Genomic DNA, 243,772 nt, shown 5'->3' on the forward strand with positions numbered 1-243,772 from the left:
CTTTATCTTGGCTCATGGTTTCAGAGGCTGCAGTCCATGGTCAGCCATCTCCAAGGCAGAAGCATCATGGTGAGGAAAGCTGCTTAACTCATGGTAGCCTGGAAGCAGAGAGCAGGGCAAGAGCAGAGAGATCTGTCTGATCCAAGCAGGCCCCACTTCCTGACTGAACATCCAGCTCTCAGCTCACCAGTGGCTAATCCACTGATGAGGTTGGCACCCACGGTCTAATCGCCTTCCCAACTCCCGCCCGTGAACATAGGAGCCTTCTGGGAGACATTTTTGATCCAAACCATAACCCTACCATTGTACAGATATGAAAATTAAGGCATGAAGAATTCAAATTACTAGATTAGATTCCAATCCAAAGAATCTGACTCCAGAGTTGATACTTTAAAAAAAAGTTTTACTGTTAATTTTAAAATCACAGATTTACAGATGAGTTACTAGTACAAGGAGCCCCTCACCCTGGAGAGTGAGTTATCACTCCAGGTACCCTCCAGAGAGCTTAGTGCAGTGGTGGCGAACCGATGGCACATGTTATTTGTTTTTCTTTTAAGACAAAACATATTAATGTATGAATTGTTTTTCCAAACTAAAACCTCAGTATTCAGTTTAATTGCAGTGCTGGCGCCTTGCTGGGAAAAGTGGGTTTGAGGTTGCAGCCTGGGTGCTCACCTCTGAAGGGGCCGCCCTCACTGATGTAGTGTGCAGTTCCTACAAATAAGGACCCTCTCCTGTCCAACCACAAAGCAGTCCATAACCCCAGGAAGTTAATGTCAGTATGTGGGTGCCACCCAACACCCAGGCCCCTTCCCGGCGTGCCACTCGCCCCGGTAAGGATCTTTACAGCTGAAGGCCCGCTTGTGGTCACAGGCACACTCAGCCCTTAGGCCTCTGCTCTCCTTCGGTGTGGAACAGAGGGCTTTCCTGGACTGCAGTGATTCGGGCTTTCCCAACAGGCTGTCTTGTAAGGGGTCTGCACCTTGAGTTCGTGCTAGCTCCTCGTGATGCACACGGCTCGTACGCCTTTGGGAGCAACGCTGCATCCCCACTGCACCCTCCGAGCCATCGGCGGGACAGGGTTCTGACCTGTGCCCAAGCTGGCTGTGCAGGCCCTGTCCTCTGCTGCTCACTGCAAAGGCGCCCTTTCCCCCTTTCCCCTAATGTTTGTGGAGCAGTATTTGAAAACTAGGGAAATGTCACATTCTTCATCAAACTTTCTATTTATTCCTAGACACATGGTTCCTGTTATTCAATGGGCTGTAATCTGTTACTTCGTGATTTATTTTGACACCCTAATTTGGCCACTGGGGATGATTTCATACTAGCTTCCCCATCTTTTTTTTTTTTTTTCTTAAATAATCTTCATTGGCTTTGTTTTCAATTCTGCAAGAGCTACATTTCATTCCACAGAAATATTTCCCGTCTTTTTGATATGCTCCATTATTCACCAATTTGTCCTGGTTGAGTATATGTTTTTTACTTTTCTGAAAGATTGAATTAGGTGTATATAGAATTTAGTGATTGCATTTGCTCAGAGGGTTGTATTTTCTGTTAAAATGAGGTATCCTCCCAGAATATTAAGTCATGTAGCATGGGCAGATACAGACAGGAACTCTGATTTATCAATGGGCGCTTTCGCGGAGTCTGTCACAGAGAAAGAAATGAATCCATTCCATGTTTTCTCTGTTAGGAGACTATGATTAGACACCGAGCCTTTGCATAGCACTTTAAAAAATCACTCTTAATTTCCAATTTCTCATTAAAAACCCCATATATTTGTTGTTCTGTGACAATGTATAATAGTCCCGTGAATCTTCACTGCCCTCAGAGAACAGATTTGTATTTAAATAGCCTTCTCAGCGCTGGAGCAGCGGTGCTGGCCCAGCCCATGGATGGCAGCACCAGCCGAGGCTCCCCCAAGGGCCGCCCTGACTGGGAACTGTGAAACAGGGCTCGGGTCCTGAGGGAACCCTGAGCTGGCAATTGACATCCTGCCGCCCTGCCCTGGTGCTTCACGACTATGGCCTTCTGGGCGAGTCACATGCCAGGCCTGCCGGCCCAGACTCCTGGCACTGAAAGTGGCCAGCCGCCCGCCTCCCTTCCGAATGGGTTGTGGGGTGCGGAGCATTGCTGGGGCCATTTAAAGACAACTATGGGGCACCTGCAGTATGCTCTGGGCTTTGCTTTTTACTTTTTACTTTTCTGGTACATTCTAGACATACATAATGACAACCCTCATAGGGAATTTGCACCTGCACATGGTACATCTGCTTCTTCTCTTTTCCCCATTCCTCCCCTCCCATCAAGCTCCCTCCCCTCTTTATCTGCAAAAGCCTTGTTTCCATTTTTCACTCTGCACTTTAAACCAGGGCTTATCAACCCTCCACCAGCCCACTGCCCCCCAGAGGGCCAGTTAAGGCACAGGCTCCAAATAAAAACCAAGATACGTCATGTAAAGGTACAAGATCCTAACGATGAATGTAACTGTATTTTATACCTAAAATGTACCAGTAAACTTAATGGGAAAAAAAAAAAAAAGACACAGGCTCCGTGTCCCAGCCCTGGGCTTTCAGGAGGCCTGGCACAGGGCCTGCTCACATGGGTTTTATACATTTTCAGGTGTTGCTGATGCTGCTTTGAGCAAGCACTGCTTTACACAATCGCATCTGTTTAATCCTTAGCAGCCCTTTACATAGATGTGCCTATCTCCATTTTGTAGATGAGAAAACTGAGCTTCAGAAGCTTAAGTAACTTGGGGGTGGGGATGTGGCTCGGGGGTACAGCACTTGCTAGTAAGCTCAAGGCACTGAGTTCGAGCCTCAGCATCCACAAACAAAAGCTTAAGCAAGTTTCTAGGTGACCCCAGCAAGTGGAGGGCTAGAATTCAGGCTGCACCAGCCAGGCTGCAGACCTTTCCTCCATATACTGGGTCTCCTTGAAGAGGACCTGCATGTTTCTCCAGAACATACAAAACAATGCCCAGCACCAACGTGATGGTTTTAATTTTCAAGAGTTTAGCAATAATAATTCATCTTTGCAGTTCCTCTGGTTTGAAAGTAATGAAGAAAACTGCCAAGCTGGAATAACCAGGTGCACCTGTGTGCAAAGGGGCATGATTGTTGTGCTATTGTATTGTGGTAATTAAAATTGAAATGTCTGGAAATAAAATATTGGTGTTATAGATATTTCAATTCCAAACTCCAAGCCTGGAACTGGAATACAATGTGAAAATAAGGCAGGAGTAAGTAATTATGAAGTCTGTGAACTTGCCCGTGGGGAGAGGGGACGGTTTGTCTGCGGCAGTAAATAAGGAAATCAAGCCTGGCAGGATTTGTCTCTCAGTGAAGCAGAGAATAACGATCTGGCCACAGGCCCTAGCCGGTGCAGAGCCCCTTGGGCTTCAGCCTGGGAGGATGGAGGACCTGTTCTATATTTACTACCCAGGCACAACTTTCCTCCAGGACAATGCCCCACCCCACCTTGTATAAAAAATTAAACCTTATCTGTCAGCAGCAAGGATGGATTTTATTGTAATATTTGTGAAGAAGGGGTAAGACACGGAGGATAATGGAAATACGGCTTCCAGCCTGGCTGAATCAAATGCTTCCTCCCTTTGGCCAGGCTTCTGCCTGCTCCTGTTTCTCCTTTGCATATCATCACACCTGTCAATCCAAACTGAACTGGCTTGCTCATGCTGGGCCCTAAAATGCAGCCAGAGAGGCCTTCCTGGAGGGCCAGTGGTGGGTAAGCTGGGCATCCTTTACATTCAGAGAGGGTCTCAGCCACGCTGGCCATCTCTAGGTCCAGATGCGTCTCACCTGCTACCTGGAGTGGCTGTCTCCAGTGAGAAATGTGCTGAGTGTCCAGAGCCTGCTCCAGGCCTGAGAGTTTCTAAGTGTTTTCCCTCATCTTTGTCCTTGAAGGCGATTACAACCAAGCATTTAAAGAAGTAGCTTTGTCTGAGAAGTAGGTGGTTCCCTTAGCAGTGAGATCTCCCAGCAGGGCACTGGGAGTAAGGAGTGTGGACCGGACTGAACCCTGAGAGGCAAGGACTGGAGAAGCACCACCCATGCCTGCCTACTCCCTGCCACCCAGCTACCTGGAGGGTTGTAGGCCAAGGGCTGGGCTTTGGTCCATTCACCCTTGTAATGTGTACATTACAGCTCCCAGACGGTGGGAGCCTACATGGAGAAAAGAGGCACTGGGGGAACAGAATGTTGTAAAAGAAAGACCAGAAACAGAAAAGCTTATATCAGATGTATAAGTTGGCTGTGTGTTACTCTAACAGAATGACCTGAGAGAGTCAGCTTAAAAGTTTTGGCTCCTGGTTTTAGAGGTTTCCGTCTGTAGTTGCTTGGTTACAAGGCCTGTAGCCACACAGTACTTCACGGAAGGAAGGAGTGTGTGGCAGAGGAAGGTGCTCGCTTTGTGACAGCTGGCAGGGGTGGGGAGACGCTCAGGTCCTAACATCCCCTTCAAAGGCATGTGCTCAGTCAAGGACCTAACTTCTTCCTCCCGCTGTGTCCCCAGTGACCTAACTTCCTCTTGGGCCCAGCTCCTAAAGGTTCTACCATGTCCCATTTGCATCACAGTTCGGGGACTACACCTTCAGCACACAGGCCTTTGGGGGACACTCAAGATACAAATGATGACACCAGGGAAAGCAAAAAATAACACTGGAAAATGTGACATGGTGGTTGGGAGGTTGGGAACCTGATGGTGGGCGATCCAGAGCCTGGCCCTTCACTCTCCACCAGGAGCTGAGCTGTAACGCAGGTCCTGCGGCACAGAGCATACTGGGCTGGGTGGACAGGGGCCTTGGGCTCTGTTTCCAGCCCATATGGAGGCCACTACTGCTTTCCCAGCTGAGGGGCTCTGTGTTCAAGTGACTTCCACCTTTCCAGGAATGAGTCCTCTTCACAAATCCAGGTACTGTTGCTGCTCTGTCCGACACCTGTGCAGTCCCACCAGATGGGTGAAGTGCCCACAACTCACACTTGACACATCTGCTTTCAGACAAATGAACAAGCAGGCAGGCAGGCAACACTCTTACAGCCTTCCTAAAGATCAACTCCACGGTAGGTATCTTTTAAATTTCTGTTCATTACAAAGGATCAGCAAATAGGAACCCCAATGTTCCACGGAGGAGGTAAATTTGAATAAAAACATCACTGAGAAAACTTTGTTAGGTCAGACTCCCCACAAAGGCTGAGACTGATCCCCAGGGTGATGGTATCTGGAGACAGAGCTGGAGGGCATAAGGGTGGAGCCCTCCTGAACGGGGTTAGTGCCCTTAAGAGAAAAGGTATGAAAGAGATCTCCCCTCTGTCCTCCTCCGCCTCCTCTTTCTCTTCCTCCTTCTTCTCCCCCCACCCCATAAAGCAAGAAGGACTACTCACCATCCAGGAAAAGGGTCCTGGATTGGAACATCAGACTTCCCAGCTTCCAGGGGGTGAGAAACGCATGTCTGTGTTTAAGCCACCCAGTCTATGATATTTTTGTTAGAGCAGTGTCAACCAACTAAGACACCATCCATTTTCCCAGATTATTCGGAAGTAGCTTACCACATTGAAAGCCAAATAAAAGGGAAATATATATACATGATAGGCATGGTGCTGCACACCTGTAATCCCAGCACTCGGGAGGCTGAGGCAGGAGGATGGCTATGAGTTTGAGGCCAGCTGGGCTACACAGCAAGACCCTTTCTAAAAAAGAAAAAGTATGCCACCATGATAGGATATATAAATAAAAGAATTTTTAAAAAATCAAGCAATTCATGAATACAAACCCTCTCCATTGCAGTTCCCCCGTCTTTCCAGGAGGTGGCAGCCTTTGCAGGATTCCGGGGGTGAGGAGAGACGGCTCTTTGGAGATGTCCCCAGCTGCTGTTCAGCGCTGCTCCAGGCCAGGGGCAGCCCAGGGAATCGCTGTGTGTGTGCGTCTCCCCTGGTCTTCTCGTCACTCCTGTTGAGGGCTTGCTAGACGACATTTACCGCACTGGGCATCGGGATGCAGAGACGCCCGAGACACAGGGCCTCCCCACCACTGGCTGTCAAATCCCGCCCGAGACACGGAGCACGGGACGAAGGCTCTGTGGTCGGGCACATCTGGTGCGAGTCCCGTCTGCTACACCTCTCCGAGCTGCAGATCCCGCGCTGTGAAATATTTCAGGGTTGTTTGAAAGGAATGCGAGAGACAAGCCAGCAGCTAGCGTTTACGGAGCAGCCTCGAGGGGCCAGGCTGGAGCTCGAGGCAGACGCGCCTGCAGTGTGACTTGCAGAAGGAGCTGAGGACCCGCCAAGGCCAGGCTGGCAGCGCTGGCCCCAGACCCTCGGCTCCCGGGCCCGTGGCTCGGCGGCTCCCAGCCGGTGAGGTCTCAGGCCTGGCTGTGCCTCGGGCGCTCTCGCCTGAGACTCCGCCTGTAGATTCCGGGACCGAGGCCCGGGTGACTGATACCGCTGGGAGCTGGTGGGTGTGAACGGCAGCTGCTGTCACCGCAGTGAGCTAGGCAGGGCCTTTCGAGGTGACCTCGAAGGATGGGCAGTTTCCCCGGCAAAATGTGTTTACGAGCTGCCCGGGCGGGAGAACAACTGCAGGCGAAGCGCACGGGGCAGGTTCATGAAACCCAGCGCTGCCCGCAGGGGCACAGGTGACGCGGCTTGGGCAGGCGTCTGGGCCCGGAGTCGGCCTCACCCGGAGACCGGCCTGCGGGACCAAGCCTCGTCAGAGCGCCCGGCACAGAGACTGACCACAGCGACCGCCCTCCGCCACTCCCCTGAACGCTCTTCTGCGGGAAGCGCGACCTCGGCGCGACACGCGGAGCATCACGGTCCTAGGCGGGGCGCGGCTCGCGAAGGCGTCCAATCCCAGGGCGGGCTGTGCGCAGGCGCCCGGGCGGGAGGCCGGCCGCGCGGTCCTCGTGCAGCCCGGGCCGGACCGGCGTGGCGGTGCCCGGCACGCGGCGCTGAGCGCAGAAGGCGCCTGGGAAAGGCGCTCCCAGGCCCGGGGCGCAAAGCCGGGAATCAGCCGCACCTCCCAGCCACGCCCACTGTTGTTCCCCTTCCAAAGACCTGGCAGCTGAGGTCAGAGCTTTCCTCGTGGGGCTTGCTAGCCGGTCGTACCGCCAGGGTAGGGATCCCGGTCTAAGGGACTCGCAAGGAGTCCAGCTGTTGAGTGCCTGGGCTGTTGTTCCGTAGGACGGCCTCAGCTGCTCAGCGGTTCTGCTCTGGTGGTAAATCTCGGCTCCTGTCTGAAGATGCATGGGTTTCGGTATGGGGGTGGCTTTTGTTTTCCAAAATCTAAAATGAGCTGGATGCAGTAGTGCACACCTGTAATTCCAGCACTGTGGGAGGCCGAGGCAGGAAGATCACAAGTCTGAGCCCAGTCTGAGCAACTGAGTGACCCTGTCTCAAAATAAAAAATAAAATGAGCTGGGGGGTAGCATATTGTGAAGGCCGCGGGTTCAACTCTCAGTGCCACACACGCGCACACGTGCGCACACACACATCACTCCAAAGAGTGGTGGCCCCTCTGCTTTTCTGCTTTCGGGAGATGGGGCCAAGTCCCCGCTCCCCTCTGCGTTCCTGCCCTCTAGGTGCCAGCCAGGCGCACGGAGCCGCACGGTCGCCTTGCGTGTGGGCGCTGCTGTGTGAAGAACTTCTTAGAATTGCAAAGCAGGACAGACACACAGGGGAGCCGCAGGTCTCTGTGCAGGCTGAAGAAGAATGAAAGGGACATCTGAGCATCGCCTGCTCGAATGGAGAACCAGGAAACGGTGGGGTGCTTGGAATTTCTCTGGTGTTTGTCTCTAATACTCCTCCTCCTCCCTCCCTCATGACACACCATGCAGGTACAATGCATCTTTAAGCAGCACGTTGTTTAGTTTTGCCTGCTTCTGAACATCACCTCACTGGAACATGCGGTGTGTCCTTCCTCAGCTTGTTTCTCCCCTTAGCACTAGCTGATGCACAGGGCTATGGGTCATTTACTCCATTTTTCCTGCTGCATAATATTCCACTGTTTCCTGGGCTGAGCTTGAACTTTCAATCCTCCTGCTACAGCCTCCCAGAGTGCTGGAATCACAGGTGTGTGCCACCAGGCTCAGCAGACAAACATTCTTGATGTATGGAAAGCCAAGACCCTCTACTTTGCTGTTCTTCATCAGTGTCAAGGCATCCTTTATTTTGATGTAAATTTTATACACACACACACGCACACAAACTTGTGTGGAGTTTGAATGGCCTTGTGTATAAAATTTACATATCTTTGTTTAGAAGAATAAACATCTTTATAACCCTAAACATGGATGTTTTTGGATTTATTTTTCTTTATTATCCCCCTTTCTTTCTGTAGTGTTGGGGATTGAATCCAGGCCTTACACATGCTAGGCAAGTGCTCTACCGTTGAGCTACAGTCCCTCTTTATTGTCTTTAATAACATTTCATAATATTCTCCGTAAAGCCCCAGTAAACGTTTTTGTTCTGTTTTTTTGAGACAGGGTCTCGCTGTGTAGCCCAGGCTGGCCTCAAACTCATGGTGATCTTCCTGATTCAGCCTCCTGAGTGCTAGATTACAAGAATGTGCCACCATGCCCAGCTATAATAAAACTTCTTAAAAGTTAACGTTTAGGCTTTAATATTTGGGGGCATTATATAAATGACTTCTTTTTAAAATATTCATTTCTGGCTTTTTACAGTATAGAAATGTTTAATTTTTATATATTGAATTTATATCTAGCAACCATATAGTCTTACTAATTCTAATACTTTATCTTCAGGTGCTTTGAGGTAGACAGGAAGATAATAATACCAGTGCAAATAACAGAATTTCCTGCCTTTTGAGGCCTGTTCCTCTCGTTTGGCTTTGTCTGCGTGGGGGGTGGGCACCACTGGGACCCCTGTAAAGGGGGACAGGCACCGGGGTGCTGAGTGCTTCAGGAAGGAGGTATTTTCTGCAGGTGTCCTTCACAGGATTCAGAAAATTCCCTTTGCTGTTACTTTTCTATAGCTGCATAAGAAATGGCCACAAATGCAGTGACCAGAAGCAGCACACCCTCGTTGCCCTGCCCACGGCCCAGGCGTGCAGCCCCCGGGGTGGGGACCTGGTGTTCCCTTCAGGGCGGCTGCAATCCCCACCACCATCCCCCCTAGCAGGGGAAGTGGGGGGAGTCGGGGGCATTCAAAACTGTTTGCTTGTATTTTAAAAATGATTTTATGGCCACTCCTTTTCTCTGTTTCTTCTTGAGCCAGTTTTGGTAAGTGATCTTTCTCCAGTGTTCTTTTTCACCTGCTTCCAAACATTCCCTTACTACCCTTTTAGTGTTTGTAGCATCTTTCTTACTATTGTTTTGTTTTTCCTCTGTCTCTATCTCCCTCTTTCCTCCTATATCTTGTTCAGTCCTGCTACAGATTACTCCATTCTATTAGGGTTATCAAAGGAACAACTTTTGACTCTTCAAAAACTTTCTTTGGGCTGGGGATTTAGCTCAGTAGCACTGTGCCTGCCTGGCAAACACAAGGTCCTGAGTTCGATCCCCGGTACAAAACAAAACAAAACAAACTTCTGTATTATATATGTACATTTCCACTTAATCAGTTCTGTTTTTGCCTTTGCCTCTATTTGTCCATTCTACTTTCTTTGGAACCATTATGTTATTTTTTCTTATTTCTTAAAGTTTTATTCAACTCATTCTGAAATGTAGAATTTTCATTAATGTTTTGTTTTATATATTTGATTTATTGTGTATTATGATTTATTCATTGATTCATTAATTGTTTGTTTCTTAATTTCCAAAGGTTTTTTTAGTTATAATTTTTTGTTGTATTGACTTTTAGTATAGATCATAGTACAGTTGGAGATTTTGTTTGTAGGGTACCATTCCTTTAAATTTTGTTGAACTGACCTTAAGGTGCATTAATTGATCATGTTCCATATATTCTGAAAAAGTGTGTACTACAGATTTTATAATGATTATACTATCTAAATTTTCTGTATTTTTTTCAGATATTTTGGTCTCTTTGATTATCACTTACTCAGATATGTTTGGATTTCCTACTTGCTCTCTATCTTGCGGTAGTTTTATAAAATATTTGCTCTATGTATTTCAGTGGGATTTAGTAAATGGTATTATATATAAATTTAGAATTGTTATATTTTCTTGGTGAACTCAGTGCTTTTTTACATATAATTTTTTCTTCACTAGGTATTTATATAGCTATACTCTTTGGATGAGAACATACTTGTAACTTTTAAAATTTGTATTTTCTTTTCCCTTCTTTCTCTTCCCCGCTCTGGTACTGTGGATTGAACCCAGGGCCTATGCACTGAGCAACATCCCCAAGTCCTTAAAAATTTTTTTAAAAAACTTTTGAGACCAGGTCTCACTAAATTACTGTATTACCCAGGCTGGGCTCAAATCTTCAGTCCTTCTGCCTCAGACTTTTAGAGTGCTAGGGTTTCAGGCATGAGCTATCAGGCCCAGCCAACTTTCCTTTATCTAATGTTTTAGATGTAGCTTTTGTAAACAGCATTTATTTGGATAATTTAAAATATTTTTTAGAAACCCATTTAGCCTGACAACCCTAGTCCTTTGCATACAGCCTATAATTTTCATTGTCATTACTGAAATATTTAGATATGCGTGCACCATTTTGTTTTGTTCTTTCAATCTGTTCCCACTTTTCTGTTTTTCCCCTTCCTGTCTTACTTTCTTTTGAACTGATTATTTTTTCTCATTGAGTAAACCTCTACTAGTTCAGAAGTTACAGACTGTATTTCCATTATTTAATTATTAATTACTAATTATTTATTATTCATTATTTCAATTATAGTAATTATTAATTACTCTATAATTTAACTGATCCAGCTCTGTACTTAACAATATTTACCTTCCTTCCAAACAGTCTTGCGATGGTTTGCGAGTGTCCCACAGGAGCTGAGCTGGAGTCTGCCTGTGGGTCAGTGTGGGGAGGGCCTGCGGAACGCACCCTGGCAGTGATTAAAGCTGATCCTAGAGAGGGCTTTGGGCTGCAAGTTCACGCGCTTGAGCCCTGGGCCCTCCGCCTTACCCCATAGGATGATGGGCAAACAGGCCCTCGCCAGGCCCACAGGAGGTGCCTGCTCCTTCACTGTGGACTTTCCGGCCTCCAAGCTGTGGGCCAGTGAATTTCTCTTCATTATAAATCACAATTTCGGGCATCTTGTTAGAGCCGCAGTCGTGGAGTGGGACAGATACCAGGGCCCTTGGTCACTTTGCTCTGCTCCTGGCTGACAGGGGCTTCCTGTTTCAGTCTCTTCTCCGAGGCCTCGGCGGGTCACTTCACAGACTCCTCTTCCAGGGTTCTCCCCCGGCTTCCACCCTGGTGGTCTCGGGGCTCTCTGGAGTCAACTTCAGTGGCCCGCTTTGTTATCTTATTTCATTTTTATGTTTTAAACTTTTTAAGCATCAGATGTGTTCACTCCCTTGGGAGGTTGGACATGCCCAGCCGGTTGGTCCTTCACCAAGACGCTGGATGTGACAGAATGCAACTCCACATGCCCTCAGTGTAAAGACTCCCTAGGAAATTCATGGAGTCCAAGGATGGCACCAAGAGGGCGCTTGCAACACCAACAGCCAGCTCTTTCATGCTCTGGACACCAACCAGGTATGCGATATAGTAACTCAGTCTGACACTGACCACCTGGGGTTAGCACAGACTCCACGAGGTAGAGGCTCAGCCCCACAAGACACTGCCATGACACGAGTCCCAGGCCTCCCTTACTTCCAACTGTCCAGTTACAAATCAGGGGTTCCCACAACTCCCTTCTCAGGTTTGATCATTTTCTTTTATGCAGTTAATTTTTTTTTTTTTTTGAGATGGGGTCTCACTATGTTTCCTAGGCTATTCTCAAACTCTTGGGCTCGAGCAATTCTCCTGCCTCAGCCTCCTGAGTAGATGGGACTACAGGTGTGTGCCACTGTGCCCAGCGTTAAATACTAGGATAGCCTACAGAGCTCAGGAATTTATGTTTATTGGTTTATTATAAAGGGTATTATAAAGGATATAATGAACAGGCAGGTGAAGTGTGGCTGCAATGAAGTCCTGAAGGGCCCTGAGTGCGGGAGCTTCTGTCCCGTCCCGTGAAAGTGGGTGCGCCACCTCCCTGCATGTGGGCGTGCTCGCTGTTTGGATGCCCTCTGGCCCCATCATCTGAGTTCAATGGGGTCCCATCAGGTGGGCAGGTCAGTTACTATCTCAGCCTCAGTCCTGGCCTCCACTCCGGGGTTGGGGTGGAGGCTGAATGTCCCTGCATCTAATCACTGCTTGGTCTTTCCGCGAGAGCCCCCAGCCTGACGCTACCCACACGGTCAGCAAGTCACCTCGTCACAGTGGAAGGCACTGCTGTCACCCAGGAAATCCTGAGGAACTTAGGAGTCGGGGACAAAGACCAATAGTGAGTCAAGGACGCTCCTCTCACTAGGGGAGCGCCGGGGGTGCGGGGCCTCTGTGCCGGAAACCAGGGAGAGTACCTTGCATGGTTATTTTCTTAGGCCGCAGGGTCCCCAATTCTGTCTCTCCCTTGGTGGCGTTGGCCTCCTCCTCGTGCTCTAAGAGAGCCTCTGTCAACCCCGTCCTCTGCACTCGGGAACAAACGACCCCAGTGGCCGCCACACCCCCACCTCCGGGGAGGACGGCTGCAGTGTCAGCCCCAGCCCTGGGACCGTTTGCTGCTGTCGGCCTGGCCTGGGCCCTGAGCCCATCCCCAAGCTGAGGGACGAGGCAGTCAGATTGCCTTGCACCCGCCAAGGCCCACCATGGGCTCAGGGTGCGGATGGGAGGAGCCGATTCGCGCACACACATGCACGCGCACGCACACACGGTCTGTGTAGGTGGGTGTGGCAGAGGTATTGGATAGAGAGAGAAGTGTTGTCTACCTTTTCTTGCACCATGTTCCCAGAGGCAGAACTGAGGCCGTGAGCTCCTCCTGTCTAAATTCTGATGACGCCTCTCAGCCATTTCTCACTTGGACTGAAACCAAGTGGGCTCCTGCGATCCCAAGTTTGTGAGTCAAGCAAGCAGTGTGTTGTTCTTCGAGAAATTCCCTCGGAGATCTACGAGTGAATCTGCCAGGCTCCTGATCGCGAAGCCCAGGCTGAGCTGCACAGCTGCCTCCTCACTCCGAGAGGCGGAGGGAGCAGGCTGTGCAGCAAGGGCCCCTGAGCCAGAGCCAGAGCCGCAGCCACAGCGCCCGGCTGACGCTTCCCTGGGTGAGCGACTGCAGTGCGGATGCCCCGTCGCTCTCCGCCTTCTTTCTCGAGAAATACTTGATGGCTTTTAAGTGATACCCCAGTGTTTGAAAGTAGGAGGCAGAACAGATTTGAGAAGCAGCCTTACCTCAGGAAAGAGGAATTGCCCGTCGGCAGTGGTAGCATGTTGCCTGCATTTTCCCACTGTCGTTTTTCCAGGAGACAGGACTGCATCTTAAGAGGTGCTATAAAGTGTAACTCGTCCCCAGAAACAACAAAGTGTAAATTTCTAATTCAAGCTGCAAAAAGATTAAGTTAATTTTGGCCAAAATTCCTGTACTGTTTGCTACGATGACTGCAGTGGTGGTTAACAACCTTGACTGACATTAGCCCAGTCCACTGTAGTGCTGGATGCACAACTCCATCGTCTTCATAATCTGACTTAACGTCTTAGGACCAGTAGGGTTCTTGCAGCTTTGCAAGCATACCACTAAACTCTTTAGTCTAAAGGCAGATAACTTTGAAAATGACCGATACCTTGGATGGAAAATACATGACGAATTGACAGCCTGTCACAGTGTGCACATCTCAGGCTTCAGTGAGGGACTGGTGTGTGTGTGTGCGTGCATGTGTGTGCACATGTGCTGGGGAGCAGGGCCCTCCTGGCCTCACATTTTGCAGAATCCACAGTGTGGGTGCCATGGGGTGGGTGTGGGTTTAGCTGCTTTCTGCCTGCAGTCACCATCTGATTTCAGGAGAATCATTTCTCTTGGGCCTCAGCTCCTATGTGTAAGGCAAGGGTGTCACAGGTGAACACTGCCCTCTCCTCTGCCGCCCTCTTCAGCGCGTTGCCTATGGCTTTGGACAGACACAAACGAGTCTCCCGCACACTTAAGGAGGTTTCCTCCATGATTGCTATACTTCTATTGGCCTGCAGGGGGTGCTCTTACTCAGCATGCCAGGATGCTGAATGTTTCAGAATTGCCCGTTTTGAAGAACTGGACCCACTTTCACATTCTAATGTTCTGTTCTCCCATTTACACATAATGTAATAATGGGTCATATTCTCTCTAAGGTAGGAGACTGGGTTTTATTAAATGCTTTAATATAGCTAGGGAAGATGAATGGGTGTAATGGCAGGTTACCCTGTTTTTCTGTTAGGTGTGACATAACCCTGCTAGCCATGACAGTGTGTTATTTTAAATCTTAACTTTTTCCTGCCTGATGAAAAATGTCGGTATGGCCCTCCCCCAGTCCTCTCCCAGAGCTAAGCCCAAAGAAGGACATTGTGCCCAAGGTGGGCTGTGCCGGGAGAAAGCAGGCGAAGGCCTCGGCAGTGAGACAGGGGCAGTGCCAAGTGGATGGTAGCCTGGTGGCATTGTCTGCCTGGCACCTGGAGCCTGAACCAAGTTAGGGCAGGACTGGGGCCCAGGGCCGGCAGGAAATGAGGGCACCATGAAAGGAGTCAAGCTGTGACCACAGCATCGACTTGATAAAAACCCGGGCCCTTCCCACTTCCTCCTGTCCCTTCTGCCCACCCACTCTGAGGGACTGGAGACCTTGGGGAGCACCGGCCGGGTCGGGGATGTTCAACTCCAGCTGTCCCTGAGAGCCACCTGTGGTCCTTAGGGGACAGGCCCAAGGGCCAGCCCAGGTTCTCCATCATCGCCAAGGGTGGAAGACACCAGCCTGGTGTCTTCAAAACATCCAAGGTGACTGGAGCAGAGGCTGTGAGCCTCCCCACAGACAAACGGCCTTATCCAACGCTGCGTTTGAGGTGCCGAGTGACCAGGCATTCCCTCGGATGCATGGCCCTCACTGAGGGACAGGGCTCCTCCAGCTCGCTCAAACTGGGCCAGGTAGCAAAGCCTTTCCAGGGTCCTCACGTGGGCATGGGCAGGGCCATGCTGGTCAGCGCTGCTGTCGACACCTGGCAGGGCTGACCTTGCTTAAAAAAGCAGCCTTTTCCAGCAGGCTGTTTTTGATCTAAAGATTTCCTCCTTTAGACATTCCTGTTTTCACAACTGGAGATGTAGGGGAGGAGGAAGATATGATGAAAGGAAATCAGCCTCCTGGATTTCCGGCTTTGGTGTTAGTCCAGTCCCCTCTGGTTTTCATTCAACGCCATGATTTGGTGTCGGCATTAACCATGACGTGGACTGTCCACTCTCTTCAGCTTCTGCTCCAGAGGGAGCAGGGGAGGCCGCAGACTGAGCCCCTTTGAGCTCATGCTCCAGTTCTTTGCACAAAGGAAATGCAGCCTCCCACACAGGCCCCAAACCCACACACCAGCCCACTCAGGGGGGCCTAGGCCTGGCCAGCACACCCGCGATGCACACTCCACCAGCCTCCCACCCAGGCAGCAGTGACCCGCGGACTTCCAGCTGCCAAGGTTCTTTTCATTCCCAAAATGTGCTGAAGTTATTTTTTTTCAATGTAACTCCTGACTTAGATGAATCATTTGTTGCTCAACTTTCTTTGGCCCAATTTCCCCCCTGGAATAATACTTGTCATCTACCTTATAAGATGACAACTAATTTATTGACTTTTGAGGTCTTTAGATGAAAGGTGTTACTGTTTGTAAGTGTAAATTATGATTATTTAGTAACCTCTGAGTTGGTAAAGATTTATTCATAAGGAATGTTTGGAAGAGAGCTTTTAGGAATGACCCATGGGAGAAATACAGCTTGATAATATATTTTGAAAATATGTTTTAGGTTTACCAACATAAAAAAAGTCCCAAGTATTAGACATTCTTTCTGAAAGCACCTAAATTGCATTATTGTTACTAGCTTTTTTTGTTTTTTGTTTTTTTGGGGGGGTACCAGGGAACGAACTCAGGACCCTGCGCTTGCAAGGCAGGTGGCAGAACCACTGAGCTAAATCCCCGGCCCTTGTTACTGGTTTTTATCTAGAGCTCAGAACAAACACAGGGAGGAAGGTGAGGGTTTGCAGGTCTCAGCTTTGGGGACCCCTCCCCCTCAGCTGCCATCTCCCTGGCCCCATGGCCTTGTGCAGTGTCTTTTCTGATGGCCCTGTCACAGGGCCGTTACCTCTCTGACAGCCCTGCTGCTGTGCGGGGCAGAGTTGGGCGGAGTGGGTGGCTGTGAAGGGGTTGGTAATTGCATCCCTGAGCTCATGGGCAGAGAAAGGGAAACCTGGCGGTTCTCCTTTGAGCTTTGGATGCTTTTAGCCAGGGAGAGTTGGTTTGTTACAAGTTGTCATACCACTGAACAGAGAGACCTTGGCTAACGCAGAAAGAGCCTGATTCACACAGGCAACTGCATCATCGCGAGTTCACTGGGGCCCTCTGCCAGCTTCCTAGGACACAGGCTCCCACCGGGCTCAGGGACAGGACTCGCGCCAGTCCCCTGTGTGCAAGGAAGCCGCCTTTGAGGTGATCCAGAGCCCAGCCCTGCATGGCGCCCAGCATCTCCTGAGGAGCACAGGAGCGGTGCAAGCCATGCCTGCCTGTTAGGGCCAGGCCTTGTGATGCTGATGTGTGAAGGGGATCAGTGCTGGCTGGACAAGCTTTCTGCTGTTGCTTATGAGGACAAAATTTCTTTACCCACTTTTACACACTTCTGTCAAAGGAAAGCAAGTCATTGAAACCAAAAATGTTTCACAAAGGAAAAACCAGTTTCTTCTTTGGTGACATGAGAAAATTTACCACAACTCCACTCAAAACCTTCAGGCACTTGACTTTTTTTTTTTTTTTAATATCCTTTTCCTTTTTCATAAAAAGTAAAAAACAAAAAATACATCGATGTCCTGAATAGAACCTCTCTATGTAAAGATCTCACTAAACAAATAAACATAGGACCAGACAAGAAATGGAGCTATGAATAGCAGTATGATATATTATGAAGCATTTATATATTTATGTATATTATGAATGTGCAGGCATACATGTGTGCACCTATGTATGTACGAATATGTAAATATTTGCCTACATACACGTCACACACACACATATTTATACTGACCTCTTTAGATTGAAGTCCAAGGCACTTTTTACAATGAACAGGTTAAAGCCATTAATTTAGAACATAACTGTTTCTGGGTACATATCGATTTATGATGCCAACGTCAGAATTTGCATCTTTCCTTCCCACCTTGGCTGGTGTGATGGAAAAGGGAATTGGGTTAAGAAGAGATTAGGAATGGTTTTGGATGAGTGGACTGCTTTCTCCTGCTGGCTCCTCAAGGGGAGGAGAGTTCTCTGGACTCGCTGGGGAACACAACTATTTCTGCACTGTTGTGAGCAGAGAGCGTGCAGCTGTGTGTGGCTCCTCCTAGCAGGGGCTGAAATGCAGAGCCTAAAAGGGGCCCGGAGTGGCTCAGGACTACGCAGGGCGCGCTCGGTAGACTGGAGTGGGGCTGCCAGTGTGGACAGACGCCATCCAAGCCACGACCCAAACGGAGCTTTAAGTCACGTCCATCTTTATCCTTATGACCCACAGGACCTTCCATCACCAAATAATTTGGTAAATGAAGCTCAAGGAAGAACCGGCTTAAGGCTAAGTGAGGTTGGTTACCTTTGCAGTGTCTCGGTATTTACTGTGTGTATAGATCACCTGGAGACTGGTTACAATGGCGATTCGGATTAAGTTCACTCAGCATGGGGCCTGGATTCCTCATTTCTAGCAAGTGTCCAGGGGTGCTGATGCAGGGTCTGTAGACCACACTCGAGGAGCAAGGATCAGCACAGGGCAGTACACTCAATTCCCATTCAGTGGGCCGGTTTCCCAAGCCTGAATCGGAGTTGGTTTCCTTGATTCTAGATGAGTAACAACTTTGATGGGAAAGGTCAGAATGTATTTGCTCTCTATCAGTGTAAACATCTTAGTCTGAGAAGTGCTAGGAGGGAAAGCCAAAGAGAGTTCCATTTAGTAGCAGAAAAGTATGAAGAAACAAATCGATCACCCCCGGTGCATTTCATCAGTCAATTATAAATTGAGAATGAGCTAGTTGCCTTCACCCCGTGAGTGTGGAGCCTGCGGGAAGCAGGTGCCCTGAGCTGACGGCTTTAATGGTGCTGGGCCTCACATACAATTCAGGGGAAACAGATGCGGGGAGGTCTTAGGTCCCTACTAAGATGGCTACTCAAGCAGCCTGAAACCGGACATTTAGACCTTTCTCTCTCAGATGGTGCGAGTAATGCCAGAGACGCAAGCCTCAATTGATACAGTAAGAGAATTGAAGCTCAAAGAGCTGGGTGTGGAGGCACGCCTGTAATCCCAGCACTTGGTAGGCTGAGGCAGAAGGATCACCTTGAGTTTGAGGCCAGCCTGAAAGTCCAAGGCCAGTCTGCACTACATAGCAAGACTTTGTCTCAAAACAACCGAGAGAGAAAGAGGGGGCCTCAAAGTTCAAATACTGTGAAATTTCCCAGGAGAAGACCTGCTTGGTACTGTCTGCGTGTCTGGGGGAAGGTTAGAGTTTGGAAGGGGCCGACACAAAGGCTCAGACAAAGCGACCTGACACACCTTGGTGTGCAACTGTACCGCCCTGCACAGTAGGGAGAGTGCGCAGGCCCTCACAAGAGAGTGACTGTAGGGAACGAGCACATCCCTGTTCTTCCGGAAACAGGACCGTGGTCATTCAAAGGAGGGAACCGGTAAATTCTACTCGTGTGTCTCGGCCACTGTGTGGAGAAGCAGGGGAGTGGATTTCGGGAGTTGCTTGATTTTGCAGTAAAGGAAACGTCTGGGTGGACAGGGTTTCCCCCGGAGAGGGCAGAGTCCCAGGGACGGAGCTGGGTCTCTGTCCACATCCCCCACTCCCTTGGGAGCTGGGCTGCACGTCGGGGATGAGCAGTGGCCCTCTCACTCCGGGCCTCGCCAGCTCCGAAGGGGCACCCTGCCTTCACTCCCTCACAGAGAAACGCTCAATGCCTGGAATTTCAAGTGCCGTATTGTGAGTCACAGGAAATCAGGACCCTTCCTTACACCCGCCTCCCACCCTGGAAAGGAAAACTGGGTGGCTGGGCTAGAGGCATAATTTATGGAGTGCAATGGGATGGGGCCTTCGCATTTATATGGAGAGAGTCCGCCCTGTTATTAAGCTGGCTGTGCACAGCTGCAGGGAGGGATGGCTTTTAAAACCTCTTCTGAGATGGCTTGATAGAATCTAGGGAGGAATTGGCTTGCTGCTTACGGCTGAGCTTGTACTAGTGTTTTGGTTGTTTTTGTCACTAACAGCCAGCTCTCGGAGAATGAGAGTGTGCTGTGGGACGTGGCCAGGTGAGCCCACCTCTGACGGGGATGTGTACTCAGAAACAGTTCTCAGGAGAGCAGGCTGACACTGGACCTGCTAAAGACTAGCTCAGTACAAAATGTTAATTGAAAGTTACAATATATTTTATAATATAGCAATATATTTCATATTTAAAATAAACTGTTATGCTTTCTCCTATCATTAAAAAATAGCAAGCAGTACAGAGGCAAGATGCAAATTCATACTGAAGCTCGTCCAGTCTGGGATATAAACACTTCGATCTCTGAGTGCCGTGGAAATGTTTCCTCCATGAATATCCTGCCACTTCCTTGTTCTCTTGTGGCCAGCATAGAATGGAGAGCCTAGGACAAAAACTGAGGTGTTTTTCCACCAAAAGCTATGTTCTGAAGAAGGCGGATCTGTCCTGATTGGGATTCAGATTGACGCAGCTCCGGAACATCGTTGATTTACTGTCTGTCTTGTGGGAAGCTGGGTGTTGGCTTGTCCATCAGATTCATATTTGATTTCTCACTTTTTTTTTTTACCAGAAATGTCAGCATCTCTCTGGGGTCCTAACTATTGGTTGGTGTTGAAGTTTGTGCTTTTTCGTCACCAGGTTGGTTGGTCACCATAACTCTTCCGTATGTCCAGGCCCAGGATCACAGCTTCCAGAATATGTGTCTCAGGTGTGTAAACAACTGTCACCGGGCACTTGGCACCTAGGGTTGGAGGTCATACGTTGAAGATTTGACAATGGTCTCATTCAGAGGAACTCCAGTTCATGTGTGGGTGTTTCCAGGAATGGTGTAAGACAAAAACATCACAGTTATATTTTTCTCTATCTGTATATTTCTGTACACCTTTGCACTGAGTACTTCCTAACAAGCTGTGGTCTATTTCAGTAAGAATCTACATATCACTCTTCTGACAGGCGTTTCAAGTCAGTTTCTATTCATGCAGCCTGGCACATGCTTCCTACCACACAGGCAGACAGTTAATATTGCTATCCCTGCAATACTACTTTCTCAGTGGTGCAAAACCTTTACCTTGGCAGCAGTGTAGGAGGAAGAGACACTGTCCAGGGTGTCTTTGAGCCAGCTGACTGCAGGGGGAGAGAAGGGGCTGTCCCAGACTACCAGGGAGCTACCAGGTAGCTGTCTAAGGTACTGAAACCAAACGCCAAGGTCAACAGGGACAGCAAAATGCCTGCTAACAACTCTGTCCGCTTCTAGCAACTTTCCAGGAAATAGATGACTGTACAAAGACAAGGACTTAAAAGCCATAAAAGAGTAATAACCTACTGGTAGTGCAGTGACTTCACAGGGTCTCAGATGGGGGCTATGATTGCAACAAGGCCATTTGCTCCGAGGTGAAACCGATTCCTACTTGGGCTGACTGTTTGTGGGGTTACACTCTGGGGAGCAGGGAGGTTCTGGAACTGTGTGCTAATCCCATATTCCTCCCTGCTGATTCTGCAACCCATGTGTTATGTCACAGTTACTTCTTGGAAATTATTGACTGCATTCAAATGTAGCAGCAAAGCGTGGCCTAGCTGGTCAGTCTGGGCTGCTGTTGGTGACAATTGTGATTTCATTTTCCCCTTCTATTGAATACTTTGTACTTAATAATATTAACTATTATCTTCATTTTAAGTACAGAGAAATTGAGGTATGAGGTGTTTATATTAATTGGCAAAGATGTGGGTCCAAATTGAGATTTTTATTTTTCTGATTTTGTATCCCTAGTTTTGTTCTTTTCCATGACTTAGTCACAGAAAATTGCTGAAAATGTAAGGGGGGAAATCCTCAAACATAATAAAGTCATTATTTCTTCAATGCTGTTCCTTCTTGCCCTTAAACAGTCCTAAGAATTTGTACTTGCTCAGCATTTTAGGCTTTGTTCTCCTGTGTCCAGCCCTACACTCCCAGTTTGTGAAGCCACCAGGCCCAGTCCCTGCTGAGTTGAGAGTCTCAGTGGTGACTCGGGTGGCGCCTCTTGTTCTTTTGGATTCTATCAAGCATTCTACAGATATGATGTCATGAAGTTACATATTATGAAGATGGCAAGAACAGTTCATAAACACTTGATGATAATTTATTGATGATGATCACACATATGTGGCCTTTAATCCAAAGGTGCAGATTTTTATTTGGACTTCAATCTAAGGAGGAGTGAGCTTCCAGTCTGGTATAATTCACCAACTGATGCTATGTCCTCAAATCCCACTGAGATTTGTGGTCTTAATGTATCACAGTACATCCCTGACTTTACAGTACATGAAGCTATAATATGGCTTAAGCGATGGGGGATGGCTCTGTATTTCTAATTCAAGTGTCTAGATAGCTGGGGGAATATTAGAGTGCTTTGACCTGCCACTGTATTAATGGAAAGGTTATAGGAGGGGCTCTGCCACTGGGCCAGCCTTCTAGGAGTGGGCAGAATTAAGTCAGTTCAATACTGGAGTAAGGTTACTGTAATTAATTGTTTTTACATGTAGCCTATTGTTTTTTGTTGTCATTGTTGGGTTTGGGGGGGGGGTCCTTGATCTTTTTTCCCCTCCTTTTTTTGTACCAGGAACCAAACTCACACTGGCTGGGAAGGTGCCACACCTCTGAGCTATGTCCCCAGCCCATATAGCCCATTCTTGAGTAGATAATTAAACCTCCTCCACTACCAAACCTGGAAATAAGGTACAAGAAGGCATGGCAGTAGAATTCTGTCTCCCTTTCCTTCTGACCTAGATGCTGAGGCCAAAAGATGTAGGAAGAAAATCCAGGTGAGCTACACCCAGGATGATCAATACCTAGGTCATTAAAGGTTTATTGTACTTGCAAGAGAATTGTAACTTCCCCACATAAAGCTGAAATGCTAGTTCAGAGAAATAGTATCCCATTTACCATTACAGAATCAACATGCAGATTCGGTCACTTACTTTTCTGAAGAATGAGTTTCTTTCGCCAATAATGAAAACCATTCATAGCTATTGCACTACCAATAGGCCAAGTCCTGCTATAAACGCCCGCGGTCTTTGTAGCCAGCGGCGACTGCCACTGAAAGGCCCAACCACTCCTCGCCTGGTGCTGCTAACCTGGGCTTCAGTGTTCACCTGGTGAGAGCATCGGTAATGGGCCCAAGAATTATCCTCATCCGTCATGGATAAATGACCGTCCGCGCACTGTCGGGCAGGAGGAGTGGTGGTGGAATCCTGCTTGTCATTTAGCTGAATGGAGACTAAATCCCGCATGTGCCCCGCTCCTGGCCACGCCCTCCACCCGCGCATGCGCACAGGGCACAGGGTACTGCAGGAGGACAAGGCAGGCAGGTGTCAATGGCGGAGGGCTGGAGGTTGAATGCTCAGGACTGGCGTGCTCAGGGCTCCAGCAGCGGGCTCTGTGAAATGGAGGTAATGCCACAAGGAAACTACATGACTATTTCGTGTTTTTACATCTGCTCACATATTTGGCTGAACTGTGATTGAAAACAGAAGCACCATTCTTGGAAAGAAAAGGAAAAAACGGAGGGGGGAGTCTTTCAGATAATTAATAGTTAAAAGAACAAGTAAAAAAAAAAAAATAGAAAGCCAACAGCAGGTGTGGCATCTCTGGTATGCAAAAAACAAAGACAACTGATGAAAATACTCCAGGAAGTTATCAAGAGTAAACCACCAAGAGGACTGAAGCAACAGCAGCATCTGGGGTAGAGCCCTGGCCTAGCATGTGCAAGGCCCCAGCTTCCATCCCCAGCACTGACAAACAAGCACATGCAACACGAAACAAAACAAAAGCAATGGCAAGACACAGAGAAGAGGTTAGCACCACCCCGAGAATGCCCACGACGTCCTGCTACAAAGCCCAGCCCAGGATGGCAACCTTATGCGAACAACACCCTCTGCATCACCCTAAACAGATGAAATGTTCCACATGGCATCTTTCGTTTCCCCACAGCAGAGGTCAAAGACCCCAGAACATGGAAAGTGATGACGAACCCATCACAAATGCAATGCACGGTCAGATTATGGAGCAATGAGAAGGATTTTCAGTGCCTGTCCCTACGCTCTGTCTTGATGTTTTTGGTCTCTTGGAGTCTGAGACATTCTGGAATAATTTTTGCACCAAGATTAACATGGCACAGTAGGAAGGCTGCACAATCTCTTTCCTCTTATCTCCCCCACCAGTTCCCTTAGGGCACCCTGTGTTCTCATGGGATTTCCCTCTGAGGTGACTCCCGATTGGGCAGAAGGACCATGCTGGCCACTCTGTCCTCCCAGCTCAGCGGCTCATTGGTGAGCACTTGGCCCTTTCTTGCTCCTAAAGGCTTCCTGAGCCCTGAAACCTGTCACTGGGTGAATACTGCTCCAACTCCCAGACCACACTTCCATTCGTGGCCATGTCGCTGGGTGGCACCTGCGTGTGCACCTCTGTTCCCCTCCCTCACACCATAACCTGGGCGTGTGGTCCACCACAACACAGCCTGTATGGCTGTAAGAAGAAAACTCTGCCAGAGCTGTTATTTTTAGAAGCCTGCTGATCCCTCCAGAATGCCAACAATTTCCATGCAGCATCCACTTCAAATCACACACAGCGTGTATCCAGGGCACAGCAACTTGCACTGTTGGGAGGGACCTGCTCTTCCATGAAGCTCAGAAGGTGGTGTCACCAGCTAACTTCCCGAACCGAACGCACCCCACATTCAGATCAAAGCCAGCTGGGCCCACGTCAGAGGCTGCCTGCTGTGGGCAGGGAAAGGCACCAGGTCCCTTTTTATTCGGCTTGAGCTCAGACAAGAAAAGACCTGGACTGAATGTGGGATGTGCGTGTGTCTGTGCTTGCACGTGCTCACAAACACAGAATGGGAAATCTGGCTTTTTTCAGTCTGCACTGGGTATGTCTGTTTTGGCAAGTGGTGGGCAGCTCTCTTGCTTTTGACCCCTGGAGGCTTCCGCAGACAATCAGAAAGGAGAGAGGTGTGCTGGGGTGGCCCGGCCCCACCCTCCCCAGGGCCCCTCTCCACGGCCCACAGCTGGCTGCCTCAGGAGTCCCCTCCCCACCCCCACGTGAAGACCTGAGATTGAGTGTGGATTTCTTTTCTCCACCAACTGCGGCAAGGGCCCTGCCAGAGGCGACGCTTCCTGTCCTGTCCTCTTCCTGCTTCCAAGTAGAGGCACCTAAACAGAGATTAGATTTCTGGCTTCAAGGCATCTCCAGCCAAGCACGCCGAAGGAACGTGAGTTAGCTAATCCGCCGGGTCTCGCCTCTCTCCAGTCCCTGGTCTGGGAGTCCCAGGATGGCAAAGCGACCTGGAGAGTTGATTTGCATCTTAAGACCTCTGGGTAACGCTTCTGGACGGGGAGTTTTATTTAGCAACTGCTTGAACTTGTGTACGGGGTCGGGAAGGAGGTGGAGCTGACCCCGATCGGGCTGTCGGACAGCGGGGCGGGGGTGGTCCCCACCGCCACGCTCACGGCGCGGGCCTCCAGGAGGGCGGTCAGGAGCTGCTGCTGCTGCTGGCGAAGCGTGTCCGCGAGGAGCAGGGGCAGGGAGTTGAAGCTGGCAGAGAGGTGCTCCAGCTTGGCCTCCAGGCTGCCGATCTGCTTCTCCAGGTCCTCGCTGCGATCGTTGAGTTCCGTGATTAAGTCATACACGACGTTCTGCATCTGTGTGGGGAGATGGAACGGGAGGGGACGGCGTCACAGAGGGGTCTGCACGGGGACCGGAAGCCCCGCCTCACAGCAGTGGGCAGATGTGGCCGAGGCGGAGACCTGGTCCACTTCCGGAGACGGGAGGCCCATGGCTTCTCATCACAAAAGTACCGAGCGTTGATTACACTTTAAAATAGGAAACAGGTATGTAGGAACAGAAACGGCACCTCTGCTTCAACCAAGTGAGCTCTAAACCGTGTCTGTACTCTGGGGAGACCTGAGCGCTCAGCTCCGTGGCCCTGACGAGAGGAAGCCAGGTGCAGAGGGCTGGTGGCACACTTGGGTCAGCAGGCCTGGGCCCGGGTGCAAGTCTGCACGCAGCTCACCAACGCACCCTCTGCCGGGCCGCTTAGCCTCTGGCCCGTGCCTCCTGATCAAGTTGGAGTTAACAATGACAGCACCCACTCGGGTCACCGTGCCCCCCTTCCAGCTCGGCGGCTGAACAGCTTGGAATGTGCAATGTGGGTAGCTCCCGAGGCAGGCCCGATGACTGGGAGCGGCCTTGCTGACAGCCTGCCCTTCCCGGCTGGCCCCTGTGGCTGCTCTGGGATATCCCCAGGGTCCTTCCCCGTGGCTGAGCCCTGGTTGACTCCCCTCCTATGGTCCTGACAGTGGCTGTCTCAAGGGCATGCCTCTATTGACCTCTTGCACCCTACACCACTTCCTGGTGCCAGGGCCCTCACCTTTACCAGTGCTCCGGCCCCAGACACCCCCTGGCCGCCGTGCCGATCTTCAGAGTCCCAGGCTATGTGAGAGCCATATTTCTCCTAGCAAATTACCAAATGCCATCCTGGCTCCCTACCTCGAACTTGGGAGCCAGATCCCCAGGAGTCTTCATGCTCTTGAGGGTTTGGGAATGAGGCCCCGGCGGCGGCAGAGAGGCAGACGGGCTGGCGTTTGGGCCCCATCCTAGGGTGCACTGAGCTATGGGGGACCTGCCAGTGACATCCCGATCCTGTTTCATCCGGAACACCAGGTTTCTCTAGAAGGCAGTAGAAACCATGGGGGCCAAAGGAGCAGGGAGTAAGGACAAAAAACAGGGGAGTAGAAGGTGGGAGAAAATGAGAAGCCAGAGAGGAACAGGAAGGGGGTTTGGAGGTGTAGCAAAACCCTGCTGACTGGGATTCACTAGGCTGCTCTCCCATCGGCTCTGCCATTGCCAGGGGTGACTTTAGAAGTCGGGAGTCTGTCCCTGGGTAATTAGCATTCACAGAGGAGGGACAAGCTCTTCCCGGAATGTGAGACCTCAATTCTGCTCCGCAAGGCACCCTGCTGAGCCGGGCTCCAGTGAGGCCCCAGCCACAGGCTGGCCAACGGCCCGACCTTGAGACAGTCACTCTGTCCCTTGGATCCTGGTTCTTCATCTATATTCACAATCAGTATCAGCATCTACAAAACCTTTAGAGCTTCCAACCACTTCTGCAGATGCCATCTCATTTGATCACCTGAGCCTCAGATGGTGGGAATTATTTTGACATTTCATTTGAAGAAATCGAAGCAATCAGGTAAAATACCCAGGCCCTCCCAGCTCTGTCACCATATAAAGTAGCTATTCAGTCTAGAAATTAATATTTGGAGGCCATGTGCCACATTCTTCATCTGGGAGGATGGAAGGGCAGGGGTGGGAAGGTGCTGGGCTGGGAGGGTGAAACATAAAGAAAAGGGAGCCAGCACAGCATATGCTGGCCTCCCCGGTTCTGTTGCCTAGTGACAGGATGCCAGGGGGAACGTGGACCAATGTGAGATGTGCTCAGCCGCTGCCAGCACTTGGGCAAGTCTCCTAGGGAAAGAGACAAGGACTGGAGGCTGTCAGAGTTGTCTCCTCCCCAGCATTCATGCCCGGTCCCTGCAGCGCCTCTGGGAATCTCCCCCTAAGCCTTCCCTGCACACTCTTTCTTTCCAGGTAACTTGCTCCCCCGGTTATGTGGTTGGTTCCCCTGTCCAATTCATAAGAGCATTTTTCCAGCTCACTGGGGCTTTTGCTTCACCTGTTGGCTCTGCTGGGTCCCTTCTCTCTGAGAGGGGGGTGGCATCGCAGAAAGGTAGGCTTGAAGGGTGGGTGTACCTGATATTCCTGGGGAACATCAGCTACCATGTGCCCTGCTAGATGGGAGGGGAAACACTGCTACTCGTAGAAGACTAGGAAATCTCACTGGGACATTCCTGAATTTCACGGAGTGGGTCCCCGGATATGTTTTTTTTTTTCTCTCATGAATCTTGTCCTGGCTATAGCTGATTGGTCCAAGGGTGGGCACATGACCCAAACTGGCCAATCAGCTTGTTTCATCTGAGAATTTAGAAATAAGACCAATAAAAGGTGAGTGAGGAGAGGATGAGAGAGAGAGAGAGAGAGAGAGAGAGGGAATTGAGCCAGGCACTTGACTGGAGAGATGAGGCATGGTGCGAGAACACCTCCTGAGGCTTCCCAGGTCCTGTTCCAGTCAGGCCCTTCCTAAAGTCAGACACATGTCTGCCCTGAGGTGTTTGGGAAGGAGACTCCCTTACATCCTTGGAGCGCCTTCCTCCCGGAGACCCCGGGGTTCTCTCCTGCACACCAGCGTGCCATTCACACCTGACCTGCCTGCGCTCTCCTCACACCCCGGGCGTGGGCACCCAGGCTCCCAGGAACTCCCACTCCACCTCCACAGCCCCCTCTGAGGCCCAGGCTGTGGGCCTCTCCCCAGCGGCACGGAGCCACCTGGTCCCAGATTGAAGTCCTCACAGGCCTGGGGCCGCTTTCTTTGGCTTGATCCCACTATTGAACAAGATACCTGCAAGTGGCCCAACGACCAGTAATTTCTGATTACACCCTCTTTTCAAAAGGTGCTCAGTTTGCCAGAGGGAGTTTCTCTTGCTTTCTCTCCTGGGGAACTTGTTCCTTATACCTGACATCTGCAGAATGTTCTGCCAGCCTGGCCCTGGGCGAGTTCTATGGAGGCAACGAGGAGAGCCTCCCTGCAATGCTGTGACGCTGCTCTGCCCACAGTGGCCTTCACTCCCTTCCCACAGTGATGTGCAACAGGACCATGTTTAAGTGCTCATGGAAGCTCAGTGCCGGAAACACAGGGCGACACGTGACAGCGAGCCTCAGGCCCTGGGCGCTCAAAGGAGGCCACTCTTTTCGGGATCTTCATGTTCATGTCAGCCTCTTAAGAAGTAAAGAATTTGGGCCTAGAAAACCAGGCTCGAGGGACTGGGAGATGCAGGAAAATGCATTTGCAATTATTATAGCAGCAAACGGGCAGGGTCCCTCATTAAGGGCTTTGCCCGTGCAGCTCAGAGGGCCCTCAGAAGCTCCCTGTGCACAGCTGCTGTAGCCACACACTGAACAGACCCAGTGGACGGCTAGCTAGGTCCAGGCAAAGACAAACCTGAGCCGTCTAGCTTAGGAAACAAATGGCAAACTTTAAACGACGTACCGCAGGGTGTAAACGTCAAAAACTCGAGCCTTCTTTACACCAAGATCATTCTCCAACGGGGAGGAGCTGTTCCTCACTCTCCTGGGCCTGTATGGAGAGGCTCCGGACACTGCCACTCACCTTGGAAAGATCCACCAGAGTGTTGGCCTGGTCGCTCAGCTTCCTCTGCTCCATCTTCACACTCCTCAGCCTGCGGGGAGAGGGAGCGGCCAGACCCCAAGGCCATGTTAGGGTTGGCCGCCAGCCACTCTGCAGCCCTGTCATTTCTCCTGAGGTTCCTCTTCGTGGGGCACATGAGCTGAGGAGCAACCGAAAGACACAGAGGCTCCTCGGCCCCGGAGAGCAAGCTCCGGGCTCCACACATGCTCAGCTCCAGCCGCTTGACTCACTTGCTGTGCTCAGGTCCTCTGCCTGCTTCTTTCCTTTGCTAGGCTGTGCTTCTACCATGAATGCCCTCTTCTCAGCCTTTCAGTGTTTCCCGGACCTCCAGGTCAGAATGAATGTTTTCATCCTTTGCTTTTTTATGGTACTTAGAAAAACTGTATTCCTAGCTAGGTATGGCATTGCATGCCTGTAATCTCAGCACTCTAGGAGGCTGAGGCAGGAGGATCATAGATTCAAGCCCAGCCTTGAGCCCCTATCTCAAAATTTTAAAAGATTAAAAAAAAAAAAGGCTGGGGATTTAGCTGAGTGTGAGAGCCCTGGGCTCAATCCCTAGCGACACACACACACACACACACACACACACACACACGCACACACACACACGTCATATTCTTCTGTCACAGGAGGTGCTCTGAGTCACAGTACTAGGGTGTGTGTGAGAGAGAGAGAGAGAGACACGAGGCCACAGGGACCCTAGCTCTCACTTTTCGGTCCATGCATCCTGCCCACAGTCTGGCAGGTGCAGTCAGTGAGTCAGCAGACTGGGAGGGAACAGCCCGGTTTCTCCTGTGCCTCCTGGGTGTCCGAGCCCCCCCGCCCCCACGTGCTGGCCTGCTGCCCAGCTAGGTGCTCACTGGTGGATAGCCTGCAGGAACTTCCGCTGGTGCTTCCTGACTTTGGCGTGGTCCATCTTCTTCAGCAGCTTTGTGTGTTTGTAGATGAGCCACGTTTCCCGGAGGACATTGGCTGCAGCGTTCTTGATCTAAGGAGAGAAACAAAGCAGGCCGCTATCAGGTACATTTTCCTCGGTCTCCCATACTGCGTTTCCTGTTTGTTGCTGTAGTCTACCTCCTAAGAAGACGATTCTGCGTGATCTATTTTCTTAATCACGATCATGGAACTCTGAGAAAAGATGATTACATTTGCCCCTCATCAATCCTGGACACAGTAGACCGGAGCTTGGAGTTGAGAGGCCTTTCTTCTTGCCTTCTTAATTATTGCAGTGCTGCCTCTCAACTGCTGTCGCCCATGTTATATTTAGACCATCTACCTAGCAAGGCCTGGCAGCCGGGGTACCCTTTGGATAGGTAAATACACGCCCTTACACGCTCCCAGCAGGCGTCACACCTCACCTGAGACCCTTTCAGTGTATGTGTACATCTCTTGGATTCAGTGAGTACACAGATTTCCTAGGAGCTGGAAATTTTAAAAGGCCTCTTTGAGGAAATATCTTTATAAGTACCAAATCCATTGGTTCCTCTCCAAAATGGCCAAAAACGCTCACAATGCAATTCGGCATGTAAATGTCACTGGCATAAAACCGATAATTTCCAAGCACTGTCTAAAGCTCAGTGAGGATGCCAAGGTGTGACCCGGGAGCTGCCCCCCAGGCTGGCTTCTTCGCCGCACACGGCAGTCACACGTTTCCACATACGACGCTGTCATCCGTTGACATGGAAACCACTGATATCACCCTGCTCTTGACTGAGCCAGACATATCAATGGCATCCAGATGGCAGGGGACAAAGTTTTAATCCAAACACAGACATCTTCAGCAATTAGTAGCGAGAGCAAGAGAAAACATTCCTTATTAAGCACAAGCTCGACAGATTTCTGATTAACCATCTCCGTTTCCGGCAGCCATGCACACTGGCGCAGGTCCACGGCCGGGCCTGGAAGCAAGAGGCCAGGCTAGGAGAGATCCGGTTACTGGCCAGAAAGGGTTTCAGCAGAAGTGGAGAGCACAGACCTGCCTCCTCAGACTGACATCACCAGATGGGACGCTGTGAAAATGCAGAGACGTGGGAAGGCCTAGGAAACATTGTTTTTCAGCCTGATAACTTTTGTGTGCATTTCAAAAATTTATTACTAAGGCTGGATTATATTTTTTTCATTGGCGCTGAAGTGATGTTTTTAAAAGAACAGCTAAGTCTTCTCAAAAATGTCTAAGTGACATAAATATTGCTTTTGTTGTTCAGTAAAAATCCACTGCACAATGGTTTTAAGTGATTTAATTGCCCACCTCTGGCACTTTCCCTCCTTCCAGGGAGTAGGCAGGGGCTGGAGACCTGGGTCGGAGAGGGGAGGCGCGAGAGGCGCTCAGGCCAGGCCAGTTACTGCGTCCTCCTGCAGGGACAGCCGTGGTGCCGCACTGATCTCTGCAGTTGCCCTGGGGCCTTGGCGTCCACGGAAAGCGGTCAAGACAAGCAAGAGGGAAAAGCCCTGTCCTGGCCCTGGTAAGACCAGCAGAGCCCCAGCCCTGGAAGCATCTCTCTAAATGCTGATAGGGCCATGGAATGTGGCTGACAGGCCTTCGACGATGGTCTCGTGTGAGTGTGGGACAAACAGCTAAAGCAGGAGTCAGCAGGCTCTGCCAGTTATTGAGCAGTTTAGAAGCAGATGCTTAATTATCCACAAGATGGAAAAACACATCCTCACCGTAAGGGCTGCTAAGAGGCTCCAAGGAGGTTGTGGAGCTGGTGGTGAGTGCAGCCGCTGGCTTTTGCCAGGTGCCAGGTGAGAGTCAGGTCCAAGACTGTCCCATGCACACTCCCTGGGGCCTCACTGCCCGCAGTGGGGCAGGGGTGAATCTCATCCCCATTTTACAGATGGAGAAACTGAGTCACACAGCAGGGCCATACAATTATCAATGGCCAATGGAGTCAGTGTGGGTTTGACTGTTACAGAAACTATAACGTGTCCAACAGATGCCAGTTATTATCATTCAACTCAATTGCCCTCTCAGAATAGGAGGAAACTGCTTCAGAGATGAGGCCCTGGGGCCTGAATCCCAGCTAGCTAATGGCCAAGTCAAGATGAGAGCCAGGTCTGAGAGGTCCAGAAGGTTTGCATGTGGCCTGACAGAAGATGTGACCAGATTTCATTTTCAGAAACAAAATTATTTCCTGTTTTGAGGATCAAGGAATTGGAAAGGACATGAGATTTTGTTTTTGCTTTAAATCATCACGGCCCTCGCCTAGCAACACAGCAGCACATGGGGTCTGTGTCCCACACTTAACTTCAGCCCAATTGCCAGATGCTGCAGCACAGTGCGGCTGCAGCCAGAGGCGGCTCCGGTGCATCCAGGACAACGTGGTTAAATGCAAGCCCTTGCACTGACTGAAATTAATTGCCAGCAAATAGGCTGGCACAAAGCTAAGTAGATCAATATCTGCATGAGAAAAAGAAATAGGGTTTTAGCTATACTATGCTTTCCCGGGTAGGCAGCAAATGCTGCTGTGTCCAGCCAGGGTCCACTCCAGTCCACCTGGCCGATCACTCTGAGAGTCCTGGGAGGGGGGCTGGGGCCCTGTGTCCCCCAGTGGGACTGCGGGCGCCCGCTGAGCTCTCGGAGCAGGGTGCCAGGCCAGGCGCTGTTCCCACGATGGGGCCAGAGGCATGGCTTGAGATGGGCGGGCTGTGGGGCTTGGTCAGATGGGGGCACAGTTAGTTAGGGTCCCTGTGTGCATCGAGGGTCAGCTTTCCTACCTAAATACCCCACAAAACATACAGGCTGCTTTACTTCTACGAGTCTATAAATTCCCCACTCTCAGATCGACCCTTTATTCTGCCTTGGGCCAGGGGATGGCTCCGTGACCTACCGACTTTAGGAAGGACTCTAAGATTAGTGGGCCCAAGTGAGAAAGTACCCAACCAAGATCTTAACTGGCAGCTAACATTTACTGAGCACTTACAATGTGCCAGGCTCGGGTCTGCATTTTCATTAACCCCCAGAAAAACTGGACGAATAGATTATTAGCTCTTCTCAAATCTGTGGCTGAGCTCTGAGATTCACTTTCCTCATTCATTCATTCATTCATCCAGCCATTGAACATGTAATGAGCATATGCAACGGGGCAGACCCTGTTTCAGGAGTGAGAATACTACAGTGCTTGGCCCGGATACATAACTGCTCTGTCGAGATTCTGGCCCAAAAATGTCGCCTTCTTCCCTCTCACCTCTCCAACCCCTTGGGCACAGCACACCAGTAAAGTCACGGCCTTGCCAAGGTAGCCTGCCGCTTGGTACCACAGGGAGGCTGCGGGCTGCAGGAACACTCGGGAAGGGGTGTGAGGGCGATGAAAGGGCCCCCTTCTTGGCTCTAGCAGCCGCAGGGAGCCAGGAGACAGTAAGCCCGGCCGCCCCCATGGGGAACCCCTAGGAAAGGAATCACTAGCACAGGCATCGCGCTGCCAGGAACCCTGCCCCCTCACCATGGGAGCACCCGGGCCGGCCCTGCCTCACACACTTGGCTGGAGGCCTCATTACACGGGCTGCAGGGTCTCACTCTCCCATTCCCGACTCCCTGCTGCACCCGGAGACAGGCGGGAAATGGAGGCATTGAGGTGGAGAGGAGATGCATATTTCTGTGGCTCCAAGGTGGAGTTTGGAGTCTTCCCATAGCAGCCGGGTAGTGAGTGGTGAGAGTTTCATAATGCTATTAATGTGATGCTTTGGAATTAAACTGGCTTTTCTCTCCAGCAGGCCTGGGACCTGAGCACCAGGCCAAATTCCAAGGAGAACTGCCTGGGCTTGTACTGGGGAGACACTGCCAGCCCAGCTGCACTCCGAAGCTGCTGGCTCCTCCAGAGTTCCCCACGCTGGTGCGCCTTGCCTCTCCCGGGCCGGCGGCTTCCGGCTCCAACATGCGATGTTTCCCTGATGACTGTTGAAGAAACGCTGCCCAATCTGTCTGGGACAGAACTTCTGTGGGGCTGTAAACTGCTGCCCACTTCTGAGGAGAATCACCATCCCTAACAACTGCTTAATGATTGTCTGATTCGTTTTAAAGACATGAAGACTTGTTCTGGGAATCTACTGGTGGGCCCAGCCTGCTGTGGGTCAGCCATCTAGGGTCCTTAACCAGACTTTCTGTTCCTGGCACAGCAGAGAATACCATTATTTTCTCCCTATAAAATACTCTATGAGTAAATCTTTGAATTAGCGTGCTGAAAAAAATTTTTTCTAGCAAGATTGTAATAAAACTGTGACATATGCTCATAATCAAAGTTTTCTTTAGCATTGTTCAGGAGCCACTGGGGGATTACTAAATGTTTTTGACATATCCAGAGCGAAATTAGAATCTCAAGAGACCGTGGGGAAGGAAGGTGCAGGCCGATGGGGCAGAGAGGCCCGCGCCAGGAGAGCAGGCCGCGGCTCTGGCGAGGGGAGATGGGCTTCCCCTGTCGGGGCGGCGGGGGGACCCTGGAGCAACCCCCGTCCGGCACATCCATGGCCGGGCCGAATCAGGCCTGAAGACTGCTCCTCTCCTCATGGGTCCAGGGCGCAGAGGCGTCAGGACTGGCGCTCGGCCGTCAGGGCTGGACTCGCAGCAGTGATGTCATTAGCAGACCGGGGAGACAGGGAAGGAATAGCTCCTGGGAGTCACGGGTCTGGTCTCACCCACTGCTTTCCCAGGAAGCGCACGCGGATGAGGTCTTTTTGGGGCGAGAACGTCTCCATCCACGGCCCCGGGAACTCTGCAGCCCAGGGCACCTGCTGCAGCCTCCTCGCTCTCGGCAGGGAGCTGTCACGGGAGGGGAGTGTGAGGGCAGGGCCAGCTCCTACCCATCCTGGGGTCCCCAGAGACACCAGGAGCCAACGCCCCGGGATCGACTGCTGTGCTGGGTGTGTTATTACAGAAAGCAGAAAGCCTGGGTGGGCGTGCCGGGTGGAGAAGGGATGACTCTGGGACATCCCACAGTCACACACGCGCACATACACAGGCACACACACGTGTGCGCGCTAGTGGCCCAGAGGTCAGCTGTAAGTTATAACTGGAGAACAGCAATAGCAGTGATACCACAAAGTCAGCATTAAATGCAGACAGGACACTGACCAGGGCGGACGAGTCAGACACGTGAAGGAAGACAAGCCGGCGCACCGAGGGGTTCGGGGACTGGAAGTGAGTTCCTGCCTGTGGGTCAGCCCCTCCTTCCCCACAGGAGCTGGATGACAATGGAGCTGGGTGTGATAATGCAGAGAGTGGGCCGAGGCCTGTACAGCGAGTCAAATTGGCAGCAGAACAGCTGGAGCAGCCTCATAACTCCCGGGCTACACGTCCTTCTTTCCTGCTTAGATGTTTGAAGAGCTAAGGACACATGGACTTGTACAGGACCGCTTCTATCTGTTATACCTACTACGCAGTCTCCACTCCTCGCTCGCGGTCCCACACTCAGCTCTTTCCTCACCGGCTTTCTCTGAGAGTCCCTGACTGATGAATGGACTGAGACAGAACTCCGGAGCGGGACTTGGGGCCATCTAGGGGGACAGAGGAGAGGCCAGGACCCCAGGGGAGGAAGGATGGCTGTCTCCAGTGGGCAGGTCAAAGCGAGACTGAACTACAGCAGCCCAGAATGTTTCCAGTTTCATTTCAGTGAAGGATGTGAAAGACTCTTTGGAGGTTCCAGTTCTGCCAGCTTTAAAAATCTGCTTTCTGCCAAATCCATTCCTTTTGCATTATTTCTCTGGGGGAAAAATTAGATACAAAAGGGGCATTTCAACAGATTTCAGTGTTCTGAGCAAAGTGAGATGCTATTCGATTAAAAAGGTAGGTTGTGCTCACGGATGAGCAATAAATATTTGTGGGAATGATTTTCAGTCTTGCTTTTCAACAAATAAGTGGACTTGAGGAGGATTTTGGAGAATTACTTTTGAAAGATTGAAATTAGCAGCTACAACCCCATCGCCTTCCACATTTATGTTGTAGGAAAAAAATTGTTTATTTTCCTAGCCTATGAGGGAGCTGGCTTTATTTTCCTCTGGTGTCTGATTTCTTGGTGAAAAATAGAGAGGACAAAGGAATAACACGAAATACAAAGTATATTCTTGGTTTTAAAGAGCAAACCAGAAAAAATAAGACTGTCAGTGTCTGTGCTCCTGGTAAACAACTTCTGAGCAGGCTTTGGAGGCACAGCCTCTCTCTCGCCTGCACTGCTGCAGGCAGCTGGGAGCCGGGCACTGCCACCCACTGCGTTCTGGTAACAGATGCCAGTGTCCTTGCCTTTAGTGTCCGACCACTTCGGGAATCCTGCAGCCCAGCGCGATGCTGGTGTACTTGGTTCAGGGGCCAAAGAAGAGGGCCCTTTGGGGTCAGTGGGCCCAGCAGGCCTCACCCGGGACAGAGCCAGCTGGCATCTTCCCACCTCAAACCCTGCTTTCTTGATAGCTCAGGGTGTGATGCACCCAGACAAGCATTTGTGTGTCAACGATACAGGGATATTTTCTTGTACCAGTTCCTTTTCACATCAGTAGCGGCTTTTTAAAGAACCCAATAAATGTAATCAAAGACCAAACAATCAAACGCCATAAATAATTCTGCTAAGAAACTGGAGAGGCCTTGGCAGCTGCACGCTCTCCCACTGCCTTCCCCACGAGCTCGCACACAGCTCTGTCATTCTCTCTCCCTTTTTGTTCTCCCTTCCTGCCTTTGTCTCTATTTCTAACACATTTTTTTTTACTGCTTTGCAACGTTAATCACTGAATATTTCTCTCGCTTTCAAAAGCCCAAATGGAAATGTGGGGTTGCTTCAGGGTCCCTTCCCTACTCCAGTCCCGGATGAGGACACCCGCACAGGCTCTGTTCCCTCTGGCTGGGGCAGGGAAGCTGTGGAGGCCGTGCCCTCCCGACCTGTGTTCCGCTGCAGGTCTAAAGACTTCCAGAAAAGCTGTCATTAAGCAAGCAGCTCCTGCCTAGCTCGCCTGGCCTGCTGTTTGTCCTCATCTCTGAAATGAGGCTTCTCTGTTCCAACGATTCGGTGGGGTGTCAGGTAGTTAGCAGCTAAATGAACTCTCCGTTCTTGCATATTTTCACGTTCTCATCCTCCTTAACCACTTTTGTAAGGGTACAAGTGAGAAACATTATCCGGAAAACACAAAAGGGGAAAATTGGATGATGACATTTTGATGAACAACGGAATTTAGGAATGTGGGCTCTACTGGAATGATCGTTTTAAATGATTTTTTCCAAAAAGGATTAGATTTAGATACAGTTTTAAGACTCTCTACTGCCCTTCCTAGTGAGAATCATGAAAACATTTGAGCATAAACAAAAATGTTGCATCATGCTGGGTGATTTATTTGGCACCATTAGGCAAGGGGGTGGGGGTGGGCTCTATCGCTGCATACTATTGATCTAATTATCAGGAAAATGATTTGGTTGCCTGAACCATGCACAGGGATTTAATGGAAGACAGGAGCCCGGCGCGTTGCTCCATGGTGCCACAGGTGGGGGCTGTCTGCCTCGGCACCCCAGCGAAGGCATGGCCCCTCCACACCACATGACTGTCCTTTCTGACTGGCTCCACTTTGGATGCAATTCCCCCGTGCAGACATGGATGGTGACGTCTTACCCGTTTGGTGAGCTGCGTGTCCATCATGAAGTTGTGAACATGCTTCTCCGCTTTGGTGAGTTCCAGCTTCCGGGCCACCACAGCCACCACAAGGGCAGTGCAGCCTGCACCCTGTGGGAGGACAGCAGGAAGACCAGAAGGGAGAGAGGACATCAGTGAGAGGCAAGGTGCAAACGCAGTGTGCCCATGCCACTCTGGGCGGCTCCTGGGAGTGGCATGGAGATGCTGCTCTGTGGCTGGTCAAGCCCCTGGCATACAGGCTGTCAATGCTGGGGCCCCGATGTCCCCACCGAAAACGGGACCTGCAATACCTGTGCCCCTCACTGGTTCTTACTGATGTACAGGGCTGAGACTTCAGGGCATTAAACCAACAATCAGGTCCCCTACCAGGCTGTGCGGATGGCAGGAGCCAGGAGGTCCAGCACACACAGACTCTCCCTGCCCCAGGCATGTCCCAAGCCCACCGCCAGCTCCAGCTAGTGGGGCCAGGAGGACAGCAGCCCGGGCACCGACTGCAGGATGGACCCAGTACCTGTGGAGGCTGTTTTCCTGAAAATAACTCCATGAAGAGGCAACATATTTTCCTCCAAGCTTGTCTCCCAGAGGGAACACTGGCTGGCACTCAACAGCTACCAGTGCTGTGGCCGGATCTTTTTACCTGAAGGTCTAGGCTGTGACACAACACAGGAAGCCACAGTCCCTCGGGAGTTCCCCGAGGTCCCTTACAGGAGAGCACGGGAGGGGCAGGCAAAGAAACAGGCTTTGGCTGGGCCACCAAATGGCCAGGTCAGGGGCTCTCCTAATCCTCTGGGCATATTGAGAGGGGGAGGGAAGCGGCCCGCCCCACCCTCCTCCCGGGGCGCTCAGCTGGCCTGTGAACAGGGGGAGACTCTCCCTCGTTCTACCATGGGAAGTAGCCATCAGCCCTGTCCTTGGCAGGACAGGACTCTCCTTGGAGCTGTCACCTCTTCCTATAACAGGGACCACCCTGGCTGCCACTTATGGAAAGAGATGACAGACTCATCAGAGCCAACAGTGGGATCCTCTGGATGCCAAATAGTCAGCACAGTTTTAACAATAAAAGCACTGAGTGCAATTGAGTAGCATGAGAACGCCATTGTGAAGAAATCCATCAATAACACTGTTGGCTCATCAGGCCTTACAAAATGGTTGCGAGGCAGACAAGAATCCTTTTCAGAGGTGTTGTGCGCCACCACGGGGCTGGCAGGGGTGGCTCAGTGCCCTGGGCTCTCCTTGACACCCTTCCTCTCTCTTCCCTTGGCTGACAAAGGCTGGCCCCTGTGTGGCTTTTGGCACGGCTACAGTTGAGGAGGGTTTCTCCTGATTTTCCACAAGGGTCTCCATTAAAACAATCGAGTGTTTGTTGGTACATCTGGTAGCCACCCATTCTGAGCTCAGCAAGATGAAAAGAACTGGGTCTGTGTGAACTTCCTTTTCTGACCTCATTTTCCTCTTTTGTTGGGGGAAGGCTGGGTTTGCTGGGCACCTGTGACTCGCAGGAGACTCTGTGCCCAATTTTCAGAGAATGTGGGCAGTTGGACAGCCTGGTCTGTAGCTGTGATCAATTTAGCCAGGTCTCTAAAAGCAAAAAATAGCTTAAAAGAAGCTGTCCTGGAGGGAGATGTGAGCTCCCACCCCATCCACCAGGCCCAGGCTCCTCTCGCTTTTGTGTGGAGTTCCAAAAGTACACCAGGATGGAAGTGCACCAAGAGGGGCAGAGCAGTGCTAAAGACGGAGCATCCCACGGAGAGGGCTCTCCCGGGCTCTGCTCCCCCTTCCTGCAACACCTTGCTCACATCACCCCGAAGGCTGGGGTACAGCGGCCAGAGAGCCTCTCCTCCCCTGCCGCCTCGGGAGTTGATCATTGACATCAGATTGCCAGGGTCTAGGAGGAGTTCCCTGTGGCTCCTCATGGCCCAAAGCCTCGCCGGCTAACGCAGGGGGCTTCTAATGAGAAGCTAGAGTGTTTGAACTAAAGAGCCATTTGTCTCTATGAGGAAGACGCATTTCTGCATGGAGGCTGGAAGGTGGCCAGACAGTCTCCCAACTTCTCTGAGCTTAAAGATGCTGTGACTCCCTTATGGATATTTCTCTGGAGGCTGCTGTCTTCTTGACCCCTAATCCCAACTTGAATAGATAGCAGTGGATACTCTCAATTGTTTTCTTCTGGATAATCCGACACCTGTTTGTGGTTAGGAAAGGCGCCAATAATGAGGCCTCACCAGACCATTTCCAGCAACGGGCAACCTTGCAAAGACCGGGCCAGACCTCAGGGCCCTTCAGACAGTGGCGGGCAGCCCTGAGCTCCCGGCTGTGCTGGGGGTGAAGAGATCAGAAGAGGAGAAGGAAAGGGCCGGCAAGAGAGGAGGGCAGAGAGGGGCGGAGGACGAGGTGGGGAGCGAGGTGTGCCGTGTCCTAAACAGCAAAGGTCGGAAGACGGAAAAAGAAGAAAAGGAGGGAGTGCTGGTGGGGCTGAGAGGGGAAGGGAAGAACGAGGGGTGTAAGACCACCCAGAGGCGGACGGTCAGTTCAGGCTCCTTAAAGGGAACACAGGAAGGCCCACACCTGCCACCTGTCGTTCACCGGAAGTAGAATGAAGATCACCTGTCTCTGTTCCTTTCGGACGATGGCCTTTTACCTCCGGGAGGAGCTCGTCCCTCGGACAGGGCTGGCAGCTGCCTGGGTGTCCGTGTGATGGGACCGTGTGTGGTTAGATTTCCTGAGACAAAGCGACGAGGGCCTGGTGCCCTGTGGCACGTGAAGGCTCACGCCGACCTCGCCTGGACGCTGTGCCACAGCGGGGGCAATGAGGAGAGGGCAGGGTGGGGCAGGAGGGGTAAGCAGCTCTGGCCTGACCCTCCCCCTCGCCGGTCGGATGGGGGAGCACAGCCTTTTGCGCCAAGTCTTGAACCACGGTCGGCACCAACCCGGGCCCCAGGATGGGGTGGGTGGGGTAGGTGACCTCCAGCCAGTTGCCCCAAGGTGAGTGCAGAGCGGGTGCCGAGTAGGCAGACAGCAGGTGGGACCAGCTGACCGGGCCTCAGGCATCGCAGGTCCGACCCAGGTCTGGACCCAGCCCCGCACGAAGTCCTCCCACTTCTTGTTTCCAAGAAGCATTTCCAGCTGGAAGATCTTAGAAGCTGGAAAAACAAGGATCCCAAGGGGAAAGTATGAGATGTTCTTAACTAAAGAAGCATAAAATAAAACAAAACATAAATGAGAGTGACAAATGAAGGAGAGAAGCTGGAGGATTTACAGTTGGATTCTGTTGCTGCAACGGATTCCACATAACAACTACAATAACGTCAGCCGGCCTGAGACCGGGCTTTTTCCGGAGCCACGTGGCTAAAAGCGACATTAAGCAGATGTCTCACCAGCCCTGGGTGCTCCTCCCACCGGGACTCAAGGTGCGCTGCCTTCTACCTCAGCGTCGCTTTCCTGCTGCCTCGAGGAAGCCTCTCTCAGGAGCCACGGGACACGCTCGGTCCCACGGCACCCAGGGGCTTTGTCTGGGGGTCTGTGGCTCACAAAGGCCCACAGAGTAGAGCCCACTTGAGGAAGTGGCTCTGCTGAAAAGAAGCCACCTCCCAGCAGACGGGGGCCCTACGGTCTCTCAGATGTTTGCAGGACCCGGTGGCCGGAGCAGAGTTCGGGGCTCATCTCCGATTCGGGGCACCACATGATGCCAGCCATCCCCCTCCGGCCCTGCAATCCCCTGAAGACCCCTGGAAAGACGCTGGATGAGAATGTGCCCGTGTTGTGGGTGAGCGCTCCCGACACACCCAGTCTGCACCAGCAATGTCAAGTTGTCCAGACAATTATACACCCTGCCTAATGGTTGGTAATTACACCGTTACTGGGATTGCCAAGAGAAAACAATGATTAAGACCATTTGCAGCCGGCACACAAATCCTTCCTCTCCTTCCCCAGCCGGCCTTGCCTTGGCCTTCCTGGTGTCCATGGCAACCAAACAGGAAGCCCTACCTCTCGTCAAGGCACTTGCAGTAACAATCAGGAGCCACACATCGTGTGCACTTCTCAGGAGGAAGGACTCGGCTGCAAAGTCGCCCTGGATACAAACCCACCAGGGGCCCGGAGTGAGGGGCTGACTGTTGGAGGACCTGCCCGTGAATGGGAAGCTGCACTGGGCCTGGGGACTGAGGGCCCCCACGGGAGGCCAGGTCCGTGCAGAGGGTCAGGTGGGGCCAGTGCTGTGTAAGGACCGCTCCAGGTGGGCATCGGCTCCCTCACCTGCTTGTCCTTTCCAGCCTGACCCTGCCTCAGCCCACGAGGAGTGGATGCGCCCTGCCTGGGGTGCTGTGGACCCCAGAGCAAAGGGCTCGCTGGAAGGCAAAGCGCCCACCGGAGACCTCTCCCTGAGGAGGAGCAGGGTGGGCGGGTCCTTCGGCTCCCACTGTGCTTCGTCAGAGATGGGGGGCCAGGAGCTGGGGGACAGCACTCTCGGGTGGGGCACAGCTCTGTGCTGCGCCGGAATGTAAAGGGCCCAGAGCCTCCCTGCTGGAGCAGCCCAAAGCCCAGGCCCCAGAGTGGCCCTCAGAAGGCAGGCTTTGGCCTTCCGGTGGCATCTCATCCTTTCTGGCAGGAAGTCACCTTTCCTGGTGACAGCGAGTGCCAGACCCCTACCTGACAGGAGGTGCTCCTTCTTCCAGCCCCCAGCCGGCCCTGTCTGCATCTGGAGGAGGAGGGCCACCTCGGACAGGCCTCCTCTCCCTGGGCAGCCCGAGGGAGGTGTCCTGTCTGCCATGTGATCCCGGAGGCCACCAGGCTGAGCATGGTGGGGAGCAGGGGTGGCCTGGCCTGGGGAGGCACTGGTGGAGGGAGTCACTGCCCTTGCAGCAGAAAGAGGGTCTGTCCCGTCCCCTGGGAACACGGAGGTGAGCAAGGCCTTGGGGGCCCCAGGGGAGGGCGCACAGCACAGGGTGGGCCCAGGCGCAGCTCCTGGGAGGCCTGTAGTGATGACCGTGGAGCGCCCCAGGGGCAAGCAGCCCCAGGCCTCTGTCAGGCTCACCCAGGCCTCCATGTTGCCTTCCCTTTGAGCCTTTGCTTCCTTTTCTGAAAAAAGTGTCTCCCTGCTCTAACACCGTGCTCATCCTAGGATTCCAGGACGGGCCCAGAGCTGCACCCGCCTGTCCTGCACCTAGGGTGCAGCAAAGCCGAGGGTGCCCCACCAGCTCTCGAGGGGGGACCCAGGGGGCACACAGAACGAACCGGCACTGGCCCTGTGTACTTGTTTCCCGCACACTCCCACGTAAATCGTGCTGCCGGCCTCATGGAGGCGGTGAGCGGCCAGCAGGCTCTCCACCCAGCTCCCAGGGACAGCTGCCCTCGGCGGGGTGAGCGCCCTGCACCTGGCCCTGCTCTGCCTGCAGACCGCGTCCTTCCCACCTGCAGCAGCCTGTGCTTCCAAGAGCAGGCCCTGGGAGGCGCAGGGCTTCGGCAGGAGAAATGCACAGCGGGGGGACATGGTACCCGCTGGGCACTGGGGTGGGCTTGGCCTGGCAGGGCCAGCGCTGGACAAGACTTGGTTCTCAGGGCCCAGAGCCTTGCTACTTTGGAGCCTGGGGCTAGCAAGAGCTGGGTGGGCAGGACCCAGCAGCTGCCAGGCCTGTCTGGAACACAGCTCTTCCCCCAGCCACTGCCTCTCTGAGTCCCAGGGACAGGAAGAGCCCCGAGGCCAGCAGAGGTGACTGAGGGTCAGAGTGGTCACCAGCTTCCCCCAGCCCACGTGGGGCAGGCAGGGAGCAGACTCGCAACTGCCAGGAGCTAGTACCTTACTCCAGCCTGAGCAAAAGAAGCTGAAAAGGAAAACAACCACTGTGGAGCTCGCAGCTGCCTTGCTTTCTGTCTTGTTTTGTTTTGGCAGTGATGCCAGGCATTTGCACTGAGCTACATCTCCAGCTCTTTTTTATTTTGAGACAGGCTCTCCCTAAGTTCCTAAGTTGTCCGGGCTACACTCAAACTTGCAATCTCCTGCCTCAGCTCCCGGAGCGCTGGGGTTACAGGTGTGCACCACCGCAGGGGGATGCACTAGGCCGGCCAGGAAGAGCTGTGCTGTCTCAGAGCACTAGGGCAGGGTCCCCGCGGGGTGGTACTCACCATGATGCCAGTGAGAAGGCAGACACCTTTCCCACAGTATGTGTGGGGCACCATATCCCCGTAACCGATGGAAAGGAATGTGATGGAGATGAGCCACATGGCACCCAGAAAGTTACTGGTTACGTCCTGCTGGTCGTGGTACCTGCCGAGGGGAGACAGGAGTTAGCGGGTCCAGCTGTGGTGCCCGGGAGAGGCTGTGCACAAACCTAGACGGGAGGGCACGAGGTATTTTGCTGAGGAGGGTGCAGCAGTAACAGTGGCGCACAGATAGCTTCCTCCCCTTCTTCCCCTCCCTCCCTCCCTTCTTTCCTTCATGTCCTTCCTTTTTTTTTTTGGTACCGGGGAAGGAACTCAGGTCCTTGCACTTGTGTAGCAGGCGGCAAAACCACTGAGCTAAATCCCCAGCCCTATGTCCTTCTTTTTGTAGTACTAGGGATTGAACCCAGGGCCTTCACACTGAGCTACTTCCCCAGCCTTTTTAAAATTTTGAGACAGGTTCTCAATAAGTCACTAAGTTCTCTGGGCTGAGTTTGAACTTGGAATCCTCCTGCCTCAGCCTCCTAGAGTGCTGGGACTGCAGGGGAGCACCACCAGGCCCGGCTGGGCCCCACCTGCAGCTCCTGTCCTGCCATGGCCCACCCACAAGCTGGGGCCCAGAGAGAAAGGGCTGCGATTTGCCACCTGGCTCACTCATCCTTTCAGTGCTGGTAGGACAGCTTTGGCTGCAATCATGCAGTAATGAAATTTAAATTCTCCCTTCTAAGCCAAGTCTAAATGTATGTGGAGGCGATTAATCGGAAATTGCAAGCTCCTCAACAGAGAAACTGGCAAAAAGAAAATCACTGCACACGTTTAAGGAAGCCAAAGGGCCGCAGGCCCCGCCCACATCTCAGCGCCGTCCAGGGAGCCCCAGGGCACAGGGGCGTGGTCTCCCCTCCGAGCTGGACAGGAATGCGCAGGCGGGATCTCGCTCCGTGGCTCCTCTGACTTGAGCCCTGCTATCCTTCCCCGGCCCCGGAGTCAGCCCTGGGAGGGCGCCAGGGATGCAGACCCCTGCAGAAGGGCCCAGGACGTGGGCAGATGAGGCACGGGATGCCAGAAGTGGCCGCCAGTGACCCCGACCCCAACTGCAAGGGCAGTCAGAGCCAGGCCGCCCAAACCCAGATACAGCCAGTGAGATGAGTGAGGGGTGCGGCCGGGTGACGAGGCCTGGAGCCCCCTCCTCCAGGGTGGCAGTAAGGCCCTTGGATTCTGTTTCTTTATTTGGTTTTGGTAAGTTGCCCAGACCGGCCTTCAGCCCACCATCCTCCTGCCTCTGCCTCCCTAGTAGCGGACTGATTGCAGCTGTGCGCCGCCGTGCCTGGTTTACAGCCTTTTACTGCAGTGCACTCTTGTTAGTGTGCTTTGCAATACAGAATAGCGATGTTCCTTTGGGGCACTGGTACAGGCAGATAACAAATCTTTTTTTTTTTTTTGGTACTGGAGATCCAACTTGGGTCCTTGTGCTTGCGCAGCAGGTGGCAAAACCACTGAGCGAAATCCCCGGGCCCGGATAACAAATCTTGATCTTTTTCTCCCCCTCCCTCTGGTCCTTTCCCATCTCCAAAAGTCTGTCTGTGACCTACCATCTCTCTTTCACTCATTCATTCATTCATTTATATATTTCCCACAGAAGAGAAATCATGCAATATTTAACTTCTGAGCCTGAAATTTCATTTGTATATATTCTTTTTTCTTTTTTTTCTTTGGTACCGGGGATCAAACTCGGGTCCTTGCATTTGCGTGGCAGGTGGTGGAACCACTGAGCTAAATCCCTGGCCCCAGACATTTCATTTGGCATTAAGTTCCATCCATTTCCCTGCAAATGACAGGATTTCATTCTTATTTATGGCTGGGTAATACTCCGGTGTGTATGAATGCCACTTTTTCTTTATCCATTTGGCTGTTGTTTCCAGAGCTTAGTTACTGTGAGCTGCACTGCTGTAACATGCGCAGGCATGTGTCACTGGAGTGGACTGTCTTTAATTCCTTTGGGAATATATCAAGGACAGGCATAGCTGGGTCCAATGAAATTGCTATTTTTAGTGTTTTGAGGAAACTCCACGCTGATTGTACTATTTTACACTGTCACCAACAATGTAAGAGGGTTCTTTCTTCCCCACAGCCTTGCCAGTATTTGTTGTTATTGGATTTCTTGATGATGGCCATTCTTTCTGCAGTGAGAGGGAATCTCAGTGTTGTTTTAATTTGCATTTCTCTAGTGGCCGGCGATGCTGAGCATTTCTTTATAGCCCTTTTCAAAGAGGCCTGTTTCGGCCTCTGCTTCGTTTGCCCTCCACTGCTGGGAGCCATGTTGGAAGCAGACCCTGCAGCTGCCAGCACCTCGAGCCTGCACTCCCAACCTCTAGACCTGTGAAAAATAAGCTTCCGTTCTTTATAAGTTCCCTAGTCGGTGGTATTCTGGGACAGCACCACCAGCAGGCCAAAACAGTGGCATAGAGGAGCAAGACAGCTGTCCCGGGAGCCGAGGGGAGAGGGGCCTGGCAGAGAGGCTTCCCTGTGAGCACCCAGGCCCAGCCCGGGGCAGCCTGGCTGCTGCCTGGGGTGCAGTGTTCAGGACAAGGCTCTGACAGGAGCACCCCCTGACACTCCATGGGCTGCATTTGTCCTGGGGCCCCTGGTCAGCCTTGGGAGGCCCCTGGTGGGGAGGCTGAGGCAGGGCTGGGTAGAGCAGAACTCGGCTCAGGACCGTCCTCCTCAGGATGTGGCTCCCTGGCGGTGACAGGAACTCACGCGTGTGCCGTCGTAGGGAGGCCTGGGGCTCGGGCCCTCAGTAAGGACTGGCTACTCTCATCAGTGTCCTCCTGCCCCTCCGGCTGCCACTCTCCTCCTGTCCCCAGGGTGGCCAGGCAGTGACAGCTGCAGGGTGCAGAGCTGGAGGTGGGCGTGGTGGGAAAGGAGGTGGAGTCACTGCCTTGGGAAACACCAGGAGCACCAGGGCAACGACGGCGACGCCCGGTATCAGGCACCGACGTGTGGCTGACATTCTAGGCAGAAATACTCTGATTCTCATCATGTCCTTTCAAGTATCCTGTAGGAAGTCTGGAGCAACAGGAAGTCCAGAGATGCTGAGTGGCTTGCCAAGGACACGCAGGAGGGAGCCAAAGCGAACCAGGCTCCTTTCGCTGCTCCCCTAGGATTACAGCAGCAGGAGTGACTGGAACGTGTCTTAGGGAAAGATGGGAAAGCTTCAGTGACTGGAGCTGTTATGGCTCCATCTCAAATGGCCTCCAGAAGGCTCAGGTGTTCAGAGCCCGGCCTCTGAGAGGTGAGTGGATGGGGGTGCTAACCTCATTAGTGGACTCATCCATCGATCAGTTCATGGCCCAAGTGCTGTCGGGAGGTGGGGCCTGGCTGGAGGTGCTGACTGGGATGTGGCCTGGGGCGTTTTTGTCCCTGGCCCCTGCCTCCTCTCGGGTTCTTCCTGCCCTCCCTGATTCCTGGCTGCCATGGGTTGAGCTACTTTCTCTGCCACACCCTTCCACCATGCTTTCTGCCTTGGAGCTGGTGACCATGGGCTGGAACCCCTGAAACCATGAGCCAAAATAGAACCTCTCTCCTTAGGGTGTGCCTGTCAGGTACTCAGTTCTAGCAATGAAAGCTGACTAGCACAGGGACACCCGGGCTCCAGTAACAGACAACGAGCTGGCTTTGGAAACTGGTGAGTTCCAATGTCGGAGGGCCTGGAATATAGGAGTGGAAGTTTGATTTTAGTCTTAGAGACCTTGGAAGTAACTCTGGCAGGAAGGTAGCATGACTCTAGGGGAAGAACAGTCCACAGGTGGTGAGGCGACCTAGCAGAAGCTCGAAGGGAGGAAAGGGGCAGGCAGCGGCTCACATGCCTCAGCCTGGCCCTCATCATCTGGGGCTCGTCCAGCCTGTGTGCACCCTCCACTGGCAGTGAGACGGGGTGGTGTCAGCCTTTTTGTTAAGTGTTTGCAGGACAGCTGAAAGTGCTGCTGGGATGGTGGCTCTACCTGCCTTCTCCTCTCCACTCCACCCTGGAGGCCTTGTTTCCCCAGGGCTGGCCTGGGTCGGCCGGTCTGGCTGGCCTGGAGAAGCACAGAGCCCAACTCTGACCCCTGGTGCTGCACCTGCCCCGGCCCTGGCCCTGTCCTGGTGTGGTAAGGACAGGCCACTGCTCTGTCCTGCTGCCTGCCTTGCTGGGCTCAAGCTCTCCACTGGAGAGCCAGGCTGTGCAGTCTGTGACTGAGGAAGACTTAGAGGTGAATGCAGAGGACATGGAAGGAGAAGGCCTGGGCAGCCACACGGCAGGCAGCATACAGAAACAAAGGTGCAGTCCAGGCAGGGTTACCTGGCCCAGCATGGCCAGGTCAGACCTGAGGACCCTGGGACCTGGCTTAGTGGACGAGTGGGTCCCCAGGGGCTTGGAGGTTCCAGGTCCAGCTCTACCCTAGGAGGTCTACGGCCTTGGATAAGAGACTCCTCCCGTGACTCAGTTTCCTCGTCTGCTAATGGGAGATGAGGTGAAATAAGCAACAGAAGGCACGGGTGGGCTCCAAGTGCTAGCATTGAGCGGGGCACTGTCAGCAGCCAGGAAGGGTCCATGGGACAGTGTGGACAAGCAGTGGACAGGAAGTGCAGAGCCCTCAGGTGCTGGGGCTTCCCTGAAGCCCTGCAGTTTAGGCTGCAGAACTTTCAGGGGCTTTTTGGACAGTACCAGGGACTGAACCCAGGGCTTTTGTACTGAGCTACATGACTAGCCCATTTTTAATTTTCAATTTTGAGACACAGTCTCACTAAGTCTCTACATTGCCCAGGTTGAACTTGAAGTTGCAAACTTCCTGCCTCAGCCTCCTGAACTGCTGGGATTATAAGTGTGCATCACTACAGGTGGCAGAACTATTTGATACAGGGACAAAAGGGATCTGTCAGTTCACTGGCAAAGAAAGGCCACAAGACACTCAGTGTCTGCGAATTATTCTTCTAGTAGCTACATGCAAGCCTGATTAAAGCGGTCAGGCCCCAGACGGGGAGAACTAATTGCTACAAGGCTTGTAGATGCCCAGGACGAACAGTGGAGGGCCTTGAATGCCAAACTAGGAGGTCTGGGTTTAAATTGCAGCCTGTCTTTGTGCATATTATCGGCCTGCTGTGCACATGGGTCTCCGCAGTCCTCCTTTCTTGGAAAATTCTGCATCTTGGGCCGGGGATGTGGCTCAGCGGCACTGCACCTGCCTCTCAAGTGCAAGGTCCTGAGTTTGATCCCCAGTACCAAGAAAAAAAAAGAAAAGAAAATTCTGCATTTTAAACTCGTGTTCCTGGAGTGCTCAGCTGCCCCATGGTCATGACCTCCTACTCCTCTGTGAGCAGACTCTGAAGCAGAGTGGAAGTAAATATAAAGTGATGGATAATGTCTCTCTTTCTAAAGATGATGTCTGAATTAGTACTTTTTTGTGTAAATTCCCTTTATGTTTTTGAGGGTTTCTTTTTCACTGGCCACAGAAAACCCTATTGGTGCAGTGTGGTGAGAAGCGGTCTTGTGCCCTGGAGGTCAGACTTCAGGGACCCCTCTGCGGAGGCTGGGAAGACACCGTGGTGGGACATGCCCCCTGCTCACCTGTGCTGTGAGGCGTCCCCATGGAGACCAGAGCTGCAGCTCGGCAACCGGAAGTGATGAAGAGAAAAGCCGGCTGGTGATTCAGGACCGTGGGAGTGGGGAGGAGGGGAGCATTTCCAAGCCTACTCCCAACTTCAGAGTGGTTTACACATGTCCCAGATTCACCAACTAATCTCGTACTGTTTTCTGCAATGGAGATTTCTTTTAGGGGGAAATAGTTTCATGTTTTAAAGGGCTGAAGAAGAAAAGATGTAGTTTTTCTTTGAGATCAAGAGTATGTATTATAGCCATTAATTTATCCTTCAGGAGGGTGGACCATAGTTGTTTTTTTGTTTTGTGTTGTTTTGTTGTTTTTGGTACTGGGGATCGAAGGATCGAACTCAGGACCTTGTGCTTGCAAGGCAGGCGCGGTGCCACTGAGCTAAATCCCCGGCCCCCATAGTTGTTTTTTTCAATCTCCTTCTAACACTATGGAATAAATGAGAAGTATGAAAGAGTAGAGGATTAGGCAAACGTGGTGGATTTAACATACATGTTTATCTTTGCTCACTCAAATCCCTTACAACTAAGTTTATCATCCCCTACTTTTTCAAAGTAATCAAGCAACTGGGAATCCCCAGACATCTGAGGAAGTCTCTAACATTAAAGACACAGACCAAATCGGTCAATTAAGACAAACAACGAAAAAAGACTCTGGATCAAACACAGACCATTCACAGAGAAGAACTCTTAGGGGGGAAACCCTATAATTAATGTCTTAGGAGAGAGAAAATAAGACTTTGAACCATCAAACAAGAATGGTGGGCTCTACAAAGGACAGGCAGGAGGAGAATGAAATGAAAACAAAGCATGAGAAAATCAGTGAATCAGTCTACCAATTCAGATACTAAAGTTCCAGAAGAAAGAACTGGATGACTAGGGGGAAGGAGAAGGAAGAGGAGAAAGAAGAAAGGGAAAAGTAGTCATTAAGGAAACCACTCAAGAACATCCCCAGAACTGTGGAGCGCAAGTTTCCGAATCAAGACCCCCAGGCCCCAGCCTGAAGTACAGCGGATGAAGGCGGACTCAGCCCGAGGCCTGGGACTGAGGAGTTCCCAGCAGCAGTGGCGGCGGCCAGGAGAGGACCCTGCAGGCTGGGGACAGCGAATACCATAGCAAATCAGAACTGCTTTGGACGTGGTAGAACTGGAAGCTGAAGGCCACAAAATAAGCCTTCAAAATTCAGAAGGGAAACGATTGGCCAACCAGAACTCCAGACCAGAGAGACCCGGCACTAGTTAAGTCCCAGGGTAGCATGAAGACATTTTCAGGTGTTCCGGGCTCTGGAAGACTTTCCTCTCGTACACTGAGGAAGTCACGGCAGGGTCCAGTCACCAAGACCAAGGAGGAAGCCCCGGGGGAGGAAGCCAGGGGACAGAGGAAATCTAGCCAGCCAGATACAGTAGCCCGGGGCCCTGGGGCAGGGGAGCCTAGGAGACCCTGTGTGCAGGAGTAGGGGACTCCAGCCCAGAAAAACCAAGGAAGCTCTGGGGACCTTCCAAGGTGGCAAAATTCACGGGGAGAAAACGACGTGCTGAACTTCCTGAGGTCTAGATAACCACCAGGGTTTGAGTTGATTTAGTGATAAATATGTAGAAAACTAAGCAAATGAACAAACACGATAATTAACATCTCCAGAAAAAATGAAGAATTCTGTGGGAAAGGAAAAGTTATCGTATTTTACTCAAGTATGAATAGAGTCAAATTAGTGTTGACTGAGTGATATAAACACTGATTACTGATTTAACCCAAATCAGGATGTAATTATAAAAGGACGGTGGGGGACAGGAAGAGTTGAAGGGGGAGGGAGCCAGCTTCGCCTCCCACCACGGGAAGAGTGGATGGACAACTGTGAAAACCAAAGCACCGAAAGCAGCCACACACACAGTGTGGTCTTTAGGGACACAGAGGTAAGCGCAACATTCACCAGTGAAAGGAGCTGATGTGGGCGCCTCCAGAGGACACAGGACAGTTGGCCGTGCAGACTGGGGATCGCTCGGAGAATACCAGACATACAGCCAAACCGAAGAGCCAAAACACCCACATGACACGAAACATTTAATTTCCACAGCAGAAAAAGAAAATAAGCCCTAAGAAGCTCACCATCAACCCCATCCTGTGATCTACCTGTGTGTGCTGGCCACTGAGAATCCCTCGCCTCCTGACAGATAACCAGCCTGGACTTCACATTTGTTGTTTCCTTTTCTTTTCCTGATCCCCTCCCCTCCCCTCCCCTCCCTTCTCTTCTGTTCTCTGCCCAGGCTTGGCTCAAACTTGCAGTCCTCCTGCTCCAGCCTCTCAGAAAGCTAGGGTTACTTGGGGTTACTGGTGTGTGCCACTATTCTTGGCTCCTTGTATGATTTTTAAAGAAATCCTTCCCTACCTGAGCTTATGAGGCCTTCTTTTAAATGTTTGAAAATACTGTCCTTCTCACTCGTCTTTCATTCCCCTGGAACTGAGCGTGTGTACGGAGCGAGCTAGGGGTCCCTCTTCATTTCTAATCCGGATGACAAATGGGCTCTGCTTCACTTCGTGTGTGGACCACCCATCCCCGCTTTCCTCTCTCTTACAGATCAGCGTGGACGAGGTATCACTGCTGGCTCTTCTTTCTGTTCCACTGGCTTGGTCACCTGTCCTGGACGATGTGCAACAGTCCTGTTGGAGCCTTTCTGAGTACAAAGGGCACCCAGGAGACACGTGTGGAATGGACGTGGCCCTGCTCGTGGCTTTTCCTGCCCCGTGGGAGTGGTGCTCGCCTCTAACTCAGGCAGGAGTGTGAACGCCTCCAGCTGTTCTCCTCAGCTGATAAACTTCTGTCACAGAGGCTGCCAAATTCCTTGGGCTTGGAGTCAGTTCTCACTAAGAACTCAGCTTCTTGACACTAGCTTTGACCTGTTACAGCTGTAGGGAACAGAAAGTAAACCTCAGAGAGGTGGCTGCCTCTTCCTCTTCTTTTCCAAAGGAGTCTGCATACATTTGTGAACTAGTTTTTTACGACCCTTTTCACGGGGATCTGAGTGACAGGGCGGCTCTGCCCGTTTGTCTTAGGCTGGCTGATGCTGGAAGTTTGCAGGCATGGAGCTGTGCTGCACGTGGAACTCCATCCGGACGGGCCGCTTGGCCTTCACTTGTGCTCAGGCTCAGAGTCACGGATTCACACCCTGCACAGAGCCAGGGCCGGTGCCTGCTGAGCCTCCAACCAAGAACCGGATGGCGGGGACCACTGTGGCACCGCTGGCCCCTCCCTCAGGGCCCTGCTTTGCGTGCTCAGTGGTGTCCTCCACTCTGCCCGGCTTCTCGGCTCCTCCCTCTTGTCTCCTCTTCAGCACTGTGGAGCTCCAGGCTGGCCTTGGGCACACACCTGCTCTGCCCCTGACCTGCCTGCCACTGTCTGCAGCTTAGGGTGCTGTCTCCTCCTCCTCCATGGTTTCCCCTCCTCCCTCCTCTTCCTCCCCCGCTTCTTCTGCCTCTTCTTTCTCCTTTTCCTTCTTCCTTCCCCTCTTCCTCTTCTTCTTTCCTTCTCTTTGCCTCCTCCTTCTCCTCCACCTCTTCCTCCTCCTCCTTTTTCTGCTCCTCCTTCTCTTCCTCCTCCTTCTTTTTGTGGCATTAGGGATTGAACTCAGGGCCTCTGCACTGAACCGCATCCCCAGCCCTTAGTTATTTTTCATGTTGAGACAGGGCCTCGCTAGGTTGCCCATGCTGGACTTCAACTTGCAATCATCCTGCGTCAGGCTCCCAGTGTGCGGGGATTATAGGCAGGCTCCTCTACTCCCAGCTCACTGTCCCCTTCTAACTGATTGTTCAAGATCTAGCTCAATCCCATCCCAACCCACCCAGCCAAAGTAAGCACCCTGCCTCCAACCCTCAAGCCCCTGGGTGTCTGTGGCATCCAGTGGCCATCCTCACGCTGTCACACAGGAGACCACCAGGCCGCTCGGTGTTGAGGTCATGCACGGGCTCCAGGGCCCTACCATCCCGTCCAAATCAGGCCTTTCCCTTAGCATCCGCATGACCTTGTCCTCGATTTTACCACCTGTAAAGGGGACAACTATTGCGCCAAGCCACAGTTCCTGTGAGGATTTAATGAGCTGATGCCTCTGGAGCAGTTAGACCTGGGCTTGGCACGTAGCTGGACTAAAGAAATGCCTTTGGCCTTGTGCGGCCACAGTCTTATGTGCATGAGCTTAGCCTCAGCAGAGCCGGATGAAGGCAGATCTGGAGCCCAGAGGCCGGCTTCAGCCCCGACAGCTCTGTGACCTTGAGCGCACTGCGCCACCTTCCTGTCCTCTCTCCAAGGAAGCAGATGTGACCGTGTCCACCCTGCCAGACTCAGGGTTTTGGTGAGGAGCGAGTGTGGAAAGGCCTGTCAGCCTCCAGTGCCAACACTGATGGCGGCGTGCGGTTGCCTCTGCCCGGGCTCTGTCCCCATGACAAGGACAGTCCCAGGGAGGTGGAGGGGAAGAGCCAGCAGATTCGCCTTGTCATCTTCCTTGTCCCCAGTTCTGGATGGGCCACAGCCCCTTCCCTGTCTCCGTCAAATCCTGCCAGCTCCACAGTCAAAAGATTTCCAGCATCCGGTCACTTCCCATGCCTGCTGCTTCCCCCGTCCAGCTCTTGTCCCCGAACCAGGGCTGCTGCAGCAGCCAAGTCCCTGCCTCCACCTGTGATCTGTGCCCCGCCCCACCCTGTCCCCAGCTCAGAGCCACTGCAGTAGCCACAGTGGGCCGTCCACAGAGAAGAGGGACAGGCCTGTATCCCCAGAACCAAAGCTGGAGTCCCTTGGGGGCCACGAGAGCCTAAAGACCAGCTCCACACCCTTTGGCATCAGCCAGAGCCTGCTCAGCTCCTCCAGGCTGGCCGGCTCCACCTCCAGTTGCCCCACCTGTTCCTCCTCCTGCAGGCCACGGGGGCCTTTCACACCCATCGGCTCGCAGGGAGGCGCCCCCCCCCCCCGCCGCCATCCACAGCTGCAGCCCGCGCCCCAGCCTCCTGCCCTCTGTCTGTCTCCTCCACACGATCACTGCCTGACACATAATGAATATTTGGCTTATTTTGTGGTTATTAGAATGTAAGCTGAATGAAGGAAAGGGCTTTTCCTGGTTGTTTACTGCTGAATGGCTACTGCTCAATACAGATTCATCAAGCAGTGAAGGAAAGGGATGCGTGAAGGATGCCCGTGCCACAAGGGCTGTCACACAAAGCCCTGAGAGCTGGAAGCGTGATGTCCAAGCTCAGTCACGGCAGGAAGTGAGCAGACCAGGGCTCAGCTGCAGCTGTTCTGATACCTGGAGTGGCTGCTGCAGTGAGCAGGGCGCAGATGGGGCGTGGAGGTCGCATCCTTGCCCAGGCAGGGCCCACTGTAGCTGGACAAGGGCCCTGCCTGGCCCCACCAGGGGGCAGTGGCGCTGGGCAGCCTGCCTCAGAGGTGAGCACTGGAGGGAAGGCTCGGTCAGGGAGTCCTGGGCTCTGTTTCCTGCCTCTGCCTCCACCTAGGTCCCCAGCACAGTCAGCTCCTAATTATCAGATGCCCTGCAGGTTAAGGCATGCGATTCCAGCTCTGCGGAGATGGGGTGAAACCGCCATTCTCTGGGGCATTGTGAGCCTTGGCCTAGAAGGATTTGAGAAATGCTTGAGGTGCGCAAAACAGAATCATTGAAATTCAAAGTTAACAGAGGAATAAATGGCTCAGGGTGATTTCAAGGCTATTACCACTGATTCCAGCCACAGCTGAATTCACATCAAGGTAAAAATATGCTTTGCTAATAAATAATTTCCCTTAAAAACACCTTAAAAAGGGCCCTAAAAGCTGCTGGAACCCAGGGGTGACCACACGCCGTGATGACACTGCATGCACATGGCCGCTCCCCCATCCCTGTCTCTTCACACGCGCTGTCCCATTTTCCTCAAGTCAGCTTTGAATTTAGGAAGATGGGGACTGTCCCCCTCCACCGGGTAACTCAAGGGAGCAGCCCTGGGTCTTTCCAAGGCAAACCGAAATCTAGGCCTTCACTTCTAGCCAAACCAGCTAGCAGCACAGGGCAAGGCCTCGGGTGGTTTTGAAGATGCCCGAGCCAGCACCGGCAGAGGGCAGCACAGCCGCGACAGGCCCCAGACAGACACGGTCGTGCTCTGTGAGCTCAGGGCTGGCCAGGTGGCTCTTCTGGCAGAGGTGGTGGCTTCTCTGTCTCCCTTAGCAGTTTCTGGAGAGACGTCTGGCTGGCATCCCACATTGGGAGGCCCCTCTCTGCAGGCCGGAGGGGACATCTGAGCACTTCTGTGGGGGACACCTCAAGCTCCTAGTTTTGCTCCTCCCGAGAGGGAAGCCAGCTGCCATCCCTCCACCACCCATTCTCTCCAGCGGGGAGCACTGTCCACCTCTTCGGATGGTTATTAAATTGAAAACCAGATGGCTCCTCTGGCAAGCCCTTCCAAGTCAGTTTCTCAATTTGCAATGTTTTCTTTCTTCTTATTAAAAAATATTTCCATGTTTCCTGATTTGGAAATGTTTAATAAAATGCATGAAAATGGAGAAAAACAATATGTTTGGAAGAAGCGCATTCCCATGGGAAGCGTGTCTCCCACCGAGTGGGGAGGTGGCGTGGTGGAGAGGCCGGCCGGCCGTGTGGCGTGGCTGGCCGTCTGGGGCAAAGCACGAGAAGTTTTCACGAGTGGTCAGATGGTCACTGAGATAACAGGCCACGGGCTTAATTGATGAGTTCACAGTCAGCGAACAGGAACGTGCAGCCCTGCGTGCCAGGCTGGGTGTCTGCTCTGTGACACTCACAGTCCAGGGCAGGCGGCGGAGCAAGGAACACTCACAGTGCTGCCAAAGTGAGGCACGGGGCACTGCAGCATTCCTGGGGAGCCCCGGGCTGAGCGGCTGGTGCTGAAGAGCAGGCTGGCAGGTAGGACAGTCGGATGGCCAGACGCAGGTGGCATAAAGTGACACAAGGCCCCACAGAGCCCTGTGGCCCCAGAGCCGTGGGAGGACCCGTCAGGAGGGGGTACGTGGGTCTGTCAGTGGGGTGTCTCTGGGGAACAGGAGGTAAATTATCTGAACTGGTCCCCAACCATGCCCCTTTCTGCTGCCTGGGTCCCCTCCCCAGCCAAAGCAGTCTCTGTCCTCCTGCCGTATCCCCAAATGGTCTCCTTGTCTTAGGGTCATCCTGTGCTCCCCTCAGCAACACTGCAACCAGGGAACCCCCCAAAGCTCAAGACCCTCCCTGCTCCAAATCCGACAGTGGCTCCCACTGCCTGGAGCGCGGGAGAGGAGCGGCTGCCCGGCTCCTCTGCAGACATACTCGGGGCACACACGCCCTCGCCGTTGAGGATGGACATGTGTTACTCTGCTGTCCATCCTCCCAGGCTGTGTCTCTTGTGCTCTGATTTGATTTCATGGGAAAGGAAGCCTAGGACTCCAGCCAGCCTGGCAGAAACGATTTCTAATCTGGACACACAGACAGCCGAAGCCACACGTCTGAAGAGCATCTCCCGTGTCTCCGGAATAAAACAAAGGAGTACAGTTGGGAACTGCTGGAAGTCACCGCCTGCCTTCCGAATCAAGGCCCCATGGCCTTGCTCCTCTGGTCTTCTCACCGTGGCGTCTGGCTGTGCCTGCTGCCAGCCGTGCCAGCTCCAATGAGTGCTGCCAGGGCTTCAGGCAGGTGGCCTTTACACCTGGTCTCCTCTACTCACCTTGGGCCTCTGCTTCTGTTAAAGCCATCCGGGTCTCTCCTCTCCCAGCACTGCCTGATTTCCAGTCAGCTCCCCACAGGGGCCTGGGTCTGCCGCCAGCACCAGCGAGCTTCCTCCTTCCCTGGGCCTTTCTGACAGCCGCCATCAGTCACAGGGCACAGCTGGGAGCTAGGGGCTTCCCCGCTTTATAGACAGACAAGAACCAGAGCAGCTGGGGTTCTTGAAAACCATTTCCTCAGAGACCTTAGAACCACCCATTTCTCTTCTCGGTTTATTTCTGGGATTCCCTGTGCAGTAAAGAAGCCTCACTGCAACCCAAATGGCCACCGTCACCTCCGCTCATCAGGCACCATGGCCAGGCATGCCTGGCTTTACGCGCAGCATCTCATTTAATCCTCACGGATACAAGAGCCATGTTTGTCATTCCCCATCTTCCTGAGCTGGAAGTCGGCTCAGCCGGACTTGGGAACTTGCAGGAGATAAATACTTTTTGAGTGGCAGAGCTGAGGGGGATCAGCCTCGTGGCTGACCATGTGAGGCCTCCGGGAAGCAGAGCTGGGTGAAGAGATTTCTGGGGATTTCCCTTTCTGGGTTTCTGAGCCTGGATCTGTACAATGAACCTCAGTTCACAGGGGAGTCAGCCAGAGCCACGGCAGCCCGCTTAGGGGCACAGGGCATGCACTGTGCAGCTCCAGGGGATGTCATTCACAGGCCTCCCTGTGAATGGCACCTCGTGGGGGGAGACTTCGTGGGCAGTGGCCCTGGCTACAGCCCCAAAGGAGAGGAGGACGTCTTTCTCCTCAGCTACATTTTCCAAAGAGAAGGAAAGGCAGGCAGCTCACCAGGCAAATGAATGTTCTGGAGACACAAAGTGGCCGTCTCACCTGGACAGGCTGAGTGGGAAGGAGGTGCGACACCCTGTGACCAAGAACAAAGAGACAGGATGCGAGGAAGTGTTCTTGTTTCTGCTTCCCAGAGAGTGGGGCTCCAAGGGCAGGATGTGGGTGCACTGGCTGGGTGGCTTCCAGACCCTGAGAAGAGGGGTGCTAAGGAGAGCCCAGGGGGACCAGGCGGAAGAATTCCCACTCAGCAGAGGTGGCAGAGCAGCTCCCACAGAGAGCCCGAGGGCAGGGGTGCCCGCAGAGGGCCTGCTCCAGCTCTGGGGGCCGAGCACAGGGCCAGGGACAGGAAAAGGGCTCCCCACGCTGAGCAGCCTGCACAGGGAGCGCAGTGTCCTCGGTCCAGGGTCCAGGGCCTGGCACCCAGGAGGGGACACTGCCCTGTCTTCGGGTGGCCAAGTGAAGGGGTCCAGGTCTGGAGGGAGTTGGTTCCTAGCAGCTGGCCTAGGCCCACCTGTCATGGTGAGGAAACACCACATGAAGAGAAAATCCTAAAATGCACTAGAAGTGATGCTAATAGTGAAGCTCATGCTCTGTGGAGAAAGGCATGGAGGCAGCCAGTCACCCCTCCCGGTTCCCTTAAGAGGGGCTCTCCTGCTGGGGGTGTCTAAGTCGAAGCCAGCACACCCTGCAGTGAGAGCAGCTGCTTCGGGGCGGCTCCCGGCTCAGGGAGCAGAAGGAAGGGACAGGCTGCCCTCAGAGCCGGAATTCCTTTTATCTGACTCTTGGACTGAGGGATTCTTGCTGGAGGAAAAGAAAGAACAAGATAAAGAGGAGATGACTATCGGAAACTCCTTCTCATCTGCAGCTCAGAAGGGGATGTGCACAACTCCCTCCCACAGGCTCACAGTGCCGAGGTGAGCCTTCATGTCCTCCTGAGCACCCAGGGGCTGGTGAGCACCAGGGCTCCTCGCACCGGGCCCTCAGAGAACTGACCATTTCCTGCCTGCTGCCCGTGCAGGGTGGGGAACTGGGTGGGGGCGCTGCGGCCCACCCTTGGCCTGGGAGGCATCTTTGAGAAGACACAGATTCCTGGGAAGCTTGCCCTCCGCCAGCCTGGTGGTGGGGACACGTGTTGCAGCAAGGGTGGCCGTGCTAGAGGTTCTCCTCCTGGACCTCAGTCTGGGCCGCCAGAGAGGTGCCAGGGACACACAGTCACAGCCTGGGGCAGCTGCGTCTCCCACGCCCCGTGCTGGGGGCTCCCTGAGCCTTCGGGCCTCGCTGGGTTCCAGTCGGGAAAAGGAGGCCACAGGGGACAGCTGGGCGCCAGACCAGGTGCCGCTCTCTGCTGCCGGAGGGAGACCCCAGCTCACTGCGTGGGGGTGGACAAGCACTTCCCTTCCATCCCCGTGTCCCTGGGATCACGTCCTGTCCCTGTCCCGCCCCAGTGGCACCTGTGGTGGGGCTGACAGCACAGGCAGAGCCAGGCGTCGCGGGGACCCTGCCGCCCAGGGCTGCCTGCACCCCGGCAGCGCAGCACAGGTGTCTCCCAATCCCACGTGCCTCTGTGGCTCCAGCTCAGGACCTCTGACCACAGGACCAGATCTCTGTGACCCGGCAGGAGAGGTGAGCGGCGCCCGGACCACTGTGGACGGACCGCTGTGGAAGAGCTAAGGTGGGCACACTCAGAGTCACCTGGAAGTGGTCTGTCTGTCAGTCTGTCCCTCTCCTTCCTCCCCAGGACACCAGTCCGGCCCCTGGACTCTCTGGTCCCAATGTCCTGGTTGAGGTTTAGAGGAAGCAGCCACCACGGAAGGCGTTAGTGACACGTTGCCAGGCAACACAAGGCTGCCTGAAAACCCTGACAGCCCACCTCCGACACTTCCTGGGCTGGAAGCTGGGGGAGGAGCTGGCCAGGAACAAAGGAGGATTGGGGAAGGGACGGTGGCGCTGAGCAACCGGAGGAGGAACAGCGACAGCGACTGGGGCAGAGCGCCAGCCAGCGGGCCTCGGTGGGGGCGGAGCCGACTCCGAGACTGGGAGCAGACGGTGGGCGGGCGGCGGCGGGAGACGTCCAGGCGCAGGCCTGAGAGGTCTGTGTCAGATCTGTGGTGATTAGCCGACGAGGACGGTGCCAACAGGGCCGCCTCCTCAGGCAAACGCTCATCCACCATCGGCTCCTGCTTTTCCTGTGGGTATTTTTATTAAACACCTCAGGCAATAGCGCGATTTTCCACTTTCCAGGATGCAGTTTCCCTCTGAAGCAGGGCCCTCCCTGCCCTGGCGACCTGTTCACACCAACGCTGGCCGTCGGCTGAGTGTCCTGGGCCTGGGCTCTGGGGTACTGAGCCGGTCCCGAGAGGGGCCACGCTGGATCTGGCCAGGTGCTTCAGGTGGGGACCCCGGCCAGCTGGGCAGCCTGGCTCACCCCAAACCTCACTCTCTCCCAAATGGGAAACTCCTCCACCCTAGTCTCTTCAGAGTGCCCCTTATTTATCCCAAGATAACCGTAGCCTCCCGGGAGGGTCTGCTCCAGTGGACCTTCTGGGACAGACTTGCCACCTGCTCAGGAGCAAGAGGCAGGGCAGGAAGGACAGGCGGCCTGACACCCTGGCGGAGGACACCATGCTCCTAGCCTGGGTTTCCTTCTATGAAACAGAGGTAACAGCACGAAAGAGAACCGAGATCTTCACCAGCACTCAGCGAGCCTGGCTCTGTCCTCTGCCTGAGCTCAGCCTTAACTGGACCTGGGACCCGGCCCCTCCCGGGCCCCTGCGGCTCAGCACACTGCAGCCACGGTGAGAGGCCAGCAGCCTCCAGAGGGCTGTCTAATTTCTGGAACAGTGAAAAGCCTCAAGACACATTTCTTCCCTAAATCCATCATTTAAATTGTAAACAAGACCAGGACAAATTAAGGATGTTGGCAACTAAGTGGAAACAATTGCGTGTGTTAACTTTGACAAAATAATTAGAAAGCCACTATATTCACATTTACTTAATCCTGTAAGTTTGACAACACAGGTTTTACTGCGTTCAATTTGGAACACAGTTGCTCAGAAACTCTCACCCCTCACGAAACCCCATTCCTTCTCCCCAAAACTGACAGTGACATTCAAGGCCACAGGCTCTCCTCCTGCACTTAGCAGGGAACACGTTCCCACTCACGTCAGCTTTTCTGTGGCACCAATCATTTTCTTCTGAGACCAGACCGTGTCCCCAAAGGAACTGTAAAATGACCCTGTGCCCAAACCTAAAAACCAAATTTACTCTGCACATTGTGTTCTTTCTCCATTTCCCCAACACAGCCTCTATCCACCGGAAAACTCTTCAATTTAACAAATACGGCGGCGCCTCTGTACCCATTAATTGATTCTAGGAGGGCAACAAGTTCGAAAAGAGAAGAATGAAGCAAATCATTTGGGCTGGAAAGGCTGTCGAGGAAGAGGCGATCTAGGGTTCCAGCTTGAGTCTTGAGCACCAAACGGGAACAACATATCCGCACCACAATTTGTTGAGAATCACAAGGCATGGCAGCCCACGCCTGTAATCCCAGCACTCTGGGAGGCTGAGGCAGGAGGATCATGGTGAGTCTGAGGCTAGCCTGGGCCACCTAATGAGTTCAAGGCCAGCCTGAACTACACAGCGAGACCCAGTCTCAAAAAGCCAAAAACCAACATTTTATCAAGTACCCCATTTGACGAGTTTCAAAGCAGCTAAGTACCAAGGAATGGCTGTGCCCTGAAGGGCTGCAGCTGGGCTTAGGCCCGCAGTCAGGGGCCAGGACGAACCCCTGAGCCCTCCTGAGCCGCCCGCCCTGTCCCCATCCATGGCTGCCTGCTCCTCGCAGGCCAGTGGGAGACACAGCACAGTGTGTGTCCTGGGTGCTGGGTCCCAGGCTCTGGCGGCTTCTGCGGAGTGAGGAGCGGCGAGGCTGGGGAGCCAGGCCCTGGGTTCCGCACGGTCAATGACGCATGGGGTCACACAGGTGGCCAGGTTTCCCAACTCCGGTGCCCCATCTTCCCCATCCCGAGGCCGCACGCACAGAGGTGGGCGTTTCCACAGCCACTGCTCACGTCGCTGGCAGAACTCAGCGGCCACAATGGGTGATGGTTTGGACCCTAATTAAGGAATGTGACTGTCCAGGAGCCCGGGAGCTGTGTGCGTGTGGGGCAGCAGAATACAGTAGCTGCGGTGCAACTGGAAGCCAGAAGAGCGACTGCTCCAGTCCGGGGTGGACAGCAGGGATCTGCTTCAGGGAGATGGATCTGGGCGACATGACAGAGCAAGAGCCATGAGCTCGAGGCTAGAGTAGGCTGGGGGAACGAGGGCAGTGAGTGGTTCTGAGCCTAAGCAGTGACTGCAACTCCAGATCCATCTTCTCTTAAGAGCACCCAGGAATGCGTGATGGTTCTCAGTTAATAAGACTCCACTTCTCCAGCCACATGAATGATCAAGGAGTATGAATGGAAACCATGTGTCCTACTTCCAGGAAATACTCTTTTTTTTTGGTGGGGGGTTGAGACAGGGTCTCACTATGTAGCCCACGCTGGCCTTGAACTCACAGGAACCCTCCTGCCTCAGCCGCCCCAGTACCGGAATTACAGGCATGCACCACCATGTCTGGCTCCTTCCAGGAAATGTTCTTAAAGACAATGAACATTTCCCTTGTCCAGCTGGCTAGAGGGTAGATAAATGGCTGGAGCTCCAGCAGACTTCTTGAACTGTGAAGAAACCATGTATGAAGGATGTAGGACAATGGAAAGGGAGCCTGTGGCTTTGATGCTTTTCCAGTCTTCTTTTGCATGAGAAAGGAATTCCTATTTTCTTTAAGCTATTGTTATTTTCCAGCTTCTTGTTACTTGCAGCCAAAAACTAATACAAACTGATAATTTCCTGAGAAAAAGAAGACAAAAATAGAGACGCAGAGAGAGAATTCAGGGGGACAGGATGCGCTCCCCCTGGCTCTGTGAGGGCATCTGTGCATGAAACACGCATGCAAAACCTTGGCCTGTTATGGGTGTCTCCAAGGACGCACACTGGCCCTCTGCAGTGGCCTCCTCTGGCCTCCAAGTAGCTGTCTTCTCCGGTTCGTCACGAGGGGAGTCCCACAGTAGTCCCAGCATGAACCAGATGGTGGTGGGTGCTGTGTGATCTCCACAGGCCCTCAGCACGCACAGCTTGAGCCTGACCCTCGGCCCTCAGGCCTCCACTCTCAGCCTCCTGCCCCTCCTCGGCTGGGCCCCACCATACTCCCTTCCCAGTGAGGACACGCACCCAGCCTTCACACCTCAGGGCCTTCGCACACCCTGTGGCCCCCCTCTTGGAAAGTCCGTTGTGAGGTCTGTGAATGGCTTATTTCTCCTCTGCAGGAGCCTGGAAGACACTGCTTCACCAGCAGGAAAACCAAGGCTTAGAGAGGGGTCCCTGGGCTGCTCCTCAGCCGGGACGCTTGAGTCCGGCCTCTCCCCGCCTGGCTGACCACCCTTCTGGGCTCGACCTCTGGCGCTGGCTCCTGTCCAGCGGTGGCTGCAAGGGGCAGAGCGCAGGCTGCTTCCTGCAGGGCTCAGGCTACACCAGGCCTTCACTTCACAGCTGGATTAAGGAAGAGACAACCGGAGAACCAGGAGCTGTGGATCCGAGCCGTCGCAGAGGCCTCACTCCCTTGTTTTGGGTGCCGGGAGCCCTGGCCCTGCTTGGGCTGCTCTCGGGCTGCCTGAGAAGGAGGGTGACACCGAGGAGTGGGCCCTGCCTAACAGCTGGCCGGGTGTGCAGGCCTCTCTCTGGGAACACAGATGGCGATGGCCGGGAAGACGGAGTCCGACCAGGTGAGCCTGGAGGGCTCTAGTTAGAGCTCAGAACTGTTCAGCTCGGGAGCCTTTGGGAGAAGGAAGTGGAGGGTGCTTACCGTGTGGCAGATGCTGTGCCACTTCGAGGGCTCCTGGGAGCCCTCAGGTCAGCTCACGGGCACGGCAGCTGGGTTGGTGAGGACACAGACAGCAGGGTCAGGGTGCGAGACAGAAACTAGAGTTAGATGTTAGCCAGTGTTTCGGAGCTCAGCCCAGTGCGGCGGTGCACGCTTGTGATCTCAGCACTGGGAGGCTGAGGCAGGATTGCAAGTTTGAGCCCAGCCTGGGAAACTTAGGGAGACCCTGTGTCAAAATGAAAGACAGCAGTGGGCCAGGGCTGCAGCTCAGTGTGAAGGCCCTGGGCTCAATTCTCAGTACCGAAAAGAAAAGGATGGTTCTAAGGCAGCTGTCTGCGAATGACGCAGCCGTTGATAATCCGGAGATCCCTGCACAGAGGGCGTCTCACGGAGACCACAGGCCCGGGCCAGGCGACGCATCTGTGCAAGGTAAAGGAGCCAGGCTGGCGCAGCTTCAGGCTGCACCCCGCCCAGGCCGAGTCCTAGGGGGCTGACGAGTCTCACTAATGTGGCTCTGTGCCCCTCGATGGTGGGGTGTTAGAGCCCCCAGACCTGTCTGCATGAGTCTGCAGGCGCTTTGTGAGCAGGCAGCTCCCATGAGCCTCTGGGGCGAACAAAATGCCCAGGTGCGTGAGGGACAGTGGGCTCCAGGGACTTTGGTTGCCCCAAAATTCCTGGGCAGGGCACAGAGGGCAAGAAGGCACCAGGCCACACCCAGCCCACATCTGAGGGGACCAGGGCCAAGTCCTGGGGTGCAGACGTCTGGGCTAGACCGAAGGAGAGTGCCCAACAGCCCCCAGAGCAGTGCTGTGGCTGGGCAGTGGGCTCAGCCCAGGGAGGCTGGGGAGGAGGGAAAGCAGGGTGGAGGAGACGGGCACCCACGGGACACTGGAGGCCTGTGAGCCAGGGAGCCATCCTACACAGCCAGGCTGGAAACACAGGCACAATGGGAGCCCAGGGGAAACAGCCCCAAAGTCCAGAAAGGGAAAAGCTGACGGCATGGATTTCCTGTCCTGGCCAAAGCCGCCCACAGACAGATGTGCCCGACGCCTGCAGGAGAGCCCCCTCCCTCCCCTCGACCTCCAGGGGCCTCACCCTCGTAGGGTGGTTGGCACTGTCCCCTCCCAGGGCACAGCCCTTTTCTCTGGTACCAGAGGACTCCAGTGGAGCCTGGGTGCCTGAGGCACCCACTGGAAGAAACAGTGACCTCCCGTCCACACACCCAGGCTGGTGCCAGCTGCGCCTGTTGGCAGAGGGAGGAGGTGGGCACCCTGTGGAGAAAGGGCCGCGATCTCCGGGCTGGTACTCTCAGGCAAACATCCCAGGGACCAAAGATGGTCACTTCCCAGCAGGAGAGAGCGGTGGGAAACCTGGCTCGGATAGGCAGGCTGGGGTGGTCGGGCTTACAAAACAGCGTTTGCTCCGCATCGATCCTGTCTCAAACCAGGGGCGTCACACTTCGAGTCTTACAGTACTTTCCTGTTTCTCCATTTCTTGATTCTCCTTTCTAAGAGATGTCATCCTTTAATTACAATGCAATTTATAATTAATATATAAATATTTAACATAAATAAAAGTACAAAGAGGCTAACCACAAATTAACAGTTTCCATGTTGAAGTGTCAAACTGCGCACACACACACACACACACACACACACATACACACACACACACATTACTGCAAGTGAGAAAGAAAAAGGAATGGTCGAATCAGAAAGAGCTTTGGCTGTGGAGCAGTGAGGGTTGGGGACACAGTGTGCACCCGGAATAGCAGGTGGGTGACGGATCGTACCCGAGCTCCTCTGGGCATCCTTGCTGGTGGCCAGGTCCCCACAGTGCTGCCCACCCAACAACAGTGGGAGGAGGCAGCAGGTTCTTCCCAAGCCCCCCCAGCCTGGCTTCGGGGCTGCCACAGCTGAGTCTCGGGGAAGGAGGCGTCTGCGTTAAGTGCAAAGAGACATCCCAGGCTCCCCGTTCCCGACCCGCCTTCCTGCATGCCCGCTGCCTTTCTCTGGCTTTGTTTCGTGGCTGTCTTCCTCACTGGGGTACTTTGTGCTCCCCCACTGCAGGCGTCACTGCAGCAGGCTGGGCCCGAGGAGGCTCGCAGTCAGGCTGTGGGGCTGGGCCCTGAGCTGGGCGCATGGCATCGTGCGGCCTTGTCTGCTCAGGCCACTGGCTCCTAGATCTGAAGGGGAACTCTTCAGGAAGGAACTTTGTGTGTGTGCATGTGCGTGTGTGCACACGCGTGTGTGACATGGAGGACCGAACCCAGTGCCTTCACACTGAGCCACATCCCAATCCCATTTGTATTTATTTGTTTATATTTTTATTTTTTATTTTGGAACAGGGTCCCACTAAGTTGCCCAGCTGGGCTCAAACTTGTGACCCTCCTGCCCCAGCCTTCCAGAGTGCTAGGATCACAGGCAGACACCACCATGCCTGTTGAGAAAGGCTCTTCAGGGAAAACTTTGTATGTATTTTCCAATCATTTCTATGCACATTGTATATCTATGTATTTTACAATGGCGACATTCTATATAAAACTATTTGTATGCTCCTTTTTCAAATATTATATTGTGACACTTTCCCATCTTGTTAGAGTCTTCCTAAGGCCGATTTTTAAATGTGTTGCCTAACAACCCATATGACAAATACGCTATAACTTATTGACCATTTCCATCTAAACATTTACTGAGTTTCTGATTCTTCACTATTATAAGCCACCCCGTGCTGAAGAATCGGGATGTAAATTGATCACTGCATTAAAGCAGCTTCCTGGACAGCGGGTTACCAGATTGCAGTTACCTTCCAACTTGTAACAAATTGCTGAGTTCCAGAAAGAGTGCAAGTTTCTCTCTTGCTCTTGGTGTGAGAGAGGCAATCCCCTTGCCTCTACAGGAGTGAGGACGTTTCCCAGCACTGAATTATATCCATTTGGGTGGTTGTCTATTGCAGAGGAGGAAAACCTAATTCTCCCTGGAGTCTTGCAGTTCTCTGGTTAGGGAGGCTGAATGTGTGTTGTGTCTTATTTTCTTGCTTCCTATATTTCCTTCTTTGTGGCTGTGGTTTTTAGTGGGGAGGTGAGCTCCCAAAAGCCTGCTGTGTACAATCAGGATATTTACCCCTTGTCGTGTTGGCTGCAAATAGTCTCCCTAGGTAACATTTGCTCTTTACGTAAGTTTATGTTTTTGAAAGACAGACATCTAAAGTCGTACATATGGTGTAATCGAATACCCCAGCTTTCCCCTTCGTGTTTCAACTCTTCTGAGATTCTTATGTCTTACAGTTCTTTCTCATTCCAGGACTGATTAGATACTCACTTTGATTTCTGGATCCTGTCCATGTTTCTTCCTCCACATCTGACTCTAATCCACCTGGAATTTACTTTGGTGGCTAGTGAGGGGTAGGCCTCCAATTTGGGTTTTCACCCAAGCTTCCAATCTCCCCATTAGCATTTATTGAATAATCCATGGCTTCCTAATTAGTTTTCTTTCTCATATTGGGCTCGTACATACTGGAGTTTATTTCAGGGTGTTCCATTAGTTTTCATCGATCTGTCATTAGTGATTTTTCAGTAATGCCAGAGGGACTTAATTACTCTCAGCTTTATGATACATTTTAATATCTAATAAAGCTTCCTCAGTGGTCTCCTCTTTCAAAAGAATTAAGCTATTCTCACTTATTTATTAAAATATCATCCAAATCAATAGCTATTCTCCCTTAAAATTTATAATTTTGTTTGTATTTTATATCACAATAAAATTTGATTACATTCATTAAAGGTCAGTATCTTTTGGATTTATATATTCAGTCTTTCTTTTTAAAACTCATTAATTCCTGTTTTTGTGTTTGCTATAAATTTAATCTGCTCTCCTGAGGTTTATTCTTCTGATGAATACATTTATTTTCCTTCTTCATTTTTTAGTAATAAAAACTTAAAGGATATTTTTCATCTGAGTACAACTTTGGTCACATTCTGAGCTTTGATATGTAAGGCTGACATTGGAATAAGTTTCTCAGTAGTCTTCAACGGTAGTTTTGAATTCTCTGTTGACAAAATTGTAATTAAGGAGATTGCTTTAAAAATATTCTCCAAAAGTTTCCTTTTAATTAAAGTTCTATGGCTGTGGCCACAGAATATGGCCTGAGCAATGTTTCTAATATTTCTCAATGTGTGACCCAGAAGATGATCAATTTTTGTAAATGTTTCATGGATGTTTAAAAAGAAGACATATTACTTGTTTACAGGAGACAAAGTTCAATATTTTTCAATTAATTAAAACAATCAGTAATTCAAATTCTCGATTTTGTTTTTTGGTACCAGGGATCAAACTCGGGTCCTTGCACTTGCGAGGCAGGCGGCGAATCCACTGAGCTAAATCCCTGGCCCTTGATCTCATTTTTTGCATAAAAGTTCATAGTTTTATTGTGTATATTTTTATCCATATTAAATGGTTCCTTTGGACCATTTAGTGATTTTTGCTTTGCAATCAACATGGTTTAAAATATTTCTACTCTGATTTCTACTCTGAATATTGCTCTCTGATTTGCATTTATGTAATAAATCTTTCCTCATCATTTTCCCACCTGGAGAAATGTTTTAGGTGCCTCTTTTGCAAGCAGCATGGGAATACATTTTGTTTTAAGCTTCTCCCTCCTGTGTCCCTATGTATATAGCTGTAGGGACTCTGGTGCTGTTGGTTTCAAAGGTGCATGTTCCTTAGTGAGGCTCTGGGGCAGGGGGCTGGGATCTCAGGTTGCACGTTCGGCCCAGCACACACAGCTTACCCCATCTGTGTCTCAACCTCCTCACATGCAGAGTGGCGCTATAACAGACCCCAGACCTCAGGGACCTGTAGCACACGTTAGGAAAAATAACTTGGTGCTGACACTGTTCTTATACTTTAAAATCTCTACCTGTGGTCACCTTTAGGTTTAAACAATGACTTGAACTCTATTTCTATAATTATATTAAATTTGGGAGATAGGGCTTTTGGAAAAAAAAATCATCCTCTGCTAAATGATGAATTTAGAATACTTTTTTTACTCATGCCTTCTAGCCTTTTTCTCTCAAATTTAAATCTGAGGATTTACAATTCTGTAATTACTACTGAATTTTTGTTTTTATTTTATACATCTACTCTTTCCTTAGCATTAGAATTTGGTTCTGCACCCATGCATAAATGCAATCTTGACTTCATGTTTGCCTAGTTTCAGGGCTGTCTTTCTCGCTCTCACACTATTCCATAAGATCTCGTGACTCATCCTCTGGTCATCTAGAATACAAGCCTCACCTCCACCCCAGTAGAGATTGTTCCCCTTCCATGCCCACAAATCTCCAAGGATGATTTGTTCTTCTTTTGTTGACAGGTGGATCAAACTTAATACCCTGGAGAGGCATCTTGATGTTTCTTGGAATTTAGAAGTCCTGAGGAAAAGTCGGCTGTGTGCTACCTGTGTGTCCCTAGGATTGTTAACCTTCTAACTTGATAATTTTTCCAGAAAAAGAATTTATTGGAATAGATTTAGGTCTGGCTCCCCTTTTGCAGAAACAACGACACTCTGTACTTATGAAAACCAGGTACATTTTCATTTAATATCTGCATATTCTTCTCCAACAAAAAGGTTGATTTTCTTGCATGGTTAGGGATGCCCAAGAATTTTCCAATGTTGCTTTTGATTTTTCATCATTAAACATTCTTCCGCATCTCCAGGATTATGTTCCTCTTCCTTAATACTGCGGAGGCCTCACAGGGTTCTGTCCCCTCCCTGTCTCCATTATTGATCTGTCCAGACCTGGTGCGGGCAGCAGGATTGCTGTGGCTACCCTGCTAGCCCCGGGGAGGCTGATTTCTCATCTCTCCAGCTACAGGACAGGCTGCTGGCTCTTAGTGTACTGGGACACTCTCATCCTTGGTACATTTGTTGCAATGTTTTCAATCATGGACTCTTCCCATTACACACAGATTATAAAATGCACACATGCACTTCTTCCTACTTGTGTACTAAAGTTTAGCTAGACTTACATTTTTTAGATAAAATCAACTGCTCTGTTTGTTTTTCCCATGGTCCTCCTGGATCCTTGTGGGATCCCCATGGAGCAGTGCTCCAGAGGAGCACAGGACACAGACCTCAGCCTCACTGTCCTAGGCTCTTCCCAGCCTTGCTCACCCCGAGGGGCCCGGCCTGGGGCTCCCAAGACCCCTGAACAAAGTGCTCCATCCTGTAGAGCGCCCCCTACCGCTTTCCGGGGTTTGAAGTCCCCTGTCAGAGGTGCTAGGAAGCTGTAGAGAGGAGCAAGGCAGAGGGAGGGCTGTGTTCCTGCTTCCTGCTGCTGGGCACGGCAGACCTGGAAGGCTGAGGCAGGGGCTGAAGGGGCTGGAAGGAGGAAGCCTCCTTTTACCTCCCTTACAATGGGAGTGGTGGCTCTGTGTGTAGGAGAAACGGAATGAACTGTTTTCTCCAACTCTAGAGGCCAAGCCAAATTCCTCACTAAAATACCAGTATGCGGGACAAGATGAAAATTCACGCCATCTCCCCCAAACCCTGTTGACAGGCTGGAGTGCCTGAGATGCTGAGACAGCCTGGGTGCCAACCTTGGAGCCCCAGGTGGGAAGAGTCGGAAGGGATCTGCTCACAGAGCAAGAGCCAGGCCACCTGACTGCTGTGATGGAGGCCCTGCCGCTCCTCCACCAGGATAAACACAAAGGCGAGAGAGAGCGGCCGTGGGGGGCAGGGGGGCGGGGAAACCCTGCCCTGCTGCAGTGGGACCTGGGGCCTCCGCTGGTCCCTTTCCTGGAGGCCGCCTGGCGCTTGAGTATTTAATGAGGAGGTCCCTCGGAGGCCTGGAGGCTGTGGGAGGCGGGCAGGCAGCCAGGAGGATCCCAGAAGACGGGAGTGCTGTGCCTGTCGGGCCTCGCGCGGTGACGTAATGCCTCGCCGGGTCCCAGCAAAACAAGGCCAACGCTGTCACTGCCCTCCCTGCAGCCCAGCTGCTCTGCACCATCACCGGCCCCCTCCCTCCCTCCCTGGCAGGAGAAAATGTGAAAAACCTGCCTTGTCACATAAAAGCCAGCCAGAGATATAAGAAATGTCTTTTCAAATGTCTTGCTGAAGAGGGATTTCCATAGCAACTTCAGAAGTGTGTGTACAACTGGAAGAGGGCCAGGCTGATGGAGGCTGCCCGGAATAGGGAGCTCAGCTCTGGGTGTCAGCAGCCACAGGTTTTTCTAGAACCTGACATGCTGCTGTGTGACCTTGGGCAAGTCACCCACCCTCTCTGATGTCAAAGGAGACAGATGCATCATCGGGTCAGGCTGCAGGAGACCGAGGCCTTGTTGTCTGGACCCCTCCCGTCCTGGCCCTGCTTCAGCCCCAGTAAATCCCAGCCTCCTGTTTCCAACCAGTCTCTGGCTGAATAATTCCTGTCTCGAGGTCTCTGCCAGTCTCATTTATTATTTGACACTGGGAAGGATCATTTAAGCATGATTCCAAAGGAGCAGGCAGGTCTTTGTAAGAGAAGTCTGTACTGAGAGGCACTATCAGGGTTCTGCAGGGCACATTCCTGCAGGTGTCTCTGAGGCTGAGAGGTGGGAGAAAGGGTTTGCTGGGCTTTTACTGGGGTGTGGAAGCAGGGCTGGGCCTCGGTGGATGGCCAAGCTCAGTGCAGCAGTGACGGAGGCCCGAGGCAGCCCCGCAGTGGCCCGGGCTGGTCCTGCACCACGAGTCCATGGCTGCCTATTCAGTTGCCTGTTCAGCCTGGTTGACCGTCTGAAACCCAAGCCAAACGGGGTTGATTCGAAGACAAGGAAGACTTCAAATACCTTAAAGGGCTGTGCAACTTCACTATTATTACTGTCAGAAAACTTGGTTCCTATCAATTAAAAAGGAAAACCAAAAATGACAGGAGTTGGTTGGTTCTAATTCTAAGAAGGCAGCCATGAAATTCCCAAGAATTACACAAAGACTTAGCTGTTGGCATCATTACTAATTCCCACTACCACTGTACTGTCATATGCAGTACATGCATGTCATCCCGTGTGAATACTCTGAGAACGCATCCCTTCTCCTAGGCCTTGCCCGGCATGGTCAGGAGACTGAGGCCATGTTAGACTGGGAGAGTATGAGGAGGGTGGATGGGAAGCCAAGCAGCTGCTCCCCGCTGTAGGGAGAGCCGCTCACCGGGGAAGGCTGGGCCATCCAGCCCTGCAGCTACAGAGCACGTGGGGCTCTGAGCAGTGGGTCCGGTGAGGCCGCGCCCCACATGTGGGAAAAGCCTCCTCATGCTACACCAGGCCTTAGGCCCTCAGTCACTGCCAGAGCCTCTCTCCCTCAGAACACAGCCTGAAAGAAACATCCAAACGGCAATGCGACCCAGGGAGCAGAAGGTCTCCAGCGGGCAGGACATGCAGCTCCGCAGCACCCAGGCGAGCTGAGTCTGTTGGGCCGCTCTTCCCTTTGTTTTGTTTTCTCTCTACTGGGAACTGGGGGCATGGCAGGCCTGGCGATGAAACCAGACAGGAGGGTTTACATGCCTCTGACATGACAGGGTTCTCTCTGCAGTGAGCAGATCTTTACTCTGCTCAGGTGAGGAGACTGAGGCCCGGGAGCAGAGCAACTCAGCCGACATCTCGCAGGGTCTTGGGCAGAATCCCTGGTGCTAGCCAGGTTCAGACTCCATGTGTGAAATCAGATGAGTCAAAATGCACAGCCAGGTCGGCTGGAAGGGAGGGAAGTCACAGGGCAGCCTAAGTGTGGCTGCGGAAGGGAGCAGTGAGTCCCGCTCCAGCCTCCCTAGCCCTGAGAAGCTGGCATGAGGGGCTGAGCCCTGCTCTCCATAGCCTGGTCTCCCCTCTCTCCCTTCAGCCACTCCTCTGAATCCCTGCTGGCTGTCACCTCCTGCTGGTAAAACCCTCCCAAAGTCTATCCCTTGGGTGCAGAGTTTCTGGAACTTTAAAGTGCATACAAATCACGGTAGCCCTGCTAAAATGCAAATTATGGCTCCAAAGGCCTGGGGTCAGGCTGGGGAGTCTGTATCCTAACCAGCCCCGGGGACACTGCTGCCACAGGGATGGACCCTGAGGAGCAAGCCAGCAGCACTTCTGTGCAATGGGAAGGGTCTGTGGGCAAAAGCTTTTGACAAAATCTGGAATAAACAAAAGGAAACAGATTTCATTACTGCAGGACTTCTCAGAGTCTTTAACCCAGTAGGAAACAACATTAAACCCCAAGAGGGGGCGATAACAGGAAAACCGCGAAGGGTTGCACATGAGTAAGGGCTAGCGGTGTGACCAGAGGGCTTGCTATTGGCCTGCAGAGCTGGAACAGAAAACAAGGAATACTGTGTGTTTTCCCAGTTACCCTGTCTCAATGTTTCCTCCTGCAGCTCATACTCAGCGGATTCCGCCCCCTGTCCCCCTTCTGCCTCGGAGACATCTGCCCTGCACAGACGTGCACCTCCACACCCTGCGTCTCCACCCTGCCCGGGCATGAGTACCTTTCACACACGCGCACAGTCCAGGCGGCGATGATCCACAGCGAGATGCTGAAGACCAGCAGCACGGTGCCGGGGCAGATGGTCATGAGCGTCTTCATGACGAAGCGCGTGTTGAAGGTGATCTTGTTGAGCGCCCCGATGCTGCGCGAGGAGGCGTCGGTGAAGAGCTTGCTGTGCAGCAGCATGACGCGCGCGATCAGGTACAGGCGCAGGAACATGGGGATGGACAGGATGATGTCCACGTCCGCCTCCGTGCGCGACGGCGCGTACGAGAAGGCCAGGCGCGCCGTCCAGAAGAACTTGTACTCGCCCGGGATGGGGTGGATGGCGCACACCAGCATCTCCAGGCTGATGTAGAGGATGCGCTCGTAGGTCATGGCTATCCGCCAGTCGTCCGCGCCATTGTCGATCACGAAGAGCTGCAGGGCAGAGAGCGGTTAGTGGGGCCAGACCCGGACACAGCAGGGCGGCAGGGCCCGAGCCTGGGCCTCGAGGGGCCTGGGGCCCAGCTGGGCGGGGAGCGGGGGCCTGGCTGAGACACAGCCCCTCCGGATCTCGCTCTCCTCTCTGGGAGATTGGTCTGTACCAAGGAACAGTGTGTCCGGTCTTGCCCTGCCTTAGAAGCCCTGGGAGGGGCCGAGCTGAGAACACGGCTCCGGGGACGGCCTCGCTCAGTCCCAGCCACGGCCCTGGGTTGAAGGAGCCGTCCTCCACCCCCACCCCCCCAGGAAGGGATTTCCAGAGAGGGGCTGTCACAGTGAGTGACCGGCGCCTGGTGGGGCCTCAGGAAGAGCCCGAGCAGGGGTCCATGCTCAGTGATCTGATCCACAGGCCCATCAGTAAGGCCCAGAGCACCCCCAGGCAGGCCGGAGCCTCGGGTGCTGCAGGTGGCTCACGTGGAGAGAGCCTGGGGGCTCCATCCCACACAGCTTCTCCCTCTGCCCGCTGGGGGGCACCTGGGGAATGGCGGAGGTCATGGGTAGTAGCTCCTTCCCCAGGCTCTGGAAGCTGCTATCGCAAAGCACTCAGATGGGAGGAGGAAGCCGTGGGACCCCCAATTTATAGCCAGTTGATCGGAACCACGAGCGGGGCTTCTGAAGTGGGGGCATTAGGGGGCTGGCCCCTTAACCTGTGGCTTCGAATGCCAACTGCAGGAGCAGTGTCAGCACTAGTTAAACCGTCAGGCACCCAGTTGGTGTCCGTGGAGTCTTGTCTGGCACCCAGCACACCCTGTTAACCATTGGCAAACACCTGTAAGCTCAGCTGTCCTTAGTATTCGCTATTGTCATTGGCCGTTTATTATAATTTTTGCCTTATTAAGAGATGAGGTCTCAGGGGTTTTTTTCAAAATGAGAATTGGGCTCAGTTCCATCCGTGCTCCCTCCTAGCCCTGCTTTCCTTGGAGCTCACAGTGCTGCCGCCTCGGCCTGAAGACGCACACTCAGGCACTCATGTGCACCTGCTGTGTGCCCAGCCTGCCGTGTGCTTGGCCCTGGGATTCACACGGGGAAGGCCCGGGTCTGGTCCTCCAGGAGGTGTGGTCGTGGGGTCCTGCCATGCAGACTGTGAAAGGGACTCAGACGCTGCCCCTGGGCCTCGGCCCCACCTCTGTGCAGGAGAAGGCAGGAAGGCTCCGTCCCGCTCAGCCTGAAGGGCTGATTCTCGGCGTGAAGCAGCCAGCACGTGTCAGGTGTGCACCTCCCATCAGGCGTGCACCCCACTTCTGAGAGGCGAGCAGGGTGTTCTTTACCACTCCGTGCCCTCTGTACCGGGCACCGCTCAGAAGCTCTGGCTGTGGCCTGTCCCCGCCACACAGGCACGCACGCCCACGCACGCACACTTGGGCTCCAGGCCTGCACGCAGCCTGCTCCAGGACACAGTGAGCTGCGCTCCCCAGGCCCGGATGTGAGCGGCTTCCCTGTGTGTGAGCTGGTGGGAGGGCACCACCTTGGCACATCCTGGGCAGCGAAGCAGCGCAGATGCTGGCCGGGAGGGCAGGGTTGTATTGAACCCGGAAAAGGGGCTCTGCCTTCGGAGACATGGAGCGGCTGGCCTGAGGGGATTGGAGCTGATGGACTGAGGGTCCCCGCCCCACCAACACCGAGCTGCCCAGGAGTTAGGGCCAAGGGCGCCAGCACTGGCTGTCCCAGTCTCCTCGGGGCTGGGCTCCAGGAAGCCCCTCTCTGTGCCCAAGTCAGTCACCTAGGACCCGTCTCTCCCCTGCTCCCCACCCTCCCCAGGCCCCCAACCCTCTCTCCGAGGACCCAGGAGAGAAGCCCTGCACTGCCGGCCCTGGGGCCTCAAAGGGTCGACGGGGCCACCCAGGATCCTGCACACCTGACACCGGGGGAGGCATCATGTGGACAGGGTCCTCCTCGCTATCTGTGTGCCGCAAGGGCAAGTTCCAGGCAACTCCGCGGGCCACCGAGGCCAGGCCAGCTGGTGCGAGGCTTCAGAAGGGGCAGCGGTGTTCTTCTCTCTGCCCTGTGACTGCACAGAGCATAATGAGTGCTAAGGGCTCCACTGACTACAGAAGACCGTTATGTGCTCATTCATTCATTCAGCAAACGCGGTGACGGCCTCTCTCCGCTGGGGAGGTGGGATCTGGTGGAGCATGGTTCCATGGTAGGGAAGTGGAGCCCACCATGGGAGTGACTGGCTGAGGGGCCCGACCTCCCCTTTCCAATTAGGGCTCCAAACGGGAGAGGACGCCAGCCGAGCACGGGTGAAGCCGGCCCTCCTCCCCCACCTGGGTGTCCCCGTCAGTCAGAGAGCCCTGATGGTCGCGCCAAGGGTTCCCCCTGCCGCCTGACAGCCCAAGCCGAGGCAATGTGACTCTCCAGCCAGAGTCTCCAAACACAGAGTTAGAGCCAGCCACCCTGTAATAAAGAATCACATCCAGTTACCATAGTAACTGGCTCACTCCGGGCAGGAACTGAAGCCGCAGCGACCTATACCTTGCTTGCTCCATGGGGAACTGCATCGGTGCCATGTGAAGGGAGGACGGGGCATCAGCAGCTCTGGGCGGCTTGAGCGGCGGGCACGGCCCAGGCTGTGTCCCCGCCTCTGTCTGGCTGTCTCAGCACTGGCGGGGTGACACGGGGCGGGTATATGGAGGCTGGTGAGCCAGACTAAGGTGCCCCAGGCCAGTGACTTCCACGAGCCTGTTTCCCATGTCTATCTTGGGAATACTTGGTCCTGCCCACGGCGCAGGATTAGCGCCAGCACCGACAGCCCCCCCATAATAAGTGGGCAGCTCCAAAGACAAGGGACGATGAGGCTAGGTGGTCTGGGGGTATTTAGAAAGTGTGTGCATGTGTGTGCATGCAGAGGTGTTTAGGGAAGGGGAGTTGGAAGAAGTATTTCAGGCTGAAAACCCAGAGCTCCTGCCAGATGCCCCACAGTGCTTGGGGCCTGCACAGTGGGCGATTTCCCAGAGCCCACACTGGCCGCATGAGGACACTTGCTGATCCCCGGAGTCGGCTCTCCAAATGAGGCCTTGCCCCTTCGGATTTAGGCAGGCAGCAGGCACCCATCCTGCTGTGTCCTCACTCAGCCCCTGACTAGCCCTTACAAAGAACAAATCCTAACTATGCATTTATTTGTCTTTATCAGGCTTTTGTCTGTCTCTTCACTTAGACCAGCAGTTTTCAACCTGTTGGCCTGCTTGAATTACTGGGAGGGCCTTTTTAAAATGCCCAGGCCCTAGCTCAAAAAAAGAAAAAAGATACAGAACAATCCCCATGCCAGGCCCACCTCAGGCCACGCATGCCCTCCTCTCTGAGGTGGTGCCCTAACACTGGGAGTTTTCTTACACTCCCCAAGTTACCCTAAGTGTACCCCGTCAGTGTACCGTGATGGGGACCCCAAGGCGACAAGCTGTGGAGCTGCTTGTTCTCTGGGGTTATCTCTGGTGCCCGGCCCAGCCACTGCACGTAGTAGGTGTTCAGTGAACGCCCATGTAAGGAGCCAGTGACTGGGTCACTGTGTGACCCTGTACACCTCCTCTCTCAGGCTCCATTTCCTGCTCTGAGAGACCCCTGGGGGCCGCCACATTGAGGAGCCTACTTAGGGGCCTGCACAGACGCTGGGCCTCCCACCTGGGATGTGTACTGGGTGCACAAGGCCCTGGGATGGGACCCAAGCCTGGCTCCTGCCGCACCTGCCCCCTGCCTGGTACGCAGTGGGCGGTCAGCTGAATTCTGATGGAGACTGTGAGATGCAGAGCAGACAGACTGCCAGCGACCCTTGGTAGCCCCTGGCATGGAAACTCCACGGAGGAGACCTGACAACTCATCTGGTGCGGGGGAAAGGACCTCTCCTGCCCCAGACCTACCTGGAATAACTGTTCCCGGTGCTCACTAAGACTCAGAAAGTTCTAGAGCGATTCTGGATGGGGAGGGGAGGGCGACTGTCCTCCCCCAGGTGTGGGCTCTGCCCCTTGTCCTGGTTCCCGAACAGCAGGACTTTGACCTCAGGGGGACTTGGGGAAAGTGCTGAGGCACCGAGGGCAGAACCTGGCATGGGGTGGGAGCATCCTCAGAGAGAGGAGCCTCGGAGGCCCAGGGCTGGCAGCTGCCCCCTGGCACGGCTGCTCTGAGAGGGATGAGGGCGCTCAGTGGCTCAGTCCCTCTGCCCCTGCACTCGGGGCTCGGCCAGCCTGAAGACGCAGCCCTCAGCACCCGGCCCTGGGCTCTCCCTTTCCTCAGTGATGCCCTGAATGAGGGGCCTTAGACCGAATCCTGCTACTTCACCCGGGTTTCTGAGAGCTCATAGGATTTTCTGCACATTAATATCATCCCAAGAGCTTTGGGAGGGAGGTTTTACACAACACACTGATTCCAAATTTACCATTAAAGAGCTTGTAATTAGGAAAAGAATTAACTCCATTCAACTCAGCTCAATTCAATAAAACAATCAGTAAGAACCAGCTAGGTTAGGACACTGCCGGGGCATAGATATGAAGGGAACACACCTCCTGTGATTCAGTGGGGACTTAAAGAGGCCCTCATATTGGAGAGGCAGGCTGAGGACCCACGCGGAGAGCTTCCTGGGAGGACAGGGCTCCGGCAGCACCTGAAGCAGGTATCAGATGCACTTGGGGTGGAGCTCACAAAAATGACCACAGGTTCCTCCCGATGTCCACTTGCTTCTGTATGTGAGACTTTGCCTCCCCATGCAGCGCAGTCTGTTTCCCAACCACTGGAGTCTGAACCTGGCCCTGTGCTTCAGCCCCTGGGCAATTAGAAAACGTAACACAGCAAAGCTTTGAAAAATGTCAATGTCATGGATCTGACTGCAGACACAGGGCCTCGCTGTCCCTGTCACCAGCTGTAGTGAATGCCAGCTGCCGGCCATTCAAGGATTCAAGTCTTTCCCGGGCTGGCTTCATGGCCGGATCCCCACCAGTGAGACCAGGGTAGAATCGTGGGCTTAAAGATTATTCTTTTAAGTCAGTAAGTTTGGGGATCTTTGTCACACAGCAACACTAACCTATACCAAAAGTACCGCATACTCTTAGCACAGGTGTCAAGGTTGGGCAGTGTGCCCTCCGTGGCCCCCTTCAGGCCCTCCTGCCGCAGCCTCTGAGAGGCCCAGGCCTCTCTCCACACCCTACCTCTGGACAGGGAGGGGACCCTTCCAGCCTCCCCAGCCCAAGCCCGGCCCATGAACACATCATTTCAGATATCTCAGCATAACTCAGATCACTTAAAAAACTATTTTGCAAGCAGTTCAGTTATTTTGCATACAAAGTGTTTTCCCAGATAGCAAGAAGTTCACTGGCAGACAGAGTCATGGAGCAAAGGCAGAACAGAATTTATGGAGCGGGGGGATGACTACATGGAGACTGGGAACAGTGAATCGTGTTTGCTGGCAGATTCGGGGAGTGAAGTGATCAGCTGGCAGCCAGCGATGTGGTCATCAGCGTGGGCCACCTCAGAGCGGCCCCTGGGGAATTGTGGAAATGACGTCGGCTACTCAGGAACTCCGAGACCACTGAGTTCCGGCCTGGCCCCTGTCTAAGGCCACAGAGCCCTTCGGCAGCACCTCTAGCTCACTTCACAGCAGCCCACAGAGGGGCTCGTCGATCACCAGCTCACCCCGGAGCCCTCTCGGGAGAGCCATCTGGTCCCCTCAAGATGAGCCAGTTCAGCCGGAACCGTGGAGGCCACCATGTGGGAGCCACAGGCCCGGGGGAGGCAGTCCTGACGGGCAGGGGACAAGGTCACCCTCGACAGAGCTGCACACAGGCCCACGGGCAAGCAGGAGCACCGGGGAGCCTCTCCGTTTTTGTTTTCTACCCCCGGTGATAAATAAGTTTGGAGTTGTTTCGTTGGATTCACTAGTTACCCCTCATCCTATTTCGAAAGGCTTGAGGCTTTTCAGGTTTTTAATTGAGGCAAAATCTTTTAATAAAATGTTCTCAACTATCAGGGGAGATCCCACGTGGTCATTTTCTGACCAAGCTGAAAAACTTTCTTGCGTAACTATGAATCTTTCTAAATGAAAGGAGAGAAAATGGAAAACAAAACAAAACAAAACCCTTCTGTGTTCTCTACTATTCCCTCTCTGTGGGAGAAAAACTTGAAGGAAAATTTCCATCATTAAAAAATACATATTTGCAGGAAAAAAGCAAAAGGAAAAATTACAGATTTTCTAAAATTCCAGGTTTTTCTTGAAACATGTTACTAATATATATGTTGTACAGGTAAACCATGTAAACTCCCCGGAGCACGCATTCTCCACGTGCACCATGCCTATGAGGGTTTCCGCAGGATGACATCCAGTCCTTAATACCTAACCAGGCTTCCCCGGGACAGGCACTGATTACCGGAAATGAAATGAACTTCTGCTTGGCAGTGATGTTGAACACAAAACTTCTAGTAAGCAAATGCTCTAGATGGGCAAGATGAAGACAAGGAGGAAGGAAAAGAGAAAGAAGGAAAGAAAGAAAGAAAGGAAGGAAGGAAGGAGAGAGAGAGAGAGAGAAAGAAAGAAAGAAAGAAAGAAAGAAAGAAAGAAAAAAGAAAGGTAGGAAGGAAGGAGAGAGAGAGAGAGAAAGAAAAAAAGAAAGAAAGAAAGAAAGAAAGAAAGAAAGAAAGAAAGAAAGAAAGAAAGAAAGAAGGAAAGGACTAGTGAAGGCAGAAGCAAACGAGTTGGTTCTAACAGAGATGCAGAAGTAGTTCTGGGCCCTGCCAGAGATGATAGGATCCCATCAGCAAGACCTGAAGAGCATGGAGTCCCTGCCAGCTTCCTTATCTTTCGGAGGAGGAATCGCTCCATCTGAACTAACTACAGGGACAGGAGGCACGGGCCATGCTGGAGGCCTCGCCGGGGCTCTTTGGTCTGAGTGTCCCTGGCGGAGCTCAGCCATGGTCTCTGCTGGGACTCTGGAGCCTGGAATTCATTGGGACCGACAGAGGCAGGTGACCATAGATCACCTTCAGGTCCCCAGTCCTCAGACATCCCAATTACGGTGTCAGAGCATGCTAATATCTTTCATTCATACAGCCAAAATTTCCCTGGCACCGCTGGGGATAGAGTGTTCTGCCACTGACCATCCTGTGTGGACATCTATTTCCCCTCTGGACCTCACATTTCTCATCTGTAGCAGGAAGGGATGGATCCAACTTGCTTTCCGGTTTCTCCTAGCTGCGGAGCTGTTTCTTCAAGTGAGATTTTTCACATAAGTCCAACACGGAAGACAAAGTCAGCTTTCTAATGAAAAGGGTGGAGGACAGCATTCGGTGGCCTCCCTCCGCCTGCCCCCAGGACAGACGGATCAGAGCCTTTCATCTGGAAACCAGTGGATGGGCCCGGCCCCTTCCCCCCCCCCCCCCCCCCCGCCGGGGAGGAGTGAGGACTAGCGCCGGCAGGCAGAGGGCTTGGTGCTGGCTGTTAAGAGCCACCATCCGCACAGCCGTGGTGAGTAGCCCTGGCCGGCGCGCCATGTGGTGTGAGCTGAGTTCTGGTCATGCGGCCGTCCCAGGCTAAGTTCCGGGGGAACAGAAAGAACAAGCAGACAAGGTCCCTGGAGTATGAGCTCCGAGAGGGCAGGAAAACGAGCAATACACAGACAAACCCTTTAATCTTAGTGAGCGGTGCCTGATGGAAAGAGAACGGTCAGGGCCAAAGAAACAAGAGGCACTGGTGTGGAAAGTGCCCCCAACACAGGAATGGGGGTGTGAAGGTGTGTCACGAGCAGAGGGGACACACGTGCAATGCCCCACGCAGGATGGAGCTCGGGAGCTCGAGGGAAGAAAGCGAGGGGGCGTCAGGCGACGGGGCTGCACGGGAGGCGAAGGAAGGAGCAGAGCCCAGGTCTCTGGGGCATGAGGCCACAGCGGAGCTGCACTGAAGGGCAGGGAGACCACAGCCACCCACACCCAGGCACCAGGGCACCACTGCCGAGCGACGGTGCCCGCAGCCTGGACACAAGTCTGTGTTAAGCCTGTGCAGCCGCCACAACAAAACCATAGCCCAGGTGACAAGCGACAGAAATCAGTCTCCACCTCACAGTTCTGGAAGCTGCAAGAATCGGCCCCAAGCAACAGCATGGCGGAGTTCCCCTGGCTTGCAGGCAGCTGCCTCCTTGCTCTGTGCTTCATGGAAGGAGGGGGCCTTCCTCTTGTAAGGCCATAGTCCCATTGGACTAGGGCCCTACCCTCTTGATCTTATTTCAATTTAATTAGCTCCAAAGATCCTATCTCCAGACACAGTCACATGACGGGTTAGAGAATCCAGAGAAGCTAGATTGGTGGCACACACCTGTAATCCTAGGGGAGGCTGAGGCAGGAGGATCACTGTGAGTTTGAGGCTAGCCTGGGCTACACAGGAAGTTCAAAGCCAGCTGGGACTACATAGTGAGACCTTGTATCAAAAAAAAAAAAGAATTGACTTTGGAATTTGAGGGGACATAAGTCAGTCTATAGCAGCATCCTTATGCATCAGAATTACCCAGGAGCCAAGTACAGGCCAGGCCAAATGTCGTTCGTTCCACATACAATCTCACTACAACCTCACAAGCTTCCTGGAAGGAAGAGATCTCACACCCATTCTGCAGAGAAAAAACTAAACCCAGAGAGGGAGAGTGCCGGACTCATCTGCCGCCGGTGGTGTCCACGCCTGGTCCCCTGGCGAGCCGTGTGCTGGCACCAGGCTGCGGGGCCTCACTGTTCAGTTCAGACCCCGCCCGTGTGGATGCTCATCCTCAGAAGAATCTCCAGAGACCATGGGATCGATACACAATTAAAACCAGCCAGAGCTCCGTTCGGCAGGTTGTAGCACACCGAAGCCGAGTTTGATTGCAATGAGCCGCAAAGACGTCTGTGTGGCCTAGGACGGCCGCTTTCATTTCCAGGGAGAGAGCGGCTGGTTCACACCTCTCCCTGCCTCCTGGTCCCGCCCCAGGTCTCTGTGGCCACCTGGGGGGGGGGGGGTCCCAGCCCGGGGGTGTCCCAGTGAGCAGCACCTGCCCCTCTCAAGCGTCGGCCCATGAGGAGGACTCCATTGGGCAAAGCTGGCCAGGTTTCAGGAATACTGACTCAGCCTAACTCATTCGCCTACCAAGACCAGGACCGGAGAAGGTTGGGGTCAGGGGGTCAGAGGAGGGGTTCGGCCAAGAGGGGCGGGCCGAGGCCAGTCCCCTGCTGGGAGGGGTCCGGAGCCGCGTGGCAGGCTGGCGCTGACCACCCCGGGACGGAATGGCCACGTGACCTTCACAAACAAAAGTTGAGGTCGGTGCTATTCGTTTGCTTGCTACCATGCCACCCCTTCCCATCGCTCCAGACCCCCGAAAAGCTGGCTAAGCTTCAGCCTTGATCCCAGGTCCTTTGGGGAATGAAGGGAACAGGAGGTGACCCCATGCCTGCAGGGGCACTCAGTGTAGGATGGAGGTGGGGAATCGAACACAAGGAGACGTTTGGCATCAGAGGAGCTGCCAGGAGGGATGCGGATATTTCCAAGAACTCACAGACTGGAGGGATGCTGGGCCCCCCTTGTGCAGGGTGCGAGTTGGTGACCACTTCTGTCTGAAGCAGCAAGGCCCAGTGATCTCAGCCCACCCTCGGGTTAGGGGCTACACCTGGTCTCCGCCAGTGCCCCACCCTTCCATCCTCGGCTGGGCCAGAGTGAATGTGGCTTCCAATCACAGCTCCCCAGAAAGCTCAGAGTAAGTGGAACCTCCCGGCCGGGCTCAGCAGGGGCTCCTCCCTCCTGGTCACCTGCCAGGCCACACTTGAACCTCCGTGCAGCCCCTCTGAGCCACTCAGCACCCCAGCTGCTGTCCCTCTGGAGCTTCGAACCAACCGCTCCTCTGTGCTTCTTGTTCCTGAAGGCTCCTTCCTCCTCCCTGAAGGTTGCCCCTTCCCGGGCTTCGCCGGCCCCTTCCCACCCCTGGGAAGGGCTACCCAGCCTGGGTCTCTGGCTGTCACAACCAGTTCCCAAGTGGCAGTGGCAGAAGGACCAGGACTCAGGGGCAGTGGGTCAGGTGACAGTGTCCACATCAAGAACAGTGACAACGGACACCAGGGCCTCAGTGTGTGCTTTACAAGCTTCTCATTTACTCCTGGGCCAGGCTCTGTCCCTCGTGCAGACAGGGAAACTGAGGCTCAGAGATAATTTGTCAAAGCTCGCCTAATTGATGATCCACCGGGTGCACTCAGGGCCTGTGGGCGGACCTCCTAGGGCTGGCCAGCCTTGGGCCAGCCAGCAGGTACTCTGGTTCTCTCTGCCGCTGTGGTGAAGGCTCCCTAGTACCGGCTCAGGCCGATTCTCTCCAGGAAGGTGCCAGGTTTCCACACGCCTGGATGTTGGGTGGAGAGGGGCAGCAGCGAGATCCCTGGCTGCAGGACTCTTCACCCCCAGCTTGAGGGGCGTGCAGCAGCTGAAAACAGAGGTTGGGGCGTGGGAACAGCCAGGGAGCCAAGGCACTGGGTCCAGGACCAGGCAGAGCGTCTGACCCCTCTCACCGCTGACCCAGTGCCCTCTACTGCTCCTGGGGTCCAGCCAAAACACCCTCCCGAAAGATTTTTCCGACCCCCCCTGCATCCTACGACGGCCATCCGGTGAGTGCTTTTCTTTCCTTTAATTTTTTTCTTTTTAATTTACACATAATGATTGCACATATTCGTGGGGTGCAGTGTGATATGTTCACACACACACACACACACACACACACACACACACACAATGTGTACCGCGACCTTTCCGTCTTCCCATCATTTCTCAGCTCCCTTCCTCAGGTGGGCAGACCATCAACAGGTTATTGTGAACCACGATGGTCGCCCTGTCCTGCAGCAGAGCACAACGGCTCATGCCCCGTCCTGCCCTGCTGGGGTCACAGTGGCCTCCTGGTCCTCCCGGCAGCCCCATGGGGCAGCAGGATTATTATCCCTTGTCTGCAAATGAATTCCCTCCCCCAGTCCTCATAGCAAGTAAGTGGCGGGGACAGGATTTGAACCCAGAGCCCACACACTTCGTGCATTAGGCATCTGTCTCCTCTTGGGTGATTGCCCTCCTCGTGTCAGCAGCCTGTGACACTGGGCTCTTGGGGATAGATGGCCTCTCCGTCACTGTGCAGCACAGGGGCAGGCACTATGCTTGGGAAAGACGGTTGCCTCAATGGACAGAGACGCTGTCACAGTGTGACTGTAAAGAAAAATGTCCATCTTAATGGCTCACCATGTTCCCGATTCCCTCAAGCAGCACAGGCACAAGTTAAAGAAAGAAATGGAATGGTTATTCCAATGGAATGAGTATTTTTTAAAGAATTGCTTATTTATAATTCAAACAAACTAAAACCTAGAAAACTGCCTGGGCGTGGTGGCGCACGCCTGTGATCCTAGCACTGAGGATCAAGAGTTCGAGGCAGGGGATCAAGAGTTCAAGGCCAGCCTGGGCTACTTAGTGAGTTTGAGGTCAGCCTGAACGACAACACAAGACAGTATCTCAAAAACAAACAAAACCTGGAAACAAGCTGAATACATCAGTAGGGAAAGAATTGAATAAATTATGATCCTCCTGCTGTGGAACATTATGTAGCTATTTTTTTAATGAAGCAGATCTATACATACTGACTTACAAAATGCTCATGATACACTGCTACGTAGAAAGAAAATTGCAGTGCAATGGGTATGGTGTGATTTCTCTTTTTATATATTAAAAAAAAAAACCCAGCACATAGAAACAAAAACTCCCGTGTGTGCGTGCAGGTTGGTGTATTAGTGCACAAACACACCCACACGCAGGTCTGGTAGTCACCTCTGGCCACACACCCAAGGGGGCCCTGGTTCTTCTAGGGACCCAGGTGAGAGTCCAGGAAACGAATGATTTTTTTTTCTTTAATAATCAGGACGCACCTCTGTGTTTACACAGGCCTATGTTGCTTTTGTAATTGAAAAAAAAAAACAAATAAAGTATCTTTTAAAAGAACTATCCTGGGGAAAGCCAGCAGTTGGAGTTGATGGAGATGTTTACGCACAGCCATTCCTGGAGGGAAGCTGAGGCCGGTTGCATTCTTTCCCGCCCTCCAGGAGCCCCGCAGGGGCCTCTCTGAGGCCCCTTCGCTGCCAGACCCAGAGTCCTCTGACTAAGCAGACCTGTGCAGTGGATCCTGCCCGAAGCAGCCACGGTGCATGGCCAGGCCCTGAGCACATGCCCTTGGCGGGCCTGATGGACGGCAGGCCGCTCCTGCAGGACGAGGCGGCCACCTCAGGAGCGATGATGTCAGGCTGCACACAGGAAGAACCCGGATGGGCCCAGGGCCCACAGGTCCAAGCTGACTGCTGCCCTGTCCCAGTGCATCCCTGCCACCACCCTGGACCCTGCTCCCTCACACTCCTCCCCGGAGGCCAGAGGTCCACAGGGCCCTCCTTCCCTTGATGACTGGGGACTCCTGCTCACCCTCCTGTGTGGCCTCCCAAAGGTTGGTCACAGATGCCTGCTGAGATGCCCCCAGGCCTGGGAAGTGGAGATGGGCAGCTGGGCCTGAGGGTGTGGTACCCACAAATGTCCCCCAGGGCGTTGGATGTGCCATGGAGCAAAGCGGGGCACGCTCCAGGCGGCGGGGGGGCCAGCAGTGCCGGTCTGCAACACCTCTGACTGTGTGGACTGCATCGCAAGGCCAGGTGTGCAGGCCACTCCCAGGCCAGGCCTCACACCCCTTCCACGGCAGCCCCGGCCTGCACTCTGGCTCTGAGGCGAGGCCGAACTCCAGGCTTTAGGAAGCTCCTCAGGAAGAGGGCTGGCAACCCAGTGTCTGGGAAATGCCTCTCAGAGATTCACTGGGCTCACGAGCATACTGAAGGCTCTGAGATGTTCTGAGAGACCTAGTCAGCTTTGAAATGCAGTGTCTAAGCTTACTTGACGAGGCTCTCATCCAGGGGTAACAGCTGTTCATGCCTCAGGGACTGCTGAACCTGCAGGGTGGGGCACTCAGTGTAACGGATAATTGAGGGTGTCCCTCAGCACGGCTACACTTTTTTCTAACAAAGGCACCGCCAGGCTGCTTCCTGAACCCTGCGCATATACATTCCTGCCTTCCCCAGACCCAGCCGCCCGCAGGGCAACAGCCAGCAGCATCCAGCAGCTTCACGCGAGCCTCCTGTGAGCAGGCACGTGCCTCGGCTGTTCAGCTGTTCATCTAATTCATCTAACAAATAACAGTTCTTGCCAGGTTCCAGTCAGCCTCCTAGAACATTTACGAATCCTGAGTCCTTACCCTCCTAAGACCCCATGTGGCAGGGCCTGTTCTCTAAGACAAGGAACTCAGGCGTGAAGAAGCTGAGTGACTTGCCAAGGCCAACGACTGCCATGTGGGTTAGTGGGGCTCAAACCCAGCAGGCTGACTCCAGACCCGAGGGTATTAGTTTCCTGCTGCTGCGATGACAAATGACCACAACACCAGTGACTTAAAACAACACAGGCCTGTTGTCTTGTGGTTCTGGAGGCCGGATGTCTGGCTCAGTGGACTAAAGCCGATGGTCAGCAGGCTGGCTCCTTCTGGAGGGCCTAGGGGAAGTCTTTTCCTTTTCCAGCTCTGGACATCCCCGCTTCCTGTCCCCCAGTTCGGACTCTGCGGACTCTGGCTCCTATCTCCCACTTCTTCCTCTGCAGTCAGATCTCCCGCTACTCCCTTTCTGAGGACGCGCGCACCTTAAAACCCATATTTAACAACACCTTGCACAAAGTCCTTGTGCCGGAGTATCCAGCAATGAAGGCTTGGATACGAGGCGGAGGACATGAACAACCTGCCTCCTCATCATCTATGAAGACTTGTTTTCAAGGACCAGAGATTGAAGCAGAGCCTTCGTTCTGAGCTACATCCCAGGACCTTTCCCATTTTTTATTTTGAGTCAGCGTGGGCTGGCACTTGCCACCTTTCCTAGGAAGGCATTGTTATCCAGACCTTACACATCAGAAGGCCAGGACTGGAGGCAAGACTGGTGACTTGCTTCTCCACCTGGCACCTGCTGATGGAGGGGCTCGGGATGCAGGTAAGTGCTCTGAATCTGCCCACTCACCCCACAGGGCCAGTTAGGGGAATGGACCACATTTGCAGACAGTTCCTGGGGTTCATGGGCCCCAGGGTAAGAACATTTGAGAGCAGAATCTCAAAGGGATGTTTGTACACCCAGGTTCACAGCAGCAATGTTCAAGACAGCCGAAAGGTAGGCGAGACCTGAACTAAGCAGGTAGGGGCTGAGGGGTGAGAGAGAAGGCTTGGTGGAGAGGCACCTGCCCAGCACGCAGAAGGCCTGGGTTGGATCCTCAGGACTACACCAAAAATAAAAGCGCTGCTATGTATAGAAATGGAATGCTGTGATAACCAGCCATCAAAAGGAAGGGGATTCTGACACAAGGACAACATGTGCGAACCTTGAGTACATTGTGCTCAGTGGAACAGAATGAACAAAATGGCAAATACTATCTGATTCTCCTTTTGCGAGGTCCTGGTGTAGTGGAGTTCACAGAGACACCACGGCGCTGGCTGGGGGTAGAGACGATGCATCGAATGCGTAGAGTTCACAAGCTGAAGAGCATCCTGTCATGTACCTAGCACTGCTGGACAGCGCACTCAGTGTGGACGTAAGTTTCACATTGTGTGTGCTCTACCAACAAATGCAAACAGACCCTTGCTGTATGGTGGGATTTCTGTGGTGCAGAGGCCAGGTCTGGTCCGATCTTGGGGCAGGGGCTCGCTGAGGGCTCCACGGATGTCGGCCTGTGGCCCTGAGCACCCGTGGTGACCGAGCTGCTGCACCGGGTGTGGGCCAGAGCCTCTGAGAGCCCTGAGACCCGGCTCCCGGCAGCGATCCCAGGGCTGGATAAAAACGACAGCACTGGGAACGGCGGGGGCGAAGGGCAGGCCCACAGGACTGGTGAGTCCAGTCGCCACTGTGGCAAAGAACGGGGCCCCTCATGCGTTTCCCATAGGAATCTCAAAGGGGACCCAAGGGCCCCAGCGTTCAGAGGCGCCTCTTACTGGGGGAGGACTCCAGGCCTCTCCTGTGGCTTAACGCGTTTGGGCTTCCTGACAGCTGCGTGCTTCTGTGGCCAGACAGGGCCTAACAACCTGAGGATTATCTACACCTCTCTACTGCTCACAGGAATTTGGGGAGAAAGCCCAGCTCACTCCCAGAGCTGACACACTCCTTCGAGCACTGTGCCAGCGCACCGGAGACCTGCTTATCTGCCAACCTGTCTGCAATGTCCACGGGGCCAGGAAGACAGCAAAGGAAACCATGGAACTGAAGGAGAAGCCAGGCCAGGTGGCAGGTGACGCCCGCGTCCTGACTGGGGGCCAAGCCTCTGCGGCCACAGCAGCTCAGAGCGGAGTGGGGGGAACCTCAGACCCTGTTGCTGTGGTGGCAGAGTGGAAGCTGCGCAATGTGGGGTCCTGAGAGGGAAGAATGGGCCGAGGCACTGCCAGGGGCACCTGTGCAGAGGCTCAGGTGGCTCAGGCAGCACCTGGGTGCTCATGCCCTCGAGCCCCTCTCTGCACTGTGCTCCACACCGAACCCTCTTCCCTTCCGCTGGGACTGCATCAAACAGCCCTTCAGCCAGCGACAGGAGTGGGGACCCGTCTGTAAGCGCAGGGTAACAGCGGGGACCAGAATGCTCGGGAACGAGGTACGACTTGCCCTCCCGCCCAGGGAGGGAGGGTTTCCCCAGAATTTCTGCACCGACCCTGGCCTAGCACAGTCCCAGGATGGTGACAGCAAGCTGATGAGTGTATGCAGGCGACAGCCAGCAACATGTTTTAGGGTAGCCATCACTTATGCCAGCTTACCCGGCCCCTAAGAGGCTCTAAATCTAGCAAGAGGCATTTGGTCAGAGAGATCATCAGAGCCTGAGGAGGGAGGAGAGAGGAGCCAGGGGCTCCTCTTCGGCTGTCCACTGGAGAACAACACCCACCCAAGGCAGGTGAGGGTCTGCAGGGTGCTGGAGCCTTCCCAGCTGTGTGGCAGACCCAGCTTGCCTTTTCCGATCCCTAGGGTTGTTGGCAAAACAAAACAAAGGACTCTGTACCCACACAGCCTCCTTCATGCAGGCCCAGGTGACTTCTGCTGCACCTTCCGTGCTTCGTGGCCAGGTGGAAGGGAGTTCTCAAGGCTGTGGGCCTCAGGTCTGTGCTGAGAGCAGGAATTACCTAGCCCCAGACTGCCACACTCAGGGGCACTCACTACAAACGCCCAGAAGCCTATCTTCCACTCCAAATGGATACGGGCAGTTCAGTCCAGAAAGAAAGAGCCATTCCAAAGCCGCAATGAATCATGTGCCAAGCGAGGTGTCAGACACCAAACCAGGGACCGTGAAGCCAGGGAGCAGTGAAGAAGAGGCCTGGGGGCAGCTGGCCCGGATGCCTGCCTGCCCCGGAAGGCCTGGTACTGGCCACCCCGGCCTCTCCGCCAGGCGGAACCTAGGTGTCTGCACAGAGCAGTATGGAAAGTCAGGCTGGACTTTTTCACTCCACACCTTAAAGCAAATGAGGGGCATGAAGGGGTGTGAGGGGTGGGAGGACAGAAGTGACCAGAGAAGGCAGTGGCCCCAGTGTGGCCAGAGGCAAAGTTACAAACCACACAAGAGGACTGCCACCACGAGCATGATTACTGTAAACTTCCAATTACCAATAAGTAATTAGCCACCCTGTCTTTATACTCGGAATTGAACCTAGGCCCTCTACATTGAGCTCCAATCCCCAAATCTTTTACTTTTTGTTTGTTTGGTTGGTTGGTTTTGTTTTTTTTGATACATGTTTTTGCTAAGTCACTGAGTTGCCTACGCTGTGCTCGAACTTCCAATCCTCCTGCCTCAGCCTCCCAGAGTGCTGAGACTACAGGTGCACCAGCAGGCCTGGCTAGTAAGAATTTTAATAAAGAAACACATAACAGAGCGGGGCATGATGGTGCTGCCCCGGGATCCCAACCCTCTGGGAGGCTGAGACAGGAGGATCACAAGTGTGAACTCAGCCTGGACAATGTAGTGAGACCTTGTTTCAAAATTTTAAAAGATAATAAAAATAATCTTTAGTACCAAAACAAAAGTAAAACACAACAAATAAATATTAGATATTGATTCAAGCTGCTGAGGACCATTATCCAACTATTGGGAAAGAAAAGTAAAGGCCAAACACCCAACCTGAAACACCCCTGAGGTTGGCCCGGGCAGCTCAGCGCACCGACTTGTGAAGCTTAGTTAGGGTCCCCAGGTCTGGGAGGAGGTGGACCCACTCCAGACGGGTACCCATCCCCTCACCCTGTCCTGCCTGTCCTGGGTCCCCCACTTGGCGATGCTGCACCACCCCTGAAACGTGCCGGGCACTGTCCGGGGCTGGGGTCCCGGAGCCGGTGGTCCCCCAGCCTCCTGTCCTGCAGCCCCAGCCCTCACAGTGGCCCCCAGGCTCAGCCATCTCCTCCCTGAGCCATGGCTCCCTCCACCTGGTACAGCCTTCCAGTCGCTCTGTGCGGGTCAGTGCCTACTCGTCCTGGCGCCGGCTCTGTCCTGAGCTCCCATGTACCTGCCTCAGGGACTGGTCCATTGCCTGTGGGGTGGCCTGGCCGAGAAGGCCAGCAGAGGCCCTGTCTGTTCCTGTGTCCCTGTCTGCATCACAGGCGCTTGATAAACTCGTGAATGAAAACAATGAGGCTGCCCCTGACAGCGCTCAGGGTCCCGGCAGGAAAGGTGCCCCGAGACCCTGCCCATAAATGGCTCCTTCAGGACTTTCCACAAGATCGGCTCTGCTCCTGAGGACCAGGTCCTCCACTGGGCGCCATGGGCCCTCTGTGAGGAGAAAAGGCTTGAACTGTGGAGGGGACTACATCTCCTTGTGGTCTGACTATTGTCTGTCCAGTCTCCCTGTGAATTGAATTGTTCGCCTCTATTGAGGCCAAGAAGGAACATGAATATCAGTCCAGGTTGAGCCAAAGTCACAGGAGCAGAGTCTGCCTGAGGCTGAGCTTCTGGCCCTGAGGTGGCGCAGGAGGGAGGAAACACTCCGAGCTCCTCCAGGAAGAAAGCTGGGATCAATTAGTGATGTCTGCCTTGAGTGTGACATTGGGCCCAGAGGAAGGCCTGTCTCATGTCAGCCAGCCCTGCGCTGAGGAGGCAGGGGAGCTTGCTGTGCATTGAGCTCTAGAGAGCAGAGCACTTTCTCACCCAGCCCATGCTCTGTGTAATAAAAGAGACCATTTCTTCAGTTAGTGCTCATGGCTGGGGTTCCTACTGCTGGCTGTGTCCACAAGTAGCCTGTGCTGAATTTCCTGAGACAGAGACAAGATGATACTTTAGGTCATTCACATTTTCACAGAGCATTACCTGAAATGCTACTCAGGGAGCTCTGTGAGAGATGGCATATATATAAATCAGCTTTGCTGGCGCGGAGACAAAATGCCCAACAGCCACAACTTAAAGGAGGAGAGGTTTATTTCCGCTGGCAGTTTTCAGAGGATTCAGTTCGTGGTTAGCTGGCTCCAAGGCAGAGGCGGCATGGTGGAGGCAGCTGCCCGACCCGTGGTAGCCCGAAGAGAGGGAGGGAGCCAGACACAAGAATACGCCCTTCCTTCCAGGACACGTCTTCAACCAGGCCCCATCTCTGAACAGACGGCCAGCTATGCATTCAGCAGCGGGTACAGCACCCCACGATCACCACCTTTCAAACAGCTGAGACTGGGGGACACTTAGATCTAAGCCATAGCAACACCCTAATCTCCCGGGGAATAGAGGGTCTGCTCTGCCCAAGTCCAGTGCCTGTGCTTTTATGGCATTTATGCAGCTTTTGGCTAAGGAAAAACTGAAGTTCTGGCTTTAGGTTGCTTTTATGTAGGGTCCCGCCCTGACTGTTTCTGTGGAAAGAATCTGGCCTTCCATCAGCAGGCCGATGCCTGAAAAGAAGCGCTTGGTAAACGTGGGGGACACAGGACAGGGCCACCCGCACTGATAGGGTCTTGTCCTCTCCTCGGATCTCAAGATAGAGGGACAGACGGCTTCTTCGAAAGTGCAGCCTCCATTGCAGGAGCTCCTGAGTTATGTCTGACTGTGTGGCTGCCCCAGCTCACTCACCCACCAGGGTCCCCAAGCCCCGCCCTCTGTAAGAAGCTGTGTGAGGCTGGGGCATCTGAGGGACGGGGTGCTGGGCTGTCCCCCAAGGCTGGCGGAAGGAACAGAGCCGTGTGCTGGACACCAGGGTGTGGCAAGAGCTATCTGTGTGGCACCTAAGGGACATCAGCAACTTCCTGAAAAAGATGGCCCTGAGGGGAAGGCCGGGCAGGCGCAAGGCCCAGGGAGCAGCTGACCCTGGCAGCTGAGTGACCACCAGAGGTGCAGCTGCAGGGCAGGCAGGGCCAGCTCCTGGGCCGCCACGCCATGCTAGGGACCAGACTGCGTCCTGAAGACTGCCAGGAGCTGTCGCAGCCCCTCACACTCCTGCGCCAGCACTGCTCAGCTGCAGCCGGAAATGAGGCCGCACTGGAGCATGGATGTGTCTTTAGATGGCTCTGTGATGAGTGAAGGCGTTCTTCAGATGAAGCTGGTGGATTCAAAACAATCATAAAGCTGGAGATGAGAAAGGCATATGGGAGCTCGATCTCTGAGCATCGTTCTGGAGAAACAGGGTGCGCTGCCTGGCTTCAAAAGGAGCTGCAGATAAACCGTGGCCTAACACAGCTGGCCTGGTCAGGGAGGGTCACCGCACTCCTACTGGGAAGTCTGAGAAGTCCCAGGGTCCCCCTGCCCAGGGCAGGCGGTGGTGAGAGCTGGAGGGTTGGGAGCACAGCCTGGCTTTGGGGTCCTTTAACGCTCCCACCAGTGTCACTATTCCTGGGAACACTTGGACAGAGTTTCCTAACTCCTGGAAACAACCAAGGATGGTGGGGGGAAAACTGGCTTAGGCGGTCAGGCAGAATAGCGTTCAAATCCCCTGATCAGCTGTGTAATTCTGAGCGAATTAACCAGTGTCTCTGAACCTCAGCTTCCTAAGAAGACAACGCTGTAGTACACCAGGGAAGGAAATGACATAAGCAAAAATGATTTCACAATGCCAAAAGCAGTGCAAAGCCCAACCCTGATTAATCCCCCCTCCCACTTCTCCAGCACTGTCCTGTTCTGTTCTTGTCCCTGTCTGAGTTTACACTGCTTCATGTGATTCCTCCCTGGACACTGGCTGCCCTGTCCACTCCTACCAGAGTGGAAGTTCTAAGAGGGCCAGGGTCCTACCTGTCTTTCCTTCTGAGTCCCCTGTGCCTGGGCTCCTCTGAGTAAACTGAGTGTGTTGATCGTGAACACAGAGCTACGCCTATGGCTCCTCGAGGGTCCCCGAGTCCTAGAAGCAAAAGGGGCGTGGACCCCGGGCCCAGCTCTGCCCCAAGCAGGTCTCCGTGACAAGCTCCATGGCCCAGGTGAGCCTCCCGCTCCAGGCCTAGTCCCCTCCCCTGCCCGTCACGAGCGAGGTCTGGAGGTGGCTGTTGAGGCCCCAGCGTGCTCTGGCTCTGAGCCTCACATGGACTCTGAACTGAGCAGGACCCAGGAAAGCCCGGCTCCATCACCAGAGCCTCCCCAGGCGCCTTTCCGCCCCGGAAATGCTACCGGAAGTCAGTGGAGAGGTCTGGGGATGACGCTGGGGACACAGGTGTTGGGAACAGCCGGCATCTCCCCCAGCCCCTCCTGCACTGCCCGCCCTGGCTCACAGCACTACTGAAGGCCCCACAACTCCTCTGTAAGCCTCAGACCTGCTCTGCAAAGGAGGAAGAGGGAGGGAGGGAGGGAGGAACGTGAGGACAGGTGGACGCTGCTGACGTGCCTGCTCATCTGGCCTTTCTGCAGCCTGGCCATGTCACGGCCCCTTCAGAGATGAGGACAGTGGGTACAGGTCCCGCGCACACAGTGCGGCAAAGCAGGAGACAAAGCCTCCCGCAGGGAAGAGTCTGGTGTTTAGACCTCAGGCCTCTAATCCATGGTGTCAATGGGCTGCACCCAAGTGCAGTGATGGCAAGTGTGCCCTGTGAACAGGGACCAAGACCTGTGCAAAGTGACAGCCCCACCAGCAGTGCAGAGGCCAAGGCCTGCAGAGCGCTCCCGGGGCCATGCAGACCATGGTGCCGAGCACACTGCTGTCTAGGCTGCGCTCACAACCTGGAGCGAGGCAGACACCTTTCCAAATCTGCATTCAGGGAGCCTGAGGCTTGACAGGGCTGGAGCTCACACAGCCAGGATGTGGTGGAGCCAAAACTCAAATCCCAGAGCTGGACATGGTGCTGCACACCTGTAACCCTAGCACTCTGGCAGGCTGCAACAGGAGGGTGGCAGGTTCAAGCCCAGCCTGGGAAACTCAGCAAGACCTGCCTCAAAGAAAAAAGATAAAAAGGACTGGGGATGTAACTCAATGTGAAGGCCCTGGGTTTGACCCCCAGTATCACCAACACAAGCGAACAAAGCACCTCAAAGTCCTGGTCTCTAACCCCAGACCTTAGCTCTTACCACCTCGCCATACTGTGGGCAGACTGGCAAGGCCACTGGGATGAATTGCTGTTTAATTACACAGCAGTGACGTGTATTGTATTTGTATTGCACTTAATATATGACTTACCGTGTGCACATGCACACAGCAATCTGTGTGCAGTGATTCATGCTAGTGCAGCATAGTATTCACACTAATACTCTGATCCACCCGAGAAGGACAGAAGCCTGGGTCTCCGTTCTCAGCAAGCGCTGATGCTGACAGATTAGACAACATTGTGGGCTCGAGATTCTGTCACTGGAACAGCAATGCATAGCGGCATCAGGCGTCTCTGTGCTCCAGGCAGGGCAGCTCTGTACACTGTCTCCATGAACCACCCTGAGTGTGATCGGAGCCCCCAGGGAACATGGGCAGGATGACCTGATTGGGAGCCATGAAGACTCCAAGCCCATAAGGTAAAGCTTCAAGGAACTGTGTCCCTGCCCTGCACAGGTCACCAGGGACTTAGCTGAAAATGTCTTAAGTGTGACGAGGAAAGGGCTTAGCAAGGAGAGCCTCCCTGCCTCCCTGCTGAACATGCAAATGTCCTGGGCCAGGGAAACCTGTGTCCTGTGGTCAGCAGCAAGCTCGGCCTGGGAGCCTCGCCCCAAAGGAATCAAGACAGCAGGACGCAGGGCCCGGGACAGTCACTGATTAGTTCTGCAGCCGGACACGAAGCCACCTTGAACAGTCCCAGAAGAATCTTTAGCAGTCCTCTTTTCTGTCTTTAGTCGCACTGTTGTGGCTTTCTCAGTGTCCTGAATCAGTTCCAAACGTTTACCTTTCGTGGTCACTTTGACTTTGTGAAAGAGCCACAGGCCCAATGGTGCCAGATCTGGTGAATGAGGTGGAAGAGGACAGTGTCATGTGTTTAGGAGCTGCCTCTCTGGAGGACGACACTGGGCAGCACATCACCATATTTCTGATCACACCTCGTAAAGACATCCAATCCACGGAAGCTCCAGAGCTGCTTCAGAAAGTGGCCAAATGGTAGGATTGGTGTGTTCAGCAGGGGGAGGATTTTGAAGGGACTCACGGCAATATGTCTTTTACTGGAATGATGTTTTAAATTTAGACGGACACCATCTTTGTGACCACCTCTTGCAGAAATGGGGAGCCCCACACAAACATGAGGCTGTTTGATTTTACTAGTTTGGACTCCGCTGAGGTTTGAAATGTCCCCCAAGAGCTGTTGGAAACTTAGCCCCAGAATTCATGCTGGTGGTACTTGGGGTGGGGGCTGGGGGAGGTGACTGGGACCAGATGTGGTCACAAAGTTGGGGCCCCCATGATTGCATAGGGGGCTTGATGAGATGGGAACTCATGTGCTTGCCCCATCTCCCCACTCGACCCCTCTGCCCTGATGATGCAGCAGAAACCCCTGCCACACGCCCAGCAGACGCCAGCCCCGTGCTCTTGGCCCTCCCAGCCTCCAGAACCATAAATAAACCCGTTTTTATAAATTACTCTGCCTGTGGTATTCAGTTACAGCAACAGCAGACAGACTGAGGCAGGCCCCAAAGTCATCGTTCTCACCACTGTTGCTGACGCTTTCATTGGTTATGTTCCTACTGAACAGGACACTCGCAGCTCACCTGAGGCAAAGGGAGGCCTTACTGCTCCATGTTCCCCTCCCAGCCACAGCCAGGAATCCTGAGGACCACCGACCCCAGCTGCAGAAGCTGGTAGCTCCTCCTCCTCCACCCACTGGAGCAGGGGGTGTCCACTGATTTCCCACCAGGCCCAGGCTTCTGCACTGAAGGTGGGAATCTCCCCAGATGCCCACTCGACTCTACCGCAAGACCAGACCAGGAGGCCAGAGTTGCTCAGGGATGTTTCTGGCCCAAACCCTCACAGGAGAGAGGAGCACTCAGGGCCAGCATTTGTCGAGGTTCCCTGCACGGAGCTCCAGGGCCGGCCTGATTATGAGGTGCCAGGAAGCGGACCACTCCTCCGCAGACGCACGCTGCACCTCCCACCAGGCTCTGTGCCGATGGCAGCGGCCTGGGGAAGGTCCCTCCACACCTTAGGCACGGACCCCTCCCTAGACCGCAGGCAGTGTCAGCAGATCCTTGCTCCAGGAAACTGATGGAAACTGTTGCCTCCCAAGCTGTCCCGCCCGGGGACTCCAGCCTCCTCTCTTTGGAATTCTGGGGGAGACTGGGAGAGGGAAGATCCTCACCCCACAGGGCAGCTCTGCCTTGTCCCTATCTGTCCCAACCAAAGAGAAGCGTTCACCTTGGCGAAATGGGAAAAGGCCCTTTACCTTCTGAAGCAGAGCACCAGCCACAGCGACAGTGAAGCCTCCAAGGTACCCTAGAGTCACTGTTGATTCTTTTCTATCCTAAATCATTAGAGAAAAATCTCTCTGCGGCTTCTGTAAAACCCACTCACCCGAGTGAAATAGATCAATGAGAGCGTCACCCGGAGAGCAGCAGATTCATCCTCCCCCCCAGCCTGCTCCGAGGACAAAGGACACCTCTCCCACGCCCCGAGTTCTTTAACCAGATCTCAATTTCTTATCTATTATACAGCAAGAGCAAAATCTCTTTCTGAAAGTGCCATGTCTTACACTTCAAACAAGCGCAACTTTTGCCACTTATTTTAAGCACACTTGCCTGCTAACGTGATAGAAAAAATCCCGGGGGAGGAAGAGGAGAGATGGCAGAGGACAGCTGTTCCCAGCTGGCACCTCCAGCCAACAGTGGCAGGGCCTGGAAAGTTCCTGGGAGCAGTTTAAGGGGTGACGCCCAAGAAGATGTGGGATCCGAGTGTGAAGATGTCTGTGACCCCCAGGAACGCCCCAGCAGCTGGGCCGAAGGCAGGCACCGGGGCCAGCAGAGCCCCGAGGGCAGGGGAACAAGAACCTCGCCCAGCCCAGTCCTTGTTTCTTGATTGCACGATTACCAGCACCCACAGTACACGGCCCGGGCTGTGAGCGAGAATTACAGACAGCACTGGATGGAACCACGCCCTGCATCAGGGCTTCCTGAGCAGCATTTCATTTCACGGTCACACAGACCCTTCGGGGAGACATGGCTGGAGAGAGAGAGCGAGGCAGGGAGGTTACACAGCCAGCTGGAGCAATACACCTCCCCAAAGACAGAGCGGGTGACACCCGGGCCTGGTCACGCTCGGCCGGGGAGGGCAAACAGCATGTGCACTCCTGAGCTTGTCTGGGAAGCACTGGGCCCGGCCACACCACCCGCTCCGCCCAGGGCTCCCAGAGCCCAGAACGGAAGGCTGGGACAAAGGTGGGGAGAAGGGACAGTAAGGGCTGCTCGGTGTCCAGTGACAGGCAAGGTCCGGCAGCAGAGTCCACTTTCACTGCCTGCACGCCCCGCCCCCACCTGCAAGAGCACCTGTGCCCGAGCCCCAGGGGCAGGCAGAGCCTGGCACTCAGAACTCCCCTTGGCCTTCCTCTCCTGCTACTATGGCTTTGGGCTTTTCCTGGCTGGTCCTTTCCTGCAGGGTGGCGAGATTCGGCTCCCGCCTCTCGTGGTGCACCGAGACCCATGCCACAGCCTTTGTTGGGGGTGGAGCTCTCCGCCACTGTGTTGTCTCCACTCCAGCCGCAAGCACTGGGCTTCGGCCCCTGGCCAGGCCTTGGGAAGCAGCTCACCACAGGTGCACACCTGTAATCCCAGCACTCAGGAGGCTGAGGCAAGAGGATCGTTGCAAGTTCAAGGCCAGCCTGGGCTCCATGGTGAGTTCAAGGCCAGCCTGAACTACATAGTGAGACCCTGTCTCAAAAAGAAGCAAAGAAAGAAAGAGAGAAAGAAAGAAAAAAAGAAAGAAAGAAAGAAAGAAAGAAAGAAAGAAAGAAAGAAAGAAAGATCCCCTCAGCCCTTTGCACCAGGGTGCTGGAAGCTCCCTTCCCTGTGTAGAATCCCAAAGACCCCAGTGCCCTGGGAACAAAAAGGAACATTTCAGACCGAGGCAGGGCACACGGATGGATTAGTAGGCCATTCGGACAAGCCCCAGGCCACCACAGACACTGCCACCAGTCCTGTCGGGCCGAAGCTGGAAAAGATCAGCAGCATCAAGAAAGCTGCTCCAGCAGAGACAGGAGCTGCTTGATGTTCGTGACGGCCAAAGCCCCTGAGCATAGCCGGGATGGACACTGGCCACTGTGCTGACGACTCGGCATCCTCAGTAGTTCACAGTCCACCCGGAGTAAACAGGCTCGCTCAGCAGCACCTGCCTGCCTCGCCACAGTTGGTTTTCTTTAAACCTGAAAGCCTCCGAGCCTGTCAAACCTCCGCCCCGAGGCCTCCCTGCAGCGGGTTCTGTCCTCTGAGGAGGGTGTTTCACAGTGAGAACCAGGGAGCTCGGAGTCATGCCGGAACATGTGTTCAGCCAAACAGATGGGACGAAGCCAGGGCACGAGGTGGCCCGGGAAGGTGCACAGCTGTTCGCAGCGATGGCTGGCATTGGGTAAACTGGTGATCGGAGTGAGAGCCCCTCGACCCTGGAACCTGCCTCTCCTTTCCTGCTGACCCAAAGTCACCTTCGGGACACACGTGTTTCCACCTGGGCCTTTCCCATCCTGCTCTTGCAACCTGTGCTGTTTTCTTCACGTGTCCCTTTTCAGTCACTGGCACTGCCCCATCGTGTGCATGACGCACCCCTCCCCACCCCGGGTGGACCCTGCTGCTTCCTGAGTGCTCCGGGAGAGGAGGGAACGGGTCGACCCTCGACCCTGCACTGGGTCTGCACCAGTTCTCCTGCAGCGTGCCTCCCCCTCCTTCTCCTCCTTGGGGACCTCAAGCAGGGCTGGGGGGCCATTCCCGCCCTTGTGTTCACTAGCAAATGCTAACACCCAAGGTACCTGAGGTCACAATTCGCAGAACTAGTCTGAGGAGCTTGATGGGGTGTTGCAGTCCACAGGCTCACAAGTGCAGACATGGGAAACAAAACCCACTGCGATTTCTTGGTGCTTAAACACATGACCCCATGGTCCCACTGAGCCCAGGTCACGACCCTGCCTGTACTGCCCTAGGCATTCCGGCTCTAACTCTGAAAGGGGCACTGCGATCAGCCCTCCCCTTTCTCCTCCACACCCGTCCCCTGCCCGCCGTGAGGTACCCAAGGCAAGGAGACATCTCACCTTCCCTCGCCTGGCACTGACAGGGAACCCACAGGGCTGGGCAAAGACACTCACAGCACTGAGAGCCGGAGCAGTGAAACAGTACTGGCAGTTACTGTGCAGTACCAGTAATACTAGCTAGTCTATTCCCTTCCTCTGCACCCGTAAAACCACAACTCTCACACCAACCCTGGGTTAGCCTGCTTTACAGATGCGGAATGGAGGCTCAGAGAGGCTGAGAACACCCCAGCACTGTCATCAGGAACTGGGCGGGCCGGGATTTGAACCAGCAGCCCACTTCAGTCTGATCACCAGTCCTCGACATGTACCAACTCAAAAGGTAAACTGATGCAAACTCCCTTATAATATAGCTTCTTTATATTTTCTAGAAGAGACCCTTAGTAGAAACAGAACATGTACAAAGAGGAAATCAACCCAAGTCAGTGCTACAGACAGCCACGCAAGGAGACAAGAGGCCCAGGGAGAGTGTACCCCCACCAACCAGGGGGTCCCTGTGACCTGTGATGCTGCGGGCACATGGCAGGGAGCCGCTAAGCAGAGGACACATCGAGGCCCAGCCGAGTGGGGCACATCCCAGGTGGGAGGCGGGGCGCAAGGCGTGCTCCCAGAGACCATGAACGCCATGGGGTGCGGCATGGCTGGGCTGTGATCAACTCAGAGCAATGATTCTCTGCACTGCGGCACTGTGGAATCAGCTGGGGAGTTTGGAAAAGCCCTGTGCCCGGTGCGTCCCCAGAGCAATTAAACCAAAGTCTTCGGGGTAGGGCGAGGGCAACGGTATTATTTTAAAGCTCCGGGGGTGATTGCAACACACAGCTAAATGTAAGCACCCCTGGCACCGTCTCTGCAGGCCCAGTCAGCACAGCAGTCTGTGCCCACCCTGGACTGCCTGGTGAGTGGAGTCCAAGAAAGAGGTGGCCTCACCCCACCTCCGCTCCGCCTGGCTGGGGGCCACCCGTGGGGGCTTCTTGTGCTTAGTCACCCAGCTCTTGCTCCAGTTCCGGCCTTGCCCTTACCAGCCAGTGACTTTAGGGCTGTGACCTGATGTCCACGCCTCAGTTTCCTCATCTGCAAATAGACAGAACAATGCCTCCCAAAATGTTCATGTCCTGATCCCCAGAATCTGGGAATGTGTTACCTGGCAAAGAGGAATTAAGGGTCCAAATAGAATTAAGGTCACTGATTAGCTGACTTTAGAAGGGAGATTGGCCAGGATTATGAAATCACAGGGTCCCTAAATGTGGAGAAGGGAGGAAGGAGAGGCCGTGTCTGAAAGACTCAGCTGGCATCTGATGGCTCCGAAGGGCAAGTCGCTCTGGAAGCTGAAAGGGGGAAGGAAACGGAATCTCCCCAGGAGCCTCCAGGAAGGAAGCAGCCCTGCCAACTCCTGGATTTTAGCTGAGTGAAACCCACTTTGAACTTCTGACCCTCCAGAAATATAAGATAATAAATGCATGTGGTTTCAAACCACTAAATTCACAGAAATTTGTTATGGCAGCAACTGAAAATGAATCCAGGATAGATGGGAATGAACTGGGGGTAATGTAAAGATTAAATAAGAGAAAATGTGGTCACTGTGTAGTACTGTGCTTCATACTTTGTAATCAGGAGCTGCACATACTATTCTTATGTCACCCTCCCATCGGGGATCTGCCACGGGTCTGCCCACTGTGTCTGCCATCCTGAGAGGGGCCCAGTGACCCCTTGCCCTGGGTGTCCGCAATAAGCCTGTTTCCATGGCATGGGTCTGGGAGGGGAACCAGCCAGTCTGTGCTGCAGAGGGCAGGAGGCTCCCTCAGCCCCAGATTCCCACCGCTGTGGCCCAGAGCAGCTCTCCTGTTCCTGATGAGAGCACCGCAGTGGGGCTCATGAGTGGGGCCGGGGAGGACCCCAGGTCCATGGTTCTCTCCACCAGCTGAGAAGGGCTCATGGCAGTGGCCAACAAAAAGCTTCAGACAAAGAGGTCAAGGCCCTCAGTAGCAGGCAGGAGCCAGGCAGCAGGCCATGAGGCAGGGTTTGGGGTGGTGGTGGTGATCTTGCAGCGGGAGCGGGAAGTGGACGTTCACCAGCTCCCGGGTCCACACCAAGCCAATGGCGCTCTTGCCCACCTCTCTAGGCTGATGCTGCCCACGTGAGCACGCAGCCAGCCTTTGGCCTGTTAGACCCCGGGAAATTCAGCCATTCATCCCAGGTCAAACCTCAGCAGCAGACCGAGATTCAGGCTGACGATTCCAAATCTAGAACACTCCATATCACACCGTATTTCATTTTCTTTTCATAAAGGCCCAATTAATATTTCAGATGTTATCGATTTAATCCTGGGAGCATTCGAGGACAGCTAGTACCGTCTATTAATCTACATTTTCTCCTTGAGAAGTGTCAGCCATAAAAACATAGAAGCTTCAGAAACTGCAAACAACGAAGAAGGGGTCTGGAGGAAGCCGGGTGCAGATGCATCAATCTTGTGTCAGCTCAGGGTTACTGCAGCTGCAGCGCTGCAAGATGTTCCCGAGCCTTGGGCTCCTAAAGGCAAACGGCAGGAGAGGGCCGAGGCGCTCCCCCGCCCACTGTGCACCCAAGGCTCCCCAAACTGGAGTGCGCAGCCCTGGGAGCTGGGCTGTCCCTGAAGGGCGCCCGACCAGAGCGCTCTCTGCTTCAGAGGCCCTGCCCTTGTTATTTTCCTCTTTCTGTTTCCCCAGAGCCAGGCAGGGTCGGCTCCAGGGGGCACCTCCTTCTTTCAGAGCCCTGCGCCTCCCCATTTGCGCCCACTGCAAACCCCGGAGCCCCGTGCGGATGCGGGTTGGCGTCACTGCCGCTGCAGGTGACAGCCAGGCCCTAGGGACGGGGCACCCTGCTGGCCCTCAATGGTGGCAGCTCCCAGCGACTGGCCAGCGCCAGAGCTGCAAGCCTAAATCCTGCAGCACGTGAAGGGTGTGAGCCCTGCCTGGGGGAGAAGCTAAATCCCCCAGGCTGCCGGGAGCAGTGTATTTTTAGGTATAGGATCGGTTTGGGAACAATAAGAGAAGAGCAAAATTGTACCATCCCAAGGTTTTTGTAAAGTCTGATCAGCACAGCTCCTGCTAACCGTCTGAAAAGATCTGAGGGAGCAAGACAGACCGGGGCTCCCCACCGGCCTAGCTCAGGGCAGGGGCCATCGGTGAGAGGGGGAACCTCAGGGTTCTGGGCTGGAGGGCTGTTTTTCATTCCTCTGACTCTCCAATGAATACACCAGGTGGTTGCCATCTTTAACCCTAATGATGCCCCAGGAGGGAGGTTTTGCAACCTTTCCTCCCGCCCAGTCCTGCCCTTGGAGCCAGAGCAGGTGCTGTGGCGGTGGGGAGCAGCCTCAGCCACAGGTGCACTGTGCACCGAACTCGGCCCTCCCGCCCCTCGGCCCTCCCGCCCTCGGCCCTCCCGCCCCTCGGCCCTCCCGCCCTCGGCCCTCCCGCCCCTCGGCCCTGCGCACGGGCTACTGGCGACCGCAGTCACCCACGCACGCACGGCCCCGCCCAGGAGACGCCCACTCGTGCGGCACCGCCCTCACCGTCCCTGGGCTCTCTGAACGGACAGCCTGGGCTCTTACGTGTCAGACGCACAGGCCTGATCTCTCCTGCTCTACTCATGGACTCCAGCATCCTTGTTCTCATCTCTAGCTGCTCCTTATGGCTCTCTGTGTCCCCTCTACCCCCCGGAATCCCTGGGGTTCCCCATGATTCGCAGATGCTTGGGGAGACCCTCCCTTCCCCTGAAGAACCGCCCCGACCCACGCTGCGGGAACTCTCCCGGGGCCTTCCTCGGTCCCAGTCTGCGTGGCGGAAGGGTTTGCTGGGCTGTGAGAATTTGCATATCTCCCCATAGATCGCCTGGCTCTGAGTCCTTCAATAACTCGGTGTTGAAGGAATTAATCACCTTTTGTCCCGTCCTCGGGGGAGATGGAGCAGAGTTGCTATTTCTAACGACAGCAGGAAGACATATATCTCCCTGCCCTCCCCAACTCCGTCCGCACGCACTGGTGGGAGTTCCTCTCGCGCTCCGATCAGTAAGGTTTCCAGCACCTTCTAGCAAGGGGGTCATGGAGAAGTGGGGGGACCTTGCAGAGCACTTGGCTCCGGCCCTGCTGCACCAGCAGGCGGGGGCAGGTCTGCGCGTGGCCCTGCAGGCCGGCACAGCTGGGAAGGCCAGGCCCAGCTCGGCAGGGAGCGGTCAGGTATGGGAGCCACGGCTCATGTGGCGGGCGTGGAGACCTCCCACGGCACTGGAGCCTCAGCAGCGCTGCTAGAGACCCTCGCCAGGTGCCAGCTGCCCCTCTGCCCTTCCATTTCACAGCAGGAGAAGCGGGGCGGCCGACCCAGGCTGGGGCTCGGCAGCTCCCACCCCCGAGCACAAGGACGACGCGCGCAGCACAGGCTAGGGAAGCCCTGCTAGACGGCAGCGGCAAGGCCGGACTGGGGCGCGGGCCCACAGCCTGGGGGAGGCCCAGAAAGCTTCGAATGAAAGACGGAAATCCTTGAGTTTCTTCCTCAGTCCCTGCCCCAGGTTCACTTTCCGGCTCCCCATTTGTGCCGTAGTCAGCTTCACGGAGCGTGGGGGACAGGAGGCTGGGATGGTTCACCCCCCGGTGATGGTTCAGATCCAGGGGCCCCAAAGACTCCGGCTCATGGGCGGGGCTGTGAAAATGACGGGGCACAGCTGACGCGCCGCTAGAAGGTGGGGTCGCCGGCAGAGGCCGCCACGGGTGACTGGAGGGGTCCAAGGGCCTCGCGGGCTGCCAGGACCTGAGCGCTTCCTCTGCCCAGCCCCACCCGCCGGACCCCCTGCCTTAGCGCCGACCCAGGGCGGACTGAAACACGACCGAAATGAGCCCCTCCTGTAAGCTGGGTGTTGGGTTTGATGTCCCAGGGGCACAAAAGTGACTGGGACAGGCCCCAAACGTGCTGCTGGGGGAGAGGCGGGAAAGCGGGCGGACCGGAACAAAGGTAAAGGGACACAGGGGAAACTGAGGCAGCAGAGTGTGGGTCTCGCCGAAAAGCCCAGTGTGGGAGCAAGGATGGGAGACAGGGCCAGGCGTCGGAGCCCAGGGCTCAGCAGCCCGGTGGCAGAGGAAGGGTGGGGTAGGAGGCGCTCCCGATGGCTGGGGAGTCGGCAGCCCTGGTGCCTGCGGCTGCGGCGCTGGAAGGAGAGGCAGGCGGCCCTCTGTGGCCGGCCGGCAGGGAGGCTGTGTGGGGCACAGGCCCACGGGCAGACAGACCAGGGCCCCGCCGGGCTCAGCAGGGTCGGCGCAGAGACCTGACGCGCCCCACGCAGGGAGGGTGGCAGGAGACCGCTGGGGAGCCCTGGGGTGAGGCTGCCGAGACGGTCAATCGGGAGGAGAGGGTACGGGAGGGAAACTGAGGACGCCATGAGCCCCGACCTGCACGGCCAGCTGCAGCCCAGCCGAGGACAGCTTGGGGCAGAGGCCAGGACCAGCAGGGGCACGGTGGCTCCAGGCAAGCAGAGACTAGGCTCGGGAAGGAGGAGGCACCTCTGGGAGGGCGGGCAGGAGAAAGCCAAAGACTGGTGCGGGCTCTGGCTCCAGCTCCGCTGCAGCCAGGCCCCAGGCGATGCACCTGAAGGGGCCGGGAGAGAAGGCAGGAAACCGTCATCACGCCTGAGGCCTCTCGGAGGGCACCGCGCTCATCCTTGGAGCAAGCCTGGGACCCAAAGGGAAGACATCGGTGACGAGGGGCTCCAACAGGCAGTGGGGCCACCGCAGGGCGCGGTGGCAGCTGGGGTCCCTTCCGGGTGCAGCTGGGACAAGGCCTCAGGAGCAGCAGTCTGAGGGGCTGTTCCACCTGGACGCTGTCCTGTCCACTCGTGCTGCCGGTCCAGAGGGGATTCCCATGACGCGTCCCACCAAGGATGCTTCCAGGCGCAGCTGGAATCAGGGAGGAGAGCCGGAGGCCGGAGGTCTCGCCCGGAAGTGGAACGCCAGCAGGCTTTGAGACAGCAGCCCGGTCTGAGTTCCTCCCCGCCCTCACCAGCCAGGGGACTCTGGGCACATGGTTCACCTTCCCTCAGCCTTGGCTGCCTTAGCTACAAGATGGGGACCACAACTGAATCCACCCACCAGACTCCTCGGGAGGAAGGTACTAGAGCAGAGGGGCCCTCCCAGCACACCAGAAGGTAACGGGGCAGCTGCGCTGTCACCACCCAGGGTTGGAAACTGCTCCAGGCCCTGGGATCACAGCACTGCCTGAGGCATTAGGTGTGGGACCGAGCAGCCCCATCACTCCCAGGAGACAACACGGCAGCTCGAAGGTGGCTGGGGGTAGCACTTGTATGACACCATGGTTGTATTTAACGCTGCTGAACTGTACACTTCAACTGGCAATGCTTACGTCATATATATGTTATCAAAGATTTTTAAGAAAAGTTCAAATGACAGAGTAACAACTTGGTCCCAGGGTTACTGCCCATCAGCCCAGTGCCTCATCCTGCCCAACAGGTTTATATGCCGGCCACTGAATAGATTGAACTCTTTGACCAAAAACAAACCAGGGACAGTTCAGATCTTTCCCTGATCCAATCACTGGATTTCAGAAAATTTGAGCAATCGTGATTTTACTACCTTTACTCTTAAAAACAAGAAAATGTCTCTGTACTAGAGTCCTGCCCATAGCAATCTAGAATTACCAGAATTTCCGTGGTAGCTGTAGTGGTTTAGGTCTAAAATGTTCCCCCCAGTGCTCATGCGTCCAGAGGGGGCCCTGGGTGGGTGGTTGGATCCCGTGGGCTCTCAGCTAATTAGCCCATCAACCCGCTGCTGAGGTCATCGTGTCCTGGGGACTTGCCTGGGTCCTGGCCATCTTCTCGGCTCTTTCCCTTTCTGCTTCCAGCTGCCTGTGTGGAGCAGCTTTCCTCTGCTGCACCCGGCCCCATGAGGTCTCTGTCACCATGGGCCTAGAGGTGATGGAGCCCGCTGACTGCAGGATGGGACCTCGGAAAACAGGAGCCAGAACAAACCTTCCTCCTCTGGATGGTTCATGTCAGGTGTTCCATCACAGCAATGCAAAGCTGGCACAGTGGTACAATACAATGGCAACTGTACAGAAGTCTCTAAACACTGAAAATTCTACAGTGCTTTCCAATTCTCCAAACCTTGGGAGAGTCAAAGCCTTGTTTTAGAATCACTGATCTCTGCCATATTCAACAACCTTTGTTGGGCACTCCAGGGAGGGCAGCAGAGAGGACAGAGTCCATTGCTAGCATTTCTCAGTCTGAAGTGTGCATGGAACAGCGGTGCTTCAAATCAGTCTCCAGGCAGTGGGGCTCAGTAGGCTGTGAGGGGCCAGATGCAGAGGGGGGTGCATATCTGCACCCCCAACTGAGAACTGCCAGCACGGAGAAAATGCCCCTCAGTAAAAAATATGAGCAATGAGACAAAATAGGATGGAGTAAGTCACAGGAACGGTATACTCCTTAGGGGAGCTGCTCCTGAATGTTCCGTCACATGACGTGGAGAAGGCAGAGTGTGGCCACTAGGAAGGAGGCTGGAACTGAGAGCCGCGGAGGGAAGTCTGATCTGGCCTTGATTGCCCTAAAGCTGATGCCGGCTGACCAGTTTATGTTTGTGCGGCTTGAGAGGGTCACCTTTAATCCTGAGGATGCTGGAGCTAAGGAACAGTCTCTCCAGCGGTTTGCTCTTTCAGATCTGAGGCTTGGTGGGCTGGTGTGGGAGCCAGCTCTGTTTCCGGGCTGTCGGGAAGGGAGCCGAGTCGCTCTGCCTCCTGACGCGCACTGGGCCATCTCCTGCTCCGCGATTCCCTACCACCTCCCCTCCTTGTCAGCAGGCAGCCCTCAGATGCAGAATCCTCGGCTCAGTCAGAAGCCCTGCTCTGCAAAGCGACCCTGGGGCGGAGGCGACAGCCCGTCCCAGCCACATGTGACCAGCGTCCTGGGCAGAGTGTCGGAGGGTGGCCAGGTACAGGCCCCTGAGCAGGCGGCGGCCGAAGTGGGGACAGCGCAGCCTCCACCACTGAAGGACATGAGCTCCCCACTTCGCACAGCCGGGTGAGGCCCAGGGCGTGGTTTCCATGGCAACATGGAGCCAGGTGGATGGATTCAGCTCCCAGGGCCTGTCTTGAGCTGGCAGAGGAACAGTGGGAGAGGAGCAGACATCTTCCCATTCACCGAGTGCCTCCTCCCAAATGCCTGGCCTCAACACCCTTCCTCCAGGACCCGGAGCTGAGGGAGCCCCCGAGGCCTGGGCTGCAGGGTCTGCCTGGAAGTGAGTGGAGCCCAGCTGGTGACTTGGGGTGGGCTGAGCCTCCTGGCTGGGGCACAGCTCCACACGCCTAGGGCAGAGGCCCTCACCCCCCTTGGCACGCACTGCACACACCCTGCCAGGAGGCACTGGGACATGGGTGACATTTCTGGTGACAAAACAGAGGTGCACACGGCAGCCGAGAACCAAGCCTGACGCCCCCAGAGCACCAAGCAGGGCTGGGCAGAGTGGCGGTGGCTTCACAGCCGGCGAGGGGCAGCTGGACAGCAAGCCTGTGTGAGGCAGACAGGGTTAAACCCAAGGGTTTAAATATTTACCGAATAAAACCACGAGGCCACATAGACTTCCCGGGCCAGTGTGGTTAACCATGGCAATCCATGGCCAGCGGCAGACCTGAGGAGCAGAGCCTGGGACCTGGGCAGCTGACACAGGGTGGCAGGGAGGCCACCGAGCCTGAGGCAGTGCAGCAGGCCTCAGGTCCTTTTCAGCCTTCTGGAGACCACAGACTGCTCCACCATCCCTGCCTGGGTCGATGCTTGGGCCATGATTCGCTCTACCTGCACTGTTACGTGCCAGGCTGCCTCAGCTTTGGGACACACAGTGAGCCCAGCACAGTCCCCTCAGCCAAGGAGCCTGCCGGCTCCAGGGCCCAGGAGGCAGCGTGGACAGTGCACTCGGGACACAGGGGCAGGCCAGAGCCCACTCACCTGCGGGCTGCACACCTTGTTCGGCAAGGGGTGCCAGAAAAGGTTCCCGAGGGGCAACTGTGCAGAGATCCGCAAGTCAGAAAGATGAACTCAGCAGGCCGGGGCCCTGAGAATCTGCGAACACGGTCCCCAAATCACCAAGTGTACACAGAACGCAGCGACCAGGCCCCGGGGGCCGGCCCAACCCACTTAGGGAGCAGTCTGACGGTGTCCCGTGGGTTCCGAACGCTGGGCCAACTCCGGCTGCAGCCTCTACTCCTCCCTGCGTCTCCTTCCTTCTCTCCGGCCCTCACAGGCACAGGCAGCACAGGGCAGTCCAGCAGCGCAGCCCCTGGGCCACCCTCCCCGCTTGCAATTTCCTGTGTATGCTGTGGTCACCATTGCGCGAGGGATCCGAGGCAGGGGAGCTGGGGACCAGTGTCGGCTGGGCAGAGGTTGCCATCCTGAATTTCCTTGTGCAGTCAAACCCCTCAGCACTGGGCCACCCCAGCACCCTCCTCTGTGCCGATCAAGCCTGGCTTACGGAGCTGACAGACAGACTGGGCAAGGCCTGCGGCTTCCACTCGCAGGAGCTCAGTGAAGGCAAAGTGGATCGGTCACCCAATTGGCCAGACCCACCCTCAGGAAATGTCCCTCAGGTATCTGCAGGGAGGATGGAGACCCAGCGCCTCCAGCAGCCTTTGGAGGACAAACACAACTTCCTCCTCTTCCCTCACTCTGCTGAGTGCTCCAGGCCGCTCTGTCCCCAAAACACAGTATCTCTGTTCCTGTACACACAGGTTTCCGGGGAAACCACCACCCCTCCTCAGGGCCACACTGTTGCTCACACTCTGACCCTGGACGAGAGGGGACCAAGGTCTAGGACAGGCGCGGGTCTGAATCATTTCTGGATTCTCAGTGCCATCGATGACTATGAGTACACAGGTGAACGCATGGCTCACTGTTTTTATAGAACATGTTGGGATAGACTTGCTAATCCAGAGAGGCCAGGAGAGAGCTCTGCTGTTCCACACGTCACTCGCAGCAGGTCACTCCCAGGATGCAACTTGAGCCCCGCTGTTTACAGGGTCAGGGAAGAGGAGGCAGAGAGTGAGCCTCAGCCGGAGCCACCCTGGCTGCACTGACCCAAAGCACGTGGCCTCCTGCATGGAAGCACCTGGGGCCTAGTGACCGAAAGCTATGCACACCCCGGAGGATGCCAGCCCCTGGGCCTGTGACACCACCGCAGGTGAGGCTTCTTCCGCTGAGCTGTCTCTTAAATATCATTTATGTCCTACGATATGAAGTAACTTCCCCGTCCGCTGAGAACGCTATTGCTATTTAATAAAAAATATCCACTTGTATATACCTAACAAATGAAAAGTCTCCTCTTTTCAGTCCCTTGTGTTTTGAGCTCAGGAGTTGAAGGCTCATGTCTTGTCACTGTCATGGTCTGGCCAAGTTTCAAGAAGACTGAAGAAGCCTCCAAAGGCTTATGTTAGGCCTTGAGGGATCAACACTCCCAAACAGGAGGGGACACACCCCACCCTTCGATCTGATTGATGCGTTTTACCTCCTATACAAGGCCAATATTCAGAGACGGGAATTGATGATCTCTAAAATCTCCATCCAAGCACTAGAGGGTGTGAACTCCACCCCTGCCTACGCCCCGGGGCTTGAGCGGGACCCTCCCTGGGCACTGGCCCTCCCGGCCTGCAAGCCGAGCGGTTTCTCCCCTCCAGGAACTGGCCCCCTGCCTGTTTCCTCTTCCTCTCAACTGGCTCCTCCATAACCACCTGTAGACAGCAGTGGGGAACCTACGGCACACGTGTTCTTTTTCTTTTAAGACAAAGGATATTAATGTATACGTTGTTTTGTCCAAACTAAAACCTCAGTACTCAGGTTTAATCGCAGTCTTCGAGCTTTGTGATAAATAAGTGGGCTTGGGTGCAGTTTGGACGCTCGTCTGAAAGGTTCGCCATCACTGCCAGACTCGTGCAGTCTCTCCGCCTCCAGAGACAGCTCGGCCAGCCTCCCTAGGCACAGGAGGCGCCCCAGTTCCTGACCCCCACTGTCTCCCCTCCACTCTCCCTCCTGGCGACTGCCCTGAGGAGGGCAGAGGACGAGCATGCGCCCTGGCTCCCGCTCTCCCTTGACAAGTGTTGTGGGTGGGGGAAGAAGTGAGCACATCCTCAGCAAAGCACCCAACCTTGCCCCGGAGAGGGGACAGCCACATTCCAGTGGTGGCTGGTGGTGGCTGGCCTCCCGGGAGGGAGCTGTTTCTGAGCACTGGCACGCAGCAGGATAGCTGCTCCCTGCACCCTCCCGAGGTGGCCTCCAGATGCTGAGCCACCACACCTGAGCTGGGGGCCTGGGATCCTGACTAACAGATAAGGAAACAGAGGCCCCAGGCCACAAGCACACTGATAACCAGCTTCAGAGACCAGATGTCTGCCTGCCTGCCTGTCTGTCTCTCCCACACGCTAGGCAAGCGCTCCAGCACCAAGCCACACCCCAGCCCCAACCAGATGTCTTGAATCCAACACCCTTTCATTCAAAAATGTGCTGCCGACATCTGCTCCTTGTCAGACTGTGGGTGCCTGGAAGTGCAAGATTAATGACAGTACTGTCCCGAGGCGGGAGAGGGACACTGAAAACTACAATCTGGCTGGTGGTGCACACCAGAGCCCGCCTCCTCCCGCTGCCATCTGGCCCCGCAGGAGAAGCCACAGCTGCAAAGAGGACGAGACAGGAAGGTGGAGGCCCCGGGCCGATGACTTCTCTCAGCAGTGGCGGCTGCAGGAAGGCCGGGGACTGGGTCACGGGGGCTGAGAGAGGATGCAGCTGCCAGGGCAGGAGGAAACCAACCAACCACTTGTCAGGACCGGGCAGTTGTGACAGTGACCGTTTGACTGGCTCAAGTGGCACAGGGCGAGGCCAGGCTAGAAGAGGAGGTGACTGGAAAGGGACCAAAATTTTCAATTTGTGAAATCCCACCGAACTCCACACTGTTCCCAGCTCCCTCAAGAGTTCCAGCAAAGTAGCTGATGAGCCTCCCGCACTGCAAGTGGGCAAACTGAGGCCCAGAGAAGTTGTCATGGGCCCGGGGTCATGTAGGATGAGGAGTCTTTTTTTTGGTACTGGGGATTGAACTTGGGAACTTGGGCTTTCGAGGCAGATGACAGAACCACTGAGCTAAATCCCCGGCCCTAGGATGAGGTGTCTTGAGTCACCATTCAAATTGTGAGTGCTGGGCTGAGACACGTGACCTAGAGGCCCCGGCAGGGAGGCCTGAAATGGGGGTGGCCCTGAGCGGACGGTGGAACAAAAGCGCCAGCCACGGCCAGCACAGGGCCACACAGCAGCCTGGCCCGGTCAGGTCTGAGGGCTGCAGGCCCTGCTGCAAAACCAGGACCCCGGGAGGAGAAAGAGGAAGTCATGAGCCCTCAAGGGCTCCCTCAGCCTGGATGGGCTGAGTTCTGTCGTCCTCTGCCTTCTCTCTGGCCTCTGCGACTCCTTCCTGCACAGCTCGGGGAGACTCAGTAACAGACACCCTACACGTGCGGTTGGAGGACTGCCTGGGTCCCCCAGCTGTTCGGGGGGTGGGGGGCCTGGCCTGGCGCCTAGAGTGGCAACGCCGGTCCTGTCCAAGTCCTTGGCCTGGCTGGGGCCCTGGACAGGTCTGGGGTAAAGCCCACCAGCTCTGTCCAGTGTGGGCTCCAGGGTGGATGCTGCCCGGCAGCCTCTGCACTCAGCCCCCTGAGCACAGCCTTGGTCCAAGCATCTGAGGCTGCGGAGCCTGGAGAGCTGGACATCTGGACTAGTGTCCTGTGGTCACCACTGGAGCCTGCCACAGTGACTCGCGTCAAGGCCTCTGCATCCTGTCCAGCCACCACAGCCTGACACTCGGCAGGGAAGCGGAGCCCCTGCGGGGCCAGAAGGCATCCACACAGTATCTGTGCCTCTGCTGCACCCCCAAGACACTGAGGGCCTAAAAGGCCTGCATTTGGCTGGGTGTGGTGGAGCCACTCGGGAGGCTAAGGCAGGAGGGCAGTGAGCTCCGGCCCAGCTCTGGCTATGTAGCAAGTTAAAGGTTCTGGATTTGCACAGTGCTACTGAACAATGGCACAGAGTATCATCCTGTGCACTCCTCATCCATCCTCACTGCAGCCTAGCAAAGATGGAATAAAGCTCCCCTGCTCCGCATGAGGAGACCAAGACCCAGCCAAACACAGGCAGAGAGAAGAGGTCATGGCCAAGGTCAACCCAGCTTTGCTGCATCTGAATTCTGGTCTTCGCCGACCTCTTGCCTACTGCCCAGGTGTGAGTCTATCTGTGCTCCTCCAGCCAGAGGCCTGGGGTAGCCCCAGAGTCAACAGCACAAGAGGAAAAACATCTGGATACTTAGGCCACCCAGTCCACGGCCACGAAGACTGCAGGAGGCCGGGCTGGGCCGGGCGCACTGGGGGGAGAGGACGCTGCCCGCTCCTGGCTTACCCTCCCAGCCCAGGCCAAACCACCCACCCTGTCCTGCACGTGGAGGCCCAGCCAGCGGCTCTCTGGGTGCCGAGTCCCCTTGCAGTGAGAACAGAGCCTCTCACCACCTCCGACTTCCACTCCCCCAGAAGCCGCCACCTCCCAGCCTGGTGTCCACGGGGATGGAGCCCATGTGGCTCCGCCAGGGTTGGGGAAGCGGTCTGCGTGCGCGCGTGTGCAGGGGAAGCACAGGCAGGTCCACCTCACCTCGGGGACTGGCTCAGTGCCTAAAGGTCAGGAAGGTCCAGCGGGATTGAAGGGCAAAGTTGCCCGGGCTCCCATAGCCATGGTGCTAAGTGAGGGTGCGGAGCAGGGCAGCCCATGCAGAGCCCCGAAACCTCAGATGAAGACAAGGCCTCGCAGTGCCCTCCCTTGGCAGCAGAGCTAAGATCTCGGGCAGCATCTTGCAAAAATCCCCCAAGTTGCTGCTGGGGTGGGGCGGGGACACTCAACCCAGAGCAAGGCCGGAAGGGCCACTGCCTGGGGAGGGCGGCACCTACCTGGACCTCCCGCGTGTGATAGGCGATGATCAGTCCCAGCAGGATGATGGTGGAGAGGCTGATGAGGCATTTCAGGGCCAGCGAAAACATGGAGTCCTGCAGGAGACAGACAGGGGATTAGGGAAGGCCAGCAAAGGCGCATCTCGGTTCCATCTCAGTGGGGACAGAGGTGGGGCCAGCCCAGCCCTCCTGGGAGCAGGACGGGCCACAGGCTCAGCCAGAGAGCCCTGGCCTGTGCCTGGGCCACCAGACTCCAGAGCTGGCCCTCAGAATCTGTTTTCGAGGGTTAGATGGCTGCTGCATTGTGTGAACTCTGCCTGGGTGTGATCTATTATGTTTGGTATACTCAGCTCGACTCCATTTGCTGATGTGTTATTTAGAATTTTTGCCTCCATGCTCATAAGTCATGAGAACATAATTCTTTTTTGTGCCACCATTATTTGGTTTAAGCATCCATATTATGCTAGCTCGGGTCTCTGTTTTCTCTTAACAAACCGGAAGCAGAGGGTTTCCAAGTCCCTTCCATCTCTGACAATGCAAAGTTCTTTTAGGAATGAATTAGAATGTCCTGGCAGCTGCTGACATCTCCTGGCATAGGCCAAGGGCAGTTGAGGAGCAACTGGGGGAAGACGAGGGCCCAGGGCAGGAGCAGAGTGGGTCCCGGGCAGGCACAGGCCTGGGGGTCCCTCGTGACAGGGAAGAGGGGCAGCTGCATGACCTTCCCCACAGCTTCCCCCAGGGCCTGGAGAGCCTGTTGCCCTGTGCTCCCCAGGAGCTGAGCTCTCGCCAGCATGCAGGGTCTAAACCCTCACACACCCACTGGGAGCTGTGACCTCAGGCCATCGCTCGGGCCTCTGCATGCCTGGTGGGCCCGCTGTTGGGTGGGAAAATATCAGTGTCATGGACAGCGCCTGGGACAGCGCCTCGTAGCCTCACACTGCTCACTTCACAGCGTCTGGTTGGGCCTGGGGCATGGCACTTGGAGACAGCTGGGTCCTGTCCCAAAGGGAGCCCAGGACACCAGCCTGAGCAGAGGTGGCAGCGAGACCCGGGCAGCATCTCCAAGCCCACACTGTGCGGTACTGTGCATGGTCCTGAGGTTTTAGACCTGTCATCACCTCAGAAACAGCCCTGTCCTCAAGGAGCTGCTGCTCAGACCTGTGTGACTGCTGCAACGAGCAGTTTGCATGGTGGTTTCATATGTTTGTTCTCGAACATCTGCACACAGCCCTTGCCTCCATGCCAGCGCCATAGACACCATGGTGGAGGCCCAGAGGGGCTCGGGGCTTGGCCCCCGCCCAGAGCACTGCCCACAGCCCTGGGCTACTCTAAGAGAAACGTGAGAAACACGTGAAATGTTCTCAGACAGACCTGGCTGCTCAGACAAGGGACCAAAGCACGGTTAGGTTCCGTCCAGAGCAAGAGGCAGTTCTAGTTTTCTATGGCACAGTGGGGTAACTTAGTCTAGAATAATATGTGATATATTTTTAAATAATCGAGGAGAATAAAAAAGTTCCCAACACATAGAAATGCATAACGTTTGAGGAGACGGAAATGTTTATTGCCATGCACACGGAATTATCAGGCCACACCCTGTAAAGATGTACGGGTACCGTGTATCCATACAAAGTGTTTCAAAGGTAAGGTATGGTCAATCACCAAATGAGACCTATCGTGGGGCTGGGACAGCCCCGAGGGAAACAGCCCCAGGGATGGGTCCGAGAAGGGCTCAGAGGCAGGCTGAAAGGTGGCTGAGACCTGCAGCTGAGGGATGGTGTCCAACAGGGCATTGCCAGAGTAAGAGGTGGGGCTGGGACTTGAACCCAGGACCTCCAATGACCAGGTCCATAAGCTCCTCCACCCGCTGTGGGCTGAGGCAGAATGAAAGCAGCTCTCCCTGGTTTCTATCAATCTCACCATTTGTTTCCTTGATACAGTTATTGAAGACCACTTTGTGCCAGGCACAAGGCTAGCCCTGGGGACACAAGGAAAAACTAATGGAGTAACTTGTTCGTTCACTCACGCTTGCACAATAATTTCAACCGCTTCTCATTTCCTGAGCACCTGTGAGACAGCCAACAGGGCGCTGCACAGGGCTCCTTTTGCTGGAGGCTTCTAGTCTAGATTATACACCAACTCCAACTTTCTACCCAGCATGGGGCACTCGGCACAGGGCTGGGGCTGTGTGGCTCCGTGCTGCAGCACCCACCCAGCGGGCTGGAGAGCCTGGGGCCCACGCCCAGGTTTCCTTTGGCCTCTTCCCCCCTTGGCGGTCCAGGGCAGGGAGGCCTGCGCTCCTTCACTGAGTGCGCTCGGACATGGGGCTCAGGCCCAGCCTCAAGGGGGCTCCGGGGAGAAGCTCGCCTGCTGCCTGCACGCCGCCTCCCCCAGACGGGGCTGGGCTGGAGTCCGGGACACAGCTGCTCCGGGCTGAGATGACCCTCCCTGGGGACAGCTCACAGCACTTCCCAGCCAGAGAGGACCATGGCGTTCTCCTCAAAGGCTCTGAAGGCGGTTGGGGAGCGTCACGCCCCCCCCCCCCAGGACGCTCTGGGATCAGCTGCACATTGCAACCTCTAATTTATTTCTTTTGGCAGAAATCAGAATCTATTAATTCTCATCATTTTAAGAGGAAGAGGTAAAGGGAAAGAGGCCAGATGCTCTTTTCTCCTTTAAGCCTCTTCCATTTGTCCTAAGACTCAAAGCCTTTCCACTAAAAGGCTTCTTGGTTTTGGCCAGGGCACTGCCTGGCCATCTGGTCCTGGGTAGACCACGCCTTGGTGCGCTGGATCAAGGGACTGTGGAAGCCTCAGACTTCCTGCATTCTCCATCATGTTGATAAAAAACAAACCACCATGCATCTCCGCGTAGCTAGAAAACATGTCAAAGAAGTTGGGCCGGAGCAGGAATGCTTCCTAAGGTCAAAATGCTGAACTTGCCTCTTTCCTCTGCTGCCCGACTCAGGTGAAGCTGGAAAGTGATGTGGCTCCCGCAGGACACGGTGCTGCTAATGGGCTGCCACTCCCCTGCGCCCAGCACCCCGCCAGCCGAGGGTCAGAAAGAGGCCTTGGGAGCTAGGAGCGAGTCTTATCTCCTCTATGACTCTGAGCTTCTCAACAACAATGCAATAACCCCTAACACCCAAGGGTGCACAGGAACTACATCCGACGGCAGACAGTCATGTTTGCAAAGGTATCCATTCCTAAAGGCCCAAGAATATTCAAGCGATTCATTCAGTTTGAAACCATTCCGTGATGGAACACTGTGCAGCCCCCCAAAAGACACTGCTGTAGGGAACATGTGAAGGATGAAGAAAGGTTGTTGATGGAGTGCTAAGTGAAAGGCTCTGGCCCCAAACTGTATTTGTGCTATAGTTTCCATTTTGGCGGGGGGAGGCGTGGTGCTGGGGATTGAACCAGCACATTTAGACTGAGCTGCAGCCCCAGTCTTTTTTAGGGTTTATTTGGGGACAGGGTCTTCCTAAGTCGCCCAAACTTGGCTTTAACTTGTCACTCTCCTGCCTCAGCCTCCCAGAGGTCTCAACTCACATTTTTAAAAACTTTCGTAATGCCCAAAGACAGAAAATGCATCAAATATCCACATTATAGGAGATATTTTTCTTATTATTGTCTTCTTTTCTCGAATTTCCAACAATGAGGGTATACTACTTTTATAATAAAAGAAACTTGTCTCTCAAAATCTGAGCCCCAGACCCTAGGAAGAGATCCCTGCAGATGGGTGACTGGCTCTATTCACAGCACAGCGCGTGCCCTGTCTCAGGTGAGACAAAGGACTGGAGGCACCAGGCTTTTCAACACCATTTCAGAGCCAGGCCTAGTGGCGCACACGTGTAACCCCAGCACTCAGGAGGCTGAGGCAGGAGGATCACCATGAGTTCGAGGCAGCCTGGGCTACACAGCGGGACCATCTCAGAAAAACAAAAACCAAAATAAATAAATAAATACTGTTTCATGACTTGATGCCCAGCCTACTCTCACGCTACAAAAGTCACTGCTCTACTCGCAGCAGGAGATGCCGCGCTGCACCGAGAGAGGAGGGGCCTCCTGTGAGCCTGGACCCAGGCAAGGGGCTCACCCAGACCTGCTGACCTTTTGCTCCATTCAGCTCCCAGTTACAGAACTCAGAATAAGAACACTTGGACTGCGACCTCGTAGCCTGCCCGATGCCCTAGCGCTTCTCAAGCCCCGAGCGTGTACCTGCCCCAGAACAGCTGGTCCACGCACTTCACCTCAAGGCTCACCTCACACCTGAGGTCAGAAGCCTCGACCCCCACGGCAACCCAAGCACTGGAGAGCCGGAGTGGCTCTGAGGGCCCACGATGGCCCAGACGCCGCGGTGCGGCCTGGGCTCCCGGGCAGAGCGGAGCTGTCCCCTCAGCAGACGGGCTGCTGCTCCACCAGCCCTCCACCCCAGGCCGTGCGGGCTGCAGTGTGCTCCAGGCCTGAGCCAGCCGTCCGAATTGCTGTCCTGGCTGCCGTAGCTTCCCAAGATGACCAGGACTGCAGAGGTCACGGTAGGTCTTCCAGAGGCCTGGGAGCTCCGAGTCTGTCCTACTGTTTAGCACACTGGAAAAAACAGAAAACTATGCTGCCAGGCAGAGTTGTGGCAGGGCACTGAACCGAAGTGAAGTACGAGCTTGAGAAAGGGGTGTGCAGCCTCTTCCTAACCAAGCTGACCCCGGGTGTGTGTGCGTGTGCTCATCCACACACATGCGCGGCCTGTTCATGATTTCCATCACTGCTGGAGCCCCCAAAGGGAAAGCGGGACAGCATCCAGTCTGTGCAGGATTGACTGGTGTGCCTTGCCGGCATCCCTACGTTTTGTACATTCGATTTGTGAAATGAATGATTTAGAAATCTTTTCTGTTTAATAAGGTCAACTTTTCCTTCCATTTCATGGAGGGGTCCAGAGCTGGTTGGCATTCAGCAGCAGCGTAGCGCTGCACTGCGGAAGGGCTGTCCTAATTAGGCACTCTTGCTAATTAGCGCTATGCAGATTAGGTCAGCCCCTCCTCACAGCAGCTCTGGTGCGTTCTCCAGGGAACCCGAGCTTCCCTCTCTTCCGGGGCTTCCACGCCAGCACCCAGGCCTAGGGCCTGCGTCCGCCCTGACCCTGCCTGCTTCCTGTGAGCGCGGCTTCTGACCTCTCCCCCTTGGCCTCCTCCCTGGCCAAGCTGCCTCCGTCCTTCCAGCGACTTCCCCGCCTGGCTCCTGCCACGGGCTTCTCTCTGGACTCAGACCCTCTCACCCTGTTCTCTCTGGACAGAACTCCAGCCACAGTGCTGGGGAATGAGATGAGATAACGCATAACGCAAAAACTCATCCTTTTCCACACAAAGAAATGTTCAAATTGTAGCCAAATACCCATTCTCTCAACACACAGATGAGACAGCAGGGAAACTCAGGCGACCTCAGTCCTGGGCTGTTGACTGCACTTCCAATATCAGCATTTTACAACCGCTGCGGTTTACAAAGCTGTCCCCATGCATCTCGGGCACTCTGCAGCTCTTTCGCTCATCCACTCACTCCACCTGTGCTTACTGGGCACTGGGATGCCCAGGCACTGTGCTGGGCGCTCCTGAAATGCCCAGGGCTCCCCTGCATCCTGCCAAGAGCTCGCAGGTCTTCATCCCAAGGGCTGCCTTCTGCACCCCATCACCCCTTACCCCAGTGGGCACCTCCCAAGGGCTCGGTGCAGCGCAAGGGCAAGAGCCAGGCAGCAGACAGACGGGTGGACACCTCCAACCCGAATGTCTGGAGTCCTAAGAACCCAGGGCAGATGATCGAGGCCCAGGGCAGTCAGACTCCTTGGGCAAGGAAGGGGTGGGGGGCGAGGCTCAAAGCTCGGCTCCTCTGCCTCAAACATCTGTGCTCTCCCGGCCAAGGGCAAGGAAGGGATCAGCCGGTACAGCAGTCGTCGGAGCACCTCCCCCGGAGACCCAGCCTTCCAGCAGGACGAGTCCTCCCCACTCCCTGGCAAGGACCCAGCTGTGCCGCCATGAAACCTCCATGGCTTAGACAGTGAGCAGCCTGAGGTCAGGACTGGGGCCTGTGTCCTCCTGCACATCCGGTCCAGGCCTGGGCTGGCATGGGGAGGACAGACAGGAAATGACTGCAGAGTGAAGGAAGCCAGTGGACTCGGAATAAACTCCTGAAGTCACTTTGGCTTGGGGCGTTTCTCTCCAGCCCTCCACTTGTCACTTCCACAAGGAGAGGGAACCTGATGTGTGAGGGACACCATGCAGTTGCGGAGACTTGGGTCTCAGCAGAGCGTGGCCTCGCAATGTTTAGCAAAGCCAGAAGGGTCAACCGGGACACCAATTAGGAGGCGATGATCCTCCCAGCCCTGGCTCTCCCACTGTGCAGTGCCCAAGGAAAGCAAGAAAAGGTCATCTGGGAGACCCCGCTCCCAAAGCATCAAGTCACACGGGCCTCCCCCACCCCCAGGCCACAAGCATAATTCCAGCTAAGGAGAGGGTTTCCTTTACGCAGTCTGGGCAGAGGGGGGCTGGCACATCGTGAACTCTACTCTATGCTTGTCTGTAATTTCTTTTCCTGCCCCATTTATAACATTGGCAATGGTTCCACGTGATTCAATCAAGAATTCCATCACACGGTTGCATGTGCCGGGCGCTGTGACTTGTAGGCAGTGGACCTGGGGTGGTCTGTCTCAGGCCTCTAAAAGATGCTCTGAGGGGAGCCGAAGCCAGCCTCGAAGGGCTCTCTGGGGCAGGAGGCAAGCATTCACCAAGTGCCTTTGGGTGGATGAATGTGACATGGTAAATACAGCCTCAAACTTCCGAGCAAGTGAAACCCAAGATGACTGGATCTCCTGTCCCACTGCAGGGCCCTGAAGCGCAACCCCAGGCTCCCAGGCACCAGCCTTGGAGCCAACCTTGGCCCCTGCTGAGGTCGATCAAACTCAGTACCTTGTGCTTTCGAGGAAGGCACAGCGCCACTGAGCTAAATCCCTGGCTCAGAGAGACTCTTCTTCGCATAGTTCTGACTTTCTTAAAGCCTTGCTTCAGTGCTCTCAGGTGTGTGGCCCCGACAGAGTGACGCACACGCCTCCGTGAGCCCTGTCTGATGCAAGCAGCATAGCTACCAATGCCAGTTTGCTCACGAGTGAGTGCTCCCCAGACACACTCACAAAGGTGCAGAAGGCGGCCTGGGGGCCTTGGAGCTCTGCGGATGCCCAAATTTTGCCAGAGGACACCAAGGCCGGTGAGGCTGGCCCACCTTGTACACAACAGCAGCCAGGCTTAGGGCTGCCTGGCCCACTGCAGCTTTCCTACAATGGTCACCCAGCCACTCTCGCTCCTGGTCTAGCGAACGATCTGCCCCGATCTCCTGTCCTCCTCTGCGGTAGACCCCGAGTGTCCTTCGGCAGCCAGCAGTCACCTCACCCTGGGAAGGCACAAGGCCTCTCTAGGCTTCTCCAGCTGTGGTGAGCGCACGTTTGCCCCTGGCATTGGGTCCTGAAGGTCGCCACGCCACACGGCATCTCAGAGGTGCACAGTGAAGATCTCTGTGCCAGTGCCAGTGCCCGTCCTGCCAGCCTGGGGTACAGAAGTGAACCCCTTAACCTTCACTCACCCTGCAGGAGTGGCCCAGTCCTACTGGGAGTTTGCAAATACCGTATTTGCTGTGCCCCTTGCCAGGGGCCTGGTCCCCAGATTTCATAAACCCTCATTTGCTTAAATGTTCTAGACTATTTAGATAAGTAAACATGCTTTGAGGGTGGCTTGCTTTGAAGTAGTTTTATTTCCTCTTATGAAAACCCGCCTGAGGCTGGGGATTTAGCTCAGTGGTTCTGCCACCTGCCTCACAAGCACAAGGTCCTCAGTTTGATCCCCAGTACCAAAAAAAAAAAACCCCAGGGCCGGGATTTAGCTCAGTGGTTTCCCCGCCTGCTGCGCAAGCTCAAGGACCCGAGTTCGATCCCTGGTTCCCCCCCCAAAAAAACTCCAAAAAACAAAAACCTATCTGGCCCCCAATCCAGTAACAGCAGGAAATCCCTCGCCTCTTCGGGGAGCCATGTTCCCGCTAGACTGGGCTCCTGGCTAGCACGGAACCAGCACAACCCACCTTGTCCAAGGGCTAGGCCTCTGTCTCCCCACCCTACCCAGCTCTCGCCCTGTGGTGCACACCATACTCCCAGGCTCCCTGCAGGGGCTGCGGCTGACCAGTTACGTACAGGGAGCCGACTAAGCTCATCTCTGGGCTGCTATGACTGGATATAAGAATCCAGCCTGCATCCACCGACAGCCACAGAGGAGCACTGCTGGTGATAATGACAGCCAGGCTCCCATCCTGGATGCCCCAGCCCCCTCACCCCTCCAACCTGCCCACCCTCTGCCCTCCCTCCAGGCCCTGCCTCCTGTGCACCAGAGGCTGCCATGGTGACAGAAGCAGTGCCCCACCTGTGCCTCCCGACTTCTGCAGAGGATGGCAGGGTGGGGAATGTGCTGCCCCCAACTGGTGCTGGAGCAAACCCACTGCCGTCCCCAGGACAGTCAGATCACCCCGAGCCTGGCAATACTTGGCCCAAATGAAAATTTTTAAGATACCCAGAAATCACATATGGTGAAAAAAGCAGCCACCTGGCAGGCTGTGTGGACGTCTCCAAAGGCTGCTCTGGGGTACCCCGGATAAAGAACAGCCCTGTCTGCGTGCCCAGGCTGCTGGGAGTTTCTCATATCCTGGGGCAGCAGCTCTTCCCTTCCACTTCCACACCCGTGGTCTCGACAACCAGTGCAAGGCAGTGCGGACTCCACCCAATGCTCGGGCTTGGCGGGAATGGGCCTGCTTCCGGCTGTCTAAATCAGAGCCTTCATTTTACAAGCAAAGAAACAGAGGTCAGAGGAAGGGCTCTGTCCCACCCACAGTCACACCAGTCACAGAATGGGGTGACACTGCCCTGAGACTCCCAAAGCTTGGGCAGAGTTTTCCCCACACCCTACTCTGCTGGCCACTGGTCCCAGCGCACCTGAAAAGAGCGGAGCCCCACTTCCGCCTCCCTCCTGCCTTGGCAGGCTCCGCCTCGGAGCTGGGGAAGGAGCCTTTCCCCTGCAGCTCACGCAGGGGCAAATGGAGAGAAACAATGACCTGCTCCAGGTTCTCGTCTTCCTATCACTTAAAAACACAAAAGCTTAACTGTAAATAAAGGGAAATGGTCTGGAAAAATAACCGGTTGGCATGGAACAATCGGCATTTCAGTGCTGCATAAGAAGTGGAAAGAGTGCTTCTCAGGAACTCGGCAAAGCCCTGAGTTGTTAACTCCTGGCACTGGCTCTTCCATTGTTCTGAGGTGATGGATGACGTCAATAGAAGGGAGAGGGCAAACATAGGCCCTCTCTCCCTCTCTCTCCCTCCCTCTCTCTCTGTGTCTGTCTGTCTGTCTCTCTCTCTCTCTCTCTCTCATTGGCTCCTTGGCACTAAACTGTTGCCGACCTGCTTACCTTTAGCTTTGGGTGCCCTGATGCCAGCAATGGGCACCACACAAGCCCTGTTGTGCCCCATGGCCCAGCAAGCTCATCCAAAGGCCCAGAGGAAGGCTGGGCCACAGCCACATGGGCTGCTGGCCTGTGCAGAGCTTCAGCCTGGGGTGCAGGAGGGCAGGGACTCCCAGCTCCTCTGCACACTTACTTTAGCCACTTCTGGCCCCAAGAACTTGGGACATCCCCGTCAAGGCAGGTGTGCTCAGTCTGCCTCACTGCATCCAGTTACAGCTGTCTCAAGGAAGAAGGGCCCCTGGCGCCCCTGAAAGGTGCCCCTCTGGGAAATCCCTCCAGCTCACACTCTGAGGACCTAGAGTCTCTAGGTCCATTTTCACAAAGGATCTCAGGGAATCCTCCTAAAAAGCGATTTGGGTTCTTGACAAATGGGGAAACTGAGGCACAGGCTGGTTACACGCTTTGCCAAGACTGTGTGGCTTGGAAGCGGAGGAGCCAGAACATAAACACAAGCCTTCTGGTTCCAAGCCCAGGACCGGAAAAGCCCCGGGTCAAGCCCCCGCTGAGACCGATGCCCGCTCCCCCCCTCAGACGGGAACACTTGCTTCCTTGTTCGCAGAGCGCCCTGCTCCTGCCAGCTGTCCTCTACCTGCATGGGGTCGGCCGCGAGGAAGTCAGGCCAGAGTGCAGCCATCGCCCTCCGTGACATCTGTTAAATGAAGCAAACCTCCTTCCTCCCTAGCAGACCTGCAGTGAGGAAGACCGGACTGTGAACTCGAAAGTGCTCTGGAGTCAAGGGCTCCTGAGAGCTAGGATTGGCTCCACACCCAGGAGCGGCCAGTTCGTGCCTGTTACCTGGCCTGATTATTAATAAGATAGTAATTATTAGCATGCTACTTTCCCAACGGTCCCGTCTAGATGGGAATCATACAATCATCCCATCCGTGTAGCGTTTGCTGCTGTAGGACCTGAGGGAATTGCCTGCCCACCCCGCTACCCGGTCTCCAGTGCCCACCCACCCAGCAGCGCCATGAGCAGACCCTCTGCCCATCCTGCTCCAACCCGGCTCACGAGCAGGCATCACTTTGCCAGATCAAAGCAATTATTAGTAGACACTATTTTTAGCACGGCAGTGTCGTGTGCCTGGATTAACTGCAGTGATACGTCAGTCCTTTAAGGTTTATTCCATCAATTATGGACAATCACGGTCATGCGCACAGCCTGCTTTAACCCTTGGTGGCTCGACTTTCGTGGTGCAGAGGAGGCTGTTACCATGGAGAGGGCTGACTTTCAGAACCACTGTGTCCTGGCCGTCAGTGTGGAGCTTTCCTGTTTACAAAGGGGGTTTTTTGGCGGGTTCCTATTTGACCCCTAGGAGATAGAAAGAGCCACTCCCATTTTAAGGGCAGAAAAACTAAGGCTCAGCATTTTAAACCAATTACCCGAGGTCACACAGAGAGAGCCCAGATTCAACTCACACCACTTGCTAAAGCTGCCCAGCTCCTCTCTGTACCCCCAGGAGCGCCAGCTGCGCAGTGCTCAGGAGTGAGACCCTTGGGCAGTGTGGCTGGCCCTGCCCCGGGGCCACAGCGCCCAGGGCACTGGCCAAGGAATCCGGCAGAGCGGCAGAGAGCAGTCCTGACAACGTCAGCGAACTAAGAAACTCCAGTAAGAGTTTCTCCAGATCAGAAAACTGCGCAAACGTGAGACCCAGCACCGCCCCTCTCCCAGCATCCAGCGGAATGGGGAGGGCGGCCTCTCCCAGGGAGGGGACGCTGGGCTCCCTCCACCTCGGGGTCGAAGCCAGAAGAGCTCGGCCCTCTGACCTCAGTGCCCAGACTTCCGGCCACCGCTCACAGAGGCTGGTTCTAAACAGATCCCAAGGTCACCCAGGGGTCCAGAACCTGTTTGCAGATGGAGAAACTGAGGCACCAAGCAGGAGCGACGGGGTGAAGCAGAGGGAACGAGAGCTTCCGCCCTGTGTGTCCCTGGCAGGACTGGGGCGCCGCCCCGAGCACCACCTCGTGGAAAAACGCTCTGCTTCTATTCCCCCACCTCGCTGCCTCTCCTCACCCTCTTTGCCTCCCTCTCCCGCCATCTGTGTTGTCCAGGAATGGGCGTTACGATGCCAGCTGAGCCAGGCCTGACAGCACATGCCTGTGATCCCAGCACGCTGGAAAGCTGAGGCAGGAAGGCTGCAAAGTCGAGCCCAGACTGGGAAACTTGGTGACTTGGGGAGAACGTGTGAGAGACAGAGAGAGAGAGAGAGAGAGAGAGAGAGAGAGAGAGAGAGAGAGAAAGAAGGAAGACAGACGGCCAGCTAAAGGGCAGGGCATGAGTGAACCTATGCCGAGCCTCCCAGGTCCCCCGTAACCCCAGGGTGCCTCTGATGGTCACCCCAACAGCCTCTGGCTGAGGGTCAGGGTCTTCTCTGTCCCTCTGCCCCTGGCCTGGCACAGAACTCCACACGTAACGAGTGCCTGACGAGTGGGTGAGTGAGGGAATACGGACCATGCCACAATCTAGCAAATCGCTCCATACGATCTGATCGCTCAGGTAGGAGCTGAGAACTGAGACCTGGGTCTGAGTCACCTTTAATTTCCTCATCCCACTGACTAAACAGTTATTTGTTTAGAGCCCCTTGTTTAAACCTTAACTCTAACAGCTGTGACAAAGTCCTAGGAAAACAGAAAGCCCAGCCAAGGCCTGGAGGGGCGCAGGGTGCGGAGCTGAGCTGGAGCGGGAAAGGCCGGCACACGAGGCTTGGGGAGTCTTCCCCACAGCCCTGGGGGTCCCCACAGACGACCACGCAGATGATGACATTCCCGGGGTGGCGCAGGGGAGAGAGACTGTGCAGCTGGCTCTCCATACAGATGTCACTGGCGACCCTGGTCACCTGGGGCCAGCTGGAAGGGGCGAGGAGACCCAGCCAGGCCAGGGTGTGAGCTGCTGAGGGAGGACAGAGTCCCGGCCAGCGGGAAAGGGGCTAGGCAGTGACCGCGGGTCAGAAGGCCCCCTTCCTCCAGCTGCCAGCACCGCTGACCGCTGTGGAGCCCCGGGAGCTGGGCCAGGTGACCGGCGAGCACAGCACAGCAGGAAGGTGTCAGGGCTGGGACAGGCATCTCCACCGTGCACCTCACAGGCCAGGACATGGAGGCCCAGGCTGTCACCCAGCTCTGAGCCCCAGCCTCTGGCTCCCACACCCTGGAGGAGCACACAGCACGAACAGCCCCAGCCTGCGCCCAAAGCTTTCTGCACGCCCGGGCCAAAGGCGCTGTGTGATCTGAGCCCTGCAGCAGCCCTGCTCCTCCCGCCTGGCACGTGCTTGCTGGGCCCAGAAGCCTTTACGCTCCCGCCTAACACATTCCCGGTGAGGCTCCAAGATGCAGCGCCTCTCCTGGCGACCCCACTGGCTCACCCACCCCTCGGGGAGGCGACCCAAGCACACCAAGCCCGAGTTCTCAGGGTGCCGAAGCCAGATCTCTGTGACTCTCCCATCCCCAACTCCTGGCACCTCGCACAGAGCCTGGTGTGAGGGAACCTCCACTGACGTTTGTGGGATCAGCCATGAACTTGAGGGGTGAGTGACCTCTGGGCCTTGACAGCGCCTCCTTCCCCTGCAGGTGGCAGCACCCGCAGGACGTTGGGGCTCGGATGTTCTTCTGCTGCTTGCGGTGAGGTGGTAACTTCATGGGAAAAGCATCATGAGAGTCAGGGGCCCAGGCACCCACTCCTGCTGGGGCGGGCCCAGGCCACCAGACGGCAATGGCGAAGCAGCCAGGCTGGAGCCTGCATTCACTCGTCCGTGCCATGAGCCCATCCACACACGGGGTCCTCAGGAGCGCAGGAGCCACCGCCTCTGCACTGTCTCGAGGCCCTGGGTCCCCACACCAGGGGCGCAGCTCCCATAATGCCACAGAGCACCGTGGCTCCAGAGACCCGTGGAGGGCTCCAGGGCTGATCTCACAGATCCCTTGCCTCCCGGGTGTCTCCCCTCACAAACTACACACAGGATGTTACCCCTGCATCACAGCCCCGAGCCCCAGCGACCAGGAGAGGGGGAGTCCCCGCATGGGCAAGGCCTGTGGGCCCCTCAGCCAGTCACCAAGTGACAGCGACAGCCAGGTGACAAGGCAGGCAGGGGCACGGAGAACGCTCCCGGGAAGGTCACCCGGCTCGGCCCCCAGCTCAGCTCTCAGCACGAAAGACCGAGGACCTCCTGCCACCTGCCCCGGGAAGCAGTCCTCGGCCACCCCAAGAGCACTGCAGGGGCTCTGGCCACCAGTGGAAGTGTTTTGAGAGGCAGACAGGAAAAGGGTGCCGGGAGCCACACACAGGGCTGCTTCTCAGAGCTGCAGAGTTGTCCAGGGGCACCGTGGCTGGACGTCTGTGCCAGGGCCTGGGTGGGGAGCCAGCCCTGTGGGGCAGAAGGCCTCAGAGCTGGGGTAGGGGCACAGGGCTCGCCCTGGGAAGCCGCCAGGAAAAGCCGTGGAAATTGTCCTCGCTCCATTTGGTTTGTCTATTTATCTCTTGCAATTTATCTAGTATTTCCTAAAAGGTCACTGGGTGGTGATTTCAATATTGTAAAATTTGTAGAGATGCTCTAAAAGAAATGTACAAATTTCACAGGTTTCTGCTGGCTTAAAGGTAATATATTCTATTGAGAGCGCCTATTCTGAGTGCACTTTGGATAGGATTTGGCAGCTGATGGTTAAGGCTCCAAAAGGCCTTGTGCTATTAAAAGATTCACTGTGGGTTTTTTTGGGCAGTAAAAGAAATAGAAATCAAAGGCATTTGCTGCAAAGTTATGGTTGGTGGATGGAAGAAAAAGTGGCAGGTGAGATCACAAAATGCTTTGTCACCTTACAGCTCCCTAAGCGGGGAGCTGGGAGGAAAGGGGCTGATTAAAGCTGGGGGCTGCTCCGCCTCCAGCCCAGGCTCCCCTCTGGAATCTCACAGGCCCTTCTCACCTTCCTCTGCTGCTCCTCATTAACGGGATCCAATCTTTGTCACTCAGAGGAAAATTAACAGGGAAATTGCCTGAGGGGAGAGAGTCCTCTTCAGCCGCAGGCACCTTTTCCCTGAGCCCCAGTCAGAAGTCTCTCTCTCCCACAGCAGAGCCATTTCCTTGCTGTCAGCCCAGTGATACGCAGCTTCCTGTCAGGACGGCTGAGGAATCAGGGAAATGTTTCTTCCCTGGCAGCAGGGCCTCGGCCAGTGCCCAAGAGCAGAGCGCAGGGTTGGGAAGGGGCAGTCCCTCTGCACCTCTGCTCCCAGCACCCTCACTGGCCCCAGGTCAGGCCCCGCCTGCAGGCTGGCTCGGCTCCACAGGCCAGGCTGGCATCACAGCCCCATCTCCCAGAAGCCTTTGCAGGATCCAGCACTTCCATCCCAAAGCCACCAGGAGGGAGGGGCTCGCCACATGCTCCTGAGCACCATAGTCTGACTGCTTCTCCGCCCCCTAACAGGGCCTTGGCACCTGTCAGCAAGATCCAGGCTGGCACTAGAGTGGCTGACATTGTAAGGGGGCAAGGGAGGAGATTTCTGGGTAAAGACCCGCCACAGCCACTGGAGGGGCAGACAAACCCTTGGTGGAATACAAACGAAAACCCACCCGGGCGCACTAGCACACGCCTGTCATCCCAGCACTCTGGGAGGCTGAGGCAGGAGGGTTGCAAGTGCGAACCCAGCTGGGCAACTTAATGGGACCCTGTTTCAATATAAAAAATAAAAAGTTCTGGAGAGGTAGCTCAGTGTGAAGGCCCCGCATTTAATCCCCAGTACTGCAAAAAAAATGAAGGTAGCAAGGATAAACAGCCCATCCCGTGCCTGACATTCTCCCCAGGGGCCTGCACACCCCCCCCCCCCGCTTTATCCCGAACAAGCGCTGGGACCACGGCTCCAAACCTTGCTGCGTTATTACCACCCAGGGAGCTTTCGAAAACCCCGGACCATTAGACAAGCTGGGACCAGGCATCCTCATTTCTAAAGATCTCCAGGTGATCCCAAAATGTCGCAGTCGGGAACCCGCAGCGAGGCGCTGCTGTCACCCGTTTATTCCCAAGGAAATCGACCCAGGTTCAGTGGCGGGCCAAAAGCCACATCACGCATGCGCAGTGGCGTTGGGTCCGGTTCTTCCCTCCACAAGCCCAGCACGGAGGCCTTCACTCCTCCCTGTGTGCACAAAACCTTTCAGATCCGTGAACCAGTACATCTCTCAGGCACATCTGCCAGGGAGCGGAACCAGGACAGCAGCCGGCGAGGGGAATGAGCTCAGCTCAGCGGATCCTGCTCCTTCCTGTCCGACAGGGCCTGAAATCCGTCCGGACGAAGCCCCAGCCGGGTCTGGGGACCGCCAGGCCTGCAGGAAACAGGAGTGTAGACCCGGGGCGGGGGAGCCAGGGAGCCCGGGGGGAGCAAGGTCGGAGGGGGTCTGGCCCCCCAGCTCCTACGCTTCCCTGGCCAGGAGTGGAGCAGGTCACCCTCCGGGCCTCAGATTCCTCCCGGTGACAATGGCATAGCAGCTTGAGCTTGAGGCGGATCCTCCCAGCCCTGTGCTTTGCAGCCCCATGCTTGGCTCAGACAGGGTCTGAGCCAAGGTCACCCCTGTGACCCCAGAACTGCTTTTCTGCCTCCCCAAGGGCCCTCCCTGCTGCGGCCACCAGGCCCCCTGGGAAGCATGTCCACAGCCCCACACTGCTGTGCTCTGGCTCCGTCCCCCGTCTCTGCCCGCCGCTGAACCCGAATCTGCTCACACCCCTGCCACTAGAGGCCGGAGGGAGGCTCTGGGTCTGACTCACCCAGGCACAGAACAGGGCCCACGGATGGGGCGTCCAGCAGAGGACCCCCTTAGGGTCCTGCTTGCCTCTTCCTGACCAAGCCTCAACGCATTCATCCATAAAAGGGGGCGGCAGGGGCAGTGACTTCGGCTGTCATCCTAAATACCCAGCGAGGGAGCTCAGCAAGGGGAGGTGCTTACCACAGGGGCTCAGCAAATCCGAGCCACAGAGCTGTCCCTGTGCTGCTGGGTGTGGCCCATGCCAGCCCTAGTGCTAGGCCCTTCCTAAGTATGTCTGGGGCTGAGCTGAGTGCGGCCTGTGGCTCCCCAGGAACTGCTCCCAGGAGTTTGATCCCTTCCCTGCCACCCCAGCCAGGGCCAGCTCCTCCACCTCTCCACCCCTCCCCGGAACAAGAGGCTGCCCCAACCACAGGCTTGTTGCTCTCGGGAGAAACCAGCAGCCAGGCATCTCCCCATGCTGGTTCTGCAGCCCCCAGGCTTCCAGCAGGACCCACTGGGCTAAGGCTGCAAGCACCCTCAGGCCCAGCCTCAGCCCTTATCAGATCAAAACCCCTAAGATTAGCAAGGGCTCAGGCAGGCTGAGGGAAAAGCTGGAGGGGGAGGGCCTAGCACTCTGGGAGGCTGAGGCAGGCGGGTCTCAAGCTCAAGCCCACCTGGGCAACTTAGAGACTTAGCAACTCGGCCTCAAAATAAAATATAAAGGCCTAGAAATATAGCTCAGTGAGACAGTCTTGGGATCAATCCCTAGCACCGAGGGGGGAAAAAGGTGGAGGCCCTAGATCCAGAGGCTGAAGCCCTTCAAAGCCAGGTCAAAATGCCCAGAGAGGATGCAGGCAGGTGAGCAGGGTCAGCAGGAGCCCTCTGCTCCAGACACCCCACTCGCTTCCACGGATCCCGAGGACAAGGCTCGTGGCAATGGTTACAACCCTGGGGGCACTTAATGCAGTCCAGCACCTTGGAGGACCCTGGAGAGAGCTGTCTGCGCCTGGCAGGCAAAGCCAGCTCTGCACAAGAGCCAAGCGGAGGGCCCGTGCGCCTGCCTTGGCGGCTGCCCACAAGTGGAAGGGTGCTGCCAGTGACAGACAGCAGGAGGGCTGAGCACTGCCCCACCAGCAGCAAGGGCCTGGGGAGGAGCAGACCCAGAGGGAGCGCACAGAGCCAGGCACCCTCCCCCAGCCCTCCCCCAGCCCCTCCATTATGCAAATCAAATGACTACACACATATTTGCATAATTCATGCGTTATTAATACGTGCTCTTGTCAGGCTTTTAGACTTTATAAAGCAATTTTGCTACCTTTAATGGAGAGTCAGAGACACTTTTCTACAGGGAGATGTTCTGTCTTTTTCTCATCAACACAGTAACGGTCTCTGGACCCTAAGTTAGGTAGAGTCTGCGGCAGTAATGAAGTGGCTTCCCAGCAGGAACATAAGCCAGCACAGTCCACGCCTTAGCCAAGAGTCTGTGGGGCTGGGCTCCCTAACACACCTGTTACTACCATGGCACCCAAGGGCTGTGCACACCCAGACTGGCGCATGGTGCCCAGCAGAGCAGAGCAGAGCAGAGCAGAGGAGGAGGAGAGACTGTAGATTTTATTATTGTGAAGTCACTTTGGATTACTGGATGACTTAATAACAAAATCCCTACTCTGCATTTTTATCACTTTTTAAAAATTGTTTTTACTCCACTATCAGAATTAATGCCCACAGTAAGCCTCACAGATTGGAAGGACAGCACTGAATTCCCATTTAGTGGTGAAGAAACTGAGGTACAGGGGAGACTTATTCACCCAAGATCAAATCTAGGCTCTCTGTATTCCCACTACTTTAGAGTTAGTAAATGCCTTGCCACTGCTCCCACCCATTTGCCTGCACAGACATCACAAATCACCTTTCCATTGCTCCCTATCTCCTTGCCAGGACAGGCATCACAAATCAATCTCAGCACTTCTCCCACCCACCTCAGACAGTACCTAAGAACCCTCACATCAAGCCCTTCTGGCAGTTGGTACCAATAGTTCAGAGTTGACACCCAGATAAAACCTGTCTGTGATTCCTGCACTATCTCCTGCCAACTGCTCAGCATCCAGCCAAGGCACTGATAGTGCCACAAGTTTCTGGGAATTGCCTGTGGGTTGGGCTTGGCCTGCTGCTCAGCCTCAGGAGCCAGACAGCCACTGCCAGGCTGCTCCCCAGGTCCTGACAGGCGCCAAGTGGAACCAGACGCACCTGTCTTCAGGAGCAGATCCGAAAGAGGGGCTGTCCTCACTACAGGGTCACAGCCACATGGGACCACTGAGGCCCACCTTGCCCACCTGCAGATGTCTGCTTCCAGAATGGACCTGGCCTTACTGGCGTAACTTGAGGTCAGCCAAGGGTTCCGCTAGCAAAGGGGCTGAGATGCCGTGGCACGAGCACACGTGCCCACACACTGCTCAGCCAGCCCTAGGGGCACACCTGTCCTCTTGCACACCCACCGGGCCTCCTCCAATCTGGGGAAACATTCCCACATCCCACAGCAGCCCCTCCGCGCCCTGAGTAAGAGCAACACATGCCTCAGGGTGTCCAGTGTGGGCCTCAGCACGTCTCTGCATCCAGGGTAAAGAAATAGAAATCCGCCCTCCCCAAGCCCGAGGGAGGTGGACAACCCTCTGCCCACCCCAAGGGCCGGACAAGGCCTCTCCCAGCCGCAGGCCACGCTGTCCCCTCACCTGCTCCTCTGCCCTCAGCTCACGGTGAGGCCCCTCCCACTCCCCGGGGAGGTCTCCAGGGCCCCAGGTCCGAGCCCCACTGCAACAGCATGGGCTTGTTCTCCAGATCATCGGGGTTCCCTCCCCGGGCTCAGGCGCCCCGAAGCTCTCTCAGGGAGGATGCGGAGGCAGCCGTACTGCACGCTAGGGTAGCATCTGCCTGAGGGGAGCGGTTATCGCTGCCTGTTCAGAGAGCCGGTTCAGGGAGGACAGGGTGGCTCCGTCTTGTTTTCGTTGTACATTCTGTAGGCCGGCGTCCCCCTCACCGTCTGCCCCGTGAGCACACGGCCCCCAGCACTCGGCCGTAGCCCTTAGCTGGCCGCAGCCAGTGCTCGGAGTCCCTCCGCCTGAGCAGAAAGCCTGGCCTTCAGAAGCCCTCGTCCGCGCTGCGTTTGAGGACTGCCCTTTGGGGTGCTGACTGTGCGCTCTGCACGTCGCTGGTGCTGTCACTGCACTGTGACGCGGCCTCGGAGCAGCCCCAGCCCGACCTGCAGTGGACGAAGACCCCGAGCACAGAGCTAGTGAGTGAGGGGCGCAGCCGGGCGGGCGCTGGGGCAGCCCGGCCCCCACCCGACTCTCGCCACGTCCCCACTGCCCCTGCCGACCTGTCCTTGTTCACCGCCACACCCTAGCACTGCCGGCCCCAATGCCCTTGTCTCCTGGCAACCCCGAGCACCGCCACGCTGGCCTGGGGAGAGGGCACTGCCACAAGGGAGCCCGATGTCCACGGCTCACACTGAGAGGCAGGGGCCAGCGGGTGCACCTCGGGTCAGAGGTCAAATCCGGCGCACCCCCCTGCCCGGGGCAGAGGGCCAGCCAGCCTCTGGGGACACCGTGGCGGGAGAGGCCAGGAGGACCACGGGGAGGCACTGACAGCGCCAGGGTGGCTGGAGGCGGGCAGCCAGCAGGGACTCTGAGCCGCGGGGTGAGCATCGCTCACGGAGCCACAGGCCGGAGGACCCAGGTTTGCTCCCGGGATTGGGATTCCCTCCGGCCCTTCAAGCCAGGACACCCGCGGGGAACCCACCCCAGAGGCTTCCCGGGAGGTCGCCTCCCGCCAGGCAGGCGGGGCTGCCCTGCCCACTGTGTATCTAATCCCCTCCCACAATCACCCCAGGGGCTGCGCACCCGCGCGCGCCCGCACACACAGACGCCAGCTCAGGGAGGCCAGCCGGCCCTCAGTCCAGCGTGCCTGGGTCCTTGCGGTTCCTCCCGCATCCGCTCCTGGAGCTTTGAGAGAGCAGGGAGAGGGTGGAGGGCGTCTCCTTCGGGCCCAGCTGGAAACCAGCAGAGGGGTCCCAGAGGAGCCCCAGCAGGGCGCGGGTGCCGGCGGGGCCACCTGCTTCCCGCCCCGGGGGGGGGGGGGCTGGATTTGGAGCAGGGCTGGAAGGTGGCTGAGCCGCAGCACAGACATCCACACCTCCCGGGCTCCGGGCGCCTTTCAGCCAACACCCCAGCTCCTCAGACAGGGGCTCCTGGTCCTCCCTGGTCTGCTCTCCCGGGAAAACTTTTCTCCCCTGCCCCAGGAACGCCGGGCTCTCCAACTGTGGGCCTCCGTCCTGCTCTTCCTTCCACTCAGAAACCCCCCTCTTTGGCTCCTGAAGTCCTAGCCACAGCGCAAGACCCGTCCCTTTACGAAGGCTCCGGATTGTACTGTCCTCACAGGCCCATGTCACCTGCGTCCAGCGCGCACCGTCGGCCTCACCCACATGCCGCCCTCTGTGTCCCCAACACCCAGGGCCAGCACGTGGCACAGAGGGGCAGCGTCTTCCCCGAGGTCCTCACGCTCAGGCATCGGCTCAGACCTCCGCCGACATCAAGCCCTGTCCCCCCTGGACGCCGGCCCTCAGCTCAGCCAAGCGCCACTTCCCAGGGTGGCCGATGGGGCATCCTGGCCCGCTCACCTCCGGCCGGAACCCTGTCTCCCACTCACAGGAGCAGAAATGATAGCCCCACGTCGCCCTGGCAACTCCGTCTCCCCAGATGGGGACTGAGGCTCCACTGTTGGAGGAAACCAACACCACAGGCGAGATGAAGCAGGCCTGGCAGGGCAGCCCCGAGATGTGGCCTCGCAGGGCCCAGGGTTCCCAGCATCCTCGCCTGGCCTGGGCTTCGAAGCCCATCAACCCCCGGCTGCCTGTTCCCCGCACATCCCAGCTGACCAGTGCTCTCCCCACACAGGCTCCACGGGGTCCCCACCTTGCCGTTCACACGCCAGACTTCCCAGGACACAAAGACGGGAAAACAGAAGTGCGGAGGCCTGAGGCATCTGCACCTGAACTTAGGGCTTCCCGCTCTGGTCCGGAGAACTTGGTAACACAGGGCTGCCCTTGGGAAAGGGGCAGAAGGCGCAGAACTGCCGCTGACAGAGCAGCTGGGCTCATCTTCCCATTGGCCCTTGTGAGCAGCCTGCGGGAAGGAGTCACCTAACGAGGCCTCCTCAACCACCCCCCACCACACCTGGGGCCAGGAAGTCCTTGGCTCCAGCAAGCATCGCTGGCCCTTCCCGCTAGATGCCTGTGACCTCCCTCCCCTGGCTGAGATGACAAAACCTCTCCAGACTTAGCTAAGTGTCTCCACGGGAGCAAAGGCACCCTCATTGGTAATCTCTGATCCGAAGGCCAGTTAGATCCCAGGGCTCAAGAAAAGGAAGAGGCCCTGCCTCTTCTCACCTTCTCTCCCACGCGTGCTCCTCCTGGTCCCCAGCTGGCTCCGAGGCCACTCTGCACCCTCTCCCTCCTCTGCCAGGGAGGGTGGCCTGTCACAAGCATCCCCTAGCACCCACACTCGCGGAGGGGGGATCAACGCTGACTAAGTGTCCCTGGGTCAAGGTCCTCCTTAACACCACGAACTCCTGGAAGGTGAGGAGGACTCCCTGCCTCCCCTGAGCAGCAGTTGGACAAGCAGATTCAGCAATTAAGTCACTGAAGTAAAACAGCCAACAAGAGTCAGGATCCAGCTTCAAGCCAGGTCGAAGCCCCACATCCAGCAGCGGGGGGGCCTTGGTCCATGGGCACCAGTACCCCACCCCCTGGGCCCGGCTCTCAGCACCAGACACTGGGAGGCTTGGGAGAGGGGTTTTTTCTGGTACTGAGGACTGAACTCAGGGACACTCTACCACTGAGCGACATCCCAGCCCCTTTTATTATTTGGAGGGGGGGTGGATCTTGCTAAGTTCCCAGGGTGGCTACAAAGGTGTGATTCTCCTGCCTCAGCCTCCTGAGTAGCTGGGATTGCAGACATGCACCACCATGCCTGGCAAAGGAAAGGATCTTAGAAACCATTCCTCTCCTTTCCTCGCTCTTGTGCCAGTCTTAAAGGAAACAGCTGCAGGGGCTTCTGAGGGTCCCTAAGAGCCTGGGAACTCCATGGGCTTTGGGCGCTGGCTGACAGAGCAGTTAAACATGGGGCTGGTGACCCCAGTATGGAGCCCTTACTGCAAGGCCTTGAGCTAGCTGTTCCTCCTCTCTGGGCTGTAGACCCCTCCCTCCTCGTGCTCTGTGGAGCTGAAGGTGCTGGGAAAGCAGGAACATGCATCTGTGCTGCTCTGCATTACTGCAGGACCTTTCCATACATCAGGCCTCTCGGTCACACAGGGAGAACTCTGCCATCTATGTCCCTCTCTCTCTCCCTCCCTCCCTCCCTCCCTCCTCTCTTTTTTTCTTTTTTTTGGTACCAGGGATTGAACTCGGGTCCTTGTGCTTGCAAGGCAGGCGGCAGAATGACTCTCTCTTTTTCCAGCGGCTCTCAGGCCAGCACATGGCAGGGAGCTAGGACCTGGAAGGCTGGTCTGACCCAGGAGAGCCCTGGCAACTGCCAGGGACCTTGGGGGAGTGAACACCACGGTGCTGGAGGAACAGAATTGATGTGCAAGTTTTCAAAGGTGTCCAGCCAGCCTTCCCACAACTGCCCTCTGTCACGGGTGGAGCCCAGGCCGATGCCGTCCACAGTTCCGGGTGCTGTTCTCACAGCTTCTGGGCCACACGCTACTCACACTGTACTGAAACTGACACGCTTCAAACCCAACACGTCCAGCACAAACCCCTCTCTTCCCCCAGAACTGCTTCTCCCAAGGTCTTCTCCAACCAGTTAGCAGAGACTCCCTCCTTCCAGTTGCTTGGGCCAAAAGTCTTACCCATCCTCAACTTCCCCTTTCACTCACCGAAGTCACCCGCAGCGCCTTCCTTCCAAACTTTCCATTCTTGCCATCACAAATCACCACCTGGCCTAAATCACCACAGCTCACCCGACTGTCCTCAGCCTTTGCAGGGCTCCCTGTCTGTTTCGAGCTCTTCATCTGGAATCCACACGCCCTGCACCTCTCTTCTCACCACACATCCACAGCCCTGCAGAGTCCATCTGGCCCCTCTGGCCCCAGCTCCCCATCACTCAGCTGCCCCACAGTCAGCCCCACAGGTGCCCCAGCGGCCCTGAGAACTAACTTTCCAGTCCACAGACGCAGCCGGAGCCCCTCCTGCGCCTGCAGTGCTGCTGGTGCCACTAACCTTCACGTGCACTTCGCTGTCCAACTTTAATGTACAAAGCGGTGCAGTCTTCGCTTACTAGAAAACTCTTAGGTATGTCTGCGATAACGTGGATGTTTACTTAACTATCAATTTTGGAAACCCTATACAGGCCCTTACTCAATCTGATAAAAGCCAGTGGTGACAAACCTACTACCAACATCATATTAAATGGGGAAAAACTGAAAGCTTTTCCTCTAAAATCAGAAATAAGACAAGGGTGTCACCACTATCCTGTTCAACACAGTACTTAAAACATTAGAGCAATTAGCCAAGAGAAAGAAATAAAAGGGGACATGCATCTGCAGATGACATGATCCTCTACACAGAAGCCCCCCCGCAAATCCACCAAAGACTCTTACAATTAATAACCAAAATTCACTAATGTGGCAGGATACAAAATCAACACACACAAAATTCAATAGTGTTCCTGTACAGTAATAATGAACAAGCTGAGAAACAAATTAGGAAAAAACACCATTCACAACAGCACCAAGAAAAATCAAATACTTAGGAATTAGCCTAAGAAAATGAAAGGCCTCTGCAATGAAAACTACAGTACTCTGAAAAAGGAAATCAAAGAGGACATCAGAAAATGGGAAAACATCCCCTGTTGCTGAATAGGCAGAACCAATATAGTCAAAATGCCTCTACTTCCAAAACTGACACACAGATTTAATGCAATCCCAGTCAAAACACCAACAGCATACCTCACAGAGATGGAGAAAACAATCCTAAAATTCATATGGAATCAGAAGAGATTCAGAGTAGCAAAAGCAATGCTGGGTAACAAGAGCAAAGCAGGAAGCATCACGATCTCAGATTTGAAGTTATATTACAAAGCTACATGAACAAAAACAGCATAGCACTGGCACAAAAACAGACGTGCAGGTCAGTGGAACAGAAAAGAGGCTGCAGAAACAACTCCAAACACATGTAACTATCTGAGCTTTGACAAAGGGACCAAAAACACACACTGGAGGAAAGACAGCCTCTTTAATAAATGGTGCTGGGAAAACTGGCTGTCCACATGCAGAAGAATGACTGCAGACCCGTGTCTCTCATCAGGTACCCAACTACACTCAAAATGGATCCAGGAACTAATGTTAAACCAGAAACACGTAACCTGCTGGAAGATAAAATAGGTAAAACTCTTGAAATCAGAGGCGCAGGCTGGGACTTTCTGAACAGAGCCAGGTTGCACAGGAAAAAGTTCTGAGAATCAACAAATGGGATCCTGTGAAATTACAAACCTTCTGCACAGCCAAAGAAACAGCCAAAGACTGAAAGACAACCCACAGAATGGGAAAAACTTTGCCTGCTATTCCTCAGGAAGAGGACTCGTATGTGGAACATATAAAGAACTCAAAAATAGTAGATCCCCAAAATAAAAGACTCGATCAAACATGGGCAAGTTGGGCGGGGATTTAGCTCAGTGGTTCCGGCCCCTGCCTTGCAAGCACAAGGTTCCAAGTTCAATCCCCAGTACCAAAAAAAAAAAAAAAAAAAATCCAAACAAACAGGGACAAGTGAAATGAACAAATGAAATGAACATGGACAACAGAAGTGAACAGAACAGATCACCACCACAGCTGGCTTCACAAAATAAATACAAATGGCCAAAAATTCTTGAGGAAATGCTCAACATCGCTGGCCACTAGAGGAATGTAAATTAAACCACTCTGAGATTCCACCTCACCCCAGAAAGAAGGGCCATCGGCAAGAAATCAAATAATAACAAATGCTGGTGAGGCTTTGAGGAAAAAAGAGCCCTTCTACATTGCTGGTGGGAATGTAAACTGCCACAACCACTACAGAAATCACTGGGCGGATTCCTCAAAACACTAAAACTAGGCATTCCATTTGACCCAGCTATCCCCCTTCTAGGTATCTTCCCAAGAGGGTTAAAGATATCATATTACAGTGATCCATGCACAGCCATGTTTATAGAATTCAGAATTGCTAAATCCTGGAAGCAGCCTATATTACATGTCCATCAACAAAAGAATGGATAAAGAAGATGTAGTATTAACACACAATGGAGTACTACTCTGCCATAAAGAAGGATAAACTTGAGTCATTTGTAGGAAAATGGATGCGCCTTGAGACCATCATGTTAAGTGAAATAAATCAGACACACGGGTTAAATATTGCACGGTTTCTCTTATATGAGAAACCGAAATTATAAATGAAGAGCAAAGCTAGATAATAGGAAATAGGGAGATAGATCTTTCTCAAATGGGCAGGGGATCAAGTGATGGAGGGAGGAGGTGGGAGGGAAGGAAAGAGGCTGAAAAGAAGAACGAAGATGTGCTATGCACTTGTGCCGACTCCACATGAGGAACGTAAGCATCAGGACTGTAAACATGCACTAATATCATAAAAACAAAAATAAAAATTTTGCAGCCCTTACATTCAGATTGCATATTTCCAGTGAAGATTTAGTGTCTGATTGAGATGGGTTGTATTCAGTATAAAAAATAGATTGTTCCTTTTTTTTTAATAATTTTTACACTAATGACATATCAAATTTATAATATTTTGGCCATACCAGGTTAAGTGAAAAATACTAACATTGATCTCATATCTCTTCTCCCCTGCATGGGGGGGGGGGGCACTGGGGACTGAACCCAGGGCCTTTGCACTGAGCTACATCCGCATCCTTTTTTATTTTTTATTTTCTTTGGTACCGGGGATCAAACTCGGGTTCTTGCGCTTGCGCAGCAGGCGGCAGAACCACTGAGCTAAATCCCCGGCCTTATTTTCTTGAGACGGGGTCTTGAAAGTCGCTAAGTTGCTCAGTCTGGGCTGAGACTTGCAGCCCTCCTGCCTCGGCCTCCCAGACTGTTGGTCCTATGGGCGATCACCACCACGCCTGGCTTCTTACTTTTCAAAATATCGCTGCTAGAACACCTAGGGACAGAGTTGGCTCCCGTTCTATTTCTGTTAAACGGCGCTGTACAGACCCAACCAGCATACTCCTGACCCAGGGTTCTGCCGCTGCTCTTCCCCCACCCTGAGAGAGCTGCCTGTCCCAGCCTCTCTCGCTGATGGTCAGGCTCCGTGAGGCGGCCCTGAACTCTTATTTAAACTACGCCCCCCAAGCCCTGCTCCCATCCAGCCTTCTTTGTCTTCACAACACTCGGAGCATAATATGTAATGAACTGATCTCGTTTACTTCCAGGCTCACCTACTGAAACATGAGTTCCTGAGGGCCAGGGTTTTGGCTCTTTTTCTCCTTCTGCCCGAGGTGCTTTACCAATATGCTGGCACAAAACAAGCGCTTGATGGCTATTTAGTGGGTGAGTGAAATTCCCGCTCTGCCTGAGCTGCCTCCTCAGCAGGATGGGTCTCAAGGGCAGTTCGGGCACACAGCAGGTCCTTAGAGCTGCTGGGTCGAGCTGATCCGGTGCCAGGTCACTGGGGAAACAGAGGCAGCTCAGCTGAGTCACCCGACAGAAGGCAGCAGCACGAGCGGAGCCGCGGGGCCTTGAACGGAACACTGCGTCCCCGCCAGCCCCGCCCCTCTCCCCAACCTGGGAAAGCTCCTGCAGCCCGCAGCCGTGGGCACCTCCAGGGAAGGTACATTTCCTTTCCTTTCCATCGATTTCTGTTCTCCCAGTGAGAAGACAAATCTGCTTTGCTTCCACCAGAAGGCCTTGGGCCACGGTGCCTTGCATTATAGTAATTAAATCCCTGCTGCTAGGAGGGTTCAGGAGACAAACAGGCCTCCTGCCAAGGGCTGGCCAGCAGGGCCCGTCTCTGCTGTCTGCCGTGAGTGAGAAATCCACTTCCCACGATGCCTTCTCGGGTAGTCACGTGGGGGCGGGAAGATGGACTCTTCCATCGAACTCCACCACAGTCACTGCCCAGAGCCGCCACGACGATCCCCATCCTACGCCTGAGCCAGCTCGCTGCTCCCACTCCAGACAGTAACACAGAGGCCCTGGAACCAGGCCAGCCCAGGCCTGGGCAGGCGCCCTCGACACCCAGACCAGCCGATCGTCATGGAGAGTCGAAGGGCCACACACTCTGGGACGGCAGCTCCTCACTGGGCACTCACAACCCCAGGACACCAAGATCCAGGGTGCGGGGCCACCTCCCAGAGCGCACAGCCAGGGAGGCACTGAAGCCAGGTGAGCGGGCCGCACTGCCCGGCCAGGGGGATCGCAGGGAGGGTGGCCCAAGTGAAGGCCAGGTGGCCTTCAGAAATGAGGGCAGAGGCCAGCGGAAGGCAGGGAGCCTTGGCCTCAGGTCTGTGCGCCAAATCAGGGCCGCGGTTTGGCTTTGACTTGGTCAGAGCTCACAGCACAGCCACGAGTGTCAGTGGGGCCCAGAGCTCTTGGGGCAGCGGTTCCCACACAGATGCCCCTGGGACTCGGAGCTGAGGCAAGAGAGGCTGCCACCAGGGCAGACACTCTGGGGGCCTCCCAGGGAGGGGACAGGGCTGCAGGGCGGGCGCAGGCTGCTCGGTCTGTCTCCGGGTCTGTGGGGAAAGCCTGCACACCTGGCATCCATCATGCCCTTTGCCAGCTGCCCTCACTTTGGGGTCTCAGTCAGCTCATACCCTCGGGGATGGCACCGTCGCCCCATCGGCGGCTTGGAGACTTGGGGCATCACAAAGGCTGCTGAGGCTCAGCTGCACCCCGCAGGCCGCACTGTCCCCAGCCGCAGCCCCAAGGTTCTGCATCCCCCTGACCTGGCCCCAGAGCACGGCGGGCATGGGCACAGGGGCGCAGGGGAGGGGAGACCTGAGGGAGAGGGCAGCTTCTTGGCTTGGACTTGCCCATCGGAGGGGACCCAAAAGGCGAATGCCACCTGAGGCTTGGCTTCAGACACAGCCCAGCCTCGAACCCCAGCAGCACTGCTCCCTCCACCGCTCTGAGCGTGGTCTGTCTGCTGTGCGATGGGGTGGTCACACCGCCTTGCCTGACTGCTGTGAGGATTCCAGGAGACAAACGCTCATTGCCTCCTCTCCCCATCTGCCCCTCCTCTCACTCCTGACTAAGACCCTTGTCACCTGGGAGTCATTTTGACAGAAGAGGAGTTTGTGTTCTAGGAGAACAGTGCGTCCTCTCAGGCTGCCAGGGATAGAGCCTTACATATGATCCCACCTGCCACCCACGAGGAGACCCTCATGACTCAGCCTCAGCCGAGTCTTGCTGTCAGCTCCCTCAATTCCCCCAATTCTTGAGGGATCCCGAGGTCCCCAGCAGACAGCGTGGACCCAGTCTGGCGCCTTGTGCCAGGACACCCTCCCACCGGGCTCAGGGCTCAGCACGCCTCTTCCCCAGGAGCAGGAAGCATCTCAGCAGAACCGAACACCAGGGCCAGCGCAGAGCAGGAGAGGCAGGAGCCAGGGGCCCAGCTGCGGATGGCTGAGTCTGATCCCAGGGCCACAGAGATCCCAGGAGAGACGGCAAAGGCCGAGGTCTCTCTATCGGGCTTGGACAAGAGTCCAGGGCCTGGGCCGGGGATTTAGCTCAGTGGTTTCGCCCCCTGCTGCACAAGCGCAAAGACCTGAGTTAGATCCCTGGTACCAAAAAAAGAAAAAGAGTCCGGGGCCAGGTGTGTGCCACTTTCTTTTTCAAGAAAAAGAAAAATCTTTTAAATTTTTGCAGCTCTGGGGATTGAATCCAGGATATGAGCCACGTTCAATCCCCCAGCTCCACCCTCAGCAAAAGGAATTAAAAGACCTCATTTCGGGCCGGGGATTTAGCTCAGTGGTTCCGTCGCCTGTCTCCCAACTGCAAGGTCCTGAGTTTGATCCCCCGTACAAAAAAAACACCTCATTTCAGACAAGCCGATGCCCCGGGCCACCCAGCTAATGGGCCGGGCACTGCCCCTGGGCTGTGGCGAAAGCCCAAGCTCCAGAGTGGAGCCCTGCCCAGCCCTGACTCCAGGCCTTAGGGACACGGACCCTCGGCACACCTGGAGCCTGTGCTGCTTCGGGACTGGAAAAAGAAACAGAGAGGAAGGACTAAAACGGAACTCTTGTCCTCCTGCTGCACCTTTACCACTTATGACGCTGAGGAGCCTTGGATAAGTCATGCATCTTCTCTGGGCCTTGGAGTCCTGTGGGGGACACACCTTGCCTGCCTTCCCCCTGGCCTGTGCAGCTTGGCCACTCGGGCCGAGTATGACACCACACAGGGTAGACACGGCCCAGCTGCCTGCCTGTCCGTGCCCCTGTCTGTCCGTCAGCGCAGAGCCCCTCCAAGGCAGTTGGGCCCAGAGCTACAGATTCCCCAGCCTCGCCCTGGGTGAAGGCAACATCCCCACGTGTCAAGGCAATCTGGGGAGCCAACATCTTACCCACTGGAAGCCGGAAAACAAAGAAAATGGCTAAGCCCCAATTTGTTAAAATCAGAAATTCCAAAAAAGAGAAAAGGTTCAGCAAAAAATCCCTGCTGGTGTAACCTTGCACGAAGGCAAACGGGTGCCAACTCGGGCGAGAGCACCAGGAGGAACTACCGCTTGCTGGCAGCCTGGGATGTGCCAGCCACTTCGCTAGCACTCACCCAGCCATTATCGGGGATGACTCACCAGGCTGGCGGATGCCAGCACCCCATTTCTAAATGGGGAAACTGAGGCCCCCAAGCCCTAAGGTGACCAGCAGTGAGGGGTGGGCCAGAATTAGCACCTGGACAGTTCTGCCCGCCTCCCCACAGGGTCCCCTCAGTTCAGAGCAGACCTCTGCCTCCTGACTGCTGGGCCACCCTGGGCAAGCTACAGCCATCACAGCTCCTCCATCCATGGCCTGAAGCCAAACACAGACAACGGCCTCTGCCTGCCGCTGACAGGCGCTACCTGCAAGCACCAAGGGGTGGGGACCCACGCAGCCCCTGTGAGCTCGGTCCTTCAGTCCTGCTTTCCTGCTGTCTGGCATAAGCACCCTTCTTGTTCTTCAAGAAAAATGCCCAACAAGCTGACTCAAACAGACAGATGCTGATTTGCATATTGTTTCACACATCATGTGCATGTGGCTCATCTAGTATCACCAAGGCTCTGCTCAGAATACAGCTCCGCTCACCCTGTGACCAGGCTTTGTAGGAAATTTAGCAACATGGCTTCCACACGGGCACACCAGGCCCACCATCCCAGGCCTCGGGTGGCCTCTCCCCAGAGCCCCTGGCTCTCAGCCTCCTCCTGGCCGGTCATCTCAAGCACTCTGACCTCCCTCCGGGCCCCCCAGAGTTTATTTTGCTCTTTCTCCACCTGTCTATTTGAGTGTCCGTGCCCAGTGAGTTACGCCCAGACCACCGATAGCCAAGTGCAGTGACTGCCGGTGGGATGAGGAGGTTCCCGAAGGCCAGGCCATCCAGCCACACCTTCCAGGAAAGCGGCCTCTCCTCTCCCTCTGAGAGCCGTCCAGAATCAGCAGGGGCAGCCTGTCGTAGGGGTGAGCCCTGCCAGGAGAAGCAGGGCACATCCCGATTATGAGCCCCCCTCCCGGTGCAGGCACCGACTGCTCTGCCGCCCCGGCACAGGGAGAGGTGACGCTGCGGGGCCCTCCAGCGACTGCTAAGAGCCACAGCTGGCGGATGCTGAGGCTCAGCCTGTGCCCAGCTCTGGGCTGGGTGCTGCGCCACAGGCAGGGGTGTGGTCCCCCTTACCAAGCAAGGAAACGGGCTCGGGGCTCAGTTGACCCCCTAGAGAGGCCCCCAGTTCATCACCGAGTTGAGATTTGAGCCAAGCCCTTCACTACCACACCTGGCCTCCAGTGCCAGCTAAGATGGCTGAGACAGGAACTGTGGGTCTGCAGGGCACAGAATGCCAAGCTCCTGGCGATTTCCTAAAGACTCCGCCCAACACGGTGCCACCCCCAGCCGTGTATCCCTGCCTGGGGCCTCTCAGGGTGAGGCCCGGCCTCGGCCCACCAGGCTTCTTTCCTCTCTCCTCTTCCTGCGCTCCTCATGCCAGAAACTTCGAGTTTTGCCGCCCACCTGCTCTGCACCCTTCATCCCAGGGCCATGTTCTCGCCTCAGAAAGCGGCCGGCCCAGGATCCCACTCCCTGCCGCCATCCTGGCCTGTCCAGGCCAGGGACCAACACTATGAACACGGACAGCCTGGAGCCAGGCCTGCTGCCCAAAGGGTGCACCTGAAGAAGTGGGTCTGCAGGGAGCCTGAACAAGACAGCAGCTCTCAGTCCTTGTGAGGGAACCGATCTGGAATCAGATCACAACACCCTGGCACAAGGAAAGCAGTCTGGTCTTACTCTTAAGCTAGAGAAAACCAAAGCCCAGCAAGGGGAAGACTTGACAAAGACCACATGAGCTAGAAGCAAGAGGTAGGAGGCCCTCCAAGGGCTCCTCTAACACAGAGGCAAGCCTCCCTCTGCTCCAGCTGCCCGAGTGAAGGCCCGAGGCACAGCCAGGGAGGAGGGCAGGGGGCTCACAGAATGGAGAAGAAAATTCCAGAGCCAATCACAGAGAAGCCTGAGAGGCCTCCTCAGCCAAACTCCCCGCCAGGCTTGTGGTGGGGTTTGGACCATGGAACCCAGCTGGTTTCAGGTCCCTGGAAACCTGAGCTTCATTCTAGAACTGTCTTCCCTGAGAAGAGCCTGAAACTGTGCCACTCAGCCATCTCGTCTGCGGAACATGGTTTGCTGCGATGCCTCTGGGCCCGGGGTAGGGATCTGAAAAGACAAGCCTGAGCATCCGAGGCAGGACGGAAGGTCACGCAGCCCATCCCGGGGAAGGGGCCATAGCCAGGGCTGGCAAAGGCACGAGGACCAAGGGCGGAGCCGGGCAGGGGTGAGAGGCCCAGAGCTGTGTGTGGAGGTGCACGCCAGCTTTGGGGTCCTCCCGCTTCCCCATGTGCTCCACACCCCACACCTCTCCACTGCCCTGGGGGAGCATCTCGAGGACCGCCATGGATGTCCACAGCTCACCTGACCCGGCCACCCAGGGGCGCCCTTGCCCCGGCTCTCTCGGTGCCTTCCCCGGCCTCCTTGCCTATCTCTTGGGAAAGTTCCTCTTGCCCCAGCAGTTACATCACCGGTCTAGGCCCACAGACCTTGATTCATCTCTTTTAAAAACATAAGCAAAAGGGCCAGGGATTTAGCTCAGTGGTTATGCTGCCTGCCTCACAAGCGCAAGGACCCGAGTTCGATCCCCGGTACCCTAAATAAATAAATAAATACATAAGCACTTCGGGCTCCAAGTATAACTCGGTGGTAGAGCAATTCCCTGGCATGAACAAGGCTGTGGATTCAATTCCTAGCCCCGAGTCTTAAAAAAAGGCAGTTTATCCAGCAGCAGCAGGAAGGGAAAGGCACAAACTTGAGCTTCGCTGGGCCAGGACCGCTAGCAGCACCGCACCCAGGGCAGCGGCTGCCTGGCCTGTGATCTCAGCTGCAGCTGGAGCCGGGAGCACCACCTACCCTAGGACCAGGTATCAGGCCGTCCGGCCCCACCGTCCGCCCTGTCTCGGCCTACACTCACCGTGCAGCGCTGGGCATGAGGACGAGCCGTGGCCCTGCCCACCCTCCCAGCTCCGAGCCCCACGAGCTCCTGGGCAGGACCTCCAGGTCCTCACCGAGAACAGACTAGAATTCCCCGCCCCACCAGCTCTGAGAGCAGCAGCCTTAGAATCCCCACCCTCACTATCTGAAGACGAACCGGTGACTGTCTTCTCACTGTCTCCCTTTGGGGCTGGAGAAAGGAGCAAAGCATGGACCAGTGGAGGCGCTGGTCCCTGTCACGGAGCTGAGTGAAGGGGCCTTCCAGCGCCACACAGCACCCCCACCTTCTCCCCGAACGTGCTTCGTGGAGAACTGCGGGAACCACGCCCTCCGTGCAGGTTCGCACTTCCACCCTGGGATCTGATGCACTGCACGGGTGACTCAAACTGCTGTTTGCTTTCTTCTTCTTTCTTCTGATGATGGCCTCACAAATCCCCACTCCTGAAAGCTAAGTGGAGAAACACAGGTCACCAAATAGCTTTCTAATTCGCCAGTGCAGGGGACAGATGCCACCGCCATTGGCCAGTGCCCAGCACCTGCCTGACCCCACTGTGGGGACGGGAAGTCTCCCCAGGGCAGTTATAAATAGTGCGTGACACGCAAAGGAAAGCATACATGAAAGTTAGCTGCCCCTGTGGATTACAAATGTTTGACTCATTTGCTGACTGTCCACAAAGATTATAAATAACATGGCCAGCGTCAGGGGCAGGGGTGTCACCCTGCCGGAACCCGCTTGCCCTCCCGAGCCAATGCACTCAGAATGACCTGTGGCTGGCGCCCTTGGCAGCTGGCTCTGGCTCCTGCCGTCGCCAGATCCCTCACAGCTCCTGCCTTCTGCAGCCCGCAGGTCATCGAAGGGAGGGCTAAGGAGGGGGTGATGCCTCTTCTGAAACCACCAGGATGTGCTCCAACCATGTCCACCTCTGTTCACCCAGGCTGCCACTTCTGCCCTTCTGCTGACAGGCCAGCCCTGCTGGGATGGGGATAGCACCGCAGGGCTGGGAATGTAGTACAGAACTAGACCACGTGCTTAGCATGTGCTGCCCTGGGTTCAATCCCCAACACCAAAAAATAAAAAGGAAGAAAGAACGGGGATGCTCTCCATCATTCCAGCTGGAGGCTGGGGTTGAACTCACTGACCTCTGCAAAGAGACTGGCACCAGGCTGGCCCTGCCCTGGGGGACACCACTGTCTTTGAGGACAGTGGAACCAGGAACTGGGCACCTCCGTGCATCCAGAGAAGCCTGTCCTGCCTGGGCAGCCCCCATATGGGCCCCGAAGAGGGAAGGGTAACTAGAGGGGAGGAGCAGGGGGCAGCTGAAGCAAACACCATCCCATATACCATCGCATAAGTGCCTCTGTCTGCAGCCTGGGTCACCCAGCACCAGGCCAGCCCCGGGCAGCAGGGAAGGGTGGAGGGCAAGAAGTCGGTGGGACAGCAGGAGAAGTATGAAGCGAGCCGAGGTCCCATGAGGCTGGGGCTGGGGAAGTGGTTTTCGCTTGTACAGGATCAGCAGAAGCAGAGAGCCCCCTGCTGCACCAACCTCCCCCGCCTCCCAAGCGGGACCTGTGGCTGCAGAGAAATCAGGCCCGTGGTGACTGAGCAGTGGGACAGAGGAGCCAGCTCAGCCACCAACAAGACGGCAGGGCAGGGCGGGGAGTCCTCTGCCTGACAGGCAGGAAGGACAGGAAGGCCCATCCCCAACCCTCTCTGGACCCAGAGGCGGGAGAACAGCAGGCAGCTTAAGGCAAGGGGTCATGGGCCCCAAACCAGCTCTAGAAGGAAATGAAGAAAGAGTCCCCAAATTCCCATTGCTCCAACCCTGAGAGGGGCATTCGCAGGCAGAGCCCGTGTCACGAAGATTTCTCAACGGCATCTGTAGACCTGACCCTGTCTCGGTGTCCAATGCTCAGAGAGCAAACTGCTTATTACAGTGCGAAGGGTGCCTCCTCGTCCAGTGGAGGGCAGCCGCTCCTCCAGGAGCAGCTCCCTGCCTGGGAAGAGTTCGCTTCCTGTCTGAGCTGCCTGGGAACAAGCCCCGCCCCCTGCCCACTGACACCTCCCAGCACTCAGCACCAGAGTCCTCGCCTGCGGCCTGCGAGAGTAGGGGTGGGAGCGGGATGTTCTGTCCTGATTTCTCAGCCTCCTCACGACGGCTCCCTTTTGCATCAACTTTGAACACGCTCGGGGTACATGCCATGTTCCCTTTCGAGATCCGGCCTGCGTGCTGAATCCCTTCCCCGCAACACACCCCAGCCAAAGAGACTGAACAGGAAGGCCACAACTGGGAGACAAGGTCAGGGCAGCACAGAGCAGTGCACCATCAAGCACCTCGGGAAGAGCGTCCCCACCAAGGGGCTCTGAGTGTAGGCCGCTGGAGTCAGAGCTGCCCGGGCTGCCCGGGGTCCTCCCCTGCCAGCAGACCGCTCAGCAAGCCGGTCAGAGGAAGGAGTAGGCCGGCAAGTGCTCACCCGTCCGGCCAGCACACCTGAGTGTGGTCAGCTCTCCTGCGCTGGTTCTTCCTTCTAAGCCAGATTCCTCCCTGCTCCTCCGTGAAGCTGGGGCAGACACTCACCTCCTGCCACAAAGACCCCGTTTCAAGGCACCATTAGCCAAGCTGGCCACTTCCCAGGATTTCCAGCCTCCACGTACAAGTCTCAGATCCTGACTGATTTAGAGCCGGTCAGATTACAGGGGAAAACATCTCTCTTCCTCTCATGCCATCATCACCATCAGTAACGATCTCAACACACCCCTTTGTTGAGCGGACATGTATGGAGGGCCTTGTGCTCCCCTATGTAATGCCCCACCTGACAGCGGGAATCAGGCTGGCAGAGCTGAGTGACTGACCCAAGATCACACGGTGGAAGTGGCAGGGCGAGAATGCTAACTTTGGAGACGGTCCTTGTAGGGCCCCATCTGCCCCAGGGCACAGCCCCCCTTCCTGCCCTGGCATCCACAGGTCGGGCACACAGGAGACACTCAGAGTGTGTGTTCTAGTGGATGGCTCCACACAGGAGGACGCAGATGGGCGCACAGGTCCAGGTGAGCCCTGCCTGTCCACTTCCAGCCCGAGGTCACAGGAAGTGGCCGTTTCAGCAGCTGAGGTAAGCAGGACTTCCTGGCGGCTGCCCACTCCTCGGGTCACTGCATTCTCCCCGGCCTGCCGTCCACAGCCCCCGGGAAAGCCCCTCGAACCGCGTGCTCTGGCAGAGTCGCTCCTTCCTGCCCAGTGCAGGCCTCTGCTGGCACTCAGACAAACGAGCACGGATCCCACACCAGAAAGGGCACAGCCACTGTCTCGGGGAGAGCCATTTCCCGAGGTGCCTCCACGGACACAGGCGGGGCTGGTGTTGCCCATCCCCTCACCCCCACTCTTGAGCCTGCACGAATCCCCTGCGGCAAGGACTCCTGACCCCAGGGGATGACTGGGGAAGCCCCGTCTGCACCCTGCAGCCGCCCCTCCCAGAGCACAGCGCCCAGAGGGAGAGGTGCTGGGAGAAGCAGAGAGCAGAGGGACTGCTGCCGGCTCTGAGGCTCATTACAGGCAATGACTAAGTGAGCCACGCTTCCGGGGAAACCCCACTGGCTTCTGCTCGCTGCTGCCTCAGAGGGGATCATCTTCGAGCTATTTAGACTAAGGTGGCTTCCAAGGGCTGCCCTGGGCTGGGGCAGCCCCCGAAGAGCAGACAGACCCCAGGAGGACCCTCTGCCTGGAAGCCGCATACTGGCCATTCAGCCATCTGACAGGTCTGCCCCACCCAGGCAAGTCTGCCCATCGATGCTTACAGCGAGATGCTGGAAGGGGGGAAATCCGATCAGCACCTCCTAGGTTTTTGCGACTGGATTTCAACAAGGAATGTGACAGTCTCACAGCAGCTGTGCCCTGCCTGAAACAAGCTCTATTTGAAGCCTCCAACAGCTGAACCCCTCCCAGCTACCCGCCAGCCAGCCCAGCCACCCCCTGCCCAAAATGACAAATAAATAGCGAAATCCAAGCAACAAGCAGGCACACGCACACACGCGCACATGCGCACACATACACACACACAATTCTCCAAGTCTCCATGCCTTCCAGTCCACAGCAGGAGCCCCCACGTGCCCCACAAACACAACCCCCATAGAAACCCACCTTCCTCCATCTCTGTTCCCTCTGGGGGAGCCCCCTCCTCCATCTTCGGACTGGACTGAGGCTGGAGCAGTGGGGCCAGTACCCCCTAAAGCCAATGCCTGCTGTTCTGCATCCAGGCATGCACACAGACACACACACACACACATACATCTTTATTTATCCTGAGGAGAAGGAGTTGGAGTGGGAGGGGAGAACTGGGCTGAGCTGGGGGCGAGGGCTCAGGGACTGCTAGGGAAGCCCTGTCACTCCATCCCTGAGAGAGGCGCTCTCCCACCCCCGGCAGATGCCAAGGCAGCGCCCATCTGCTTCGCTGGGTAACACCTGTAGCCATTTTATCAGGGGATGTTTACCAGGCAGCAGCAGGTTTATTCTGAGTCCTCCTTCCTGAGGGAAGGGACCACTGACTTCCTCTCCCTATATCTTTACCCCATGCCCTCGGGAAACTCAAGTCACAGATGTCTTTCTATTTTGCCCCAGAGTCTCTCCAGGAAGCAGAAACTTGGAGAAAGAGGGAGAAGACAGGGAGAGAAGAGACTTGGGCCACGTTACAGAATCCCCACCCCCACCCATTTATCCTGGGGAAAACGGAGTGGAGCAGGTTGGGGGGGAGAGAAGGGGAAGTCGCAGGAACTGGCAAACACATCACAGCACCATAATTAATTGGTGCGTTAAGCTGCTGGGTTATGCTTTAGTACGAGAGAGCCAGGAGGAAAAATGATTTCTCAGAAGGGATTCTTTAATCCTCCCAACACAGTCTGCAGTCAGACCCAGACCCAGGGCATGGGGATGCCCCCTGAAAAGGAAGCGAGGAATGAACCCTCCCAAGATCAAGAGAAAACCATGGGAAGTTAGAGTGTTCCATACAACTGGTCAATGCATCCCCCACACACACCTCTGTCACTCTCTCCCACTCTCTCCCACTCTCTCCCAATCTCTCTCTCTCCCTCTCCCCAGACCTACATATCCCTTCTGTTTAAGGTATAAAGAGAAACCACAGCCCCTACCTTTGAGTACAAACCCCAAGACAGCTCGGTTTCTATCACCATAACAACAATTCCAAACATCCCAAAAATCAGAGCATAGTCACTGAGTCGCTTTCTCTTTTCAAACAGGGCCCTCCTGTGTCCTAGCTTATAGCCAATGTTTTGGTTCTTCCGCTTGTTGGCTTTGGGGAAGGTGGTGCTGCTGGCAGTGGTGCCGGCGTGCCGGTGGTTGTGGGTGGCATTGGGGTGATGGAGCAGGGTCTGGTGGGCATGGTTGTCCTCCCGGGAGGAGATGACGATCTCCGGGGGGTTGCTGGGACTGAAGAGCTGCAGGGGCTGGCCCTCGGGCTCGGCCTCGATGAGGTTCCTGCGGGAGGCGCTGAGGCGGCTGAGGGGCTTCATGACCCCGCCGCTGTACTTGCAGGAACTCATGGCGATCTCGGTGAAGGGGTTGCTGTCCCGCCGGTGCACCAGGGGGCTGGCCTGCCGGTGCCGGCTGCCTCCACCGGGCCCACTTGTGGCTGTGGAGCTTGGAGAGTGGCCCAGCAAGTGGTCATTGAGGTTGAGCTGGCTGCCTTGCCTGGAGGAGGGGTGGAGGGCGGCGGTGGAGTTGGCCGAAGGGGGGCCCCTGAACGCGGTGGGCGAGGAGTGCAGCAGGCCAGGGTGGACCAGCTGGCTCTGGAGCGGGGCGAGCTGAGGCAGGGGATGCGGCGGCGGCGCTGGCTGCGGAGGCTGAGGCTGCAGCGGGGGTCCCGGGGGCTGCTGGGGGGCAGCTGGGGGCGCCGGCGGCGGGGGCGCCTGCTGCGCTTGCGGCGGCGGCTGCTGCTCATCCCCAGAGGACGGACAGGGGCACTTGGGGTCTTCGTCCAGGTCCCCCACCCCGGAGTCATGGAAGTGCCCAGAAGTGTCCATCCTGGGATCTGGCTGGGTTCCCTGCAGCACAATCCCCCTCCCCAAAGCCACCCTTGCGCCAAGACGTCCTCAAAGAGAGCCAGGCATCCGAGCGCCCCGGCAGCCTCCTCGGGTCCTCTCCCTCCGCGGGCTTCGGCTCTCGCGGCCGCCGGGGTCCAGACGCTGCCCCTCAAGAGCGCATTGTGGTGGGCAGGCAGGGAGGGTGGGAGGGGACCGAGGCAGGAGAGGATGGAACTCCGTCCCGGCAGGTCCTCGGGAGCGCGCGGGGCCCGCTCGCCTCACTCCGCGCTGGCTCCCAGCTCCGCTCTCCTCCTCCTGCCGCTGTTAGATTGGAAGCCAAGCCCACTCGCTTCAGCCGCTCCCATTGGCTCGGCCTCGCTCTCCCCGCCTCCGGCTCCGCCCACCGTCTCCGCCCCCTCCCCGCGCGGCGCAGGCTGGGAGCTGTAGTTTCCGGCCCGACCCTGGCGCCCAGCGGCCGCCGTCCTGCGACAGGTACGGCCGACACCGCGCAGCGCGGAGATCGCGTGCGTCCACGCGGGGCGAGCGCGAGGAGGGCCGGGGGCTCGGGTAGGCGGCTGTCACCGCGATGCGGGACAACGGGGAGGGACGCGCGTGTTCGTGGCCAGGGTCCGGGACGGGTTATTTCGCGCACATTCCAGGCAGGTCCTTCCAGTGCCCAAAGCGCTGGGCTTTGTGTTGTTTCCACTTCACAGAGGAGGAAATATGCGAGAAACGTTAGGTAACGGTGTCAAGGTCCCAGACCGAGGTGGCCGCTCCCCTGGGGCTGGACGAGCTCACCTACCACCAGGTATGCAGGCGCCTGTGGGTCCCAGCCCTGGCATCCACTCTGAAAATGTCATCCCTTTGCTTTCACGGATGAAAACTGGTTTTAAAAAGAAAGAAACGAAAAGGGAGGGCAGGAGGGGAAGAGGAAGGAAGCAAGAAAACAAAGAAAGAAAAAGGGCAAAAAAATAAAAAGCACACAAGCATAAAGGAATAACTTTCGCCAGATGTTACCTAGCTTGTAATTGAAGGTGCTAGGGTTGATCTGAGGTCAGCCTGACCCCACATTCTGTATCCCAGAATGCTTTCCCCTGTGACACTCAGTACAAAGTGTGTGCTCAATGAACATTGTTGAAATGGTGGAGGAGAGAGCTGGGGGAGCACCTGGGGAGGAAGAGCCGACTTCCTTGAAGCAGGATGTGTGAGGTACAGGCTCCAGCCTCTAGCCTGCCAGCCGCGTGCAGAATCACCCACTCAGGGTCTGTCAGGAGACCGGAGACCTCGCATCTCAGCTCCCTGCCTGCTTTGCCCCAAGAGGCTCTGAGAGTCAAGGCTGGGAACAGCTGCTGGCTTCCCAGGTTCAGAGTCATTGCCATCAAGTATTTATTAACCTCCCACTGTGTGCAGAGGGGCTTCCAAAGGGATGGGCCCAGAGATGAATGTATTTCCCTTCTTAAGGGCAACTGCGGAATCTCCAGGCACTCCTGGAGTGTTAAGAAGGAGGTGTCTTCCTGTCTGCTTGCTGAGTCCCCTCACCCTTTGGCCTCTGCCCAGCCCCTTCACTGGATAAGAGTGAGGAGAGGTATCCAGGTGCAAATGCACACACACACACACACACACACACACACACACGTACGTCACAGTGCCAGCCGGGCCCAGAGGCCACAAGCCTGCAGTCTCCTGTTTTCCCATGGCCGTGCAGACCCTCCAGGACCCCCTCGCCACTCCCGCATGCCCTGCCTGTCTCCCTGCCACCTGTCTTCTTCATTTTCCTCCCTCTCTTCCATCCCCAAACCAAGCCACCTGTTTGCTTCAAGTCTCCAGATCACATATTTTGGTTTAATGATTGCCAAATAAATTACCATTAATATGTGGTGAGGGGCAGAAATGTGCTGTTCGTACTGGTTTTTAGTGCTGGATACAGTGTCTGGCTATGAAAAATCAATTTGGGGTACAGGCTCCAGGCCTGGGCATTTCTGTGCCTCAGTCAACCCTTCTGGGCCAGGCTGCCAACTCAGGTTCTCCTGACTGTGCCAGAAGGGTCCAAGTAGGACCTGGGAGAGCAGTGGGCAGGGTGAGGCAGCCTGTGTGCACCAGAGAGCCCCATGGACCAGAGATCCACCAGGGAGTGGGACAGGACGGGGTGCCACCAACCCGAGTGCCACCCTGGCTACAGCTGCCCCATCCTGAAGGGGAGGCAGACAGCACCCAGGTTGGAGTCGGGCTCTGGAGCCAGGCTTCCCCGGCTGGAGCCCTCCTGGAGGAATGGTGGGTGGCCCAGGCAAGACGTCTCCTGAGCCTCATCTCGCTGCTCTGTAAGGTGGGAGTAATAAGGGTTCAGGGGAAGACTACATGCTGGTCACGCGCAACACCCCACAGCACCACACGTGACAGCCCAGCACCCTGTGGAAAACAGCAGCTGGCTCTTTAGAGATTCCCACCCGACTCCTCCCAACTCCACACTCAGCAGTGTCACGCTGTTGGCCTGAAGTCCTTCGGGTGGAGGATTCCACCACAGGAATCAGCAAACATGGAAACCAGGGCTTACTTCTTCCTGAAGTGTAGTTGAGGTGTTCCTGGCATTCAACAGCTACCAGCACATTTGGGTTCAAGCTGCACACTCCCCTCTTCCAGAGATGCTCCTCCTCGCTCCTCCTGCCCTGTCCCCAGCAAAGCCTGGTCCACTGTGTGACCTAAGCCAACTGCTTAGCTCTCGGGCCTTCCATGTGACGGGGCCAACCAGGAAGCCCAGGCAAAGCACTCTGTACCCTCTAGTACTGGAGGTGACTCCTGTGGTCACTGTGCAAGCTCAGGACTGAGCACCTCAGCCCTGCCACCCTGCCCAACTGGGGCTCTGCACCCAGGCATCTCCCCGCCTCGGCTGCATGTCAGGCGGCACCAGGGCTTCCTCTGACCCGGACTCCACCCGTGTGTTCCCAGCAACCTCTCAATCGGGACCACCATTCACACTGTAAATGAGAAAGTGGGCATTACACGGGTCTTAGAACTTGTCCACACTAAGAAGTAACTAGTGGCACAGCTGGGATCAAACTCAGGCCTGTGAGATGCGAAAGCTCAGGCCCTTGCCATGCAACCTGAAGCCCAAATCCACAGGATCCAGTCCTGTTGGTGTTTACTAAACATCACCATGTGACTCCCACACACACCCCACTTACCTCTCACTGCAGAGACAGACGAGGCCCACCGGAGGAAAGGGGGCAGCAGTGCAGCTCCCAGCACGTGACAGAGGCTCATGCAGGGCAGAGGACTGTCAAGGAGGCCTTGCAGAGGTGGCAGGACCTGATCCACGCCTTGAGGGGTAGGCAGTGCCCTGAAATGAAAGGTGACACACCAGGCCTCTCCAGTTTGCAGACAGAGGCCAAGGGGGGCGGCAAAGAGTCCCAGGAGAGTAAGGACAGGTCCACCGGGCCGCGGAAGAAAGGGGCAGCCTTCGGCCACCCCAGCTCTTCCGCCTCCGGAGTGTGGGGCTCAGTGTCTGTCCCCCTTCCTGTCTCACCCCTTGCATCTCCTTCATCCCCAGCATCGTTTGGTTTCCCCCTGAACCGTGCGACTTCACACCTCCGTGCCTCTGCCTGGCCAGCCCTGTGCCTACATCCCCTATGTCCCCAGCCGCGCCGAAGAGCCTGCTCACTCAGAGGCCTCCTCAGGGGCCCCACTATGAGCCAGGGTCCCTTCTGCATTCAGTCCCCCGTGCTGACACTGCGTTAGGCAGTGCACTTCTTATCCTGATGTGCGTCCTTTGCCCCAGACTGGGAGCTCCTTGAGGACGGGAACAATGCCTACTTTTCCCTGGGTCTGCGGCTCCTCCACAGAGCCAGCAAGCAGCCGAAGCTTGACGGAGGAACTGGAAACGGGAGAGGTCATTTGGAGGCAAATAAGAAGTCGTGGCACTTTCATAAGTAAGCAGCATGATTTCCCTGTCATCGGAGTGAGTGGGTAGAATGAGCTCTAAATCACTCAGCTTCACGAGTCCATGGTCTGTGGTCTATAGAACTTGCCCCTAAAATGTACAAGCAGCTGACACTGGCTGAGAGAAGTACCACCTGTGGGCCTGTGGCTGCCCCTCATAGGCGCCCACTCCTCGAGAGCAAGAGGGGTCTGACCTTTCTCACCTCCCTGGCACGAGCAGGACGCCTGGCCCTGGATATTCTCATTAAAGTTTATCAGATGGGCGAATGATGGATGAAGGGAGGGAGGGATGGAAGATACGGTGACACACAATGACATAAAATAGTGGCTTTTCCAGAACAGCCCGTGGTTGGAGGCCATCCTTAGCCTCCTAGGGATAGTGTTATAAAGATCGACAAGCCCTTCTCCAGACCCTGCTGTCCACCTACAGTCAGTACTGTGTTCTTATCTAGGAGCTCTGTGGCTGGATTAACTAATGCTGTCAATAAAAACACCTGTGTTTGCGTAGCACTTTATTGTTTTCCAACTGCTTTCATATCAATTACTACATCTGCACCTCCTGGCAGCCCGGGAAAGCAGGCTGGGGGCTCCATTGCTCTCGCCCCATAAGCTACAGTTCAGGAAGCTTTATGCAGCTGCTCGAGGTCAGCAGGCCCCAGGATCTGAAGGCTCTCCCTCCACCCCCTCGAGCTGTGTCCACTGCCCTCGAACTTGGAAACGGCCCAAGCCCTGCCGTGCCCCACACTCCCGGGACCTGTCTCCCTCACTCCCCCTCAGTCCCACGCTGACTCCCATCTCTGTGTTCCCTTTGCATTTTATTTCTACCTCTCTGGGCACATTTTCCCCTTCTCTCCTTGTCTTGACATTGTCTATACATGTGTTCTCTCTCCTGCTTTTAATTTACACCAGGAGCTCCTTGGCGACAGGAGCTTGTGCTGCAAACACACACACACACACACACACACACACACACACACACACACACACACACCTCAACCTGCACCCAACTGCCCATTGCGTAACTGAGTTTATGCATGTATGAGAGGTTGGGCCCTCAGTCCTGGGCGTTTGCCCCGACTAGCACCCCTGCCCACTAGGATGCCAGTTGGTAAGTATAGATCTCCCACCCACACCCCTTTCCCCTGAGCCCCTGGACATCCAGACCCAGTGATGCAGCCTCTTACAACTAATCCCCACGACCCCTGCCCAAGCCACCACCCAGCGAAGGCAGTGACTGTGGCACTTCTCCACTGCAACCAAGCCGTGCGCCGGCCCGCAGCTGCTCCCCACAAGGTGAGAAGACAGGGTGGCACCGGCAGTGCCTGGGAAGCTGCCCTGGGCTGTGGATCGGCCCGTCCGGCTTCCACCTGCCATTCTGCTGCCAGTGACCGGGATGAGCGGACCCTGTAAAGCCAGGCCATTGCATCCTTCCTTCCCCACTGTGAGCACTGAGGTACTCTTAAATGCTTCTCCTGTTCCCTTCTCTATGGCTTTGGTGTGGGAACTTGCTGTTCTGGCCAGATGAGTCAGTTTGGATGGAAGATTTATTTATTCCAAGAGTCAAAGGTCAAATGAAGATGCTGATACTTCTGGAAAGAAGCGAATGTGGGGGAAGCACCGCGTGCCAACGCTCTGTCTCCGCGATGCCCTACTGGGTGCACAGCACACACACACCTTTAGAGCTGTGAAGTGCCACCTGTGTAGGCTGGACAACTGCAGGGCCCGGTGACGAGGGAGGGCAGCAGAGGCCCCGACTGGCACCGGCTCAGCCCAGGAGTCTGAGCTGGACTCTGCTGTCTGAAGGTCCATCTGCCTGGGCCAGGTCGGCGGACTCAGTCCCTCACCAGCCGTGCCCAGGGCTGATGACTCGGCCACAGACTTGGCCTCAGCAGGGCAGGTCAGGGCTTGTCTGTCCTGCCGTATCCCGGAGGCTAAGACACAGCCTGTCAGAGCATGCCCTCAAGATTTACTGAACAAATCGGCCTTTGGCCCCAGTCCCAAAAGGCTCTGAGAAAAACTTCTCTGTTTCCCAAACCCCAAGGAGGTCCCTTATGCCCAAGGGAAGTCCCCAAGCTGGGGTGGCCATGAGTCCCTGGCCCAGAAAGAGGCAGCAAGTGCTCCCCGGCCCTGGAGAACCACCCTCCAGCAGGCGGGGCATGGAGGGAAGCCAGGCAGCACACCCAGAGCCCTCTGACCAGTGGCCAGCCTGCCAGTGGCAGCTCAGCAGGGAAGGGCCTCGAATCCTGCACCTGCTCTGGCCGGGGACTGCAGCCCAGCCGCCCTGGCCCACACTCCACTCACCCACCGGGGGCACAGCAACCTGTGGAGGGTTTGTGAGAGTGTGGCGGCCTCTGCTGGTGGCCAGTGCACACAGCGTCGCACGCAGGCACCGTGGGAGATGAGAGGCCCAGGCTGAATCTCTGCTCTACGCTGTTTCCCTCCTCAGAGCCCAGGGACGACCCAGTGCAGGACCAGCCTTACAAATACTGTGCAAAGTGAGCTTCTCTCTTTCTATACACAGCCCTGTTGTCTATCCTAGTCGAGGCCCACAGAGGCCTCAGGATGAGCCCTTACTTGCACGAAAAGACCTCCAGAGCAGGGCAGTGACTTGTGTAAAACACTGGGTGCCCAGCAGGCCTCGCTGCTGTGTCCCCTTCCCCCTGTTATGGCCCCTTGGTTGCAGTTGGATGTGACAGCTTAGCCTGCCTCAGCCTCTCCCTCCCTGTTGTCTCTCCCCAAAGCATCCCAAATCCAAGCAGCAGCTCAGCTCCACTCAGAGTCACTGCTGCCAAGAGAGGAAAGAAGCCCCTCTGCCTCAAGGTGCACGGGGACAATGGGCCCCGCCACCCGGCACAGTGCCGGGAATAGCGCAGAAGGGCGGCCTCCCCAGCCAGCCTGCTTTCCTCTGCCTCCTTCTCCTGGGAAAGGTGAAAGCCAGAGGGTTGCTATGGACACTGTAGCTGTGCTCTCCCTCCCCAGTAACAGTCTGGAGCTGCCCTCCCTGCTGGAGTCCCATCTCTAATTGCAGAGCCTCCGCGGCAGCCAGGATGCTTCCAGGAGGTCCTGGGCAGCCACTGAGCCTGAGGAACAGACCAGCTGAAGAGGGAAGGAGATGCAACAAGATGGAAACACCTGAAACTGGAAGCAACAAGTTCGACCTGTGCAGGTAGATTGACAAAACCAATGTCGATTTAGCTAGGATTAGAAACGCAGTCGTGTTTTAGCAGCCTCCCCACCCAAGAGGACACTCGATCACTACAGCCAGCAGCTTTCACGGAGATGCTCAGAGGAGGAGAGCCGAGGGGCCCCTCGGCCGCTTGTGGAGCGGAGTCTGCAGGAAAGACCTTTCCAGTCCTTTCACAAAGAACTCAGAACAACCACGGTTCAGGAGCATTTCCGAGCCGGGCTGCTGACGGCTAGGTTGCCTTGTAAACAAGAGCACCAGCTCCCCACCGCCACACTGGTTTGTCCCCACTGGAAAGCAGGTCACTGTCAACACTCTAGCTCCTGTCATGAACCCAACACTCAGGCCCTGCTGGTGGCGCGGCCCGGACCATCACTTCTCATGCTGTCCCTGCCGTGAGGTCAGTGTGTCACTTTGAGGAACATCTCCAGACGCTGGGACACTGTTCCCCACCATGAGGCCGGAGCTGTTCCTTGCCGCTGGCCTCTGCAGCGTGGAATCATAGCTTTCCTGGCTGTGTGGCCCACAGGTGCCCACCTGCCCATCAGACCCGCTTACAGAGCCCAGGAGCTCCAACAGCCACACACCTGAGTCCGGATGGACAGGAGGGCGGGACCCGCGCACCGTGAGGTCGCTGCTGGAGCCACTACAGAGGCAGCACATACGCTGGCCTTGCAGGTCCCTGGGAGCTGTGCTGGTCCCCTCAGAGCCCATGCCTGGTACCATCGGTGCAGCCACCTTTGTGGGCACAAATCCCCTCCCCACAGCAAGCCTGGAAGAGGAATGTGGGTGGAGGAGCACGGGCCGCCTCCCCAAGACCTTGAGAGGAACAGACACGCATGAGGCACCCGTGTTACGTGTGGACGCGCACATACGTGGAGACAGAGCGGAGGGCTCAAAGGCTTTTCTAAATCCCCCTGCGCCAGTCTTTCCCCAGGGAGTTCTCGCCATCCCCATCCCTCAGAGGCACTGGGACCTGGCAGCCCAGGAACTTGCCCCAGGACAGAAGAACTAAGCTGCAGGCTCAGAGGCCCAGCACCCTCATTCTGGCTCTGTCCCACCTGGCCTTTGAACGTCTCGCCTCGGAGTGGGAATGCGGGAGGCTGCACAGCTCGGAAAGCACCTGGGCCAAGTGGAAGCCATTTTTCCAACCGGGGAGTGTTTTCCTACCCCTTAGGAAATCTTGACCCTCTGTTTCCAAAATTGTGTTTCCATGGCCAATTTTATGACAAATTGCTGTTCCAACAGTCCCTGCAGCCCATCCTGGGAGCTCCTGAGAGGCCTGGGGAGGGCTAATCCTCTTTTCTTAGCATAGTACTTTCTTCCTCCTGCAAAGCCAGGGATTAAGCCTCCTAGTGGCCCCAGCAGCTGTTGAGTATGAGTCCTGGAGGGGAGGAAAGGCTAGAGGCTTCCTGATTCTTGCCACTTCCATTAGGAAATCCTCTGCGCCAGCCAGGAGGGGTAGAGAAGGGCAAGCACAGGAAAAGGGGTGAGCACTGCCCAGAGCCTCACCTCACTGCGGCTGTTTCTGGAAGGCTGAGCCCCGGCCCGCCAGTGAGGTGCCTCTGCATCTCCCCGGGAAGCCACAAGCCGCTGCTTCCCCAGGCAGTCGCTCACTCTCCCACCCAGCATCTCAGCCCTCAGCTCAGACTTGTCCCAGAGAGAGAAAGGACGAGCTAGCGGGCGATGCCTACGGATGGAACTCCAAAACTGAACTGAGGAAACTGATTTGTGAGACGTTGGCAAGAGACCAGCAAGAGCCACTGTCCTACGACCTGGACCCATCAGACCTTCTAAGTGGGAAGCTCTGGGCTCCAGGAGGTGACAGGCGAGCAGTGGCCAGCACTGTGGGGCCCTGCAGCAGGCGCGGGGAAGCTGCGTCTCCTCTGCTTGCCTGCCATCCCTCCTGTCGCCGGTGTGCAGCCGATTCTAAGTAGAGCTCGGGTAGAGACCCCAGCAGCCTCAAATGCACTGAGCGCGGTTCGTCTTCGCTGATGCCGCTGTTGGGGGTTCCCAGTTTCTAAGGGGCCGGTGGTGAGAGCAGGAGCCTGAGCACATGTGCAGTGTATGCCCCCCCAGGAGAGGCGCCGCCTTCTGGGACTCACGTCTTCTGGGGGATCCCTGAGCCTTCTGTCCCTAGCTTCCTAGCAGCTTGGAGAAATCCAAGTCAGTGGCCCAACTCTAAGGTCACGTGCAGCCATGCCGCTCCCAGCTGTCCGTGGTTGGCGGGGGCTGTGGTCCGGCCCCCTTACCTCTCTGTCGCCCTGGCGGGGGGGGGGCTGCTATGACACTTTGCCAAGTGATGCACCGCAAGGGAGAGGAGTAGTGGGCTTCCGTGTGGCAGTCTGTCAGCTGCACCACAAAAACGACACTGGGGAGGCGGTGGAAGTCAATGACTCAAAGCAGGTTCGGGATTATCTGCTGTTTTCAATTATCCACAACCCTCGTCACCATGGAGAACTGAGAATTGGTGTACAAGCCTCCCCCTCAGCGATGCTGCTGGCACTGGAGACGTGATTCGCACTTGGAGCCACTGTGGGTAAAGGACTCAGCGTGGTCCTGTGTAAAATTTCCCCAGACTGAAATGTCTGTCATTCCACAGCTCTCAGCACCAGGCACCTCCTAGTCCCTTTAAAAATAGCTGGAAGAAGGGCTGGGGATGTAGCTCAGAGGTTCCAGTGCCTGCCGGGCAAGTGCAAGGACCCGAGTTCGATACCTGGTACCAAAAAAAAGAATAAAAAAATAGCTGGAAGATAAACATATCTAAGGAGAAGAGAGCCACCGCTCCCAAGGCATCTGGGTGGTGCTCAGTACTCGTTCTGACCAAGGAGTCGTCAGTTCGAGGGTAAAGTGGCAGGCCCAGGGCTCATCCCAGTGTGGGACAGCAAAGCCGCACCCCAGCACAGAGCCAGGTGGCTACAGGGACCACTCCCACCTGCCTCGGTGGACTGGCCTGCCCTTATCTGCTGTGGGCATCTGAGACCCCCGTCTTCCAGGGCAAAGTTGCTTTCTACTGCCAGCAAAGAAACCCCACTTGAGTGGCGTGAAGCACTGAGTGTGCCCCCCCGGACCCTTGTGCTGTGGACACCATGGCCTCCAGCTGGCGAGCAGCAGAGCAGCGCCAGGCTCCTGAACCCAGTGCCACACGACGCCATGAACGCTGATCACAGGCAGCCGCAGTGCGTCCCATCACTGCCCTGCACAGTCCCAAGGGGGGGGTGTCCCAGAGGCCCTGTCCACAAGGCCTAAGCCCCTCGCAGCGGCCAGGCAGAGCGTGGGCCCAAGGATGAGGACGGGAAGCCCCGCAGCGCCCAGAGGTGGGAGGCGGCTGTGGCCCAGCTGAGTGGTGAGCAGCAGCACAGTGCTCGCCCAGCACTGCAAGAGCCCAGCTCTAGTCCCCAGCGCCAAAAATTACTCCCAGAGCAGAGGGCCAGTGCCCTGCTTTCTGAGGGCCTTTGTCCCCAGCAGCTCCCGGGAGCGGTCTGCAAGGACACGCACCAGCTCAGAGAGGAAGTGGAGGCAGCCGCTGGCACCCAACGGGAACCTACGGGCTGCACTGTGAGCTTATCTGGAAGGCACACACCACCGCTTCATTAGAGAGGTTTGGAGGAGAAACCGCATTAAAGACTTGTCTGACCAGCAGAGAAGCAGGCCTGCCGTGAAACTTAGAGCAACCCGAGAGATGCGAGCGCCTGCCCAGTGCCGCAGCCTCTCATTTCCTGCTGGAAGCCTGATTAGCATCCACCTGGAGATTTTCAACTCCAGGGGGAGAGGTGGGCGCCAGGCACGACCCCCCAATGTCAGGTCTCACATCCAGACTCGAGAGGAGGTCCTTGTCACGGGGCGCCCACCAAGTTCAGAGCACCCTCCACTCTGACCCTCTGCCCTTCAGACAGGGTGAGGCTCCCCCGTGTGGAAGCCGGGGGGCGGGGGAGAGGGGGAAGCAAGCTAGCTGGGGCAAAATGACAGAGCAGGGAGGGACAGCGCGGAAAGACAAGCAGAGGACAGAGACAGGCAGCTATGAAGAAGAGAGAAAGAAGAAACCGGAATGCTCAGCGAAGGCAACGGGAGCTGCCACATGCACGCGCGCGGGCTCTCACGAAGGCTCCTGCTTCCCCTGGCTGCCCTCCTCGCGTGGTGCGTGAGGACAGAAACCCAGGGCCCGCGTGTTTGTCTGGCCCAACAGGATCCAGATGTTTCCAGTTCCTGCACGTGGTGGCACCAATGGGTCAGGGGTCATCATTCAGATACCTTGACCCCACAGGACTCCTAAATGTGAAGTGAGAAAACAGCCAGGACTCAAAGGAGTTATTCTAACTTTGTGAGTTCGGACCTCTAAACTGCTCATCCATTTCCTGCTGGGATGAGGACAAGAGCCTATAAATATCCATGCATTTCATCCACCCTTAGAGCACACATAACTCCAAAACTAACTCCCAAAGTAGTATAGGTTCCAATTCCCTCTCCACTGCCTTGAAAACTCTTATTCATCCCTCAAGGCCCTGTTCAAATAGTTCTCTTTCTCTCTCTCTCTCTCTTTTTTTTTTTTTTTTCGTACCAGGGATCAAACTCAGGACCTTGAGCTTGCAAGGCAGGCACTGGGCAACTGAGCTACATCCTGGCCCCAAACAATCTTTTTTGTATAGGGCTTCCCTGTCCTCATATCGCCAAACCGGGCTGGCTACTCCCCCTGCTGTGTGCCTACCACTTTGTAGGGATCTCCCCAAGGCACCTCTTATATCACATTGCAGTTTGTGTCTATACTCTCCATCATCTGGGATGCAGTAGCAACCCCCTAAATACTGACTGAATGAATAGTGAGTAAACAAGTAAGTGTCCTCTGACTCCACCGTGACCTCCTCAACTTACGTGGAGTTAGCCAGGCTCACAGGATTCAGGAGCAAGGGGACACTACGTCCCGCAGAATCCAGCTCTCAAAATCACAGCATGGTTCATTACACTTGACCAGTGGAGTCTGCTGCCACCACGCTCTGCTTATGACCCTGCAGATACTTCCCTGACCTAACTCAACATGTAAACACGGGACGGTTTCAGTGTGTTTGCCCTTCTGAATTGTCCAGTATTTGCTCATTATTAAAATTTTGAGAATAGAAAATGCTAAGGAAGTAGAAGGAAAGCGTGTCACCCTTCTGTCTAAAATTGTTGTGGGGGGGTGTTTAGGTATTTTTGTTTTGGTTTTTGGTTTTTGGCTTTTGTTTGAGACAGGGTCTCGGTATTAGTTCAGGCTGGCCCTGAACTCACCATGTAGCCCAGGCTGGCCTCAAACATGCAGTGATCCTCCCGCCTCAGCCTCCCAAGTGCTGGGATTACAGGCCTGCACCATCTCGCCCAGCTTCTAAAATAGGTTTTATTAATTCTTGGTCTTCCTCAGTCCTTCACTGTGCATTGCACTTTCCTTACACAGCTGAAGTTGCAGTGTGTACACATGGGTTTCAGAACAAGTTGCAATCAGTGTGGAGCTTTTTTTTCTTGGCACTGGCATTGAACCAGGGCCTTCACACTGCTCTACATCTATAGCCCTTCTTTTCTTTTCTTTTCTTTTTTTTTTGGTACCAGGGATCCAACTCAGGATCTTGCACTTGCAAGGCAGGTGGGGCCGGGGATTTAGCTCAGTGGCTCCACCGCCTGCCCGGTACCAAAAAATAATAATAGTAAAAATAAATCCCCAGCCCTTCAGCTCCTTTTTTGCGGGGGGGGGGGGGGGGTCCGAGAATCAAACACAGGACCTTGCACTTTTGAGGCAGGCGCTGGAACCACTGAGCTAAATCCCCAGGCCTAAATTTTTTTTTTCATACCAGGGATTGAACTCGGGACCTTGTGCTTGCAAGGCAGGCGGCAGAACCACTGAGCTAAATCCCCAGCCCCCTCAGCCCTTTTTCAAAGAAAAATTTTTTTGAGACAGGGTCTTCCTATGCAGTTCAGGCTGACCTTGAGCTCCTTATGCAGCCCAGACTGGCCTTGAACTCACAGCAATTTTCCTGCCTCAGCCTCCCGAGGGCTCGGATCACAGGTGTGCACCTCCAGTTTGTACTTGATATTTTATGTTCCCAGTTTATTAGAGATAACCACAGATTCAGCAATTCCCATCAACATAAGCCTTGGCCTCTATTAGACAATGCCACGCTCCCCGGTCACACTCTCTGCTGAGCCTTCCGCTCTCCATGGGCAGCTGGGTGACAGTTTCCGGCCATTGGCAACGTCACTGTAGGGCGTCCGGCTAGTGGACAGCCTTGTGTCCACATCCGGACCCACAGCCATGTAAGCACAGGGCCTCAACCTGGCCTGACACTGCCATCTCTCGCTGGCACAGGCCTGGCATGTGGCAGCTGAATCAATGAACGCTGCCCGGACCCTCAGCAGTGCGGCTGGGCCTCAGCCTTCTGCGAATTCAGCTCTCTGCCAGCAACAGCCGGGAGTGGGGGCACACACCTGTGATCCCAGCACTCGGGAGGCTGAGGCAGGGGGACCGCTACAAGTTCAACACCAGCCTGAACTACAGAGCAAGACCCTGTCTCAAAAACACAAACAGAAATACACAGCAGAGCCCAGGCCTGTGGGGAAGTCTAGACTGCTGTGGAGGAAGCGCTGAGTTCTTGGGATAAAAGTGCCTCCTTGCGGCCACATCCTGCCCGGCTGACAGGAAGATACTCCTGCACAGTGATGGCTCCTCACTCCGAGGGCCCCTCCTTCCCCAGGTATCAGCCCACCCACGGGGGCAGGTGACTTGGCTGGAACACACCGCAGGCTGTCAGGCCAGCCAGACACCTTACCCGCCCCGAGTGCCTCCCTGCCTTGGCTCTGCAGATAACGTGTTCCCTGCTGGACTCAACCTGAGAACACCAGGTGGAGCAGTGAGCACCAAATCCCAGCACCTGGGAGGCTGGATGGAAAGTTGGAGCCCAGCCTGGGGAATTTATCAGCTTAGCAGTCCTGTCACAACATAAAGAGCGTGTGTCTACCCTGGAGGAGCTCACCCTCCCTCCTGAATAGACTCCATCTGCCCCCAAACACCCCCGGCCCCCTGGGCAGAGCGCCATCCTGTCCAGGTAAGGACACCCGGGGCACCTGCCCGCCCTCCAGCCTCAGAGACAGCGCTCAGCCTCTCCCATGCTTCCTCCACCTCTGCTCTGAATCCCAACCCTGCCGCCCCAAGTCACCCCACAGCAGCTGCTCAGGTCCTCAAATCCACCCTCCACGTGGTGGCAGAGAAATCCTTGAAGATGCAGGTCTGGCCCTGTTTGTTGCTCCTCTGCTGAGAACCGCGCAGGGGCCTCCCGGAGCTCTTGGGACCAAGCCCAAGGCCTCCTTCGTGCTGCTCCATGTCCCGTTGTTCTGCCCACCCGCCGTGCTCCCTCTAGCGTCTCCTTGGCGCACACAGCCAGGGACCTGGGACCCCACCAAGCCCCTGCCGCCTCCTTGGCCTGGCCCCCAGCTCCTCTTCATCCCGAGAGCCCAACAGAGCAGCCTAAACCTTGCTTGCTTGGACGGTGCCCTGGCTCTGCCGGTGCCTTGCTGTTTCCCACGCACAGCCTGCCGCACTCCTAGGCACACACGCTGCAGTCCCTGCCACTGAAACAGCAACAGCACAGGCCTGCAGCATGGTGACCCTGGCTCCCAAGGAGACCACCCCAGTCTAGAACCCCGGCGGGGAAGGGCACCTAGCCTGACCCGGATGGCAGGGAAGGTTGGAGGAGTCTCCCAGGCCTGCAGCCCTGCCTGAACCCCCCCCGAAGGGTGCAGCTGCTGGGCCAGCTTTGGGGAAGCAGGCAGACTTGCACTCCAGGCAGAGGAGAGGCTTTGGGGAACCCCTGTGGAAAATGGGCAATGACACTTTGTGGCTGCGGTTCCCATGAGTATGACAGCAGGATCAGAGCAGCGGCTGGCTACAGAATCAGAGGAGCCTGACAGGAAGGCTCTCACAACCAAGAAGGAATCATCTTATAAGGAACTAGGGAGTGGCAGCGGATTGGAGCGTGCTCTGCTGTAGGATGGACAAAGGCAAGGGGGCCAGGCTGAGAGCAGCTCCACGAGGAGGCTGCCGCTATCCAGGGCAGCATTAGGGCTTGAGCCATGAGCCAAGGCAGAGAGAAGGAAGGAAGGAGAGAAATCAAGGAGGAAGTGGAAGGTAAGGCTGACTGGGCTTGGTGACAAAATGGATATGGGGTGAAGGGACAAAGTGATCCCCCAGTTCCTGCCCTGAGCAGGCGAATGGAGCTGCATCTCCAGAGAAAGGCGCACAGGGGAAGGAAAGATGGGGCAGGTGTCGTTTGGAGTTGGTGCAGTGTGAAAGGCTGCAGGGAGAGCAGCTGAAGTCCAGCCTACGGAAGCCTGTGTGCCTCGCTGCCAGCTTGGGGCTTAATCAGAAGTTTCGAGGCAGCCTTGACTTGCCAGGTGTCTGCTCACTCTCCCCAGTGTTGTCGGGAGAGGGAAACAGACACATTCAGCCCGCAGCAGCCACAGTCCCCCTTCTGCCTGGTAACAGAACCCAAATTTGTTGGGGCCCTTCACCCCCATGGGGCCCTGTGTCCTGGAGGGGGGTGAACGCTTCGCCAGTCCCGAGACTTAAACTGCAGTTGGTCAGAGGCCACAGTGGTGGCCACATCACCCTTAACAGTGACTGGCTCAGGATGGGCAACGAAACAGAGAGAGAACCCTACAAGAAGCGTCTGAGAAGCCAGGTGCGGTAGTGCGCACAAGTAAGCCCAGGAAGGCTGGGAGGCTGGGAGGCTGAAGCATGAAGATCGTAAGTTCGAGCCCAGCCTGGACAACTCAGCAATTTAGCAATAGCCTGTCTCAAAATTTTAAAAATAAATAAAAAGGGCTGGGGGTGTAGCTTAATACAAAGGCCCTGGGTTCCAGTCCCAGTACCAGAGAGAGACATAGCCAGGACTGTCTAGCATTGCACTAGGAGGTGAAGCCACAGGTGTGGACAGTGTCCTTGGGAGAAGGTATGTGAAGTAGGTACCGTGGGAACGTGGGGGAGGCAGGATGAGATGCTGGGAAACAAGGCCACGGTGGAGAGATCCACACAGGAGACCCAGCAGAGTGGCTGAAAACCAGGCAGCACCAGACAAGAGAGAGAGCAGCACGAGCCAGAGAGAGATGGTCACCCTGGACAGCACGGGTCGGGAGATGACAGCACCATGTCCTGTCACACAGAGGTCAGAGCGACACTGGCGTGAGCGGAACTAGGAGGGGAGCTGACAGAAGGAGAGTGACAGAAACTTGCCCCTGCAGGGACAGCCCTTCCACAGCAGTCACCAGCCTAATGACATGGAAATCCTCCATCCATTAACAAGAGGGTGCATGTTATTATCAAGCGCACATAGAAACCTCACCAAGACAGACCCTATTCAGTTATAAAACAAGTCTCAGAGAATTTTTTTCAGAGTACATGGGGTACTGTTAGGTCAATGCCAGAGTGGGCAGAGAAAAACTCTCCAAGATAGCCACTATTTATTGAGTGCACACAGTAATCAGAGGGAGCGACTGAGGGCAGTGGAGATCTTATGCTGATGAGGATCTTATGTTGATGAGGACCCTGGGATGGGCAAAGCATTCTTACAATAGTAGGTGGGAAGAGACAGCAGGTTAGTAAGTTTATCCTTTCCCCCAGGCAAAACCTTTTTTGATTACTACTAGGTTCTCAAAGAACCAGGTTGTTTTCAGCTGATGTAATCTTGCTCTGGAGCTTCACAGCATCACAGGACCTTGAGGCCTCACCTGTGATGGAGGCTCAGGGAGTTGTTCTGCATACCATAGCTGGCTCGCACATCAAGACTCTAGGCCTCAGATGAGCCCAAACCATGATTTAATTATGAAATGATTTTTCCAAAAAAATTATAGAAAATGGTTTTTGACAGAGCCCTTTTTCTTTTTATTTGCTTGTAAAAGTTGAGTCATTGTGACCTGTGGTTGCAACATCTTCAGATGTCATTTGGTTGAGCTCCTCAGCAGCAGAATGTCTCTTGTATCCACTGCTGCATTTTGAAAGGCTGGTGGTCTTTTTATTCCCATGTGCAGTTGCCATCCTGGGATCTCGCTGTACCATCAGGCTGGAGATTCCTTGTTTTTGTCCTTTGTTGGAGTCTGGATTTCCTTTATACCACGTCTTCCTCTTCCTGAGTTTGATCATTTATTTTGGTGTAGCACATCTTGCCATAGCTCCCCTATAGATTGCTATCATCCCCTGAGGTCAGCTCTCGCCTCAGACAGCTCAGAACTGCTACTCAAGTCTCAAAGAATTTAAAAGGTATGTTCTTTGATCTTAGAAGAATTAAAGATCAATAACAGAAAGATCTCTGCAAAATCCTCAAGCATTTGGAAACTAAATAACACACTTCCAAATAACCTGTAGGTCAGAGAAGAAATCAAAATGGGAAAAAAAGGTATTTTGAATTGAATGAAAATTAAAACATAAGAAGCTTATGCCACAAAGCATAAGAGGCACTTAGCGGACACTTACAGCACTGAACACCTGTTAGAAATATTCAAATAAATGACTTCAGCTTCTACCTCAAGAATTTAGGAAAAGGAAAGCAAATTAAACTTTTTCTTTCCCCAGTACCCGGGCTTGGACTCAGGGCCTTTGCCCTGAGCTATATCTTCACCCTGTTTTTGTGGTTGTTTTTCAAGGCAGGATCTTGGCTAAGCTACTAAAGTGACCAGGCAAGGCTCAGACTTGTGGTCCTCCAGCCTCAGGCTCCCAGAGTGCAGGCATTTCAGGCGCCCACCACACCTGGGTCAAATTAAAGCTTAAGTAAAGTCAAGAAAGGAAGTAATAAAGATCATAGTGGAAATTAATGAGATAAGGAACAGAAAACAAAAAGACTATCAAACCAGAAACTTGTGGGAGGCTGAGGCAGAAGTATTGTGAGCTAGGCCCAGGGATTTAGCTCAGTGGTTTCGCCGCCTGCCTGGCAAGCGCAAGGACCCCAGTTCGATCCCCGGTACCAAAAAAAAAAAAAAAAAAAAGTACTGTAAGCTTGAGCCCAGCCTGGGCAACTAGTGGCTTAGTAAGACCCTGACTCAAGATAAAAAAACATAAAAGGTGAAGGTGCAGCTCAGTGCAAGGATTCTGGGTTCAATCTCTAATACTGGAGGGGAAAATAACTAGCTAAGCTCATCAAGGAAAGAGAAAACAAAAATTCATTAATATCAGGAATAAGAGTGGTAACATTCCCACAGATTCTTAGATATTAAAATGATAATAAAGAAATATAAAAAATTCTATGCCAGTAAATTTAATAGCTTAAATGAATTAGATAAATTCCTTGAAAGACACAGTGCACCAGACTGACACCAGAGGAGCCCTCGAAGTCAGAAGTTCAAGTCCAGCCGAGGCAGCACAGCAAGACCCCACTCAAGAAGAAAAAAGAAGACATAAACTACCAAGTTCACACACACAGAAATAGAGAACACAAAAGGCTCTGCATCTACTAAAAGAAACAAAATTTGAATTGTAGTTAAAACCTTCTCACAAAGAAAATCCAGCCACAGACGGCTTCACTAGTGAATTCTATGAAGCATTTAGGAAAGAAATAATACCAGTTCTACATAATCCTCACCAGAAAATAAAAAGGAGAAACTACTCCTGAATTATTCTACACAGCCAGGGCTACCCTGATACCAAACCAAGACAGACATTGTTAAAAAGTCAGACCAGGGGGCCGGGCATGTAGCTCAGCGGCACAGCGCTTGCCTGGCAAGCACAAGGCCCTGAGTTCAATCCCCGGTACCAAAAAAAGTAAAATGTCGGACCAAAATTCCTCAGAAACATGGCTAGGAAAATTCTAAACCAAACTTTAGCAAATTTAATTTGACAATGTATAAAAATGATGAAATAACACAGCCAACTGAGATTTTGCCAAGAATGCATGTTTGGGTTCACATTTGAAAGTCAAGTCAGCGTAATTCATCATATTAACAAAATAATAGTAATAATAGTGATATCATAGCTGTAAATATACAGAGATATTCCACAAAATTCAACACGCATTCTTGATTTAAAAGCCTCAGCAAACCAGGCCTGGAGGCATATACCTGTAATCCCAGCAAGACCACAAGTTCAAGCCTAGCCTGGGCAATTTAGCAAGACCCTGTCTCAACATAAAAAATAAAAAGCCTGACAAGGTAGCTCAGTGCAAAGGCCCCGGGTTCAAGGCCCTGTAGCAAAAAAGGGAAGAAAAAAAAATAAGTACTCAGCAAAGTAGGAGCAGAACAAGCACCTTCATCCTCATAAAAGGTGCCTATGAAGGGAAAAAAATCTACAGCTAACAAGATATTTAAAGGTGAAATCCTAAGCGCTTTCCCCCTAAAACTGGAAATAAGGAAAGGCCTCTCCCATCGCCCCCTAACGATACACTGGAGGCTATTCCAAGGGCAATAAAATAAGAGAAAGAAATCAAAAGTACCTGGGCCGGGGATGTAGCTCAGTGGCACCACACCTGCCTTGCAAGTGCAAGGTCCTGAGTTCGATCCCCCGTAACGAAAAAAAAAAAAAAGAAATCAAAGCACCAAATTGACTGGGTGGGGGGGAATCTCTAAAATTTGTGTACAAATTTGAATGGAATCCCCACAAAAGCTAGTAGAACTGATGTGTGAGATCAACTAGATTTCAGGGTACTTAAAAACTCAATTGTGCCAGGCATGGCGGCACACACCTGTGATCCCCGCACTCTGGAGGCTGAGGCAGGAGGATCGCTGTGAGTTCAAGATCAGCCTGGGCTACGTAGTAAGACCCTGTCTCGAACTCCCTCCAAATCAGTTGTGATTTCTGGATATGCTACTAAAGGTACAATCCACAAAAGAAAGAAATCATGACAAATTACACTTCATCAAAATCAAGAATGGAGAGCCAAACATCAGTGCCCGTTAACTTTGGTTTACCAAGTACCATGGAGTACAGTGGACGAATGCCGGTTCCACGCCCTACAGTGCCCTCTTCTCCGCCGTAAGACATCCCGCTTTGGGCCCACCCACTTGTTTGGACGAGAACAAGGCCAGCTCAGCTCGAGGCGGAGTCAGGCCTGGAACCGTCCATCTTTCGTGCCCCTGATAATTCAGGAAGAGGAGACGCCGGCCTACGCTGATGGCTGCAAGGAGCCCGAGCCAAGCCAGGCTGGGGGAGGACTCTGTCCCCGCCTGTCATCACGCAGGGTGCGTGCTTCCCTGGGGCCCTCGGCAGCCCCTCTCCTTCGAGGGAGAAGCTGTCCAGGCCAAGTACACCGCCAGAAGACATGGAGGCCAGAGAACTACACCGGACCACAGCGTCCTGACCAAGCCGCGTCGAAGCCAGTATTACTTCACAAATTTCCAGTGAGCTAAGAAATTCTCCTTAATGTTTAATCTCCCTTGAATTGATTTTTCTCTGTTCCTTGCAAACAAAATTATCGTTATTAATATGGAAAGACGAAAGAAAGCCAATTAATTTTGTCTAGTGATATTGAAAGTCTCCCAGAGGAAAAAGCGCTGGAGCTTTCATTTATAGGACAGTGGGCGCTCCCCGGAAGCCAAGACTGAGCCTGCGGGAGGCGGAGCAGGTGCTGCTCCTGAGGGGGACGCGCGCGGGGCAACTCCTTCTGCCCAGCAAACTGAAGAACCTAGCAGGATTCGCTGGAGAAAACCTGGAGCAACAAAGAACGTACCTGGCTGTCAGGTGCTCTTTGGAATTTTCAATCACACTGCTTAGCTTGGAGAGGCTTTCCCGGCCTACAAGGGCCCCCTCGGGGCGGAGCGGCAGCCTTCGGAATTTTCCCGGGTTGAGCAACCTCCTCTCCTCCAGGGCGCCTTTCTCCAGCAGTGAGACTTCACCTCTCCGCAGAAGGGGCGCCACGACCCCTGTCCTGAAGAGCTCGCCCTCCCTGGGGCTGACCGGAAACCGCCCTTCGGAGTGCCCTAGCAGCGCTCTCTCCTCACAGGACATCAGTCTATCCCAGGGAGCACCCTGGCGCTGAGCCCGGCAGGACGCTGGCCCCAGGGACACACAGGACTCGAGGCTCCAAGAGGCCAGGCCAGCGGCTCGCTCCAGGCCCCAGGGCTAATGCCGAGTGGCGTGGCGATTGGAGTGGTTCATGTTTTGTTTTTGTTTTTGTTTTTTTGGTACCGGGGATCGAACTCTGGTCTTTGCGCTTGCGAGGCAGGCGGCGAAACCACTGAGCTAAATCCCCGGCCCTTTGTCGAGACTGGAATACAGGCCCTTTGGGGCCCATTTCTGGACCCCGCGTTGCCTCTTGTACAAAAACCCTAAGCAGCCCCGGACCCCCAGTCTGCAGCCCGAACAGCAGCAGCGCCTTCTGTCCTGGAGACGCCGCCGCCTGCCTCTCCTGCCCTCCCAGACCACGGGGAGCGGGGCTACAAAGTGAGGCCCCCACACATCAGGCGCCTGGCGGCCTGACACCCCCACCAGTGGGACGGCCGCAGCCCCGCGCTGGCAGCTGAGAGTCGGACGGGGGCACCCAGGCTGGGCCCGCTGAGAGCCAGGTTGGGGCCGTCGGCGTGCGCGCGCACACACACACTGGCTGCCGCAGTGCTGGCGTGGCCGTGGGAGCAGAGGGGTGTAGCCGGCTCCACGCTCAGCTGGAGCCAAGAAAACGCCTGCGAGGAAGAAAAGGGTCACGGGAAGGGCAACCTCCCACCTGCTCCATGGGAACCGGAGCGCAGCGCTCACAGTTTCCATCCTTCCTCCTTCCCGCCCCGCCGGGCCCTGAACAATAGAGCCGGGAGGGAGGCCGAGAGGGCGGGGTCAGCGGCTCTCTCGCGCTACCCGGGGGTGGGGTACGGGGGCATTTCCTGAGCTGCAGGCCGGAACCGCCGGGGCGCTGGGTTGGGGCGGGGGTTCATGGCACTGGGGACGAACCCAGGGCCTTCACACTGAGCTACGTCCCCAGCCCTTTTCACTCTTTTATTTTGAGACAGAATCTCCCATAGCTGCCCACACTGGTCTCCAACTTGATGTCCTCCTGCCTCGGGCTCCCAGGACATTGGGATTATTGTTATAGGTTTTTGCTGCTGGCTAGGTTTGTTTATGGTACTGGAGATTACACCCAGGCTAGGCAAGCATTCTACTGCTGAGTTACATCGTCAGACCTTTTTATTTTGGGGTTTTGTTTTCGTTTTTGTTTTGAGAGAGGTCTCACTATGCAGTTCAGGCTGGCCTTGAACTCACTATGTAGCCCAAGCTGGCCTTGAATTCACTGCAATCCTCCTGCCTCAGCCCCGAGTGCTGGGATTACAGGCATGCATCACTATGCCCAACCATATTTTTATTTTTTGAGACAAGGTCTATGTTCCCCAAAGTAGCCTCAAACTTGTGACCCTCCTGCCTCAGCCTCCTGAGTAGCCAGGCTTCCAGTTTTATTCCACTGTGCATGCCTGTTCTCCTTCCCTACTTCCTCCTTCCACCCTCTGGTTCAAATTCCATCCCGCCTCTGAGGATGGGGCTGGGGTCAGTCGATCCCAAATGTGCACCCGGGAACACTGCCCAGTCCCTGAGGTGGACACACCTGGTCCAGTGACAGTGCGTCCTTCTCCATCTCCGCCCCACCCCACCCCCAGGACAATGGCCCTGCTTCGTAACTCCGGGAAGCAGGGTCTGATGCAATCTAGCAGGAGCCTCCACCACCAAACCTACAGTGAACCGTCATCGAAGCCACCACTCTGCCCGCTTCTGTGAGAAGGGACAGCGGCCCTGACCCAGCCCTCCCTCCTTCCCTGGGCGGGCCCCTGGCTGGCCTGGCACTTGCTGTCCCTCTTGCCTGCCACGCTCTTCCTGCGTCCTGGCTCTTAGTGCTCAGAGCTTGGTTTTAGTGTTTTCTCCTCAAGGATTCTGTTCTCGCCTGGCAAGGTGACACTCACCTGTAGTCTCAGCGCTCCCTCCGGAGGCTGAGGCAAGAGGATCCAGAATTCAATGATAGTCTGGGCAACATGGTGAGAGACTCTCGGAAGGGTCCTTCCAAAAAAATTATTTTGGGGCTGGGGATGTAGCTCAGTGGCGCTGCGCCTGCCTCGCAAGTGCAAGGTCCCAGTACCAGAAAAAAATAAAAATAAAAAATTATTTTGTCCTCCCAGCAACCATTGCATGCCTCTGTATTAATTTTCAGAATAACACTTATTAACTGATAGGTGCTATAGTCTGTTTTTTGTTTTTATTTTTTGAGACAGGGTCTCACTATGTACCTCAGGATGGCCTCAAACTTTTGACCCTCCTGCCTCAGCCTCCTGAGTGCTGGAATAACAGGTATGTGTCAGCACGCCTGGCTGGCCTGATCGTTTTTTCCTTCTTCATCTCTTTGTGGTCTTTTTCCCACTATGATAGTTAAACCCTCAACTTGTTGCTCTTGTTCCCTTCTAGGTCCCTGGTGCCTAGCATGGTTTCTGGCACACAGTTAACCCTCAGTAACTATTTTCTTTTTTTTTTTTTCTTTTGGGTTCCGGGAATTGAACTTGGGTCCTTGCGCTTGCGCAGCAGGCATCGAAACCACTGAGCTAAATCCCCGGCCCTTCAGTAACTGTTTTCGATTGAATGAATGAGTCTCGGACAGGCCCATCTCAAGTTTTCAAGAGTTTTTTCTTTTTAAGTGGTCCAGATGGAAATTAGAACTCAGCATTGGGCCGATTGACATCCAAAATGAAAGATGTGGGCACAGAGGCAAAGTCTGGGGCCAGTGTGATGACAGAGAGACGAGAAGGCAGTGGCCAGCTGGGAGATGACAGAAACCAACACCCCAGGCCTGGGAGGGGCGGGAGCGCCTTCTCACACCGGATAAGGCTTTGCAGGAAGACTTGGCACAGGGTGAGTACCCGTATCCGGGACGCTCAGGACAGGAAGTGTTTCCAATGTGGAGCTTGGGGGACTTTTGAATATTTGCTTATATATAATGAGACACCTTGGGGACTGGATCTAAATTCAAGCATGATATTCACTTTTAAGCCTGGGCATGGAGGCACAGGCCTGTAATCCCAGCACTCAGGAGGCTGAGGCAGGAGGATCGCTGTGAGTTTGGGCCATGTTGGGCTACAAAGTGAGTTCAAGGCCATCATAAACTACATAGCAAGACCCTGTCTCAAACACACACACACACACACACCCATAGAAATTGACTTATATTTCACACACCCCTTACATGTTGAGCCTGAAGGTAATTTTATGGAATAGTCTTACCACATCTACATTATGGCTGCATTTGTCACAGGAGGCCATGTGTGGAGTTTTCTCCTTGAGGCATCATGCCTTCAAACAGTTTTGGATTTTGTTCTGTTTTGGTTTTTGGTACCGAAGATCAAACTCGGAACCTTCCACTTGTGAGGCAGGCGCTGAACCACTGAGCTAAATCCCTGGCCCCAGTTTTGGATTTTGGAGCATTTCAGAATTCAGATTTCAGAGCAGGGATGCTCAAACTATTGTATTTATGTAAAATGTGCAGTGTTTTGTATCCTCTGACCCAACATTTCCACTTCTGGGGTTCATTCCACAGCCAAGTGCACAGAGGTAAGTGTACAAAACCCTCTTTGCAGCACTGTTTATAACAGCAGCAACTCAGAAGTGACCCAAGTGTCCGTAAATAGCAACTGGTTGCATAAACCACAGTATAGCACACAATAGACTACACGCAGCTGCCGAAAAGAATGATACGGATCCACACATAAGCCATGCAAACGTGTCGACAGCTTTTGATGAGGATACAGAGTGCAGACTGAGCTCTGACAGTCCACCCTTGGTTTGTTTCAGAGGAGGAACGATGCTAATGTGCATATAAACGTCTTAGAAAAGAGTGCACTAAGCTATTGACGATGGTTATTTCTGGAAGAGCTGGGTATGGAGGGGACTCTGTTTTGTATTTCTGCAGTATCTGGGGTTTGTGTATCTGTGCATGGCTCCTGTGATCAGAAAATAAAGAGCAAACAAGAGGTAATGCATGAGGTCAACCAAGGACAGTGGCAAAAGGAGCAGAGAAGGAGACAGTGGCCAGAGCTAGGAGAATGGGAATTCACAGCTTCGTACCATCGGGTTCCAGCCTGGGGGACTGGAGAATGAGGGCCTTGTCCCCAGCACTCCAGCCCTCCCCGCAAAACAAAGTCACTTTGGGCTGGGGATTTAGCTCAGCGGTTTTGCAGCCTGCTGTGCAAGCACAAGGACCCAAGTTTGATCCCCGGTACCAAAAAAAAAGTCACTTTTTATTTAAATGCCCGATTAGGACTGATCTCCCCCAGCAGCCCCATGCCAGTCTACCTTTCTCTGGCCACTCATTCTTGGTGCTGACCAAGCCCTTTCCTCCATTCCCCAATGCATAGCAGACCACACTGCCAGCAGCACTTGTAAACCGATACAAAAGGGCCCCGCACGCGTGCGCACGCACACACACACACACACACATACACACAGCATTGTTAAATTCCACTCCTAGATATATATACCCAAGATAACTGAAAACATATGTCCATACAAAAACTTGTACATGATTTTCATAGCAGCATTATTCATAATTGCCAAAAGCTGTAAGCAACCCATCAGTTAATGAATGGATAAACAAAATGTGATCTACTATTGTGCACTGGAATCTTACTCGGCCATGAAAAGGCGTGAAGTTCTGATGCCTGCTACACCGTGGCAGAGCCTTGAAAACATCGTGCTAAAGAAGGAAATCACAAATGGCCGTATGTTACCTGATTCCATTTGTATCAAAAGTTTAGAGGAACCAGGGATTTAGCTCAGTGGCACTGTGCCTGCCTTACAAGTGCAAGGTCCTGAGTTTGATCCCTGGTACCAAAAAAAAAAAACGTTTAGAGGAGGCAAAGCCCTGAGACGGAAGGTAGATGGGTGGTAGCCAGGGGCTTGGAGAGGGCAAACAGGAAGTGCCTATTGGTGGCACAGGGCTTCAGAGGCAGCGGTGGAGAAGACCCAAAAATGGTGTAGATGGCTGCACAAGGTGGTAGGTGTACTCAGCCCACTGAGCCTCGTTAAGTGGGTGGATTGTGCAGTCCGTAAACACTGTTACAGTAGTAATACACACACACATGCACATGCATGTGCACACACGCACACAGCCCGGGCACCTCTCTGTCCAGAGCATGGGCCGGTGCAGCTCGGCACCGCATGTCCCTGAGCCCCTTCGGTGACAGGTGTCTGTCCACACCCCTTGCCCGCTCCCTTCCAGGCAAACGCAGCTAGACCCAATCTCTGGGTGTGTGGGCCCTGCCTGGGGTGCGCAGGTGGGGGATGGGAGGAAAACCCACCCGGGCCTCCATAGCACACCAGCACCTCCACCACTCCATGTTCGCACCTCCCTGAGGCCCCAGCGGGAGCCCAGGCCCTCAGGGCTATGCTCAAAAGAGTGTAGGTCCAGATCCAGATGCAAAAAGCTCCATTCTGTGCTTTATGCTGGCTTCCAAATGAACACCAGATGTTACACCAGCAGTGGAAAGGATTCTGTTTTAGTAAAGACATGTAATAAGATTTAAAGTTTGATTAAACTTCTAAAATCAATTCTATGCTACAGAAGTTGGCTGAGACCGAGTGAAACAGGCCAAAGATCTATTTCTGATTCCTGTTATCTATCTCTAATTTCACTCTTTAAATTATTTATATTTTGGGTTTCTCATATAAGAGAAACTATATGATATTTGAGCTGTATGTCTGATTTATTTTACTTAACATTATGGTCTCAAGGTGCATCCATTTTCCTACAAACAACTCGAGTTTATCCTTCTTTATAGCAAAGTAGTACTCCATTGTGTGTAATTACCACACTTTCTTTATCTACCCATGTGCTGGTGGACACCTCCAGGATTTAGTTATTATAGGTTGTGCTGCTATAAGCATGGGTGTGCATGGATTGATCTCTGTAATACGATGTCTTTGACTTATTCTAGAAGGGGATAACTGGATCAAATGGAATCTCTAGTTTTAGTTTTTTAGGTTCCTTTTTCTCCTGCACCTTGTCGTTTGTTATTATTTGTTTTCTTGATGATGATGGCCATTCTTTTTTTTTTTTTTTTTTTTTGTACCAGGCATCGAACTTGCGCAGTAGGCAGCGAAACCACTGAGCTAAATCCCCGGCCCAGATGATGGCCTTTCTTTAGAAGACAAAATCTCAGTGTTGTTTTATTTTGCCTTTCTCTAACGTCCAGGGAGTTGCACATTTTTTCACCGGCCATTTGTATCTCTTTGGAGAAGTGTCCATGCGTTTTCATTGCCCATTTTTCCAGTGGGTCCTTTATTTTCGGAGGTCTAGGTTTTTGTTTTTGCTTTTTTACTCTAGATATTAGTCCTCTGCTGGAGAGATAACTGGCAAACTTTTTCCCCATTCTGTGGGTCGTCTCCTCACTCTGTTGATTGTTTTCTTTGCTGTGCAGAGCCTCTTAATTTGATGTAATCTCATTCGTTAGTTCTTTTTCTTTTTTTCTTTTGGTGCCAGGGATCAAACTCGGGACCTTGTGCTTGAGAGGCAGGCGGCAGAACCACTGAGCTAAATCCCCAGCCCCTCATTTGTTAGTTCTTGATGCTTCAAGTGTTTTGAAATCTAGCAGGCTGGCCTCTCACTGAAGCTCCACAAATGTGCAGACAGCTGTCAGGGCTCTGGGTAACGGGAGTGAAGCACAACCCAGCCCAGAGAAAGCGCCAGCTCGGAGAAGGCCTGCTCCGTCCAACTCCCAGCCACCTGCCAAGGAAATGAGGGCAGCCCCGGCAGCCCGGAGCCTGCCTCCCTGACCCAGGACAAACCCCCACCCTGCCAACAGAGGGAGCCCTTGCTCCACGGCCCCAAACAGTGGAGGCCAGTTGCTGATTAAACGGCCCAGGGTGGGGAGACAGGAGCACAGGGAGAGCAGAAGGCAGGGGCCTGAGGAACACCTGCACTCCTCGACAGGAAGAGTGGAGAGGCAGGAAGATAGGAGAAGCCAGAGGCCTGGGTGAGCAGACCTGCAGATGGGGATGGTGGAAGTGAGGGTGGGACAGAGGCAGCTGCAGTGGAGCCAGGAGCAGTCAAATTGCAAAGTATTAGCAAGCGAAGTGGAGGACAGGCTGACATGGTACAGGAGGGGTTGGCAGGACAGGGGAGGATGGGAAAAGCAGAATACCAAGGGAAGGGCAGAGAGGGGCAAGGTCCGAGGGGCAGGCCTTCCACACTGGGGCAGCAGGGGCAGGCGGAAGAGAAAGGAGCCGAGGGGATGGGGGAGACACCGCTGAGGCGGATTCAGCACTCTGGCGCTGTCTCCTGCCCAGCCTTGCAGGTGCCCTGGAAAGGATGACACTGTGGCCACACCCCCACCGTGCGCCCAGGCGAGGGCACCCAAGCCGTCACTTCCTCGGTCATAATTGACCCCTCTCACCCACTAGTCCTCAACTCTGCCTGCCCACCTGCTGCGTGGCCGGTGCTGGGACTTACACCAGCGAGGCCCCGGCCCAGCCTCACAGTGCTCAGGGGGCCCCAGGGAGCACCGTTAAGCAGACTTGTAGCAGGGGTGGCAAGGCCGGACAGAGAGCACCACGAATTCCAGAACCAGGACACCTTGCCCGGTGTCTGGGAAAGGAAGGGCCATGAAGCCAAGAGAGCAGATGGGCGACGGTTCCGGGCAGAGAACACAGAACACTCAGAAGTGTCAAGTTAAATGAGAGTCCGACGAGTTCCAGGAACCGGGACCAGAAAGTCTGGGGCATCTGGGGGCAGCAGGGACATGGGCAGCAGGGACGCGGGCAGCCCAGGAGCAAGAACTGGGCCCCTGGGACGGCTCACAAAAGTACCCCCAGAAAAACAATGTACCTTAACTGACACAGGGTTCGTAATTTGCCTTTAGAAAATTTCATGCCATATTCATTTTCCCTGTCTGTGGAATAAATTTTTTGAAGTTATTCAAAACACAATCAAGTGGAGTTCCTTCTGTGGACTGTGAGGAACCCATAATTTTAGCCTGTGAAAATGCAAAAGGCACACAGAGCAAGCAGACAGACAACAATAAACAGACAAAGACAAACTTTGGCCAAGTAAAACCTCTGGGGCCCAATGGATTCCAACCCCACCCAGGGAGTCGATCTTCTGAGGACTCCAACCCAATGAGTCTGCTTGCCGTCTCAAAGAGGCTCTAGGTAGGGGAACCTGTGCCGCATCTGGCTTCCTCCTACCTACCCACAGTGCACTAAGAATCATTCGATTCTTACCTCTAGAGGCTTTCCCGATAAACTCCTTCGGGTCGGCTGATTGGCGATAAGGCCCGACCGGGACCAGTCTACCCAGAGCCCCAGAATACCGTCAGGGTGGCCTAGCCCTGGAATACCGTCAGGGTGGCCTCTCTCCTTCTGCAGACCGGTGTCCAGAGGGGCCAAATACCACCGATGTCCGATCCTGGTCTCTCCTAAAAAGAAACAAAGGCCAGAGATTTAGCCCAGTGGTTCTGTCGCCTGCCTCCAAAGCACAAGGACCCGAGTTCGATCCCCAGTACCAAAAAAAAAAAAAAAAAAAAAAAGAAGCAGAGGCTCCAAGATGATAAGCTCCAGAGCAGCTGGCTATCTCGCTGGGGCCTCCAGGAATGTTACACCTAGTGAGAGAGAACCAACCAGAGACCGATATTAAATCCTCACAGAAGTTTATTACCGGCCAGACCTGAGCCGAACATCTGACTCGAGCCTCGACTAGGGGGAGACAAACATGTTTTATACACCTTTGAGGCCAGCAGTTTCTAGGCCCCTCTATGGGATAGAACTAGCAAAGCAAGCAAAAGGTACAGATGGCGAAGGAACGTCCTGCCCTTAGAACATTTGTAAAACAATAGTTGATTACTTGTTGTTTCTAAAGAGACTTTCTAAGGGGAGGAGGTTTTTAAGCTTCCTCCTTCTGAGTTCATCTAAAGGGCAGGCAGGTGGGTCAAGCAGCAATATGGAGTCTGTCTTGCTAACTAGGGTCCTTCACTAATCATGAGTATAGGCCTCCCAGGTCACTTCCATCCTGGGATAAACTGTACTGACTAAAAGCCACAACCTTGCAAGGGGTAGGGACGGGACGGGGTAACTGCAGTGGCTAAATCAGTGAGCAGCAGACATACGCGTGGGTGGGTTCTTTTCCAGTACTGGGGAGTGAACTCTGGGCCTTCACACTGAGCTACATCCCCAGACTTTTTTTTTTTTTTTGGTACCAGCGATCAAACTCAGGTCCTTGTGCTTGCGCAGCAGGCGGCCAAACCACTGAGCTAAATCCCTGGCCCTGGGCCTTTTTATTTTTTGAGACAGGGTCTCATTAAGTCACTAAGCTTTCCTGGGCTGAATTTCCTCTGCTGGAATTTCAGTCCTCCTGCTTCAGCCTCCCAGGAGGCTGAGATTACAGGCGTGTGCCACCACGCCCGGCTAGAAACAACTCCCGAAAGCAAAGCACCCATTAGGGAGTCAGAGTGCCAAGATGTGGGGGTGACCTCCCTCCTGGCCAGCTCTGGGTGAGGTCCAGCCCCTCCCCAGGGTGTAAGCAGAGGATGAAACCCAGGCCAGGGGAGTCGATACCCTGAAGAAGCAGGGAGAGGACGAGGAAGAATTGGGGCTAGCAGGAGGTGATGCTCCTTCGTCACCCCACGCCCGGGTGCGTCCTCGTCAGCAGCTGTCGCCCTGACCTGCTTGGCTTGTGAGGAGTCTCCCCAGTTCTGGAGACCAGCGGTGACTTTCTGCCCCCACCCTCCCTTCTCCCGAGGTGTCACCATGCAGATAAGTCACTAGCAGCACAGGTAGTGGTGTTATTTTCTTGTCAGTCTCAACTGATTTGTGAACTCACCAAAGGCAAGGGCTGGGTTTTGTTCAACCTTGTACAACTACTCGAGCACAGTGGTGGGTGGCTGGATGGTGGGTGGATGAATGGACTCATCATCAGCTTGGTCTAATGGGAGCTGAACGCAACTGGCTATATCATTTTTGAGCAGGTCAAGTTCAATCCCACCAGACATCACAAAAGTAAAGAATGATTGACAGGAGGAGAGCAGGTATGACCTAGACTTGCACTGCACATGACTTGCGCCTGCATGGCCTTTACATCCCAGTGTGAGTCTCCCACATTCACCTCTGTGGTCAAATAAGAACCACACGTGGCCTGGTTGCCATACAGGAAGGGGTGCAGGTCCTGAGGTGCACTGAGAAATGGCTGTGGGCCCCAGACCTTCCACAGGGCATAGGCAAACCTGGCTCAGGGCTGACCCTGGATTGTCACGCCTTCCCACTGCAAGCTGGGCTTAGACGGTCCCTTAATGAGTCCAGACTGAGCAGCCAGGAACCCTGAACCCTGGAAGACCTCCTGGTAGGAGCAGGGCAAACAGGCCCCAGGAAACCAGCCTGCGAATGACCTGCAGAGGCCTGCCTGTCCCCAGCATCCTGCCTTTGCTCACACATTCAGAGCTATAGTGACCCCCGCCTTGTTTATGATGCTGAGGACGGAACCTACGGCCTCTGCCCTGAGCCACACACACCCACCCCAGGGTTCTAAGCTGTGAAGGGGCTTAAACTCGTGTTGCCCCTGGCCCAGCCTCCCCATGCTGGGGTTATAGCACACAGCACCTTGCTCAGCTGCACTTTTCTTTCTTAAGGGAACTCTTTTTCTAAAAACTGCTAATCAGGGCCCGGGATTTAGTTCAGTGGTTCTGCCACCTGCCTTACAAGCACAAGGTCTCCAGCTCAATCCCCAGTACCAAAAAATTAAAATTAAAATTAAAAAATAAAAACTGCTAGTCTTATATTACATTAGGTGAAGGGGAAACTGTTAAGAACTAAAAATGTAACAGGAGTTCAACTCTAGGCCCAACACCACTGTTTCTGGCTGTGTGATCTGGACTCTGGGGAAAAGAAAAAAGCCAAGGCACGGAGTTCCTGCTAAGGCGGGCAGCGCACCACGTGCCCGGCCTTGACATCGGTACCATTATTCCCATTCCCCGGGTGCGAATCGGGCTCGGACAGGGGCCTAGCTTGCTCTGGGTCCCTGGTACTGGCAGCAAGAATCAAGCCTGATGTGAAGAGTGCTGTGCAGGTCACTTCACCTGTGTCCTCATTTCTGCAGTTTTAAAATGGGAACAGGGCAAGGGTTACTGCAAAAACCAAATGAAGCGATATGCAGGAAAACACGTGGTAAACCCGCAAAGCGCACCACCCTGCGAGTCCCCTGCAGCCCATTGTGCCATCGCCCTCCCCCAGGCTCTCTTGGGGAGGGCAGGTGCTCGTGCTGCCTTTGCCAAATGGACCCAAGGCGCTGGCTCCCTGCCCTTCTGCTCACCTGGCCAGTTCTCAACAGGATTTATACCGCTGTTCCTGGAACATCCCGGATCTGCAAGGACAATGCCCGAGCTGGCTGTCCAGGGTGTCCCAGCCATCCTGCAGGCCGAGCCAGCCCCCACAGGAGGAGACTGAGATGCCAGTGCTACCACTGGCTCTGGTCTGAAGGTGCCTGGAAAGTCACCGCATGCATCACAGAGGGACATTGCTGGGAATTCCTCCATCAGCAGATGCTGTCCACACCCAGAGGTATGGTGGCCATGGTAAAGGACAGGACCCTCCACCACAGGCGTCCAAGGAGTGGCCGGTCCCAGTCTGCACCATCTCTCCCAGCCCTCCATCCCCAGCTCACAGGACTATTCCCCTCCAGAAGTGACTGTGTGGCTTCCTGTCTGGTGGGGTTGAGACACCTACACAGGCCAAGTGGGATGGGCAGGTGGCCTGGCCTTTGCACAGGGGGTGGGGAAAGCCAGGAAGCCGGAATGGGCCAGGTTCCCAGGGGCCAGGCTGAGCCTGCTCTGCACCTGACACAGAGCACAGGTTCAGGCCGTCTGGAGACCCCCAGCGAGGAGGAGGCCCTGAGCAGGGTGGGGCACAGGGACCAGGTCCTTCTACCACCGGAGTTGCTGCTCGGCCTCACCTCATCTGTAAGTGACAGGTTTGGAGCTATGGCTGAGGTCCATGGTGATGCCCACATCCTGTGATGTCCCACATCCACCTGAGGGCCCCTCAGAGGGCCACACAGTCCCTAATGCACACCTTCCATAAGCCCCCAAACCAGAAGCCATGAGAGACAAATAGCGGAGCAGGAGGAGGCAACAGATCCTCCTCCCCTCCTTGAGGAGCCCACCTGTGACTGGATGCGCCCTGGACTCCCCTGGAAGAAAAGGGCTAAGCCCCCTTCGTCTCCCTTGGCTGTCAGGCGAGGCACCGTGCAGATCCAGAAGTGGGCCGTGGAAGTGGCAGCAGTGATAGTAAAAGTCACCACGCTCCCAGTCACAGTTTATCAGGGCACAAGTGAACATGCGTCAGACCTCGGCCACCCACAGGGTGCCTTGGGCTCCTTGCGTGAGCATGGGAGCGGGTGGCCAGGGTGGGGCCTTTAGGGCCCCACACAGCAGGGAGCTCCAGACTGACAGCGAGCCTGCAGGCAGGGAAGCTCTGCGCCTCGAGGCCATGTCCCCAGGCCTTGTTTCCCAGTGGTACAATGAGGACGAAAGAAATACTCAGATTCTGGGTACAGGAGATAGAATATACAGTCCACAGGCACGCTGTACAGACAGAAGGCAGGCCACCCAACTGAGACGGGCAATGATGGGACAGCAAAGAGGGGCAGAGCTTTCCCAGCGGGGACTGGAGCCAGCCTCCACCAGCTTGCAAGAGCCCATTTTGAATGTTCAGGAACTTTGCCTGGCCGGTGACACCATGACACCAGGTGGGTAGTGTGACCCTGGCCGCAGAGGAAGTATTTATACTACAGAAATAGTCAAATGCTACAAAGCAGGGCTTTTTTGTTTTTTCAGAGACCCAACTGTTAAATGATTTCTGGCACACCGCAGTGTATAAATAAGAGTGATATAACAGAGTCAGCTTGCTGTTGCTTCAAACACGCCACGACTCTAACATCCAAATGAATGTCGGCCACTTCAAGACAGTAAGCTTAGAACGTCATATTGTTTCCTAACACTTAGATTTTTTTTCATTTTCACAAACATTTATTGAGAACTACTCTGTGGCGAGGCACGAAAGATTCAAAAGAAAAAAATCTTCCATAATTGCCCCAGGGTGTTGGAGAAGGGGGGACTCTGGGGTGGAGGTGGGGCCCTTACTGAAGCTGCGGGAGCGTGCAGCCGGCCAGGCCGGGGCTGCCACTCAGACGCAGCCCTGGAAGCCTCCCCAAAGCTGAGGCAGCTCCTCAGGGCACAAGTGAAATGGCAAACGCCAGCTGAAACCATTCGCTGTTAAGACGCCTCTGAGAATTAACTCCGAGGAATTTCGGGGTTGGTCCGGTGGTAGGCACTATCCTTTCTGGCCTTCTTCAAGATGGCTCCTTCACCAGAACTCAGCACCAAACTTCACTTAGCTGTTTCCAAAACCCAAATCCAACTCAGGGAAAGAAGCCGGGTCCTCAAGGCAAAGAGCACCTCCCAAGACATTTGACAGAAGCACCAGGCCCTGTAGTGTCACAGCCCAAACGCCCAAGGTGGCTGCGTCCGGGTGCAGCAGGCACTTGGACGGAAGAGGACATTTAAATGTGCATCTCATTATTGATAATGCTTTACCGGGAACAGGGCCACCAATTTTTTCTTTTTAAAACACATCCATGTTCTACTTTGAAGAATGCCAGAATTTGAATCTCAAAAGTGAAGGCAGCCAAGTGTGGTGGCACACACCTATAATCTCGGCACTCGGGAGGCTGAGGCAGGAGGATCGCTGCAAGTTCGAAGCCAGCCTGGGCTACATAGTGAGTTTGAGGTCAGAATGAACTAGATAGCAAGATCCTGTCTCAAAAAAGTAGGGTGAAGAAAGAAAAGAAAAAAGAAAAGATATCCAAATATCCAGAGAAAAAAAGGAGATTACCTGCAAAGGAACAAAAGCTAAGGTGACCTCAAACCTGCGACAGAAATACCAGCAGACAATGGAACCAAGTTACACATGAACCTATGCCAGCCAAGCCACTGTCCACCAGCAGAGGCAGCAGAACGTCATTCTTCCACATACACAGGTTCTGAAAATATACTGCCCACATACCCTTTTTGAAAACAAAATATTTGAAGACACGAGAATTGTCTGGGTGGGCTGGGGATGTAGCTCCGTGGCACTGAGCATGGTGGCCTGGCACTCAGAAGGCTGAGGCAGGAGGACTGCTATGAGTTCTAGGCCAGCCTGAGCTACATAGAGAGACCCTGTCTCAAAAACTAAAAAGCAAAAAACAAACCAAAAAAAAAAGGAAAAAAAGGAGGGGGATGAAGTACCATAAAAGGTTTAAGAATGCATAGCAAGGGCTGGGGATTTAGCTCAGTGGTTCTACCACCCGTCTTGTAAGTGCAAGGTCCTGAGTTGGATCTCCGGTACCAAAAAATAAATAAATAAATAAAAAGAATGCATAGCAAACCAATGAAGCAATGAAGTCTAAAATATGATTGTTGTAAATTGGGTTTAAAAACCAATGTTAACCATTTACACTAAGCTCTACATCAGGCAAAACACATCTGTGGTAAAACGAAGGAAAACAGTCGTTTCTGTGAGAGCAGGAACTGAATAAGAAGTATGAAAAGGAAACTTTCTAAAATGGTGGAGACACTGGCTACCTCATCAAGGGTTTGTGTTACAGAGCTGCACACTTTGTCCACACTCACAGAGCTGCATCTCAGATGAGGAAGGCAGGAGGTACAGGAGTCCAGGACAGTGGTGAGTTCAAGGTCCGCCTAGCCTTTACAGTGACAAAGAAATAAGCCATAAAACAAGCAAGCAAACAAGCACAAAAGATCATTACATTTCACTGTGCATAATTATACCTAACTTTTTAAAAATCAGCTTTTATTAACAGTATTTTACCAGCACTCGGGAGGCCAAGGCAGGAAGATCACCGTGAGTTTGAAGCCAGCCTGGGCTACATAGTGAGTTCAGGGCCAGCCAAACTACAAAGGGAGGAGACCCTGCCTCAAAAAAATAAAAAAAAATTTTAAAAACAGTATCTTAAATTAAATTAACAGTATTTTTCTTTTGGTACCAGGGATTGAACTCAGGACCTTGTGCTTGAGAGGCAGGCTTCGGAACCACTGAGCTAAATCCCTGGCCCTAAACTAACAGTATTTTTTAAAAATAACAGAATAAGGATAAATACATCTGGATCATAATTCTATAATGAAAGATGCACTTTTGCTCTATGTTAGCTGGCTGTGTGTCACAGTGGCTGCTGCAGGGAGGTGTAGAAACCAATCTCCACGCCCCCAGTTTGGTCGAGGAGCAGCAAGGTGTGTGCACGTGTGATAAGTCATCAGTGGGTGAGTTTTACCCACCTTATGCTCCATGGTACATTTTTGTGCATTTATAACTTTTTTCATTGTTTAAGGTATGATTAAAGGGATGCTAAAAAAAAAAGGATGCACTATGAACACGTGCCAACTCCCATGAGGAATGTGAATGACTACGAACATACTAATAAGTATTTATAATTTGTTTTATTAAGTGTTTTCTTTTGGTTTTTCTTGTGGAATTAGCCCAGTTCAGTACAATGTCACATGAAAATCTGCTTTTGCAACTTTGGGAGGAGGTGGAAAGTGATTCATCAGATGACTCAGCTACTGATGATGACTTGGATCATGTGATCCAAGAAATTGGGATTGGGCTGGAGATTTAGCTCAGTGGTTCCACCACCTGCCTCACAAGTGCAAGGTCCAGAATTTGATCCTCAGTACAAAAAAAAAAAAAAAAAAAAAGAAGTTGGGATAGAGACAGAGCAAGAAATGACAGCTAGAGAGGTAGAGAGTGAAGACTTTAATTCAGATGAGAAAGAAAACAATAATGTAAGTAAATATTTGATGAGTCAAAATGCTACAAAATGGTCATGTACACCTGAAAGACCCAATGTTCCAACTAGGTTGGAAATGTGATTAGGTTCTTGCCAGGGGTGAAACCTATTGGATGGAAAGCCAGCACTGGGATTCAAGGTTGGAAATTCCTTGTAATGGATGCTATTGCTACAAGATGTTATGAAATACACTAATAATAAAATACAAATAAAACATTCTATATACATCAACAGTAATACTCAAAATTATATACACATGTCACTATCTGAAATAAAAGCCTTCATAGCTCTGTTATATATAGCAGGATTTTTTCATCTAAATCATCAGGCTCTAAAGGATTTCTGGAGAAGTGATGGGTGTGGTATTGAGATTTTTAGAACAATGACACTTGATTTTGTTTCCTTCAAAATTGCCTATGTTTTGACAACAAAAACACCTGCCAAGAAAGAAAAATATCTGACAATTTGGCTGCTATTTGCTCATTTTTTGAAAGCTTTGTTTCAAACTGTCGACCAATTTATTGTCATAATTGAAGTAAAGATTATTTTTGTTGTAGCATTTTATTTTTATTTTCATCTTAGTTCATATAGGAATTTATTTTTAGATTTTGTAAACAAAAAATAATTGATGTTGAAAATGCTGTTTATTATAAACACTGAATAAATATTAATAATTTAATACTTTTTTATTGACATTTTCTTTTCCTGGCAGTTAGGAATGCTGAGAAGCTTCTGTTTCACTTTTGGTAGCCTAAGAGATGTAAGAAATCTTGAGCAGGCCATGTAGAGGAGCCATAGGGAGGCCAGTCATAGAAGAGGTGAGCCTGAGACGGGGGGGGGGGGGGGGGGGGGGGGGTCAGCCCCCAGCTGAGCCTAGCTTCCCAGAGGGACCCATGAGGCAGCAGCAGCAGACATGTGAGTGGTCATTTGGGACGTTCCAACCCAGCTGAAGCCTCAGATAATCCCCTGGCCAACATCTTACGTGTAGAAGAATTATTTAGCTGGGTGCAGTCATTTATAGAATGTAAGCAGCTGGGTGTGGTGGTGCACGCCTGTAATCCCAGCACTCAGGAGGCTGAGGTAGGAGGATCTCTGGAGTTCAAGGCCAGCCTGGGCTACATAGTGAGTTCAGGGCCAGCCTGAACTACAAAGGGAGACCCTGCCTCAAAAAACAAACAAAACAAACAAACCAAAAAAACCAAAAAGAATTGTAAGCAATAAATTGCTCATTGTCTTAAGTCATTAAATTTTGGGGTGATTGCTATATAGCAATAAATAACAAAACAGTGGGGGAAGGGATCTTGGGCTGCATCACGTGATGTGAACTGCAGTTTCACCCTGATTTTGAAATGATCTCTCTATCTAAGATATCTATCTATCTCAAACCCAGGGCCTTGTGCATGCTAGACAAATGCTCTGCCTAGCCTACATTCCTAGCCCTCTGCTCCTCTCTCTGTACTTAATTCAGGAGCCCTGTAGTTTAGAAATGTATTAGCTCAAATTTATCAACTGATACTGACTTTAACATTCCAACTGTAACATTCAAGATCTCTACCCTGACATAGTTTAAGCATAAAACCTGGCACTGTGATGATCCATAATCCCTTGGTCCAATATCTTGACTCCAGCTAGAAAACTTTTCCAGCAAGCCTCTGCCTTATCTAGGAAATCTCCTTTTTTATCTTTTTCTGTAAAGTCTGTTTGCAGTTTTTGAGAAGTGGAATTACAATTCCTTCTGCACAATTCTTCCAGCAGATAAAATATGGACCACTATTAAAGTCATTCTTTTTTGCCAATGATTTTAACAAGGTTTTAATGCTCCCAGCCTTAATTACAATTAATACATTAAAATAAATAAATTTGCCAGGCTAGTGCCACATGCCTGTAATCCCAGCACTGTGAGTTCAAGGCCACCCTGAACTATGTACCAAGGCCCTGTCTCAAAAAACCAAAATAAATAAAAAAATTTGGACTTTCAATTGGCAGTCTCTGTTGTGGTCTCTATGACCTTCCTTCTAAAAGCTCATTACAATTTAGAGATGAAAATGTACAATATCCTTGATAACCAATGCTGATGAACACGCTGTCAGACTGACACAGGCTAAACATTTAGATTGCATCAAAACCAGAAACAGGGCCGGGGATTTAGCTCAGTGGTTCCACAGCCTGCCTTGCAAGTGAAAGGTCCTGAGTTCGATGCCCAGCACCAAAAAAAAAAAACAACAAAAAACTAGAAACAAGTGGCTGGAAAACAACAGGAGTTTATGGTGTGACCCCATTGGTGGTCTTTTACATGTAAGTAATTATTTTACAATATAATAAATTCATAAAATTAAAATAATAGAAATACTCCTAAAAATATGGATGTTAGATACCCACCTTACACTCCTGTCATGAACTTAACCTTACTCACAAGGGCTACATCTCTCAATATATGAACATGATCAAATCTTTATTTAATTTCTCTTAGCAACATTTTGTAGTTTTCAATGTACAAGTTTTGCATATCTTTTACTGGATTTATCTCTATTTCATATTTTAAACTGTTGTGATTAGAATTATTTCAATTTTTGATTGTGCATTGCTAACAAATAGAAGTACAACTCTGTGCATGTGTGTGTGTGCGTGCGCGTGCGCGTGTGTGCGCCTGTCCAGGGACTGAACCCAGGGCCTTTGCACTGAGCTACATCCTCAGCCTTTTTTGTTTTTTATATTGAGACAGGGTTTCCCTGTGTCACTAAGTTGCCCAGGATGAATCTGAACTTTCTATCCTCCTGCCTCTGCCTCCCACAGGCACGTGCCACCATGCCTGGCTTACAGTGGTTTTCACACATTAATCTTACATCTTGGTGACTTGAACTCCTTTATCAGTTCTAGTAGCTTTTTTGGGAATTCCATCCTCTTTTCCAGATAATTGTGCTCTCTATGAATAAAGACAGTTTTCTCTCTTCCTCCCCGATCTGGATGTCCCCATTCCCTTTTCTTGTCTTACTGCGCTGGCTGGAACCTCCAGTAGCATGCTGAGTGGGTGACTATATTGAACGACTTTGCCTTGGTCCCAGTCTTAAGGAGAAAGCATTCGTGGAGCCAGGGATGTAGCTGAGTGGTTCCGGCGCCTGCCTCGAAAGTGCAAGGTCCTGAGTTCGATCCCTGGTAACAAAAAGAAAAAAAAAGGAGAAAGCATTTGTAATGGCAACATCACGCATACTGTTTGCTGCAGGGTTCGTACAAAGGTTCTTTACCAGGTTGAGGACAATCCACTCTACTCAGTCTTCTGAGAGATTTATATCACATTAATCATCAGGAAAATGCAGATAAAATGCCAGCAGACACCACTGCATAGCTACTAGATTGCCTACAATGAAAAGGCCGCTCCCCTGAAGTCCTGGTGAGGATGCAGAGCAGGGGTCAGGGCGGTGCCAAACCAATCAATCAGGTGTGGTGGTTTAGTAATCACACACCCTTAACCCCAGCGTCACACACTCCGGACTCAGCCACCTCTGGAAAAGCATGAGGTTTTGAGGGGCATCGAGACAGCCATAACATTCCAATTTCTGTCTTAGTTACTTTTCTCTCATAGCTGAGATAAAACACCCAACACCCGAAGTTAAAGGGGGAAAGGTTTAGCTCAGTTTGTAGAGGTTTCAGTCCATAATTAGCCGGCTCCGGCTCCGAGGCAGGGTGGCAGAGGGGCAACAGTTCATGGCTGTGGAAGACAGCAGAAGGGGGCCTTACCAGCGTCTTCCTGGCCCCTTTTTATCTTATTCAGACTCATAGGGCAGGTGGTGCTCACACCCTTCAATCCTAGTGCCTTCGGGCCCAGCCCGCTGTGAATCAATCACACACTCTAGATTCGGCCACCTCTGGAAAAGCTCCACCTGTGACTGCAGGAAGCTTTGGGAGACATGGAGACTCAGCCATAACAGTGGACACCACACCCAGTCGTCTGCTTTCCAGCAGCCCTGACTCTCCTTGGCCCCTGTACTTCTTGCCTGGAAACTTAGGGAAGGCTCCTGCTGGGCCCCCAACAGCCTCAACCCTGACCCCCAACACCGTGCTTCCTACAAGTACCTCCCTCTCTGTGGCCCCTTATGCCCTGCCCCACCTTCTGCCATGCCTGAGTGACCGGTGACCCCTGTCTGCTTTGTCTGTCTGGGGAGCTCCTAGAGGTCAGAAACGGACTCAGTGCCTCTCCCCACGGAGTTCACAAGGTGCTTGGATCACACAGCTTTGTTAAGGGAACTGTTCCTCCTCAACAAAAAAGTGCCAGAGGGTTCAGGACCAAAGAAGGGTCTTCCTTGAAGTGGCTGCCCAGCAGGGGAGCAGGGTTGGGGAAGAGGGGCACAAAAGAAGCCGCGAGTCTATGGCTGAGCGTGGCTTCACAGCGAGACAAATCCCAGCCATGCTCACTCGCCTCTCTCACTCCATAACTGGTGGTCCCAGATGGGTGAGTTCCATAATAAGCTCTACAGATTGATCTGTGAGTCATTCATCTTTAAATTGGAATGATCAAGTCAGGAGTATCAAAGCGCCAGGCTGCAGGAAGTAGGTGTTCTGGTCATCAGCCCCACTTTCATCTTTGCTGGGGACAAAAATGACCCCTGAGGGGTCCACAGTCGCCCTCGTGCTCTGGGTCCCGTAGACCCCAAGGCTTGGGCTCAGGGTCCCTCTCAGGGGCTTCTCTCAGGGTCACAGGCAGAGCCCCGCCCCTGCCTCCCCGACTGCCTCCAGCTGCACCTCCCACTCAGGAGGACACGGCCCGTGGCCTTGGCTCATTTCCATGACGCACAGCTCACGGGCATCCGCTCCCAACTCAGGGTGGGGGTCAGATGCGGCAGGGCAGTGTCCACCTGTGCACCCAAGCCTGCAGCTCCGCCAGCCACCTTCCCTCTGCCCGCCCGTTCCCCAGGGCACCACGGTGCCGTTTCCCTTCTGGACCGAGCCCTTCAAGAGACGGCCTGTGTCCTGCTCTCCTCTGTCCTCAGAGCCTTCTCTGTGCCTAGCAAGGGAGGCGGCAGCAAGGGCGAAGACTGGGCAAGAACGTGCCCGGCTTAGTTAGGACTGGGCTGAAGTCGTTTCTCCAGCTGTCCCCTTTTCTGAGAACTGACACGATTTGTGGGAAGAAAATGACAGCGGGCCCAGAGAGGTGGGGTGCTTAGGCTGGTTTGCATCCCCTGCGGGAAGTGGCAGAAGGGTCAGCCAGGCGTCAGGAGGCCTCGTTCCACCCTGAGCACTGACACGGATTAACCCCCCCACCCCCGTCCTGGGCAAGTTGTTTCAGTTCTCCGAGTCCTTGGCATCTGGCTAAATGCACATGAACACACTCTTTCTCACCTGTTTCGCAAGGTACCTGTGAAGGACTCAGTGCATTATAAAGGGCTACACTAAAGAAAGGGACACCACGGTAACACTGAGCCACTCCCAGGACCGCCCCAGAGGCAAAGCCTCACCCCCAGGCCCACCAACAAGGACAGGCTGGGATCTCTGGGGCACAGGCCCACCTCTGTGGGACACCTGGACCAGGCAGGAGGTGAGCAGAGACCACTGCCACCATGACACCCAGGTCCTTCCGCACCCACAGCTGGGGTGGCACCGGGGAAATGAGAGACGTCCAGCCCTGAGCATGCGCTCCAAGGAGGTTTATTGGCGAGCATGCTGGGATGCTCCCCATCCGGACAGGAAGGCAAGGCCAGCACAGGCCCCCGGAGGTGGCGAAGTTCCCGCTCTGAGCACAGCGAGTCCACCTCCTCTGTTCCGTCAGCGTCCTGAAGAGGCAGGGATCCTCTCCACAGAGAGGGTGGCTCCTGCAGGCTTCCCCGCTGTCCACGCCCCCTTGTCCATGAGGGTTGGGACCCCAGCACTGCAGGATCGGCCTGGTCTGGCCCGGCAGCCCTTGCTTCTGCCTGGACCCTGACTCTTAGAGTCTTGAGCGGATGAATCCCAGTAGCTTCTCCAGCTCCTCCTCCAGCTGCTGCTCGTCTCCGTGGTTCTCAATGACCCAGTCGAAGCCATCCAGGTTGTCCAGGCCACACTCTGACTCCGCGTCATCCACCCCTGTGGAAGGGACGCAACGAATCAGGCCCTGCCCTCGGACAAACCCCAGGTACCAGGCCCCCTGGCCCGGGGAGGGGACGCTGGCGACCCTCCTCTTCCCTCATGGACGACGCGTGTGACAGCCCAGAATCCCACGGCCACACGAGCCTCTTCAGTCTCCGGGACTCTGCTCTCGCCTGCCACTGCCCACAGAGCTGGACGGCACCCAGGGCCAGACAGCCCAAAAGGCTGCCGTGCATCCACTGAGGCCAGGCCCGCTGGCCACGCAGCGGTGGCTGTGGGTGACGGCAAGGCCAGCGACGCAACATGCTGAGCACCCTGTGTCCTGGGGCAGACGGAAGTCAGAGCTGTGCCCTGGAGGCGCCAAGCCATGCGCCACCTATACAGAGCGCAGCTGTGGGCCAGCAGCCCCAGGCTGGGCAGCCAAGGGGAAGGCCACGGGCGCAGCCTAGCCGGGCCTCTGGGGCAGCCACTGCCCTGGAAGACAGTAGGGGACCCCAACCATCCAACACCCTCGCCAGCCCCGCTCCCTGGTCTGGGGCCCTGGCACCCCTAAGCCCAGGCCGATTCCCCTCAGGGCCCTGCATTTACTTCCTCCAGGCCGGCCAGGAAGCACCGAAGACCCTGAGCACCATGGAGACCAAGGCTCTGAGCAGCTCACCTGGCGTGAACACCCAGCCCCGCTGCCGACGGCTCTGCTCCGAGGCCACCACACGGACAGTCTGCGTCACGGTGCCATAGGCCTCCTGGAACCACTGCACATCCGACACCCGTCGTGTGTCACTCACCAGCTGCAGGAAGGGATGGACGGGTGACCAACAGGACGGTGCTACAGGTGAGGGAGGAGGGCTACAGAAGCCAGAGCAAGCCTGGTGCTGGGGTGCATTCCTCTAATCGGGAGGCTGAGGCAGGGGGATCGCCATGAATTTGAGGCCAGTCTGGCCTACACAGTAAGTTCAGGTCCAGCCTGCACTATATATAGTGAGACCCTTTCTCAAAAAGAAATTAATTAGGGGCCGAGGACTTAGCTCAGTGGTGCCACCGCCTGCCTCGCAAGTACAAGGTCCCAAGTTCGATCCCCAGTACAAAAAAAAAAAAAATGAAATGAATTAATCAAATACCAGAAGCCATGGCAGTGATGCAGCTCCACCCCCACTGCACTACCTGCCAGGAGGCTCATGCATCCACCAGGGCACCAAATGGGGCGGCTCTGAGGACACAGTGGTGAGAACAGCATACCTCACGCGCCCCAGGGCCACAGTGCAGGGGAGAGGCACTAAGAGCAACTCCCCAGTAACTGGGACAGCACAGAACCCACAGGTGGCTCGGCCTCCACACAGCCAAGATGGCCACCAAGCTCCCTTCAGGCCTGCTCAGCCCACACCCTCCCCCCTCCTCAGGAGGCTGAGGCAGGAGGATCTCCATGAGTTCAAGGGCAGCCTGGGCTACACAGAAAGACCCTGTCTCAAAAATTTAGAAAAAAAAAAAGTTGCCAGCTGGGGATTTAGCTCTGTACCTGCCTCCCAAGCACGAGGTCCTGAGTTTGATCCCCAGTACGGAAAGAAAAAAGAGAAAAACAAGTTGCCTAGGCTGGATTGGAACTTTGTGACACCACACACGCACACACATGCACGCACACATGTACGCGCGCACACATTGGCCTCCCCCAATGCTGGGATTACAGATGTGCACCATCACACCCAGTTAAATCTTCAATCATGTCTCTCCTCTGATCAAACACACACACACACACACACACACACCCCGGCCCATGACTCTGTCATTCAGAGTGAAATCCACTCTTCCAAGGCCGGGTAGGATCTGACCATCAGCTCCCACAGGTCACACCCTGCCCTCCGGCTCTCCTTCAAACGCCTCGGGGACCCCACTCCAGGCTGCTGGCAGCTCCCTGTCCGCCTCCTGCAGAGCCACTTCCCCAGTGCCCCGTTCAGCCTGCACCTCCTCTTCCTTGGGGGAGCAAGCCGCCGTGTTAACAGGTCACCCTAACCCACACTAAGACATCCCAGCCTTGGCAGCCCACCTCACACCCTGAGCCTGCTTTATTTCGCTCCCAGGGTCTGCCTCCACTTGGCGTACTCTGCATTTCTTTTGTGCCATCTCCCCCATGCCTGTGTCCAACCTAAACTCCTGAAAGAGGAGACTTCGTTGCATTCCGCACCAATGTATCCCCAGGCCCTGGCACCATGCCTGAGAAAGCAGACTGGCATTTGCTGCCAGAATGAATGAAAGCAGGATGTATCCTGCACAGGTGCAAACTCCCTATGATGAGTGTTATCGTTATGTATATCTACACTGTACCAATAAAGGTTTGGCTAAAAATAAAAAAAAGAAAAAGAATGCTTGCGGAAGGAAAAGGGTAGGTAGGAGGGAGGCGCCTGTCTGGTAGGAGCCAGCTGGCGGGTGAAGAGGAGGGCAGTGCAGGCGGGCCACAGCAAGGCCCTGATTCGAGAAGCGTGACTCACAGGCCAGAGGGAGGGCTAGGGAGCCGCAGCCCAGGCCTAAGGCATAAGGCGGCCCAGAGATGGCAAGGGCCACCCCACAGGCCCCAGACCAGTGCCGCTCAGTCTTTCAGCGCTTTCCATGACACAGCCGTCCATGGAGAGGAGCACACTGCCATAGGTTCCCACCACCTGGGCCCAGACATTTGTGTTAAAGACCGACTTTTCCTGAGCACCGCAGGCCGCCACCAAAGTCCCCAAGCATAACAGTGCCGTGACTTGGCTTGTGTTTTTAAAGGCACTCCAGCTGCTGTGCAATGAACGGTCACAGGGAACCAGAGCCAGATGAGGGACAGGCACTAGGGCCTGCGATCACCCAGGAGGAGGCTGGACTTAGCCGCAGACACCGATGGGCAACGCACAGGGCTAAAGCCAGGGTCTCCGTGAGGCCGCCTTACCCACACCTGCTGGGAGACACCCTCCACGACCTTCCTGCAGAAGAAGCCGGCATCGGCCCGCCGCTTCTCCTCGCCCCAGCGGATCATGTCACTCCGATAGGCCTCCTTGTAACTGCTGGCATCCAGGAGTCGCTCGAAGCTCAGGCCATGCTCCTGCACAAAGCACATGCTGCCTACAGCCTCGGCCTGCACTGGTCAGCCCGGCCTCACCCTCCCCAGCCCGATCAGGGACGCCCCAGAAACAGAAACCTCAGACCCTGGGAGAGGGAGGAGGTCTCGGGACAGCCCAGAAACCGTTTCCCTGCATCTCTGAAGTGTGTCCTGTGCTTTTCTCAAGTTTTACCTTCCCAGTTACCTCTGGCTTAAACTAATCGCAAGAGGACTTTGCATCCCTTGGGTGAGGCTTAGCCTTCAACTTAGTGGGAAATTTGAAAAACAACAAAACAGAAGTGCATTCTGCATCCTCTGTATCCCTTCTAGTAACATCTGTCTCCATCCCAAACCCGGGGAGACTGCCTCCCACTTTCCCTCTAACCCTCCGCACACCCCAGCTTCTGACACTCTGCTGAACTGCATCTCTCTGCTTCCAGGCTGTGCTCCACCCAGAGGGCCCCAGGAGGAAAGGGGCCTGAAAACACCCTCAGTTTCGCTGCTCCCTACTAACTGGCTGGGGAGACCCCCTCCCCTCAGGTGCTCAGATTCACGGGCCCACCTGCTGACCCAGGTCCACGTGAGGTCAGCAGCTCAGGGGGCTTGAAGTGAGAGAAGCTAATAGCCTAAGCTCCACATGCCCCAAAAGAGCCACCACACTGCAGCAGGGGTCTCGGGAACCAGGCCAGGGATGCAAGCAGCAGCCACAGCTCCAGAGCCTGGGATCTGGCTCCTCCCACCCCACAGACAACAGGGAGCCACCACGTACCTGAGCATACTGCTTCTTGAGTGGACCAGAGAGCCGAAGGACAGCACAGACATCAGCTCCGAGTCTGTAGGACAGGGAGGTGCAAAATTAGTTAACCCAAAGCTTCTAGAGGAGGAGTCCAGAGGCCTGGGCTGAAGCCTCATTTCTTTATTTTTCTTTGAAACAGGGTCTCGCTATGTAATTCTGGCTGGCCTTGAACTCACTATGTAGCCCAGGCTGGTCTCAAACTCATGGTGATCCTCCTGCCTCAGCCTCCTAAGCGCTGGGATTACAGGAGTATACCACCATACTCAGTTTGAAGCCTCATTTCTACAACTAGTACCTATGTTCGCTGGGCAGGTCTCAATTTGCCTGATCCTCTTTCCTTATCTATAAAATGGGTGTTATGGCTTGTATCTAGATATCCCCCAAAGCTACTCATAGGTGGGGCTTTTTGGAGCTGAGTGGATCTAGGATGTATGATACTGGGATTAAGGGTGCTGGTACTAAACTACTCTACTGATTTCCATTCACAGAGTTCTGGGTGTGGATAATGGGAAGGCCCACCCTGGGTGTGGGTGGCACCAACTAAAAGGCTTATAGCCAAGGAGATAAAAGGGAAAAGGAGGCTTGCTTTGCTGCTGCTCGCTGCTTTTGCTGCCTTCTGCCTGCCATGCCATGAATTGTTTCTCCTCAGTGATGGCCCTGTGCTAGGCCACCCTACCTTGGAGCCAGCCAACTATGGACCTCTACTCACAGTGAGCCAAAATAAACTGTTCTTCGTTAACTTGTGGGTGTCTGGCATTTTGTCTGAGAAAAATAACTAGGACAATGGAGATACCATTTCTGTTGTGTCTCCCATGCGGGACTATTACAAAATTCAAATGAATACACAGGAGCCCTGAAACTAACAGGTCAAACCTATAAAAGTGTAGGTATGGTGTGAGCCTCCAGGCCTGGTGCTATTCTGGCTGGATTTAGGTTCCTGCTGGGACCCTAAGCTCAGTGTCTCACAGGCAGGGGGTATCTCCAGCTCAGCTAACTTGACCATAACATAAAGAATAATTCATCACTTCAGTTAGTCACTGTACATAAACAACCACTCAGGTCCAAGTGATAGAAGACGGAAGGCCCACAATTCCCTGCCCGGACTGGTGATGCTTCAGCACCAACATGGTGAGGTGGTGCTCTTAGATGTTCTGTGGGTTGGAGAAACTGGGGTTGAGTGAGATGAATGCACTCACTCAGAGCAATACTGTAAGTAATGAAACCAATATTGACAAAATGAAAATAGCCAACTTTTCACTCCTGAGCCTCCACTAGGTGCCAAGAATTGTTCTAAGCCATTCATGTGCATAACTCATTTAACCCTTTCAACCATTCTGTTATTATTGCCACTTAACAGCTGTCAAAGCCAAGGCCAAGCAGACAGGAAACGTGTACAGGAGCACACACCCCGCACCTCACAGGCAGGGTGTGAATCCCAGCAGTCGCGTGTCAGAGCCTGGGATTCTCACCGCTCTTTGACTTGTGTTTGAGGCCGAGAGCCAGCTTGGGAAATGGAAGTGAGACAGTGGGCAAAGACTCAGGTGGTGACCTCTGCCCGGGTTCTCCTAAGACTCTTAGAATTGCTGTGGTACCAAAGCTGCGTCCTAGAACTCCCACCACACTGGCCCAGAGGAGGAGCCCCACCCCACCTTCTCCTGCTCTGCTGCTCTCCCAGCCCAGGATGCTCTCACACAGGGCATCTTGCTGGGAGAGAAAACACTGAGCAACAGGCATTATTATTAAAGGAGGCAATGAGCGAAAGCAGTCCCTGGAGCCAGACAAAACTGATTTCTTTTTTTCTGATTTGCAGAATGCACCCAGGACCTTCACATTGAGCTACATCCTTTTTTTATTTTGAGACAGAGTCTTGCTAAGTTGCCCAGGCTAGGCTCAAATGTGTGAACCTCCTGCCTCAGCCTCCCAGAGTGCTGGGATCACAGGTGTGCACCACCATGCGGGGTCTACGAAGCTGAATTTGAGTCCTGAGCAATTTCGTTTGTTTTTAACTTTTCAGTGCCTTCACTTCTTCATCTGTGAAATGGAGATGCTAACAATACTACACAGCAATTAACAAAGAGGTTACGAGGAATGAAAGAAGTCACGCAGGCGAAGTGTGTAGTACAAAATAAACAGTAAACTCCTATCACTAGTTGGTGTGCTGGCAGGAGTCCTGTCTTTGGCATCAGACACTTTCGGGGTGTGTTTTTCAAGATCCCTCGCCTGTGCCTCCGTTTACTTTTCCGTAGCAGTTCCCTGGCAACAGTGGCGAGCACAGCACAGAGCGCGCCAGCGCCCCGGCGTCGCCGTTCAGGGCTTTTGCAGGCAGACCTACAGACGAGGCTGCGCAAAGGCGGCCGACTGGCTCTCGCTCCGGGAGGGCGCGACCCTCCCTGCCCCGCGGCCCCGCAGCCCCACGGACACCTGCTCCGCAGAGCCTCGGTCACGAAGTCCTTCCCGGACTTCCTCTTCCCACTGAACAGCAGCACCAGGCGGGGGGCGCCTCGCAGCGGGGCCATGGGCAGGGACGACTCGGAGCTGTGAAGAGGACGCCGTCCGCCGAACACCTGCACCCTTTACTCACTCCACACCAGGACGGGCAGAAGACAGGAAGAAGTGCAGAGCGCAAAGGCCGCCCTTTCCTGGCGCCTTCTTCCCCGAAGCCTCCCCCCACCGCGCCACTCACTTAGACCAGGCCAGCCCCGCCCAGCGTGACGTCACCGCCAGCCCCGCCCCGCCCCCCGCGGACACCAGGGGAGGGGGGCTGGACGCAACTACTTTCCTTCGAGGGGGATGACGTCTTAAAATTTCCGGAGGTGGACCTCAGACTCCCTTCCACACACCCTGAAAACATTCAGAGAAAAAAGAGTAAATATGATAACACGGAAGAAGTTTGAAAAACTGCCTTTTTCTCTTCCTTTATGATCCACGTACTAAAGTAAATTTGCATTTTCCCCACAGTGAAAATGGGTCGCTCTGCAAAGTGCCTAACAAGGTGCTGAGGCGATGGGGTTGTCTCGTGACATCTTGTGGCGGGAAGGACTTAGTGCGACGCGCTAGTTTACGGTTAAACAGGTTTTGTAACCGGATGGGCTGATGTGATTTGACCCTGCTGGCCCAGAGAGGAACTTTGACCCCTTTTCCAGCCGCCTTCTCTTCTCCAAAAATTTTCCGAAGCTAGAGAGCTTGAAAGGACGCAGATGACATTAGTATAAAATGGGCTTTGAAGCCATGGTGGATGAGATCACCAAGTTTGGGGGGGGGGGTACTGGGGATCGAACTCGGGTCCTTGCGCTTTCGAGGCAGGCGCCAGAACCACTGAGCTAAAGCCCCAGCCCTAAGATCATCAGTTTTATACAGCTCCCAGCTGCATTAAGGGTGGTGAGCTGTACCTTCCGTGGGTGCCCGGTTCCGCCCCGGCCCCCAACAGCTGACGCTCAGCCCTAGTCGAGTCCGTGCAGTTGTCTTTAGCTGTGACTCGCTCTGCTGCATTTCTCTGAGCTTGTCAAAACAGGGCCTGCTGCACATTACTGCCTGAGCTGTAAAGTCATGTGAAGAGAAGTGAAATGTGGAGTCTTTGGAAGAAACTATTATATCCCTCAAGAAGAAGAAAAAAAAGTCGGGCATGGTGGCCCACACTTGTAATCCCAGCCCTTTGGGAGGCTGAGACAAGTTCAAGCCCTGCCCGGGGAATTTAGTGACTTAGTAAAACCCTGTCTCAAAAAATAAAGTACTTAGGGCTGTAGCTCAGTAAGATAGATCCCAGGTTCAATCCCTGGTACTGGGGTTAAAAAAAAAAAAAAGATAATAAAATAATAAAAAAGGGTGGATGGGAGATGGCACAGTGGCATGATCAGATGAAAAACAGACTTCAGGGGGCTCTTCCTGTAAGCATCTGAGAAAACTGCACTCATCAGTTCACTCCTACAGGGCAGGCGCTGTAGCTCTGTGGTAGAGCCCTTGCCCACAGTATGCAAGGTCCTGGGAGAAAAGCATAGAGTGGAGTTTTCAAATCATACCTTTGACACTGCAGAAATGTGATCTTCAGCAAGTCACGGACTTCACAGTTACAGTGCCCACCTCACAGTCTTACAATAAGAAGGAAACGAGAGCCGAGTGTGGCGGAGTATGTATCTGTAATCCCAGCACCCTGGGAGCGTGAAGAAGGAGAATCAGAAATTTAAACCCAGCCTGGAAAATTGAGCAATTGAATGAGACTGTGTCTTTAACTAAAACGGGGCCCGGGCCGGGGATTTAGCTCAATGGTTCCACTGCCTGCCTTGCAAGAGCAAGGTCCCGAGTTTGATCCCCGGTACGAAATAAAATAAAATAAAACAGGGCCAGGTGTGGTGGCACATGCCTGTGATTCCAGCACTGGGGAAGGTGAAGATCAAAGCGAGTTTGAGGCCAGCCTGGGCTACATAGTGAGATCCTGTCTCTAAAAAAATCAATAAATAGGCTGGGGACAGGGATGCTGCTCATTGCCAAGATCCTGGGTTCAATTCTAGTTCCATAACAACAACAACAAAGAAAAATATAAACTGCAATAAAATAAAATATTCTGTAAATTCTGAAGTATTGACATAATCATGGCATAGTCAGAGACCACTATAGGTACAAAGGATGAACAAACTCCTAGCCCCTAACCTGTTACTCATCAAAAGCATGATTTGTTTTTCTTCTGAGGCAATCAGGAACTTCAGGCCATTTCGTAACCCTTTGTTTGGGCCTACAATGACCAGCGAGAACTAAAAACAGAACAAAGTTTGACTTTCATTTTGTAAAACTCGGTCAAGTCCTCCTCAGCTCTGCTTTAGGCCTGTTAGGCATTTGGAGAATGTCTAAATGTTGGCAAAACAAGGAAACAAGGTGTATTAGCCCTGACTTTTCCTCGCCTATCTTATTGCCCTGCAAGAGATTCACAGCTGCACCCTGAAGTCTCCGCCCCTAAACCTTGGTCAACTCGGATTCCAGCAGAGCCTCACAGGACTGAAACTGCCACTTGGGTCATGAGGATTCCGCCCTAAAATCCAGCTGCCCCTCAGGTCTCAAGGATCAGTCTGAGCGAGAACAAGACTGAGATCATAACGCACCAGAACCAGCCCCTGGCCCCCCTGCTTTTGTGGCTGGGCCAGTCTGGATCCCTCCCTCAGAGTGTACCTACCCGGCCAGCTACGCCTGCTCTAGGCCTTTCCTCATCTGCTCTGAAGTTCTTCCTTGGGGACCTGCTTGATCTTTGTCAGGGCCCTGCTCCCCTTTCCTTTCTCACTCTTTTTTTTTTAGATGGGGTCTCGCTTTGTAATTCAGGCTGGCTTCTAACTCACTGTGTGGCCCAGGCTGGTCTCAAACTCATGGTGATCCTCCTGCCTCAGCCTCCCAAGTACTGGGATTACAGGCCTGCACCACCACACCCGGCCCATTTTCTCTTACTCTCAAAGCTTTTGCCTGCAAATAAATGCTCTAGTTTTAATGTGTATCATCACTAAAGCAAAGACCCCTGCTAGCTGGTGACAGTATCAGTTTTTAGAGGATTATTATTCTTAGCATTTTGTGTTTGAAGTTTGTAATTCAACACAGGATCAGATTTTCAGCTCATCTTCCATAAGTATTTGTTTGAATCCCCTAAGGTTACAAGGATTAACCTTACTCTACTTTCCCGGTTCCGTGTCACCCCCAGGGAGGAGTCAGAGCTTCCTCCCCATGTGTCTTCCCTCATCTGACTGTCTCGGCCCAGCCCAGGCCTCGCACCCTGGATGGAGCTCCCTGGAATTCAGTCTGTGGTCGGAAAAAGTCCCCACCCCAGCTCTTCTCAGCCACTTCCTTCCTGCTGCCTGCCACACTGCCCCACTGCCCTCTCCACCGGGCTTTTCCTCCTCCCCCAACGCAGAGCTCAGCACAGACCTGGGGTCCATGCCTCCCGCCCCACTGCAGTTTCCAGATCTTTGCTTCCCTGCCTCTGCCTGGGCTCCCCATTTCCCCTCCTCAGTATTAACAACCCCAGCCTGGATTCATTCTCATTTACCGAGATGCGGGTCCCATCCCCTTTTCCACCCACTTCCAGTCATCACATTCATCAATGGCCCAGGCTGTTCAAAGCGTGTGTGTGTGTGTGTGTGTGTGTGTGTGTGTGTGTGTGTGTGTGTGTTTTTACCGGGGATTGAACCCAGGGCCTTCTCACTAAACCACATCCCAGACACACACATTCTGAGACAAGTCTCACTAAGTTGCCCAAGCATGGTTCTGCCTTGTGAACCTCCTGGCTCAGCCTCCCAGACTGGTGGAATTACAGGCGTGTACCGGCATGCCCAGCTTGCTCAAAGCCTTCTGCCTCTGCCCTCAGGCACCAGCTCCTATGGACACATCCTGGGCCTCATCACCAGAAGCCCAGAAGCCATCCAACCTGTGGGCTCACACACTAGCCCACCCCTCTCAGGTGAGTTCCTCAGTTCTCCCCAGAGCAGTGCTTCCTCCCCAGCCCGGAAGAGCCGTGAAACTGTTCTGCAGCATGAGCTCTGCGTGCCCTATAAATGACAGGGGAATAAGTGAATTGGGGGGCTTTTTAGGGGCACTTGGAGGCCACGACTCCCCCCAGAGACTAGTGGGGGTTCCTTCGGTGGGGCTCCCCAAGGCTAAGACCCCATAACCCCATAGCCAGAGGCCTGGGTTCCTGGGCCCTCCTGGAGCGCCCTCTGTCCCTCCCGTGCGGTCCTCCCCGGGTGGCCTCCTTCCGTGCTGCTGCTGCCCCCCTGTGGCCACCACTAGGCATCGCTGCACGAGGAGGCAGGAGGGAGGTCGCTGCTCAGGCGCACAATGGGGAGAACGTGCCAGGCAGCGGACAGCTTCTCCAGGCTCAGCTCAGGGGAAGGGCGGGGAGGGCAGAGCCATTGCCAGGCAGGGGGCGGCACCCCTGGGCTCCGGGCTCCACTCTGTCCCTGGCCAGCTTGGACATTCACTTCCCTCTCTGGGCCTCAACTCCATCTCAGAACCACAGAATGGGTCACGAAGGGCCGGATTCTCCTACCATAGGCTGGCCCGGTGGGTGGCAGGCGGTGGTCTCCAGGCCAGGTGCCCAGGTGGCCGGAGGGTTGGGGATGGAGCACACAGACCAGGGGGAACACCCGGGAGCTCAGCTTGCTGCATCTGAGCTCCTGAGCCGGCAGGGCGGCAGGGCCGGGAGGCCTCAGTAGCCTCAGATGCCTCCTAGGGCTCCTCCTGTCCCTGTCTAGCTGTGATGGGACCGCAGGCCAATCACCTACTCTCTAAGTTGCTTCATCTGTAAATGGTTTTACTCCTTCCTAGTCTACTTCTCCAGAGACAAAAGGCACAAGTGCTTTACATTAATGGCCCTGGCCAGGTGATGGGGGGGGCGGCTGCCTTCCTGCAGGCCCCTCCCTGCCACACTGCACATGAGCAGGCCCTGGTGGCTTCTTGCACCAGGGCCGCTGACTGACCTCCCCAGGGGTCCCCCAGCACTGTCCTGTCCACGGCTGTGGCTTCAGGTTTCTCCTCGTCCTCCCCCAGCCACATGACCTGTCCCTCTCACTCCAAACAAGGTCTCTGATGACCTGGCTGACTCACTCTCCTTTGCCAGTACCCCCCAAGGGCCATGAAGGTCAGCGTCCCCTGCTGGTGAGCTCCTCTGCTGAGGGCCCCGCTCCAGAGGGCTGGCAGGGACAGGCAGCCTGGCGGACCAGGTGATCTTCGGTGGCCAGCCCTGTCCCTAGGCCCATATTCAGTGTCCCAGCACCCTATCCGCTCCACCCTCCACCCCCCACAAAACCGGCCTTTCTTCCTCCTTCCCAGCATGGCACCGCAGGGCCATAGTCACCCACAGGTGCAGAGGTGGGAGGTGGGCTGCCCTTAACTCCTCCCTCTCCCTGTCACCAGGCATCCAAGGTCACCAGACATTCTTTTTTTTTTTCTTTAACGAAATGAGCAAAAAGCAGTGGCAAAGTTTATCTGAAAAAGTAAAAGTGAGGGCTGGGGATTTAGCTCAGTGGTTTCGCCACCTGTTGCACAAGCGCAAGGACCTGAGTTCGATCCCCGGTACCAAAAAAAAAAGTAAAAGTGAAGAGTGAGGGAGAAACTGTCTCTGCAGAGCAAGCTTGGGCTGAGTAAGAGGAAAAAGCAAGATAAATGAACACCCTGGAGAAAGCAGGCTGGCCGTCTTCAGGAAAGCCATGATAGTGTTTGTTCATTGTTTGTTTGTTTGGGGGGACAGGGTCTCACCATGTAGTTCTGACTGTAGCACAGGCTGGCCTCAAACTCACACTGATGCTCCTGCCTCAGCCTCCCAATTGGAGTGCTGGGATTTACACCACCATCCCCAGACATTCTAATTCAGGACCAGAGCCATCTCCCTTCTGGCTGCTGACTAATTCAGTCACCAGCTGATGTGAGACCTTTTTTATGATAACAGAAATCAAACCTAAAATGATAGTATGGCTCTAAGGAGCTGCCAGAAGGGGCACAGCCTGATGGAGGGGCATGGCCTACAAAGAGACGTGTTCTTAGGGTGCTGTGGTGGGCCTGGATCCAGGGAGTCACGGCCTCACTCCTAGCTTCACAGCTCCAGAGAGACCCTCGGGACTTGGTGGGCAGCACAGCTCCATGGGAGGAAGCCTTGCGGTTTGAAGGGCAGTCTCAGCCACATGAAGCTCTGCTGGAACCCAAGGTGTACTGGTCAGCTTTCCTGTAGCTGGGACACAATACCCAGGATTCACACTTGAAGGAGGAGAGGTTCAATTTGGCTCACGATTTCAGAGATTTCAGTCCATGGTCAGCTGACCCCAAGCCAGGAGCATCATGGCGGAAGGATGTGGTGGAGCAAGGATCCTTAATTCATGGTGTCCGGGAAGGGGAGCAGGGAAACAATGCCAGAGGGGAAAGGGAGAGGAACCAGATGTGTCCCTAAGGTCAGGCCTCTGAACCCCCCACAACACACCCAGAAATGTGCTTTACTGATCCCCTCTGTGGCTCTCAAACCAAGCTGGCAAAATTAAGCTTAACCACTACAAAGGCGGCCACAGGTCTAGAGCAGTGGAGATGTTCCAGTGTAGGTGTCCCCAGTCTTAAAGGGTCATGAGACAAGCTTGGTAAATTTTGGGCTGAAAAACCTTGTTTTGCCAATTTTTAGACAGACATTCCCTAACAGGCCTACATTCAGAGCTGAGAAGGATTTGACTCAGTTACACAAAATGAAGGTCAAGCTTTGTTGTACTTTTAGTTACCTGTTGGAAATCTGTGGGCCCAAGTGAAGAGTTACAGTTTTAAGAAAATTCACTTTTAAGTCCCCGTGTATCTTAGAAGAAAACACAATTTTTTCTTTGGTACCAGGCTCGAACTCAGGACCTAGTGCTTTCAAGGCAGCCGCGAGGTGCCACTGAGCTAAATCCCCATCCCATGATTTTTATTTTTGAGACAGGGTCTCACTATGTAGCCCCAGGCTGGCCTCGTGACCCTCCTGCTGGGATTACAGGCATGTACCACCACGCCCAGCAAAAAATCATGCTCGAATGCCTGTGATCCCAGGATTCAGGCGAGTCAGGAGGATTGCAGTGAGTTCAAGGCCAGCCTGAATTACATATTGAGGCCCTTTCTCAAATAAAAAAAAACAAACCTATTTTAACACTTGTTATGGTTGGGGTCTGAATGTGCCCCCACAGCCTCTTTCTGTCAGAAGTAGCTGAATCTGGAGTGTGATGCTGGGATTAAGGGATTAAACCACTACACCTGAGTGATTAGATTAATACCACCCTACTCCCAGTAGTCTGGCTGGGATGAAAGAGGCAGAAAGACACGGTGAAACTCTCTGGTCGCTTTTGCGGTCCTCCGCCACTATGAACTATTGCCCCTCTTGTTGCCTTTGCTGCCTTGTGCCCTGCCATGCTGTTTCTCCTCTCTGATGCCTGTTTGCCATCCCTGCCTTGGAGCCAGCCGATTATGGACTGAAACCTCTACGAACTGTGAGCCAAATAAACCCCTGCCCCTCTAATTTTTGGTGTTGGATATTTTGTCTCAGCAAGGAGAGAAAAGTAACACAACAGCACAATAGGCCCTCCATGTCCACAGGGTCCACATCCATGGATCCAACCAGCCACAGATAGAAAACACCTGGAATATAACACTTGAAAACAGCACGGCACAGCTGTTCACACAGCATCCACGACGTATCGGGTATTGTAAGTCACCTAGAGATGATTGAAGTGTGGAGGAGGAAACACGTGCATAGGAAACATGCAAATATCACGCTATTTCATGTCTGGGAGCTGAGTGTCCATGGGTCCTGGGATGATCCCCTGGATGACTGTGCTACCACGTGCAAAGCTCACGTTGCTGTTACCGTGACTTGTTTAGGAGAGGTAGCACAGTGTCCACTTTAGTGATGAGAAGCCCGAGCTCTGCCACAAGCAACACTTCAGGCCCAGGGTTCTCGGTGACCACGGCAGAGACCTGACACTCTGGGCTCTAGAGTCAAATCCTGCTTAGGCCAAAGCTCTACTCAGAAAAGACCCAGGCTGGACCCTGCCTGGCCCGGGACACACTAGCACTTGGAGCTTTTCTTCTGTGTTGTCCTGTGTGGAAGGAGCAGGCACCTACTCTGGAAGGAAAAGACTACCAAAAGCCAGGCTGCAACCCCAGGGGGCCCCTGAGGAGGACCGGACGCTCACACAAGAGCTTGGGTGTTGGCAGGAGGCATCAAGGTGGTGGTGCTGGCAGGAGGGTGGGCTGACAACACCCGCTCTCCCCCTCTGCCGCGTCCTCCCGGGCCCTGCCGTCAGCCTGGGAAGGGCCCAGGCACAGCTGTGGCCCAGAACTGGGCCTGACCAGATTATCTACATCAGGATGGCCCTAGGAGGTTCCCATGGCAACAGCCGGCCAGCCAGCCAAGCCAATTGCCTGTCACGGGCCCTCGGGGGAGGCTGCAGTGCTCTCTGAAGAAGCACAAGCCTTGGGCCTCCAGGGGTCCAAGAGGGTGCCAGGCCTGAGGTGATCCACCCCCACCACTTGCACCCCAGAACAGGCGGGAGGGGAAGGCTGGCTCCTGGGGGACCTGGGAGGCAGGGAGAGACAGGAGACTCCGGAGGAGGTGACAGGGCCACAGGTGGCAGGGGCTAAGCTGAGGGCACTGGAGGAAAGGGTGCTAGAGAAGCCAGGGAGAGGAGTGAGGGCTCAAGAACAGGAGGCAGGGAAAGCAGGAAGGAGGAGCGGATGGGGGCCACTCAGAAAGGAGTCGGGGGGCCTCACCAAAGGAAACAGAACTTCACCCCTGAAGGGGAGGCCCAAGAGGGCTACTCTCAGGCCAGTGATTCCCGAGCCCCCAGTTGGGCCCTCAGGGTGGGGGTGGGGTTAAGGGGGACTCCCCCAGAAGGCAGGAGCCAGGCACAGCAAAGGCCAAGGGCCTACACTGGAAGGGCCCAGCCTGGACCCTGCACGGCCACATGAGGTGTGTAGCGGAGTCCACGGCATCACTGCACCCAGCCTGGCCAGGAACTGCCCCAGCCACATGGGGAGTACAGTGCATCCTGCGCTCCGTCTCCACACACTGGCCCCCCATGCACGCAGCTCCTGCTGACTGATGTTCACAAGGGCGACGGACAGGGGCCTGGAAGCTTTGGAGGATGTCAGGATGACTGCGTCCATGCCCCTGGTGCCCTGGCCCTCCCACATGCCACTTGTATTAAGGCTCTGTTCTTCCTGAGTCCGAAGTCTGCAAGACCTCAGCCCCAGACAGCTGTGTCCTGACTGGGTAAGGAAGACCAAGGGTCCTGGGGGAACCTCCCAGCCTCCTGAGAGTTCAGCAGGCAGAGGAAAGGGGCCCTAGAAATGCAACCCAGAGGCCCTGAGAGGCCAGAGAGAGAGAACCCAGGAGGCCATGTGCGTCCCCGCTGCTGGGTCCCAAACAGGATGCAGCTCCTGCCAGCCATCCACAGCCCGTCTCTCTTCAGCCACCCAGTCTACCAGTCAGCTGTACAAGCAGCAAGGATTCTGAGCACTTGCAGAGGTGAGAGACGTGAGCAGGGTGAAGCTAGGCCTCCTCGAGGAAGTGTCCAAAGAGCCTGGTGCCCAGTCCAAGCCTACCACTGGGCCAGTCTGTACTCGCTTCTGCCAGCCTCCATTGCAGAAATAGAAGAGTCCTCCTTACAGCTGTCCAGCCTGTACCACTGCCCCGCCTGGGAGGAAGTTCTTCCCGGGCCTAACTGGAGTCCCTCCTTTGGTAGGACGCAGGCTCCACTGGACGCTAAGCCATGAGTCCAGCACCTGTGTCCCCCGGCCTGTCTCCAGTACACACTAGATGACAAGCGTTTGCACAATGAGTCTTCCACCTGCAGCCCTGCCTGACCATATCTGAATCTACTGAGTTTATACACTTAAGTCCCTTAAAAGGTGTCCCACAGCACCTGCTGAGTAATCAGCAATGCCCTTCCAGAGCCTGTGGTCCCTCCCAACCCGCCCTACCCCCAGAGTCCCAGGGAGGCCAAGCCAGCCCAGTGAGGGCAGACCTCAGGGAGGGTCCCCAGGCACCAGGGGTCACAGCGTGGGCCGGGCCAGGGCAGCAATGCCTGGAGCACGTGTGGAGCCCGAGTGCCACCTAGCGGCCCCCTCTCCTGCCCAGCCCAACACCAGGCGGGGGTGAGGGCTCTCTGCCCTTCCACCTTGCTTCAAAGACGGCAAAAATTTGAGTGCTAAAACCAGGGCAGCCATCACTTTATTTAATCTCTTTCTCAGCCCTTCAACCCCCTTTTTGAGGATGAGGAGCCCAAGGTTCACAGAGATTAATTTGCCCAAGATCACTCAGCCCAGAGTCAGGCCTAAGGTCAGACTCCAAAGCCAGGGCCCTTACCTCTCCCAGGGCGAAGGCACTAGAGCGGTGAGCATGAGGTGAAGCTCCAGCCCGGGGGGCCTGGGCTCGGTGGGAAGGCATCCAGGGGAGAGAGCGGGAGAAAAGCTGAGTGCCAGGCCCACCCGGGTGGCAGGGTGAGGTGGCCCCAAGTCAGACAACCCTGCCATGACCCCACAGTTCTCAGGGGGAGTTAGGGCACGTGAGAAGCAGGGGGAAAAGGCCCTCACCCCCTAGAGACAGCTGCTTCCAAATACAACAAAACCCCACAGCAAGCCCTGGCACTGGGCCTCCCACCAGCGATTCAGTCAGTCCCAGGGGGCACTGGGTCAGGGGTGGGGCAGAGGCACGCAGAACAGGGTGAAAGCTCTCTGGCTTTTCTCGGAATCCGAATGCGAATGCCCTCCTCCTCCTGAAAACAGGCTGCCTTCCCATCCCCCTCACAGGGGCCAGAGCCTGTGCATTTGATTGACAGAAGGCAGGTCCAGATAAGGCCTTTTCTAGAGTGGTATCAGTGCAGGGCGGGGCGCTGTGCTCTCCTCTGTGAAGGACACCCAAGGACACCAGCTGAGCCTGAGAGGCCAGCCGCATGGTCCGCTGAAGCCAGGAGTCAGGTACTCCGGGCTGGGCCGGGCCCACGCGCTGGGCTCGGCCTCAGTGGTAGGGCTGGGGCCTGTGCTCCTCCCTGGGCCCCACGACTCGGGGGCTCCGAAAGTGCTTGTCCCTCTTCCCTGACCTGTGGGGGGACATGGGGTGGGAGGAGAAAGAGGCCTTGAGCAGACAAGGAGGGGATCCTGTTCTTCCTCACGAAGCCAGCCCGGGCGGCCACCACCAAACACGAGGGAAAAACTGGCCTCGCAGGATGGGGAGGCGGGAACGTGGGGTCTTCTGTACACCCCAGGACAGGAGCTGCAGGCAGGCAGGGCAGCTCAGGAGAACCCCCACCCTGAAAGGGCCTCCTCAGGGCCCCGTGGTCCCCACAGGAAGGCGGCAAGTGCACCGGGATGGCTTCCCCAAGGGAGGCAAGCCAGGGACCACCAGTCCTTAAAGGCCCCGTGCAGGGCCTGCTCCTGCACTGCCTTCCCAGTGCACCCACTCCGTCCCACAAGACCCGACCGAGTCCCCACTGCCCACCTCCTCTTCAGTGCTTTGTCTCCCAAGAGGTGGCTGAAGATGAAGTCCTCAAAGTCATCTACCTCATCATCATCACCTGTCCACCTCGCTGCCACCTCCTCCAGGCTGTCTTCCAAGGCATCCACGAAATCCCGGAAGCGGAGGCGGTCGTGTCGGAAGACGCCATCCTCATCAAAGTAGGCAGGAGAGAAGGGCAGTTTCTTGGCCAGCTGCCCGGCCCAGGGAAGCTGCCCAAGGTATGTCCTCAGCAGAGAGGCCAGCTCCTGCTGCCGCACGGGGGCCAGCTCCGTGCCGAAGAAGGCCAGGCCCTCCTGCCGGGCACACCCGGCCACGCCCGAGCAGCCCTGGGGTGCCCTGTACTTGCGCCTCAACAGCTCCGCCCAGTGGGGCAGCGAGTCCTGACTGTCTTTAGGCCCCTCCCTTCCCTGGGAATGCTCCTGCCTTTCTCCAGAGTGGTGACTCGAACTTTTCCACGCGGGTTCCTTGGGGTCCTGTTGTTTCCCATCCTTCCACGCCCCCCACTTTTCCCCTCCTGGTTTGTCCTCCTTCCACCTCCCTGCCGGCTCCCTGTCCTCGCCCCCAAAGCTCTTCCTCCTCTCCCAGCCAGACTCTTTCCTATGCTTCCAGTGCTCAGCCTTCCCATCCCTCTGCCCGTCATGCCACTTCCCCTTGCCAGCTCTCTGGGGCTTCTGATGCCAGGCCTCTGAGGCATTGGCCAGGGCCCCAGGGTCCAGGCCCCAGTTCTGCAGGCCCTTCAGCATCTGGGCCAGTCTGTGGCCCAGCTCGGCCAGGCCAGCGTGGGCAGGGTCCCCTCGGCCGGCGTCCCGCAAGCTCCTCTGCAGGTCCTGCTGCACAGAGTTCAGCAGCTGCCGCTGTCTCTGCAGCTCCCTCCTCAGCACCTGGGCCTCCGCCTCCAGCTGTGCCTTCTCCTCTAGGAAGCTGGACCCTGGGTCCTGCTCCATGGTGGCCTTGCCGCCCTGTGGGCTGTGGCCCCAGCTGAGGCACACCCCATCTGGGCCCTGGGTGCAGTCAGCCCCCAGTGCCTGGATCCGGGTCCGCAGCTGCTGCAACTCTGACTCCAGGGCCTGCTGGGAGGCCTCGCCCTGCTGCAGGGCCCCCTTGAGCCGGGCGTTCTCCTCCTCCAGCTCTTTGGGCTGCTGCATCAGGCTCTGAAGCTCTTCTTTCTGGGCCTAGAATGTGGTTAGGGACAGAAGAAGCCACAAGAAGTGCTTGTCAGGACAGGCCCCATGCCTTCCATCTCAATTCCATTCCATCAGAGCAGACAGGCAACCAACCCCTTGATGGCCTGGGACACTGTCTTCTCCCAGTGCCATCACCACCCTAGACCAGGTCCTGGAACCCCCAAATTCCATCCTGGGCCTCAGCATCTGTGTCCTCACATTAGCACACTTCCTAGCTCCCCTAAAGGTAGCCAGTGTGTAGCTCCAGTGGCCCCATTTTCGCCTCCCCCACCCAGAGCTGACACTGAGGAGTGATCACAGTACTTGGCATGAGCCTTGGATGCTGTTCAAACCCTTCTCCGCACAACACTCAAAGGACGAACACACCAGTCATTCAGAGGTGAGATGCCATGAAACACATACGCCAGCCTGGCACAAACCTTGGCAGGAGGAATCCAAACACAGAACTAGGAAAGCGAAAACTCCTTTTCAGGACGGACACCAGGACAGACACCTGGCTAACTGAGCCTGTACTGTCCTTCCTGTGCCTACCTGCAGCTGGGCCTGCAGCAGCCGGATATCCTGGTTCTCCTTGGCCAGCCTGTCCAGCAGAAGGCCCATGTTCTGCAGGCTGGGGACACTGTCAGCGGAAACGGAGGCCTGCAGCTGTTCCCTCAGTCTATCCTGAGGACAGAAGAACCAGCTACTTCACTCTGTCCTATCGCCCAGCCGCCCGGGTTCTCCCCTCCAGGCCCCACACCTGTGGAGACCTTCACACGTACCTGCCCGTCTGCCTCGGCACCCACCAACTCAGCGTCTGAGCCAGCATCGGAGAAGACCTGCAGCTCTGCCTCCTCCACGGGCCCTGCAGGAAAATGGGGCCTGGACCTAGCCCCACCCCCACTCCCAGGCACCCCCTCCTGCCGTGCCCACCCTGCAGCCCAGGCAGCTAGTAAAGGTGTCGCCCAAGCAGCTGATACGATCAGGAAGTAGGGAATGACATGCAACCCCAACAACAGCTGTAACTGGTCCTAACCCAGCGAACACACATGCACATGCACACCTGCACCAAGCACACACCAAGCCCTCCCCGCTCACCAGTGTCCAACTCGGAGAGGCCACCTGCGGAGGGAGAGGGAACAGCTGAGGCCTCAGGGAAGGCGCGAGAGGCAGGAGGGGAAGTGAGGTGCCACTCACCAGAGAAGAGGAGGACGCCCAGGCCCAGCAGAACCAGGGCCCCGAGGAGGCACATGTTGAGCGAGATGCCCAGCTCCCCACCGGCACCCCCAGCCCTGGCCTGGTCCTCCACACCAAAGGGCGCTGCTGTCGGAGGCGGGCTCAGTTGGGGGCCCCAGCGTCTCCGCAGGCCCTCCACGTCCATGTCGGTGTCATCCTCACTGGTGGAGCAGCAGCCCTCCTCCCGAATCCAACCTAGGGGCGGGACAGGACAGAGAAGCCACTGCAGAGACAGGACGCAGAGGGGAAGTGAAGGAAGGCACAGAGACCCCCGCCCGCCACAGAGGGCACCCGGGACCCTGCCCACTCCTGCTGGACACTGATCACTGCCCCTGCCCAGATCGGGGGCAGGAGACCCATCCTTTCAGTCTGCAAATGATAAGAGCCGTTTGGGCATGGTGGTGAACATCTGAAATCCCAGCACTCAGGGAGGCTGAGACAAGAGGACTGCAAGTTTGAGCCCAGCCTGGACAACTCAGGGATGGAGTGAGAGCCTGTCTCAAAATGAAAAATGATCCACCTGCTTCGCAAGCGCAAGGACCCGAGTTCGGTTCCCGGTACCAAAGAAAAAGAAAAATGAATAAAAAGGCCTGGGGTTGTAGCTCAATGCAAAGGCCCTGGGTTCAATCTCTCATACTAAAAGAAGAAAAGACAAGAGCTACTTTCATCCTTAGAAGCTCCCTCCTTCCTCCAGTGTGGGCTCCAGCTTCTGCAGGGCTGCCATCCTTCCATGGCCTGGGACCCTCTGGCGGTGCCCTCTCAGTCTGCTCCCTAGCTCCTCTCCACTCCCGTGGGCAGCAGTGGTCTTCCTGCCACCTGCTCAGTGCTCTGCGCCTCTCCAATCACAGGTCACAGCCCTCCCACCCGCCCACAAGCCCCGGCGTCCCAGGGGACGCTGTGTCCGACTGCCGCACACTACCTTCTAGATGTCCTCAGGACCAGGCTGCCTCCTCTCCGGTCCCTTGGCTCAGGGAAAGGCAGCTCTGCCTCCCACCCCCACAGACGGCTCCAGCTCAGCTCGCCCACAGCCACGGCCCGCGAGCTCTGCAGAAGGATGTCCTCTTGTCCTGCCTTCCCTGCTTGCCTCTCCTGTGCCTGAGGGTCCACTCAAATGGCGCCTCCAACTGCTCTCCCTTGCCTCGGCCTGTCCCTCTCCATTGGGAACCCTTCATCACCTGGCCTGAGGCCTCCCGGGTCTGACCAGCACCCTGGCTTGGCCTGGTTGCTCCTAGAGTCCATGAGCACCCGCCTGCCCTCCTCCCAGCCCAGAGCTGGCACCAGACAGCAACTGCAGGTGAGGACTGAGTTCTGGAAGCAGGAAGAGGTGGCGCCGGCAGGGGGAAGGGTCAGTCACCTGGGGCCTGTGACCCCACAGGTTGCAGCGCCCAAGCTCTCTGGGCCGTGACCTCAGGGGTGTGGTGAGCAAGGACCTGAGCACCTGCCCCCCGCCGTATGGATGGCTGTTCCCTCTCACACCCTCCAGGAGGCAAGCGAAGGACTCTCACCTGTTTTAGGGGTGGAGGGCGGGCTCTGCAGGGTGCTCTGGTCCTCCGGGTCTCGCATGTCCGGGCCCAGGCTTGCTGCCATGGGGGTCTCCTGCAGGTCTCCCTGGAGCTCTGTGTCCCCTGGGCCAGGGGGCTCCACACCAGGACCATCACTGCCCACAGCAGTCTGCTGGGCACACAGCTGTAAGCAGCATCCGCCCTCCAACTCCCGCCCTGCCCCTGGTGAGGGCCCTCACCTCGGCCTCAGTCTCCTCCGGCACAGTGGGACCAGCCTGGGGTCTTTCCGTCTGGAAGAAGTTCTCTATGGAGAGAGAAAAGGCCCAGGAAAAAACCACTGAGCCCAGCTGAACTTCCTAACCCACCCCTGGCTCCCACACACCCCGGCCAGGCTGCCCTGGAAATGGGAACCCTGGAGAAGAGCTATGCCGATGCCCTCTGCAGGCCCCGTTACCTTCTCCATCCAAGGCCCCAGCTAATTCCGCACCATCTGCCTGGGTGGTTTGTCGAGGCATCTGGGGGTCCCTCTCAGATTCAGGGTCTGTCCCAGGTTCTGGCCCCAGGGTCTCCACAGGCAGGCCCTGGAGGAAGGGGTAAGCAAGGGCTACTTCGAAGGAGGACAGCAGGCCAAACCGGGAGCAGGGGTGCTGTGCTGGGGTCCCTGGGGCCAGCTGCACATTCAGGAACCCCACTCACGCCTCAGAGATCATCGCTAGGCAGAGAGCCGGACCCACTTAGGTCAGCTGCTTCCTGACCTCAGGGCTGCTATGAGGAACCCACAGAAGCCAGGGGAAGATGACAACGTTTCCTGGGCACCCAAGGGTCAGAGTTACACTCCTGGCCGCTCCTGCAGCTGCCCGTCTGCTTATATCCTCCGTGCTTTTCTGTCTTTCCCTCTGCCCAGCAGCTGCTGGCAGAGGCCCAAGTGCCGCCCCAGGCTGCCTGGCTGCTGGGAGCTCAACCCCAGCCTCCAGCCCGGCCTCTCTGCATGCCCACTGCCACCGCCCATCCACGGCTCCTGCAGAATACTCCCCCCCCCCAGAACAATCCTGGACCTCTGTGTGTTTCTTTTTCTCATGGCCCTCTCTACAACACAAGACTCACAGCCTCGCTTTAGAGGGTAGGACACAGAGGCCAAGTGGCTTCCCCAGGTCCCTCGGCCATCAGCCAGGGCCCCAGGCCAGGGCTGCCTGAGAGCACGTGCCTGCTGGCACCCACCTGCCTCCCCTCTCCCCTCTGCCAGCTCGTCCAGGAAGGTGTCCTTCTCCAGTGTCCCATCTACATCAGCTCCTCTCCTCCCCTCCTAGAGGCCCCAACGCTGCAGTCACAGGGGCTGGAGATTTTCCCTCCCAGACTGCCAGCGCCCACCTCAGCGCCCCTCTCTTCAGGACACAGGAGCCCTCTGGATTCCTGCCACACCAACTGCTACCACATGGCTGTGGGCGCCTTCAGTACACTGTGCCCACACACACAGCGGCTTGGCCTCTTCCAAGGCCATCCCTGTCCTCCCACTCAGGGCCTTCACTGACTGCCCATGAGGAGGAGGCCTGGCTACCTCCCGGGCCCTAGGCCCATGGGTTCCAGGGGTTCCCAAACCCCACCCCCAACACGGCTGGAATCCTCAGAGGCTCCCCACAGCCTCTCCCTCCCACAGTGACATCGCTCTCGCTGGACTCCCCACCAGAACGTTTTCCCTGTTCCTCCAGCTGACCTGGCCAATAGGCCTGCTCTCAGGTGTGCTCCCAGTCCCAGTAGCCAGCCTTGAGCCCAGGTCTCCTCTCCACTCCTGGAATTCCTCCAACAGCAGGCAGGAGGCAGTGTAGAGGGCCATCAGGACCAAGGAAGAGTACATGCCCAGAAAGCAGGCTAGCTGGAGGAAGCGGCCCTCTCCCCAAGGTTCCCAGGCCCACTCCTCCTACCTCTGCACCGGCAAGCACCCAGCTATTATCTGAGTCTGGGCAGGAGGCCATAGCTGCTGAGGTCCCTGAGGCCGCTGTGTCTGCCACCTCCGAAGAAAGGCTCTCGTAAGGACCGTAAGGACCGCAGTTCCTTCAGGGGAGGACAGTCTTGGTTGGGTTCCAAAGGTCAAGGGCTGGTCAGCAGCCCCCTGAGCCCAGGCTGGTTCCAGGCCTTCTCATCCTGATGCCTCAGCTCTTCAGAGCAGTATTTACCTTGCAAAGCAGCACCTGCCAACAGCCACAGGGAAGCTGCCTCTTCCAGGGAGCCACGGGCAGTGGAAAACTGAACAGACCTTGAAAGGTCAAAGGCACAGAGGGCTGGAAAGGCCCTGGGCTACATCCAGTCCAACACCCTGACGTTATGGGAGAGGAAAAAGCCCAGGAAGGCTGACTGACTTGACCTTCCAAAGATCAGCAGCTAAGAGTGAGGAAAACAAAATGCTCAGGCCCCCTTGGCAACTCCCAGGCAGCTCCCAAATCGCCACCTGTTCCCTCAGGGCCTGGACAGAGGCAGCTGTGGCAGCTGCCCTCAGCCTGCCCACCACCCACCCTCTGTGTGGCCTGGCTCGCCGTGACTGATCCAGCAGTGAAAGCCCCTGCAATGACTCTCAGGTACAGCCAGGCCAAGTGTGGCTGGCTCAGACCAGACCCCCACGGAAGCACCTTGGCCAAGCCTCGTCACTCTCTCCATCCTAAATTGTTTCCGTTCTCAGTAATCTGCAGAGTTTGGTCTTAGGGAACTTGAAGGCAACCGGGAAAAGGGATTTATGGCAACTATCACGTGTGAATCACTTCATAGTTTGCAAAGAACTGACAAAAATAAGGACCCTGGTGCTACCTGTTACTGACTAACTCTGTGTTGGCAGGAAGGGGGCATGAAGCAAGGTGAAAAGACAGGAAGCCCCTCCTTCAGCAAAGGCTGGGGCGCCGGGTCAGAAGCAGGCACAAGGGTGGAGTGACACACAAGCTGACCCCGAGTCCGGGACCTGGACCCTTCAGAGGAGCACAAACGAAGGCCTCCCGAGGACAGGAGAGAGCAAGCAGAAGGTGACTCAGTAGGGAATGAAGTCCTACCCTGGAAACAGCCGCCAGCCCCACTGTCTGAGCTGGCTTGGGGCCTGTGTTGTGCCCGGGGAACCTCCACTGGCTCTCGCCAGCCACAAGCCAAGCCCAGGACAGATGACCAACACCTGCCAGTCCCACCCCTATGCTCATGCCTCCCAGACACAAAGACCCAGGGATGGGCAGTGCCTGTCTCCACACCAGGACCAATGGGACCCCCGAAGAGAGCACTGCTCTGCCTCTGGTCTTGCCCCCCACCCCACCCTGCTGTCGTCTTCCCCTTCTCAGCAGTGTTAACAGGTAGTGCCAGGAAGGAAGTGGCAGCAGCTTGGGCTGGAGTCCCTGTTTATCCCTCGCTGTGTACAGCCGGCTCGGGTCCTTCAGAACCAGGTACCATGGCAACCAGGGTGATGTCAGACAGACCCACCGTCTCCAAGGAAACCAGCAATGGTATTTGGGTCACCAAGACAAACACTTCTGAAACCCAAACAAGGGACAGTCTGGAACCTCTGCACTCAGTGCCCCAAGTCCTGAGACTTTTCTCTTGGCTGTCTTTAAGATTCCAAAATATACCCCAGTTCTCCCGAGCCAGCATCTCACTGCCTTATTAGGAAGTTCGTTCTGCTGTCTCATCTCCCTGCATCCCCGCTGTTTTGAGAGCTTTTTCTTCTCATCTATGTCTCGGAAGAAAACCTACTGCCTCCCCACTATTCCCTTCCTTTCCATTCAGAAGGATTCAACAAAAATACCCTGCCATCAAGACGTCTGCTATTTCTAACAGACGGCTAAAGGGGGAGCTCTCCCACTCTGTACAAAGCGAGGAAGTCTCACCTCTAACCATTTTCAACCCTTCTAACAACTGCTGCCCCAAACTCCAAGGCGAAGGACGTAGGGCCAAAAGAACTCGCCCGGAGGACTCAGAGCAAGTTCATGCCTGGCAACTGCCCGCCCCACCTCCCCCAGCCTAGGTCCTTTGAAAAGCCGCTGTGTGGACCCCGGGTGACAGCCGTGCCTCCCGGAGCTGCCCTGCCCTACAGGAACCCCTTCTCGCAGGGGCGCGGTGGGCCCCTTCCCAGCCAGGGCATTACCTGACCTGAGCCAGCTCCCCCTTCCGTCTTCGGCTTAACTTGTTGCTGCCTTCCCTGGTTTCCAGCCCAAGAAGTGTGTGACGTCACTGAAGTCTGGCCAGTAAAAAGTCGAGTTCCCCCGAGGGGGAGGAAACTTTTGGCCAATAAGGGCTAGAATTGAGAGCCGGGAGGGAAGAGAGGGGAGATCTACGCAGCATCTAAACCCGGGTTTGCTTGCTGGTGGGCAGCTGGTGTCCTGGCAAATCGGACTCTGAGTGAGCTCGCCCCCTTCCGTCCTCCAGAGCTTCTGGAGGGGAGGCCTGCACTGAAAGGCGAAGGGTGGTGTCTCCCAAAACAAGGACGGGGCCCCTTGGTCGCGGGACAGACAGCTGCAGGACGGGGGAGGGGAGGTGCGGCGGCCCTGGCGCTGGGAGTCCGCTCCGGCCACGCCCGCTCTGTCCAGCGCGGGCCGCTCGGGGCTGCCGCTGCCCCTCCAGCAGGGCGACGGGGGAGGCCAGGGAAGCTCCCCGTAGTGCAACCTGCTGGACTGGAGACTGGGCCTCCCTCACTCTCGGGGCCACACTTGACCCCAGAAGACGGCCAGGTGGGAGGGGGCACCAAACCCAGAAGAGCTCAGGCGCCGGAATCCCAGAGGCCTGAGCCAACTCTGCCTGGCTCCAGGCCTGGTCAGGGACTGTGCTCAGAAAGGAAACTCGGTTTCTCACAGCTGGCACAGAGGAGGGTGGGAAACAGCAACTTAAAGCGGTACCAGCTCCGAGGGCTGAATCACCCCCACCGCAGCTTCCAGGGACCCCGGGGAGAAGAGAGCTCTTCCAGCCTCTGTGCAGATAAACAGCAAGGACTCCACGTGTGGATTTTCAAGTCATTTTATTAATCCAACCGTACAAAAGACCCCACCACTTCTCTGCCACCCACTTTCTTCCAAAACGTAGTGGAGAGGGCAAGAGGGGGCAGATAGGACAGACACTCCCCAGGAGCATTTTACAGACTGTGGAGGGGGCCACAACACAAATGTAGCAACTGGTAAAACGGGGCAAATAGAAGCACAAACACGACACAGAGCTGAGCCCCACCTAGGCTGTTCTGGTGTGGGGGAGGCCAGGAGAGCCCAGAGGCCACTGCTTCCTCCTCACAGCCTGAAGCCGCTGGCTCTGCGCGGGAACTGATTAGTGGGGGATCGGGAGCCCCGGAGGGTGGCGTCGGGGGACACTCAGGGCAGAGGGCCACACCCAGGCCTGCTTCCCCACCCCTATGAGGAATGTGCACAGGAGCTGTGAGGAGAGGCTCTGAGCAGGCCCGAGGCCCATCACTGGCAGGCAGTGCTTTAAAAATAAAAACGAATCAAGCCCAGCGCAGCAGGACTTCGGCTGAGAGGAATGAGAAATGCTAGATCACCAAGCTGGAGATGATGCTAAAGGACAGCAAGGAAAGAAGCAAAAAAGCTTGAGGCTTTTCTACCTTTCGGTACCATGGCATTGAGGGTCCTGCTACCTCCTCCTTACTCCAGGCTGCAACAGGGTTTCACTTGGACTCTTTATCTGGAGGAAATGTGGTATGAGGGCTCTGTGGCCTTCTAAGCTTCCCTTCAGCGAAGCCAGGGAGGCGGGAACAAGGGTGCCAGGAGCTGAAGAGCAGAGCGGAGTATAATGTGCAACAGATGGGCGAGGGGAGGGCTGTACCGCCAGAGTCCAGGCCTCCGGGACAACTTCAAATATTCTGCGGTGCCACACCACACATCCCAATTTTTGGCCAAAAAAAAAAAAGGTCACTAGGAGAAAAAAAACAGGAAGCTGAAAAAGGACCGGTGACTTTGGTATGAGGAAGATATGTATTGACAGCATCTCTCCCCAAGTCACCAAGAAAACCACCGCAGCCAGGAACTCCTGCTTCTTCTCGCTATTTGGTGCTCTGAGGAGGAGGAATTGGATAGGAGTGGGAGAGGTAAAGGGGAGGGCAGAAAAGGGAAGAAATCCCAATTATTCCCCAAAGCTGTCTCCAAGCCCACAAAAGGGCCCTGGTAGGAATGGGAAGAGATCAAACTCCCCTACCCAAGAAACTCTGAACCCCTGGCTCCAAAACCTGAGGCTGGAGCTGTGGGGTAGATGGGGATGTCAGGCACTGGTGTCAGGGATCTGTCATCTGCAGATAGGACACCTGTGCCCTCCGGAACGTCCTCCATCTTCGTTCCTCCTGCAGCCACATCCCTAGGCCTCCAGAGATAGCCACCATAACACGGCTCTGCTCAGCAGGGCTTTAGTTTCCTGAATCTATAGATCTCAGTGCAGAAGTTTCCAGAAGTAAGCGATCTGGGCTCTTCTGCCCACCCACCTCGGTTCCTCTTCTGCCCTAGAACCATCAGGTTTCTGCTCCGTGAGGATGGGAAGCCAGTGGAAACAAGAACGAAGAGCCAGAAAACACCCTGGGAGAGCAGGAGGGACACACACACTGCCCTGGGGTTTCTCGCCAGTGTCACCCATCATTAGCAGCCACCAGCTGGCCCATGCCCTCGCGGATGTAGACAGACTGTATCTCCTTGGTCTTGAGGCACAGGTCGCAGGCCCACACGGCAGAGGCCTCCGTGGTCAGCAGCCCATAGGCGTTCTCGGTCATGCCCGTGCACTCTCGGTGGAACCACTTCTGGCAGGAGGCCTCACACAGTATGGCATCCTGGTCATCGTTCACCTCACTCCGACAGGCACCACAGGGGTACACTAGGCCTGGGGGGGGCTGGGGCCCTGAGCTCCCACCAGCCTTGCCAGTGGGTGCCAAGCTATTGGCATCTGGTGTGCCCCCACCCCGCCCACTACTGTTTGAGGGAAAACTGGGCTGATTCCCGTTAACAGCAGCAGCCGGGGAGCCTGAGTGGGGCTCCTGGGGGAAAGCAGTGGGAGCAGGGGGGTTCAAGGGCTTCCCCCCATCCTCACCACCAGGGCCAGGAAAGCCAGGGTCAGGGCCAGGGAAGGGACTTGTGTTGGGGGGCAGGCTGGGGAGCCCCTGCCCAGGTCTCTGGAGAGAGGGGCCAAAAGGAGTCCCTGGCTGGGCAAAGCGCTGGGGGAGAGAAGGGGGACCCAGGTCCCCTCTGGGAGGCTGTCCCATGGTGGGTGAGATCATGGGGCCAAACCCTCCCACTGGACCTGGGATCATCTGCCCACCAGGGGGGCTGAAGTTCTGCCCCAGAGACTGGTTGAAGGGCTGGCTGGGGAAGTTCATGTTGCCCGGGGGTGGGTAGCCAGGGCCCTGGGGGGGCAGGTTGAAAGCCGGGCCCATTGGGTTAGGAGGGAATGGGGGAGGCTGTCGACGAAGTGGCTGGGGGCCCCCTCCACCCCCAGCGCCATAGCCTGGGGGCACCTGGCCTGCCATGCCCCCTTGTACACGGAAGCCTCCAAAGGGCACAGGGCTGCCAAGGAACGGAGGGGCCGCACCCCCCACCTTAGGGGCTCCGAAGTCATCCTCAAAGGGGTTGGATGCCACCAGGTGATCCACCATGGGAGTCGGGGGAGGTGCAAACTCTGTCAGATGTGAGTATGCAGGGCCCTAGTGCAGAAGGAGGAGGAAGAGGGGTCACCAAGGGAGACAGAGCTCCCCAGGAGGGCACCACAAACACAATACAGACTGGGGGCTGCTGCCCACCAGCTCAGATCTCAGATCCAGAAGGCCTTGAAATGCAACAGAGAAACGGGGAGGGGAGAAGAGTCAACACAGTACAAAATCTGTGTTTCGAAAACCAGATAAAACCACACTGAAATACCAGTTCTAACCCTGAAGCAGGTTTTTCTTCTTCTTTTGGTGCAGTACTGGCCACTGAACCCAGGGAGTGCTGATCCATACCTCCAGCCTTTTTCTAATTTTTATTTTGAGACACAACATCAGTAAGTTGTCCATGCTGCAATCCTCCTGCCTCAGCCTCCCAGAGTACTGGGATTACAGCTGTGCACCACAGACCCAGGTAGCTCATTTAACTTTTTAAAGCCTCAGATTTCTCACCTGTAAAATAGGGCCAACGAACGCCTCTTAAACTCTTGAAGGGACCTTAGCACGCAATCTTGGCCCTCAGAAAAGGCTCAGTCGTTGCCAAGTGTTTATCATTATGAGGGAACCAGGTCAGGAAACATGAGGGGAAGACTGTATCCTGCCTAATAAGACCTTTAGTCTCATCATCTCTTGAAGGATCAAAAGATTCCTCCCGTAAGCTCATCAAAAGTTTGAGAAAAAGGACCAGAAACAGGAGTGACCACTTCCTCCGCTCCCCGCACCCGATGGAAGACACAAAGCAGAAGAGCGGCCCGGAGCGCCTAGGGGCTGCTAAGAATCACCCCCACCGCGGAGCCGCAGTCACCTGAGTATTGGACTTCCTTCGCTTCTTTTCTGGGCTCTTCATTTGCAGACCTGGAAGAGCAGCAAAACGCAAATGCGGGCATGTTTCCCTAAGGTTTCTCCAACCGCCTTTCTCCCAGGAATTACTTCAACTGCAGTGCATACTTGCTTATTTTACAAAAAACGGTACTAGCAAGGAGAGTTACGTTACGTGAAAAATGAGCCGTACGACCACACGCTCAACTCCGTCTTCCTTGAAATGACAGAGCCCTCTCTTGACACCCTCAGCGTGTGAGGGACTGCTTAATCCCACGTGGGTGCAAACCCACCGGTCGATCCATGACACCCTTCCGCACCCCGCAGGGCTACCTCCCTCACCCTGGGCCCAGGGACCTCCCCACCCGCCGAGCCGGCTCCGAGGTTCCGAGCCGCGGGCTTCCCGGCCCCCGCCTCCCCGCGCTCTCACCGGCCTTGCCCTGCTTCCTCCCGGTGCTGGGCGGCGCAGGGGGCGGTGCGGGGCCGCCACCTCCCTCCAGCTTGTCCGGTGGGGGCGGCGCCGAGGCGGCCATGGAGCGGAGGGTCCGGCTCAGCGGCGGCGGCGGATGGAGGCGGCCTCAGGCCGCACCATCGCCCGGGGCGGGAGTCAGGGGGGGCCACGAGCCCCCGCGCGGCAGTGAGCGCGCGGCACGGCACGGCTGCAGCGCCCACTGCGCTCGCCGGGGACGTCCCAGCCCGGCGGCGGCGGCAGCGGCAGCAACCGGAACCGGAACTCGGCTGGACCGCCACCACCGAGCGCCGCGCGGAGGGGAGGCCGGGACAGGCGACCGGCGGCGAGGGGGGGGGGGGAGTCGGGCTGGCGGCCTCGCGCAGCGCGGACCCGGAGCCAGCGGTGCCCGCGCGTCCGCCCTGCGGCCGGGCCGTACCACCCGGGCGGGGGCCAGGGGCGGGAGCGCGCGGGCCGGGGTCCGCGGGGACCCGAGCTGCCGCCGCCGCCGACCTCCGCTGCCCAGCGAACGTGGCACAACCCGGCCGGCCCACCTCCCGCCACCCGAGGCCCGCGGCGGACAATAGGCTCGCGACCGGGGCCAAGAGGCGGAGGTAGAAGAAATACGGACTTTAATCAAGACTATTTCCCTTTGGTATATAGTGAGACCCGTGAACGCAACCAAATAAAGAAAGGCGGCGGCCGGGATGGAAACCCCTCCCCGAGGCCTGAAGAGCGCACGGGGGTGGGGGGCTGTCTGTCTGTCCGTCTGTCCAGGCCTCAGCGCCTGCGGGCCCCACACGTTCCCCTTCCGCCACTTAAGTCTCCCAGCCTGCCGTAAGAGCCCGAGTTTTCCAGACCCAGGACAGTCAACACCTGTCTCCGGTCTCTTGTAAAAAAGATAATGCTGCGGGTGGTGAGGAAATGCCAAGAGTTGTAAAAGGGCTCAGAAAAGTCAAAGAGATGATGTATAAATGTAGTTGATTATCATCACGTTGTGCTCGAAAGCCATGGAAAACAAAAATTAAGACAGTAAATCTACAGCCCTAAAAAATACGCATATAAAAACATGAATGAATGCAGTTCCAAATCTACAGATGGCATTTGGGGACTGTCTACTGCTTTAAGTCTCAATGCCTCTGTTCCGCCTCCACAAAGCCCACCAGGAAGTTAACCGTAGGGGAGACCAAAATTCTTTCACCCCACTGCCCCAGAAGAGGCAGGGCCAGCGACAGGCAGAGGGGCTGCACTTTGGCCATAGATAGAACAAGCATGCATCAAGGGAGGGGCAGGGCTTAGAAATGTATATGCAGACCCAGGAGGGCCGGCCAGGAGGCACTGAGCCAGGGCATCATCTCCCCGGCCCGCCCCGGCCAGGAGGGGGCTCTGGGGCCATCTCTGAGGGCTGCAGGTCCCCATGGATGGGGACAGCTGTCACTCCTGCCTGTTTCCCAGCCCACACCAGAGAGGGTGTGGAGCAGAGACCAGAAAGGTGTCAGCACCCCCGTCCTTGAACTCAGGGGCCTGAGAAGTCTGCATAGAATATCTTCAGACCGAGGAGATGGTCAAAGGCACGTGTTCAAACGCTTGGGGAGGGAAGTGCTGAGAGGGCTCTGGGTGCCCTAAAGGCCAGGAGTGGCCCGGAGGTGGGCCTGTCACCTCAGGACATTTCCCATTACAAGCACCCTTCTCGGGGAAGGGGCATCAGGTTGGCACAGGAGAGGCCCAGGCAAGGAGGCCACTCTGCACAGGTACACTTTGGTGAGGTCTGGGGAGAGGTGGGTTTCTTTCTACCCCAGGGCCCGACTGTCCTCTCAATTGGCCCATAGGGAACCCAGTGTCCACACCACTCCCAGCTCCTACCAAGGCCCAGCCCACAGACCGCTCCCAAAGGAGGTCCTGAGAGTTAAGGAAGAGGCTGGAAAGGGCCAGAGGGCCTCTAGGAGGGTGGCCGGGCAGATCAAAGCTTGCGCTCCACGGGCTGTTGTAGACACAGTTCGCTGCCCGCAGAGATGATGGGCAAGTGATTGTCCATGTGGTAGCTGATGAGGTGACTGACACTCTCAAAGCGGTGATCCTTTGTCCGAACCTGGGGAGGCGGAAGGAAGCAGCCAATAAATGAAGAGGACACTGAAACCTCGGTCCCGAGGTCTCGTCTTGGAGAAGACAGGGGAGGGGTGGAGACAAGGCACCAGCCCTGGCTACTGAGGCTTCTCTACAAAGGGAAGCTGTGTGCAGCTGCACGAATAAGCAGCTCAGTGAACTGAGAAAGGAGAAGGGGACCTCGGCCCAGAATTGTGAACCGGAGAGAGAAGAGCTCCTTGATTCAGAGGAGGTTGGCGTGTCTCACAGGAAGGTCACAGTGTGAATGGGAGGAGATGTGGAATGGCAGCTGAGACTGCCAAGGTTGGGACGGACGGTGGGGCAGTTCGGGTAAGAGAAAGGCACTGTCTGAGCCCAGGGTCTGGGGCACTAGGGAGGCCGCACAAGGAGACTCGGATGTCTAGCCTCTCATTAGCTGACCCTGGGCACAGTGGCTTCCTCAACTTGTCAAGAGGGGCACAAGCCAGGCCTGGGGGTACAGGCCTATCATCGCAGCACTCTGGGGGCTGAGATAGAAACATCACACATTTGAGCCCTGCCTGGCAACGCAGTGACTTAGCAAGACCCTGTCCCCAAAGCAAAAGGGGTGGAGATGTAGGCAGCTCCACACAGAGGGCCTAGGTTCGATCCCCAGCACTGGAGGGCAAAGTGAGACGAGCACCTTCTAGCTCTGCTGGGCTGAAGGTCTGGGGATCCGAGCTTGGTCAGAGTCAGGGATGTGAGGCAGAAGGGCCCCTCACCCGCTGGATGGGGACCCCAGGCACCTAGAACAGGGAAGGCCCCAGAGAGCTGCCAGCAGAGCAAAGTCTAAGGCAATGAGCAAAGGAAGAAGGATGCACAGAGGGTGCTGTACTTCCTCTCTGCCACCCCTACCCACCCCTCTGCCACACTCACCACACCCTCAGGGTCCACCAGAAGCAAGTGCTTCGGCTGCCCACTCTGCAGGCCAGTGAGCACATACTGGCCAGGCGTGGTCGTGCTCTCTCGCACCAGGAAGTCCCCGTTGAGCTGCAGCAGTGCCTCAGCCTCTCGCCGGCTCTGCTTCCCATGGAACCAGGGCTCCCCTCGGAGCTGCTCAGCCATGGACATCAACTGGGGAGGTGGAGGCACCCGAAGGGCATCTTCGAATGGCTCTGGAGATGCAGAGAGGGTTAGGAGGGACAGCTGGCCCAACAGGTACCTGGGACCCAGACCTTCCAGGAGGAAAGCCAGGAAGGAGAGGGGAGACAGGAGGAAGAGGAGAAACCAAGCAGGACGATGGGGATACGAAAAGAGATGCACTCACTCATGTCGAAGAGGTCCCGGGGCGCACTGCCATTGACAGCAGGATTGGGGGGTCCAGCCCCACCCCCTGCTTGCCGGGCCTTGTCTAGGTTCTGGACGTTGACGTAGGAGGGATCGTCAAAGAGCTCTCTGCCTGCAGAGGAAAGGGGGGCTCTGCAGTGCACCCGCCCGCCCCTGCACGCCCCATCCTGCCCACAGCTCGCACTCCGTACCTGGGCAGGGTGGTGGAGGTGGCATCTGCTTTCGGACTTCTGGGTCTCCTGCAATAGGCTGCCCTACCGGCTGCAGGGATAAAAATAGCTGAGACAGAGGCCCTGTGCCACCCCCATACTGGGCCCAGGCACCTCCAAGCTGCTTACCAGTGTGGCTCCCAGATGGCTGGGGGTCTGGGCACTGGGTGGCGTGGGCCGAGCAGCCCCCGGTGTGGCTCCTTCCCGAAGCCTCATGTCCACCACCCCCCCAAGGGGGGGCTCCTTCCCCGGGAAGTCATTATAGTACTGGTGGTCAGATGGCTCTTCCTCCTCCTCATCCCAAGCTGAGCCATCGAAGCCGGCCATCCTGAGAGACAGAGTAAGGGGTGGCTGCAAACTGCTAGTAGGAGGCTGCAGGAGAGGGCTGGAAGGGCAGCCGTGCACTGTAGGTTAGGCCTGAGGCTGGACGCTGCATGCACGCAATCATTTCATCCTCTGGAAACTCAGGCTGGTATTATTTCCTTCCCTCATTTTACAAATGAGAACGAGTCAGAGGCGAAAAGATTTGCCCAAATTGTAGCAACAAAAAGAGGATACACCCAAGCGTGGAGGGGGGCTGGTGCTTAACCTCTCGGAAACACAGCACCTACAGGCAGCACTGCTTCTCCCCTGAGGCCTGAGTGGGAGGGGCAGGGAGCTCCCAACCCAAACTCTGGGGGACCTCTAGAGGCAGAAGGCGACCAGAGGATGGAGATAGGGCCAGGAAGTGGACGGCTGGAAGTGAGGACGCAGTGAGCAGAGCCCATCTAACTGAGGGACACAGCTCTGCCACAGCACACGAGTCCCCAGGGCACTGGAACGTAGGAGTGGCCCCAGTGGGAAGCAGGGCACACAGATTATGTCCCGGAGCGCAAGTATGGGCACAGCAGACCCACTCCCCAGTCTCCTCTGGAGCCCAGGGCTGCCCCCACCCTCCCCCTGCTCACCTGTCATGGGGGGTGACCAGCTTGGGCGGGTTCCTGAGGTACTGTTTAAAGCGCAGCTCGAAGGCCTGGCCAATGGTGCTGATGACGTCCTGGGCGAGCCCTTCGGGACACTCCAGGATGTGGCAGGCTGGGGGCACAGCAGAGGCTCAGCAAGCTCTGAGGTGAGGTGGTGGGGCCGGTGCACAGGGCCTCTGCCGGCTCTGCTCAGCCAGAGTGGGGAGCGACAACCCCAGGTCCTGCTCACCTGCCTCGCGGACAGCCGGCCCACCCAGTGCTCCCCACCACGCCTCACCTCTCTGATTCACAGGGTCTTTGGCAACATAGGCGACATACTCGGCTGTGTCCTGGGGTGGACAGAGTCAGAAGCAGCCAGTCAGTTCTATCCCACAGCCCTGTCTTCCTCCTGACCCTAAGGCCCAGGCCTTTTCAGATTCCTGCAACCCTGGCACCTCCACTTTTCTACCAGCGTCTTCCCAGTCCCCGGCCCCTTAGTCTCCTGCCCGTACTTCACTTGAACTCTGTTCCCCAACTCACCGGGTCTCCGCCGGACGCAAATGAGATCGACTGCATGTGGTGGTTGGCAATGATCTGCGGATCCGGCAGGCAGCGGGGGAGGAAGGGAATGACCAGTGTCAGGCGGCCTGGGGCCCTGCTGGGTGCCTCCCTCCCGGGCCCAGAACCCCGGAGCCCTGGGCTCATGCTCTTGGAGTCCTGCCCCATGTCCTCCTAATGTCTTCCTTCTCCTACCCCGCTGTCCCCAAGTCCCCTCTCCTGTCTTTGGCATCCCAACTAGGTGTCCCTGAGCCATCCGGGCCTCTGGACCCCTCTCACCCAACCCACCTGTTTGCAGTCTGCGGCCATGAGGTTGAGGCTGCTGGTGGACACGGTGAGAGTGATTGGCATTCCGGCGAATTTCAGGTTACTCCTCCCCAGGACAGAGCTGAGAGGGCGGCTACAGGGCTAGGGAAGGGGCAGCCTCAGAGCCGGAGTGTTCCCGCACCAGGAAACCCGCCTGCCTCTTCCCTCCCCTGCCTTCCACGCCTCTTCCACCAACACCCACCCCACGCACCTTTCTCCTCCTGGTCGCCCCCTTAGCACCCGGCACGGCCTCGCACACCAGACTGATGGCTTCCCTGGGGAAAGAGGGGTACTCAGACCCACTGCCTGCTGCTGCTCAGCAGGGGGAGGGGAAGGCCAGGCCAGACTCCCAGGGCACTCCAGGCTCTTTGTCACGGTGGATTGAATTAAGGCCCTTTAATATTTGATGACACAGAGGCCGGTTTCTGGCTGATTGGGTTAGGGCCTCAGTGGGCATAGCCTCACCACTTCCCAGCTACCAAACGTCACATGCCCACCCAAGAAGCAGCAGCCTCCTACCCACCCACCCTGCTGCCTTCCTCACTCACTGAGCTGATGGGTCAGGCAGCTCAGAGCCAGAGTAGCCGCTTTCCATCCAGACTCGGACCAACTCTGGTAACCTTCTCCGAATCCTCCTGACACCCCAGCATAAGCCACCCTTAGTATCACCAAGTGCCCCACTTCCCTCTTCCCAAGGCCTCACGCTCCACCCCGTCCGTGCCCACTGACCTGGTGACCTGAGTCCGGGTGTTGAAGTCAAGGGCACGCATTGACTGCAGAACCTCCACGCAGCCCATGTACTGAGGGAGGGGTGGGGACAGCAGGTCAGCTGCGTCTCCCACCCCCAGATGCCCTAGGAGTCTTTCCTGTGCCCCCAGAGGGAAGGGAGGACCCACTGCCATGGCTGCCTCCTAAAACTCAAACAGGCAAGGAAACAGAAGGCAAGCTGGGCGGAGGGCGTGCACCTGGGAGAGTCTGGAGGCAGTGAGAGACCGTGGGGGGATGGAGGGCACCTCTGGAGATGGGGAAGTCCAGAGAGGAGAATCAGCACTTACTAAATGCCTCTGCTGTGCCAGGCATTATGATAATTGGGGGAGGGGTCCCAAATCGAGGAAAGAGACCCAGGCAGAAATTATCCGCCTGGAAAGGAGGAGCACTAATGGGAGGAGCAGAAAAAGTAGAGGGGTTGTTGGGGAAGAGCAGGAAGAGACCCAGCAAAGCCCAGCGAGCAGAGGAACTGGAGGGGGTGTGGGAGGGAGTAGAAGGGAGGAGGATATTCACTCACCCGAACCAAGTAGGAAACCCCGGGTCCCATGACTTTGTCGTTGGGATGCAGCCAGCCCCTCGTGGGCTTATTGACAAAGCTCCCGTGGCGGGTCCACTCCTCGCCCCCCAGCTGGCCCCCTTCCACCCGAGTCCTGCGCCCGCTGCCTCCACTCAGCTTGTTCATGTCCTGGAGGAGGGGCAGGGGGCCTGAGTCCAGCACAGCTGTCCCTGTGATTCCCTCCCCATCCTCGGCTGCCCTGCCTGGCTCCCCCTTAGGCCCCAGGCGCCCCCCGGCTGGGTTGGCCAGCTTCAAGTTGCTCATCCGGGGGAAGAAGGAACACAGGGTGGTGGGGCTGTCGTCCGAGGGCAAAGGAGGCAGGATGGGCCCCAGGGAGGAGGCTGACGGAGAGGGCAGCTCCTCCGGTGGGCTGGACCCCGAAGCCCCCTCCTCCAGCGATGACAGAGACTCATTCCGAAGCGGGTTGTACTTGGGCTTGGGGGGTAGGAGATCCATGGCTGGGAGGAGGTGGGCTGCTGCCCGGCCTGGCCCGGCCCCCCTGCCACTTCTGGCAAGGGGGGCCAGGCAGGCGGCATCCCCAGCCCTTAGCCTGGCCGGACCTCTGCAGCCCAGGGGTCACAGAGGTCTCGGGGAGGGATAAGGATCAGTGGCTTCCGCTCCCCCAGGTCAGACCCAGACACGGCCCAGGCGCACCCCCGCCCAGCGCGGAGCCCTTCTGGGGCAGAGAAGAGAACAGGCTGGACCTAGAGCTGCCTGGCTCCTCCCGGGGGCGGAGATCGCAGGGGAGCGACCAATCCCAAGCACAGTGCTGACTCACAGACCCGGAGGGGCTGAGCCCCTCCACCAAGGCCCAAACCTCCAACTCCAGCAGGGGTAGAGCTGGCTGTGCCCCTTCCTCCCGCCCCACGTAAACAATCTGGGGAGCAGGAAAGCGGAGGTGGAAGGGAAGGCTGGAGCAGTAGGAAAGAAAGGAAAGAGATGAGGGAAGGTCTTGATCACTCCAAACCGGACATGGGCAGGCTACAGAGAGCAGGAAGCCAGAAGAGGCTAAGGGGGAGTGAGGGAGGAAACAGGCAGCACGGGTGGAAAGGGCGGGGATCCCAGAGCTCAGCATTTCCCTTCCTTCCTGCCACTCGGAATTCCTCCATCCTCCACCCCAGGCAGCCCTCCCCACAACTGCCACGTATGGTGTGGTGGTGGCCTCAGGGAGCCTGGGCCATTAGCATCCTGTGCTACAACAGCTGTGAACTGGAGTGAGGGGAAATGGGAAAGGGAAGAAAATGGTCCCAGTGGATACAGAGCAGGGCCAAGAGGAAAAGAAGAGCTGGTGAAGTACGGGGAGCAAAGTCTAACTTAAGTAGTGCAACAGGGAGCTACAGGCAAGACTGGAGCAAGAGGGTCAAGCGTCCTTCTCTATGGGTGGCACCTACCAACCCAGGAGTTACAGCCCCAGGTCAGGCACTGTACCCTCCCCACAACCCTACTTACTAAAGCAAGAAGCTACTGGTGAGAAAGAGCACCAGGCATGGTTCATGCCTCAATCCCAGCACTCTAGAAGGCTAAGGCTGGAAAATCATTTGCGCTCAGAAGGATCACGGTGAAAATTTGAGGTCAGCCTGGGCTACACAGTGAGTTCAAGGCCACCCTGAGCTACACAGAAGAGCCTGTCTCAAAAAACAAGAGAGAGGTCACAAGTGAAGTCTGGGTCAATAAGGACAAAAGAAAGGGGTGGCGGAAGATGGGTTGAGCTGGACCCAAGGAATAGTCCCAAACCCATTCTGCCCACAGCTTCCTCCCACAGCTCTGCTTGAGGAGGTCATATAGGAAGTTGGAAAGTGGCAAAAATACAAGTAAAAGAAACATCTTCCCCAGGCTCACCTCAGAATTACCCTTAGATTGCTTCAGAGGACTAAAACAATCTATGTTACAGTGATTAACAATAGTAACATTTGGGCTGGGGATTTAGCTCAGTGGCACTGCCTACCTCACAAGCACAAGGTCCTGAGTTCGAACCAGAAAAAAAAATAGTAACGCTTAAAATGTGATAAATACCTTGCCTACTTCACCTCCCCTTAGTCTTCATCCCAGCACAGCTTTGTCAGTGCAGCCCACACTTGAGAAAGAATTCTATTGGAACCGTGTTCGATCCCCGGTACCAAAAAAAAAAAAATTCTATTTACCCCACTGGCTAAGGCCTCAGCTGTCGGCATAAAGCCTCACGCTCCCAACACACACAAAAACATACCACAATGCCCACACCTTTAGAAGTGGCACTGTGGGTGCCTGCAGTGTCCAGAGGCAGGAAATGGCCACAGGTGTGGGCATGTGGAAGTAAAGAAGTCTGACTTTACATCTGCAGAGGGAAAAAGGAGTTTCCTACTAGAAGACCAGGTAATGGGTGGGGGGAGCCACGTGTAGTTTCTCAGCACTGCAGGGAGGCCGAAAGAGGGGCGGGAAGTAGCAGGAAATGGCGAAATCTTCAGGAATGTTTCCAGCAAGGAAGGCTGGGCAAACGGGGCCAGAAGGAACGCCCAGCGGGGAGCTCGGGCGAAGGGCAAAGGGAAGAGCCAGAGAAAATGGGAGGAGGGGCTGAGGAATTCCTTAAAAAAACAAAAAGGACCCTGAACCCTACTCTTCGCTCCAAAGCACCGTTTTCTGGCGGGAGAAAAGTTTCGCTCCTGTCCACAAGGCATACAAGTCCTGTCTAGCCACGGACAGGTTCGACCCACAGGTGTTCCTGGGGTGGGGTCGGTGCTAGGACGGGAAAGTGGGAGTGAGGCCGGGAATCTCTGAGCAAGTCTCTCTCCCACTCTCGTGCTGAACCCCTTCAAGTAGATCCACCCTTGGAAGAGGATGAGAGAAAAAACGGCTGCTTCCAAGCTGTGCTCACAGCCAGAGATGGGAGCGTGAACTTCCCACCTGGCGGTGCTTGAGAATTCAGAAGAACTGAGCCCAAGGCCCAGAGAGAAAGGGCAGGAAAATGTACAAAGGTGAGACGTCTGCGAATGAGCACAAGACTCCTGAGGTGACGGCCTGGGTCCCGTCGGGATACACTAATCTCCTAAGGGGGCGTGGCCCCTAGAACGCCTGCAGCGGACGAGACCCGGCTTCTGGACAATCGGACCTGGATTACGGAAGGGGCGGGGCCCGGGAAGGCGGAGCCCCTAGGGAGGCGTGGGCTCAACGAAGCCGAGTCGTTCTTTGAGTAGCAACGCTAGGCAGTTTAGGAAGCTATGCTTTTGACAGACAAGAGTTAGCGGAGAATCACTGCGCGGAGGCGCAGTTCCGGAGAACTGGAAGGACTAAGGAAGGCTTTACTGTAGTCGGGCTTGGAAGCGTGTCTGGGAGTGGGACTTCCAGGAAAGCCAGGCAACAGGGCGGGGTCGAGACAATAAAAGACAAGTCGGGGCTCGGGGAGACCCCTGAAGTTGGAAGGTGGGACTTCCGGGAAGAGGGTCTCAGGGCGGGGCTTATCGATGAAGACCGGAAGTGGGGTCCCGAGAGAGGGGTTCCGGGGTGGAGGAGCGGGTCGCCTAAAGAGAAAAAAAGCCAAAACTCACCAGGGCCTCATGGAGTCTCCGCACCGCACGCGGGCCGATCTGGTCCCGGATCACGCCACCGCTTGCTTAAGTCGCCGTCCCAACTTTCTCCCTGGGCCCGGCCTCCCCGAAGAAACTTTATTACACCCACTTCCGGCCTCACTAACCCCTGACCCTCTACCTCACCATCCCTCCTTTACCCCGCCCACTTTCCCAAACCAGCCAGTGGTAGCGCGAGGACGCGCACAGGACCAGTAATAGCCAATAAGAGACCTATTTTTGACGCAGGGTGGTTCTTGAGAAATGTAAGAACTACAATCCAATAAAGACTCGGGAAGAAGCAAATGTGAGCCAATCGGAAGCTTCAAAATGGAGTTGTCCCGCCTTTCGCCAAAGGAGCCAATAGGAAGTGCGGGCGGTGTGTTTGAAAGCGAGGCCAAAGAGGGTGGGAGCGCGTGCTGCTGGGAGTTGTTTGGAGGCTGGCGGCGCGGGGCTGAAGGTCTGCAGGCAGAGCGAACATGTCGCATAAACAGATTTATTATTCGGACAAATACGACGACGAGGAGTTTGAATACAGGTTAGTGCCGGCGCGGGGTCCATAGCGAGGTCGTGAGCCTTAACTAGAGGCCACAGAGGAGTTAGTAACCGGGACTGAGGGGACAGAATCGGCGCAGGCGCGAGAGGTGAACGCGAAGGGTGCGAGTGGTTGAAAGTGTAAAGCGCATGCGCGAGGGTGGGCGGTGATTCCCAAAACAATGAAGTGGAATTTGAAGTCGGGCCTAGGTTGACGGAGGTGTGAAGTGCTGTACTGACCGCCTCCATCCTCATTCTCACAACTCTGTTGAACAAGTTAAAGTTAGACTTGCTTTCTGGGGTCTGCCGGTATCACGTTATCTACTGGGAGAGGTAGAGAATGCAGAGCTGAAACTCACTCTCCTCGGTGCCAGGGATGTTCTGAGAGCGTGTTGTTGATTCCTGGAAAGGAAAAAGGGCGTGGCTGCCTGGCTTGTTCAGGAAGGGGCTTCGGGGAACTGGAGAGGAACGAAAGGCGTCCAGGGACCCTGAGAAAGGACAGGCAGGACAGGCCCAGTCGCTGCCCGTCGAATACTGGGACAATCATGGGGTGCTGATAGGCTCCAGGTGCTCTGCTGTTCAGATGTAATCTGTGAGCACCGACCGCCGGGAGAAGGCCGGCCAGAGGGGCCTAGGGCGGCTTCTGCGGGGGCGGGCGCGGGGGGAGCGACGCCTGGGCCGGCCGAGGAGGGAAGGGCGACCCTGGGCAGCATCTGCCAGCAGTGGTGAGGAAAACCCTTGCGCGGGATGCAGCATTTGGGTTTGTTCCATTCTAAGTCTTTAATAACTAGAGTGGAAGCTGAGGGAAAAAGGGTTCCGCAGATGTCTTTACAGGAGCCTGTAGTGTAATGCTTAAGACAACTTCCTAATTTGTGTGTCTCCTCTACTGGGGAACATAAAATGGAGATTTGCTTTTCTGTGTCTCTTCTCCCAACCTAGTTCAGACCTTTGGACACTCTGGCTAACCTGACGTATGTTGACAAACACATATCCTTTTTGCCAGTGTAACTGAATAACTTCCTTACCCTCAGCTTTTCCTCTACATCCGAACTACTGCCTAAAACTATGTGCTTACAATGTGTGAACGACTAGCGTGAAATCACTAGTTTCATCCTGTAGAAAGTGTAACTCGCCAACATCATGTGGATTTAAGAGGGTCCCACCACCACCATCAGGGATCGAACTCAGGACCTTGCACTTGCCAGGCTGGCAGGACCGCTGAGCTACATCCCCAGCCCGAAGAGGGTTTTTGTTTTGTTTTTTAATGTGTTCAAGACAAATTTTGTGTCAAGGGCTTGTTATAATTAAGCTAGTTTCAGAAATTTAGACTGGAGTTATCTTTTGAGGGAGAAAACAGCTCTTGTTACCAGCACAGAAGGAGCATCTAGTACATTTTGAGCATGAGGTCTATCTGCATTAGTCTGGCTCAAGTGAGGGTAATCATTTTTTGCCATGAAGAGAGACCCTTTTGGTCAGGAGAACGTGGAATTCCCCAAGTCTCATGACACATCCCTTCAGAGTTAGGAAAGTGGGATTCAGGTGGACATTTACGTTGTCATCCCTTACAGTGACTCTTCCACACAGCACTCCATAACAAGCCCTTCTGGTCCACAAAATATCTTCTTTCTTTACTAATCCATTTAAAATTCACCTCTAGCTGTTAATACTCGCTGTGCTTCTAGAGGCTCCCGTTGTATTGTGGGTAATCCACAGAATTCTGTGAGGCCCGTGGGGCAGAGGAAAAGCATCTACAGTGCCTGGGACTTGGGCACTCACGGTGGAATTACTCATTAACTTGTACTTTTTAATATACTTTTGCAAGAATTTACATAATTTGGGTTGTATTTCCAGCTGCCTGTATGCATAGTAAGATTGTATATTCCCCCTGACATCAGAAATGAGTTTCCATCCCCCAAAAGTGTAACCTTGCTTGTCTTTGTGCACGGGGACTCGTTTACAGATGGTACCCAGTACTGACAGAAACACCGCCCACCTTCCATGTTCTGTTACAGGCATGTCATGTTGCCCAAGGATATAGCCAAGCTGGTCCCTAAAACCCACTTGATGTCTGAATCTGAATGGAGGAATCTTGGTGTGCAGCAGAGTCAGGGATGGGTCCATTATATGATCCACGAACCAGGTCAGTGTAATGGCTAAGAGCAACCTTATACCGACAGCACTGCCACACTGAGGGAATGAAGAAATGAGAGTACAGAACCCAAAACAATAGGCACAGGGGGAGATGATTTTCTGGGTTCTCCCCCATACAGTAGCTATCTAAACAGACTCCAGGGACCAAAAACTAAAGTAAAATGTTTTGGAAGTGCAGGGACAACCTGTTACTGAAAAACCTCTTTTAATCTTCAGTTTAGCCAGAGAGTACTCTTTTCGTGATACTGATTATAGCCCCAGCTTTTTTTGCCATCAGAAAGCAAATTCTTGGATGTGTTCCAAATAAGCAAAGGAAATTACATTTCCTGATAAGACACCAGGCACCCTTCCCAGTGCTGTGCCAACATAACAGAACTGATACTAACAGTTCTGTACTTGGCAGACAGGCCAGACTTCCGGTCTGCTTCAAGGCCGCATGCTTACGTCCTCATTTGGTTATAAAGATCTGAGTGAGTGCTAGCGGGGCGGCGCGGTGGGAGGCGCTGTAGGCTGTCCTAGAGGGAGGTGAGCTTGGCTCTTACATTTCCCCCCATCTTTCAGAACCTCACATCTTGCTCTTCCGACGGCCACTACCCAAGAAGCCAAACAAATGAACCTGGCGAGCCACCTTTCAGCCTCAAGCTTACACAGCTGTCTTTCCTGCTAACATCTCTCTGATAATCCGATTGTGTTGCCTTCTCGCTCCTCACTTTGATATTTAAAGGATGTTCAATACACTGTTCGAATGTGCTGGCGACTGCCTTCTCGAATACAGCCACCACCACCATAGCCTGCCACGCGAGTCCCTGTGGGCGCAGCCTCAGCTCAGTGTGCCCCAGAGCCACGGTGCTGTTTCCACAGGACATTCCCAACAGGCAGAAGCATCTGAGACGCAGACACAGACCGGGGCTTTTGGGGGATTGCATAAACTTGCTGCTTTGTGTTTTCCTGCTGGGTACTGCGGATGGTGATTTACGGATTTGTGTTTCAGTGTATTAGAAACTTTCCATTTTATTTGAGAAATCTGTTCAACGTTAAAGCCTTGATTAAAGAAGTTTTTATAATCTGATTCTGTGATTGCAAGGATTTTTTTTTCCCCTACTTGCAAGTTGACCATCACATTCGGGATTGTGGTTCTAATAATATGCCCTTTGGTCTGATAGTGAAACTCAACTATTTGGGACAATGAAGTTTATTTGAATATTCAGGGTAACTAGTGATTTTTGGTTTTTTTTTTGTTTTGTTTTGCTTTTTGATAGTGGAGATTGAACCCAGGGCTTCACACTGAGTTACATCCCAGCCCTTAAATTTTTTTTTAGTACCAGGGATTGAACTCGGGACCTTCCGCTTTCGAGGTGGGCACCAGAACCACTGAGCTAAATCCCTGGCCCCTTAATTTTTTTTTTTAACCGGGCATGGTGGTATGTGCCTGTAATCCCAGCATTCCGGAGGCTGAGGCAGAAGGCGTACTGCAAGTTTGAAGCTACCTTGGACTACATAGCAAGACCCTGTCTCAAAAAACAACAAAATAAATTTTTTAAAGTTTGAGGCATCTCACTAAACTGCTGAATTATCCAGGCTGAGCTCCAACTTCTGCTGCCCCTGCCTCGGCCTCGAGGAGTGTAGGGATTATAGATGGGCACCACCGTGCCCAGGTCTGGTTTTTAACCTACTTTAAACAGACTTGCTGTCTAACACCTGCTGAAATATATTGCACTCTGACGATACTCAAGGTCAGGGTTCCGGAAGGACAGCTTCGTCTTACGAACAAATGAACTGTTTCCCACAGTGAGGATGGTGCCAGTATCTGAAGGCAACAAGGGCTCCAGAGGGCGCTCCTGTGGATTAGGGCCACCAGGCCTACAGCCTGCTCACTGCCTACTGGGAGGGGGTTGGTCTCAGTGGCTCCAAATGTGGCTGAGTGCTGGAAGCAACTGGGCAGCTTTGCAAGTACTGGGACCCACGACTCATTCCTAGAGACTGCCTTAGTGGGGAGGGAACATGGACTAGGTGTAGTGATTTGAAGCAGTCCTGTGCAGCTAGGTGCAGCACTAAGTTCTGAGAACACAGCTGTAAATCAGGCATGGTGGGACATGCCCATCATCCCAGCAGAGGCAGAAGGATCTCCGCCAGCACAGCAGGACTGTGGGGGGGGGGGTAGAGCCTTAAGAGGATCTACTTAAAAGTAGACAAGGGGGTGGGCCGGGGATTTAGCTCAGTGGTTCCACTGGCTGCCTCCAAAGCACAAGGACCCGAGTTTGATCCCTGGTACCAAAAAAAAAAAAGTAGACTAGGGGTGCCAGGTGTGCAGCTCAGTGGCACTGCACCTGCCTGGCAAGTGCAAGGTCCTGAGTTCAATCTCCAGTACCAGAAAAAAAAAGTAAACTGTAGATCCTTAACATTTCACCAAATAATAGCTTACTCTCTAAAGCTGTTACAAAGGGAGATTAATCTCCTTTTCCTTGTCTCCTACCCACTTACTTCTAGAAGAGTCCTTTGGGTGTCATCCTTGGGTGAGGCATCAACATCACCTGGATACTCAGAAATTGCAGATTCCTGGGCCAGGGATGTAGCTCAGTGGCACCGCACCTGCCTGGCAAGTGCAAGGTCCTGAGTTCGATTCCTGGTACCAGAAAGAAAAAAAAGTACAGATGCCTATGCTCCACCCTCAGACCTGTTGTATTATAAACTGAGGGGTGGACCCAGCCATGGCTATGTGTTATAACAAGCTGTCCAAGGGGTTGCACTGCACCCCAAACGGAAAATGACTGGTAAAGAGTTGGAGCAGAGTTGATGCTTTGAGAGGGACCCAAATGTGATCTTTATTAAATCAAAGATGTTGGATTGGGCCGGGGATTTAGCTCAGTGGTTTCGCCGCCTGCTGCACAAACACAAGGACGGGAGTTCGATCCCCGGTACCAAAAAAAAAAAACAAAAAAAATCAAAACAAAGATGTTGGATCATGTGGCTTACTTTGTTAGACAAGTGGATTTCTTTGGTGTGTTTTTGTTTTAGCACAAATGCTTTTAGAGCTGATGGGTGGGGTGGGTGTATTTTCCCCCCGGGACTAGGGATGACACCCAGGGTCCGCCCTCACCCTGAGCTACATGCTCAGCCATTTTTTTTGACAGGATCTCCTAAATTATCCATGCTGGGTTTGAATTTGGGTTCCTCCTGCTTCAGCCTCTCAAGAGTGCTGGAATTACGGGCATGTGCCACCACATCAAGCTACAGCTGATGCTTTTTATGTTTGATGGTTGTGTGGCATGCCTTCATTTTTCTGAGCGTGATGTTTCTCTCACAAGATTTTATAGAGCAAGATGAGGCCAGGTGTGATTCAGCATTCCTTCAGACCTTACTACTCAAATGTAGCCCATAAATCAGCCTCAGATGGAACAGGATAAATGTGAATCTCAGGCCTCACCCAAACCTACTGAATCATAATCTGCATATTAAAAAGATCCCCCAGCCAGTAAATTGCTGAGTGCAGTGGTGGTGATGTAAACCTGTAATCCCAGCACTCCAGAGGAAAGGCAGGAGGAGCCATAGTTAGAGGCCAGTGTAAACTACAAGGCAAGATCCTGTCTCAAAGCAAACACACACAAAAAAGACCATGAAGGATTAGTATAAAAATTAAAGTTAAGGGGCTGGGAAAAAAAATTTTAAAGTTCAGGGGCTGGGGATTTAGCTCAGTGGTCCCTCTGCCTGCCTCGCAAGCACAAGGTCCCAAGTTTGATCCCCAGTACCAAAAAAAAAAAAAATTAAAGTTCAGGAGAAAAAAAAAAGCCCCTTAAAAAAAACTTAAAGTTCAGCTGGACAAGGTGGCATATGGTATAATCCTAAAACTTGGGAGGCTGAGTCAGGACGATCACCTCGAATTTCAGGCCAGCCTGGACTACATAGTGGGACTCTGCCTCAAAATAACAACAAAATTAAAATGCAACAAACACTTTTTTCTACCCAGCACACACACACCCCCAAGGCACTTTTAGA

At 54.9% G+C, this 243,772-nt stretch overlaps 6 protein-coding genes and 3 long non-coding RNA genes across 29 annotated transcripts; 3 read left to right on the forward strand and 6 right to left on the reverse strand.

Annotated features, from left to right (window-relative positions):
- Nucleotides 1-19,568: 19,568 nt before the first annotated feature.
- Nucleotides 19,569-153,510, reverse strand: Kcnn3 (potassium calcium-activated channel subfamily N member 3). 7 transcript variants are annotated; one of them, XM_004871336.3, is made up of 8 exons: nt 152,305-153,510; nt 114,157-114,252; nt 73,071-73,489; nt 43,438-43,579; nt 37,300-37,410; nt 29,584-29,711; nt 28,685-28,754; nt 19,569-25,100 (listed from the first exon to the last, which is right to left on the reverse strand). In XM_004871336.3, exons 1-8 carry the CDS (start codon nt 153,193-153,195, stop codon nt 24,804-24,806), a joined length of 2,154 nt encoding a protein of 717 aa, XP_004871393.2. In that variant the 5' UTR covers nt 153,196-153,510; the 3' UTR covers nt 19,569-24,803. The 7 variants fall into 7 exon arrangements, with proteins under 7 accessions (XP_004871393.2, XP_087059634.1, XP_021105012.1 ...); XM_087203508.1 differs by lacking the exon at nt 152,305-153,510 and adding an exon at nt 150,958-152,246; XM_021249353.2 differs by lacking the exon at nt 152,305-153,510 and adding an exon at nt 133,139-133,774.
- Nucleotides 25,099-33,977, forward strand: LOC147820810 (uncharacterized). Of its 5 annotated transcripts, none has more exons than XR_015448191.1 (6): nt 25,099-25,289; nt 26,410-26,650; nt 26,854-27,048; nt 29,668-29,743; nt 30,996-31,185; nt 33,434-33,977. It is a non-coding gene; the product is annotated as an uncharacterized LOC147820810 (long non-coding RNA). The 5 variants fall into 5 exon arrangements; XR_015448187.1 differs by having other exon boundaries at nt 33,431-33,613; XR_015448188.1 differs by lacking the exon at nt 26,854-27,048 and having other exon boundaries at nt 33,431-33,969.
- A 54-nt stretch (nt 153,511-153,564) lies between the features above and the next one.
- On the forward strand, nt 153,565-158,011 carry LOC110347035 (uncharacterized). Of its 2 annotated transcripts, XR_015448192.1 has the most exons (4): nt 153,565-153,687; nt 153,909-154,003; nt 156,387-156,517; nt 156,740-158,011. It is a non-coding gene; the product is annotated as an uncharacterized LOC110347035 (long non-coding RNA). The 2 variants fall into 2 exon arrangements; XR_002391374.2 differs by having other exon boundaries at nt 153,909-156,517.
- Nucleotides 158,012-180,565: 22,554 nt separating this feature from the next.
- On the reverse strand, nt 180,566-186,808 carry LOC147820811 (uncharacterized). The gene is made up of 2 exons (XR_015448149.1): nt 185,563-186,808; nt 180,566-182,680 (listed from the first exon to the last, which is right to left on the reverse strand). It is a non-coding gene; the product is annotated as an uncharacterized LOC147820811 (long non-coding RNA).
- Nucleotides 186,809-195,719: 8,911 nt separating this feature from the next.
- Nucleotides 195,720-204,078, reverse strand: Pmvk (phosphomevalonate kinase). Of its 2 annotated transcripts, XM_004871334.4 has the most exons (6): nt 204,029-204,078; nt 202,434-202,853; nt 199,986-200,049; nt 199,067-199,219; nt 196,811-196,940; nt 195,720-196,149 (listed from the first exon to the last, which is right to left on the reverse strand). In XM_004871334.4, the coding sequence occupies exons 2-6, from the start codon at nt 202,526-202,528 to the stop codon at nt 196,013-196,015; spliced, it is 579 nt and encodes a 192-aa protein (XP_004871391.1). In that variant the 5' UTR covers nt 202,529-202,853; nt 204,029-204,078; the 3' UTR covers nt 195,720-196,012. The 2 variants fall into 2 exon arrangements, with proteins under 2 accessions (XP_004871391.1, XP_021105153.1); XM_021249494.2 differs by lacking the exon at nt 204,029-204,078 and having other exon boundaries at nt 202,594-202,663.
- An 8,622-nt stretch (nt 204,079-212,700) lies between these two features.
- Pbxip1 (PBX homeobox interacting protein 1) lies at nt 212,701-222,200 on the reverse strand. Of its 6 annotated transcripts, none has more exons than XM_021249270.2 (12): nt 222,017-222,150; nt 220,075-220,279; nt 219,823-219,952; nt 218,358-218,484; nt 218,143-218,207; nt 217,907-218,072; nt 216,363-216,596; nt 216,264-216,287; nt 215,948-216,030; nt 215,718-215,849; nt 213,985-215,174; nt 212,701-213,586 (listed from the first exon to the last, which is right to left on the reverse strand). In XM_021249270.2, the coding sequence occupies exons 3-12, from the start codon at nt 219,871-219,873 to the stop codon at nt 213,505-213,507; spliced, it is 2,154 nt and encodes a 717-aa protein (XP_021104929.1). In that variant the 5' UTR covers nt 219,874-219,952; nt 220,075-220,279; nt 222,017-222,150; the 3' UTR covers nt 212,701-213,504. The 6 variants fall into 6 exon arrangements, with proteins under 6 accessions (XP_021104929.1, XP_004871389.1, XP_021104930.1 ...); XM_004871332.4 differs by having other exon boundaries at nt 220,075-220,089; nt 222,017-222,101; XM_021249271.2 differs by having other exon boundaries at nt 220,075-220,154; nt 222,012-222,083.
- Nucleotides 222,201-222,861: 661 nt separating this feature from the next.
- On the reverse strand, nt 222,862-227,080 carry Pygo2 (pygopus family PHD finger 2). Its single transcript, XM_004871328.3, has 3 exons — nt 226,792-227,080; nt 226,348-226,397; nt 222,862-225,545 (listed from the first exon to the last, which is right to left on the reverse strand). The coding sequence occupies exons 1-3, from the start codon at nt 226,892-226,894 to the stop codon at nt 224,481-224,483; spliced, it is 1,218 nt and encodes a 405-aa protein (XP_004871385.1). The 5' UTR covers nt 226,895-227,080; the 3' UTR covers nt 222,862-224,480.
- Nucleotides 227,081-227,424: 344 nt separating this feature from the next.
- On the reverse strand, nt 227,425-237,256 carry Shc1 (SHC adaptor protein 1). 4 transcript variants are annotated; one of them, XM_087203544.1, is made up of 13 exons: nt 237,077-237,256; nt 233,517-233,684; nt 232,961-233,031; nt 232,443-232,506; nt 232,214-232,333; nt 231,908-231,961; nt 231,666-231,717; nt 231,374-231,500; nt 230,556-230,754; nt 230,409-230,478; nt 230,198-230,329; nt 229,807-230,045; nt 227,425-228,898 (listed from the first exon to the last, which is right to left on the reverse strand). In XM_087203544.1, the coding sequence occupies exons 2-13, from the start codon at nt 233,679-233,681 to the stop codon at nt 228,770-228,772; spliced, it is 1,422 nt and encodes a 473-aa protein (XP_087059670.1). In that variant the 5' UTR covers nt 233,682-233,684; nt 237,077-237,256; the 3' UTR covers nt 227,425-228,769. The 4 variants fall into 4 exon arrangements, with proteins under 4 accessions (XP_087059670.1, XP_087059669.1, XP_004871382.1 ...); XM_087203543.1 differs by having other exon boundaries at nt 231,618-231,717; XM_004871325.4 differs by lacking the exon at nt 237,077-237,256 and having other exon boundaries at nt 233,517-234,233.
- A 215-nt stretch (nt 237,257-237,471) lies between these two features.
- On the forward strand, nt 237,472-240,848 carry Cks1b (CDC28 protein kinase regulatory subunit 1B). Its single transcript, XM_004871323.4, has 3 exons — nt 237,472-237,632; nt 239,641-239,768; nt 240,341-240,848. The coding sequence occupies exons 1-3, from the start codon at nt 237,574-237,576 to the stop codon at nt 240,391-240,393; spliced, it is 240 nt and encodes a 79-aa protein (XP_004871380.2). The 5' UTR covers nt 237,472-237,573; the 3' UTR covers nt 240,394-240,848.
- The last annotated feature ends 2,924 nt before the right edge of the window (nt 240,849-243,772 follow it).

Source organism: Heterocephalus glaber, unplaced genomic scaffold (assembly GCF_053883595.1).
Source record: "Heterocephalus glaber isolate CG9 unplaced genomic scaffold, H.glaber_assembly_v1.0 deba00001795, whole genome shotgun sequence".
NCBI classification, from domain to species: Eukaryota; Metazoa; Chordata; class Mammalia; order Rodentia; family Bathyergidae; genus Heterocephalus; species Heterocephalus glaber.

Coding starts and splice junctions, on each gene's coding strand:
- Kcnn3 (XM_004871336.3), bottom strand. CDS start 153,195: ATGGACACTTCTGGGCACTTCCATGACTCCGGGGTGGGGGACCTGGAC. Junction 37,411..43,437: donor GCCTTCTCACTGGCATCATG/GTGAGTACCACC, acceptor GTCCTCCCACAG/GGTGCAGGCTGCACTGCCCT. Junction 29,712..37,299: donor ACACGCAGCTCACCAAACGG/GTAAGACGTCAC, acceptor TTCTCTCCTTAG/ATCAAGAACGCTGCAGCCAA.
- Pbxip1 (XM_021249273.2), bottom strand. CDS start 219,873: ATGGCCTCCTGCCCAGACTCAGATAATAGCTGGGTGCTTGCCGGTGCA. Junction 216,597..217,906: donor GCCCTCCACCCCTAAAACAG/GTGAGAGTCCTT, acceptor TCCCGCCCCTAG/GTTGGATTCGGGAGGAGGGC. Junction 213,587..213,984: donor GACAAAGCACTGAAGAGGAG/GTGGGCAGTGGG, acceptor GTCCCCCCACAG/GTCAGGGAAGAGGGACAAGC.
- Pmvk (XM_004871334.4), bottom strand. CDS start 202,528: ATGGCCCCGCTGCGAGGCGCCCCCCGCCTGGTGCTGCTGTTCAGTGGG. Junction 200,050..202,433: donor ACCGAGGCTCTGCGGAGCAG/GTGTCCGTGGGG, acceptor CCTGTCCTACAG/ACTCGGAGCTGATGTCTGTG. Junction 196,150..196,810: donor GGGCTGGGTGTTCACGCCAG/GTGAGCTGCTCA, acceptor TCCCTTCCACAG/GGGTGGATGACGCGGAGTCA.
- Pygo2 (XM_004871328.3), bottom strand. CDS start 226,894: ATGGCCGCCTCGGCGCCGCCCCCACCGGACAAGCTGGAGGGAGGTGGC. Junction 226,398..226,791: donor GAGGAAGCAGGGCAAGGCCG/GTGAGAGCGCGG, acceptor CTGCTCTTCCAG/GTCTGCAAATGAAGAGCCCA. Junction 225,546..226,347: donor GAAGGAAGTCCAATACTCAG/GTGACTGCGGCT, acceptor CTTCTGCACTAG/GGCCCTGCATACTCACATCT.
- Cks1b (XM_004871323.4), top strand. CDS start 237,574: ATGTCGCATAAACAGATTTATTATTCGGACAAATACGACGACGAGGAG. Junction 237,633..239,640: donor GACGAGGAGTTTGAATACAG/GTTAGTGCCGGC, acceptor GTTCTGTTACAG/GCATGTCATGTTGCCCAAGG. Junction 239,769..240,340: donor TTATATGATCCACGAACCAG/GTCAGTGTAATG, acceptor CCCATCTTTCAG/AACCTCACATCTTGCTCTTC.
- Shc1 (XM_021249358.2), bottom strand. CDS start 234,011: ATGGATCTCCTACCCCCCAAGCCCAAGTACAACCCGCTTCGGAATGAG. Junction 233,032..233,516: donor GGGTTTCCTACTTGGTTCGG/GTGAGTGAATAT, acceptor CCCCTCCCTCAG/TACATGGGCTGCGTGGAGGT. Junction 230,479..230,555: donor GCCATCTGGGAGCCACACTG/GTAAGCAGCTTG, acceptor TTATCCCTGCAG/CCGGTAGGGCAGCCTATTGC.